Genomic DNA, 230364 nt, shown 5'->3' on the forward strand with positions numbered 1-230364 from the left:
ATCTCGACACGAGTCAAAGCTCCCCAATTATAAGGCCACATTGTCTGGGGCAGAAATGTGCATAAGAGAGGGATGGCGGTGTGGAACCCTGAGTTCATGATAACTCCTTACAGGGGCATTGTGGACACTCATATATTTAATTTTTCTCCTGCTCCCCTCCCATTTTTTGCAGGGGGCAGTGGAGCCTTTCCACCCTGGGACCTCCACAGTAACATTGCAAGTGTGAGAGATCCGCCTTTCATCTGTGGAGTGGGAGAAAGACAAACATGAAAGGGAGGTGGGAATGCAGAGCCTGCCCACCTCTGTCAGTAGGAGAGTCTCAGATCTCAGACTGGTTTTAGGAAGGGCAGTATTTGGGTTTCCTTAAATCCATCACGCTGGGAAACTCTTGCCCTCATAAGCCCTGATCTGAAGGTCCCTGACACAGAGGGACGACCCTAGACTTTTGAATTCTAGACCCACCACCAGATGTGTGATATGTCGGTTGGGAGTAGTGACACCACCTTACAGGACTCTGTGAAAAGTAAATTGATAATATAACGGGACCTTGAACAAAGTCTGGCAATACAAATACAATGCTCTTGGAAAGAGTCCTGTGTGTGTGTGTGTGTGTGTGTGTGTGAATTCAGTAAGAGAAAGAGAGAAAGAAAGAAAGGGGGAGAGAAGACATTACCCAGGACCTACTTCCTCCAAATGGAAGGCTGGAGCCCTGCAGTCACACAGCCTGGGCTCAAACCCCGCCCCACTTCTCACCAGCTATTTGACCTTGGGCAATTTGTTCTTCTAATGCAAAATGGAGCTAATAATAGAACCTACTCTGGATTTGCTGTGAGGGCTGAAGCACCAAAAGTGCTTAGAACAGTGTCAAGCACATAGCAGGCACCCCAAATTATTACTGCTGTTACTGAGCTGAGTATGGGGAGTGAAGGGTTGCTTCTGCAATCCGAGGCACTGGTACATCAAAGTAAATATGGAAAATGTCCTGAGCTTCACAAAGATTGCTTCATCGACAAAATTCCAAAATATGACCTAGCTTCCTTTGGGGAAACAAATGGTACCAGTCCAGTAAATTATGCGTGAAACAGCTCTTGCAAGACTCCACTGGTGAAAAACTAAAGTCTCCCATTTAGGGCCTTCCCACCTCCATTTATCCACTGGAGAATTCCCCTCCTCCCCTCCATCCCTTCCTACACTGCCTCCTTTCTGCCTCTTACTTGCTGGAATCCAGAATTGAACAGAATCTTAAAAGAGTATCAGGTCCAGTATTTTAATGAAAGAAAGGACTAAAGGGTGGACTCAGGGTCCATCCGAGACACGGGAGTGTGGTTTATGAGAAGTGAAGAAAAGAACAGGAAAGGGAAGGAGAGGCAAGTGCGACTTACCCTCCTGTCACCCCTCCGTGTCACTTTCCCAGCTCAGAAGAATCCCTGGAACTCATTTGCTGTTGGACCCCAATTCGGATTGAAACACATTAAGAAATAAACCTTTGGTCTCTGCCCCCACTCTCTGGCACACAGCTCAAAAAAGCCCTTAAAATCTCTGAAGTGCCAGGTCTTTTGTATGCTAATGAGCGACTGGTGGCTGGGGGGCTCCTGGATAGCCTCTAGATGGGGGTTGGGGTTGCCAGGGCAACCAACCAAGTGATTAGAGGGTCAGAACTTCAGCCCCTCCCCCCAACTTCTTGGGAGGAACTGGAGGTTGAGCTAATCACTAATGGCTAATGATTTACTTTTTTAAAAGAGACTCTTTTTAAGTATATTTATTTATTTTAGAGAGAGAGAGAGAGAGAGAGAGAGAGAGCAGGCGCTCGCGAGTGGGGGAGGGGCAGAAAGAGGGAGAGAGAGAATCCCAAGCAGGCTCTGCACCATCAGCATAGAGCCTGATTCAGGGCTCAAACTCACAAATTGTGAGAACCGTGAGCACTCTGAGATCATGACCTGAGCTGAAATCAAGAGTCAGGCACTTAATGGACTGAGCCACCCACAGGCGCCCCAACTAATGGCTAATGACTTAATCAATCAGCTGAGCTCCCAGGTTGATGATCAGGTGGGGGTGCTGGGAGGTGGTGCCATGCCTGGAGAGGGCATGGAAGCTCCTCGTCCCTTCTTCCCCCACACCCTGCCCTATTCATCTCTTCATCTGACTGTTCCTGAGTTGTATCCTGTTGTAGTAAATTGGTAATCTCATCCTTTTCCTGAGTTCTGTGAGTCCTTCTAGCAAATTATCAAACCTGAGGACAGGGTCATGGGAACCCCTGATTTATAGCATTTTATTGGTCAGAAGCACAGGTGACAATTTGACTTGCATTTCATGTCTGAAGTGGGGGGTAGGGGAGCAGTCCCTGAGACTGAGCCCTTAACCTGTGGGGTCTACCCTAACTCCAGGCGGTTAGTGTCACAATTCAATTAAACTGTTGGTGTCTGATGCAAATTGGAGAATCGCTTGGTGTGAAAAAACCTACACATTAGGTGGCAGAAGTGAGCATGGAGAAGTAACACTTTTTTCCATTTAGGCTAGATAAATAATTAAGTTAATATCAGGACATTTGTCAGGAGCTAAAAGTTTTCATACCTGAACCAAGTAATTCTCCTTCTAGGTATCTTTTCTAAGAAAAGAATCAGAAACTAGGTCGAGGATAAATATACGACATCTATTCCCCAGAATAAATCTTCCCCAGAAACAGCCTTAATATCCAACAATAAAATTAGGTACTTTAAATTATAAAAGTTTCCATGGTCATGGAGAAATGTTCATGATATAATTAATTCATAATATAATTAATATTAAGGATAGAAAATAAAAGTACAGTTATGATCTGTTGTATATTAAAATCATTTACAGTAAGTGATGAGGGAGCATAAGGCAAGCTGATATGATACCCTGCAACTGCCACAACCCTCCCCAGCACCTCGCCCCCCCTTAATCCCACCTCTCTCACGTCCCAGGTGGGGTATGTGTGACATTCCCCAGACACTCCTGGCTGCCCAAGAGCAAAAAAAAGGAAAAAAACCAATGGTTAACCCATAGAGGTCACAGTCATGAAGGACATGAGTCTCCATCAGTTTACAAATATCTTAGTAAATTATAAGAAAAAGGCAATCTTATCAATAGACTAATCTCCAGAAACCTATAGATTCAGTTTTCTGGAGCCCTAACATCTCTCCCCTCCATAGTGAGGTGAACAAAGGCAAAAAGGAAATGGTAGGTACAATTAAATTTCTTTATAGCTTGCAGCCCGTTGACAAATACTTGAGGCAAATACATAGTGTAATATTTCTCCAGGAACTCCCTACTATCTTGATGTTAATGCCTTACTAGAGGAAAAAACTACCTTAGCTTGACAATCAATAGCAAGGCCTCTGGCATCTTATGAGTCTCCTCTTCAGCCTACGAAAGTTCTTTTGGAGACCTCCCCTTTGCCTGTACCTCCCCCAACTCCAAGGTATATAATCAGTCACTCTTCAACAACCCCAGGGCAGTTCTTTCCGCCCCTGGGTCCTGTCCCTGTGCTTTAAAAAAAATCACCTTCTTTGCACCAAAGACATGTCAAGGCTCAAGAATTCTTTCTTGGCTGGCAGCTCTGGGCCTCCCCCCCCCACCCCCACTCCAAAACTGCATCAGTGAGAAGTAAAGAAAGCATTGTGCTTTTTAAAATGAAGACTTTGGAACCTTTGAGAGGATAACAGCACTGTTTGGAAACTAATCCAGAAAGAAACACTTCTCTCTTAAAGGACATTTATGATTCTGAATTTTTCCAAGACTGGGCTCTCCTCCCCTTAACCGTGGATGTGCTTGCCTTGAAACTAAACAAGGAGATGCTTCATGCACGCATGCACGAGTGAGGAAGGGGCAGAGGGAGAGGGAGAGAGAATCTTAAGCAGGCTCCTTGCTCAGTGTGAGCCAGAAGCATGATGCTGAGATCCTCACCCGAGCTGAAATCAAGAATCTGAGGCTTAACCAACTGAGCCACCCGGACGCCCAGCTGCTTGTTCTTTTGTTTCAAATTCCACAGAGGCAAATCCTTTTGGAGCGGACTTATATGAACAATATTGTCACACTTCCCAAATACTATTTCGATGCAGCTGTGATAAACCTTCTTGGGAATGAACGATGATAAATTAAAGGCAGTATTAAATATGTAAGGATTTAATAACTATTGCCTTACTCAGAGGGTCAATAAATTTTAACTTGAATATTCTAAAAAATTAAATTAAAATGAAGACTCTGGGAGCACTACAAGAGGGAAGAAAGGAAGATGGCAAATAACACTTATCAGGCAACCAAGACGTGCCAGGTGCTTTATGTTGATTGTTCTATTCCATCATCACAAAATCCATGGGAGGTAAGTATAATTATCCCCCTCCATTTAAATTATACTTTTTCAATGGATGAGAGAGCAGGATCACTAAATGAGATGAAAAGATTCCCAAGTCTCAGAGCCTGGTGGTGGAGCAGCAGGATTCAGCCCAGTCTGTCCTGATCCCGAGCTCCTGTTTTCCCACCATATCTTGCTGCCCAAGTGCTCAGGGAGCTTTGGCTCCACTTCTACTGCCATTTGGAGTTTGATTAAAAACAAAATGCGGACCACTTTATCACAAGTGCTTTCAATACACATTTATTGCAAAACCACAGCACAGTAACTATAACGTCAACATAACCATATTTCCTAACTGAACAGGAGATCGCCATTCTAATGCGTATTCTCCAAAGAAGCGGAGGCTTATTATATGGAAGCTCCCGCACTGTGAGTAATGACTAGAACACCCAATTCTCAACTAGGAGTTCTAAACCATTAAACATTTAATTACCACTTTGGCAAAGCAATGCACATTACCATTTCCACAATGTAACAGCACAGAGATTTTAAATGCATCTTTATTTTTCAGAATCTTCAGTATTCACAATGTGTAAAATGAAGTAGAGTTTTAAATAAAATGCTTTGCCAAAACATAGTTTCTTAAAAAGACCCGATGAAAAGGAGGGAAAATTGCATATGAATACAATTTGTCAGTGTTTACAGTTGACATTAACTATAGTTTTAAAAGAATAAAAATACTCAAGACTTCAACATTTGCTTACAAAAGTATACTTGGCCATAAAATAAAAGTCTATAAAACCCCAAATATTAAAAAAGTAAAATGCAAAAAAATTTTTTTATTAAAATGTAATACAATCTTTACATGGTAAGAATTGTTTAAAAACGCACTGAACACTTCCTAAATTGTGACGAGCGTCAGAGGGGAATTTATCACACGCACTCATGTTTTGACAGTTGCACGGACCCACAGTGTCACAGAGCCGGGCCAGTAGATATGCACACAACATCCCCAGCATCGAGTCTCAGGGTGGGCAGATTTTAAGCTCCCCCTGCCCCCCTGCACCTGTTCCTATTTATACCATGTCTTGTGCTGGGAAAAGACAGTTTGCCTGGACACATGGGGTATCACGGGAGGCGGGGCACCTGCTGTCAAAGAGTCTGTATCTTCTTGTTGCCTAGATCTTAGTGTTGTCATGCTAAGAATCAGGTCTTGGAGCTGGGAGGAACCTCAAGAGATCATCTGGTCCATCCTCAGTCCTCTGGCACAGCCCTGTCCCATCCTCTTAGAGCCCCAGAAGCAGAGAGTCTGCTGCAGCCTGCTGGACACTATTTCACTCTGGCAACCAGAACTTCTTGTGTTTAACTGCAGCAGTGTCAGCCAAAAACCATCCCGGAAGGAAAGTACTTTGTTTCTCCATAGACTGAATGAAAGGAATCAGGGGCTTCACTGCAGCCTGGGACGAACAGGAGAGGGCCGGAGGCATGAACAGGAATGAGACTGGAGGCCCAGAGGCAGGCTCAAGGCTGACGGCAGGGTCACCTACAGGAAGTCCGGGGAATGGGAGTGGAGGAGCCTGACTGGCATGCTAGGCCCCCGGTGTGGATGGTGGTGGCCATGGGACTGTTGCAGCCTCTTATGTGAGGCCCTGCCTCTGTTCTGCTTCTGCAGTCATCCTACCTACCACCTGCGGCCTCTGCTGGCCTTCCTGCCCTGTCTGGCAGTGCAGAACCATGTACGCCACAGAACTATGAACAGTATAAAATTAGACCAGATACCTGGTGGCTTAAGAACAGAACAACAAAGTGCTTGGGCTTTGGGATAGTGATTCTGGTTGGACAGGCTTTCTCACTTGCTTCCAGGAGTGTGACTGAGAGGGCGGGGGTGGATGGAAAAGTCTGAATGGAGTAAGAGATGGGAACTTGACTTGGATCTGAGTTCACTTGGACTACTCAAGATTTCTGTGCATCTAAGAATTGGCATGAGAAGTAACTACTCTGGCAGAGCGCATGAAACACAATGGGGTATTGAAAGCATGCCTTCAATTACAGAACATTCCTTGGAGTTTGGAAGGGAGGGGAGACTGTTAAAGTTACAGACTTTGGAGTAAAACACAGTTCCTCTTGGGAGGCAGTGCATGTCTACATTCCCACTGCTTTCTCAGAGCAGAACAGGAAACCCCTCTATGCCAGACAGGGCATCTGTGAGGGCGGGGCTCCCAGATGGCTGGTTCCACCTTCTAGCGCTCCCCCAGGCTTGCGTGCGTGAAGTGGGAAATGTGGGGGCTCTTGGCCCACTGCTGCAATTCCTCCTCACTTGGGGTCCTCTGCCTTGATGTGTTCTGTCTCCCCTCTGCCACTCTATTTCTTGACCACCCCTCTCTGGCCTCCATCCTTTGAAAGCAAGAACTTCTCAGTGCAAATGGGGAGTGGCTCCGGAACAGATGACAGGGAGGTTGTAGGATCCCCAATCCCTCTTGAGCTGAGAAAGCAGTTGGCCAGACATGCCGCAGGCAGGATGTACTTGGAGGCGGGAGGCTGGGCCAGATGACTCAGTGAGAAGCAGCCAGATTCAGGACTATTTTCCAGAATCTACTTCTACTACAGCTCTGCCTCTAAACCTCCTTCTCCACTTTTGCTCAGCAGATATGTTAACAAATTCCTATAAGCCTGGCTTATGTCTCACTAACTCTTCCACAGAGGTCTCCTGGGCCTCCTTACATGGCCTTGTCTCCTCCTTGCTAGAGGCTCATCCCTTTGCCCAATCCCATGTCTGAATGAGCACTAACAGATCGGAAATCTTTGGAAGCGTTCCCTAAAACCTTTCCCCCCTTTTCAAGTCATCAAAACAGATTTCTCTGCCTTTCCCTTCAAAAGCTGTCCCAGAGTATTTTATACTAAGAAGGTTACATAGCCATACATTGATTATGGATACGCCTGGATTTTTAATGGCCCAAGAAAACAGGATTTAGAACATGTTCTTCCAAATAGAAAGATCCCACAGATAATTGTAGAAATAAGCCACAGGGGGCGCCTGTGTGGCTCAGTCTTGTGTTCGGCTCAGGTTATGATCTCACTGATCATGAGTTCAAGCCCTGCATCGGGCTCTGCACTCTACATGGAGCCTGCTTGGGATTCTTTCTCTCTCCCTCTCTCTCTGTCCTTCCTCTGCTCGTGCTCTCACAGCCTCAAAATAAATAAAGTAAAAAAAAAAAAAAAAAAAAAGCTACAAACCTTCCAGCAGCCTTTTGCCGGGGGGGGGGGGGGGGGGGGGGGCTTGCTAGCTTTGAATTACACAGTTTTTATGAATGGACTCATCAGAAAATGAATGTGAGGCCCAGCATAATATCTTGTTTCTGCATCCTCAGTGCCTAGCCCAGGGCTCAGCATGCAGCAGGAGCCCAAAATATACCGGTTGAATGATGAGACCCAGCCTCCTCCATCCTAGATCTTTTTTCTTTTTTCTCTTTTAATATGACCTGCCTCTCCTGGCATTTAATATTGGCTATGATGAAATCCCTGCCTATTTTAGAATGTTCCATTATGTTCAAATTGTATTATAAAGTACGCAGAAGAGAAAGATCATAGTCGGCTCTAAGATAAAAGAAGCAATTTTGTAGGAAAAAAAATTAAAGTTAAAAAAAAAACATGAAATAAATTCTAGGACCTAGCTAACAAAGAATTTACTGGTAGAGCAATATTGATAAAAGACCAAATAGGAAAAGACTCAGCAGCTGGTTCATTAGAATAACCTTTCCCCCAGTTCGGGGGAAGGACAATTACAGGCGACAGAAGGTAGCATGGAGTTGTCCTGCCTGGGGGTCTATACTAAGCTTCGGTGAAAAAGACAACAAATATGGAAAGGCTTCTCTATTCTTAGATAAAAGAGGGTGAGGTGGCAGGGCTAAGACATCAATCGATGTTTTTTCCCTGAAAAGAAAAAGGGTAATGCATTTCCTTGGGACATGGAGCAAGGATTCTAGGGCATGAGCTGAAAGGGCAGGAGGATTATGGAGGAGAGGGACCACCCCATCGGAGACATCTACGTCACTTACTAAAACGATTTCTCAGTAATAACTTACTGGGAAGAGCAATACAATGTGAATGAGTGAGTTCAGGAAAGAACTAAGAAGAAAGAGACCACCCCAACACACCCCTTCGATCTTAGCTGAATTCCACTGGGCTGACCCTGTCCTGCCTATGGCAGGTGAAATGGGAGCCATCACCTCTCATGACTTCTTCCGGTCACCTTCTCTGAGTCACAGACCTAAATAGAAATAGGTAGCTGTGTGTGTAGGTCAAGAAAGCAATTTTGTTTGGGACACGTGGATGCAGTTTAGTGGGAGGGAAGCAGAATTTTCCTGAAGTTTAATTTTCACAAGCCTCCAAAATGATATATTCCTGGTGGAGAAAGAGATACATTTGACACTGGGGACATTTGCAATAAATAAAATCATCTACAGAACTAAACCCTGACCTTTTTAGCATCTTTGGATTTCTGCGAAGTCTTTCGGGACCAGGATTTTGCTAGCGATGCATCAAGTGTGCTTGGGTTCACTCGCAGGTGGAGAGACCTGAAGGGCTCCCACAAAGTCTCTAGTCCCCAGAATAGCCCTTTATCTAGCTGACAGGTGGAAATACCAAGCTCTCTCATTACAAATCCTTCTTTGGTGTTTAGTCTTTGTTGTTAAAATTCAAAGGAGACTCGCAAGGCCTTGTGAACAGGTGTATCTTAGTGTGCACGCAGTTGTTCGATTTGTCTTCGGAGGAAGGTGCAGGTGCCAACAACCTTCCCAACTTCCTGAAGGACTAGTAACCCCCCAGCCCTGTAATGATGCTAAGGTTTGGGAGTCCTCATGCCAGAATTGACTCTATGCTCCCACACAGATATAGGCTCTGTCTACGATGAAAATTTCAATAGAACAAAATATCTTTTCCTTGAAATCAGTTGTGGTTAACGATGATATGAGAAAGATATTTAGGTTCCTGCTGGACATAATTCAGGATTTGGGAAACTGTCATTATTTCTTTTAATTGTTAGCTCAGAAGAGCATTTGTTTTTGTTTTTAAAAACATATCTAAAAGGTCCTGAGGGATAGAAATATCTTTTGTTTTTTCGGATTCTCTTTCACAGGCACACATTTCACACATGCAATTACTCTGTACACAGAATGAATAAAAGGATGAATGAAGGAATACACGGGTATGTTGACAGCCCGAGAGCTTCTCTCATTTCCTGACACCTATAACACATCACTGCCTTATAATAGTTCCTCATTTATTTGAAACGATAATGTATAATTGGAAGTACTGATGGATAGGTATTGCACTCATGTTGTTTTCTACTTTCTGTGGTGTGTGACCAATAGGTATATAAAACTTTTCGGCCAAAAGAAACATCTACTCTGACTCTCTTAATGTAGAGGTGTGGAAGCTGAAGTTCACAGAGAACAGGTGATTTGCCCAAGGCCCCAAGGGTGCCCAGCAGCTGCCCTGGAGACAGAGGCTAAGACCCAGGCCTCCAGACTCCCAGCCTCATCTCTTTTTTTGGTTCATTTCTCTCTCTGACAGCTGTGCTCACATTAGAATCTCAGTGAAGCCTTATTTACTAACACCTGCACACAGGTCAGACGTTGGCATGCTACGCCTCTGCTCTCATTCAGTAAAATATCCGCACAGCGCTCTACTGACAGAATGTGGCCAGGTAGAGATGACATGGAAAGCAACTTGCAATTCTTTTGGGGCCATGACTCTCAAAATACAAGTTTGAGGATGGGCTTTCGCATCTGATCTGACAGTTTGATTTCTACAGGTGTAAACCCATTACTGACTCACGATGAATCACAGCAAGCCAAGGGATGGGTTTCCTGGTTTGGCCTGACTCCAGGGAACAAATGCAGTACTCTGACCTGGCTCCCAGAATGCTATCTCAACATCAAATGGCAGATTTTCTCTTATTGGGTTTGATAAATTTAATACACCCTGCATTTCATATACGAAGTCCTTTGGGGAAATAAACAGTACCTGTAGCTTGTCTCCTACCACAGACAATGAAAAAGCCATATCTTCTTGTCAAATGTGCAGTGGAATCATCCATGTGTTCACAGTAGGAGGGCCACTGCACACAGGGAAACATGAAGGTGCTGGAAAGCTCTGCAGTTTTAGAGACTGCATGTGCTTAATCATTTCCTACTACTTAAGTAAGAATGGACCTGAGTTTTTTGAACTGGAAGAGACCTTAGGGAACACCCTTGTTCACTCCTTCACTTCAGAGATGTGGTAAATAAGAAATGAAGTGACTTGCTCCAGGTCAAATAGCTGAAGACGCCAGGCCTGGGATACGGGGGCTCCTGGGTCTCTCCAGTCTAGTACATGAAGAAACTGGCCAGCTCTCCTCTCTAAAGCTGGCAACTCAGAATATCTGGGTTTCACACAGCTTGCTTTCAAGCAGAGTCAGGAATACGTAAGAAGATACAACCAGAAAGGGGAAAGCTGGATGGGAAGACGGGCAGGAAAAGAAGAGGAGGTGACCAAGCCAACCTATGCTCTTGTCTTACTACAATTAATCAGTTTTATGGGTAGCTAGCTTGAAAGATAGGATAGCTAAGGAAGGTGGCCAGGAAAATAGTAAGGATTAACAGAATCTTCACTAGCCATTGTTTAAAAAAATGGAATCACATAGTTTATTCTCTTGACTCCACCTTCTACAGTATTTGTGCCTCTGCTGAGACGAGGAAGCCCTGTCAAGAAAATCTATTTGGGTTTTGGTGTGGGTCATTCACTCTCTTCTCTCACAGTACATGGGCCTTAGTTGGTGACATAAAAACAGAAACTCTATTTCCAATAAGAAAAAACAGAATATTGCATGTTGGAATTCATCTTTACGCTTCAGGATGTGATAGAGCTTGATGGGACACAAACAGGTCTGTGAAATGTCTCTACTAACCACTCCTACATTTGATAGAGACTCATCTGGGAGAGAAATAAGGATCTCAGAAACTCCTGCTTCTGCCCAAGAAAGTTAAAGCCAACATGGTCTAAGAAACAGTTCCCTAAACGACTTGATTTTAAGTTCCCTCTAAGTATCTATACATATGTATGCAAATGCATAGAAAAATTTCTGAAAGGATTCATAAGGAATACTTTGGAAAAGGGGAATGGAGTCAGCACGTTTGTACGGAGGTAGACTTCGCTCTGTATTTCTGTACTGGGTATTTTATAATGGATAAGCATTCATGCACTTCGTGTTTAATTTTCAAAAAATTAAAAGAAATGGAAGAAATTTTACTTAAAAAATTTGTTTCTGGTTACCACATTGATCACTTATGGAAAGAATGCTGGTCTAGGACTCAGTTTACCTGCTAAAACTTGCCTGTGGCATTGAACCTGAAAGGTTCTCTGTTAATCTGTACAATGAGGTAGTTGGATTAGATCATCTCCTTGATTCCATGATTCATCTTGGGTTAATGAGAAGAAAATCAATCTGAATTAGAAAAAGTCTAAATTAAGTTGTACTAAGCAGACATTTCACTTTTTACCATTTAGGTAAATTAAAAGTGTCTCCAAGTCATTCTTGACATTCTGGTCATGACTGTAGAAACCTCCCTTGCAGACTAGAAGAGCCAGGAGGGAACCCTGAGAGCACTGTGATGTGGGGTTAGAGCTAAAATGGTTTGTTGTGTTTCTCTCATTTTATCAAGCTAAAATGAATTCCACGCTTTCCTTTTGTATTTGCTTTTTTTGTTTGTTTAGTTTTAGTTTAGTTTTTTTTTTTTTTAAGGTAATTCTCCCTTGTTGAATGAAAGAACAGCTAGGGTGGGGTAGCCTTTTGCTCTCACTTTCTGAGTGTGGGTTGAGATGGAAAGCTATTATAATAGAGGTCTTCCAGGTTCCAAAGCACAACAGAAAGACTACAGAAGGCAGTTTAATCAGCCCATATTCTAAAATGCAGCAAATAATGACTAGAAAAGCTTGTTAGAGACCTTTGTCATTCCCATTTCAGGGAATATTCTAACTTAGCAGACTTGCTGTGGGAGAACTGTTAAATCTTTCTGGATTTAGTCATGCTAGCGTCCTGCTCAGGAAAGGGAAGCCCAGCTGCGTGGCCTTAGAAGTATTCAAGAATGAGACCACGCTTTTGCCTCAGAGCTTAGGGTGGAGTTCAGGGGGAAGCCTGTGCCAGGAAGTCAGTTTGAGGAAGCAGACACCTAGGAGAGTCTCAGACACCTGAAAGGACATGCCTGCTTAGGGTAGCGAAGGTGTCTGCTTACTGAGCACACAACTACCTCCATTGAGCACAAAGTACCCAATGGATGCTGTTAAAAGAACACCCCAAAATCTCCCGGTCAGCTTTTGTTCTTCTAGGGTGGTCCAACACCACCTGCCTCTGAAGCATTGCTTATATTTTCCTAACAGACTGACGAACTGTTTGATAGTATGGAAATAAACTTTAATTTGTCCCTTTCTGTATAATTCCAAATTAAAGTGGATTTCTATTGTTCCGCTAACTACAAAACACGCCTAGTCAAATACCCTCATAGTTTTTTGTATGTTTCTTTTTTAATATGGCACTTTCTTCTTATCACAGCTTTTGCACTTATTACATAAGATGGTATAATCATAGTAATTCCTGTACTTATTATCTCAGGCACAAGTGTGGAATTAATGTGATTTTTAACATTAATTTAAAGTAAATTTACTGTGCATTTGTATTTGATCTTGAGTTTGAAATGAGCTTCTACTTATGCAAGCAGCAAGACGAATGCCTAGATTTTAGTAAAAATAATAGTAAAAAAACCTAATTTAAAGTAGATGGGAATTTAATCTCTTCGATTTAAAATCTCTTAGCTTGAATCCCTCATTAGAAGGGCTTCATAAAAACAAGCTGTAAACATTCTCAATAATTAAGCATAAATATATGATCTATGATAAGGCTTGGCCCTTAAGCCATATATGCTTAAATATACAAAATTATACTTGTACTCGATTCCCTCTTGCTATTTTATTAGCTCCATCCTCCAGTGAAATGCATTTGTGTGTGTAATTATCTTGCTCCTATGCCTCCACCATGGACCATATTAAAAAATGTTTCTTCCCATAAACTGTGAAGTATTCATTGATAAGCCACAGGGAACTTACACTATAACATGTCCTTACCAATTAATGCTGTTGACTTGGTTTATGAGGATTGAATTATTCATCAGAATCTTTTTATATTATGTTCCTGCAAGCTAAGACTTAGAGCACCAACAGGGTGAAGAAAACAGAATGATCTTACTTAAAAAACAGTCACCTCAATTGGACCCCTGTACTTTCCACACTCCATAATGATGATTTGCTCTTAAGTCCCACTGTGTATGAACATGGAGGGGTGCTCATGAACACCACCAAAAAGTCCAAATTAAGCTGATGTTTTGTGAGGTAGGGAAAAACATTGCTTTGGGAGTCAGACAGTGTGGGTTTTAGTTGATTCTACTTTTGTCACTATCTAGAATTGTGACCTTCGGCAAGACCCTTGACCTTTCTGGGATGGTTTCTATAAATTCTAAAATGAGGGCTTGGCTTAGTGGAGTGTTAAGACTTCTTTCATTATAAAATATCATTACAAATCTGCAGTATTTGTTTAGAAAGTACAGAGACAACAGCTGGTCTATTTTTATGCATGCTAGAAATAATCACACAAAGTGAAAAAAAAATATGACTTGAAACATTCAGGAAATACTGTGTAATCTTCTTCCCCCACCCTCCAAAGTCCTTTGGTTATATCAGGTTTGGTATATGAAATTTTGATCACTTAAAACATGGCAGTTTGTGATCAGAACAAGCATCTGCCAGATATGAATGAGCTGGAAGGACCATCTCACCTCACGTATGCTAAGACAATGGCTGGTGTCTGGTACAACGTAGGAATTTTTGATCACTACTCACTTGGGATGTCTTTCAACTAAATAGTCATTTAGGTAATATTTTTAATATTTTTCTTTACTTTTTATTAGAAGTAGAGTTAGCTATAATTAAAATATTTTGTATCACGTCTTAATTATAGCAAAATTTCATAGAGCAGTCCTCAAACAGCGGTTGTAGTTAGTGGTTCTGACTACAACCAAATACTTCATAGTTCTTCCCTCTCCTTTCTGTCTTCTGTCTATACAGGAAGGGGTGGTGGTTCTTTTAGCACTGGCTCATGGACTACTCCTATCTCTAGTGGCTGGCTTTCAATCATCTTCAAGAAATCTGCTTTCTTTTTATTTAAGAATGACAGGGTTAATTGGAAGTAAGCCCAGCCTTCACAGGTTTTCTTCTCTTTAGCAAGTTCCTTAGTTCCTTCCATTCTCGCCGCTAAGTTAGCAGGATGGTTATAAAGGGGTTGATTTAAAGGTGACTGAAGACAGATGCTGAAGGGGAGGGTTTTCTTACTTTTCAAGGAGCACAATTTAGGATCTTAGAAGAAAGCTTAGGTCCTCCTCTGAGATTGAGGTGAGTTAACACACAGCCTTCAAATTACCAAGAGGGGAGAGGAGGGGCATTTGGGACTGTGTGTGACGGTGTGTGTACATGTGTAGAGAGGAGTAGAACTGAGGGCTGACTAGCTCTCTCTAACTGCATTTTGTCCCCATGGCTAATGGAAGGAGCTGGCTTGTGCTCTGTCCAGAAAAAGACAAATAAAATACAAATTTGGCTGACAAGGAAGATGTAAATTTCAACTGAAGAGAAAAAGAGGGGGTGGAAGGAAGCTGAGAATAATGAAGGCAAAGAAAGTACTGTTTTTGTCTTTTTGAGAAAACGTTTGGTTTCCTTGGGTAAGGGGAATTATATAAATGTGAACAGTGGTAACAGCATAATCCCACCGGAGCATATTTTATATCACAGTGAAATATATGTCTGAGAGCTGTCCAATGAGTAACTGTCATTTTTTAAAAGCTATCCTCCATACAAAGAAAACAGGTACTGGCAAAATATCGTCCTCTCAAATGTACTGACTCCATATAGAACTGAATTGAAACAACCTGAATTGAAACACAAGAATGTAATATATAACATATAATATATTACAAGAATGTAATATAATGTAAGATATAACTCAACAGATTTGAAGATTTCAAGGTTATAAATTGTTATTTTCAAACAAGGACCATTTAGTAAAATGCAACCCTAGGAAATAATAGCTGGTGCTGGACTTTACATCCCACGCCACCATGTACATATGCATATATATAGGCTGAAGACACAGAATGTTCTATGTGATTTGTCATTTCACTTTTAACAAAGTGCTAAATCAGAACGGAATTACATTTTTCATACAATACTTAATGCGACTATATTAAACATTTAGTCACCTTTAATATAATTATTTAAGAGCCTAGTAGATGAAACTGTATTTCACAGAAACAAGGATAAGTTGAGATCGAGACACAAATATGTGCTCTGAAGTCACTGGGAAGCACTTGCTCACCATAATAAAGATGGCCAAAGGTTTCCGACCTAATTAAAAATAAGGAGTCATATAAGAAATGGCTTTATTAGAAAAAACGTAGTGTACATGTGGCTAAATTTTATCATTGATATACCTGTTGGCTATTTTATAATTAAAATCTGATTTAGGGTTTAAACTTCTTTAGAAGTTAGTGGCATTTCTTCCTATTCTGATATGTGACTTCGGTAAGGTATGTGATAGATACCCTTTATTTCTTCCCATAATTACAATTAATCAATCAGTAGTTTAGCACTGGCACAGAACATAGAGGGCATTATTTAGGTAGTGCTTTATGTGTAAGATATCCACACTTCCAACCCCAGAACCAGGCACGGGTATGCCATTTAGAGTCTTTAAGCCCCCTATTATCACTCAAGTCCCACATTATTGTTACCTAGTAGTCATGAAATGAATATGATCATCTGTAACCTGACAAAACCTCTGAGTAAAGCTTCTCTCTTCTCCTTTTTTTTTCCTGTTAGGTGTGCAACTCCAAGCAAATGTGCAGTATGCCGTATGATTTGCAGTCCCTTTTCAAACTCCTTCAAGTCTGTGCTATTAAACTGAGACAACCACATCAAGATAGAGTCTGTCATAGGATTCCCTGAAGCACAGAATGAGGAGGAGACTGAGCAAACACGACCCGGGAAGGCACCAGTTGAACCAAGACAACTCTGTAAGACAAAAACACACAGTTGTAAGCATTCACACGTCACCAGCAGAACAGCACCTGTATGCCGGGAGCAATCGCTGTGCATTATTCCAAAGCAGTTACACTAAATGCATCATGGAAGGCCTGGAAACCGGTGTTCAATAAACGGCGATCTGGAGTCTGGGTGATACATATGATGTATTATACCGCTTTCATGTGGAACATTTTAAATCAATATTATTAATAACTTTTCATCAGTTTAACTCACCTTGACCTTGGTGGCAAAAAAAAAAAAAATCCATTTCTTCAAAGAAAAAATAATCAATCACCTTTAAATGTTCGTTTGCTATTTTTTAATGCTATCACTATCACTCTCATCTCTGTTTAGAAATATCTGATGGGTTAAAGATAAGAAAATGACCTGAATTTTGAGATAACTTTTTTAGATTTCCTTGGACAGAAAAATCTAGTTCTTAGAAAGTAGTAATGATTGTAAAACAGGTTAGAAAATGTATGAAAAAAATAAAGTGAAATCTAACAAATTAATCCTAATTCTACCCTCAGAAAAACTACTGTGAATATTTTGGTTTGTTTCTTTCTGTTCTTTTCTCCCCCCTACCAGCATAAATGATGTCCATTATCTGAAAACCTACAGGAATCCTCTAAACAGGTGATTCTGCCATTACTTGCTTTAATGGTATCAAGAACATCCTTCTTCAAAAATGCTCGCTCGTGAATTCAGGGCTTGCCTACAGGCCAGTCCCAGTCTTGTGCTAACAAGACACACCCACTCGCTGTGGCTGCCCGTGGCTGCCTCCTCCAGCTCCCGTGGCCCTTGAGCTGTGCATCCATTTGGCTTCCTTCTACCCAACTCTCCTTGGCAGGCAATCCTGAGGCTCTGGGAGCACAAGTGAGCGGCTCCCTGGCATGAAGAGGTTGGGTTGGTGGTGGTGGGGATAACTTCCCTAGTTTAATATCTATTTAGCAATTTCAATGAAAACAACAACAACAACAACAACAACAACAACAACAATAACAACAAATGAAGGGAAAAAGCTCCCTGGTACATTTTTTTCCTTTGGGCACTGCTATAGGTTTATATTTTCCTTTTGTACTTCTACAGAATACTAATACTGCCTTAATCTTCAAAAATCATCCTAAAGATTTCTACACTGCTGCTTTCAATCAATCCATAAGTCATATGGCTAAAAGAGCAATTTATGCTCAGGAATGGAAATCAGAAAACCAAGTGGTAAGAAAAGGTGCTGAAATACTTTTTTTTCTGTAATATGCTTACAAAAGCAGGCTCCCCACCTCTCAATTTTTACATTTAAAAAGTCAGACATGCTATTCTATAGCATACAACAAAGACATATATTTCAATGGTATTTCTATGCAAAGCTGTTTCTGTGCTTTACTTGGATTGAGTATAATCTAAACACACAGGAAGGCTGTGACCCCTGGAATCTTGTCTTTATTCCAATATCCCCTGAAATGACACACCAGCATTTTCAGCTTTTATATTAACCATGTAGCTTCTGGATTTCTGATGATAATTTTAACAGGCAAAAAGAAGCAGTTAAAAAAAAATAAGAGAAAAAGCAGTAAAATAGAACAGCATACTGTTTATATTAAAAGTGAACATTCTGGGGACGCCTGGGTGGCTCAGTCGGTTCCGACTTCTGCTCAGGTCATGACCTTATGGCTTGTGAGTTTGAGCTCAGAGCCTGGAGCCTGCTTCATATTCTGGGTCTCCCTCTCTCTCTTTGCCCCTCTCCCGCTCATGCTGTCTGTCTCTGTCTCTCAAAAATAAACATTAAAAAAAAAAATTTTTAAAGTGAACATTCTGACTTTTAAGCAACAGCTAAAAAAAAGTATGGTACTTGACAAAGTAGTCTACAACAATGACATTTTCTAAATCTTAAGAGACTGTATTTTATGGGGAGCTAGAGTAACACACATATAGCAACAACCAACTTGTCCTTGCTTTCCTCAAACCTAGAAATTTATCGAATATTGCGAAAGCAGACCTTTTATTTCATCAGAGTTGTAAATTATTCCTTCTCCCTGGGTTCAGATGAAATCTATAAAAATGCCTCATAACTGCTGTTTAGTGTTATGGTTTACAGTTGGTTTTTACCACTGTGCCTTCCTCTGAAAAGTTAAGTCCACCTTTTAGTTAAGTTCACTTGGATCAACCAACTACAAGTGTTCTTTGAAATTAGTTGCCATTTCAGAAAGCAAAAAGGTATGCATCTATATATTTTCCCACTGAAAATCGTTCACATGAACCACAGCTTAGGTGCTCTAATAAGCAGGAAATGGCTTGCTTAAAAGTTTAACATGACCTTCCAGTAGCAAAGTCACCTGCTGTCCTTTCTGAGCCTGGTGTCATATGACATAATTGAACCAAGAGAATCCTGATTCATTGAAACGTTCTTAAACTTGACACCTTTTTAAAAGGAACACAGCTTTCTAATATTCCTTCTTTCGGTCTTTCACTAGAGAAAGTACGAATCCATTCTACACAGTTTGCCTCTCTCTCTATTTTTGCTGGTTGTCTATCATTTATTATATATACTGCATCCTGAGTACTGTCTGCCAGTTTTACAGTTTAGACAGGTGCTATGCTATGTTTTACTCAGTGAAGTGGGCTCTGCACCAAATGGTGATGTTCTTCTGGGATTATCTAATTAGGATTTCGCTCATCCTCTTCCTTTTTTTCTTCTAGAAGCACTCTTATACTCTTCATCTCATCTTTCCCTTTAATGATGTTATGCTTTTGTTTTCTATCACCTTTGAGTACTTGTCTGTTCCCAGATACCACCCTCCGGAACCAACCTTCTACTTTCTTTGGGGATTTAACCAGAATTATGATGATTTGACAAAATTGCCTCTATTCACCCTCAAGAAGAGCCAGCTGACATCATGATCTCATGGTATAATGCCCTTCTGTCTTCACTCCACACTAAGTATCCAATAGGATCTAACCATAATGTTGTATAATTACTCCCTACATATAAAATTACTCCTGACTAGTCCATACCTGGTGAACCTATTCTGGTAACTACCAGTCAATGCCTCCCCCTTAGCCAGGCTCCTGAATCTTTTGAGCCACAATGCAGCCTCAGATTCATGTGGTCAGCTACTTCAAAAATGAAAGGCCAGAGGTAAAAACGTTTAGTTCATTTAGCCAAAACCTGCTGCAAAGCTTCTAGAACAACAGCAACAAAAAATAGCAAACAATACAAACTTCAGAACAAGCTACAAACTATCAAGTAGAACATGAGAATATATTTCAAAGCATATAAAGAACCTAAGAGCACCCTCAGACTGATTTTGTCAAATTGAAGTTATTAGAATAAAGCTTCATTGCACTGTCTGAAATAACTCACTGAGATTCTCAAGGCAAACATTATACGAAGCAACTCAGTTTTATAAATATGCTTATATTAGGGAGCAAGTAACAGTTTTTGGCTTCTTTTTTTTTCTTTTTTTTTGAAAGTGACCTTGAAAACCCCAAGACAGAAAAACTCTAAAAAACTTCTGACACTGTTCCAGGTACCCCCAAATAGAATAAAAACAGGACATGGGAGACCCTGTGGCCCAGGGCTCCAAAGAAGCCAGTGCCACTGGCATAGAAACTGGTATGACATCCATCGTCAATGATGGCAATGGCCATGATCTGCAAACAAATCACCAGTGGAGGCTTTCTTGTTTGGCAAGCCATTCTAATGTGGTCATTTTGGGGCTAGTCTGTATAGCCCTGGAAAATTATATCTGACACAGTCACCCACTAAGTAGCACGTTGTGGGGAAATAAAATGCTAGTCAGAAAGTTTAGTACTTCTTCAAGGAGTGACCTACGAAACCAGAGATCTTCATGATGATTAAAATACAGGCCTTCCAATCACATAACTGATGGAATTGAGTCCTGACATGTAACTAACTTCTGGGTGAGTTTTTCAAGTTTTAACGTGACTGAATTATGGCATTTGAATGCTGGCTGTAATGGAAGGGACTTCCATTCATCCTATGAAGTGTTTGGGGTACTGGCTGGGGAACTGAACGTTATTTTTAGGAGATAACTTTGCAGAATCTTCAGACTTGTAATGTATGTATCCTCAAACCTCAGTTGTGAGGCATGTGAACTCCCGCTACAGGACTTTTGGGGCGAGATCAACTAGTCATACATGAAAGAGCCTCAACAAGGTCTTCATGGTTCTAGTAACCTTAGCCTTAGAGAGATGTGGGCATATTTGTATGCGTTTATTACACACACTAACAAATAAACATGTAAAAGGCATTTTTTTTAATGTTTATTTTTGAGAGAGGGAGAGAGAGTGAGCAGGGAGGGGCAGAGAGAGAGAGGGAAACAGAATCCCAAGCAGTGCGCTATTAGCGCAGAGCCCAACGCGGGACTGAAACTCACGGACCATGAGATCGTGACCTGAGCCAAAACCAAGTCAGACGCTTAACCGACTGCGCCATCCAGGCACCCCTAGAAAACAGAAGCCTAGGGGCGCCTGAATGGCTCAGTCTCTCTCTCTCTCTTTCTCGCCCCCAACCTGCTCACTCTGTCTCTCTCTCTCAAAATAAATAAACTTAAAAAAAAAAAAAAGAAGCCTAGATATTTAAATTATTACCAGCAAACAGCAAATTATCTAGAAGGAAACAAAACAAACATTTGGTGAGTGCCAGTAATGGCCTCTTTCACACATACCTTCTCATTAACTCTCTAAAATATCAAAATGAACTGAGATTTTCTTTTTTCCTGAAAATCATCTTGCCGGATTAAAATTAATAATTAAAGTTTCATTTTTCATAATAATCATGGAGATTAGGCAGAAACCTTTAACACCCACACAAGAGATGTATACAAAACATGTGACCAGAAACCAAGCAAAAAGAGGGAAGTTTTTTTCCCCAGCTAGATAAATCCTTGATCACATCAATGAGACAGGAATTAGCAGAAACGTTGCTAAGTGTTTCTTCTGCCACCTATGCCAAAGAAACAAAAACATCTGCTTGTACCTGGTCACTAGGAATCTGCAAAATGGGGGGTGAATGCCAACTGATGTCAGTTCTAGTACCCTTGCGTCAGACTCCAGTCTCTGTTGAACAAGTTGAAAGCTGCAGCTGGACCAGCAGAGTGACACAGACTCTCTACTGGCCAAGCAAGATGGTCAGGGGTACACTGGGCTCTTCCATAGTCAGTGTAAGGGTAGTTAGTCTCTGCCTTAAACTGATGAATAAACGTGTGTTATGTTTTAGAGACCACATGCAAGAGGTTTCTTGGAGGATAACATTATCGGGCTTCTACTGTTATCGTTTTTATATACTGGGAGGGCAAAACTTATTCCCATCAGACAGAAAAAAACACGCTCTACCAGGCTGCAGGGACCACTTAGCAGAGCTGTGTCCATGGGCTGGAAAATTGTTTCTATCACCTGAAGGGGCAACATAGCCATCTCTCATACTTTACCATGCAAAAAGAGAGGCATTAAGCCTCTTAATTTCAACTGTGACAAACTGAAGTGGATTAAAGCTGATGTGTAATAATTGTTTATTCTATTTGGAATTGTTTGTTCTGTTTAGAAAACACATTGGAGGGAAAGACCTTATTCTAACACCTCCTGATGGCATTTTCCGTAATGGAAACACATGTTTTCAAGAGGACTGTCAACAGGAGTCTGGCTTCATCAATCTCTCTCTCCTTCATAAGAGAAACTGACCTCACATCAAGTTTAGGAAAGTTAAAACCTACTTCGCCTGCATTACTGATTGGTGGAAATGATCTAGTTTGTTGTTAATCATATATATTAAGAAATTAACATATCATTTGGATGCGTTTTGCTGTTAGGTGAAAATGCTATGTTAAAAGTTGTCTAAAACCCAGGCCAGATTCTGTTTCATCAGCTTTTTAAGTTTCAAAAATGTATTTTCCAGTCAAGGTGGTTATTGTGGCTATTATTTCAATTATAAGACTGTCAGGAAGTTTCCTATAAAATATTAGGCCTCTTGGATTGTTATACTTTAGAGCATGTGTTACATTTGAATCTTAAAATTAGATTCTTCCATGTAAAAATTATCCAAATTTACTGGTATTTGATGAGCAGTTAAGAGAAAAGCAATGAGGAAAAAAAGGTAGTAATAACAGATCGCTTATGATGAGGAAATAAAATAGGATACAAGCCTAGTAGAAATTAATAAAAATTTACATTCAAGAATCACAAGTATAAATCCTTAACATGCAAGAAAAAAATACTAGATAATTATGCTCAAATGTTTCAAAACAGCAAGACAGATTTTGGACAGAGAAGAATGAGTATCAGAGAAAACCAAATAGCTGTGCAAAATGGAGTCACTACAAACCCATGGATCCCAACCTCAGGTGGTCTGCCTTCAGTGTGCCCAGCAACTTTCCAGCTGTCCCTGCGGTGTCTCTTCCCATCCCTCCAAGGTTATTTTAATGTTCCATTCTCTCCTTAAGCCCTGTCTCCACTATCTTCCCACCAGCTCTTGACAGACAACTGGCTTCTAAGCAGAAGCTGGTGCCATCAAGAAGGAGCTCCTTCAACAATCGCCCTGGGAAGCGTGTCTGCCTCTGTGGCTGCCCGCACTGCTTCCTCTCCTAACTCCTTTTGTCCAAGTCTAACTCCTCCACTTGAGTTCAGGACCCCATCCCTTCCTCTCTTGTAAGGGCCTCCCTTTTCTTCAAAGGCGTACCCCCTGGGTTCTCACTTCAACCTTCTTTTCACTCTATACCTGTGCTGACCAATTCACTAGCCACTAGCTATGTGTAGCTATTTAAATTTCAACTTACATTAATTAAAATAAAATGGTAAAAAGTCCAATCCCTTACTTGCACTAGCTGAGTGTGGCTAGTGGTACTGTACTGGACAGTAAAGAACACTGCCAGCCTCCTAAAAAGTTTCACTGGAGAGTGCTGTTCCTTATATTCTACCCACTCCTTGGGTGACCTCTCATTCATCTCTAAGGATTGACACTACAAATCTACCTCTGACTTTAACTTGTACCTTATGTTAAGACAGTAGATTCTAAGTATCTTTTAAAAAGCAATATACCAGTGGTTCTCAACAAGAACCAGTATATTAGAATCACTTGGTGGGTTTTTAAAAATATAAATACAGGGCCCCAGTCCAGGTTAATTAAACCAGAAACTCTAGGGAGTGAGGGTGCATTACATTAGTCTAGGATGCATTTCAAGAAAAACAAAATGGAGGATCTTTTTTTTAGGCACCTGAGAGCTTTGTCAAAGTAATTTGCTTTGGTGAGAATTCTCCATATAAATTCCCTATACACCAGTGCCACAAACCTCTCTCGTAACACATTTAGATAGTAAATAAAAAGTCAAATTTCTTACCTGTGTGATAAAATGTGAGAAAAAATAAAAGTACTCCCATGAACATATTACTTAAAAAAGTGACAACTCCACAAGTAATTCCTTCTGGAACTGGGTAGACAGTCTCCACAAAAAGCTCAAAAAATATAGGTATACTGCTATTCAAGAACACTCCCAGGAGAATGCAGGAGGCATATAATGTCACTAAAATGAAAACACAAACATTTTAGTTTCATGGTAGCAACAGTGAGTCATATCAGATAGATCTTCTGGGTATTCTCTTTCAGAAGTATCAACTCTGGAATTTCATATCTTTTCAATGGTAGTTGATAAAGTTTGACAAAGCATCACATATCTGTCAGCTCTTTGCTCAGGTTTTGTGGAGTAGATAGGAGAAGGTTTTGTTGCCAGATGACCATCAGGATTTGCTTTATCATTTTGGTTTGGATTACTTCAAAGCACAGAAGTGATTTCACCACTATAATCATTTCACCACTATAATATATAATTAAAAGGGTTCTTCTCCCTCAGTCACACTCCTGGCAGACAGAGGTTTAGATAAAATACAGCAACTTAATTTGAAATCTAAACTCATTCTATAATTTTAAAGAAAACTTAAAATCTAAGAATAAATGTAAGAAACATTAAGTGTTCCTAAAAATTACATATTTAAAAGGACTGGTTAGTAATCATCTTCAAATACAAAATAAAAATATTCAGTATGTAACTCCTGGAGAAATGCTAAAAATATAACTAGTCTTCAGTTTTGGAATTCAGTTTTGGAATTATGTGTTTTTAAAAAATACATAACTTTCTATATGTTAACCAGAATTTAAATAAAAATTTAGAGAAAAAATTAAAAATATGTAACTTTTTAGGAAGATAGAAAAAAAACTTCACCCAGAAATGTATAATAAATAGTGGTTAGGATCCCAGGTTAGCAATAAAAAGCCCATTAACCCTATTCTGTAGTGAAATCTTTGATCTTTGAATAAGGGCATTATTCTTATTCTTAGAAAAATGTCTAGGGAAATGCACCCCACTCCAAGGAATTTTTTCATAGTTACAAATGCTCATTATTTTAAATTTGAAGGTGAAAAAAGAACCAATGGGGTAAAAATGATATCCTATAGAACACATCCCTTTTGGACTAGTAAATATATCATACCCACAGATAATAATGAGTAGAATTCATTCTAAGCCTAAGGTTAGCAGGAAAATACATTTTATTTTAAGAATTCTGAAGATCTAATTGGCTTTATTAAATGATTCATAACTGGGCAGCATCCCATCCAGCAAGTAGAGGGGAACTTTGGGGAAAATATTTTATTTTTTCTGGGAAAATATTTTGAATATTTGTTAAGGAAAAATTCTTTTTTGAAAATATTTATTTATTTTGAAAGAAGGAGTGTGCCAGCAGGGGAGGGGCAGAGAGAGGGGGAGAGAACCCAAGCAGGCTCCACGATGTTGGCACAGAGCCCAATGTGGGGCTTGATCCTACAGCCTGCAAGACTGTGACCTGAGCTGAGATTAAGAGTCAGACATCTAACCAACTGAGCCACCCAGATGCCCTGGAAAAAAAATTTCTGTATAGGAACCTCAACTTCCATTTCCTTCTCTAATTACACTAGCCTTTCAGGATTATAAAATATTTAGTCATTCTTTTTTTTTTTTTAATTTTTTTTTCAACGTTTATTTATTTTTTTTGGGACAGAGAGAGACAGAGCATGAACGGGGGAGGGGCAGAGAGAGAGGGAGACACAGAATCGGAAACAGGCTCCAGGCTCTGAGCCATCAGCCCAGAGCCTGACGCAGGGCTCGAACTCACGGACCGTGAGATCGTGACCTGGCTGAAGTCGGACGCTTAACCGACTGCGCCACCCAGGCGCCCCAATATTCAGTCATTCTAATAACACAAATAGCTGGTGATTATACTGATTTTCTTTGACTAGGAGACACATATGAAAAGAGAGAACAAAAGGATGACTGTGAATAAAGAACATACTACTGGCTAAAGCAGTGACCAAATTTTCACAGAATTAAACAGGAAGCATCTGATAGTTAAATACCACTTAAAATATGAAGTAACTTTCAAGATTCTTTTTTTTTTAATGTTTATTTATTTTTGAGACAGAGAGAGACAGAGCATGAACAAGGGAGGGTCAGAGAGAGAGGGAGACACAGAATCTAAAGCAGGCTCCGGTCTCTGAGCTGTCAGCACAGAGCCCGACACGGGGCTCGAACTCACGGACTGTGAGATCATGACCTGAGCCGAAGTCCGCCGCCTAACCAACTGAGCCACCCAGGCGCCCCTCAAGATTCTTAAAAACAAAACCCCTCATGCTCACTATATATTTGCTAGACACATATCACATAAACAAATCAACACATTCCTCTTTTCATGTGACTCATTAGTGGGACATTTGGAAATGTAGGGATGGAATGTCATCGATAGCTTTTATAGCATATTCTATCTACAAAACACTCTATAATAATTTATCAGCCAGTCAGTGGTAATCAGAGCAGAGATGGCTATCGACCCAAACACAGATGAGTCTAAGAGTTCAAAATAAGAGAATATTGAAATAAATGCCAGGAAGAATCAATCTCTTAAGAACCAGGAAGTGCTACTTCTAAAGATTCACAAACTACTAATAGAATCAGCTGTTTCTAGGAAACACGTTTGGAAATAATCCTTTTGACATTTTTATGTCTGAAATATACCCTTACATGTAGTTTGTAATCAGGCAAGTGAAAATGAAAAATTACCACAATATGTATATAATAGAACAATTGCATGCTGTAAAAGAAAGAAAGAATGATAATGTAATGATAAGGATATATAAAAAGAGGACTATCAGTATGAAGTCTTGAAAAGAGAGGTTTGGTTTTATCGATTTTTATCAAGCATGGTACAAAAAAAAAAAGAGACACACACACACACAGAATTTCTCAGAGAAGCAGAGCTTGGTGAAGCAGGGGGCCCCATCTGAAAACTCAAGATCATCCAACTCCCTTGGTTTCATTTCATGTTCATTAAGAATCTTATGATTTTGGTTTCCTAGGTATCTGAATTCTGGAAAGGGAAGAGGAAATCTTTATCACTGGAAATATTAGACTTCTATTATAATTAAACATTGTTGATAGAACTGTAAATAGTTCATCTTCTGATGGTAATTTGAAAATGCTTTTCAAAATAAATAATGCACTTACTCTTTGACCCAACAATTCCACTTCTAGGTATTTATTCTATAGCTATGCAGGTACAAGATTATGGAGAACACTCATTGCAATATTGTTTGTAGTACAAAAAGATTATTAAATAAGCTAAGTGTCCACCGATAGGGGGTTGGTTGTTTAAAAATGTATCAAACATCAAAGGTGTATTATGCAACTATTAAAAATGGAAGTAACTCTGTCTATACTGATATTAATGATATCTAAGGTACGTAAGTGAAAAAGGTGAAGAGTGTTATCTTTTTAAAAAGAACACGCGCACTGCTGTTTGTAAATTTATAGAATTCTCTGGGCAAATACCTAAGAAACTGACATACAGGGTTGCCTCTAAAGAGAAAAACTGGAGGCCACAGGAGGGTAGACATGTTTCATTTTATATCTTTTTCCTATTATTTGAATTTGAATTATTTACTTTGTGCGTATCTTAGCTATTTAAAAACAAAAGAACTGGGGGCGCCTGGGTGGCTCAGTCGGTTGAGCGTCCGACTTCAGCTCAGGTCACGATCTCACGGTTTGTGAGTTCCAGCCCCGCGTGGGACTCTGGGCTGATGGCTCAGAGCCTGGAGCCTGCTTCCGATTCTGTGTCTCCCTCTCTCTCTGCCCCTCCCCCATTCATGCTCTGTCTCTGTCTCAAAAATAAACAAACATTAAAAAAAAATTAAAAAAAAAAAAAGAACTGTAAACTAACGAAATAGCAGCTGATCCAACCTGCCCCCCCCATGTAAGTTTCTTAGCTCACTGATTCAGAAATGGCTATCACTGAGTGGCAAGACCCCTAGACCTAATGTCTACACTAGGGAGCCACGTAACTCAGCCCTTGTGCAGGATCCTTGACACAAATACTCTCACTTCATTTTATAAGAATTCCTATTACATGTAGGATAGACGAGCTGAGATGTATAATATAACTTCAGAGGCCAGTAGTCAAAAAGCCAAGTATTTTCAGGGCGCCTGGTGGCTCAGTCGGCTAAGCATCCAACTTCAGCTCAGGTCATGATCTCACGGTTCCTAAGTTTGAGCCCTGTGTCAGTCTCTGTGCTGACAGCTCAGAGCCTGGAGCCTGCTTCCGATTCTGTGTCTCCCTCTCTCTCTGCCCCTCCCCCGCTCACGCTCTGTCTCTCTCCCTCTCAAAAATAAAATAAACATTAAAAAATTAAAGAAAAAGCAAGTATTTTCATTTAATTCTCTCACTCTTGGGGTTTGCTTCTTCTATTATATAAAAATGATGACCAAGAGGTTGTTTTACACTGGATGGATGTGCTGAAATCATTTGTTATTGCATAAAGGATCAAAATAGTTTACATAGGAAAGGGTTAAATTAAGATCATTCATAATCAAAGTGGGGAAAAGTAGCTGTGTCAGGACTGAATTCATATACTCCCCAGTGCTCTGGGACATGCACAAAGTAGAAGCCAATTTGAATTTGACTTTCATTTGAGTTTTTAGTTTACAGTCTGATACAGTATCTTTATACACTGGTTTGTCTGATCCAGTGGGTGAATGTCATCTACGAAAAGTCAGGCAGACAAGATAATTTCCTGCTTGTCAGAGAGGGCTCAAACTACATAATTGTTAAGTATTTCTATGACTTTTTATGATACTAAAATTATAATAAATTGCCTTTCAATTAAAAAGTCAAGGTAATTTGGCAGAACAAATACAATGCTGATGCAGAGTTTTTTCAAAGAAGTTAATAAAATTTCACAGGCCCACAATTCAAACTGCAAAAAACAAAGTCCTGTGCAACACAAAATACAGTTACAATGGATGTATTTCAAGAACACAAATTGGATCATAACCCTGAAACTACTACCTCCCCCACTCCTGCTCCCAATGGCAAACCAAGTCAGTTAACCTTAGGGACAAGGTTAACCTTGTCAGTTAACCTTAGGGACATAAAACTACGTATAAATACATTTTTAGTAACCCAAACACTCAAACCTTAGGTGTCATAAAATAAATCACAAAATTTCAGGTAAGAACTATTCCCATTCAACATTTAATGAGATTCTTTTTTTCATTATTATTATGTTTATTTATTTTTGAGAGAGAGAGATAGAGTACGAGCAGGGGAGGGGCAGAGAGAGAGAGGAAGACACAGAATCCGAAGTAAGCTTCAGGCTCTGAGCTGTCAGCACAGAGCCTGACGTGGGGTTTGAACTCACAAACAGTAAGATTATGACCTGAGCCAAAGTCGGACGCTTAACTGACTAAGACACCCAGGTGCCCCAACCATTTAATGAGATTCTTAAGATATCATTAATAACAAAACAATTTTCAATCTTGGGTTTACATAATTTTTAAGGCATTTTTAAAGCTGTTTTCAAATATATTATATTTGATCACCTTATCGACCCTTTGAAGCAGGTAAAGCATTTTACAGATGACGTGACGAAAGTTCTAGAAGTCAAAATGACTTATTTGGAAACAATGTAAATTAGCTTTGCTAAAAATAATATAATTAAGGTGTACAGAATCTAGCATGAAGCCACTGTGTCAGACTGAAAAACAAACAAAACAAAACAAAACAAAACAAAACAAAAACCCCCAAAACCCCAAACAAGACTTGGTATTTCTTTTATTCAATCGTATTCACACAAAAAGCATGCTTCCCCAGTCTGTGTTCAGCACTAAAAAGCTGAACACAGCTCGAAGTGACTGAACATAAATAAGCTAGATGACAAAATAAAAAACCCAAAAAGTTACAAAGAAGATGAACCTTAATCATGATACATGTAAAATGGGTTCAAAAATTATTGTTTAGGTATTTAATAGGGAAAACATAAGCCTTTTTTCAAAACCATTTAACAGGCACCTATTTTTTGTAAGCCACTATGTTGCAACAATAAATAGGACACACTGTATCCTCAAATGACTCCTAACCTAAAGGAATATGATCGACAGCTATTGGCTTAGTAGCCATTTATATGCACAGTGTGAAGAAAATAATTATACTTCATTCTTTTTTCTTAAAAAAAAAAAAAAAAAAGCTATGTCTAACCATGAGAAGCAATAGCTCCCACTATCAGGTGCTGAGTACAGCAGGAAAAGTGGGCTGAAATCTATTAGCAATAGGTTTTAAGGAAAACCCTGACAAAGTATGGTAGGTTTAGAAGAGACTGATTGTGGTGGTCAGTGCTGGGAATCCATGTTTGATGAGGGCAGCTTGTGAGAACTGGTGGATGCTTAGATTAAGGCTAAAGCCAGACAAGACAGGTACAATGTTTTGAGGGTGTCAGTGGAAGAGGGAGGGAGCTGACCTGCCCTGTGGGCTGTGTTGCTCCAAATCAGCTCTCTCCATAGGAGGAAGAATTTCCCAGGACCCAGAGCTGATAAACAATGGGACAGGGAATGGCTTCCTCATCCAGGCGGGATTCCAGTTGCAGTGAGATGGGCATATCTCTGGATTGTAAGCGAAGAGACTCACTTATTGAATGATAAGTTATACCAGATGATAACTGAGGTTCATTTAAGCAGATCAATAACAAATAAATTTAGGTAGAGAGCCTAACTAAAACTAAAACTTTCATAGGTGCTTCTCAGTAGATATGAATAATACAGAATTTCTTTCCAGTTTTATTAGGAAGTATTATAAATAAGAAATAAGATTATGAAATAAGTACAATAAATTTTTATCATGAAAATTTTTAAAGATTAGAATCAAGAAATTTCCCTAAAGAGTTGGCTTATTAATGTACTTTATTGGATAAATTTTATGATTAAGCATATTGACTAAATTTTATTTTATGATAAAGTTAGGAAAGCTACCTGGGAATTATTAGATTAAACCTTTATTAAAAATATTTCTACAATCTAAATTAACCTTGATACTGCATTTGAAAATACTCCTTCAGGAAATAAAGACACATGTGTAAAGAGAAACAGTAAACATTCACAATATGTTTGTTCATGGGTTTTAGGTGTGTTGAATATACGGGATACACACATACATATGTACACACACACTGATATAACATTTCTATATTGTTGAGCTGTGCCTCTCTTCTCAGCCTCAGATTTTCTTCCTAAAAATGATTGTTGTGGCCTTCATGATCTGCCACTGATTAAAACATGCAGTCCATGAAACCGTGGTTTCAAAAAAGTATAGGGCATATTTTGCTGCAATATTCATTAATAGCAATGATTTTATTTATGTTATTATTTTATTTGTGTCCCTTGTTTAGCCTCTTTGTTGGCATAGGTTAGTCCTATAAAGGCTGACAGTTATGTTTAGAGTCTCTTACGGTGGAAGGCAAAGTAGTTATCTTGCAGAAATGAAGCACAACTAATAACCCTTTGAAATAGTGGGCCCAGGGTAGAGATTGGTTGTACTATATCAGGTAGTACAGGTATAGGTTTATCAGTAACTTTTAAGTTCCCAAAGAACTACTTACGGTTCTATAGAAGGCAATGCACAGTTGCATCACAGAACACTGATCACCTGGTCAAGCCCTCTATCTTTCAGAAACAGAGTCTGTTTACAGACTCATTTCTCTTCTTGAGAATCTCCATGGATAAACATTATATTATCTTGCTCAATAGGTCTATCAGCATATCATGGCTCTTACATTTAAGATTTTTCACAAATCCATTTTCTTCCTTTAATCCACCTTCTGTTTTTTCCTTCTTGATCACAGAGTCATGAACATGAGTAACAGTCACTTCTAGTTCATAAAGTTGGAAAGAATAATTAAGTCACTTACCTACCTTTCCTTAAAATCCCTAATTTCCTTAAAAGTGTGCATATTATAATCATGCTCATCATCCCTTTCTGAATTTTCTCATTTCCCCTCCATTTTGGGGTAAATGTATGTTTTTATTTCTTTGCATGCTGTTAAAGTGGGACATAATTATCTTAATAAAAGCAAGATACATGAAAATATATTAAGAGGATCACTCTCTAGCCTATACATGTCACATGCCTTTCAATACAACCGAGTATATTTTCTTTCTTCAAATACCACTCGAAGTCAGCTTGTAGTCACCTATCATCGTCAAGGGGCTCGTGTCAAGCTTATCTTTCCCCCTTACTCCCCACTCACTATCTATGTCTGACTTCGCCACTGAAGCTTTCCAGTAACTTGAATTAGATAAAGAACCTCCCAAGGCCACTTCTGCTAAAACTCAAATTATATTGTTTCAGTAAACTCAACACCAAAGTGCTAACATTTTTCAAAATGCCGTTTTCAAAGCATTTATCTGTTCAGTGAAAAATGACTGTGTGAGTTGTGGCAAACGGGGCTAGATGTCTACTTTTCAGATAAGGTGAAATGCATTTTCATAACTTTGTATATAGAATAAGCTTCAAGATTTTGAAACTCACATTATCTAGTCATGAATTTATTTATTTGCCCTGTTGAAGATACTTCAATTAATAAACATATAACACAATTATAAATACTGAGTCTCCTTAAGGAAATAAAAGCATACTGCTGATAGCTTCCAAGGGGATGTATATATGCAAGTACACGTATCAAAATGGTGCACTTTTATGGGGCACCTCGGTGGCTCAGTCAGTTAAGCCACCAACTCTTGATTTTGGCTCAGGTCGTGATCCCAGGGTTTTGAGATTGAGCCCCACATCAAGCTCTGCGCTGACAGTGTGGAGCCTGCTTGGGATTGTCTTTCTCCTTTTCTCTCTGCCTCTTCCCCACCTTTCGATTGCTCTCTCTCTCACAACATAAATAAATAAACATTAAAAAAAAAGTGCACCTTTAGATAGAATGGAATGATTCAGTTTTTCTTCTATAGAGATGGCAACAATAGTATCAAGATCAGTGGACCACAAAATATTGCAACAGAAGGTTTTAGCAGTAACAGCACTTTTAAACATGGCTTAAACAAAACTAACTAGCTTTTAATTTATTAAGTCAGTAATTACAATCATGCATATATTTTCACACTTTTCATGTAGAGTCCTCTGTTATTTAAAAGTAACAAAAGGAATACTAAATTTACTGGAAATGGTAAAAAGACTAGATATTTTCCACATTAAAAATAGAATAATGACTCTGGTAAAAAAGAAATACGAATTTGCCATTACTGGCTTTAAATATCAGTCTAAAGGTCTAGATGTGTCTATAATTAGATTTTGTAGTAAGTTCCCTTTCATGAAACCTCTTTTACTTAGAAGGAATTAGGTCAGATTTTTACAAAGGCAGTAAGAGTATCTGTGACAGATTTATTCAAATTCTCCATTGTTCCACTAAAATGTGCCCTTCTGCCTTTCTGCAGCTAGTGCTGAATAACAAAGAGTGGCCAGAGTTGCTATTATTTGCAATAAGTCATATCTACTGAGATTCAAAATGCAGGTGGGGTGCCTGGTTGGCTCAGTAGGTTAAGTGTCCAACTCTTGATTCTGGCTCAGGTCATGATAAGTGTGATATCGAGCCCCACATGGGGCTCCACAGTGACAGTATGGAGCCTACTTGGGATTCTCTATCTCTGCCCCTCCCCCACTCTCTCAAAATAAATAAATAAACTTAAAAAAAATGGAGGTAATGTACACTTCATTCATTCACTCACTCATTCACTCATTAGTCAGGATCTAGTGCTAGGTAGTGGGTTGGGAGTTGGGTGTCAGAATTTATAAGGCACGAGTCTATGCTCCAGATTTTGATTGGTAGGGGAGATAAGACACACATTCAAGTAACTATTAAATGGTATCAGAAAGAAAAAAAATCCCACTATGATCATTCAGAGAAGGACTGAAAGGTCTAGGTTTCAACAGTGTGCTTTTAATTTAAAAACGCATCTTTCAGGAGTTTCTTTCTTTCAGGAGTTTCTAAGTGACATTCAAAAACTCACTTGCAATTGAAAACAACAGTAGAATTTATAAATTCAGTTGTTAAGATGGCCACACAAACTCAACCTTTCAATTCTGGCTTTGATTTAATTTAGAATTCTGCTTTCCTTTCTGTCCAACATAATTGTTTTCAAGGACAGATGGGAAAACCATAGTCCTGACCAAGGTCAATAATGTCAATTTTCCCTTAAGATTTAAAAAGATGTATAGTTTTCAAATATATACTTTCTTTTTTCTGATTATAAAAGTAAAAAAATGCTCATTATTACAAATCTAGACAAAAAAGAAGGCAATAAAAGAAACATTCTTACTGCCACCACCCAGAGATAAAACTGTTAATTCATCATGTTAAATAGAAAACACATAAAATTTAATGAATGCAATATCTTATAATGAATATTCTACACTTAATTCAAGGGAAAAACGTGTTCATTATGTACTCACAACTTTGTTCTTATAAAATCTAACAGATACATACAAAAATCTGAGTGTAATGTTATATGAGGAGTTGTAAACTAAAACTATTCTACAGGAATGTTGTGCAATTGCTAAATTATGAAATTATACCAGAATAAAATAAAACAAAAAATTCTGGCCCAAAATACTTGCCAAAATTGCTCAAAAACCTAATGTAGGTATGTTAGTATAAAAAAAGTGCACGGTATCCAAAACTTATTACTCTGGACAACTGGGCTTTATAGGCAAAGCAATAAAAATTAAAGTTAAGGATACCTGGCAGGATGGTACAAAACAGAGATTTCCAAACCTTCCTTTGCAGCACCCTTAGTGCCTTAGTAATTTTTTCATGGTGCCCCAAGGCCAAAAGAAATAGCTAACAATTCTGTTAATTACACAGTTAGGTCCAAACAATTTAACATATATTATATATATGCTAATATATAATTTAACTAATCAGTTGACCTTAAATATATATATATATCTCAAATAACCACAATTGCTTACTAATATATATATTATAATATATATAATATTATATAAATATGAGATATATATTATATATATTATATATATAATATATATATTTGAGATATATATATATATCTCAAATAACCACAATTGCTTACTAATGAGATGTGTGCATCTGATGGGCAATGCATGCCTTCTCAAATCTTGGGATCAACTCTTACAATCAGATCGACACCCTCATTTCCTGGTCCTGATTTTTGTGCAGCACTTGCTTTTTATCACAGCAGCTGCAGAAAACCTAACTTCGCAGAGATGTGATGTCATCGAAAAGAATGTAGTAGGATCTAATGACGAAACTGGGAACTCTCTTGAACTAGAGGTTCACAAAGTGTCTGACAGATGTGGAATATCTCTGTGTTTCCTTCAGAAATTTAGGGGGTATAGCTCAGGGGTAGAGCATTTGACTGCAGAAATTTAAAATAACCCACGTTGCCTTTTGAGTTTGCTGTGGAACTCCAGGGAAGCTGGCCTGGTGTAGTTTGGTAGTCATGGATATAGGGCAACCTATAAAAGTGTCACTGTAGAAGTGGTAGGAACTCCAACATAAAGGCTGTCTTTGGAGTGCCAGGGTGGCTCAGTCCATTAAGCAAGCATCTGACTCTCTATCTCAGCACAGGTCTTGATTGCAGGGTTGTGAGTTCAAAGGCTGTCTTTGAAGAATTTGATACCTTTGATATATAAATTGCTGGTCCTTTTATAACAGAGCACTGAAATCCAAATTGGGATACTATGACATATTATTTTATAGACCACGAGGGCTCTGTTATTGTTTTTTCCTTTTTAAAATTTTTTTGAAGTTTATTTTAAGAGACAGAGAGAGTTGAATGGGGGAAGGGCAGAGAGAGAGGGAGAGACAGAATCCCAAGCAGGCTCTGTGCTAGTGCACAGAGTCCAATATGGGGCCCGAACTCATGAACAGTGAGATCATAACTTGAGAGGAAACCAGGAGTCAGACACTTAACCGACTGAACCACGAAGGCACCCCCACTTTTTTTTTTTTTTTTTAATAAAAGATTGCTCAAGATGAAGATTTTTCATTCCATTTGTAAGTAATAGCCACCTACTGGGTTATGTGTTTATTATGGGATTATTTGTTATAAAGGTAGAATATAGGATTCTTTGTTACAAAGTAGGCTATAAAATTGTAGGATTTTTGCTGTAATAAGCACTTGTATGGGTAAGAGTTAACAAGAGTCTGAAGTGGCTCTATTGGGGCCTGTTGACCAATGGCATGCGTATTTCATGGGGACTCCATTAGAGAAAGGTTCCTTTTGTCCGTATACAATTAAGGCTGCAGATGGAATTAAGGTTACTAATCAGTTGACCTTAAAATTGAGAGCTTATCCTGAATTATCTGGGTGGGTTTAGTATAATCACAGGGATCCTTAAAAGTAGAGAAAAGAGCAGAGAATTAGACCTCAGAGGAAGATGTGACTTGGAAGAAAGGTGCAGGTAGTGCTGTGTGAGAAGGACTTGACCCATGGCAGGCTTTAAAGATGGAGGAAGGGAATCCAGGAATCTGGGTGGCCTCTGGAAGTCAGAAAAGGCAAGATAGTGTATTCTTCCCTTGTCTAGAGTTTGCCCACACTTTGACTTTAGCCTAGTGAGACCCACATTGGACTTCTAACTTACAGAAATGTAAGACTATAAACTGGTGTTGTTTTAAGCCACTGTATTTGTGATAACTTGTTATAGTGGCCATGGTAAACTAATATAGACCCCCAAATGACAGTATTGATAACAACACAATAGCGGGGCACCTGGGTGGCTCAGTTGGTTGAGTATTTGACTCTCAGTTTCAGCTCAGGTCATAATCCCAGGGTCATGGGATCAAGCCCCAAGTCGGGTTCTGCACTGAGCATGGAGCCTAAGATTCATTCCTCCCTCTCTCTCTCTCTCTCTCTCTCCTAACCATCCCCGCCCCCCCCAACCCCTCTCTCCTGATCATGCTCTCTCTAAAATAAAACAAAAAAAAAAGCAATAGCAACTATAAATATTTCAGGTCAGGGGCACCTGGGTGGCTCAGTCAGTTAAGCATCCAACTTCGGCTCAGGTCATGATCTCAGGGTCCATAAGTTCGAGCCCCTCATTGGGCTCTGTGCTGACAGCTCAGAGCCTGGAGCCTGCTTTGGATTCTGTGTCTCCCTCTCTCTCTGACCCTCCTTCCCCATTCATGCTCTGCCTCTCTCTGTCTCAAAAATAAATAAACATTAAAAAAAAATTAAATACCTCAGGTCAATTAGATGAGCTGAATAAGCTGTCTGTAATATACTTCCTAAAGGTATTTTCTAGTAAGTTTTGTTTTGTATTGATAGTGTAAGAAGACTGAATAACCTATAGGTGTAGAAAGAATTTTACTGGTATATACTTCAAACATCATAGCTTTTTGCCTCTGTTCATTTTCCTTACTGCTTAATGATGTAATGGCTATAAAGAAGATAAAAATTTCTGTATTATGCTCTGATATGAATTTTAAAAGAATATAGGCTTTTCCATGCTATATGAGTTTAGGCTAAGGATTACATTTCTTTTCCATGTTAAAATACCAATGAAAGTATTTTTAGTTATTCTTGGACTCTTTTTAGATGGGAAGATAGTCTGATGTCTGGACGTGGGAGACCTTTTTGTATATTTATTAGTTTTAGAATTTTTATAGTTTTATAGTAATTATTATTATATTTCCGTTATATCTCTAACAAGGAAAATTCCTACTGTCTGGGTTTATATATTTTTGTGATCTGAAAATATCTATTCAAAGTTCAAAATAGTCTGTGTTCACCTGTGGTTAAAGGCAGGTGTGTGATGCTGTTCAAACAGGTCAGGGTGAACCACGTGGATGACAGTGTAGCCCCAGAAAACAGGAGGAGAAGAATTAGTTTCAGCATACCCCTGATAAAATCTGCAAACCTGAAAAGAAACAATGTTCTATTATAATTCTACTTGGATTTTTAAAATACTGTTTAAATCAATGACACACTTTCATTAAGCAATAATTTCTTGAAAAAATTTCTAGGAGTTCTTTTTAAAGCAAGTAAAAAAAACCCTTTTTTAACTAGCACATTTTGCATATATCGTGGCAAATATTTTTTTCTCTTACAAAACATACAAAATGTGATCTCTGTTCAAGGTCTGTAACTTACAGGATGGATTCTGTGTTTTTTAAATGCTACTTTTACTTTCTTTATATATTTCTATAATTTCCAAACATCCTATAATGAGCATTATATTATTCTAGTTTTAGAAAACAAGCTAACTTGCTGACATCAACTTGCAAACATGGCTCTCCCAAAATTCAAACTCAGAGAATCCAAATGCTTACCCACAGAGCCACCGGGGTCCTATATGATCTGGTCTGTGCCTCCACTCTCCCTCTGCCTTACTATTCTCCAGTTGGACAGCCGTGTTTTTGTTTCTCATACAAGCTAGGGTTGTTTCCCATAGCAATATGTACCTTTGGTATTTGTCCTGTTTGCCAGGAATGCTGGGACCCTCATTCTTCATGTGACTTTCTCTAGCTTACTCCGGTCATTCAGGTCTCAGTTCAATAAAGCTCTCCCTGCTCATGAAAGAAGCCCTCACCATCCCATCTCCACACTCTATTTTCTTCACAGCATTGATCTCTATTGGCATTTCTTTTGTTTTTGCATTTACTTTTTGTCTTCCCTATTAGTAAGCTCCAGGAGAGCAAGAATGTAGCTCTGGAGTAATGACTACTGTCCTACAAAGGTTGTGGCTAATGTTTCAGGGCATTTTAAGTTCTCAAAATTTCTGCTTTTTTATGAATTAACATGAAATTAAAAGGCAAATGGTAGAGATGCTTATTGTTTAGTTATGACCCACAACTTTTCCATTTGCCAATTAGCTTTTCCTCATCTGCTAATTTGTACAGGCACAATCCTCTGGCTGTGCCTACATGCAACGTACTCAGGCCTTCAGAATTGTTCCTGCTGCAGAAAAACTGATCTCATCCCAAATATAACATTTACTGTGTTTTTTCTACTTTGAAGTTTTAAAATTGATTTTAATTTTTATTGTAATTATATTACTGTCCTTCTTAATATTTTCAATACTATCTTTTGTGCTTATTTGACATGATAAGGTTAATCATGTTTGTAAGCATTGCCTGGACTAAAATAGCTTTCTGTGACAGCTGATGCCATCTTTTGGTGGAAAACATGGATGCATCTTTGCCCAGTGACTTATGTTTGTTCTCAACTATTAAAGTTTACCAGCAGAAAATTCTTTTGTACTCTGAAAACGTTCCACAGCTTCATAGAAATTTCCCTCAAGAAACTCCAAAAATAGTTTTCATGCCCACCAAACACTTTTTGATTTATGTTTTGGTATGCTGCAAGAACATACTTGTCTGATAGGCAGACGGCAAAGTATGAGAGAATAAAATAGTTTTATGGTATAATCAGAACTGAATAAAGTTGAACAGTGAGAGAGCTGACAGGGCCAGGTCACATAAGAATAAACTGACCACTGTGATTTGCTATTTATGTAGACCTAGTCCTTTCAAATGAGCTAATACCATCAAAATCATTACACCTGGTAGTGGCCTTGAGCAACATAATTACAAAAAAAATCACCCAAACACTAATGTGTATAAGGAGATTCTGTTCTAGGGATCCCCAAAATGGTGTTATGAACATAATTTTAAAATTGATTCTAGGCCTAGGAGATAGCTATAATTGACTTCAATCCAGAGTAAGGGTCGTATTTTTTAGATCTTGCATTTCAATGAATTAAAAACAGAAATATCCTCAGTCTCATTTTTCCCTCTAGCTCTATTTCTATATAGATAAAATTAAGGGTTTACAGAAAGAAAATAAAGCAAAAGGTACATGTGAGATGTCATTTCTGATATACAATAGTTCCTCTTTGACCTATCTAGTGCTCAGAATAGGATTTGGGAAATGATGATTCACTATAATTGGCTTGGATATTTAATTAGAAAAATTAGATATGATTCTGTCAAATGTGACAAGTCAATATATTTCAGTATTTGTGTAGTGGTTTCCTACAAATGCTATCTTCCTATTCCTCTTCTTTAGCTTTTAGATTTTATTCTTTTATTTCCCTAACTTATAAAAACCTCAGGGCGATTTAGAAATCAGTGTCAGTTTATTCTTTCATTATCCCAGGAACACTATGCAAACTGTAAGGTCTAGATATATTATCCTGTGCCAATTATGTTTAAGTATTTAGAAATTGAGGTGATTTACATATCTTATTTGATCTCCCCAAATATGTAATTAGATTCTTCTCTTTCTGGTAAAGTTGATTGCCTAATTTTGTTTTTGATTAAACAGGGTAAACAATTTGGGAAGTGAATAACTCATCTCTTTGGAAACACCAAGAATAGTTTTATAGGCAGTCACCTGGATGAGTGACATTTCTGTTCTTTCTTTCTTTCTTTTTTTTTTTTTTTAAGAAAAAATAAGACATTTTCCTTCCTCTGATTCCTTCTAAAAATGTGTTGTCATAATGGGTTAGGATCAAAGGGAGTTTGATGACTGGAAGTCTTTATGGACACTTTTCATCAAAATGGGATAAATATAGGGATGTACCTGCCAAAAAAGACCAAAAATAAATATCTGCTAATCAGATACTCCCTTTTCATGTAAAGTTCTAAAGATGTTCTTACAAATGATTCTTTTCAATTCTTTTCTATTCTCGATAAATAATCAATTTTCCTTTATTACTGTATTACCTTTCTTTGGGCTCCATTTGTAGCTTCTGTTCTCCAATAATATGGAGACAGGCAGCTTAATTACACTGGAAACACATTTCTATCCTCTGGAAACAGTTGAAGACAGACTACTCCTGAGAATGTTTCTTGCAGCAGCAAATTCTTACTGCATGTGAATTTTCTTGTAGCCTGAACAAGTGCCCTTTTCTGACTTTTGCCTGTTTTATTTTCCCTTGAATTTTAACACTTATCAAAAGGAGCCATTTTTTTGTTTTTGGTTTGGCCCACCCACATGTTTAACGTAAAATATTCTTACCTTGCCATTGCTATTCCAACAACACAGCCTCCAACTATGGACCAAAATCCAATCCAGCCAGCATCTACCTGCGGAGAAAGTGGCAGACACATTTAATATAAGACTATCATGTTGCAATCTAGAAGGCAAGAAATAAAGATCCTCTGTCATCAATATGTAAATATATTTATATATTATATATACACATATAATTCAAATATAATCAACAGCTAAATGGCAACAAATGTAGAAAATGAATAAAACGAAAGGATTCACGTGTGACTAATTAATACAACTTATCTAAGTAAATATATCCTTATTTAAGTTTTTATTGGAACATTTAAATCCAAAAAATAATCAGCATCACAAACAGGAAAAGGACAGAAGATGGTCAGTGACTTCAAGAAGCTTAAATATAGGCAATATACAGGTCACTACTAGGAAATAATTAAGTGCTAAAACATCTGGCAACAATTAAAGATGCATCAAGAGGTCACAGAAGACAGAGAGAGTGAGAGCAAGAGCAATGTGGAATGGAGCACGTAGGGAGACCACTGAAGGAGAACTGGAGCTGGGTTTCAAATACAGAGCTCACTCCACTCTTGGGAAAACATTTCCAACCCTGCCATTTACTAGCTTTGTGACCCTGGATGGATTATGTCTTCTTATCTATAAAATGAACTAAAAGAGATAATCTGTGCATAGACTTAGATCAGTGGTCAGCAAACAGGAAGTACTACCTATGTGTTATTACTATCTGTTATTACTACCTGATGATGCTTCTCCATCTAGCTAATGTCTTAACTCTTTCCTCACCTCATGGCCAAACTTTCTCAGAGAAATCTACAAATGCTGCCTAGATTTACCCATCATTCATGTATCTTTAACTGCTGCTATTACTTGGCTTCTATCCAAATTCATACCGTAGGTCTCCGTTTCCTCATTATTAAAATAAGGATAACGAGATTTTTATTTTTTTGAGACTTAAATAACCTAATATGTGTAAAATGTTCAATACATGTTAGAGGTTACCACTGGAATTCCATTTGTCCCTAACAATATCAGTGCATTTTGCCTCCTTGTTCCCTCTCCACGGTCACCATGCTTGCTTATTACCTTAGTTCTTACTTCTGGACTGCTATAATAGCTTCTTAAATGGTCTCCACAACCTGTTCTGCCCACTATTGCCAGAATAATTATCCTAACTATCCCACTTTCCTGCTCAGAAATAGTTACAAGCTTTCACTGTGGCTACAGGGTCAAGTCCAAGCTTGACCTGGCACTGAGAGATGCCTAACTAACTTCTACCTTTTATTATTTTCCCAGTTGTATTTTTCATTATACCTGTTTACCAAAATATGTGGTCTTCTACCTGGACACTTAGCTGGATTATATGTCCCAGCTCCCATTCAATTACATATGACTAGGTGACTAAGTTCCTAATGAAGTGGGCAGAATTAAGGTGTGCCACCTGTAGGGTAGAATCTGGAGGACAGCTGTATACCTCCTCCATGCTTTCTTTCCCTTTTTGACAGCTGGATTCTGAATGTAGTCACCCGCCTAACTGATGCATACAACAACAAGGTCTTAGAAGATAAGACTGTCGGGGGCACCTGGGTGGCTCAGTCGGTTAAGCGGCTGACTTCAGCTCGGGTCATGATCTCGTGGTCCGTGAGTTCGAGCCCCGCGTCGGGCTCTGTGCTGACAGCTCAGAGCCTGGAGCCTGTTTCAGATTCTGTGTCTCCCTCTCTGACCCTCCCCTATTCATGCTCTGTCTCTCCCTGTCTCAAAAATAAATAAAACGTTAAAAAAAAAATTAAAAAAAAAAAGAAGATAAGACTGTTGCAAAGTGGAAAGAAGCAACCTAGGTCTCTAAATCAGTGTGAGGAAGTTATCCAAACTGTGCACAATTGTCCTAGGTTATTATGCAAACTGTCCTAGATTGCTATGTAAATGAGAAATAAATTTCTTAAGCCTCAGGATTCTGGGATTCTACTTCTCATAGCAGCTTAGCCTACTCTAAGTAATACAATTACTTAACAGTGTTTGGTGCCAGAGCAAAGATAAGTACTCTCTGGAGAAAGAGAACAGCCTGAAGCTGAATTTATCTCTACATTTTTTTTTTTTTTTCATATCATTGGCATTTGGGGCAAGAGAATTCTCTGTTCTGCAGAACTGCCCCTCTCATTGCAGAGCTTTTAACATCCATTGTCTAAGGCCCACTTAATGCCATTGGGCCTCCCAAACATTTCCATCTATCCCCTTGCTGAGTGGGGCTCTGTGTTAGGCTAAGAACCACTGTGCATCTGACTGTACTAATCCCGGTCCTTTTAGGTAAGGCTTTTTGCTTTACTGCTTCCTTTGTTCATGACATTTGCTTTAGTTAATAACATTCTACCCACTAATTAATTAAAATTTTTTTCTTTTTTTTTTTTTGCTTTCATTTAATTTTAAATTTCATTTCATTTAATACCTGGTGTAATTCTTGGTCTCTCTACCTCTCAGAGTTTATACAGACAGAGATACTTGAAAGGGCTTCTCAGGATTTATAATGTGAAGCGTAAGATCTGCAAAATCAGAATCATTCAAATGGGTGCTACACTTTTCTTTCTTTGGAATTGAGCATGCCTGGAACACCTGACATCCAGAAAAATAAGTTAGAAAACTAAAGGAAGACTTTCTTCTTCTGGTGAAGGTACACTAGGTAATCTGGATTGATATTCTGGTTGAAAACTAGAAAATCCAGGGGAAAATCTATCTGATGGCCTCAGAGGGCCCAGAAGGTAATCCAGAATTATGGAACCATGATGTAAAATGGGAAGGAAACCCAGAAAGATAAGCCTGGTTTCCTTTGGGGTACCTGATTTCAGAAAAGGTAGCTAAGGGGCTGACAGTTATCAATAGCCTGCTGACTTAGGAAAGAAAAAACTGTGAGTGTGGGGCCTGTTGTGGTGTGGGTGGCCTTATAAAAACCCGAGCCTTTAGATGGTAACTTTGAAAGGCTGTATCTAAGAGTACTGTGCACTGGAAATAGAACAGTATTCTGTGGGACAGAAGCCCAGCTTTAAATTATCTCAATTCTTGAAGCTGGATTAAATGATCCTTACACTCCTGTAGAGAAAACATGAGTTGTTTCTGAGGTTAAATAACATCATCTTGAAGCTTAAATGATCTCTATAACTTTTCATATACTATGTCTGGCACTCTGTCAAAAATAAAGGAACACATAAGGAGATAAAAAAAACATAAATGAATACCACAAATAAAAAAAGACCCACAGGGGATCCAGATCAAGGAATGATGAGATTTTAAGCAACTATTTTTAATAATTTGAAAAAGTAAAAGATCAAGCACTTTACAGACACTTGGAAACCACACAAAAAAAATCAAATAAAAACTTTGTAACTTAAAAATATAATAACTGAAATTAACAACTCATAGATGTGTTTAACAGAATATTAGAGCTGAAAACTGAAATAGTGAGTTGAAGAAAGGCTAGATAAAACATCCAGCCTGAAGGAGAGAAAGGCAGAAGCATAGACAATTCAGAAAAGAGAGTAAGAGACATAGGAAATAGAGTGTGAAGGTTTAACATAAGGAAATTAGAGAAAATAAAGCTTAAGGGATACTGGCTAAGAATTTTCAGACACTGGGGTGCCTGGGTGGCTCAGTTGGTTAGGTGTCTGACTCTTGATTTTGGCTCAGGTCATGATCTCATGGTTCATGAGTTTGAGTCCCGCATTGGGCTCTGTGCTGACAGCATGGAGCCTGCCTGGGATTCTCCCACTCCCTCTCTATCTCTCCCCTGCTTGCTCGCTCTCTCTCTCTCTCTCTCTCTCTCTCTCTCTCAAAAAATAAACTAAAAAAATAAAGAAAGAATTTTCCAACACTGATGGCAGACATCAAGTTATAGGTTCAAGAAGTCCTACAAACCTCAAGAAGAATAAATTTCAAAGTCACCACCTAGTTATACCATAGTAAAACTGCTGAAACCAAAGACAAAGAAAAAACCTTAAATGCAACAAACTTTTAAACTTAAAAGCTGACTTCTTGGAAGCCAGAAGAAAATGGGATTATTTTCAAAGAACCAAAAGATAATAAAATGCCAATCAAGAATTCTATCTCCATGAAAATAATCCTCAAAAATGAAGGTGAAATGAAGACATTTTCAGGCAAAAATAAAGAAAAAACCCGCAACAAGAGAATTTGTCACAAGCAGACCTGCACAAAAACCAAACCACATGCTCACTAAACGGTGCTTTTTAGACAGAAGAAAAGTGATCACAGGTGGAAAACTGTAGATAAAGAGATGAAGAGCAACAAAATGGGCAAATATGAAGGTGAATCTAATTAAATACTGACTATATAAGCAATAATAATAATGTTTTGTGCAGTGTAAAACATGATGATAATAGCACAAAAGATTGTAGAGGGTTAAATAATGTTGAAAGGTTCTATGGATCTTGGGCTGTCTTGGAAGAGGTGAAAGTTGTAATTTATAATAGGTGTTGATAAATCACAAGAGCATTCTGTACTTTCTAGGGTAACCACTAAATAATAAAAGAGATTATAACTATCAAGCTTATAAAAGAGGAAGGCAGAATAGTGAAAATTACTTAACCCAGAAGAAAGTAAGAAAGTAGAAAAAAGGATAGACTGAAAAAAATGAAACCAATAAGATGATAGATCCCGACCCAAATTTATCAATAATTATATTAAGTGTAAATGGACTAAATACTCTAAAACACAAGGATTATCAGACTGGCTTAAAGAAAAAAAAGGACATGCTGCTTATAAGAGGTATACGTAAAGAAATCTGAAAGTAAAGAAATGTAAAAAGATACACCATGCGAACACTAGTCAAGAGAAAGCTGGTATAATGTATAAGTTTTAAGGCAAAAGCATCACTAGAAATAAATAATACTTCATATGGATGGAAGGTTCAATTCACTGGTCAGATATTATAATTCTAGATTTATGTGCACCTAATTACATCGTCTTACAATATAACACCATACCCAAGAATTATAGAATACAGTTGACCAAATACTGGGTGAACAAATTTGAAACTACTGAAAATACAGATCACATTTATGCAATTTAGTTAGGAATTAAAAAAAGAACGAGAGAATCTTCAAGAGTTTATACATTAAGAAAATGTTCTAAGTAACCCATGGTTCAAAGAAGAAATCACTATGGAAACTAGAAAACATTTGAAATTGAAAAATAATGAAAACCCTACTTAGCAAAACTTATGGAATGACGATAAAGCTATATTTAAAAGGAAATACATAGCTTTAAAATGCACACATTAAAAAGAAAAGCTGAAAACCAAAGATCTAAGCATTTATATCAAAAAATTAGAGGGGCGCCTGGGTGGCTCAGTCAGTTAAGTGTCCGACTTCAGCTCAGGTGATGATCCCACGGTTTGTGGGTTTGAGCCCCATGTTGGGCTCTGTGCTGACAGCCTAGAGCCTGCAGCCTGCTTCAGATTCTGTGTCTCCCTCTCTCTCTGCCCTTCCCCTGCTTACTCTCTCTTTGTCTCTCTCTAAAATAAATAAAAACATTTTTAAAAATTTAAAGAGAAAGTTAGAATAAGGAGAGCAAAGTACCTTCCCTCAAAAAAAAAAAAAAAACAACAAAAACAAACAGAATAGAAAAATATAAAGATATAAAATCAGAAGCTGATAACATAGAAAAGGATTCATTAAAGAGACACTGGTGAAGGGGCGCCTGGGTGGCGCAGTCGGTTGGGCGTCCGACTTCAGCCAGGTCACGATCTCGCGGTCCGTGGGTTCGAGCCCCGCGTCGGGCTCTGGGCTGATGGCTCGGAGCCTGGAGCCTGTTTCCGATTCTGTGTCTCCCTCTCTCTCTACCCCTCCCCCCGTTCATGCTCTGTCTCTCTCTGTCCCAAAAATAAACAAACATTGAAAAAAAAAATTAAAAAAAAAAAAAAGAGACACTGGTGAAATTACTAAAGGGAAAAATGAGAGAGAAGATACATAATCAATATCTAGAATGACACATTGACTTATCTTGGAGACCTAATGAAATCATAAGATGATACTATGAAGAACTTCTTGCCAATAAATTTGAAAAATGAGATGACATGAACAAATTCTAAAAAAGTACAATTTATTAAAATTGATGTAAGAATACATGGGAAATCTGAGTAATGTTATAACTACTGAATAAACTGAACCCATATTAAAAACCCTTTTACAAGAAGGCTAGCTGGTTTCATCAGTGAATTCTACCAAATATTTAGAGAAAAACAAAAGCCCCAAACCACCAAGATTACACAAACTCCCCACTAAGAGAGGGGAAAAAAATGCCTCCTTATTTGTTTTTGAGACTGGTAAAAACCTTGATACCAAAACTTAAAGGACAGAAAAAGAAAAGAAAATTATAGTCCAATCTCATTCATGAGCATAAATGTAAACAGTCTTAAGTAAAACATGAACATATGAGTCCAGTGATATATAAAAAATGTAACAAGTCACTGACAATAGGATTTGGTACAGGAATGCAAGGTGGGTTAACATTTAATAATCAGTAAATGTAATTTGCCACATTAGAAATTTAAAAGAGAAAAATCATATGATTATCTCAAGTGTTAAATTTTTTTAAATGTACTTTTCTCCATCTACTTGTCATTAGTCACAACTGATATGTAAATAGGCCAATGTATCTGTTGGTGAATTACTAAAACAAGTAAGTGAGTTTAACAAGGCTGCTGGATACAAGATCAGGTATATTTCAATTCCTTGCAAAAGTCAACTATACTTCTATACGCCAGCCAACAGAAAATAAAATTTTAAGTAAGCCCACCGTGGGGCTTACACTCACAACCCCAAGACCAAGAGTCACATGCTTTACTGACTGAGTCAGCCAGGTGCCCCAGAAAAGAAAGAATTTTAAAGATACCAATTACAATAGCCTCAGAAAATATCGTATACCTGGGACTGAATCTAACAAATACATAGAAGAGGTCTTTGCAGAAAATTATAAAGCATCATTCAGAGACATTAGGACTTTAGTAAATGTACAGAAATACAATGAACATGGTTCAGAGGGCTCAGTATTACAAAGACCTTAATTTTCAAAGTGATCTAGATTCAAAAAATTCTAGTCAAAATCCCAATAAAGGGGCATATTTATTCTATGAAATACCAAAACTTATTATAACACTAAAACACTTGAGACACTTTGGTATTGGCACAAAGACAGGCAAAATAGACTACAAGGGAAAAAACAGTTTAGAAACACATCTGTGCACATAAGGGCACTTCATTAAGACAAAGTTGACACTAGAGTACAATAAGAAAAGCATAATCTTTTCAAAAACCGATACCAGGTTAATGCATACCTATATGGGGAAAAAAAAAAAGAAACTTAACACCTACCTTATAATGAGCACACAATTCAATTCTAGGTTTAAATGTGACAGGACTAATGATAAAACTTCTAGAACAGCATGGACAGTGTTTTCTATGATGACAGATATGTTCTGTATCTGCACTGTCCAAAATATGGCAGCCACAAGTCACAAGTGGCTACTGAGCACCTGAAAGGTAGCCAGAAGGTGGCCATTGAGGAAGTGAATTTTTATCTTTATTTCATCCCAACTAATTTAAATTCCAAATTAAATAGCTATGATTGGCTAGTGGCTACTGCACCAGACAACACAGTGCCACAGGTTAACATAGGGGAATATGTTCATCAACTTTGAGCAAGCAAAGATTTCTTTCTTTCTCACTCTTTTGCATTATGGTCTCTGTTATGTCCAACATGTAGGCTATCTTTGAGTTGGTTTCTATTCAATACTTCCTTTGGGCCACATTTTCCTAATTTTTTTTTTATTTAAAAAAATTTTTTTAATGTTTATTTTTGAGAGAGAGAGAGAGAGAGAAAGAGAGAGGGAGAGAGAGAGAGCGCCAGAGCATGAGCAGGGGAGGGGCAGAAAGAGATGGAGACACAGAATCTGAAGCAGGCTCCAGGCTCTGAGCTGTCAGCACAGAGCCCGACATGGGGCTTGAACCCACAAACCGTGAGATCATGACTTGAGCCAAAGCTTAACCGACCGAGCCACCCAGGCGCCCCGTCTAATTTTTTTTTAACAGTGTGGTACATGCTGTGGATGACACAATATAAAGGTTCTGGATCCTTTTATCTTTCTCTAAAATGGTTGATTTTTGTGTTAGTAGGCAGTTCAATTAATAACTGATCACCTTGAACTTCTGTTGGCTTGATTTTGTGTTTTATTAAGGAAGATAAGTAGAAACCTAAATGTTTCTCAAGACCCCCTCACTTGGTCGGATTCAGTCTCCAAATTGTCTCCTCTGCAGATTTTTGTCAGGGCTTGTTTTTAGGCCTTGGGTATTGTGGGTCTAAGTAGAATAGGCCTTATCTTACCTAGAACATGGTTCTTGATTTTAAATTTTGGTCTAGATTCTGTGTCTTAGCAGAAGCCCAAGGTATTAAAAAGGTGTTAATGAGTTATTACCATTCTGGTTGAGCTAGAACTCTAAGAGCCCAGCACTGCTTACCCTCTACTGTATTCGTTCTGCTTTCAACCTCATAGAAATCTTTCTGTTAAGCCTCTAATAGTTTTGCCGTTTACATGTGCAGTTCATTTCTCAGTCTAAGACGTGCTGAGGACCCCATACGGTGCTCTGGGGAGCCTCCTTCTGCACAGCTCTTTTTTAAAAATATATTTTAGTACTTTTTTTTTTTCACAAAAAGTTTATTTATTTTGAGAAAGAGGGAGAGAGTGTGTGCATGGGAGGGGCAGAGAGAGAGGGAGACAGAAGTTTGCAAGCAGGCTCCGCACCATGAGCACATAGACTGATGTGCACATAGCTTGATCCCATGACCATGAGATCATGACCTGAGCTGAAATCAAGAGTGGGATGCTTAATAGACTGAGCCGCCCAGGTGCCCTGCATAGCTCTCTTCTTTCCAATCAGTAAGAAAAAGGCAGCCCAATGGTGGGCAAGAGACTTGACCAGGTGTGTCACAAAAAAGGATATTCAAATATCAAACAAAAAGATATCATTATAGTGGCATTTATTTTTTTTTAAACGTTCATTTATTTTTGAGACAGAGAGAGACAGAGCATGAATCGGGGAGGGCCAGAGAGAGAGGGAGACACAGAATCTGAAACAGGCTCCAGGCTCTGAGCTGTCAGCACAGAGCCCGATGCTGGGCTCGAACTCACGGACCGTGAGATCATGACCTGAGTTGAAGTCAGATGCTTAACCAACTGAGCCACCCAGGCGCCCCATTATAGTGGCATTTAACTGCATATCCATTAGCATTTCTAACTTAAAAAAATTTTTTTTAGGGGCGCCTGGGTGGCTCAGTCAGTTAAGTGACCGACTTCAGCTCAGGTCATGATCTTGCAGTTCGTGGGTTCGAGCTCTGTGTCGGGCTCTGTGCTGATGGCTCAGAGCCTGAAGCCTGCTTCATATTCTGTGTCTCCCTCTCTCTTTGCCCCTCCCCTGCTTGCACTCTGTCTCTCTCTCCCTCAAATATAAACAAACATTTAAAAAATTAAAAAAGAAATTTTTTTTTTTTTAACGTTTATTTATTTTTGAGACAGAGAGAGACAGAGCATGAACTAGGGAGGAGCAGAGAGAGAGTGAGACACAGAATCGGAAGCAGGCTCCAGGCTCTGAGCTGTCAGCACTGAGCCCGACGCGGGGCTTGAACTCACGGACCGTGAGATCATGACCTGAGCTGAAGTCGGACGCCCAACCGACCAAGCCACCCAGGCGCCCCTAAAAAAAATTTTTAATGTTTATTTATATTTGAGGAAGAGAGAGACACAGAGCACAAGTGTGGGGGAGGGGGTGGTACAAGAATCTGAAACAGACTCCAGGCTCCGAGCTGTCAGCACAGAGCCCAATGTGGGGCTTGAACCCACAAACTGTGAGATCACAACCTGAGGCGAAGTCAGACGCTCAAGTGACTGAGCCACCCAGGCGCCCAGCATTTCTAACTTTAGAGACTCAGGCACCTGGGTGGCTTATTTGGTTAAATGTCAGACTTTGGGTCAGGTCATGATCTCACATGAGCTTGAGCCCCGCATTGGGTTCTCTGCTGTCAGCACAGAGGCCGCTTAGGATTCTCTGTCCCTCTCTCTCTCTGCCCTTCCCCCACTTATGTTATCTCTCAAAAATGAACAAACATTAAAAAAAAAAAAAAAAAAAGACTAACATTGTCAAGTGTTGGTAAAGATGTGGAGCAATGAGAAATTTCATATCCTGCTGGTAAAACTATAAACTCATACAACCACTTTGGGGAAGTTTGGCATCATCTATCAAACCAGGAATATACTATAACCAACAATTCTATTGCTAGCTACATATCCAACAGAAATGTGTATAGAGGTGCATCAAGAAACATGTATGATAACATTCATACAGCATTGTTTGTTATTGTGACAGTTAAAAACTGTAAACAATCCAAATGTTCATCAAAAGCAGAATGAAAATTGTTGTTCATGCATACAATAGAAAGTCACACCAGCGTGCTGGATTGCTTCCATTTGCCCCTCCAAATCTCTCTACCCCTTACTACCATGCTGTCTGGAAGTAAGGAGAAGGAATACATGGCCTGAATCATATAGGTCAAAAATATAGGTCAAAAATAACCATAGGTACATGGTTATTTTTAAAGAAATGAGGTACCCTTATTCTGAGACTAGGGAGAAAGTGAGAAATTAGATATCGACATTAGCCATATATTTGATGATGGGGTCTTAATCTTCTTTATAAAGTATGGAGCAAGATTAGGATGGAGTCAACAAAGGAAGATTTTCCTTCTTTATTTTTCTGTTTATTAGCATCATTAATAATAGCCAAATAAATGTAAAATTCATGGCTGTTAACAAAACCCAGGAAGAAAATCAATATTATTTTTAACTATTTCAAAGGATTTTTTTTTAAAGTTTATTTATTTTTGAAAAAGAGAGAGAGAATGAACACGAGCCAGGGAGGGACAGAGAAGGAGAGAGAGAATTCCAAGCAGGCTCCATGCTGTCAGTGCAGAGCCCAATATGGGGCTCGATCTCATGAATTGAGAGATCATGACCTGAGCCAAGATCAAGAGTCAGACGCTTAACTCACTAGATACCCAGGCTCCCTAGGATCTTGCTTTTGCAACAATGGTATTGGATAATAGTTACCCAGGCCTTGAAGTTTAAACCAAGAACACGCAGACAATATTTACAATTTAAATGTACTAAAAACTATCTCCAACATATAAAGAAATGAAATACTTACTTGACTGACATGCACTGGTGTTAAAATTAAGTCCAGAACTCCAGACCAGCCAGCAAATACACCAAGTGGTATGGCATATGCTAAAGCAATCATCAAAAATCTCATATTGCTGTAAATGAGAAAAGAAAATATCATTACAGATTCAAAATTGTGAATTAAAAAAATTTTTTTTCAACGTTTATTTATTTTTGGGACAGAGAGAGACAGAGCATGAACGGGGGAGGGGCAGAGAGAGAGGGAGACACAGAATCAGAAGCAGGCTCCAGGCTCTGAGCCATCAGCCCAGAGCCTGACACGGGGCTCGAACCCACAACTGTGAGATCATGACCTGAGCTGAAGTCGGTCACTTAACTGACTGCGCCACCCAGGCGCCCCTAAACATTTTTTAAAGCAAGTAGAATCACTTTCTTCATGCCTTTATTTATTTATTTATTTATTTATTTATTTATTTATTTATGAGACAGAGAAAGAGAGAGAGAGGGCGAGCCAGCACAAGGTAGGGAGAGGGGCAGATGGAAAAAGAGAGAGAATCCTAAACAGGCTCCATGCTCAGCATGGAGCCCAACATGGGGCTTGATCCTATAACCCTGGGATCATGACCTGAGCCAAAATCAAGAGTTAGACACTCAACCAACAGAGCCACCCAGCTGCCCCTGAATTTAAATTCTTACTCATGAAAAATGTAAGTCATTTGGAAATTGGAACACCAGAATCAGAAATAGGAAATATTCAGTTTGTTAATAAATAGTTTGTTAATAAATTCAACGGTCTTTAAATTTTTTGTTTACATAAAAATAATCTTTTTTGTGGGGCACCTGGGTGGCACAATTGGTTAGGCGTCTGACTTCGGCTCAGGTCATGGTCTCCTGGTTTGTGAGTTCCAGCCCCGCATCAGGCTATGTGCTGACAGCTCAGCCTGGAGCCTGCTTCAGATTCTGTGTCTCCCTCTTTCTCCACCCCTCTGCTGCTCATGCTCTGTCTCTGTCTCTCAGTAATAAATAAACGTTAAAAAAATTAAAAAAAAAACAACCTTTTTTGTTCATATTAAAATTGTCAAAGTTTATTATACAGATGAGTTATCAACATTATTTCATACAATGAGTAGGTATAGGTTAAATTACTATTTCTCTATATAAACAGAGTGGAGGGAAGAAAAACCAAAGATTAAAAATACATAACTTGCTAGTTTTATTATTTTCAGAGAGCAGTTTTCACTTTTGCTTTATTGATATTAAAGTTTGTTGGGGCGTCTGGGTGGTTTAGTCAGTTAAGTGTCTGACTTTGGCTCAGGTCATGATCTCGGGCTCTGTGCTGACAGCTCAGAGCCTGGAGCCTGCTTCGGATTCTATGTCTCCCTCTCTCTCTGCCCCTCCCAAGCTCATACTCTGTCTCTTTCTCTCAAAAATAAATAAACATTAAAAAAAATTTTTTTAAGTTTGTATTAATCAAAGATTTTAATAAGCAATACAATGCAAATGGCTCAAAGCCAGAAAGGTATAAAAATATGGGGAAAACATGTCCTTCTTACCCCATTCCCCTCTTCCCAGAATTACCAATGTTCTTGCTTTCTTGGGCAATTTCTCAGAAACATCTCAAAATATATAAGACTATGTATATACATATGTGTGTATATACATTAGTATATAAATATATAGTATTACATATGTTATTTTATATATGTACATATTAACATATATTCACAATTATATATATATTCTTTCCCCAATCTTTTTACATAAATGATAGTATGTTACAACCATTTGCTGAATTTTACTTTATTTTTTATTTTTTAACGTCTATTTATTATTGAGAGATGTATTATTGAGAGCCCAACGGACTGAGCTGTCCAGGTGCCCCTGAATTTTACTTTTTTAACTTAATAAGTCTTAGAACTCTTCCACAGTCAATACAGACAGAGCTTCCTTACTCTTTCTTAGAGCTGGGTAGTACTCCATTATGTTGGTATATAATTTATTTCACCAGCTCCCACTGAGAGAGATATATATTTTTATTATATATATATATTTTTTTATTATATATATATATATAAATTTGCTCTTTGCTCTTACAGTCGTTTCACGTCTGCACTAGTACAGTTGGAGAATTGACTTCTAGAAGTGCAACTACCATGTCAAAAGAGTATGTGTATTTGTAACTTTAATCGATAATGCCAAGTGCCCTCTGCAGAGACTGTACTTCTACATTCCTATCAAAATGGTTAAAACAAAAACATAGTGATAACACCAAAGTCTGGTGAAGATGCCCAAAAACTAGATGACTTGTATACTGCTTGTGGTAAAGAAAAATGGCACAACTACTCTGGAAAATAGACTGGCAGGGCTTTAAAAAAACTAAATATGCAACTACCATACAATCCAGCAATTACACTCCTAGGCATTTACCCCAGAGAAATGAAAACCTATGTTCACAGCAAAAACCTATATGCAAATGTTTATGTATCATATCCAAAAACACCAACCAAACAAAAACACTAAAATCAACCCAGATGTCCTTTGACAGGTCAACAGTTACACAAACTGTGTACATCAACACCATGGAATACTACTCAGTAATAAAGAGGAGTAACTACTCATACACAAAACACCCTGGATAACTCTCTAGAGAATTATGTTTTTTTTTTTTTAATTCTAGTTAGTTAACATACAATGTTAGTTTCAGGTGTAGGATTTAGTGATTCATCACTTACATACAATACCCAGTGCTCATCACAAGTATCCTCCTTAATGCCCATCACCCATTTAACCCATCCCCCCCCACCCCCCTCTAGTAACCCTCAATTTGTTCCCTACAGTTAAGAGTCTGTTTCCTGGTTTGCATCTCTTTCTATTTTTTAAACCAATTGCAAAATTTATGTACTATATTATTCCATTTACATAACATTCTTGAATTGACATTATAGTAATGGAGAAGAGATCAGTGTTTGCCAGGGGTTAAGAAGTAGATATGGCTACTAAAGGACAAAAAAAAGGAATCCTTGTGGTGATGGAAATGTTCTGTACCTTGACTATCAACAGTTTTGTAAGATATTATCATTGGGGGAAACTAGGTAAAGAGCCCACATTATCTTTCTGTATTATTTCTTACAACTGCATGTGAATCTGTAAGTATCTCAAAAATAAAAAGCTTAATTTAAAAAATGTAATAAAAATTACATACTATTAACAATAGCTAGGAAAGTCCAAAATCTCTGGGGGGGGAGGGGAAGGGGAGGAGGAAGCAACCTTTAAGGGCATAGAAAATGATCTAAATAGATGGAGAGATCATCCATACTGTCAGCTGATCCCAAATTAATCTATAAATTTAATGTAATCATTATTAAAGTTCCAGTTGAATTTTTTTAGAAACTTAAGAAACATGCTCTAAAGTTTATATGGAAGAAAAAAAGTTCTTGGAAAGCTAACTTATCTTCTAAAAAATATGAAAAAGGAAGCCCTTATCCTACCAAGATAAACTAGGGTGCCTGGGTGGCTCAGTTGGTTAAGCATCGGACTTCGGCACAGGTCATGATCTCGTGGTTCATGGGTTTGAGCCCCGCATCAGGCTCTGTGAGCCTGCTTCAGATTCTGTGCCTCCCTCTCTCTCTGCCCCTCCCCCACTCGCACTCAGTCTCTCTCTCAAAAATAAATAAACATTAAAAAAAAAAAAAAAAAGACAAGCTGCAGGGCCATAATAAAAGTAGTATGGGAACAGCTCAAGAACTAGCACAATGGAGGAGAATAGAGGGCTAACAAACTGCTAACAATTGTTCAGTAAGTAGTGCTAGTTTCTTCTATGGGAAAAAAACCCCAAAACTCCTGCATCATTAGATAACATCACTTACTAAGGTAGATTCTAGGTGGGTTGAATACCTAAATGTAAAAGATAAAACCAGAAAGTTGATAATTAAGGAGTCCATCAATAAAATTTGTAGGCAGATGAAAGAATGGGAATAGATACTTGGAATTTTTTAATATACAAGGAGCTTATACCTAGAATATGTAAATCGTTAAGAAAAAGATAGGAAAACAATTACCATTAGGAAATGGAGAGAAGCTATGAAGAGGAACTTATAGTAGATGAAACCCATAAGGCAAGCTATCACATCATGAGAGTCTCTAACTTATTAATGCAAATTAAACAAAAGATATATTAGTTCATATCTATTAGACTGGCAAAAATTAGGAAGATGAATCATATCAAGTTTGGTAGGCATGCAGGGAAATGGGCACTGCTGATCGAGGTATGGATAAGGGGAGGCATTTTTTAGGAAAATCTGGCAATACTTGGCAAATCAAGCTTAAAATATCTTACGACCCCACCATCCTCCCATGGAATCTATTTCCCAAGGAAATTCTCAGGTCCATGGTGACTCATATTAGAATGTCATTGCAGTATTTGTGGTGACAATGAATTGGAGGCAATCTGGACACATAGCCAGAGGGGGTACATAAAATGTGAAGGTTTCATACTACAGAGTACAAAAAAAAAACAACAAACCACAAAAAACACAGCAATAGGGATGCATCTTGAAAATGGAGTCCTGGGGCACCTGGGTGGCTCAGTTGGTTAAGCGTCTGACTTTGGCTCAGGTCATGATCACACGGGTCATGAGTTCAAGCCCTTCATCGGGCTCTGTGCTGACAGCTCAGAGCCTGGAGCCTGCTTCAGATTCTGTGTCTTCCTCTCTCTCTGCCCCTCCTCTGCTTATGCTGTCTCTCTCTCTCTTGAAAATAAACATTAAAAAAAATTAAAAAAAAAAAGAAAAAGAAAAGAAAATGGAGTGCTAATATCACAAAATGAGAGCTATCCAGACATCATGTGCCTCCTGATGGAAAAAAGTAGCATCACCTGTGAAGTAGTCTTGTAAAACCAAATAAAACTCCAAATCATAACATAGCTCTAACAATTTATAGAAAATACAAAGGACAGAGGAACATGGCAAACTCTATCACAAGGAGGCAATCAACAAAATCCAGACCTTGGGGACAAAAGAGCTGGCTCTTCTATAAATGAATTACAAGGAAAAAAGGGAGATAGAAAGGAAACCTATAGGTTATAAGGCATTTGAACCAAGTGCAATGCATGAACCAAATTTGGATTCTGACTCAAATTGTTAAAAAAACACTTATGAGACAGTTGGAAATTTAAGCATTGATCTGAAATTAGCAAACTAGTGTTAAAAGAGTCCCCACCTTTCTAACATATATTACACATATTGAAATGTTTATGGCTGATTGGTCATCTTGGATTTGCTTCATAATACAAGAAGTGGAGGAGTGGGTGGATTACAGATGAAACAATATTGGGTATAAATCAGTGACTGTTCCCATTGGGTTATGGGATTATACTATTGGGGGTTATATGGGGGTTATATGGGGGTTATATGGGGTTATATGGGGGTTATACTATTCTACCTTTGTATATTACTATAACTTCCAAAAATGAAAAGTTATTTAAAAAAACCATATATCATTTAGTGAAAAAAACTCAGACTGAGTACATGATATGCCATCATTTGGATAAATTAAACACAGATGCTACAAAACATGTATTACAAAATAAAATTAATTAATTAAATAAACGAAAAGTAAAGATTAAATGCATTTGAGAGTAGCCTGGGTAGGGGGAGGGGAATGGGAGTGGGAAATATAAATAAATGAACAAATGAATAAATGAATGAATAAATGCGTTCCTGTGCCCTGAAGAAACACGTCAACTCGGCTCTCCACTCTTGAAGTCTAAAAGGCAAAGACAACAACCACTATCATCAAACATTAAAGTAATGTATAAAGGGAGAGGAAGGCTCACTCAGGTTACACAGGTTAAACACATAGTAAGACGTGGGAATCATGTGGATAATAAATAAATAACAGCGGTGAAAACTTTGGAGCATAACCAGTGATTTTGTTGTTTCCCCAGACAAGGGAATTAGAATCTAGTTAGTTATTCTGATTAATCCAGAAAGTAATGACTTCAAGTGTCCTTTGAAAGGCCAGAGAAAATTACATTGATAGGCTAGGGGAATGGGGCATGGCAGGTCCAAAGAAGTACCCTAGAGAGCCTAAAGGGAGAAGCAGGCAATCCTGCAGAATAAACAGACACATAATGGAAGAAACAAAGGAATGTTAGGTATTGGTGAAAAGGGTTTTTTATAGAGAGGAAAGATCTTATCCTTTATAGTTCAAACAGAGAATAAAGATCTCAATGGTAGAGTAATTAGAAGCAAATCCAGGGTATATACTTTGGTCAGAGTGATAATTTTAGGTTGTTTTTCCTTGTCAGAATAATTTTTTACCTAACTCCTTAGCTTAAAATCCTTCAGTGACCCCTCATTTTCTATAGACTAATCCAAATTATTAGTATGGCATAATATAGCCTAAGCTACCTCTCCAGCCTTATTAATTGCTATCTAATCTCTGGTGTTGTATAGAGAAAAACTTAAATAGCATTTAAAAACCCCATCATTTTAGGAGTGCCTGGGTGGCTCAGTCGGTTGGGCATCTGGCTCTTGGTTTCTGCTCAGGTCATGGTCTTGCAGTTTGCGGGTTCGAGCCCCATATCAGGCTCTGCACGGACATTGCAGAGCTTGCTTGGGATTCTCACTCTCACTCTCTCTCTGCCCTGCCCTGCTCACGCTCTTTCTCAAAACAAATAAACTTAAAATAACCATCATTTTAAACTGTTATTTTACAAATATGTGCCACTGATCACCATTCAATTTCACTAATATTTAATTTGCCTCTTACATGTAAGGCAATATACTAAGTGCTGTAGACATGTGTTTTGTTGTTGTTGTTGTTGTTGTTGTTGTTAAAGTAGGCTCCACGCCCAGTGTGGGGCTTGAACTCACAACCCTGAGATCGAGTTAGATGCTCTACTGACTGAGCCAACCAGGCCCCCCTGTAGAGATATGGCTTCTTCTTTTTTTAAGTTTATTTATTTATCTTGAGAGAGAGAGAAGAGAGAGAGAGAGAACACATGAGTGGGGGACGGGGAGGGAGAGAGAGAATCCCAAGCAGGCTCTGCACTGTCAGCACAGGGCATGACATGGGGCTCGACCCCACAAATGAGGATATGATGACTTGAGCCAAAATCAAGAGTCGGGTGCCTAACTAACTGAGCCACTTTGGTGCCAGGAGTTGCGGTTTTTAAAAGCTTTTTTCTGTACTCCAAAGCAAGAAATATATTATTTTGTGATCTACCCACATATACACAGACATAGATTCTGAAACAAAAGTCTCACAAAAAATATGTATTCTTACTACAGGTGATACAATAATATTTCCATTCTAATTTCATTCTACTTTTTCTTTTTTTTTTTTTTTTTTAAGGCGGTCAACCTACTAAATTAGTTGGCTGTGAACCAAAGTTTGAAAAACAATGTTGCATGGCTATGTTGTCTAACTTGGTACCCACTAGCCACATGTGGCTATTGAACACATGAAATGTGGCTAGTGCACCTGAGGAACTGAATTTTTCATTTTATTTCATTGTAATTAACCTAAACCAAACTTAAAAAACAGGAGCAGTGAAAAGTACTTTCCCACTAATTACAACTTTATTTTTGTTTTGGTAGGACTACATTTCACTTTAACTGCACCGGGTAAGATTTTATTGTAATGTGTGGGTGTAGCATGTGTTGTTTCTAGTATTACAACCTACCACTGATCTTGGTGTCGGTGAACTGACTCAGTTCTGAGTATTTTTGTTCCACATAGAGGTAACATTGTACTTTATTTGAATATCTTATGAAAAAAAATAAGAAAGTAGAAGAAAGTATGTTGTAAATTTCACAATGAATGGGAACTGCAATCTGTTGCAGCAGAGCAAAATGAATGCTGTGTAAAAAAATTTAAAGACCATTAAGTGGATAATAATAAGGGACGTGTTCAACAGATACAGAGTAAATTTTATAGGAAGCTCCTTTTCATCAGTCAAAAAGGAATAAAAAAAATTAGTTGTCCAAAACCGGAATTAAATGTCCAACAAACATTAAAAAACAGTTTTTTAAAACAGATCGGACTTATAACTTTGGCCAGTTATAAAACGGTTTGGGTTCCTGCACAAAAAGAAAACCATTTTTAGTGTTGATCTGGCTGTCTTTCATGGACACGAGACGCTAAAAAAACTTCCATGCTGTTCCGCCATCTTGGCTCCTCCAAAAAGAAAATCATTTTTAGATGGAGAGATGGTAAAAGAAATTGTTATGTTAGCTATAATTTTGTTAAAAATGATAAAGAAAAAAAAATTTATATCTATTTTATGGAAGTAAAAGATCTTCCATTAAAGCCCCAACAATTGCTTGTAGAATATAAGATTTTTCAAATATCAACGATGTGTTGATTCAAAATTTGAAATATTGCAAAGTTACTTTGAACTTGAGATAAGTAGTGCAACATGCGAGACTGCTCGATGAAAACTTTTTCAAGTAAAAAATTTAATGAAATTAAATTTAATGAAATTTCAATGCAGACTATTTCTAATGAAAATCTAGCATCTGAATTGTGATATGCTTTAAGTGTAAAAGTATACAACTAGATTTCAAAACTTTGGTTCGAATAAAAGAACATAAAAAAAATCTCAATAATTTTGAATATTTATTACATATTAAAATAATACTTCTGATATACTGGGTTAAATAAAATATGCTATTAAAATTAATTTTACTGGTTTCTTTTACTTTTTTTAATGAGGCTATTAGAAAATTTAGGGGCGCCTGGGTGGCGCAGTCGGTTAAGCGTCCAACTTCAGCCAGGTCACGATCTCGCGGTCCATGAGTTCGAGCCCCGCGTCGGGCTCTGGGCTGATGGCTCAGAGCCTGGAGCCTGTTTCCGATTCTGTGTCTCCCTCTCTCTCTGCCCCTCCCCCGTTCATGCTCTGTCTCTCTCTGTCCCAAAAATAAATAAACGTTAAAAAAAAAAAAAAAAAAAAGAAAATTTAAAATTACATATGTGGCTCACATTACATTCCTACTGGACAATATTACTAAAGTGGCTATAAAGACATAGTTCTTGGCCACAAGGAACTTACCACTGATAGGAGGCAGAAAAAAAAGAAGAGAAAGAACCAACCAGAGAGTTGCTGATGAATCAATAAAAATTCATCACAACAAACTGAGAAAAAAATTCAAAAGATAAGTTCTAGCAGCCCAGCTGCAAATCATAATCACCAGTGATAGTCTATATATTCAAAGAATTAAATTTAGTACTGGGCAATTGAACATTCCAGGGTAGAGTATAATAAAATTACAGTTAAGTTATATCAATAAAATAAAATAGTGAGTTTTAAAAGTATGATCCCGGCATGAGATGATTAATTTTAGGGGAGCTGTAAATAAACCTTATATATTTTATTCACTTTGTACTGACTAGTACTTGTTTATTTTAATGTGAACTAAGAAATACATAATGAACAAAAAACTTAAATATTATGAAAAATATAATAAACACATAAAATCCATGATTCCACAGATACTATTATGTGATATTTCCTTATAAAAGAAAATTATTTCAATAAAAGTTTGATTTTTTAAAAGATTAAGTTAATAATAGCATTGGTGGCATGTAGAAAAGGCAAAACTTATAGAGGTTTTAATCAGTATTTTATCAATTATTTGCAATCAATTTGCAAAATGACCTTAACTAAATGTGAAATTATCTTGAAGGTACTGATCAAAACCACTCAGTGACTTAAAGTATATTTACCTTAATAATCTACAAAAGCTCCGCCGATAACTCAGTCGCTGGCTAGCTGCAGCAACACTGGGAGGAAGTGGAGGCCGGGGTGGGAAATAAGCTAGTGTTGCAGAAAATAGTAAGCAGACAACTCCAAATTCTGGGGGTAGGGAAGAAAAAAAAGAATAAAATGTTAACCAGATAACATAAAAAGTTCAATGTTTCAAGTATTTACTTATCTAACAAATCATCAACTAAGCTCTATGCATAAAAAGATAAGCAAAATACAGTATCTAGCCAAGATAGTTCAGTCTTGTGGAAAAAAAATAGATATGTAAAGATATAAATTTTAGCCCGTGGAAAGTCAGGTAAGAAGTCATACAATGGTATACCACATAGATAAAAAGATTGAGACAGTAAACAAATATTATTCTATGGAGAAAACATGAAAAATCAACAGTACTGTACTATAAGCCTTTGAAACAGATCTAAGTTGATTAATAAGTACTGTAATCAGAAAGAAAGTATATGATACAGAAATTGTAGGAACAGGCTAGGAGAAGGGTTTTGTTTTTTGTTTTTTTTAAGGTTCTTTATTTTTTTTTATTTTTATTTTTTTATAATTTTTTTTTCAACATTTATTTATTTTTGGGACAGAGAGAGACAGAGCATGAATGGGGGAGGGGCAGAGAGAGAGGGAGACACAGAATCGGAAACAGGCTCCAGGCTCTGAGCCATCAGCCCAGAGCCTGACGCGGGGCTCGAACTCACGGGCCGCGAGATTGTGACCTGGCTGAAGTCGGACACTTAACCGACTGCGCCACCCAGGCGCCCCTGGGTTCTTTATTTTTGAGAGAGAGAGAGAGAGAGAGAGAGAGAGAGAGAGAACAAGTGGGGGTGGGACAGAGAGAGAAAATCCCAGGCAGGCTCCACACTGTCACTGTAGAGCCTGATGCAGGGCTAGAACTCACTAACTGTGAGGTCATGACCTGAGCCAAAGTCAGATGCCTAACTGATGGGCCATCCAATCAGTTTAATTGGTTTATTTGATCAATGACTGGATATTCTGAAGCACAGTTGAGGAAAGACTGAATTTATAGGCTGTATGGGGAATTTGAACAAAACAGGAAAGCATCCAAAAATAAGAGAGCAAAACTTAACGAATAAAAAGACTCGCTAATATAGAATATTAAGCGATTAGAAGTAAAACGAACATCCAAACAATGTTAGTTTGGCACTATTAACAAGGAAAAGTTCCTTGGAGTCCTGATCATTCCCTCCAGAGTTTTGGCACATGTAAATCCCAACTTCTGTTATGTCCAATTTAGTAGAAAAGCAAGACTCAAATAGAAAAGTTAAGAAACTTGGAATAGAGACCTGCCTGTACCATTAATTAACGTAATTTGGATGAATTCTTTATTCTTTGTGGTCAATAAAGGGACTGGACTAAGTGATTTCTAGAGTCTTTTCAGTTGGATACTTATGAGTCTAGGGCTATTATATTCTGAGCAAAAGGTACAATATTCCTATAAGGCATTTAACCATAGAAGATGTCTTTGTTCTCTGTTAGACTGAGGAGCAATAAGAAGATAATGAATTGTTTTAATTTGCAGATCTTTTAATTAACAACAATGAATGAGCATCTTCTACACACTTATTGACCATTAGTATTTCTTCTTCTGGGATTGCCTTGTTCACATTCTATTGACATTTTTGACCCATCTTTCTGTTGGCATTTTTGCAAAGAGCTTCAGAGATACACTTTTTAACGTTTATTTATTTTTGAGACAGAGAGAGACAGAGCATGAACGGGGGAGGGTCAGAGAGAGGGAGACACAGAATCTGAAGCAGGCTCCAGGCTCTGAGCTGTCAGCACAGAGCCCGATGCAGGGCTCGAACTCATGGACCGCGAGATCATGACCTGAGCTGAAGTCAGCCGCTCAACCGACTAAGCCACCCAGGCGCCCCCAGAGATACATTTTTTAGTATATTCACAGAATTGTGTAACCATCACCACAATCAATTTTAGAACCTTTTCATCATCCCCCAAAGAAACTCTGTATCCATTCCCCATTCCCAAATCTCCCAGCCCTAGGCAATCACTCGTTTACCTTCCAGTTTCTATGGATTTGAGTATAATGGACATCTCATATAAATGAAATCATACCACATGTGTGGTCTTTGTAACCAGCGTTTTTTACTTAGCATAATGTTTTCAAGGTTCAAGTATGTTGGAGCATGTATCAGTACTTTTATTCTTGTTCATTGCCAAATAATATTCCATTGGGCAGATGAAGTACATTTTTTATTCAGTTAGTTAATAGACATTTGGATTGTTTCCACTTTTTGGCTATTATGAATGATGCTGCTACAAACATTTGTGTATAAATTTTTGCATGGATATATTTTTACTTCACTTGGGTATATACCTAGAGATGCAATTGTTAGATCATATGATAATATATATTTAACACTTCAAAGAACTGCCCAAACTGTTTCCAATGTGATTGTACCATTTTATTCTGCTACTAGCAATATATGAAGATTCCAATTTTTCTACTTTTTAACCAACATTTATTTCCCACTTTTTAAAATAGATTTTAAGTAAACCTCCCCACGCAGTGTGGGGCTTGAACTCACAACCTCGAGATCAAGAGTCAGATGCTCTACCACCTGAGCCAGCCAGTGCCCCATCCTATTTCATTGATTATAGCATCCTGCTGGATGTGAAGTGTATCTCATTATGGTTTTGATTTGTATTTCCCTAATGACTAATGACAAGCATCTTTTATGGGCTTGTTGGCCATATATATTTTTTCTATGGAGAAGTTTTGAGTCCTTTGCCCATTTTCTAATTGGGTTGTCTTTTTATTGTTGAGTTTTTAGAGTTCTCTATATATTCTGGATATAAGTCCTTTATCAAATATATGATTTGCTACTATTTTCTCCCATTCCCAAAGCAAGCTGTCTTTTCACTTTGTTGATGGATATCCTTTCAAACACAAAAGTTTTTAGGGCTCCTGACTGGTTAAGTTGGTTAAGCGTCTGACTCTTAATTTCGGTTCAGGTCATGATCTCACGGTTCACGAGTTCGAGCCCCGCATCAGGCTCTGTGCTGACAGCTCAGAGCCTGAAGCCTGCTTTGGATTGTTTCCCTCTCTCTCTCTGACCTTCACCTGCTCATGCTCTCTCTCTTTCTCTCTCTCTCAGAAATAAACATTAAAAATTTTTTTTTAATTTCAATTTTTTTTTCTTTAAAAGGAGTTGTTTAAGGCGGGGGGGCGGGGATTAAATACTTTATGTATACCGCAACCTCTGCTTTTGTTTTATTCCCTCTAAAACATATTTTGAAATGTAAATATCACTGCATAACTCTCTAATGTAAAATTCTTCAGAGTGTGGTGTTTGCCTACAATATAGTGAATTTCAAACCCTTTAGCCCTGCTTAGAAGGCTTGTATGGCCTGGCTTACCTCTCTAGCTTTATCTGTCACTACTCTCACTGAGTCTAAGCCACTCTGGGCTTTGAGTTGCTTGAATATAGCAGGCTCTCACCCCTTACTGGGCTTCTCCCCCATGGCTCTCTCTCTCTCTCTCTCTCTCTTTCTAGTATATTGTTCCTCCTGTCCACTGTATTTGGCTAACTCCCTATCATCCTTCAGGCTCCAACTTAGATGCTGCATCATCAGGAAGCTCTACTTGACCTTTAAAATCTAGGTTAGGTCCTCCTCCTCTGAGGTCTCAGAACAATTGTCAGCCTTCATTTATAGCACTTACTACCCTATTTTATAGCTGTTTACCTGTCTGTTCCTTTGGGACACTGTAAGTTCTGTGAGAGCAGGAATCATGTCTACCTCAGTGCCTAGCACAGGGACAGATATATAGGAGGTCAAAATATATCTGTTCACTTAATAAGTGAATAAATTAATAAAAAGTTCATCATAATATAGTTCCTTATCCTTCTAGCCTCATTTTCTGCCACTTGTTACCTATATGCAAAGACACATATTTATACTACTTCAGCCATATTAAATTATGTGCAGTTCTCTGGACATATTGAGTTCTCTCATACCATATCTGCCTTTGCAGTGGTTATTCCTTCTATATGGAATACCCTACCTCCCTGGAACACTTGCTGAACTCCTATGAAATTCTGAACTTTGTTTAATTATCACAGTCTTGGTGAAGCCTTCCCTGACTCCTTAAGTTCCCTCCAATCTCAGGTAGGTTAGGCTTCTCAGGCTCTGTATGTCTATTTGTACTGCAACTGTCTTATCAGTGACCTTACCAATTCTCAGTGCTTAGCACAGTGCTGAGTATATAGTAAAACTTATAAAAAGTTTTCTGAATGCAGAAGAAAATAACAAATAGGCATACAGCGAGGGAGATGTATTTAAGGAGATCTGTTAAGAGACTGTAATAGAAGAGTGGACTAGAACTTGACTCTAGAAATAAAAAGAAAGAACCAAGAAAATGTTTTGGAAAGGTCAATACCCCTTATTAATAGACCAACATACAGAGAATAGGAAGTGGAGAAGAGAATAAACTGTGGGTGACCTATGTATACCAGGTCAGAGAAGAGCAGGGAAATGGCAAGGGAGAAAATGGGCTTGCCAGCTACCAATAATTTTATATTCTGATAAGATATCTAGAAAAGACACTAGACAACGTGTTATACAGTGCTTAATTGTAAACGGATGGGAAGAGAAAAATTAAGGAATAAACTTCCATGTAGCAATAATACATTTTAAACTTAATAACTTCTTAGAAAGGGTAAGTTTTAAATAGGCATCTCCATATTATATGACAAGAAAAACACGTGTGTCTATGTATATTTTGGAACTCCTAAGTATTTCGTAAGAAGTGATCTGGTGTACAGAGTGGAGTGAAGATTACTGGGATAAAAGACAAAGTAGAGCGGGAAGAAAATAAACTCTAAAATACCTGCATATAATACAGTCTCTATGAGATCTTTAATGTGGGTCCTGCTAGTCTCTGAAGCAAGAAGAGGTGATGTTCCATTGGGGGCTGGAACAACAAGTGGCCCAACTAAAAATGCACATGCTCCACCAAGATAACTGAGCATTGATGCAATGGCTGTGGCAGTGGCCCGTTCATCTGCAGAAAACCACGTCGTAGAGAGAAATGGAGCTGCATTCATTACCGTTGGACCTGCCAATCCATTTAACAACTGTCCTCCATGGATTAATCTGGAATTAAAAAAAATTAAAAGGTTGTGAGGTAGCTGAAGTGGACATTTCTACACAAAAAGAAGTTAGCTAAACTGCAGTTTAACTATGGCAATAAGGATACATGTCTGTAAAGAACAGGACACATCTGAAAGGTAAAGTATGTTGACTCCCCAGGAGTGAGATCAATACAGTAATACTTACCCCTTACTCATTTTACAAATATTTACTGAAGCCTTTGATTTATGCCACATACCAAACTAAATACTCCAAATAACCGTATTTCATTTATTATAACAACACCATGTGGTAGCTATTATTATCTCTATTTGTTGAGATGTTAAAGCCTCTGTTTAGAAAGATTAAGACACTTGCCCAAGTGCTAACAGGCAAAGCAGAGATTTGGACCTAGTTTGACTCCAAAATCCTTATTCTTTCTACTAGACTGCCATTCATAAACAGACCTAGTAAGTGCCACCAGCCATTCAAAAAAATTATACAGGTGTATTCAACATTTCTTAAACTAAAATGATATTAAAAAAGTACAATGGGGGCGCCTGGGTGGCTCAGTCGGTTAAGCGTCCAACTTTGGCTTAGGTCATGATCTCACGGTCCGTGAGTTCGAGCCCCACGCCAGGCTCTGTGCTGATAGTTCAGAGCCTGGAGCCTGCTTCAGATTCTGTGTCTCCCTCTCTATCTGACCCTCCCCCATTCATGCTCTCTCTCTGTCTCAAAAATAAATAAACATTAAAAAAAAAATTTTTTTTTTTAAAGTACAATGGAGGGGCACCTGGGTGGCTCAGTCTGTTAAGCATCTGTCTTTGGCTCAGGTCATGATCTCACGGCTTGTGAGTTCAAGCCCCACAGAGCCCTGTGCTGACAGCTCAGAGCCTGGAGTCTGCTTTGGATTCTGTGTCTCCTTCTCTCTCTGCCCCTCCCTGGTTTGTGCTCTGTATCTCTCTGTGTCTCAAAAATAAATGAACATTAAAAAAAAAAAAAAAAGTACAATGGAATATTACTCAGCCATAAAAAAGAACGAAATCTTGCCATTTGCAATGACATGGATAGAGCTAGAAAGTATAATGTTAAATGAAATAAGTTAGAGAAAGACAAATACCATATGATCTCACTCATATGTGGAATTTAAGAAACAAAACAAACAAGCAAAGGAAAAAAAAAAAGAGAGAGAGAGAGACAAACCAAGAAAAAGACTTTTAACCACAGAGAATAAATTGATGGTTACCAGAGGGGAAGGAAGGGGGGGGCGGGGTGATGAAAAAAAATAATAAAATGCTATAAAACATTTCATGCCTACCCTGTGTCAGGTGATAGGAGTAAAAACAAAAACAAAAAACAAAAATAAACAAAAACAGTCATTATAGTAGCTTCTAATAGAAAAGGAACTGGTTGAGAAACTGGAGGACTTAGGTTCTGGCCCAGCTCTGCAACTAACTAGTTGAATGGTTCTGGGCAATACATCTTTGCGCAATTCCATTTCTTCTCGCATAAAATGAGATCAGTCTAAATTCAATATCCATTTATTGAGCATCTGTTAAGGTTAAGCTACTGTAATCACAGGAGTACGACATCCCCCCCCAGTTCTAATACTCTGTGGCTTTAACTGTAAGGGTTAGTAAAAAAGTAGTTTCTTGTTTCTATTCCATTCGTTCTCTTACTCATCTTTTCTCAATATTCTATTTAGTGCTCTATCCTATTCCTTGTCAAAGCCTCTACTCCCATTGCTCCTCCAATTCCCAATATACACATTCACATTCAAGAGTAGCCTTGAAGGAGAAGAGAAGCCAGAAGTCCAAAAAGCATATGCAAGAAAGGGAGGCAAGTCAACCTCTTCTGCCTTGGAGGTAGAGGAAGGGGAAGGAACAGTATATGTGATACACATGTGACACTTTTTCCCCCTGTTTTGCTATTCAATCACCAAGAGGACACCAAATCCTTTTTTTAAAAATAACTGCCACCTTAAGAGACTTAGAAACTAAGTTTTTTGAATATAGAAGGAAATAATAAACAGGCATATGGGAGAGAGGTAGGACCCTAATGTAGAGGCATAAGTGAGTGGGAAGTGAAATACGTGAATTAGGTCTGCTCAAATTTTTGAAAATGTTGGAAAAATTATTTGAAGACAAAAATAGCCCTAGGCATCATTACTACTACTAAATTAAGAAGACCGAAGACATTTTAAAATCTTCTTGTGAAAGGGGAACTATTTTCTAGATGACAAAAACAATTTACACTGTTTATGAAACTGAATACCTACTCCAAACACCAGTGGGTCCCAAGCTATAACAGAGCAATTTCATCTAGAAATACTTTGAAACAATTATCACTGAGTGGTTTTATTCGTGATTCGTGGTGGCACAACAGACAGTGCATGATGACTCATAGAGTAACCGCTTTGATATTTAATACCTAAAGACATGTTCCTGAAAGGCTCATCTCATCTAGAAGGAGAAGGGCTGGAATAAGTAAATTTTATTGTGCCTAAAAATGTTAAGAGTAGAATGCGAACATGGAAAAAACAATCTGTTAACAAAACAAAAAACAAAACATGATAAAACACTATGAATCCTGAGAGAATTAAGGCATAAAACTCAGCTTATTGCCATGGTTTAACTATGTGTTACCTCTCATTGGAATCACAAATAGACTATTTTTTAAGCAGCAAACATAAGTCATACAAGGTGCAAGTTTGTGATAAAAATAGTATCCAAAAACAGGTATATCAGCACTAGGGACATTTCAGATGGGTTCTAAGTCTACAAGGTCACTGAACTTGGGGGGCCAACCTAAAACATGAATTGCCAGAGTGAAAAAATCACCTTGGGAATCAAAACATGCTAACTTGGTGTTTAAAATTTATTCTAGGGGCACCTGAGTGGCTCAGTCGGTTGAACATCTGACTCTTGATTTTGGCTCATATCATGATTTCATGGTTCATGGATTTGAGCCACACGCTGGGCTCTGTGCTTGGGATTCTCTCTCTCTCTCTCTCTCTGCTCCTTCTCTGCACACATTCTCTCTCTCAAAATAAACTTAAAAAAATTACTGTAGTAGTTATGTGCATTTTGCATTAAAAGTCATAATGCACAAACACATTCCTTACAAATGAACTCAATAAGGAGAATTGGACCCACAGGATTTTGGGTTAACTCCTGAATTCATGGGAAACTTGACAGGGAAATCTAGACCCTGCTCTTGCCAAATTCTTTGTGTTTTCCAGAGCACAGTCTTATTCTTTTTCACATTTGTATTCTAGAGTCCCCCAGGGCATGGCAGTTACTAAAATAACTGTTGTCCTGCAATATTAAGATTTTCATATTTGCCTGACACTGTTTTCTGTACCTATCATTAACTTACCCTATTTTATGAAATTAGTCCATAAAATATATATCTCTCTGTCTCTAAAATAAAAAAATAAAAAATAAAATAATAAAATAATAAAATAAAAAAATATTACATATACATATATATATGTAATATTTTTTTATTTTAGAGACAGAGAGAGAACACATATGCAAGTAGGGGACAGGGGAAGAGGGAGAGAGAATCTTAAGCAGGCTCCATGCTGAGCATGGACACGGGGCTCAGTCTCACGACCCTGGCACCCCTAAAAATATATTTAAAAATAAAATTCCCTGTATATCTAAAATCTAGTTTTCCCATTTTAATGGTAATGCAAAATTAGAGGTATGTTTTTTCTGAAAACAGGTGGCCATAAGACTAAAATCATACAAATATTACAATAAACTCTATTCAATGACAATAAAGAAGATGAAATAATTTATAAACGGTTCAACACAAGCTATGTTATTTGATTTGTTCAACAAACATGTACTGAGTGTATGTACTGGGTAGGCATTGTGATGGGAATATGAAATTACAAAGCTAAAGCCCTTGCCCTTCAAATCCTTAGGAGTAGTTTAAGTGTCACCTATCAGCACTGTACCAGGAATATAAAGAAAAAGAAGGCAATAATTAGTCCCGCCTTTAATGCTGTGGGGCCTGTGAGAAGAGTACTAGTGGAGGTCCCTCAATATCTTCCTTCTCTTCTGACCTCTGGCTCTGGTCTGACAATATCATCGCATGTATGCACGTGGACCTGAAAGTCAGACTCCAAGCTTTGTCTTCCAAACAGCTGCTCCTTGGCAACCCCTTGAGCCTGGGGAGTACATACCAAGTATGGGGTCCACTCTTGGAAGAACAGACCTGAGAAAAAGGCCTGTTGCTGGCACATCTGGGGTCTTGTGTAGCTAGACTGTGATGAGAAGGGTGGGCACATCCCCCTGGCCCTACAGACTCCTTAGCACATAGGGAATAGTAAAGCTGAAGGAAAGCCAGAGTGGTAACTTTCAGGCAAGGAGCCCAGGGCAAGGACCCTTTGGCAGTACTGGCCACCCCAGAAAACAGTGTCAGGCAAATATGAAAATCTTAATATTGCAGGACAAGAGTTATTTTAGTAAGTGCCATGCCCTGAGGGACTCTAGAATACAAGTCCCCAACAACAGTGGGGATATAGAACAGGGGATGGTTTGGGGGACTGTTCTTAGCCATATAATAGATGTGGCTATAGGGAGATGACTGCATATTGGGAAGGCATATTTAAGTCCATAAAAATATACAATAAGTGATTCAATATACATCAGAAGCTAAAAAAAGAGATCTGAGCTAAGAGCTATATATTGGGGTTGGGGAACAAACACTGGTGAATAGCAACATATATATATTTTTTATGTTTTGGGGGGGAGAAAGCACAAGCGGGGGAGGAGGGAAGACAGAGAGGGAGACACAGAAGCCGAAGCAGGCTCCAGTCTCCAAGCTGTCAGCACAGAGCCCAATACAGGGCTCAAACCCACCAACCGTGAGATCATGACCTGAGCCAAAGTCGGACACTTAACCAACTGGGCCACCTGGGCACCCCACCAATATATTTTTTTTTTTAATTTTTTTTTTCAACGTTTATTTATTTTTGGGACAGAGAGAGACAGAGCATGAACGGGGGAGGGTCAGAGAGAGAGGGAGACACAGAATCGGAAACAGGCTCCAGGCTCTGAGCCATCAGCCCAGAGCCTGACGCGGGGCTCGAACTCCCGGACCGCGAGATCGTGACCTGGCTGAAGTCGGATGCTTAACCGACTGCGCCACCCAGGCACCCCCCCACCAATATTTTTTAAATACAGGAAAAAGAGTCTAGAAAGACAACTAAGAAGGAGCAATTGCAGAGGTAGAAAAAAAAGGCGAAAGAACGGTACAGCAGCAACTAAGGAGAGGAGGGTTTGAGATGAGGATGAGTGGTTGACTCATCAAGTTCAACAGATCAGGTTAAACAGATCAGGTCAAGTTAAACAGAAAGATCATTTGGTATCTGAAATGTAACCATTAGATTCGGCAACATGGAGGTCATTCATGATCTGAGTAGAGCTGTTTCAGCAGAATGTTGAGGATGAAGTTAACACTTGTGAGGAAATGGAAATTTGGATTTAGATGGTGCTAGTAGTTAGATGCCAGAACAAAAATTAGGTATATGCTTGGCAAAGTGACAAGAAAAAAACACCCAAGCCTAAACGAATTGTCTGGACCAAAAAGTCTCTGTTGCCTTCACATACTGAAAGGAAAATGCAACTCACTGTGATTGTCCTAATGCTTTTTAGCACTCATGAAAGCAGCTGCCTTTCAGAAATTAATACCTATTGATCTGGGCTGACTGTCAAGAGGAGTGATTCACAATCTTCAGTAAAAGGAAGCAGATCCCATAATTTAATGTCAATTTTTCTGTGTCATCATTATATGCTTCAGTTTTGTTTTACAAGTTAAAGTTCCTTGCAGATAAGGACCATGGCTTCTAAATTTGCCACATGTTCTCAAGAAGTGTGGATGCTCTCTAGTAGAACACAGACTGACTCAGGTACAGGGAAGTGGCGTTGCTGAAATACACTACTTGCGTTGCAAAACTCTCAGTTACCTAGACACATACATCAGATCCATTTTAAAAAGTTTAAATCCAGTGATACAAAAACCAAGATGATTAACAAATATTCTGGCAATAAAACTTAAAAAAACAAAACAAACAAACAAACAAAACCAATACTACACTGAGGGTGGTAAACGCATGGTCAGTGCAAGTGAGGTAGACCCGGGAAGGGTGGAGAGAAGTTAGGATGGAGGCAGCTCCTGGGCAACAAGCTGTGCAGCAGAAAGGAAGCTCTCCAGACAGTTGACTCAGTAACTCACGGGCTTTCACTCTTGCCTCCTCACCTGAAACTTCACACCTGATAGTGGCCAGTCACATTCACTGTTAGGGGAATGCAAGTCTCGAACTCTGCAGGCCAAGATGTGATAGATCTGCCAAAGGCAGGTGTGCTGCCCTCTTTCTTCATCCCAGTCTCCTCTGATTCCTTGATTTATTCCCTCTCACCTTTCCCCAATGCTCTTTTTCCCCCTTTTTCACCTTTTTTCCTCCTACCTAGCTTCTGCCTACTTCTGAGGCCAAGTTTGTCTCATCCTCACAAGTCAGGTGGCAAAATGGGTGAGAGAGTGATTTCCCTAACAGGCTGAGAGGATAATTAAAGACCTGGAGTTTTCTCCAGCAGCAGCAGAACTAGATGGTAGAGAGTAGGAAAACCAGGTGCTGCCCACTAGTGTCAGAACTCCTGAGGGTTGCTAGCCTTTGGTAGGCCTGGGGGGTGGGGGACAGGAGGGAAGGGGTATGGGGAAGGGAACTACAGACAGCCTCACAAAATCCTGCTCTTGCCCTGTGCACCTTCACCTTCAGCCCTCAAAGAGCAAACCCCATCTCCCCCAAACCCCCCCACCCCCTGCCGCACAGGCCTCAGTGGCACGTGGGATGGCATTTGCGCACAGCCACATTCCATTTCATATCATTCACTATACTACAGCTTTTCAAACAAATGCCAAGAGCTAAAGTTCAAACTGAAGATCCACAGCTCATGGTTTTCTAATGTACTTGACATTTTAGTTTGTATTTAATGATATTCTGGTATCCTAACCTTTTGCTTTCTGACATCCTGGAACAAATACTTGGGATTCCTCAACTATTTTCTATTTAGAATATGTTTTAGAATTCGAATTTTTATAGCTGGAAGAGACTTCAAACCTCATCTAGATAACCCACCTCTGCATTTTACAGATATAAAAATTGAGTTCCAGAGAGGCTAATACATTTAAAATCATACTTATAATTTTATAACTTTCTTTTCTCCAAAAAGTATTGGGGGAAGCTCCAAAGTCATATAACTAGCTAATGGCTAAGCCAGGACTGGAAAATAATATAAAATCTGACTTAATCAGTCTACAAATCTCTCTACTCTTCCAACATGGTCTCATTCTCAAAGTTCTCTTAACATTATTAATAAAAATCATTGATTGTTAAGATAACTCAAGGTTCTCAGATCCAAAGGCATGCAAGTAGCTAGCATATTTTTTTTTCTGTGCATATATCTACTTTAGAAATCCATTACAACTAGCAGTAGTGATAATTGGTTTAGAAGATAGAAAATAGAAAATTGGTTTAGAAACACAGTAGATACTTCCTCAGTGTAAGTCCAGCATTCTTAACTTTAACTCTACGTATTTTTAATACAAAATAATTTAGAATTGACAACAATATTTACTTCTAAGACTCAATATGCCAATGTTTCAAAAATTTTCTCCCAATTCCTAATCATCCTGCATCAGAGTAAACTGGTGTGTTATAGAATTTCATGGATTTTGAAAATGGCAGAGTGCTAGAAATAGTTTTCCTTTATTTAGTCCAAGAAAATATAGGGCAAAAAAAGGGTCAGAGATGTCATGAATTAATTACTGAAAAAAGGAAGAAAGGAAGAAAGAGTTGATGGTGGAAAGGAATAAGCCTTCTAAAGACTACTGTTGCAGTCTTCAGTTTTAAGAAAATCTATTTCAGGGGCCCCTAGGTGGTTCAGTTGGTTAAGCACTCGGCTTTGGCTCAGGCCATGATCTAGCAGTTTGTGAGTTTGAGCCCCACATCGGGTTCTGTGCTGACAGCTTGGAGCCTGGAGTCTGCTTCGGATCCTGTGTCCCCCTCTCTCTCTCTGCTCCTCCCCTGCTCACACTCTCTCTTTCTCTCTCTCTCTTAAAAATAAAATAAAAAACACCCCCCCAAAAAAAAAAAGAAAAAAGAAAAAAATTAAGTTCACTGACTCAATTACATAGCCCAGACAACCATACTAATGTATTTAAAACAAATTTTATGTTAATGTTTATTTATTTTTGAGAGAAAGAGAGTGCAAGTGGGGGAGGGGCAGAGAGAGAGGGAGACACAGAATCCAAAGCAGGCTCTAGGCTCTGAGCTGTCAGGATGGAGACCAATGCAGGGCTTGAATCCACAAACTGTGAGATCATGACCGGAGTCAAAGATGGACACTTAACCGACTAAGCCACCCAGGAGCTTCTTTTTTTCTTTCAGTTCTCCCCCCCACCCCCCACTCTGCCCCAATGCATCTCTCAATACTTAAGCATAGGTAACCACAAAAACCATACTGACTTTACAGTTTTATCCACTAAGTCATTTTAACTTCATAGTCTGTCATAAGCATCTTGTCATTAAAGATTCTTGGTAATCATAACAGCATGACAGTTTACTATGCAGATATACAAAACTTATTTAACCATTTTCCTAATGTTTGCTACTTACTTGCTAATATTAATAATGCTGTTGTGACAATCTTTGTATGTAAATATTTGCTACTTCCCAAATTACTTCTTTAGGGTCAATAAGTCAAAGGATATGAACATTTTAGGTTTTATGAAACATACTCCCAAATTGTTTTCAGAAGGATATGTAGTAATTTATATCCCCATTAGTTGTGATTGATGTTTGTCTCACCAGCATTAAGTTTCATCAGCACTGAGTGTCACTGTTAAGAACACACACACACACACACATACACACAAATAACTTGGTTTAGTTTTCTAATGCTCTTATAACAAATTACCATAAAACTTGTGGCTTTAAAACAACACAAATTTACTATCTTACAGCTCTGTAAATCAGAATCCAACATGGGTCTCACTGGGCCAAAATCAAGGTGTCAGCATGGCTATGTTCCTTTATAGAGGCTCTAGAGAATAATCAGTTTCCTTGCCTTTTCTGGTTTCTAGAGGCCCCCTTCCTGTTTTCAAAGCTAGCAACAGAGATTTGAGTCCTCTCAGGCTGCATATCTCTGACTTCCTCTTCAGTCTCTTTTAAGGACTTTTGTGATTACACTGAGCCCACATGAATAACTCAGGATAAGCTCCTTATTTTAAGGTTAGCTGATTAGCAAACTTAATTCCATCTGCAACCAAAGCATTCCCTCACCATGTAACATAACATATCCATAGGTTTCAGAGATGAGAGCATGGATATCCTTTGGGGCTGGGGGCATTATTCTGCCTACCACACTTGGTAAGGCCAAAAGGCATCTTCTCATTTTAACCTGCATTTCTTTTTTGATTACTCGTCTTTTTTCCCTACTGGTGTATTGCAATCTTTCTCATTTTAAGTGAATGCTTTATATATTTATCTACATTATTTACCTGCATTTTAACTGGGTACATGGCTGCTGAGCTGTATTTCTAGACTCTCTTACAGAAGGGCTTTAATCTGTTTTAAGACAGGGGTGGCCATGTGACTAAGTCTACAATGGGACGTGAATACAAATGACATATACAACCTCTTCGTCATCACCTAAAGATGTAGTCATTGCCCTGGATGTCCTACTTCCCCTTCCTGTGGGCTAGAATGAGAGTATGACTATGAGCCGGCTTCAACCACTTGGACGAGGACATCCCTCTAGGGGATGTTACAGCAACAACAGAAAAGAAACTTGGGTCCTTGGAGGGCCTTGTGGAACAGAGCTGCCTACCTGCTTTGAGCAAATCTCAAGCAATCCACTATCTTTTAGACTGCTTTTTTTTTTTCCAGAGAAAAATAAACTTCTATCTCATTGAGTCTGTGTATTTTTGGTATCTTTATTATATAGCTTAGCTTTTTATACCTTACTAATGCATAGGCTGTCAATAAATGCTGACTGTTGAATTATGAATTTAAAGGATGAAATCTGGAAACCAACATTTGTTATTTATGTCTACTGTATCTGTTTTTCCATTCACCCTCCTAAATTGCTTATATGTTTTTATATTATTCTATCGGTTATCTATCATACTTGCAACACATATTTTTCCCAGTTTGCGTTTTAACTTTGATTTGTTTTGAAGCATAAAGGTTCAAATGTTTATGTAGTCAAACCTATAAATCTTTCCCTTTGTGATCTTTTTCATGGTTTTTATGCTTGGAAAAAAGAAATCTCTTTAGAGATAAGATTAATTTTCCCTGATACTGTCTCCCTGTTAAATACGCAGCTCATCACTCCATCTGGAATGTATTTTGATGTATGTAAGGTAACCAAATAAGTAACTGATTTTCCCAAACACATATTAGATAAACCTACTTAATAAAATATGATTTGTTTAATAACCTACTGACTTATAGGTTTTTAATTATGTTAAATTATTACCAACATCTACTACTGGCCTATTTTGTTCCTGTAATGATTTTGTTGCAGATAATATTTTAATTGTTTGTTCCTTTTGACATTAAGAGAAAAAAAATCTAGGGCAAATCTTTATTCAAAAGAAAAAAATTGGGATTTACAACAGACTCTGAATATATTCCTCATAACTTTCAACTCAGCCTACTCTGGAAATCCTATCAACATGTGTGATTATGATTATGTAAAGTAGGGAAGGAGAGGGGTATGATGAGGGAGGGGCCCATGTGGAATTCTAGAATTCTAACTTAGGTAATGGGTACATGGCTGCCTGTTTTATGATTATTTCCCTAAAGTGTACATATATGTTTATGTACTTTTCTATACATATATTATGTTTAACCTAAACAAAGTAAATAAAAATATTCATATAAGATACTGAATGGGCCCTTGGAAGAAATGTCTCAAAAATCACCATATCCTAAAGATAACCAAAAGAGGAAAAAGTATTATCCAGAGCTTCCTATTTTTTTATCCTGTTAACTGCTAATGAAGATGAGTTATCTTTGCCTACCAATCTCCCTCATCCAGAGCCCATATTACCAACCATGCAGAAACAGTAGTGAAACTTGACCCCTGGAGGCTTAAGAGTCAAACCGGGGCAAATAAAATTATTGAATAAAGGCTAAATCTTAATCTGCTTCAAGACATTAAATATATTATGTGACTATACTGCAGGATGGGCAAGCACAATGCAATGTGCTTAATCATTTAAAGTGAGGATGCTAGAACTTAGGGACTAGTTCTGAAACTTAAATGAACATAAAATTAACTAAAGGAGCATGTTCAAACTGTTGATTCTGGAGATTCATTCCAGAGACCACATCAGTGGAACTACAGTGGGGCACAGGGATCTGCATTTTTAATAAGTAGGTAGTCTGTAAACCATACTTTTAAAAAACACTGACCTAGGGAAACCTGAATCTTAATGTATTTTACAGAAAAGAGTCTTAATCCTGAAATCTATCAACTGTTCATTTTTACACAGAAAGGTTTCTATTTCTATACTGGGGAAATCTGCATATAACCCTTCTTTGCCTTTCCTTCTCTTATTCTTGTTACTAAAACTCTAACATGGTCATTTTAGTTTCACTTAACTAGTGTCTTCAGTCAAAAAGGTAATATATGCACATGGTAAAAATATTTCCAAGAATAGGAAAGAGTACCAAAAAAAAAAAAAAAAAAAGTAAATCTCCCCTCAACCCCAGACTTCTAGTTCCTCAGACATCTTTCTCAGAAACAATATAATGGTTTCTTTCAAAAACAGTTCCTTGCCAAACACTGGCACATACATCCCTCCCACTTTTTTCTAAGTAGGAACATTTTAAACATAACATATTACATAATATGTAAACTTTGCATTTAAAAAAAAACTTGACACTATATCTTGGAAACATTTCTGTTCAGCACTTAACAGAACTTTCACTTCCTTTTCACAGCTGCATACTATTCCATCATACACTTCACCATAACCAATCCTCTTTTGAAGACACTGCCCTTCTGACCAGTCATCTACTATTACAAGCCAAGCTGCATAAACATGCTTATTCTTGCAAACTGGTAGAGCTTTATATGTGGGCTAATTTTTTAGAAGTGTAAATATTGGGTTAAAGGACAATTGCATTTTGAATCTACTAAATACTGTCAAAATACCCTCCAAATAGGAATGCCCCAAACTACTCGCACATCAGTGGTGCCCGTTTTTTCCTACCCTGAGCAACATACCATGTCATCACACTTTTTCATCTTTGCCAATAAAAAGACATCTACTTGCTGTTTTAATTTTCATTTCTTTAATTATGACAGAGAGCTTAACATCTTTCCCTAAGTTTACGTCATCTGTATTTCAATTATCTGTAATTGCTTACTCATTCATACCTGTCACTCATTTTCCTACTAAGTTATTTTATTTGAAGGAATTCTTTTCAACTAAAATTCAACAACTTTATTGTTGCAAATATTCCCCAGTTTTTAACTTGTGACTTTGTTTTGTAGTATATTTAATCATGAAGATAATATAAATTTTTATGTGGTCAGATGTATGAAGCCTTTTTTTTTTCTCACATCGGAATCTTTTTTTAACTTGTTTTATTTTTTTAAATTTACATCCAAATTAGTTAGCATATAGTGAAACAATGATTTCAGGAGTAGATTCCTTAGTGCCCCTTACCCATTTAGCCCATCTCCCCTCCCACTACCCCTCCAGTAACCCTCAGTTTATTCTCCATATTTAAGAGTCTCTTATGTTTTGTCCCCCTCCTTGTTTTTATATTATTTTTTGTTTCCCTTCCCTTATGTTCATCTGTTTTGTCTCTTCAAGTCCTCATATGAGTGAAGTCACATGATTTTTGTCTTTCTCTAATTTCACTTAGCATAATACCCTCTGGTTCCATCCACACAGTTGCAAATGGCAAGATTTCATTCTTTTTGATTGCCAAGTAATACTACATTGTATATATATACACCACATCTTCTTTATCCATTCATCCATCGATGGACATTTGGGCTCTTTCCATACTGTGGCTATTGTTAATAGTGCTGCTGTAAACATGGGGGTGCATGTGTCCTTTTGAAACAGCACACCTGTATCCCATGGGTAAATGCCTAGTAGTGCAATTGCTGGGTTGTAGAGTAGTTCTATTTTTAGTTTTTTGAGGAACCTCCATACTGTTTTCCAGAGTGGCTGCACCAGCTTGCATTCCCAGCAACAATGCAAAAGAGATCCTCTTTCTCTGCATCTGTTGTTCCCTGAGTTGTTAATGTTAGCCATTCTGATAGGTGTAAGGTAGTATCTCATTGTGGTTTTGATTTTTATTTCCCTGATGATGAGCGATGTTGAGCATTTTTTCATGTGTCGGTTGGCCATCTGGATGTCTTCTTTGGAGAAATATCTATTCATGTCTTTTGCCCATTTCTTCATTGGATTATTTGTTTTTTGGATGTTGAGTTTGACAAGTTCTTCATAGATTTTGGATACTAATCCTTTACCTGATATGTCATTTGCAAATATCTTCTCCCATTCCGTCGGTTGCCTTTTAGTTTTGCTGATTGTTTCCTTCGCTGTGCAGAAGCTTTTTATTTTGATGAGGTCCCAGATGAAGCCTTTCTTCTATGGCTTCTGGGACTTGTGTAGGAAGGCCTTCCCCATGCAAAAAGTATTGAAAAATAGTCTCATGTTCTAACACTTTTATGGTTCATTTTTTTTTTTACATTTAAATTTTTGATCCAATTTGAATTTACTTAAGTGGTAAGACAGAGATTTAAGGTTTTTCTTCATTTTTTTTGGTCCCCAGATAGCTAAGTAATTATCACAAAACCATTTAATAAACAATATTTGATATGGTTATTTCTTTTCTTTCTATTCTATTCTATTCTATTCTATTCTTAAGTAATCTCTACACTCAATGTGGGGCTTGATCCCACAACCCTCAGGTTAAGAGTCGCATACTCCACCAACTGAGCCAGCCATTTTGGTCATTTTAAATGTAATTTTGCCAGCCACAAGCATTTTACAATAGAATATATTTCTTTAAAAAAAATCTATGTTTACTAGAACCATACTATTTAACTTTCTAACACACATTAGTAAATGTTATCTATTATTTATATTAATGAAAACTATACTGAACTAAAAGATAACATGGCATGTGTTAGGAAATTGCTGGATAAACACATATGATTAACAGCAGATATAACTTACTTTAAGTTCACCTTCCAGAAATCTTTATTTACTGGGCATGCAATATCATATAGTGCTATAGAACAATGTCATCTATAATTTTTTTGTATGATCTGCTTCCCAATCATAGAAGACATGCTTTATAGTTGATTATTCTAAGTTCCTTATTTATCCATGACGTTAATAGAAGTGGCAAAATAATTTCCTTGAATTTTTATTGGTACTATGCAGATAAAAGAAATATTGATACCATGCAGAGGTACAGCACCAATACGAAGGTGGTAAGAAAAATCCTGATTGAGAAAAGAGCTTGTCAGAAGCTGCTATTTTCATGTCTTGAGACTTACAGAAGCTAAGATATAGGAAGCCAAGGGTGGAGGGTCACTATTCCTGAAGACTGGGTCTGAGACTCAAAAAGCTCCAAGTAAAACAGGGGCACAAAATATAGATGGCCAAATACTCTTTTCAGTGCTAGTCAAATCCATGTTAAAGGTCTTTACCCCTTCCCGCTGTGTATCAGGATGGAGACTGAAGCTTAAAAGTGGTGATCTATTGAACCTACTAGTCAAAAACACATATTCTAATTGTAGCATTTTCATTTTAACAGCTGCATATGCATTGTTAATACTACTGCTTAAAAGAAATACTGTATGGACATAAAACGAAGTGTCATTTTATGGAGATAATATTCCTACATTCTTTATAGATGAACATATAAGGACTGAAAATTAAATTTATACCCTCTTTTTATGAAAGATTCAATCTCTCTGAACTCTTTATTTTAGCAGTTCTCTTTCATCTCTCTTTGTTTACATTTCTTTATGAGCTCTATTTCTTTTTCATATCATCTTCTTCACCAAGATGGAGAGTCAACTCTTCATTATTCCTAGAATTTTACAACTGGAAAGGATATAAAGGGAAATAAGACTACAGAGAATAATATGGATCGCCCATGACAGAAGAAAAGCTAACAAAAATATTAATGGTCTTTTTGAAAGAATGCATCATTAAAGTTAAGTTTACTGAAGTTTGTACTTAAAAACTGTGGGTGCTTAAAAAAAAACCCGTATGTTTGAAAAATTATGAACATCTCAAACACAATAATGAAACTCATCTGTTAAAACCTCACTCAAAAGGATAGGAAATGAAGACTAGCTTTCCACAGAAACCCATCATCTCTCACCTGGTTTATTGCACCAGTTCCCCAACTGGTTTTCTTATTCCTGCCCTTGACCTTCAGCATCAGTCTATTCTCAACAGAGCAGCTTATGACCAAGGTTCTCAACTCAAAACCACCAATGGTTTTCTAGCTCAGAAAAAGCTAAGGTCTTAAAGGACCCTGTCTCATGCTCCCACCACTCCATAACCAGGCTGGTCTCATCATTTCCTGTCACTCTTCCCATGAAATCTCTCATATCTCACATGGCTCCAGCCACACCAGTCTCCCTGCCAGGCAGGCACATTCTTCCCTTCCCACCCTTTACACTTGCTGTTCTTCCTGGAATGCTTGGCCCCCAGATAATGTATGGTCCATTCTTTGGGTTTTTACCCCATAAAGTTATCTTCCTAGTAAGCGGTTTTTTTTTTTTTTTTTTGGTTTTGTTTTTTTTGGCCATTCTTTCTGAGATTTCACCATCCTTCCCATTTCAAATCTTTCCTTCCTACTTTATTTTTTCTCCATAACACATACTATATATTTTATTTACTTATCTTACCGCCTCTTTCCCCAACCAGAATGTAAACTCCAAGAGACAAGCATTTGTCTATAGCGTTCTCTGTTGTATTCCCCATGTCCAGAAAAGAGCTTGGCACACAGTGAATTCTGTCGAGTAACTAAACTGATAAATGAATAAACAAATAAAAGAATGACTCCAATTTGGGCTCTCATGTCTTCTTTCCTGGTCTCCTACCAACTATCTCTCCCTTCTGTAATCAATCCTACATACCTCAAATCAGGAGTTTACCCAATACAGGTCAGGTCCTATTGTTGTTCTGAGCCACTTAAGAACTAAGTGGCTTCCAACTGCCCAGTGAGGAAAACACAATTCTACAGGACGGCATCTAAGATCCCTCATATTCTGGATAACCTTTTCTAAACTCATCTCTTTATATCCCATTCTTATACCTTATCCCGTAGACCAGTGTTTCCCAAACTTGAATAATCTATGAATCCTTTTTTAAAAAATTTTGTTTAATTTTTATTTATTTTTGAGAAAGAGAAAAAGACAGAGTGTGAACTGGGGAGGGGCAGAGAGAGAGGGAGACACAGAATCTGAAGCAGCTCCAGGCTCTGAGCTATCAGCACAGAGCCTGACGCAGGGCCTGAACCCACAAACCATGAGCTCATGACCTGAGCCGAAGTCAAGTGTTTAACGGGTTGAGCCACCCAGATGCTCCAATGGGTCCTCTTTAAAGGGGAAAAATTTCTCAATGAGTTTCAAGATCACATCCTATGGCCCCAGTTTAAGAAACACTAATTTAAGAAATTGATGTTCTGATTAGTAAAAATGTCTTTTAGTTACAGATTATTACTGGTAAAATAATTTTTAATATTCTAACCAACAGGAAAATAAAGCTTTAAAATTTTCTTGTACCTTGTGCCCTCTGAGAATACATCCAGAGACCCCAGTTGCAGAAATGATGCTGTACACAAACGAAGCTACCTATCCATCCCAGAAGAGGCCTATGCTTACCTACTCTATGCCTTCATTCCTGCTATTCTTCTACTCTGTAATATTCTTTCCCCAAACTACAGTTATCAAATTCTACTCACCTTCCAATGCCTTGTTTAATTATCACCCCCTTCATGAACTTTTTTTTTTATTGTTTATTCATTTATTTTGAAAGAGAGAGGGGCGCCTGGGTGGCGCAGTCGGTTGAGCGTCCGACTTCAGCCAGGTCACGATCTCGCGGTCTGTGAGTTCGAGCCCCGCATCAGGCTCTGGGCTGATGGCTCGGAGCCTGGAGCCTGTTTCCGATTCTGTGTCTCCCTCTCTCTCTGCCCCTCCCCCGTTCATGCTCTGCCTCTCTCTGTCCCAAAAATAAATAAACTTTAAAAAAAAAAAAAAAAAAAAAAAAAGAAAGAGAGAGAGAAAAAACACCAGTTGGGGAGGGGCAGTGAAGGGAGAGAGAATCCCAAGCAGGCTCCATGCTTAGTGCAGAGCCCAATGTGGGGTTCAATCTCATGACTGTTGAGATCAGGACCTGAGCCAAAATCAAAAGTCAGCCACTTGGACACCTGGGTGGCTCAATCAGTTAAGCATCTGACTTTGGCTCAGGTCACGATCTCACAGTTCACAAATTTAAGCCCCACGTTGGGCTCTGTGCTGACAGCTCAGAGCCTCGAGCCTGCTTCAGATTCTGTGTCCCCCTCTCTCTCTTGAGCTCTGTCTCTCTCTCTCTCTCAAAATAAATACACATTGAAAAAAATTTTTTTTTAAAAAGAGATGCTTAACAGACTGAACCACCCAGGTGCCGCGTGAACTCTTTTTGACACCCTCAGCCAAAACTTCTCTCAGTCTCTCAGGACAGTTTTATACGTCTTCTACTGCATTAACTACTTTATTCTTCCTTATGTTATACTATTATTTTCCTGTGGTCACTATAGCTCCTAGATAGCATGAAGATTAATTGTTCTTTTTATTTACAGAAAAACTAGTAGAGTCCTCTTCCATATGACAACTAATAAATGTTTATTGAATTAATCATCATGTAGGGGGGAAAATAAATGCTAATATAAATATGACCTTCTACTGAGACTCTTAAAACTGGAACTATTTACTAAATGCTTATAACCAAACATATATAATATACTCATAAAAAAGAGAAAAATGTGGGATAAATTTTAAGTTATTTATGATTTACCTTCTTTTAAGCATTAAGTCTGATACAGGTATGCATCTTAGACCAGTTCCCAAAACCATAAGGAAGGATGTCAGAAGCACAGTTACCCGAAGACCTAAGAGGAAACAAAAACATCTGGGTTATTTTTTAAATCCTTTTCACATATGTCCGATGTCAAAAGCAAAGATTTTTTTACTCAATCATAATGATGTTATATTCTAATATGATAGCTTTTTGCTAAAACTACAAATGGGGGAAAAATTCTACGTGCTGAAAATGAAAGGATTCTAACTTTAATAGAAAACTTGAATGATCACACCAAGGAAGAAGTTCCAATAGCTCTAGTTTTTCAAAATGAATGGCTACAATGTTTTGTTCACATAGAACACTAAAAATATAGAACATAATTTTAAAGGAGTAGATATTTTAGCTTTATACGTCCAATATGAAATTTCCAATTTTCTTTTTTTTTTAATTTTTTTTTTCAATGTTTATTTATTTTTGGAACAGAGAGAGACAGAGAATGAACGGGGGAGGGGCAGAGAGAGAGGGAGACACAGAATCGGAAACAGGCTCCAGGCTCTGAGCCATCAGCCCAGAGCCCGACGCGGGGCTTGAACTCACGGACCGCGAGATTGTGACCTGGCTGAAGTCGGACGCTTAACCAACTGCGCCACGCAGGCGCCCCGAAATTTCCAATTTTCAAATGCAAGTTGCAAAAATTCTAACCTACACCTATAAAGATTTTTAAGGTGATAGGCCACTGCTTTAAATTTTCTTGAAAAATGACAACTAGCTAATTATGTATTTGATCTTATAATCAGGACAAGCTAATGCTTGTTATATGAGGTGGTTCTTTTAGAACACTTTGATAATACAATAATGGTCTTTTTATTTTTCTTGACTTATCAGATGGCTTTCAATTCATAGAATGATACAGTTTTAAAAAAGTTTAGAACTTTATAATATTGATCAGATACCTTTTCCCTTTCTACCTCAAATAAAATAAATTATTTTTAAAATGTGTGCCAATGGTCAGTCACATGGATAACAAGGTAAAAGAGAATATAAAAACATTAAAATAAGATAACCAAAAACACACACAATATTCTAGCTATGGCAGAATAATATAATGGGACTATAAATTCCTACTGTTCAAATGCTGCATTTTTTTTTTTAACATTTATTCATTTTTTGAGAGACAGAGAGAGAGCACAAGCAGGGGAGGGGCAGACACAGAATCCGAAGCAGGCTCCAGGCACTGAGCTGTCAGCACAGAGCCCGATGCGGGGCTTGAACTAATGAAATGCGAGATCATGACCTGAGCTGAAGTCAGACGCTTAACAGACTGAGCCACCCAAGGGGCCCCTTGAATGCTGTATTTCTGTTACAACTAAGCTAATACCACCTTGCTGTTTGTGGCAACCACATCACACAGGGGGCTCTTACCAAGCATGTGGGAAAAGGGACGACATTTCTTCCAATTTCTCCTAAACTCAACACTTCCTTGAAGCCATTTCATAGTGAATAGACTTAATGCAAAATTTTTAGTGCAAATGTTTCTTTTTTCCAGATCTTTTTTTTTTTAAATATGGAAGATGGTTAAGTATTTTGATTTTCAAAGGGCTTTTCTGCTTTAAGGTGTTAAAAACAAGACAACAGGCCAAAAATAGAGTTGCTCATGAAAGCCTCATGTCACCAAACTAAATGGACTTCATTATTTTTGGTTCTCCCAGAAATGGATCCCTACTCTAGTCCAGTGCTAGTGAGTTAACCTGCCTGACAGAGAGACCTCTTCTGTCCCCTTAAGGAAGACGACCTTGCCACAACCAATCCAACTTCCTTTGCTCCATTCTGTGTATAAAAGTCTTTCATTTTGTACAGCTCCTTGGAACTCCTTTCTATATGAGCATATATGCTCATATGCTATATGAGATCCTGTCTGATTCATGAATCATTGAATAAAGCCAATAAGTATCTTTAAATTTACTCAGTTGAATTTTGTTTCTTAACCAAGGAAATTGAAAGTCAACAAAACTATAATTATGCAGATTAAACATAGCAAGGAAAATAAACGAGATCTGCATCAGGCACACACATGCCACATTGAGGATAATGTGTGATATGAACTGAGTTAGCTTTATGATATTCTTATATGATTTGAATATGATTAATACAACTTGGCAGAAGGAATACCATAGAAAATTGTGTTTCCCAGTAAGAAGTAATATATACATACTGTTCATTTACTGTTTCTATTAAGAGAATGCAGATTTTAAACACACATTATAGCCACAGGAAATAGAGTGTAATTAATAATAAGTACATTCATGGTCATAAACATGCTAAACTTGCAAAATGTTGCTCTTATAAGGTTATATGGGGTGTCCTATGAGATACTGAAGAAAATTTTATAGATTTTGGACTAGAAGGCTTACCTGCTAAATGATATTTTTTTTTCTAAGTATTTGGTTTGTAATTAAGGTAAGCAGCCACCAAGTAAGCAGTGAGGCATTGTTTATGGCCATATAGTCCAAATAACCAGGCTTCCTATTATTACTGCTGAAGGTCAGCACACTTTTCTACTCAATTATAGTTTTTATCAAATAAATGACAATATAACAGTTAAATATATACATTTTAGAACAAACAAGTTGTGAAAAGCTGATTATTAAAGCAATCTCACAGGTACCACTTGTGGCTTTCTTGCTTACCTTTTTTTAAATTAATTTTTGTTTTAGTGTTTATTTATTTTTGAGAGAGACAGAGACAGAAAGAGAGGAATGCAAGCTGGAGAGGGGCAGAAAGAGAGGGAGACAGAGAGTCCAAAGCAGGCTCCAGACTCTGAGCTGTCAGCACAGAGTCCGACGCGGGGCTCAAACTCACAAACTGAGAGATCATGACCTGAGCCAATGTTGGACGCTTAACTGACTGAACCACCCAGGGTACCCCTTTTCTTGCTTATTTTTAATTGTTGCCAAGTATTACTTAATCCACCCCAGATGATGCTCAATTCCAAACAGAATGCTTTCTTTATCGCATTTGAATCTTGACAAGGCGGAACTCTATAATTTCATGTAATCAAAAAAGACATCAACTGATTTTAGGAAGGAGAGGTATGAGGACCCTAGGAAAATAGCTTATGAGACATCTAGTACTTTTACATAAATAAGTAGATACCAAGTGATTATAGTAGTGGGATATGAATGCCAAAAACCATCTGATGAAATGTTTTAGAACAATTTCAGAAAACCAAACATGATTGAAAATAAAAACAAATTCTATCCAAATATGGCACACAGACACTGCAGGAAGCCTCCTTCCCATAGATGAAATAACTCCTTTCACTGGGATCATATTTGGTATAGGAATGGCATCTCTACAAGTGCCTAAAAAATCAGGATGCAAAGTTGATTGGAAAACAGACACAAACACATATCCATGGTGGGTGCATGGGAAATTAATTATAGGCATAAAGTTCGTCTGGCAAGTCTGTTCTTCCCAGGCTCCACACTTTCAACAGCTGGAGTGAAGACCGGCTCTACTTGTTCTTGGTAAGACCCCCCGGGCTCCCTATCCCCAACAACCACAGCCTTGCCACCCCAATCTGCTTTGGAGACCATCAGGAATAATCACATTGTGCCTGTTATTTTCTGCTTACATCAGTCATGAGAAATCTAAGATTCACAGGTCATTGCTATACAAATATGGCTTCATATATCCCCTAATCTGGCCTCATCTCTGTAGTGTCCCCAACTCCTGAAACCTTTCCACTGTGCCTTCTGGAGCACTCTGAATCCACGAATCGATGGGATCCCTACATTCTCAAGCCCTTCTCCAAATGTTCTCTTCACCTTCTTACTCCCACCAAAACCCCTCTCCTGATGACACTGCTTCTCTAGCACTTCCAGATCACTATTACTCTCTCCTCCCTAAAGCTCTGCAGTCTCTTTCCTTGATGTTTTTAAGATTTTCTCTGGTTTTAAGCAACATGATTGTGATGTGCCTCAGTGTAGTTTTCTTCATGTTTCTTCTGCTAGGATTCTTGTATTTCTTAGAGTTGTGGGTTTATAGACAGGGAATTTTTCTGCCATTATTTCCTCAATTATTTTGGCCCTCCCTCATCTCACTCTATGCCCTCTCCCCTTACTCTTCTCCTTCTGGAACCCTAATTACACACATATTAGGTCACTTAAAACTGTTTTTACAGCTTACTGATGCTGGTGGGGTTCTTTTCATTTCTTTTTAGTCTTTTTTTGCCCCCCTCTTTTCCATTTTGGATAGTATCTATTGCTGTCAAGTTCACTAATCTTTTCTTTTGCAACGTCTAATCTGTTATTCAATCTTATCCAGTACATCTTTTTTTTTTTGTCTCAGACACAGATTGCATTTTCACCATAGAAATTTAATGTTGGTCTTTTTGTTTCCTGTGTCTCTCCTTAACATGTTCATGCTTTCTTCTGTCTTCTTGAACATCTATAGATTATTTAAAGTAGCTGATTTGATGTTCCTACCAGTTCTGTCATCTGTACCATTTTGGGATCTGTTTCTATTCATTGTTTTTTCTCCTCTTTATGGGTGATATTTTCCTGCTTCTTTGCATGCTTGGTAAATTTTTATTTTGATGTCAGGAATTCTAAATTTTACCTTGTTGGATGACGGGTTTTCTTTTGCACTCCTTTAAATATTGTGAACAATGGTGAGATATAGCCAAGTTACTTTTGACCTTTCCAAGGAATACTTTTTTTGGTAAAGTTTATTTATTTTGAGAGAGACAGAGTACGAGCCGGGGAGGGGCAGAGAGAGGGAAAGAGAGAGAATTCCAAGCAGGCTCTGTGCTGCCAGCTGTGGAGCCCGATGAGGGTCTCAAACTCACTAACTAGGAGATCATGACATGAACCGAAACCAAGAGTCAGTCGCTTAACCAATTGAGCCACCCAGGTGCCCCTCCGAGACATACTTTCAAGCTTTATTAGGTGAAACAAAAGCATTCTTTACCTTAGAGTTCTTTTGTCTTTACTACTGAAACAATGCCTCTCTGAGTATTCAACCCAACCTCCTATGTATTTTAAGGTTTTTACTTTCTGGCTATTGGGAACGTGAGCTATTCCCAGCCTTCGGGGAATTGTTCTTCCTGTTCTTTTTCCTAGTCCTTTTTCCAGTGTTTGGTAGTTTCCTCACATTTATCTGCAGATCAGTTATCAGCTGCAGACTCAAGAGGAACTCCTTGTAGATCTAGAACTTTCCATTAAGCTTCTTCCTTTCTGGTACTCTCACCCTAAAATTTCTAGCTAAGTTGGCCTCTTGCAATTCTAAATGGTCTCAACTTAGAAAAACGGCAGGAATGTCTGGACTCCCCATCTCTGCACTGCAACCTGGAAATGCTCTCCAGGCAATAAGCTGAAGCATTCATGGCGATCGCTGTCCTGCCCTGCCTTTTGTCCAATGTCTGAGAACTCTGTTTCAGACACATTTTTTGTTTTTAGTTGTTTAAAATAGAAGGATAAGTCCCATTCCTATTACTCTATCATGGCCAGAATAGTCTTTGCTTTAATAATATTTTTTTATTAACTTAAAAAAATTTTTTAATATTTATTTATTTTTGAGAGAGCGAGCAAGCAAGGGACAGACAGACAGGGAGACAGAGGATCTGAAGCAGGCTCTGCACTGTGAACACAGAGCCCGATGCGGGGCTTGAACTCACAAACTGCAAGATCATGACCTGAGTTGAAGTAGGATGCTTAACTAACTGAGCCACCCAGGAGCCCCTGCTCTAATTACATTTTATTCTAATACTCAAAACTCCTTGCTGCAGTCCTCTATAGACCACCACACACCTGTCTCCAAGGCATTCACCCTCACCATTTGCAAATGTCTCGGCTCACTCTTATTCCTTGTGACACTACTTTTTCATAAATCTGGTGATTTTGATATCCACTAGATGATCATTTCAATATGCTGGCCTCTCAGTCCCCTGACTTCATATTCCATGATGGTGTCTTCTACCCTACACCTCAGCAGTCTGTTTTCTTGCTTATACTCTGACCTTTACTATGATTGCATCCATGACATCATCTCAATTTCAAGCATTCCATTCTTCAACCATGACCTCCTCTCTTTCTCTTTTGCCCTGCTTTATATTTCTCCATAGCAATTATCTGGATAGCAATGCCATCTGGCATACTAAATATTTAATTTTATTGTTTGTTTGTTACCTAGACCTCCTCATTAGAATGTAGGCTCTGTGAAGGCTGTCTCCCAACACACATTTGGGTACTATCTCATTCTTAAAAATTTCTTCACTTGGCTTCTAGGGCACACTTGCTCTTGGTTCTCCTATTATCTTACTAGCTGTCCTTTTTTGTCTCTTCTCTGAATGATGAAAAGTGGTGAGAGGGTATAAAACCCATCTTAGGAAGATAACCAGTCTTCTCTACTAAGCTGACTGGGACCCACAGTAGCAGGAAGGCCAGACAACTATCTACCCTCTATGGAGCAACGTATTTTAGTACCCAAGGATGGCAGGAACTTACTTTCTATGTACGTAGATAGGACATCTGCGGCAGGACAGCCAACATATGAAAGTATAGCAGCTTTCTCTTACTGAAAAGGAAAACCACTTCCTAAAAGAGAATTTTTAAATTTATGTTTTATAGCTTCAAGCAACGGCAAATACACATCTGAATTCCCCATGTGGTTACAGGAACTACTGAAAGAAATCCTAAAGTAACTTATTTTATAAGGTGAACAGGTAGTCCCTAATTTATCCAGCCACAGCTAGTTCATAAAATTATAATAAAAAAAGTAAAAATTAACATTCTTCTACCATAAAAACAAAGTTGGTTTAATTTAGAATATTGGAAAATGCTCCCGATATAAAGATAAATAAAAAGAAACAACAAAACAACATTTTCCCCTAAATTTAGCCAACCTAGTAAGGAATGACAGAGGAATTGTCACAGATTGGAGGAGATCAGTGAGAAATCATAACTAAATGTAATTTGGAACACTAGATTGAATCCTGGAACAGGAAGAAAAAAAAAAGACATTGGTGGAAAAAGTGGTGAAATCCAAATACGATCAGTTTAAAAGCAAACAAATAAATCCAAACAAAGAAAACCTCCATTCATTACAAGAAACCTTTCCTGGATATCTAGCACACTCATCCTCTGCAAAAGTACCAAATCTGGAAGTTTTAGGCCAGTCAAGAAACACCTTCCAGGGATGGACACCTTTTGTTCTTAGAAGGTTCTTCCTTTACTGCTTTGAGTTACATCCTTTTGTAACTTCACTCGGTTTCATTCTTCCTTCTAGAACTACACAGAGTAAGTCTAATTCCTCTTTTACTGGATCTTCACGTATTTTATATTCTGCCTCAAGTTTCTTTCTGAAACATGACACACCCAGTTCCCTCAATCTTACATATTATGATATTTACATCCTTTATGATTCTTGTCATGCAACTTTTAAAGTGCCCCAGTTTGTCGATGGTCTTCTTAAAATTAATGCTCAAACTAAACACAGAGCGTACATACCAAGCTATTTCTCTTGCTTTGGCAACTATACTTATATGCCTAAAACTGTTCTCCTTTTCCATCAGTTACATCACATTGATCAAGAATCAGTTATCCACACCTGTGTAGTATATAATTCAGTCCTATGACCTCTTTTTTCTCCTCACAGAATCACGTGGCAAGTGGTAAAGTGAGATGTCTGTTCGGAGTATTCCTCAGAGAGTCTTCCTTCACCTGCCACGCTTTATCTGAGAGTCATAAATCTCAACTGAAACAACAACCTAGTCACAAACACGCACTTTATAAATGCCTTTCACCATTTTAGAGAAATCAAAGCATCGGACAGGAGTTTTCCAACAGCCTTGGGCGGGTGTCATTTAGTATGCAAAGCCAACTCAATACTTCCTTATATCTGGGCATCATCGGTCTATTTTCTGACCTATCACCCACAACACCTCCCAATCCCTTTGAAGTCGAAGCATCAGTCATTTTTGTTAGGTGTAAAAAACATACAAAGCACGTGCACGAGGATGCTCTGACGTCCACACTGTGCAAAAGCCTGAACATTTAGAGATCTCTTAGTCTCTGCTGTTGCATAATGGGCCTTCATGTAAACATAAATACAGAAGGCAAAGGAGCCTTGCCACATTTGTCGCTTTGGGGACGGAGGGTTCCTAGACGGGAATGGGATACCAGCAACACTCGGTCACCTCACATAACCCCTAAGACGATGCCGAGGGCGGCGGCTGGCGGGCTCCGGCTCCCCCAGAAGCGACAACACCGGTCTGACGCAGCCCGGACCCCCTCACCTCTCTTGTCCAGGAGCCACATGAACGCGAAGCAGGGCAGGAAGCCAATGGGCCCCCACAGCACGAGCAGCGCGATGTCCCAGCTGGAGAAGCCGTAGGCCTGGCGCGCCGAGTTCTGGATGGGGCCCCAGGTGTTCCAGACCAGGCCCTGCGCGAACCCCAGCAGCGAGAAGAGCAGCAGCACCAGCCAGCGGCGCCCGTAGACCCGTCCGGGACCCGGGACCGCCGCGGGTATCCCGGACGCCGCCGCCGCCGCCGCCTCCCGGCTTCTCCAGACAGTCCCCGGCGCAGGCCCGAGTCCGGGCCCTAGCAGTGGCTGCCGCTCCTCCTCGGTGCTCCAGCCCGTGCCCATGACAACACGCGGCCCGCGGAGCCCCTGCCCAGCGCGGCCCCGGTGGCTGCCGACCAGCCCGGCGCGGATGCGGCAGGAGGAGGTGGAGGCCGAAGCTGCTGTGGTAGCCCTCGGCCTCCGGTCCACGCCTGGTGCGCCTGCGCCGCGCCAGCCGGCCTGGGGCTGGAAGGCGGGGCAGGTGCGGCGGGCTAAGAGGAGGCTGGGGTACCGGACTGGGGCAGCCCCCCGCCCCCACTGGGTGCGGGAGAGGCGGGAGAGAGAGTGGAGACTGCTTCCCCGAGGGAGGACAAGCAGAACTGAAAAGGCGGGAGGGGCGTGGCTGAGCCCGGGAAAGAGGAAACTCCCGGAGAAGCTTAAGAGGAGGTTGGGCAAGGAACCTGGGATTGCTGGAGGAAGTGCCGAAGTTTACATCACGTGCTCAATAAACAACTCTGAGACTTCTGATCACTTACGCTAATGCTTGCTTCTATATTGGGTTTATTGTTATTTTTGTTGGATTTCTAACTTCAGAAATGAAAGGGGATATAGGCTAAGATTTAACGCATGAACCTAACTTTTCGTTTATTTTTTTACATAAAGTACTGCCTAGTTTTATCAGCTTTTTGTTTTACTCATTGAGATTATAAATTAGGGAGTTCCATTCATATGTATAAAAAAAGACACATATCGTTCAACCCTCTGCTTGTCAATAACAGGCTAGCAATAAAGATAGGTTGATTAAGACTAGGTTTCTGCTCCTAATCACTTAGATCCATCTCCAGTTATTACAATTTTGACCAGTGGAAAAGTGAGAAGGGTGGGGATTGTTGATGTCTTGATCAAGCAGCAGATTGTTTATTTCATTATACAAATCCAGAAGCCTGACAGCTGTCGGTTAGTAGCCTTGAAACCCTAGGTCAAGCGATTTGTCTTGTGTGGGTCGGGAATGAGTCACGGAGAACACAATTAAAGGATGTTTGCCCGAGGTTCGTATTCCCCAGCAGCCACAAAAACCAGATAGAGTCAAGTTGCTGCCACAAGGGCAAGAGAGGTGGAAGAGAAGCGTGACCTCTCCTGGTGCCCAAAGCTAGTGAGCGCGGCTACAGAGTATGCGGAGGCAGAGCCACATTCCACCTCCCGGAGCCCCACAAAACTGCAAACCATACCCCAAAACTCCAATACTTTGGGTGGAGGAAAGCGCCAAGGCAGATAAGAAGGACCAGACTAAAAACAGAGGAGCAGAAACTAAGCCAGAAAAGACTACAATGAAAGAAGGCTAAGATCTGGGTAAGGTAAAAAGCGCTACAGACAGACCACGTGCTGACATTTCAACAACAAGGGAATCAAAACAAACCTGCGTGGCCCCGCCCAGCGCATATCACGTGACTGCCGCGTGAGGGGTGCTTCCGGGAAGAGTCCTGCAGCTGCTACGGCGACTCCTTCCCGTCGTGCGACCCCAGAACCTGGGTCTTGGCCCTCATTAGAACCCACTCCACTCCGCTCCGGTTTGGGGTTGGGGCGAAGCTAGCCATGGCAGCAGGCCCGCGGGCGACCGCTGACACGGCCCCTGCAGCTGGAGCTGGAGAGGTGGAAGGTAGGCGCCACGCTGAAGTCAGACCAAGAGTACAACCCCTTGCCAGCTGACTCTTGCTGCCTCTCATGTGGCCGTTTGATTTAGCTCTTATTTCAGGTCTCTCTGGCCCTGCATTAAACTGTGAGGAAAACTATTATCTTTAGCGAACGTGGCTTTTCTCAAGTTGGGACATGCAGACTTCCAGTCATCTTACAGGTCCTGAATCCCCACATCCTGCCAGTGCTGATTTACCCACAAGGGTGGTTTGAATGGATTAAAATTAAATTTGTATAAATTTATATGAAATTTAATTTGTATAAAAATTTACTCTTGAGGTAAATGGAAGTATCTGGGACTTTTATGAACAGAGATTATGAGCTTTTGCTCAACTTCAGTGGAATCCTGCCTTAGATAACCAGTGAAGGTGGGTGGCCCATGTGCCTGAAGTCTGTGTTAGCTGTACTGAGTGATTTCCTCTGTGCCTGGTGCTCACTGGCTCTAGAGACTTTTGACTGTTTATAATAATGCCTTTTTTCCAATTGAGTAAAGGGGCTTAGGAAGGAAAAGATTGACTAATATCTGGTAACACGCATACTACCAGCAGTACACATTGGGTGAGAGCTGTTCCCCGGGAGGAGAGGTTTCAGTGTGGAAATGCTTCAAGGAAGGAGTAGTTGCAGGTGGGCCTTTAAGATTGGATGAGATCATGACAAACTCAGGTGGTAGTGCTGGGGAATTGTGGGAAGACAGGGAGCCGGAAAACACAGGATGGGTGTGGTTGGAGATTAAATAGTCATGTTTTGCCTAGGGAGGAAAATGACTAATTTTGCAGAAGAAACAATTATAACTTCCTCCTAGTGTGAGCAGTCTCTTATCTTTATAAACTCCCTTATGTATCCCAAAGATACAATTCTTGAACTTCATCTATACCTCCCCATCCATTGATCCTTCCATTTTCTGTCCATCTGTACCCCCTTCTCCAGTTTAGAATGCATGTTCTATTTTATCATGATCTCTTCCTTGAAGATGTACTGTTCTGTTGTCCCTCCCTGACTTTTATTCCTCTGGTAAAACCCATACTCCGGATGAACCCAACCTTTTGTTTTCTTTGTACCTGCACTTATGTGGCTCAATTTTGCTGGAAAAAGTGCTGGGCAAATTGATGACACTATAAAATGAAAATGATCAACTTCTTGAATATTCAGTCAGCATGGGCCTGAGATCCTCTGATTCTGTTTCTGTGGTAAGCTTACTTCCTCTAGTGACAATTCCCCAATATCCTTTCTTCATAACTTTCAGTGGATGACTTTGCGAGTCAGGTCAGTTCTGTGTCTATTTTGTCTACTTTTTTCCTCCTTTACTCTCAGACCCTTGTCCAAATCATCCACATTTCTCACCTACACCCCTCCTATATCTTCAGGCCATGTGACCCTGTTTTTTATCTTCTGCCCTTCCAATCCCTTCTCCACTCAGCAAAAAAAAAAAAAAAAAGTGATACTCCCTTACATAAAATTCTTAAATGAATTCCAGTGCACTTACAATAAAATCCAAACTCTTAACCATGGCCTACAAAAGTCCTTGGTCTGGGCTCTGCTGATGTCTGCAGGAGTATCTGTTGGCACTCACTGCCCCCTCCTGTTGTCTACTTTTCACATAATTGGCTTCTTAATCTTCAGGTTTCAGAGTGTGTCACCACCTGAGTTCTTACCAGACCAACCTATCTAAAACAATCATTGTAGTTTTCCCCTGATTTCTAACCCTAGATGTTCTGTGATACAGCATCCTGCTTCCATCATTCACTTATAATTCACCTGTAATTACTTACATCATTCACCTGTAATTACTTGTTTAGTATTGTTTCCTCCACTTGACCTTAAGTACCTTGAAGGCAGGACCTACATCTGTTTTATTCATCACATATGCCCAAGCAGCAAGTACAATGCCAGACACATAGTGGGCCATTCATACATGTTTGTTGTGTGAATGAGTAAGGGAACCCTGCCAAGTCCAGAGGCAGGAGGAGAAAGAGCATGGCATGGTCCAGGAACTGAAAGAAGCTGGTATTAGAAGTGGTGAGAGAAGAGGGATTGTGGAGGGCACCTCGTACCAAGTTAAGGAGTCTGGACTTTATGACAGTAGGAGGCTTTTTTTTTTTAATTTTTTTTAATTTTTTTAAACGTTTATTTATTTTTGAGACAGAGCATGAACAGGGGAGGGGCAGAGAGAGAGGAAGACACAGAATCTTAAACAGGCTCCAGGCTCTGAGCTGTCAGCACAGAGCCCGACGCGGGGCTTGAACTCACGGACCGCGAGATCATGACCCGAGCCAAAGTCGTATGCTTAACCGACCAAGCCACCCAGGCGCCCCAAGTAGGAGGCTTTTAAAGAGCTTTAGTTAAGGGAGTAACTTGATCAGATTTGGTTTTAGGAGGATCACTCTGCCTGAAGGGTAGAGGACAGATGGGAGGGAGAGAGACTAAAGGACAGGTACTTACTTTTAAGCCTCAGTTTTGTCCTCTGTAAAATGCATGATTATTGTAAAAATTAAAGATAATTGTGGATCATCTAGCATAGTGTCTGGCAGGAATTACATGTTCAAGAGTGGTATGTTTTATTATTAATAAAAAGGCCTGGCATTGGTGACTGATGGGTGTTGAAACCAAGAGACAAGAAATTAGATCTCTGGAATTTTTCAGCCTGAGAAACTATGCAGATTAGGAACCTAAAGAAAAGGAGGTGATTGGGAGCAATGTGTACATGCATAGAGTTTAGGTAAGGAGAGATGATGCAAAAGATATCACGCATGCAGCTAGGTAAGAGGAGGCTTTTTTAGATATAGTATTCACTTACCATAAATTCACCCTTTTAAAGTATACAATTCAGTGATTTTTAGTATGTTCACAAAGTTGTGCAGCCATTACTACCATAATTCCAGAGCATTTTCATCACACCAAGAACCCTGGTATCCATCAGTAGTCACCCTCAGTCAGACCCTCTCCCCAGCCCCTGGCAGTCATTAGTCTACTCTCTGTCTCTGTGTATATGTGCCTACTCTGGATGTTCCGTGTAAATGGAATCATGCAGTGTGGGGCTTTTAGTGTCTGGGTTCTTTCATATTGCATAATATTTTCAAGCTTCATCTGTACTGTAGCACAGATCAATACTTCATTTTTTTATGGCTGAGTGCTATTCCATGGTATGGTAATACCACATTTTGTTTATCCATTTATCAGTTGATGGCATTTGGGTTGTTTGCCCTTTTTGGCTACTATGAATAATGCTGCTATGAACATTAATATACATGTTTTTGTATTAACATCTCTTCAGTTTTCTTGGGTGTATATCTAAAATCAGAATTGCTAGGTCCTAAGATAACTCCATATTTACTGTTGTTTTTTTTTTTAACGTTTATTTATTTTTGAGAGAGAGAGAGAGACAGTGTGAGCAGGGAAGAGGCAGAAAGAGAGACACATGGAATCCGAAGCAGGCTCCAGGCTCTGAGCTGTCAGCACAGAGTCTGACTCGGGGCTTGAACTCACAAACTGCAAGATCATGACCTGAGCCAAAGTCAGACGCTTAACTGACTGAGCCACCCAGGCACCCCTTCGTATTTAATGCTTTAAGGAAGCTTGTGATTTTTTTTTTTGTTTGTTTATCAACATTGATTTTATTTTATTTTATTTTATCCTATTGTTTTCTTACTTTTTAGTTTTAATTACAGTATAGTTTTTTTTTTCTTTTAATTGAATTCAAGTTAGTTAACATACAGTGTAGTATTGGTTTCAGGAGTAAAATTTAGTGATTCATCACTTACATGTAACACCCAGTGCTCATCCCAACAAGTGCCCTCCTTAATGCCCATCCCCCATTTAGCCCATCCCCCTACCACACACCTCCCCTCCATCAGCCCTCAGTTTGTTCTCTGTATTTAAGAGTCTCTTATGGTTTGCCTCCCTCTCTGTTTTTATCTTATTTTTCCTTCCCTTCCTCTATGTTCACCTGTCTTGTTTCTTAAATTCCACATATGGATGAAATCATAGATTTATCTTCTCTGATTTCCTTATTTCACTTAGCATGGCATAATACACTCTAGTTCCATCCACATTGTTGCAAATGGCAAAATTTCATTCATTTTGATCACTAAGTACTATTCCATTATATATACCATATCTTCTTTATCTGATTGTCAATTGATGGACATTTGGGCTCTTCCCATAACGTGGCTATTGTTGATAGCACTGCTATAAACATCAGGGTGCATGTTCCCCTTCGAATCAGCATTTTTGTATCCTTTGGATAAATAACTAACAGTGCCGTATTAATCAAAGCTCTGATAATGAACCTCATGAGTAATCTAATCTAGGTAGATTTAACAGTTTGTTGCTGATAATTAAATAATGCCATGAATGATAATCAGTAATAATGTTTTGTTGATAACAGAGGCAATCAAATAAAGAGATGCAGAAGTGAGCTACTCACTGAAATAGAGCTTCTTTAGAATAATTTCCAACAATGGTATAAAACTGTGCTGACTAAAGCAGTAGCAACTAATTAACATGTGGCTCCTGAACACTTGAAGTGTGGCTAGTCTCAGTTAAGATGTCTTGTGTCAAATACACGTATTTGAAGACTTAGTTTAAAAATGGGTTATAAACTGTTAATAATATTAAAATATTGATAGTGTTTTAATATTGATTACATGTTGAAATGTTAATAATTTGGATATATTGGGATGAACAAAAAGTATTAAATTTAGTTTCACCTGTTTCTTATTTTTTAATGTAGTTATTAAAAATTTTAAATTACCAAAAAAATAATAATAACTAGTTATTGCTGGGTCTTAGAGCATTGTATTAACTTTTTGAGGAACCTCCATACTGTTTTCCAGAGTAGCTACACCAGTTTGCATTCTCACCATCAGTGCAAAAATGTTCCCCTTTCTCCACATCCTCATCAATATCTGTTGTTTTGTGAGTTGTTGATTTTAGGTATTCTGACAGGTGTGAGCTGATATCTCATTGTGGTAAGGAAACTTGTGATTTTTAATCTTGAAGTCCTAAGGAAGTAAAAAAAAAATCTAATGAAAATATGGATCTGCTCCCTTGAGAAAAGCAGCATGCACACTCATTTTGCAGGTGACTTCATATTTTTGTATTAGATTCTCGGAATCCTATCTGTGGAACTTCCAACCCCATTTTAAACTGTCATCCTCCCTAGAAACTCCACTTTGGGGTGACTGTTTATTGCCATGACAAAGTTAGTTAAATAAGGGTGCCTGGATGGCTCAGTCAGTTAATCATCAGACTCTTGATTTTGGCTCTGGTCATGATCTCATGATTGGTGAGATTTCATGGTTGGTGACAGTGCAGAGCCTGCTTGGGATTCCCTTGCCATCTCTCTCTGTTCTCTCCCACTCGCGCCCACTCATGTGCCTGCAGGCACTCTCTCTCTCTCTCTCTCTCTCTCTCTCTCTCTCTCTCTCTCTCCCTCCCTCCCTCTCTCTCTCTCTCTGTCTCAAAATAAATAAACATTTAAAAAACCCAAAGGGGGCGCCTGGGTGGCGCAGTTGGTTAAGCGTCCGACTTCAGCCAGGTCACGATCTCGCGGTCCGTGAGTTCGAGCCCCGCGTCGGGCTCTGGGCTGATGGCTCAGAGCCTGGAGCCTGTTTCCGATTCTGTGTTTCCCTCTCTCTCTGCCCCTCCCCCGTTCATGCTCTGTCTCTCTCTGTCCCAAAAATAAATAAACGTTGAAAAAAAAAAAAACAAAAAAACCCCCAAAAAACCCAAAGTAAGTTAAATAGGCAAAGTCCTACTGGGAGAGAAGGCTTTGCTTTAAATTTCATAAGGGTTATGTGAACAAAGGGTAAAAAAAAATACATACATTAAATACATGCACGTGAAAGGGTCATTGTGTTCTATATAATGATGAATATTGTGGGAGTCATAGGAAAGTTAATTTTTGGTGGAGTCTGTCAGGTTTTCCATGTAGAGTATCATGTCTGCGAAAAGTGAAAGTTTGACTTCATCTTTGCCAATTTTGATGCTTTTATTTCATTTTGTTGTCTGATTGCTGATGCTAGGACTTCCAACACTATGTTAAACAACAGTGGTCTGCTAGAACTGATACATGAATTCAGCAAAGTCGCAGGGTACGAAATCAATGTACAGAAATCGGCTGCATTTTTATACACCAATAATGAAGCAACAGAAAGAGAAATAAACTGATCCCATTCACAATTGCACCAAGAACCATAAAATACCTAGGGTAAATCTAACCAAAGATGTAAAAGATCTGTATGCTGAAAACTGTAGAATGTTTCTGAAGGAAATTGAAGAAGACACAAAGAAATGGAAAAACATTCCCTGCTCATGGATTGGAAGAATAAATATTGTTAAAATGTCAATACTACCCAAAGCAATCTACACATTCAATGTGATCCCAATCAAAATTGCACCAGCATTCTTCTCAAAGCTAGAACAAACAATCTTGAAATCTGTATGGAACTACAAAACACCCCAAATAGCCAAAGTAATACTGGAGAAGAAAATCAAAGCGGGAGGCATCACAATCCCAGACTTTAGCCTCTGCTACAAAGCTGTAATCATCAAGACAGCATGGTATTGGCACAAAAACAGACACATAGACCAATGGAATGGAATAGAGAACCCAGAATTGGACCCGTAAATGCATGGCCAACTAATCTTTGGCAAAGTAGGAAAGAGTATCCAATGGAAAAAAGTCTCTTTAACAAATGGTGCTGGGAGAACTGGACAGCAACATGCAGAAGAATGAAACTAGACCACTTTTTACACCATACACAAAAATAAACTCAAAATGAATGAAGGACCTGAATGTGAGACAGGAAACCATCAAAACCCTGGAGGAGAAAGCAGGAAAAAACTTCTTTGACCTCAGCCACAGCAGTTTCTTACTTGATACATCTCCAAAGGCAAGGGAATTAAAAGCAAAAATGAACTATTGGGACCTCATCAAGATAAAACTTCTGCACTGCAAAGGAAACAATCAACAAAACTAAAAGGCAACCAACGGAATGGGAAAAGATACTTGCAAATGACATATCAGACAAAGGGTTAGTATCCAAAATCTATAAAGAAGTCACCAAACTCCATACCCTAAAAACAAATAATCCAGTGAAGAAATGGGCAGAAGACATGAATAGATACTTTCTAAAGAAGACATCCAGATGGCCAACAGGCACATGAAAAGATGCTCATCATCACTCCTCATCAGGAAAATACAAATCAAAACCACACTGAGATACCACCTCATGCCAGTCAGAGTGGCTAAAGTGAACAAATCCGGAGACTGTAGGTGCTGGCAAGGATGTGGAGGAACGGGAACCTTCTTGCACTGTTGGTGGGAATGCAAACTGGTGCAGCCGCTCTGGAAAACAGTGTGAAGTTTCCTCAAAAAATTAAAAATAGACCTACCTTATGACCCAGCAATAGCACTGCTAGGAATTTACCGAAGGGATACAGGAGTGCTGATGCATAGGGGCACTTGTACCCTAATGTTTAAAGCAGCACTTTCAACAATAGCCAAATTATGGAAAGAGCCTAAATGTCCATCAACTGATGAATGGATGAAGAAGATGTAGTTTATATATACAATGGAATACTACTTGGCAGTGAGAAAGAATGAAATCTGGCCATTTGCAACAACATAGATGGAACTGGAGGGTATTATGCTAAGTAAACTAAGACAGAGAAAGACAGATACCATATGTTTGCACTTAACTGTGGATCTTGAGAAACTGAACAGAAGACCATTGGGGGAGGGGAAGGAGAAAAAAAAAGTTACAGAGAGGGAAGGAAGCAAACAATAAGAGACTCTTAAATACTGAGAACAAACTAAGGGTTGATGGGGTGGAGGAGAGGGGAAAGTGGGTGATGGGCATTAAGGAGGGCACTTGTTGGGATGAGCACTGGCTGTTGTGTGGAAACCAATTTGACAATAAATTATATTTAAAATTTTTTAATTAAGTGTATGAAAAAAAGGAAAGTTAATTTTTGAGCAAACTTATTACTACCCCCTTATCAGAAAACATTTGTCTGTATACGATAAACAGAAGACTGTTTAATACAGTAGGGTAGAAGACAGTCCTTGCCTTAAAATGACTTGTAAATATAGTTTGGGGGAGGGGGAAGATGCAGATAGAATTGAAGTATAAGAATATCCATAAGGCAGGAAGCAATTAGTTGGGAAGTAAGTATTACACATCTTAAGTGCTTTGGGGCTGAGAGAAGAAAGAAATGCAAATTGGATTGGTCTGTCCTTCCTAGACTAATATGAAAGTTTGGTATAGTTTGAATATAGAAATGAATGGAAGAGGCCATGTCTGGCAGGTGAGGCTGGTATTGGAAGTGAGTGGAGAAAGGCCTGAGGCATGTAGGGGCAGAGGGCGGGGAGGAAGGTGAGGAGACAGACTGGTTCTACTAGAGTAGAATGGTAGCAGAGAATGCAGTTTGTGTCCTTTGAAACCAAACAAGAGCAGGGTGAGCCAGAAATGTTGAAGTGAAGAAGAGGGTTTTCTAAGAATAATAGAGCAAAGCACCACAAAGAGTGAGGAAGTGGAGAAAGGTACTGGGGATTTGAAAGCGAAGAAGCTTTAGAATGGTTGCTGTAGGGATAAGGGTGATTAGGAATCAACTAGGGATAACTAATGTGTTGGGAGCAGAAAAGGAACCCAGTGGAGGTGAGCATGAACTTGTAGAACTGATCATTTGTTTTGAGACTGTTTCTGATTATGTTCAGTAGCTCATTATGCAGGAGAAAACAAGTGGTTAGTTTTAATATTTTATATAGATTACTAAAAATGAGATGTGAATTCAGAAGACATTATTTAGCATCAGTTTATGCCAAACATTGTGCTAAGCTCTAGGGATATAAAAGTAACTGTCTTGCCTACAAGGATGTGATATATATATTTTTTTCAACGTTTTTTTTTTGATATATATATTTTTTAAGTAACAGCTTGAAAATTACTAAAGGCAAAACATGATCACATTGATAATCAAATATGTTGGAATCCTATTTGAAAATAAAGGGGACCTTAAAATGCAAAATGAAGAACTATGTTACTGCTATTATAGCTTAAAATTAATAATATTTTATTATTTAATAAAGATTATTTGTTTCCTCTTAAAAAAGGAAAAAAAACAAACATTAAATGAATATGCAGAACATGGGATTCTTAAGGCAATGAAAATACTTTGATATTATAATTATGGATATTATATTGATTATATTGATATTATAATGATGGTCATTATATTTTGGTCCAAACCTGTAGAATATACGACACTTAGACTGAACCCTAAGAGAAACTATGGACTTTGGGTGATTATGATGTGTCAATTTAGGTTTATCCTGGTAAAAAAGAGACAAAAAAACACGTGTACCATTCTGGCAAATGATGTTGATAATGAGGGAGCCTCTGCATATGTGACAGGAAGAGGATGTGTGGGAAATCTGTACCTTCTTCTCAATTTCATTGTAAACCTAAAACTACTCTAAAATAAATTCTTAAAACATAAACAAGAAACGACTTAATGTTAAGAATCAATTTAAATACTGAGTGTGAGATGTTACAGAATCATGCATTGTTTGAAGCTTTTACGTAAAATTAAAAATTGTCATTCTTTGAATCTGATTCTGCCTTTCAGACTGAGGTTATTTTGTTTCTTTCTCTTGGGCTCTTGTTTTAATTGTAGCCAGGTTTATGCCGTGATGAAAAGAAGAATGTACTCTTAGTAACTCTTCTTCCAGTCCTTCCTGAAATGAGTACAGAAAACATTTTAAATGGAGTTGGGAAGCCCTTAAGGGAGACCTCTCTTGCACATTTGCAGCTGTTATCACCAGCAGGAAGAAGGTAGATAAGAATTATCTTGATAAGGGAGGACACTTTTCACAGAGGAATTTATCTCCTGCTTTTAAAAGAAGGAAGATCTCTCCCAGTCCCAGCAACAGTGCACTAACCACCACTTGCAGCCAATGAGAAACCACCACAACCTCCAACTCTTACCCTTCTCCAGTGAACTTTTGTTCAAAATAACCCTTCCCAATTTCCTCCTAAAGTCAATTTGCTGGTCCTGAATTGTAATTCCTCCGCTATTCCCAAATAAGCTCATTTTGCTGGTAAAATAATGGGCAGTTTTAAGGTTGACATTCCCAAGGAAGTATCTTATTCCAGAGTTGCAGGGACTTGAGTTCTTATAGAACTGACACTTTTACATGACTGGATTTACTCTTCCTCAGTTGGAGATGCCATACTCTCTCTGTCATTTTTTTTTCTCATTTTTAAAAGAGAAAATGGGGAAAGGGGGCAGGGGAGCTTAAAGAAAAGCAGAAGCTTCTATAGTCTTAAAAAGTAAAAGAGTTTCCATGCTAGAGCATATATGTAATTCGTGTGTAGCTAAAATACTTTATATTCAATAAGGACAAACATCAGATAAACTATATTGTTGAATTTTTAAACTGTACTGTTGGTTAAAAACAACATGAAATTTATCATCTTAACAATTTTTAAGAAAGAGTACAACTCAGTAGAGTTAAGTATATTCACACTGTTGTGAAACCGATCTCTAGAACTTTCTTCATCTTGCAAATCTGAAACTCTGTACCCAGAGTTTCCTCTTTTCTCCCTCCCCTCAGTCCCTGGTAACTGCCATTCTACTTTGTACCTATGAATTTGACCATTTTAGGTACCTCATGTAGGTAGATAATGCAATAGATGTCTTTTTGTGACTGGCTTTTACTTAGTATTGTGTCTTCAGGCTTATGCATGTTGTAGCACGTGACAGGATTTCCTTCCTTTTTAAGGCTGAATGATATTCCACTGTGTGATGGATGTTTGGTTTGCTTCCACCTTTGGGCTGTTATGAATAGTGTTGCTATGAATATGGATGTGCAAATATCTTTTTAAGACTCTGCTGTTGAATATTTTTATGAATAGTTAGATAAATAGCCATTTTATTTGGAAATATGGAAAATTTACTTAGCAGAATCAGAAGAGCTAGATGGAAATATTTTGGTAGAAATTTTGAAGATAATTTTGGAGGATTTTAAAGAACTTTAGTCTTTGAGACGCTATTCTTTCTAGTATCAACTTCACTTAAAATATAGATTTGCTTTTCCTTTAAGTTTTGGACCAGTATAACTTTTGAACTTGTAAGTCTTATTTATGAGCCATTTTCTGGCCCTAAATGGATTTTCTGGCTTTGCTGGGCAAGAGTCACAAGTGGAAGAGGATGGGAAGAAAAGGATGGGAGGTATCCAGCATGTAACTGTCTCTTGTTCCCAGGCTGAAATCGCTTGGGTATTTGCTACTATACCAAACAGTGGTATTGGAAAGATTATGCCATAACAGTCTCAATACTTCTATTTATGGTTTCTTCAGTGGCACCACCTGCTAGACCTTGAAATTCAAACGGTTTATGACTAGTTGCCATTTTAATTAAGCATTTTATTAACTTGTAATAGAATTTTCTTCATTTGTATTGCCTTTTTTTTCCCCCTTAAGTAGGCTCCATGCCCAGCATGGAGACCAATATGGGGCTTGAATTTACAACCCTGAGATCAAGACCGGAGCTGCAATCAAGAGTCAGATGCTTAACTGACTGAGCCACCCAGGTTTCCTGTATTGACATTTTTTTTTTTAAGTTTATTTGAGAGAGTAAGAGGGCAAGCGTCCAAGTGGGGAGGAGCAGAGAGAGAGAGAGAGAGAGAGAGAGAGAGAGAGAGAGAGAGAATATCCTAAACAGGCTCCATGCTGCCAGCACAGAGCCCTACTTGGGGATTGAACCCATGAACTAAACTGAGATCATGACCTGAGCTGAAATCAAGAGTCGGATGGTTAACCAACTGAGCCACCCAGATGCCACCCCTGTGTTGACATTAAAAAAATTTTTTTTTTAATGCTTATTCATTTTTGAGAGAGAGAGAACGAGCAGGGGAGGGGCAGAGAGAGAGGGAGATGCAGAATCTGAAGCAGGCTCCAGGCTCTGAGCTCTCAGAGCCTGACTTGGAGCTCAACCTCACGAACCGTGAGATCATGACCTGAGCCAAAGTCGGACATTTAACCAACTGAGCCACCCAGGTGCCCTTGTATTGATGTTTTAAAATAGTGGCTATAAAATAAAAAATTACCTTTGTTGTAAGTTTTACCACTTGGTCTTTAGTACAAATATAGTAATTTTGTTAAGAGGTACTTGCATAATTCCGTGAATGTTTTCATGAATAACATTCATTATTTTTTACCCTAATATCTACCATTCAGAAGCTTTAAAATACCTTGTATGTATATACAGTAGTTGTCAGATTGAAGAAACTATCATGGGCTTACATGTATATGTTTAGAATAATTTAGCTCACCATGCCAGGACCCAGTTTCTGATTTACTCTTCTGTCAACTTCTGAAAGTTTTTAAAGATTTTAATAAAATGTAATAAAATTTAATTGAAAATTTATGGTTATTAACATTTCTATTAAAATTATACCTGACATGAGAGATGAGTTAATTTCAGTTTCAGGATCTGTGTCTTTGTTGCATTCTATCAGTAGTAGGAGCGAATTCCGGACACTTGGTAAATTTTCCTTATTCTCATCTTGAATTCTAAATCTCAGATATAAAGCCAAGCCATGTGTTAATCAACTGAAGGCAGATTGCTAACAAATTCAGAGAAATTATTTTGTAGTTTGCATTAATTAAAGAAAAATTGCTGAGAAAAAGGCAATTTGCTTTTTGATCATGTTTCACTATCTCCAAAGAGTCAGTTGAAACCAAAGCTGTAATCAATTGTCTGAACAACATACTATGTTTAGAAGGAGAAAAGACTCTTGTGCAACACCTAGTTTCTAAGTCATCTCATTAGAAATTGCTTCATGTTGCAAGTTTAGACCTAGATACATTTATCCTTTAAAGGCTGTCAAAGTTGCTTCAGAATTTTTATAGCTCTTTGCATATATTCCTGCCTTGGAGTAACTGATCGCATCCCTAGGCTATTTAATTAATACAATGTAGATTGCATTCTTCTTTAAAGGAAATTGTAACACTTAAATTTGTTAATTTAATGGCCCAGCTCATTGTTGATTAAACTATCAGAAGCCAAATTACTTTTATCTCACAAGCAGCTGATTGTTTTATTTCATTGGTAGGCTTGAGATTCTGTAAATATGCTAATTTCTTGTTAAAGTGAGCATCCTACTGCTCTGTTCTGCACACGCTTTATAGCACTTTTTATTCATTTAGCAAATGTTTGAGCATTTAATATATTTCAGCCACTGGGCTAGATGCTTTCTCAGCAAATTTTACTTTTTAGGGGTCTCCTATTAAATAACTTCTGGGATGTGTGGGATTTTTAGATCAGATCATTAAATATTTTTTATTTAATGAAAAAATATTTCTTTGAAACTGTTCTGTCAGAACACTACTCATGTGTTACTAATGACCATGTATTATTTGTGGAAGGGTGGCAAGATATATCTTACCCAAATAGGAGAACTCTTTTGGGAATGTTCAAAGCCAGATCCATTGGCTCTGATTAAAATAAGCAGAATAAATAAATCCCTACCCCAAAAGGTCTGGTGCTTCTCTTTTTCTCTGCCCTTTAAAGTTCTAAAAGCAAAGTGTTCAAAGCTAGAATATTTCACAACTGTAGAAATGAAATAATGCTATTATAGGGTCAGACCAGCCATGATTCATTCAGTGGAAGTCACAGAGTATTTTATAGAGAGAATAGGGTCGTCCTTGAAAACAATAGCCTCAGAAGGCAAGGTGTTAAACCAGTTATGAACTATTAGCAGTCTTGACTATAAGAGTTCATTTTTATATGTGAAAGGATTCAGGAGGTAGAATTTTGCTGCTATTAGTTCAGTGGCACAGAGATGGACATTTTTTGTATTCTTTCAGCTGAGGTTTGCAATTTAATGGGCCTTTAAAAATTTTTTTTAAATTAAAAAAAATGTCAAGTAATCTTTATGCCCAACATGGGGTTTGAACTCATGTGCCTGAGATCAGAAGTCACATGCTCTACCAACTGAGCCAGCCAGGCACTCCCTGGGCCTCTCTTTTATCTCTCAAAGGAGCTAAACATGTCTGTTTTTCAGGCAAAATATAGGAGAGAAGGCAAAGGACAAAAACACTGACTCAACAACGTCCAGATACATCTCTGGCCACTCCTGTCTGCAAAGGAGTCTAGGAATTGTAATTTTTCAGCCACACCCATTGCTCAAAGTTCTGTTAGTAAGGAAGAAGAGAGTGGGTATTGGATAAGGTAGGCAACTAGCAGTCTCTACTACAGCTATTACTCTACTACCCCCTGCCCACATGCGCACAAACCAAAACATTCCTCTCTCCCCAACAGCATGTATGGATTTATTATCCATTAATCGGCCTAAAGGTTTCCTTAACTTTTTTCTCTTTTCAGAATATATATACTCTCTCTCCTGAGTTTGTAGTGCCAGTGTGGGTCCCACGGTTTTAATTCTCTAGAAGCAGTCTTGTGCAGTGGAAAGAGCATGGGACTTGGGATCAAGCAATGTGACCGGTGGTTCCAGTTCATCACTGGTGTGCTGACCTTTGACATCTGAGCTTTCTAGTCTTCCTTTGGATAATGGACATAAAATGCCTTCTCTGCCAGTGTTTTATAGGCTTCTAAGAGGATCAGATGAGCAGTTTTAATGTATATAAAAGTACATGGCAAATAGTAAAGCATCGTATGAGTAAATATATGGTATTGTTATGATGATGATGATGTTCAAAACCAAACTCTTCACCTTCCCACTAGAACGAGCTGTTGCTCCTAACTTTTTTTTTATGTCAAGTCAGAATCTGGAAACCTTTGTCTCCCTTATAGCTGCATCTGCCTCCCATCCCACATTCTTTAGTTGTAATAGCCTTTGATATTATTCGGTTAGAATTTCTTCATCTCTACCATCTCTGCCTTCCTTACTGCCACCCTGTGTTGTTCAGAACCTTACTATACACGTCTTACTTGGCTAGTACATCAGCTCAGTCCAGTCCAGCCTTTACGTCTCCACACATTTCTACATAGCCCTTCCTTTTATTGTTTAATGGATATAATGTACCATGGGAGAAATTTACATAATATTTACTAATATTCAGTAAATATTTTTCTCCTTTTAGACATTCGGCTGTTTATATTTTCAGTTTTTATATTATGGTAATAGATATTTTATGTGTATGTGTGTACATATATAATATATATGAATATGCACATAGCTGATGATTATTTTGTTAAAAGCAAATTCCTATAACATGAGTTACTAGGTCAATGGGTGGTTATTTGAGACTTCTGCTTCATTTTTCCGGTTGTATGCCGAAGGATAGCACTAATTTATATGCCACAGACAATGGAGTATTATCATGAATGCATTGGAGCTTCTCATACTCTAGCAAAACTTAAAAAATGTACAATAAAAAATACAACCTGTCCATTTTCATGTACATGGAATCCAGGCACTCCCAAGTCCAGGAAGATTTGGTGTGTCATGATCTCGGTAACCTTGTACTGACATATTTATAGGCTAGTATGGGTCAAGACCACTACTGTGAATTTATCAAACATGTCAAAAGTGCAAAACAAGAATCTCAAGGAAATACAGAAAATTTTATTCCTGGTTACATTCTGTTTCCCTTATAGGCTCTTCAGCACTTAAAGATAAGCTTGAGCTTCATTACTTTGAGACCTAAGGATTCCCTGTCTCCTCCTCCCTCCATGCAGCCCCCACACAACCCCCAGCTCTTCTACCTGCCTTTCCCTCTGAGCATCCACACTCATCTCCTCACTCGGGAGCCCTCAGTGTGTAGACAGTGACAGACTGTCCTCAGATGTCTTGCTTACTTTCAAGTGTTTAGGGAAAGATTCTGAGTGTTTGTCCTTGTCTGAGAAGAGAGACCAAATTGACTTAAATTTCCATTTTCTTTAAAAACAAGCCTTACATTCAGACAAGTATGAATCAAGTTCCTTGATAGCTCCTTCCCCATCTCTCTTCCTTTTATGAGAAAGTTTAGAAGAAAGTTGGATGCTGTGAGAATTTGGATGATTTATGAGCTTTCCTTGATTTTTTGAATTAAGTATAAGTACAGAATAGGTAATGAATTACAGGGTTCAGCTGATTGTTCTAGAGAATCAAATATATGCTATGATTTTATATATATATATATATATATGTATATGAATAATCAGAGTATGAAGCACTTTTTAACTTTCCCATACAACTTTCATCTTAAGATGTCTTTAAGGAGAAACTTTCTTGTTCTTTTATTTAACAAATACTTATCATTACCATCCTCTCCAGGATTAATAGTCTATGATTCTGTGAAATTTATTGAAGTACTCAGTAAGTAACAGTATTCGTTTGTACATATCCCTTATACTGTTTATAGATGCAGTTGAAGTCAAGGACTAACACTGATACCCATCCCAGTACATCTTTTACGTTTAAAAAAAAAATGTTTAAGCTGATTTATTTATTTTGAGAGAGAGAACATAAGCAGGTGGGGGGCAGAGAGGAGAGACAGAATCCCAAGCAGGCTCCATGCCATCAGTGCAGAGCCTGAACTCATGAACCTTGAGATCATGACCTGAGCCGAGATCAAGAGTCAGATGCTTAACCGACTGAGCCACCCGGGTGCCCCTGTCTTTTTAAATCTTGAAATGAAAATAATCGCCCTCACCCCGTTGACTGATTCAGTAGTCTTTTTGGGTGAACACATGGTAAGGCAAGTAGAATTCTTGCTGGCTCCAGCACCCCTAGTTGATCCAGCATAGTTCCCATCAGTGTTTCACACCGTTTTCAAAAAATGATGGTTTTAAAGTTTAAATGTAATTGAAAAGCCTTTTTTAAAAACATTTTTGACATTGAAAATTGTACATATTTTCCAATGTTCAAAATTTAATATGAGAAAAATAATTTAAGAATTATGGTTTTTGAGGTCAAATATTTATGTAAATTGTAATAAATGAAGTGTAAAATGTATAATTACATAGAAAGATTTACCATAATAGAAATGATATTAGCTATTATTTCTTTGTATTATATGAAATAACTTTATAGTTATCTCCCTGTCGCTCTATTTATTTCTCTCCCTAGGTGAACATATCAAACCTTTTACACCAGAGAAAGCAAAAGAAATTATAATGTCTTTACAACAACCTGCAATCTTCTGTAACATGGCTGTTGATTGGCCAGCACAACACTGGACTGCTGAACACCTTTCTGAGGTCCTTCATGGCAAGCAGATACGATTCAGGATGGGAATGAAAAGAACAGATACAGGTAGGACTATGAGTAATCGTAATAATAATGCCTCTTCAATAACATTCCCATATTCTTAGCAGTGGTTTCCTTATCTCTAGAGAATCCTTTATTTCGAATCCTGTTTTTGACTATTGCAGATAGGAAGGTTTTAGATGGACAGTTTGTGTTAAGGTTTTTTTTAGACTAAACAACCTATAGTTGATAACCTTATATAAAATGTATTTGTTCATGTATCATGGCTCATTGAATGTGGTAGACGCTTAAGATTTCTTAATGTGCTATTCTTTATGTTCCCCTGTGACTGAAAAAGATTAATACTAATCTAATAGTCTCTTTTACTTTTGACTCACGTAGAATGTGCCCTTTCATTTGTGGCTTCAGGCTCTATATTTATAGTGCTTACTCTTGGTTGTAATTGTATCTCTCTGCTTTATCAGCTGTCTGACCTCTATGGCACTGCATAAATGTAAGAAGTATGTAAAGCTGGGGTTTTTTTCATCCTCTTAAACAGATTTTGCCAGCTCCTCCTTCTTCCCTCAAGACTTGTAACATTTCGATATTTTGCCTTATAGTCAGATAAAGCAGTTACTGTGAACTCTAAAAATTAATTTAAAGGAAAGAAACAGCGCTGTTTTTAATCTAAAGGAACCCATGACCATTGTCTGGCTTCAGAATGTGTTTAACTTCTATTTAAATATGGGCAAGTTTGCTAGTCTAGAATTTCACAGTGTTTGAAGCATTGCTGTGAAGTGGCTCTATGAATATCTACTAATAACTCAGAGGGAACTAGAAAATTACCCAATTTCCCTTCTAGCTTCTCCAAGCTTCCTTCTCTCATGCTGACCTTCTAGCATATCTCCCAAGAGCTATGTGGTTTTTGCTGTCTAGAACACTCTCATACTCATGGCAGGTAGAGCAGGCTTAATACCTCAAACTCTTTGGCATCTCATTCTAATCATAGATCAACATGTTTACTGTATTTTAAAATTAAATGCTAGACCAGCACAAGGCACATACAAAATCATCTTGTACTTTTTCTTTCTTGATTTTAGGCAAATAAATCTCTCCAGTGAAGTGTCTTTTAGACAATAATTAGGAGATAAATAAGAATTGTAATTTTTTCACACTGTGGTTAGGCTCTAACTATAATACTACCATTAATTGCTAACAGTTATTGAGAGCTATTGTGTCAGGCAGTGTTCTGAGTGCTTTATACATATTAATTCTCTTAACCTTCTTCAAACCCTCTTAGAATGGTACTATTATAAACCTATTTTATAGATGAGGCACAGTGATTTGACATTTTCAAGCTACACTTAAGCATAAAAGAAAAAGAAAGTAGAAAGTCTCTGCAGTTGTGAGCAACTGCTCTGAGTTTTTACTGATGATAATTTTTTAAAGTTTATATGCAATTCACATAATGTAAAATTTATCATTTAAAAATATACAATGCAGTGGTTTTAGCATATGCATCGTGTAGTACAACCATCACCACTGTCTAATTCCAGAACATTTCATCACCCCATGACCCCATAAGGAAGCCCAGTACCTGTTAAACAGTCACTCTCCACTCCCCATTTTACCCTCAGGTTTTGGCAACCACTAGTCTGCTTTCTGTTTGTTGTTGTTGTTTTAATTTTTTAATGTTTATTTTTGAGAGAGAGAGAGACAGGCAGAGTGTGAGCGGGGTAGGGGCAGAGAGAGAGAGGGAGACACAGAATCCGAAGCAGGCTCCAGGCTCTGAGCTGTCAGCACAAAACCCCATGTGGTGCTCAGACTCGTGAGCCATGAGATCATGACCTGAGCCTTAACTTACTGAGCCACCCAGGCACTCCTGCTTTCTGTTTTTATAGATTTGCTTATTTGGGACATTTCATATAAATGGACTCATTCAGTATGTGGCCTTTTGTGTCTGGCTTCTTTCACGTAGCATGTTTTCCAGATTCATCCATGTCGTAGCATATATCTGTACTTCATTTATTTTTATTGCTGAAATTTATTTATCCTGATCATATGTATATACCACATTATGTTTATCCACTCATCAGTTAATGGACATTTGTGTTGTTTCCACTTTTTGACTATTATGGATAATGCTACTTTGAACATTTACGTACACATTTTTATGTGGGTATGTGTTTTCATTTCTCTTGGGATTATACCTAGACGTAGAATTGCTGAGTCATGTGGTAATCTGTGTTTAACCTTTTGAGGAATTGAACCATATCTTGAGCAGTTTCTCTTGATGTTAAATATGACTTTTAAGTTTTATTTATTTATTTTGAGAGAGAGAGAGAGAGAGCACGTGAGTGAACAGTGGGGAGCAGAGAGAGAGAGAGAGAGAGAGAGAGGGAGAGAGAGAGAGAGGGAGAGGGGGAGAGAGAGAGAGAGAGAGAGAGAGAGAGAGAGAGAGAGAGAGAATCCCAAGCAGACTCTGAGCCCGACTTGGGGCTCAAACCCACAAACCGTGAGATCATGACCTGAGTCGAAACCAAGAGTGGGATGCTTAACCAGCTGAGCTACCCAGGTACCCCTAAATGTGACTTTTAAATGGCTACCAAGGGGTACCTGGGTGGCTCAGCTGGTTAAGTGTCCAACTTCAGCTCAGGTAATGATGTTACAAGCATTGATAACTTTGTTTCCTTCCTATTGAATATGTATTTTTTTTCCCTTTTAGTTGCAGGTATGGCATTCATTTATGTATTTAGAGAACCATTTTTTTTTAATTTAAATTTTAGTTAACATACAGTGCAATATTGGTTTCAGGAATAGAATTCAGTGATTCATCACTTACATACAACACCCAGTGCTCATCACAAGTGCCCTCCTTGGTACCCATCACTCATCTAGCTCCTCTCCCACCCACCTCCCTCCATCAACCCATAGTTTGATCTGTGTTGTTAAGAGTCTTTTGTGGCTTGTTGAATATATTTCGTATTTTTGTTTTAGGTCTTGGTTTGAGTTTTTCTAGAATGCTTGAGGTAATAGTAATTATACTTTGAATTATATGTATATCTTTGTTCATTTTAGGAAACAGACAATGATATCTCATAGGTCTTTGAAAACATTCTGGATCAAACTCATTTGCCAACATACATGCTCAGTGGCAATACTATACCTCAACTGGCAGTAATTTGGCAAAACATCTGTAGAAAGAACCCTAAACAGGTGGGGGTGCAATGATGATCAAAAGTCCTTCCCAGTACCTGTATTCCATGCAGTGTTTGTTGCTTATAAAACGATGAAGTCTAACAAAATGGAGACATACTTGTTCCTCTGCTCTGCAAAAAATATTTTAGGACTCCCTTTTATGAGAGTTAAAAGCAAACTCAACTTACACACTACTTCCAAATCCTGAGCTCAGTCAAGCTGCGTCTTACCTAACGCTTTGACAGTTAAGTGGGATGAAAATTGCAGCTGCCTAGGCTACTTCAACATGAAATGAAAGAACAATAATAATAAAGTTGGAAAGGAATAATTGCATTGCAAAAAAATAAACTAAGAAAAACAGCTGTGCTACCCAGAAAGAAATTGTCATAACAGAATGAAAACAGTACCTTTGGTGCTGCTACTTCCTGGAAGGAAAATATCAAAAGAATTCTATTTTGAAATCACTATGTAAGTGAAAAAGTCTGTCATTTCCATTCATCCCATTCATAGTAATTTTCTCCTGACAGTAACAGTTCTCACATGTAATTTTTTCACTTTTGGATTTTTATTTTTTAAAGTACAGTTTGCTGTGACAGAACAAAGTCCCCTGATAAGGCTGCAACACAGACATGGCTGTGAAAACTGGCCTTAACTCTGAAGTGCTGCTCTGTACCCCCAGGGGCAGATGTCTCAAGTAATGGTTTTAGTATTCAGTTCGATCGGTTGGATTAGTTTTATGAAGTGAAAATTCATAAGACAGTGCAATGTCTTTAGGCTTCCATTGGAGCTTACTGAAATGATTATAAAATTACTCCTGTTTCCAAGCACCATGCAGCTTTCTTGCCACATGGGTTTTTGTTTGTTAAGAAACTCTGTGTGTTCCTATGTTGTTGGGGTAAATTCTTTTTAAGTTGGACAATTTTTTAAATATTTATTTATTTTAAATTTTTTAATTTTTTAATTTACATCCAAGTTAGTTAGCATATAGTGCAACAATGATTTCAGGAGTAGAATCCAGCGATTCATCACCTGCATATAACACCCAGTGCTCATCCCAACAAGTGTCCTCCTTAATGCCCTTGTCCATTTAGCACACCCCCGCAACCCAAAACCCCTCCAACAACCCTCAGTTTGTTCTCTGTATTTAAGAGTCTCTTATGTTTTGTCCCCCTCCCTGTTTTTATATTATTTTTGCTTCCCTTCTCTTATGTTCATCTGTTTTATATCTTAAATTCCACATGAGTGAAGTCCTATGATATTTGTCCTTTTCTGACTAATTTTGCTTAGCATAATACCCTCTAGTTCATCCACATAGTTGCAAATGGCAAGATTTCATTCTTTTTGATTGCCAAGTAATACTCTATTGTGTATATATACCACATCTTCTTTATCCATTCATCTGTCAATGGGTATTTGGGCTCTTTGCATACTTTGGCTATTGTCAATAGTGCTGTTATAAACCTTGGGGGTGCATGTGCCCCTTTGAAATAGCACACCTGTATCCCTTGGATAAATACCTAGTAGTGCACTTGCTGGGTCATAGAGCGGTTGTATTTTTAACTTTCTGAGGAACCTCCAGACTGTTTTCCAGAGTTGCACCAGTTTGTATTCCCACCAGCAGTGCGAAAGAAATCCTCTTTCTCCGCATCCTCGCCAACATCTGTTGTTGCCTGAGTTGTTAATGTTAGCCATTCTGACAGGTGTAAGGTGGTATCTCATTGTGGTTTTGATTTGTATTTCTCTGATGATGGGTGATGTTGAGCATTTTTTTATGTGTCTGTTAGCCATCTGGATGTCTTCTTTGGAAAAGTGTCTATTCATGTCTTTTGCCCATTCACTGGATTTTTTGTGTTTTGTGTGTTGAGTTTGAAAAGTTTTTTATAGATTTTTGGATACTAACCCTTTACCTGGTATGTCATTTGCAAATATCTTCTCCAATTTTTTTTTTTTTTTTTTTTTTTTTACTGTTTATTTTTTGAGAGAGTGAGAGAACTGGGGAGGGGCAGAGAGAGAGAGGGAGACAGAGGATTCGAAGCAGGCTCTGTGCTGTTAGTGCAAAGCCTGATGTGGAGATTGAACCCACGAACTGTGAGATCATGACCTGAGCCAAAGTCAGACGCTTAACCGACTGAGCCACCCAGGTGCTCCTGGGGTAAATTCGTAATGATGATGTTCATAATATTGTGGAGATACATATATATATATATATATATATATATATATATATATATATATATACACACACACACACACACACACACACAAACATATATATACACACTTACACATATATACATACACACACACACACACACACACACACCCATATACACACACACATACACTGATGGGTTACTGTTCTAAGTCCTTCTTAAAACTTGTCAAATTTTAAAAGTTCTTAAATATGCAGATTTTAATCTTTTAGATAAATGTACTTTTGTAAAGTTTTCCTACTTCTCAAAGTCAGGTGACAAGTTGATGAAGTAGACCTAGGATGCCTCCTTGACACCCCCTCCCCTCTATTCTTTGCCATTCTAAGGTTATAGGAAAAAGAGAGGTGGAGGAGAGAAAGATGGTCAAGATAATCCTAAGTAGTTCAGGGAGAAATGGAGGGAAAAGTTAAAGGTGTTGAAAGAAGAGTTTGAATGCCCTTCTCCTCTTACTACTAATTTGACTAACTTTTGAAGGGCCCCAAGTAAATATAAGAATCAGAATTCGTGCCTGTTACTGAAAATCTACTTTGTTTCAGACATTGTGCTAACTGATTTACACATAGTAGATCTATATCTCTTGAAAGGATTTCATGCTGATCATAATCAGGTTTCTTGATTATTAACTTCCCAACATGCATTTGAAATATTCTGCTTGTTGGGGCACATGGGTGGCTCAGTCAGTTAAACATCCGACTCTTGATTTTGGCTAAGGTCATGATCTCACAGTTCGTGGGTTCAAGCCCCGTGTGGGGCTCTGTGCTGACGGCATGGAGCCTGCTTAAGATTCTGTCTCTCCCTCTCTCTGCCCCTCACCTGTTCATGGTCACTTGCGTGCTCACTCTCAAAATAAATAACAAATAACACTTTAAAAAAATATTCCGCTTGTTACAAAAAAAAATTCATTTTTCACTATTTAGAAGAATAGTTCTTGTATAAATGAGTCCAACATCCATAAATGGACAGACAATTGGCTTCTCTCTAAGGTTTCCTCACCAACACTCTTCTCTGGGTCTTTGCTTTTTCCTATGTGTCTATGACACAAAATTGGCATTTAATTATGTCATGCCCCAAATTTCCTATTATTCTGGTTAAAGCTTTATATTTGTCTGAATATATTATCAACTCAAGAGTATTACCTGTCTGTTTTATGCAAGCCTGAGCACAGTGCTAATTACAAATTAGGAACTTAATAAATGATTCTGAAATAAATGAGTTAATGAATAAATGAACAGACATTAAGTCTGCCATTGGCCACTTAATAATTCTGAGGAGCTATGTATAAAGTCAGAAAATTTTCAAAAGACTGTTTTTTGTTATTGCCTTTTTTCCTTTTTAATCTGAAGAATTAGTTCTCAAACTTTTTGGCTTCAGGACCCTTTGCCAACTCCCTTTGTTGAGTTCTCCAGTGCAGAGAAGATTGGCATGACTCCTGCACAAGGATGATGCAACTTCACAAAGCATTCCATATCTTTTGTAATATTTGGAAAAACAATAAATGCCATACCTTTAAAATAAATTATTGAGTTCCCCAATGAGCTTTTGCCAATGTGGATTATATCTAGTGATGCTTACCATATTGTAAATTAAAACTGAGACGTTTTAAAAATACAAAAACATAAACACGTATTCCACTAGCTATCTCTGTAGTGACATCGACTAAGCTTCTAGAAAACTCCACCATACACTCGTGAGAGAATGAGAATGAAAAATGTCAGAGTATTATTGTGAAAATAGTTTAGACCTCACAGACCCCTGAAAAGGTCTTGGAAAATTAATAATCTAAAGTATACCACTGGATTACTAAATCAGGCTATACTAAGTGTAGTCTTTAAAAATCTTAACGTTGAAATCTTGTTTTTCACCTTTATGTTAAACCATGATATTGTGAGTACTGTGAATGGTTCTAATTATATCACAAGCACAAAATTAATTTTTAATTGTTTCAAACCGTCTTCATTTTAAAAAAGCAACAATATTTGGAAACAGTGTTCAGTATACATTTAAGGTTGGGCTCTCTTACATTGCAGTTCCTCAGTTTGAAACTACATGTGGTTATGTAGAAGCTACACTTGAAGAGTTTCTGACCTGGAACTGTGACCAGTCTCCTCTTTCCGGACCTTTTAGAGATTATGATCATTCCAAATTCTGGGCTTATGCTGACTATAAATATTTTGTCAGCCTATTTGATGACAAGACAGATATTTTCGAGGTAAGTCAATACATTCCTTTCAATCATTGTAATAATTTACTCTTGTGAAAAGATCACAAATTAGAATCTCTCTGGTACTTTTTTCCTTCACTGTCTTTTTCTCTCAAAAGTAATCACTGTGAGTCTTAAGCATTTTATCCACTCAGGCTAAAAGATTTGCTCAGGAAAAGTATAATGTTTGGCTCCCACGGATGAGCAGCCTTGTCACTATTTTCCTACTCGCCGGACTTCTCACACACCCTCTCATTTGTCTTTAAACAGTGCCTGAGTTGGTTTGGAGTATATAGAAGCATAGATTGTGTATAGAACTTCATTTCCTCCTGACCTACATAGACGTTTTTATTCTGTTAGCGAGGCAGATGGAAGTACAGCACCGATTATTACATGAAGAAGCGTTGCTGAAATCCTGGAAGCATTCCAGGCTGCTGCTGCCACCATCCTGGCCTGCTGGGGGGGGGGGGGGCGGGGGGGGCCGGGGGGGCCGGGGGGCCCGGGGGGGGGGGGCGGGGGGGGGTTGGGCTTAGTCAGGTTTATGGCCTGAGGCAGAGTGCTCCTGCTATTTGAGTGCAGAAGTCCTGCAGAAGCATGGCAGTGCTTGCGGAAGTTAAGAATGTGGAAATTCTTTGTCAGGTGTTGACATAACTGACAGCAGAGTTTGCAGACTACCATATCCTCTTTTAAATGATTTCTACCTCCAACTGCTAGCTTATTTTGTGGGGTAATTTCGCAAATTCTCTGTTCTGGTTTCTGTGTTTTTCTTAGGCATGAGGCAGGATTGGGAGTAGTTCCAGGAAGCTGCTTGGATGACTCTGCCTTGCCCACAATCAGGTCAGGGCTCCAGAGTCCTTTATCCTGCCACTAGTCCTTTATCCAGAGAGGTATTTTGCCATCACTGCAGGCTGTCATAACCCCCCTCTGCCCCCACCCAACTCCCTGGATCACCATCAGGACTTGCCTCTCAAATAGGCTGATAGTCCTTAGACTCTTCTTCTTTTTTTTTTTTTCTTTTCTTTTTTTTTTAGTTTGTATTTAAATTCAAGTGTAGTTAATATACGGTGTAGGGGCGCCTGGGTGGCGCAGTCGGTTAAGCGTCCGACTTCAGCCAGGTCACGATCTCGCGGTCCGTGAGTTCGAGCCCCGCGTCGGGCTCTGGGCTGACTGCTCAGAGCCTGGAGCCTGTTTCCGATTCTGTGTCTCCCTCTCTCTCTGCCCCTCCCCCGTTCATGCTCTGTCTCTCTCTGTCCCAAAAATAAATAAACGTTGAAAAAAAAATTAAAAAAAAAATATATATATACGGTGTAATATTTGTTTCAGGTGTACAATATAGTGATTCAGCACTTCTATACATGATCCAGTGCTCATCATGACAAGTGCACTCCTTATCCCCATCATGTGTTAGTTTTCCATTCAGCTTATATGTTTCTTTTTCACTTTGAGTCAAGGTGTAGATGCTGGGGTTTACATAGTTAAAGCTAAAGTTTTTTTTAAAGTGCTTACTTAAATTTTGCTTTTTATAAAAAAAGGAAAACTATCACTTGTCTCATAATTGTTAGTTGAGGATATATTTTTATTCTCATTACTATGAAAGAAATGCATCAGCTTTGAAAATACTCAGTAGATACTTTCTGAATCCTAAGTCTATCCCAAATCTACTATTTATTCATTTTTAAATGATAATTTTGAGGTAATTTTTTTCCTTATGGAATTATCTGTGATCACTTTATGGATCTTTAACCCTGGAACATTTAGATATTGTAGTTAACTTTTAGCGTCTTTTATTATATTTCTTGTACTCTCACCCACCCTGTAGATTAGACTACTACTTTTTGCTCCATATTTCAGGTAAAACACTGTGTAATGGCAGTATTTATCAAGTACTTCTTGTACCTGGTGTTTTTCTAAGTGCTTTACATTTGTAACCATCATAGTAACCCTATGATATAATAATTATCCCTGTTTTAAGAAAAAAAGAGGCACAAAAATTCAACCTTTTCTGAAATTCTACAGCTAAAAAAAGAGTAACCCAAGCAGTTTGTCCTCCAAGCTTTAACTGTTGCAGTGTATGCATACACAGGGTCTGAATACATTTAGTTCTTAAGGACCCTGTAGACAGGGGTAAGGACTTCTGTTCTGCTGAGTCTGGGCTCACTCTGCCTTGCGTGAATCTCTCGTCTGACCCCATCAGTTGTTCTGCCTCAGCCCAGGCATGACAGCACTGGGCAGACATGTGTCTTGTCCATTAAGTGTGGATATAAAAGGCCTTTTGGTTGTGTGCTGGAATTCTAATTGAGCCCTTATAGTATAAAACCTGATGTTTTTAGTTCAGTGAGTTTTTGTCAGCTCCCATTATGGGGATTAATTCTCTGGATCAAAATAGGCAAATCTGCTATGAACAACCAAGTTCATAATGATTATATCATTTTTTATCTCAGAAATTTCTGAACACCAGGTCTTCTTACATCCCAGGTACCTAAGTTGTTTTCCTTTTACCACTCTAATTCATTCAGTCACCGAGTCTTACAACTTACTATTTCAAGTTTTCTTCCATCTGTCATAAAATGGTGGGTAGTTAAACATTAAAATGGGTAAATTTAGGGGTGCCTGGGTGGCTCAGTCGGTTAAGTGTCCGACTTTGGCTCAGGCCATGATCACACAGCTTGTGAGTTCAAGCCCCGTGTCGGGCTCTGTGCTGACAGCTCAGAGCCTGGAGCCTACTTCAGATTCTGTGTTTCCCTCTCTCTCTCTGCTGCAACCCCCCCCCCGCCCCCACTTGTGCTCTGTCTCTCTCTTTCTCTCCTGAAAAGAAATAAACATTAAAAAAATTTTTTTATGGGTAAATTTTTAAAATCTTTATTAATTCACTTAAAATAATTATATGAGAATATAATAACATTTTTATAAAAATAACTATATTCAAGAGACGCCTGGGTGGCTTAGTCAGTTAAGCGTCCAAACTCTTGATCTCTGCTCAGATCATGTCCTCATGGTTCATAGGATTGAGCCCTATGTTGGGCTCTGCACTGACAGCATGGAGCCTGCTTGGGATTCTCTCTCTCCCTCTCTTTCTGCCCCTTCCTTCTCCTGCTCTCTCTCTTTCTCTCTCTCAAAATAAACTTAAAAAAAAAAAGACAATAACTATATTCAGTAATTTTTTAAATGTTATAAGAAGAGTGGTATTGGGGCACCTGGGTAGTTTATAAAGTTGGTGGAGCGTCCAATTCTTGATTTTGGCTCAGGTAATCATCTCATGGTTCTTGGAATTGAGTACCCCTGTGCTGAGCTCGGTGCTGACAGTATGAAGCCTGCTTGGGATTCTCTTTCTCCATCTCTCTCTTTGCCAGTCCCCTGCATGTGTGCACACACACTCTCTCTCTCTCAAAATAAATAAACTTAAAAAAAAAAAAAAAAGCTCTCAAGCTCATTTGTTTCATGATAACAGTTTCTAAAAATGATTTTCATTCTGTTCAGATATTTTCTAATTTCCCTTTTGATGTATTGTTTGACTTATGGATTATTTAAAAGTGTAATGTTTAGTTTCCAAATATTTGAGGATTATCTTTCTGTTGTTGATTTCTAATTTAAATCCATTTTGGTCAGAGAACATATTTGGTGTGAGTTTAGTCCTTTGAAATTTACTTTTTACTGCCCATAATATAGTCATTCTTGACTAATGTTCCAGGTGCACTTGAAAATAATGTGTATTCTGCTATTGTGTTTTATAAGTATCAATTGTATCACATTGATTGTTTAAGTCTCCTGTGTGCTTACTGATTTTCTATACACTTACTCTGCCCATTATATGGAGAGAGGTATGGAAATTCTCAACTATGGTTGTGTATATGTTTTTCAGTTTAGGTTGGTCAGTTTTTGCATCATGTATTCTGAAACTGTTATTAGGTTCATATGCATTTAGAATTCCTATGTCCTCTTTAATGGATTGATCTTTTATTCTCATGAAATGATCCTCTTTCTCCTGGGTTTTTCCTTGATCCGAAGTCTACTTTGCTTGGTTTGCTTTTGGATAGTGTTAGCATGAAAAAGGAATACTTGTATGATTCCATTTTTATAAAATTGTAGAACTTGCAAATAAATTTATAGTGATCGAAAAAAATCAAGAACAAGGGAGTAGAGATAGATGGGTTACTAAAGGTCACAGGGAAACTTGTCAAAATATTTGTCATCTTGATTGTAGCAGTGGTTTCTCAATATGTACATATATCTAAAAACTCCTCAAATTGTACACTTGAAATATATGCTGTTTATTATGCAGCAATTATACCTCAATAAAATTGTCTTAAAAACAAAAGAATATAGTGCTGGTAGTACATTTTGGTTCCATTGTCTTGACACCAGCAGTTTTATTCACCATTTTTGTGTGTGTGTGCTGTTAATGCAAATGTCAACACAGTGAAATAAGCAAATAACATCTTAAAAGTATTATGAGCATAATTTCAACCTCACAAATCCTTTGAAATAGTCTCAGTGACTTCCAAGGAGTGTGTGGACCACCTTACGAACTTCTGATTTACAATATTACTTCTGGTATTACTCTTCATTCCTCCACTTCTGACTTCTCGTCTCATCGATTCTAAAGCAGTTTCTCCTGAAAATACATTCCAAGTCATGCTCCAGATTAAATATAGAAATATATTAATCATGTTCACAAACATTTTATGACTTAAAATTGTATAAGAATAGCATTTAAGACCCTCTAGTGTGACTGATATGACCTGTCTCCTATGCATATGTCCCTGTTGTCTCCTCATTGAGTGCTGGACCACTGTGTTCTGTGTCATTTTCTGACCTCTGCTTATTCTCTTCTCAGTTTCTGCCTATTAAACTTCTACTTTTTAGGGCCTGGCTCAGATTCAGTCTTGGCTATGAAGCCTCTCAACCACTGTACCTACCGCCATCCATCCCTTGCCTTCATTCCTATATATTTTATTGGGATTGTTATTTATATGACATAGAATGTTTGTGTCTTGTTCCTCTAACAATATCAGCTCTTTGGGAGCAGGGACTATGTATGTTCTATAACTTTTTATTCCCCCAAACTGGTAATATAGTGCTGCATATGTAATAGGTATTTGAATGATTACAGAAGACTATTTTTTTTTCCTACTCTAACCATTTCTTGTTTTGATTGTTCTTTGGTTTTAGCATCTTTCAGGGGATGTTTTAATTTATACCCCTAGTTTCCCCTTTGTCAAATTTTCTGTGGCTTCTAATCAATTGTAGCATTTGTCAATCTTGATGAGAAATTCTTAGCTCTCTTCAGCCTTCAGTTTTATAAGTTTTTACTCATAGATTCTGAAGTTTCCATCTATTAACCCTTTTTTTTCCCCACAAATTAAAATTATCCGCTGATAAATATATAATATATACACTGATAAATGCACTGGTAAATATACTGATATGATTGGAAAATATCCTATAGCTTTAAAGTGGCCAACAATTACGATTTTGACATTTAAGTGACTTTCATGTATGGCAAATGAAATTAGCCCCGCTATTTTTTAGTTATATATCATGTCATTAAGTAATCTAAGTAAAACTTTATTTGGAATATTTTTTTCTCTACTTCTTAAGAAAGATAGGGAATTTGTGGCATTACCGCATAAAATTTCTTTCTCTCTCACTTATTAGGTAAGAATGACAGGTGTTACCTTTTGTAATTATCAGTAAGTATCATCATAATTGAAGCTATTAAGAATCAACATATGGGGTGCCTGGGTGGCTCGGTTGAGTTGCCCACTCTTTTTTTTTTTCTTTAACATTTTATTTATTTTTGAGAGACAGAACGTGAGTGAGGGAGAGGCAGAGAGAGAGGGAGGCACAGAATCCGGAGCAAGCTCAAGGCTCTGAGCTGTCAGCACAGAGCCCGACATGGGGCTCAAACCCACAAACCGTGAGATTGTGGCCTGAACTGAAGTTGGATGCTTAACCAACTGAACCACCCAGCCACCCGAAGTGGCCCACTCTTGATTTCAGCTCAGGTTGAGATCCCAGGGTCATGGGATCAAGCCCTGAATCGGGCTCTGTGCTAAGTGTGGAGCCTACTTAAGATTCTCTCTCTCTCCCTCTGCCCTCTGCCCTGTTTGTGCTCTCTTTCTCTCTCTTTCTCTCACTCTCTCTTTCTCTAAAAAACAAACAAAAAACATATAGTGAAAGGATTTTGCCCCGAGAAGTTTTCCCAAATAGACTCCATTTTATGTTGTGTTTCAGATTGGCTGCTGCTGAGAGTCAGGAGCCATGTGAAGTCACCGGGACACAGAATCCCAAAGTGCAATACATGGAAAATTAGTTGCAACCTGTCTTGGACTTTGTAACATAGAGTAGGTTGAAATATAGCCAGGTGGTTTAGTAATGATTAAAGGGGTTTGATGCCCAGTGATGCTTTCTGATGAGGCAAATTGGAATGTAAGAATTGATCCAAGCCTATCTGTGAGTAGAGTTAACTATCTCTTTTCTGTTTATGTTACCTAAGGTAATTTTCCTAAGGAAAAAAGACCCTTAAGTGCTTGCTAATTTATAATGTCCTTTTAAGGGGCTGTTTAAATTTTAAATTGAAGTATTTATCCTTTGTTAAGTTTTATATAGTTTTAATATTTAGTATTGTTTTGGTTTTATTTTTGTTGTTTTGACCAATATTGGACTTCTTTCTTCTTCTCAGGCATAAAACTCTTGTGTAATCAGCTTTTCTATATTTTTGATCTAAGCACAGAGAATTAATAGAATGAGACAACTTTTTATGTCACAGATGGACTCAAGTCAACCATCGCCATGGTATAGGTATAAGAACAAATACTTGGAGGTGTTCTCAGAGCCTAGAACTTACACCAGCTAGTTGATACTGAATCTGGGCCCTGAGAACACCCCACTCAAAATATACCATCTTTTAGAACAAAACAACTTAGGAATGAATTATCTTTCAGTGATCAGTTTACATAGTAGACTAAAAAAAGCCACTATTCTATACTTTAAGCATCTAATTAGTGTTCTTCAGTCTTTGGTTAAAACTAAAATTATGGAAGATTTGGTTACTTGTAAAATGGTGTTTGACTCTGTAATAATTATATAACTTGTTAATTGAAACAGGTTTAGGAATTACTCAGGTTCATAAAAATAGATCTAGTTACTGGGGCGCCTGGGTGGCTCAGTTGGTTAAGCATCCAACTTCAGCTCAAGTCATGATATCTCAGTTTGTGGGTTCGAGCCCTGTATTGGATTTTCTGCTGTCAGCATGGAGCCTACTTTAGATCCTCTGTCTGCCTCTCTGTCTGCCCTGACTTGCACTCTCTCTCTCAAAAATAAACATTAAAAAAAATTAGATCTACTTACCTAGATCAGTAACTCCAGCAATTTTTGAGCATTTGTTGGACTCACTTATATTAGGCATTGGAGATGCCAACTTGAATAAAGTAAAGGACTTGGCTCCCTTGGCACTTAATTTTTTTTTTTTATCAAAGTGTGTTTATTTGAGAGGGGGAGAGAGAGAGAGAGAGAGAGAGAGAGAGCGAGCGCGCGCATGAGCATGAGCAGGGGAGGGGCAGAGAGACAGAATCCCAGCCAGGCTCTGTGCTGTCAGTGGAGAGCCCGATGTGGGGCTTGAACTCATCAACTGCGAGATCATGACCTGAGCCAAAATCAAGAGTCAGATGTTTAACCAACTGAAGCACTCAGGCCCCCAAATTTCAACTATCCTTGACCTCTTAATTGTACCATCGTGTGGTAGTGACAGAAACTGCCTGTGGCTTTTTTTTTTTTTTTTAATAATTTATTGATGTTGTTGTTTCAGGTTGGTGTCTCCAACTAGATTGTAAAGTTCTCAACACAATAACAGAGATGTTTATGTCTCACATTTTTTTTGAGTCTCCCTCCTTGATTAGCATGTCCCATGTTATCAGTCAGTGTTTGTTGATTCGAGTAGATGTGGTGTGGCCCTGATTTTCAACTCTCTCAGTATTTGCATTCCTTTTATGATCCTGAAATACAGTGTGTAGATGATACCATTAACTACACATGTAATTTAAAAAAAATTGTTAAAGTACCTAAATGCTCAGTGACTATGCTAAATGATATAATGAAGTAGTCAAATCAGGTATGTAATTAAGTAGACCATTTCTAAAACCAGTATGCCGGGGCGCCTGGGTGGCGCAGTCGGTTAAGCGTCCGACTTCAGCCAGGTCACGATCTCGCGGTCCGTGAGTTCGAGCCCCGCGTCGGGCTCTGTGCTGACTGCTCAGAGCCTGGAGCCTGTTTCCGATTCTGTGTCTCCCTCTCTCTCTGCCCCTCCCCCGTTCATGCTTTGTCTCTCTCTGTCCCAAAACTAAATAAACGTTGAAAAAAAAAAAAAAAAAAAACCAGTATGCCATCATTTTGAATGGATACCACATTCCATTTACTCCAGAAACCAAGGCCAACCCCAATGCACACTGTGATCCACGATGTCCCTTTTCTGACATTGCAGACCATGAGGGAGCTTGCTACGTTCTATGTGAGGCTGTCCCAAATGACTATAGTTAGTTGCTGTGTGTTAGAATTGCTTAGATTTGGGCATTGGCCTGGGATGATCAAGGAATACTAGGACCATACCCACCAGATCTATATTTGCCCAAGGAAAAAAATTCTAGAGCAAAACAGAATAGTAAGTGTTCAGCCAGTAAAACTCAAAAGTGCCAAAGCTGAGGATAGATAAATGCGGAAACTAGATATAAACTCTGCTATGTGCTGTGGACTCTTGTCAGTTGCTGGAGCTATTGAGGTAAATAAGTGGTAAAAAGATAGAAAATAACTGTAAAAAAGTGAGTGGTTATATATTCGTCCTACAGCCCTGGTCCCCTTTTTTCAGGGAGCTCATATTCTGGTGGAGGCGATAGACAAATCTAAGCAGTAATAGCCAGTTGTCCTAAGTGTTATGAAGTAAACAAAATGGGCCCAAATGGGAGAGGGACTTACTTTACATAGGGTAAGTTGGGAAGCTTTCTCCAAGGAGGTGATATGTAACGTGATTCCTAAAAGATGAGAAGCTATGGGGTGCCTGGGTGGCTCAGTCGGTTAAGCGTCCGACTTCAGCTCAGCTCATGATCTCATAGTTTGTGAGTTTAAGCCCCACTTCAAGCTCTATGCTGACAGCTCAGAGCCTGGAGCCTGCTTTGGACTCTGTCTCCCTCTCTCTCTGTCCCTCCACCGCTCATGCTCTGTCTCTCTCTGTCTCTCAAAAAATAAATAAACGTTAAAATAAATAAAAGATGAGAGGCTAGCCATGTGAAGGGAGGGTCAGGAGCTTTCTAAGCAGAGTGAATAGCATATGCAAAACCCTTGAAGAAGGGAAAAATTTACCTTTTTAGGAAAAAAGAAAGAAGGCGATTGTGACTAAAGCCTGGCCAACGAGATGCAGGGGTTTAGAAGGTGTAGGAGAGGTGAGAGGGGCCTGGTCATATAGGCCTACAAATGAGGGCATTTGGGGCTAATTCTAAGTGCAAAGCAAACGAGTGCCGGGGTCTTAACATTTTAAAAAGATAGCTCTTGCTGCAGTAAGGAGAATGGGTCAGAGGCAAAGAGTCAACATTCTTTGAGAGGGAGACCAAAAGAGAGAATGACTAAGTTGTATAAGGGTGGTAGAAGGGTTTAAAGAAGTGACATTTACATTGGGTCCTCCAAGAGAAGTGTGAATTGGGGCGTGGGAGAGCTGTGAGACCAGCTGGAGCAAAGGCAGGGAGATGTGTGGTGCATACTGGGAAAGCCGTAGAGATGGTGTAGCAGGGGTCTCATGCCAGATGTCGCATCCCCTCCACTGTTCTGAAATGCCATTTGCAGTGATTCTTTTAAATGATTAAAATGCCCCAGCTACTAAAATACAGGGGAATTTAGACAGAAACATGTGACTCAATATGTAATTATTCAAGCCTGACTAGACTAGAAGTCATAATGAATTAATCAGATGCTTGTACCCACCTACAAAGGAAAGGTTCGATTTTGAAGAATTAAGACAAAATTCCATAGAATATTTCCAAGATTTGATATTTAACATTTTGAAATGAAGCTAAATTTAAGTATATTTGTACATACACACATAGAGTCACCACGATGAGACAACACAAGCACAGACTGATATTGGCGTATATATTGCTGAGCCCAAAGCCATGAGTTTCAGTGCTATTGGTGGCTTAGTTTTTCAAAATGGTGAACAACTCCTAATAAAACTGCAGAAACACAAACTATAATTCTCCCTCGACTTATTTAGTAATTGTGTTTCTCTGGAAAACTCAGTGTATATTAAAACTGTGCCAAAGATCCTTTGGTGACATGTGAAATAGAGTTGGAGTCCTAGTCTCAGAAAACTAAAATCAGGTTTTTTAGCAGCATGAAAACTGTACAAGATACAGAACCTTTCCTTGTTGTGTTGAGCTGTATCCCTGACCTCTATCCACTGAATACCGGTAGCACCCCCTCCCACTTGTTTTGACAAGAATGTCTGTATGTTTTTTAATAATACTGTCAAAAGAGCAGTGATATTCCTTAGTTTCCACATACAAAAATGGGTATAACCAACTTCAGTCTCATAAGGATTAAATGAGATGATACACGCAAAATGTTAGTATTGGGGTCTGACCTGTAAGGATTTAATAACCAGGTAGTGATAACTTGTTAGCAAGTGAAAATATGAGTCTAGTCATAAATAGAAGAGAAATTAGGACTGGAGGTAAGATTTGGGAGTCATGCAGACAGGTTGCTTTAAACATTGTGAAATACCAGGCAGAAATTAAACAAGATTCAGTTTAAGAGGGATAAATGTAGGACCACGGCTTTTTCCTAAGATCTATTAATAAATCAAGGCTGAAGAGATATGGCTAGGCAACGGTTCAGAAGAAAAAGGCAGGCAAGCCCAAGATTAGCCATGATGTAATTCAGTTGCTTGAGCAAACAACAAAAAACCCCCAAAACAAACAAAGCACTGACACTACATGGATGGTGCAGTGTTCAGGATGGAATGCTGCAGTCCCATATGCAGGGTTTCATGTAGGCTGTGTCTAGGGTTAGAGAGTCAGGCTTCAAGAGCACTACTGACAAAGATAGTTGAGAGGATAGCAGCTGGAGGGAAAAGTTAATGCTCCTGAGTTTAGGTACAAGAAGAGAAGGCATGACAGTTTTTCAGATAACTTAAAGATAGCAATTTTTGGCAGAAAAGAAAATAAACCTGTCTGTGTAAAGCGAATCTACGACCTTCTGTAAGTACAAGAAAGCAGATATTTTGTGGTGAGCAGCTGTTAAAAAAATTCAACCCAGTAAATTTCAAGATCTGACTGGCTTTATTAAATAAATCAGGCAGCATCCCATCTAGCAAGTAGAGGAGAGCTACAAAATGGAAGGTTTTTATAGGAAGGAAGATGGAGCAAGAAGTTATTAGCAAAGGTAAAAGTATAGGTTCAGGTAAAATCACCTTCCCTTCTGGGAATGGCATGGGGTTTTATCACGCAGATTACCTCCACTTCCTTTTGTGTGGAGTGGTTGGAGATGTTCCACGTGACAGATTACCTCCCTGGTGCTGACCAGAAAATTCCTGACCGATTAGTTAAAACTGCATTCTGGGGGAGGTTGAAACTGCAACTAGGTTAAATAGTAAGCCCTGGTTTGGTGATACGGCCTGGAATAAGTGATTCCATCTCGGGCCGGTGGTTTTCTTTTTAACGGTCAATTAGATATTTGATTGCCCTTTTCAGGGATGGTGTAGAATAGAATTTTATGGATATAGATGATTTCTAAAGACTTTTTCAACTGTTGAAGTGGATGTGGGACTAGACTCCAAGGTGGATCACCCCACCAATCACCTTTACTAATTTCACTGGAATAGCAGCCTAACCAGGTCGCTTGTTTCTAGCAAGACTCAAGGTAGATTCCTCTTGGGCCCACTTTGATTTCAGACATTTGACTACCTATAAGTAACTGAACACAACTAGCAAGAAAACTCAACTCTCTAAGAACCTGTGGGGGAGCGAGGGGACACAAAATTCTGTCTATTTTGTGACAGATTTACCTTTTTTTCACCCTTTGGTTTTTCCACCCAATTTGTAGCTGAATTTTTGGTAGTTTAGGTCACCCTGATCTAATCATTCCAAAATAATTTTTCCTTTTTTTTTTTTTTTTGTCATTGCTGTCAGGGAACCCCCTTGCCAGTTTCTCATATAACCCCTATCCCCCAGAGGGAAATCTTCCTTCTGTGATTCTTTGTGAAGCAATACTCTAGAACAGAATTTCTCACATGGGATTGGTCCATTGTCTCCCTCAAAGTATATGTGAAATTGTGTGTAGTATGCATTTCTCTGAGGAGAAGCATGTTGACATTCATTATATATATATTATATAATTATATAGTATATAACATATATATATATAGGATTAAGAATCACTTGGGGCGCCTGGGTGGCTCAGTCATTTGGGTGTCCAACTTTGACTCATGTCATGATCTCATGGTTCCTGGGATCGAGCCTCGTGTCGGGCTCTGTGCTGACAGATTCTGTGTCTCCTTTTCTTTCTGCCCCTGCCCTGCTCATGTTCTGTCTCTCTCTGTCTCTCAAAGGTGAATAAGTGTTTAAAAAAATTTTTTTTTTTAATTTTTTTTTTCAACGTTTATTTATTTTTGGGACAGAGAGAGACAGAGCATGAACGGGGGAGGCGCAGAGAGAGAGGGAGACACAGAATCGGAAACAGGCTCCAGGCTCCGAGCCATCAGCCCAGAGCCTGACGCGGGGCTCGAACTCACGGACCGTGAGATCGTGACCTGGCTGAAGTCGGACGCTTAACCGACTGTGCCACCCAGGCGCCCCCAAAAAAATTTTTTTAAATTAAGAATCACTTAAGCCTCTTCTTAGGTAAGGCAAAGCTCTGTTTTTTGTTTCTATATTGCACGTCTTTCAGTTGCCTTTAGTTAAATTCCAAACTGAGTGTGGTGACTTGTTCAACAAGGACCAGGTTAATTGGAAACCTCTCCTAAGCTCCCTGCTTGGACCAAGAGCCTTCCTTTAGCGATTGTAGATCACCCTCTGCTCACTTCTGTCAGAGCACTTGCCTCATTATATTGAAAGAGTTCATTTATGAGACTGTTTCCTATTATTAGATTTGAAAGGTAGCCCTGTGTTGTGTTGGTTGTTGTATTCTGCATCATACCAGGGATGTGGTAGGTGTTTGAAAATGTTCTGGACTGGAAACATTTACCAATAATAAACCAACAGTTTCTTCTTTCCATCCCAAGCAACAAATGTTTTGAGCACTTACCCTGAGCCAAGTATTATTATGTTAGGCAACAGGAATTCAGAGGTAAGCTCCCTTCATGGAACTTATGGGTCATACGTAAAGGGACTTGATTTTTGTAACTGTCTGGAGCAGCTGCATGTGAGCCATGTGCATAGGCATTTACAGTAGCGCTTACCCTCCAAACCACGCCCCTTCTGTAACAGACATTAGTTATATGCACATAGTCCACTCTTTTCATTACTCAAAACAAAAATGAAAACACTTTTTTCTAGTCTTGCTCAAAACTACCATTAAATGTCTCTCCAAAATCCTCTTTCTCTTTGACTGCAGCTGTTAATGGTTTGCTTTGAAAAATTGAAAATGTAGATTGAAGATACTGATAAAAAGAAGAGTCAGCATTTAGGATCATGTTCTGCACACAGAAGTGTGTTTTGTTTTGTTTTGTTTTTTCCAAACCCAATAGGAAAGATTCACAATTTTAAAAAACAAATAAAGGGCGCCTGGGTGGTTTCATCAGTTGACCATCTGACTTCGGCTCAGGTCAAGATCTCACAGTTTGTGAATTTGAGGCCCACATCTGCACTGTCAGTGCAGAGCCTTCTTGGGATTCTCTCTCTCTCTTTCTCTCTCTCTCTCTCTGCCCTTCCGCCATCCTCTCTCAAATAAACTTAAAAAAAAGGGGAGAAACCTTTGTATCTGGTTCACTAGTATGTTCTTTCTCTTTTCTAGCTTATACATTCTATAATTTCATGGATTTGCATTTATGTCAAACTGCATTTGTAGTTTTCCAACTTTTATTTATTTTTTTGTTTTTTAAGTTTATTTATTTATTTTGAAAGAGACAGCATGAGTGGGGGGAGGGCATAGAGAGAGGTTGAGAGAGAATCCCAAGTTGGCTCTGTACTGCCAGCACAGAGACTGACACGGGGCTCGAACTCACAAAACCGTGAGCTCATGACCTGAGCCAAAACCAAGAGTTCTACATTTAACCGACAGGCACCCCCAACTTTCATTTAAAAGCAGGAACATCTCTTCTTCAACTTAAATAAGAGCCGAGCAGTTTGTTGAAAGCAAGAGGTTGGGGTGCCTGGGTGGCTCAGTCAGTTAAGCCTCCAACTCTTGGTTTTGGCTCAGATCATGATCTCATAGTTTGTGAGTTCGAGCCCCTCATCGGGCTCTGCACTGACAGCACAGAGCCTGCTTGGGATGTTTTCCTTTCTCTCTGCCCCTCCCTCACTCACTCTCTATCTCTCTCTCAAAAATAATATATAAATTTTCAATAATAAAAGGAAAGAAAGAGACTTTGCTGCTACCCTCTGGCCCCTTAAGGAGATGCCAGGGGAGCCTGGTTTGAGAACTGCTGGACTAGATAGTATTTATGGGTCAGTAGTTGACTAGGGCATGATTTGTCCACAAAACCAGGCATAAGAAAAGCCAAGTCCAGAGCACTGTGCTGTCTCTGTTTTAAAGTTTATTATACTTGAGTTCATGACTTTGGCGAGCATAGCAGAAGTCATGTATGGATATGTATTTCAAAAGATAGGCTGTCTCTACCTGGAGATTCCGATTTAGTAGGTGTGAAAATAAGTCTCCAGCACCTATAGTTTTAAATAACTCCATCAGAACATGTTGTCATTAGAGTGCAAAAGGTTAATGCACTAGTTATGCCCAGAAATATCTACACTGCTTACAGAGAATATGGCTTTCTGGCTACCTCAGTTGAGAGACTTTTTGAAATGCCTTTATTTCCATTGTACTATTGTTCCTGCTGCCCAAGTGAGACACTCTTCCCCTAGATATATGCATAATTATGTCTATTGTTTATTTTCTGTCTCCAGCCTCTAAAATGTAAGCTTCATTTGTGTGGGCATGTTTGTTTTATTCAGTGATTCAACACAAGCTTCTAGAACAGTCAGTAAATATTTGTTGAATAACTATTATTAGTGAGATAATTCATGTATGTTATTGGTTTAAAATATTTCTTGGACTGCTCTGGAAACCTAACTTCCATCTGTAGCATTTTCTGTAAAAGAGTGTTCCAAGTGCCAGAAAACAGATATGCAAGTGAAAATGTGTAACACTACCATATAGAAGATTTGGTTCTTGATGGACTGTAACTTTATTTTCAAAACAGGGCGTGATATGGTCTGACTTTGGGTTTCCTGGAAGAAATGGACGGGAAAGTACATTGTGGATTGGCTCTATGGGGGCCCATACTCCGTGTCATCTGGACTCCTATGGTTGCAATTTAGTATTCCAGGTACAAGGAAGGTAATGCACAGGTGCACATGGGGGAAGAGAGAGAGAGAGAGAGAGAGAGAGAGAGAGAGAGAGAGAGTGTGTGTGTGTGTGTGTGTGTGTGTGTGCGTGTCATACAGAAAGAAGAATGAGGATCAGGCAGGTGGCAGACCCCAAGGTTTAGCCCCATTTCCACCCTGTCAGCCTGCCTCATGACCAGGGCAGATCTCTTAATCTCTCGTCCAGTTTCCTCCTTTTTGAAGTAAGGGGAGCAGTTCAAATGATGGTTTCCATGTGTCTCTCAGCCATGATCAGGCTTACCTTCAGACACCTGATCCTAGAGCTCCAGGATCCCACTCCCCATTCAGCTAGACAACTGCCTAGTGTCTGCGTTTGTAGTTTTCAGACTTCTATTTAAAAGCAGGAAGACCCTTCCTTCAAACCTAAATAAATAAGAGCAGAGCTGTTTGGTGAAAGAAAGAGGCTTTGCTCCTACCCTAAGGCCTCTGAGGAGATGCCAGGGAGCCTGGTTTGGGAACTCTGCTGCATGAGATGGTATTTGTGGCCCCTTTGAAGTCTAAATTTTAGTCTGTGCCTACGTGTAGACAGTGCCATATCTTATTACTTTAGGTAAGTTCTTTTCCATGTGTCTGTAGACCTTGAGATATATAAGGGTAAGTCAGGCAATATTTTTAATAGTCCCTGGTTCCGGGAGTTCCCTGAGAGTTTACATGTTTCTGCCGTTGGAGGATTATTCAGAATGTTTTACGTACAGCCTTATTTTCCCCTAATTAGTGATGCTCCAGTCTCCTTTCCTGGCCTTTTGGAACATTTACAGGATGGTACAGAGGGAAAAACAGAAATGGATATTTCCAAGTTCTCAAACTCTTTAGACATGAAAAGGATTATAAGTGGTTCCAAAAGAAACAGTAAATAAGTGTGTGAATAGATTTCACATGCAAAGTATTTTGGAAACTTTTTGAGATTCTTAAAACATGGTATAAGATAGTCTACTTCTGGATTCATTAAGTCTTTCTAAAGGGCATAGAGTGTTTTGGATACATTATTAAGTATTCATTGTGGATGCCACAATGAATTGTGTGCATGGTCCTTGCCCTTATGGAGTTCATAGTCTGAGCCTTAAACTTGGTAAGAGAGGTATTGTTGTAAGTAGCTATTTTGCATGTGTTCTGAATTGGGAAAGAAATTCACTTAGGAAAACATTACAAAACAAAAAACAAAAAAACCCCTGTGTTCTTTCTGTGATATAGCAGGTACCATGTGTTACAGTAGGAATGGAGGTGAATGAGTAAGATCCCTCTCTGCCCTGAGTGAGTTTATAGGAGTACAGGCAAGCCCACAGGTAGCTGTGATAGAAGGCAGAATGAACATGCCCTTCAGGAAGGTTTCAAAAGAGCTGTGGTACTGAAAAGTAGGATAGCGTTCCTGCTGGAAAGTTGAAGATTTCAGAGAAGAGCGGCCATTTATTTATGTTAGGCTTTAAAGAAAGGGTGAATGTTCAAAAGACATGGGTGGGAGGAGCAGAGGGACCAGCATGAGCAGAGCCCTAGGAAAATATGGGGTGTATAGAGAACCCTGTGAGTCATCCTGTGTTGAATTGTGCATTGGAAGCAAAGGGATCATCAGGCAGGAAAGGGAAGTTGGAGCCTGAGGTTGACTTCCAAGCAAATACCTCTTACTCTCTTTCAGCATGAAGGACAATGAGAGGTTTTTTGATCAGGGAATGACATGGTGATTGACCCCTTTTTCTGACTGATAAGAGAAGGATGCATATGCAGTTGACTCTTGAACAATGCGGGGGTTAGGGGTGCCCACCCCCTGCGCAGTTGAAAATCCACATATAACTTTTGACTCCCTAAAAACTTAACCACTGTTGACTGGAAGCCTTACCAATAACATAAACAGTTGATTAATACATATTTTGTATGTCTGAGGTATATATACTTATTCTTACAAAAAAGTAAGGTAAAGAAAAGAAAATGTTATTAAGAAAATCATGAGGAAGAGAAGATATATTTACAGCACTGTACTGTATTTGTTGAAAAACCATCTGGGGGCACCTGTTTGGCTCAGTTGATAGAGCATGTGACTCTTACTCTCGAGGTTGTGAGTTCAGACCCCACATTGGGTACAGAGATTTCTTAAAAAGAAAAGAAAAAAAAGAAAAAGCATCTGCACATAAGTGGACCTGTGCAGTTCAAACCTATGTTGTTGAAGGGTTGACTGTATATTACATTTTAAGCCAAACAAAAGAAATTGTCGGGATAGAAGGAACATACTTAAAGATCATAAAAGCCATTTATGAAAAGCCCACAGCTAACATCATCCTCAACGGGGAAAAACTGAGAGCTTTTTCCCTGAGATCAGGAACACGACAAGGATGCCCACTCTCACCGCTGCTGTTTAACATAGTGCTGGAAGTTCTAGCATCAGCAATCAGACAACAAAAGGAAATCAAAGGCATCAAAATTGGCAAAGATGAAGTCAAGCTTTCGCTTTTTGCAGATGACATGATATTATACATGGAAAATCCGATAGACTCCACCAGAAGTCTGCTAGAACTGATATAGGAATTCAGCAAAGTTGCAGGATACAAAATCAATGTACAGAAATCAGTTGCATTCTTATACACTAACAATGAAGCAACAGAAAGACAAATAAAGAAACTGATCCCATTCACAATTGCACCAAGAAGCATAAAATACCTAGGAATAAATCTAACCAAAGATGTAAAGGATCTGTATGCTGAAAACTATAGAAAGCTTATGAAGGAAATTGAAGAAGATTTAAAGAAATGGAAAGACATTCCCTGCTCATGGATTGGAAAAATAAATATTGTCAAAATGTCAATACTACCCAAAGCTATCTACACATTCAATGCAATCCCAATCAAAATTGCACCAGCATTCATCTCGAAACTAGAACAAGTAATCCTAAAATTCATATGGAACCACAAAAGGCCCCGAATAGCCAAAGGAATTTTGAAGAAGAAGACCAAAGCAGGAGGCATCACAATCCCAGACTTTAGCCTCTACTACAAAGCTGTCATCATCAAGACAGCATGGTATTGGCACAAAAACAGACACATAGACCGATGGAATAGAATAGAAACCCCAGAACTAGACCCACAAACGTATGGCCAACTCATCTTTGACAAAGCAGGAAAGAACATCCAATGGAAAAAAGACAGCCTCTTTAACAAATGGTGCTGGGAGAACTGGACAGCAACATGCAGAAGGTTGAAACTAGACCACTTTCTCACACCATTCACAAAAATAAACTCAAAATGGATAAAGGACCTAAATGTGAGACAGGAAACCATCAAAACCTTAGAGGAGAAGGCAGGAAAAGACCTCTCTGACCTCAGCTGTAGCAATCTCTTACTCGACACATCCCCAAAGGCAAGGGAATTAAAAGCAAAAGTGAATTACTGGGACCTTATGAAGATAAAGAGCTTCTGCACAGCAAAGGAAACAACCAACAAAACTAAAAGGCAACCAACGGAATGGGAAAAGATATTCGCAAATGACATATCGGACAAAGGGCTAGTATCCAAAATCTATAAAGAGCTCACCAAACTCCACACCCGAAAAACAAATAACCCAGTGAAGAAATGGGCAGAAAACATGAATAGACACTTCTCTAAAGAAGACATCCAGATGGCCAACAAGCACATGAAAAGATGTTCAGCGTCGCTCCTTATCAGGGAAATACAAATCAAAACCACACTCAGGTATCACCTCACGCCAGTCAGAGTGGCCAAAATGAACAAATCAGGAGACTATAGATGCTGGAGAGGATGTGGAGAAACGGGAACCCTCTTGCACTGTTGGTGGGAATGCAAATTGGTGCAGCCGCTCTGGAAAGCAGTGTGGAGGTTCCTCAGAAAATTAAAAATAGACCTACCCTATGACCCAGCAATAGCACTGCTAGGAATTTATCCAAGGGATACAGGAGTACTGATGCATAGGGCCACTTGTACCCCAATGTTCATAGCAGCACTCTCAACAATAGCCAAATTATGGAAAGAGCCTAAATGTCCATCAACTGATGAATGGATAAAGAAATTGTGGTTTATATACACAATGGAATATTACGTGGCAATGAGAAAAAATGAAATATGGCCTTTTGTAGCAACGTGGATGGAACTGGAGAGTGTGATGCTAAGTGAAATAAGCCATACAGAGAAAGACAGATACCATATGGTTTCACTCTTATGTGGATCCTGAGAAACTGAACAGGAACCCATGGGGGAGGGGAAGGAAAAAAAAAAAAAAAAGAGGTTAGAATGGGAGAGAGCCAAAGCATAAGAGACTGTTAAAAACTGAGAACAAACTGAGGGTTGATGGGGGGTGGGAGGGAGGAGAGGGTGGGTGATGGGTATTGAGGAGGGCACCTTTTGGGATGAGCACTGGGTGTTGTATGGAAACCAATTTGTCAATAAATTTCATAAAAACAAACAAACAAACAAAAGAAATTGTATGGGACTGTTACCATTATGGGTATTCCTGTGGGAACACAGCCATGAGGCAGAGGTAGGAGCTGGGACCTGAAGAGGTCAGGAGATCTGTGACCTAGTTCTGGGTCCACCACTATCCACTGGTCTAGTGAATGATGCTGAGCAAGTACTGGGTTCCTCTTCCACTACTTTGAAAATGAAATTAGACTGATGATCTCTTAAGAGTTATTCCAGCTCTAATGTTCTAAACATAATAAATGCCGAGAATTCTCCCAAACTATAGTCATAGCTATAGTGAAATGGAGCAGCTTTATCATCTCTAAGGCAAAATAAGACTTTGGTGTCTACTTCTTAGTTTGAAAATAGTAGCCAACTGCTTCCTCGTCCTGAAAGGAATGCAATGGCCCTACTGTAACTGTAACCGTAACTCCAAGGGGGTCACTATAGAGCTTTAAGTCTTTTCTCAGAAGTAGTCTCTCTCTCTCTCTCTCTCTCTCTCTCTCTCTCTCTCTCTCTCTCTCCTTCCTTGTCTGTGTATCTTCTTATGTTATACTTCTCCCTTCTTTGCCTCAAATGTCCCCCCTTTATTGGCTGGAAGTGTGGGTGTGTCTAGTGTTTTGCGATTTAAAATTTATCACCTCCATTTTTCAAAAATATTGAAGTGACTGAAACATCTTACAGTTTTCTCTATTTGAAAATTCCTGTATTGTATCAGTCTTTAGCTGTGGGTCATCATTTGTGCATTTCTCTTCCTCATGGATTAACCTAACACAGGTTTCACTTAAGGAATTTACAATCCAAACTGGGAGAAGTCTAGAAACTATTTGGTGGATAATACTGTGGGTGGCTCCTGGAGAAGATGAGAATACAGATATTTGAAAGTGAGGGGTTATTCAGGGTAGCTCTGGAATCAAGGACAGAATCTGACTGATGAGGAGGCAGACTCTGATCTGAGATAAGAAAGAATGATCTTACAAACTAGATCCTGTCCCAGCAATAGGGCTGTCTCACGGCATCAGGAGATACCCACTAGTTGCTACCTTACCTGCACCCCTGTCTGCATAGGAGATTCCACCACTGAGAGATGGGCCCAGTGACCACTGAGATTGCTTTTGTATTCCTTTATGGACTGAATGAAAATGAACACTTAGCTACTGCCTTCTTAGGTGTTTTGTCTCAAGTTCAGAGTATTAACTTACATCTTTTTTTTTTTTTTAATTAGGAAAAGATGGCATCTCTTTCCACCTGAAGATACTCCTTTCCTTTATCCAACTAGAATCCCTTATGAAGAATCTAGTGTGTTCAGTAAAATCAATGTTGTCAATCCTGATTTAAAACGTTTTCCTCGGTTCTGCAAAGCTCGAAGACATATGGTTACCCTGAATCCAGGACAGGTAATGGGGGCTTTAAAACACTGATGACCTGTCAGCACACACCCCAGCTATAACTTCTCTCATGTCCTTATGCCACATGCCCCACCACCAGTACAAATGAGAATGATTTTCTTCCCTGCTGCTCTGCTATTAGAAGGTTTCGGACATATACTTCTTAGTTTCACAGGTCCTGGAACTATGGGAAAAGGGGATATAGCTCCTCCTACTAGTGAAGAGGAGAATGAACTTTGGAGGAAAACAAGAACTCCCTGTGTTTTGTTTTGGTTTTGTTTTTGTTTTAATTTTTTTTTTTAACGTTTATTTATTTTTGAGACAGAGAGAGACAGAGCATGAACAGGGGAGGGGCAGAGAGAGAGGGAGACACAGAATCAGAAGCAGGCTCCAGGCTCTGAGCCATCAGCCCAGAGCCCGACGCGGGGCTCAAACTCACGGACTGTGAGATCGTGACCTGAGCTAAAGTCGGACGCTTAACCGACTGAGCCACCCAGGCGCCCCTGTTTTTTTTTTTTTTTTTTTTTTAATTTGAGAGAGAACATGCATGAGCAGGGGAGGGAGGGAGGGAGGGGGAGAGAGAGAGAGAGAGAGAGAGAGAGAGAGAGAGAGAGAGAGAGAATGAATGAATGAATCCCAAGCAGCCTAAATGCCCAGCCTGGAGTCTGATGTAGGGCTTAATCTCATGAGCCGTGAGATCATGACCGGAACCGAAATCAAGAGTCAGACATTCAATTGAGCCACCCAGGTGGTCCTAACAGTCATTATTAATAATGTTAAGAGAAAGTGTCAAGGCATGGGTACTAGAGCAACTTTGGAGTATTTATTCACAATTAGTATCTTTCCAACTATACTAGAACATAAATGCAGGTTGGAATGCATCCAAGTGATGGGGTAACAAAAGCAGAATGAACAGAGAATGATTTGCAGTTAAGCAAGAATGGATGTTCCTTTTACAAAGGACTGTCTCTGAAATATTCCAAAGATTTTGTTCTTAGTGCTTCGGTCCAGTGGGGAAAATCACCTTTGCAACATTGGCATTTGCTGTCTGGTATTTTATTAACAATTTGAAAAGTTTTTTAGGTTCTTTAGGAGATTTTATTTCCTCAAGTGTTCCTCTCCCCTGCCTGTTTTCTTCCTTCACTCCCTTCTCACTAGCTCTTTTCCTGCTTCCTTCATTTATGAGTACAAATAATGTAACTTGACAAAGTTGCTTCAACCCGTTAGCTGTCACTCCCTAGACACCTATCCCCCAACCTCTGACAACCACTCATCTCTTTTATATCTCTATAGATTTACCTAATCTGGACATTTCACTTAAGGGCAGTCGTACAAGTGGCCTGTTGTGTCTGGCTTCTTTCACATAGCACCAGGCTGTAGAATGTTATCAGTACTTCATTCCTCTTTATGGCTAAATGTATTTCATTCTATGGATATACATTTTGCTTATCCATTGATCAGTTAATGGACATTTGGGTTGTTTCCACTTTTTGGCTATTATGAAGAATATGGACACTTGAATACAGTTTTTCAGTGAACATATGTTTTCAGTCCTCTTGGTTATATACCTAGGAGTGAAATTGCTGGCAGTGATATGGCAGCACTGTGTTTAACTTTTTGAGGAATTGCCAAACTTTTCCACAGCAGCTACACCATTTTACATTCCCATGAAGCAATGTGTGAAGGTTCTGATTTCTTCACATCCACACCAACACTTGTTATTTTCCATTATTACTATCATTATCACTATTTTATTATTCTAGCCATTCTCGTGGATGTGAAGTGGTTGGTAATTCATTTGTCTTCTGTTTTCATAGCCAGATTTGAATGTGTGGTTCTATTATATCAGTGTGTCTTATATTCTGCTCATTCTTTAATCTACCAATGACTGGTTCCCTCTCTTACCACTTTACTGAAAGTATAACCTGATGGGACATTTATGACCTCCTAATGACTAAGTACAGTAGCCCTTTTTAGGGCTCAGTTCTCCTAAAAGGTGCTTCTTCCCATATTGTAGCTCCACTTTGTTCATAGCAAACGCCACCAGTTTTCTTAATCTCTGAAGATCATCCTATCTGCTCTGCCCAACTTCCATGGGTGCTAATCTCATATTGCATCTGGACAAATGCAATCCTTCTTGAGTCTGTCTGTTGCTTTTGTTTACTAAATCTTCCATTTTAAATCTTAACATTTAATAATTAGACCATTATAAGAATCTCCTATCCTTCCTAGGCTCTCCCATAATGTCTCTATTCTGACTATCCCCCTACTAAAAACTTCTTAGCAACTCTTTAATGCTTACAGAGTAATATCCAGATTTTTTATTCTGAATTCAGGGCCCTCCACTGGCCCTACCCTAACTCTCCCACCTTATCTCCCATTACTCTGTCTGTAATAACAAGACTAGCCTACTTGCTGTACCTCAACAGCCCCACCTCCCTGTGCTACTTCTCCCTCCTGACATGTCCTCATTCTTTCCTCTGTCTACATTCTCTCCTAACCCTGGTTCAGACCGCACTTCCTCCATCTGGGCTGCCCCTGCCCTCCCTGGTTCCTGCCTGCATCTCCCACCTCTGACGTTCTCTAGCACCAACGTCCGATCCTCTAAGTTATCACTTATCCAGTGCTCCCTTTCCACCTATTGTTTCTTCATTGGCTTCATTTTTAGACCATGAGAAGACAAACTACTTCCTATATTTTTACCTATGCCTTCTTTCAGAATGCGTACAACTAGTTTGCATTGGAAAGGAGGAAAACTTAGAATCTCAGAGTCCTTTACTAATATTTAGATGCAGACAGAACAGGTTTAGGATTAAGGAGACTGGAAAGCTAGCAATATTCTTTGTAGAAGATATGAACTTGTCAATTAAAAAAAGGAATACAAAGATTGCGTGTTTGTTTTTGTTTCTTGTTTCCCTTTCCGACAGCAATGTTACTATAAATTTGTATGTATTCCTAGCAGTTTCAGCTAGGGTCTGATTCTGACATAAAAACAAAATGTGCTGTTCTTGTGCTAACTTACTTTTTGTTTGCTTTTCAGGTTCTGTTTGTTCCCAGACACTGGTGGCATTACGTAGAATCCATCGATCCCGTCACTGTCAGTATAAACTCATGGATTGAGCTGGTACTTTTTTTTTTTTTTTAAGTAAATGTAATCCCTGCTTTTAAGGTATATATAGTCTGTCTATAAAAAAAGTTCCAGTATTAACTTTGGTTTGATATGCTATCATTGATGTATTCTATGCTGTGTTAATGGGTGTTTAGGTTGGAATTAGGATTCTCGGTGATGCACCATTCTTTCTTTTCAGGGCACATGATGGGCCCCAGTGTTGGTGTGCAGGGTCTTCTCCTTTGACTAGTGTTATTAGGAGAACTGTGTTGGGCCTGTCTAGATCTGCCGTGTATGTTCCACATTAGCAGTCCTTTCTATACCATCTGGGCCAGAGATAACTGCTTCTTGGTTCAGGGTCCTTATTACTAATTGCACAATTCTTTGTCCTGGCTTATACATTTCCTTAAAGTAGAGTCTTTGAGTGCCAAGACTTTATCATTTCATTTCTGCCAGAGGACTTTTCCCTGAAATATGCCCTGCTTAATCCTGGTCACCTGCTCTACTTGACAATGAAAATGGCTGCCCAGTGTGGTTCAACCAAGGCCTTCATTGCACCTGTGCCTCTTTAACCAGAGGCTTTGATTGCAAAGGTTTTGAATGCACCTCTCGTTTCTCTTTGGCTACTGTATCCTCCCCTCGGGATTTCCTCATCCTTTGGTAATGGGGAGGGCTTTGTCATGGGTGGAGCATAATGAATACTAATCACAAGAAGCTGTACTATTGGGATTAGGTGAGAGGAACGGTGGGAGATTTGTAGACTCAGTTAGTTACTCAGTTCTGCTGGTAGCATGCTGAATTGTAGTTGGGGCAAATGTCAAAATACCATCCACTCCCAGTCCTGACAGTGCTTCACTCTCAAGGTAGCTCTTTTCATTGTTAAATAGTGGAGCTGTCACCCGCCTGCTTATCAATGTACCGATTATTTCTGAAACTATGCACATTTTTTTTTTAAGTAGGCTTCATGCCCACTGCAGAGCCCAGTGTGGGACTTGAACTCACGACCCTGAGATCAGGACCTGAGCTGAGATTAAGAGTCAGCCATTTAACTGGTTGAGCCACTCAGGCACCCTGAATTTTTTTCTTTTTTAAATATTTGAAGATACCTGCCATATGTCTCCTTAAATTTTTCTTTCCCAGGCTCAAAACCTCTGGTTTCTTTAATACTGTTTTTTATATGACTTTTATTTTTTTCCAGATTCTTCACCATTTTGGTCATAGACTTTGGAACTTGGTAGGTTTAAGTTTCAGGTCTGTACCTTTATTAGCTGGCTAACCTAGATAGTTAGCTAATCTCATTAAGCCTAAGTTTCCTCACTTGCAGAATGGAGATTATGATTGCACCCACCTCAGTAGGGTAGTTGTGAGTCTGAAGTTGGGGAAAACTAATCCGCTGCCTAACACATGGGAAGTGTTTAAAAACAGAAATTGCTATGAGGAGGAGGAAGGACTATTATGTCAAGAGTAGCCCTCCTAATGTACAAATACCAGGAGGCCTCAGCTCATGGAATATGATTTCTGTCTCACATGACTTAGATCCTGAATTTATTCAGTGCTGCTTATAATATTGCATTAGCCTTTAGGAATCTGATCTCACTTTGGGTTCATATTCAGCTTGAGAATATCCAGTGCTTTTGTTCACATGATCAGCTTCCATGTCTGGCTGCCCTCCCTTGTGAAGCTGTAAAGCTGGTTATTTAAACCTGCATCCAGGACTCCAGTCACCTCTCTCAGCTGTTGTCATGGTCATTTCGTTGAGCATTCCAGCTTGCCAAGATAGTTTTGAATTTGGTTCTCTTCTGTGTTGTTAGTGAACTCCCTCAAGCGGGCCTGTGCCCTTTTGGTATGTCCTCATTCATCCTAGAATGTATCCTTGCTTTCTAGTACAAGAAGATATCTCAGGATTGCCTTGTATTTTCCTTGCTTCACACTTGGAAATCAGTAATTTCTCCAAGTGGTCATGGTTCGTTTCAGTGAGGGATGGTACTTAGAAACTGAGATTGGGGCTCTAAGGCTGTCGTTCATTTTTACTGGTGTGTCACTGTTTCCAGACCTTTAAGTGATAAAGCTAGATTGTAAGATAGATAGGTAGGTAGGTAGATAGGTAGATATGGATATATTTATATTTCTAATTCAAGATTAATATTATAAATTTTTTCCCTATTTGTTTCTGTGTTTTTATCTCTTCTCTTACACTGAAAATCCAGATCCATCCTTACAGTAACATCTGCTTATTTCCTTTATTCACCTATATATGTTTAAGATGTTCACATTTGCAGTTTCAAAATTCCAATATCAATATTACTAACCACAAAACTTGCAAATAAAATTTAAGATTCTTTTTGATCCTTTTTATTGTTAGACCATATTCCAGTAAGGGGGTACAAAGTACTGTGTTTAGAAATTACTGTGAAGGGATTCTTTTCACTTGTGGTCATGTTACTAATTTTAGGTAGATTTGTTTGTTTCAGTTTGTTTTCAACATTAGGATTTACTTTTTTTCCCATTTTGACCTAATTTAATATTTTGAATATGTTAATCATTTAACTTGTTAAAATGGTATTAAAAAGTATATATAGAGAATTCTCCTTTTCCTCTCTGTCCCTCTCTGGATTCCATCTTTCTTCCCTTGGGCAGGGCTCTGTTTTTAATTATTTCTAGTTTATCATTCCAGTGTATCTTCTTTGTGAACATATATGGAAATAATTAAGTAAATGAACAAATATATTTGTGACTTTATATGTGAATAAGAATATAAACAAACCTTTATATATTTGATTTATATGCTTATCCATATATATTCCCTCTTAGTTCCTCTCCTTTCTTACACAGAAAGTAATAAGTTACAGTGTTCTGCACCCTGCTTTTTTCACACAACAATACTATTCTGAACTTGACTACATGATATTACAGAGATATCTTCACTTTTTTCCCCAACAGCTGTTCAGTACCCCATTATATGGCACAGAATCATTTATTCACTGGTTCCCATGTAGATGGATGTTTGGGTTGTTTCCAGCCTTTTGTAATTAGAAATAGTGCCAGTGAGTAACCTTGTGCACATGTTCTTTTATATTTGCCAGGAGAGTGTCTTTGGGTAGTCTTAAAAGTGGGTTAGCCAAATCACGAGGTAAATGGATCTTTAATTTTGTTAGGTTTTGCCAAATTCTACTTTACAGTGATTGTGCCATTTTGCATTTCCATCAGTAGTACATGATGTGTTTCTTTCCTCCACAGCCTCACCAACAGGATATATTGTTGAATGTTATTGCTTCTGATTTCTGAATCATAGTTAGAAAAACATTTCCTTTTTCAAGGTCATAAAGGAGTTTAGAACTTGGATTGTTTCATTTTTTTACATTTAGGTCTCTCATCCACTTAGTGGTTTTTACTAATGTATGATGTAAGGTTGCGATCTATTTTTTTTTAATTTTTTAATGTTTATTTATTTTTGAGAGAGAGAGAGAGCGCAGTGGAGGGGCAGAGAGAGAGAGCAGGAGAAACAGAATCCAAAGCAGGCTCCAGGCTCTGTGCTGTCAGCACAGAGTCCAAAGCAGGCTCAAACTCACTGACGGTGAGATCATGACCTGAGCTGAAGTTGGAAGCTTAACTGACTGCGCTACTCAGGCATTCTGAGATCTATTTTTATCTTTTACCAAATGATAATAGAATTGTCAGGGACATCATTTATTTTAAAGTCTGTCTTTTCTCTGGTGATTTGAAATGTTGCTTTAATCATATACTAGATATCTATGTGTATTTGGTTGGGTCTGTTTCTTCCATTGGCCTTTCTTCATGTTCTTTCAACACTTCACCCTGTTTTATCTAGAGAAGTCTTACAGTATGGTTTTAGTATCTGTAAGGCCAGAAACCTTTTTTTTTTTTTTTTTTTGCCGTGTTTCCCTGACTCTTCTTGAATTTGTTTTTTCATGTGATCTTTAGAGTCAGTTCATCTACCTTCAGGGAAAAAAATGATTGATATTTTTGTTCCATTTATATTAAATTTTATATGAGCTGTATGGTGTTGAAATGTCCTATCCAGGAATGAGATATCTTTCTTCTCGTCCAAGTCTAGTTGTCTTTGTTCCAGGATTGTTTTAAAGTTTTCCTCACATTGGATTTACACATTTCTTTTCAAGGTTTATTCCTGGGCATTTTATCTGTTTTTGTCTGCTATGGTAAGTGAGGTGGGTCTTCTCTTCCATTATATCATTTGAGTGGATGTTGTTGGTGTATATGAAGACTATTGATTTTTGTGTTAATTTGAATTATTTTCTTGTGTGTAGTGATTTTTTTATTGACTTTCTTGGGTTTTAAGGTATCTCTCAGATTATCTGAAAATTAAGATACTTTTACCTGTTCCTTTCCAATTGGTTTTCCTGTAGTTATTTTCCTTTGTCCAATCACATTGGCTAGTACTTCCAAATCAATAATACAAAATAATGGAGATAGGGGGCATCCTTGTCTTTGTCTGATTTTAGAGAGAATTCTCTAGTGATTTTTCTTGAAGTAAAATGCTGAATTTGTGGGTGAGTTGTATATATATATATATATATATATATATATATATATATATATATAATCAGGTTAAGTATCTGTCAATTCATTACTTATTTTGTTGGGGTTTTTTAATTCAGGAAAGGTGTTAAACTTTGTTGAATGCCTTTTAAGCGTCGATGGAAATGATCAAATAAGACTCCTCTTTAGTAAATATTTGGTATTTGAGTAAATTAAATCAATGGATTTTCTAGTATGGGCCATCAATTTCTGGAACAAATCATACTTGGTTGTGATGTATTCTTTCTTAACGTACTATATAGAATACCATTTGTTCCTGTTTTATTTAGATTTGAGTTCACCTGGCCCCAGGAGTTTTTTAGAAGCTTGTTATATACTGTCTGTTCAGCTGTCTCTCTTAGAATTTTTCAAAGGATTGGTGTCATTGAGTATATAAAGTTACGCTGACTTAAAGTAGATGATTTCTGTCCTTCACCAAGCCAGAAATGTAGTTCCTTCTATAACTTCTATATACTTCACAGTTCATTCATTCTTCCTTGAAAAACTGGAATGCAGATTAGGAGCTGAGTAATTATATCTTCCTCTGTCATGTGTTGCTTTTATCCTTATCTCTTCAAGCACTGAACCATAGTTTTTTCACGTTGCCAAATTTGACTCCAAAAACCCTTAGGTTTTAAAACGTAAAATATTCGGTAACTCAGGCAAACTCCTGACTCTGGTATTCTTGTCACAAGTCACATAGATTTGGGGAAAAAAGTAGAAATTTTAGTTCTGTTCAGGTGGTACAATATTCATCTGTTCTTTGTTTCTCTGTTAAAGTGGTGCAGATTCTATTTTAATATTTTCCAAAGGATAAAGTATATTCTCAATTCTTCTCAATTGTGCCTTTTTAAAATCTGTTTCTTTTAGTATTCCTCCTTATTCTTTTAGTATTGAAATATATTTACTTTATTAATATTTTCCCCCAAACTTTAAAGAATATTTTTGTTAATTATTTAACAACTTTCCTCTTGCTCTAATAATTTTTCCATTTTTGTGTCTTATTGTATTTATACATGTAAAATAATATATATGTAACATATTTGTAATGGTGTAATTTCACTCATCCCCCCCACTCCTCTCCTTTCTGGATGAAGGGTAGGGGGAGGTACAGCCTTCCAGTTATGGAATGAATGAGTCACGGGGATGAAAGGTACAGCATAGGGAATAGAGTCAGTGGAATTGTAGGAATGTTGTATGGTGACAGATGGTGACTACACTCGTGGTGAGCATAGCAGTGTATAAGTTGTTGAGTCACTATGTTGTACACCTGAAATGAATGTAACATTGTGTGTCAATTATACCTCAATTAAAAAAATTTCTTGGAGGTTTTTGAGAGCTTCGAGGAGTTTTACTTCTTTTACTAGTTTTGGTAGCTTTAAAAAAGTGCAGCTTTTTAAAAGCCCATTAAGAAGCAAATGGACTAGAATAGAACTATTTTAGGATCCCAAATAAGTGCATTTGAATACTCTGTGGAAAAACAATAAAGCGTGAAGTTCAGAAATTTTAAGTATATTCAGGAATTGTGCGATCAATTATGGAAAGAGCCTAAATGTCCATCAACTGATGAATGGATAAAGAAATTGTGGTTTATATACACAATGGAGTACTATGTGGCAATGAGAAAGAATGAAATATGGCCCTTTGTAGTAATGTGGACGGAACTGGAGAGTGTTATGCTAAGTGAAATAAGCCATACAGAGAAAGACAGATAACATATGTTTTCACTCTTATGTGGATCCTGAGAAACTTAACAGGAACCCATGGGGGAGGGGAAGGAAAAAAAAAAAAAGAGAGGTTAGAGTGGGAGAGAACCAAAGCATAAGAGACTCTTAAAAAATGAGAACAAACTGAGGGCTGATGGGGGGTGGGAGGGAGGGGAGGGTGGGTGATGGTTATTGAAGACGGCATCTTTTGGGATGAACACTGGGTGCTGTATGGAAACCAATTTGACAATAAATTTCATATACTTAAAAAAAAGTGAATTGGGGCGCCTGGGTGGCTCAGTCGTTTGGGCGTCCGACTTCAGCTCAGGTCACGATCTCGGGGTCCATGAGTTCGAACCCCGTGTCGGGCTCTGGGCTGATGGCTCAGAGCCTGGAGCCTGCTTCCGATTCTGTGTCTCCCTCTCTCTCTGCCCCTCCTCCGTTCGTGCTCTGTCTCTCTCTGTCCCAAAAATAAATAAACGTTAAAAAAAAATTTTTTTTTTAAAAAGTGAATTGATTTCATAAAAAAAAAAAAAAAAAGGAATTGTGCGATCATACTATAATCAATTTTAGAACATTTTCATCAACCTGAAAAGAAACCCCTTGCATGTTAGTAGTTGCTCCCCTCTAGCTGTAGGCAATCACCAACCTATTTTCCCCTCTAGCTTTAGGCAATCACCAACCTATTTTCTTTCTCTATAGATTTGCCAATTTGGGAATCATGTAGTATGTGGTCTTTTGTGGCCAGCATCTTTCACTCAGCATTATGTATTTTCAAGATTCATCTATGTTGTAGCATATATCATACTATCTTCCCTTTTTTAAAAGACATTTTAGGGGTGTCTGGGTGGCTCAGTCAGTTAAGCGTCCGACTTCGACTCAGGTCATGATCTCGCGGTCCGTGAGTTCGAGCCCTGCATCAGGCTCTGTGCTGACAGCTCAGAGCCTGGATCCTGCTTCAGATTCTGTGTCTCCCTCTCTCTCTCTGCCCCTCCCCTGCTCACGCTCTGTCTCTCTCTCAAAAAATAAATAAACATTAACAAAAATTAAAAAAAAAAAACATTTTAACGTTTTGGCTTTTTTTTTAAACGTTTATTTATTTATTTTTAGAGAGAGAGAGTGGGAGCAGGGGAGGGGCAGAGAGAGAGGGAGAGAGAGAATCCCAAGCAGACTCTGTGCTGTCAGTTCAGAGCCTGATGCCCAGCTCTATCTCACCGACAGTGAGATCATGACCTGTGCTGAAATCAAGATTTGGTCGCTTAACTGACTGAGCCATCTAGGTGCCCCGATAATTCATTCCCTTTTATGGCTGAATAATATTCCACTGAATGAATATACTACATTTTGTTTATCTACTCATCACCTGGTGGATATGTGGCTTGTGTCGACTTTTTGCTATTATGAATAATGCTACTGTTAACATTTGTGTACAATTTTTTATGTGAACATATGTTTTCATTTCTCCTGTGTGGCCATCTGGGAGTGGAATTTCTGGATCATATGGTATATTAATGGATCCTAAGGACAGGCCAGGAGGCTGGAAACTCAGACAAGAGTTGAAGTTTAAGTCTGGAGTCTGAAATCTGTAGGATGGCTGGCAGACCAGAAACCTACTCACTCAGGGTCTCAAGATTTCTATTACAATCATGAGGCAGAATCCCTTCTCCAGGAAACCTTAGTCTTTGCTTTTAAGGCCTTCACATGAGGTCCACCTACATTATTGAGGATAATCTCCTTAAAGTCAACTGATTGTAAAGGTTAATCACCTCTATAAAGTATTTTCACAGCAACATTTAGACTAGGTAGGGTTTGACAACTGGGTACCATAGCCTAACCAAGTTGACTAATAAAATTAACCATCACAGGGGCGCCTGGGTGGCTCAGTCAGTTAAACATCTGACTCTTGATTTTGGGTCAGGTCATAATCTCACAACTTGTGAGCTCAAGCCCTCACTGACAGCACAGAGCCTGGTTGCGATTCTCTCTCTCCCAATCTCTATACCCCTCCCCCACTTACAATCACTCTTTCTCTCAAAATAAATAAACTTTAAAATTAACCATCACATATAGCAACTCTGTGTTTAGCCTTTTGAGAAACTGCCAGGCTGTTTCCCAAGCAGTATTGTTTCACCAGCAATGTACAAAGATTCTGATTTCTCCACTTCCTCACCAACACTTGATATTATCTTTTTTATTATAGCCATTCTAGTGTGAAGTGGTGTCTTATCATGGGGATTTCATTCCTTTTCACAGTGGTATAATACTGTCTTATATTAATGTACCCAGTTTATTGGTTCTTTGTTCTGTTGCTGGATAATTGAGTGTCTCCTATTTTTTGTTTTTATAAATAGAATATTCTGTTACACATGTACAAGAGTTTCTCTAAAAACTATGTACTTCTCTAGGAGTAGAATTGCTGGTCTGTAGAGTATACAGCACTCAATTTTACAAGATAATGCCAACATGTTTTCCAAACTGCTGTCCCAGTTTGTACTCCCACCATCAGTGAGTCTGTCAATGCACATTTCTCCACCACTTGGAATTATGAGACTCTCTTTCACCAATTTCATCAGTTTCTCGATTTGTATCTCCTTATTATTAATAGCATATTTTCATGTTTATTAGTCATGTGATTGCTCTTTTTTGAAATGCTTGTCTTCATGTCTTTTGCCCATTTTTAAAAAATTTTTACTTATTTTGAGAGAGAGAGAGTGAGTGAGCTCAAGCATAAGCAGGGGAGGGGCAGAGATAAAGGGAGAGAGAGACTCCCAAGCAGACTCCATGCAGTCCGCGTGGAGCCTGGTGCAGGGCTTGAACCCATGAATCATGAACTCATGACCCGAGCCAAAATCAAGAGTTGGAGGCTTAACTGACTTAGCCACACAGGTACCCCCTTTTTCCCCATTTTAAAAGATTGGGTTGTTTGTCTTACTGATGTGTGCAGATTCTTTACATATTCTGGATATTAATCTCCTACCAGTTTTATGTGTTACAGACATCTGGTTTGTTTTTTCCCTTTTGGTGCCTTTTGATGAACAGAAGTTGATTTTAATGTAATTTGTCATTAATGCTATAGTCTTTGCTTATTGTATCTTTAAAAAAAACGTATTTGGACTTTTAGCCATTCCATTCTTATGGCCAAGAATGTTTATTACAACTTTTCTTCCATTCCTCAATTAGCTTATCAAATTCAGTGCTTTTTAAAAAAAAAAATGTTAAACATGTCAACAAATGGAAAAAATTGGAAAAAACATCACAAGATGGCTCATACTTAAGGCCTATGTCTTATAGACAGGATAATACTTCCGTTTGGTTGGTGAAATATTCTGCAGCTCTTCTAGATGGCAGGTGATAGTGAATACATAAAAGTTGTGGTTTTCCAACAGCATGTTCATTCCTTCTATAACAAAGCTTATATTAATAAGACAATAGGACACTCAATTAAACTCTGTTCTGTTTTAAGCCATGACACATACAGACAAATGAAAAAAAAAATGTGTTTTTTGATATTGACTCAGGAAGAGGACCACCAAGCCCGGGTAGAAGAAGCAATCACACGCATACTTGTGTGTGCCCTCAAAACTGCAGAGGACCCATACAATACCAGAGCTTGGTTAAACCCAACTGAGGTAGGCCGCTTCTGGATTTCATCATGGCAATTAATTTCCTGTAATAAATCGACCCTGGCTAGAACATTTGCTTTCTAATTCATGTAAATGCATATATCCATTCTAAAGAGTTTTTCTTTTTCCTTAGGTTGAGGAAACATCCCATGAAGTCAATTGTCGCTACTTAAATAGAGCTGTTTCCGCCCTTTTCGATTATTACAGAACATCTAAGGTAGTAGAAGTCCAAGCAATGAGAACAAACAGAGAGCACATGAAAAAGGAAGGATTAAATGTGCACAATCACATGGAGATGGAACAGACAGGCGGCCAGGACTTAAGCTTGGGAGTGGTAAAACAGGAGGCAGCAGGTCTCTTTGGCCCTGATCTGGTTCCTGTAATACTGACTTCTGAAGAACTACCCTCAAAGACAGGAAGTATATTTGAAGGTGATGGTAAAGACTTTGTTGGAGAAGATGGAGAACACTCTGGAAAATTGCATTGTACCAAGAGGCAACGAATGATGAGTAAAAGTGAGGATGCAATTGTGGAGCAAAATGCTTCAAATAGTAATATGGCTCCTTCTCAAACACTTATTTCTACAGATGACTTGCTAGACTGCTTGCTGAACCCACAAGTAACCAGGATAGTGGCACAGCTTCTGATACAAGGAAGAAGTTTGTGGTTCTAAGGAAAATGGCTTTAAAAATAATACTTTTAAAATATTTTTTTGAAACGGTGTGATTTTTAAATAAAAGATGGAAGAGCAAAAATTAATGGTACATGCTTATAAATGTACTTGTTCTTACCTAATTGTGTTTCAGTCTCTTGCCACCTTCATTCATGAACATTGCTCCTTGGACAAACTGGCTCTTTGTTATTTGTTGGGCCTTCTTTCTTCAGTGACTTTGCCTTTCCTGTCCCATCCTATCCTTTCAGCCTACCTCAAGTGTAAGTCCCAGGTGTTCTTAACAGAAAGTAATCTCTTCAGCAGCCTCAAGCAGAGGTCAGCCTGCTGCTTGTTTTGTAAATAAAGTTTTTTTGGAACACAGCCATGCCATTCATTTACATATTGTCTATGGCAGCTTTAGAGTTACAGTGTCAGAGTTGAGTAGTGACTAAGACAGTTGGCCCACAGAGCTGAAAATACTGTCTGTCCCCTTACAGAAAAAGTGTGACAAACCCTGGCCTAATGCATCCATTGGGTGGATTCTAGCCTTGATCTGAAGTGATCACACTTGTGACACCTGCAGAATTCTCACTGGTTAACCCCTGCCATCTAGAGCAGGAAAAAAAGTAGATGGGGGTCCAATATAAGTCCTCCGTATGGAAGGAACTGAGACATCTAGAAACACCAGTCTTGGGAATGAAAAGCACTGGAGGTTACTGACTCCTGAAACTAACTAAAAGTTTGATTTAGTGAAATTGATCCTACCTACTTTCATTACATTTGCAAGAAGATCTGGGGATAATTATTACTATTACAAAGTAAGAATTTAGAATTAGAAAAGTATGTTGATTTCTGAGTAACCATTTGTGAAACAAATATATAACAGAAAAGATAAGCAAAATAATATTTTTTTTGAGAGCGAGTGGGGGAGAGGGGCAGAAGGAGAGAGAGAGAGAGAGAGAGAGAATATCTCAAGCCGTCTCCATACTCTGCACAGAGCCCAAAGCAGAGCTTGATACTACAACCCTGGGATCATGACCTGAGGCAAAATCAAGAGTCAGTTGCTCAACTGACTGAGCCACCCAGGTACCCCAAGCAAAGTAATCTTTTAAGATGAATTGACAACTGTCTCCATCCTTCTCAGGCTTCAGACTCAGGGTATCAGTACATCAAAAAAAAAAAGTATATGCCCTCTAGAAGAGAGGAAGGTGTTATATGAACATGACTAGGAAAAGAAGGGTCTGGAAGAAACCTGTCTGTAGGACTTACTACCAATTGACCACTATATACCTATTTGTTTGAATTAGCTATTTATATAATTATTGTTTATTAACCAGAATGTTACTCCATGGGAGTATGGACCTGGTTTTGATTATTACTGTATTCATAGAGCCTTGATCAGAGTGTCCAGCATACTGTTGGGGGCTTGTTAAATATTGGGCTGAGTGGATTATAAAAAGAACTTTTTGGCAATACTCCATCAAATACATTGGAGTAAAGGATGTTGTGGCCAAGGGCAAGATGTCTGTTCCCCTTAGGAAGCGGATCCTTACTGCAGAAGTAGACATATTAATATAGTAAGTGAGACCAGCATTTTTAAAAAGTGGAACAGAATAGGTGATTTCAGTGAACTCTTTAGAAAATGTAAGTATTATTTCATACAATTTTCCGGGAGAAGTATTTTTCCAGGATAAGTGTATTTCATAAAACTTTTCAGTTATATTTGTGTGTGTACTAGGCCTGATATAAAGTATATTTCTTCATGTCCTCATGTAGGTTGGGGTCAGAGAAATTTGAAATATATTCTGAGATAACACATTTAATTCAGTTAGAGGTAACAGTCTTTGACACGCTGAGACCTGGGAAGAGAGTTAAGACATTGGTATGAATGGATTTCTAAGTGTAAGTGGGTGACGGGAGATATTTCCTGATTTTATCGAGATGGAGATCCTGGCTATGTGTGGAGTATGGCAGTGAGGAAAGATAGTAAAAGGGGAAGGCCATCAGCCACCAAAAGGAGCTGGATCGCATTTCATCCTGCATTTCTCAGATAAGCATGCCTGAGTGAGTGAAATTATTAGATAAATGCATTGACCCTGCAGAGGCCAGAGGCGTCAAAGAATACAGGTTTATTCTCCCCTGCTCCCAGGACCAGGCCACATCTGGGTAGGGCAGTGGGTTCCAGCTCTGCTCACAATGAGAATGGAAGAACTCCAAACAAATTTTTTAGTAAGAATACAGACTCAGCATCACACCCAAAGTACCCAGGCAGTAGCAGGACGAACCTGTCCAGTTGGCACAGTGACTAGAGCCCATGAGCTTTTAGAGTTCCCCAAAATGTTTTAGATTCTTTTGAAATTAAAAAAACAAACAAAAAACATGTAATCCAGCTTCAGTCGCATTCACAATTATATCATTTCAGTTGCAAAGTGTAATTGTTAATACTTTTTACTTTTTATGGAGTAAGGGGCCCATGAAGGCAAAAGTCCCTGGAGTTATGAAAGTCCTACATGGCTCTGAGTATCAGGATATCAGAATCATTTGAGATGCTTGCTGAAAATGCATATTTCTAGGCACCGCTCTAGAGCTACAGAACCTGACTCCTTTGGGATGGGCCAGAACTTGCTAGCTCAGCAAACACCTCAGGTGATTCAAATACCAAAAATATTTAAGAATCTCTGGCCCTAGGGGAAACCCCCAAGACCTCCCACAGTCTCAAAGTGGGCTTGGTTTAGCAGGGACTTCTTATTGGGGTCAATTTGCCCTTCAGATTTATTGAACTAACCCTGTACTGTGCCCTTACTGTAATTTTCAGCTGAATATTATTAACACTCTGAGGACCCCTTGATGCTCTCGTGTTTAGTTGTAGTCTTGTATCAGCAGTGGCCTGTGTTTATCATCAAGCTCTCCTGTATCTGCCCTTAAGGATAAAGAGGTTTACCACCAAATGTATTTTCCAAATATTTTATTCAAAAAGGAGGTAAATGACATATATTTGTTTAGATTGAGGATAACTATGACATTTACTGACTGGATCATTACACTTTGGTGCAATACACCCTGATACTCAGGTTTGCCCTGAGTTAACCAAACAAGTGGAAAACAAGAGCAAATCAGAGAGCAGGTCTCTCCTTTTTATTTCTTACATTCATTGTCAAGCCTGCGTTCAGACACCAGTGGCTGTGAAGCCACTCCTAAGCAATAAGGAGTCTTTGCCAATCCACTTAAAAAACAAATAGCAACAGCAAGAAAAATTTCAAGATGTCCATTAATGAAGCAGTACCTGTGGCCCCCTCAGCCTCCCAAACTTGGAGTGAGGTAGTTCGCAGCAGCCAAGGAAGAGTGCCTTCAACCTCCTAGTGACACCCCCTGGCATCAGTCTAGTCTCTTGGCCTACAGAGTTTCAAAGGAAGAGACTATAGTGGAAATCAAAGGCAGAAGGAAAAAGCCAAGGAAATATGAGGGTCATTCATAGATAACCTGAGCTGTTTCTGAAATGGTAACATTAATCAGAGGCCATATTCTGTAATGGGAAGAGCAAAGGGCTTGATGACACAAGGACCAAGATTGTGTTTCTGTCTCTGAGGACTACTACCTAGGTGACCTCAGGCAAGGAAGCTTCTTCACTCTGAGCATGTTTCCTCAACTTTAAAATGTGGATATGGGAGCGCCTGGGAGGCTCAGTCCATTAAGCATCCAGCTCTTGATTCTGGCTCAGGTCATGATCTCATGGTTTGTGAGGTTGAGCCCGCATGGGTCTCTGCACTGACAGCACACAGCCTGCTTGTGATTCTCTCTCTCCCTCCCTCTCTCTACCCACCCCTCAAACTCACACTCTGTCTCTAAAAATAAAAATAAACATTAAAAAAATAATAAAATGGGGATATATTCTTACCTCACAGAATTGTTTGAAGGAATAAAATAAATACTCTATGTGAAAGCACTTATTATATTACCTGGTACAATCTAGGTGCTCAATGAATAGTGTCTGAATCTAAAATTTACCTGGGGAAAATAAAAAAAAAAAAAAAAAAACACAACACAACACTTTACTATCTAATAGATACTGAGCTAGCAAATTAGCAATATGACTGCTTGATTCCTTTGGTTTATTTGTGCACAAGTCTTTAAAATCATCAAAATTGAGTGCATAAAGAAAATATGCTATTTAATAACATTAGAACTCACTTAATCTTAACATAGTAGAAGGGTTTCACGCTGACAGTGTGGCAGGCTTATCTCACTGTTGTCACTGGGCAGAACTAAGACCAACAGAAGTTAGATGAAGGCAGATTTGGGATCAACATACAAATGGACCAGTCTGAGCCAGGGTTGCTGTGCTGCACAAGTGGGTGGGACACAACCCCCTTGGGCCACAAACTAGACCACAGCCCCTGAACCATGTGGGGCACATCTGCACTGTGATTCCAGAAGCATGACTGGAGCTGTCCCACCTGTCATGGTTCTATTCCCTGTCATACAATCTTCAATTTAAGGCAAAGTCTAGGATGTTAAAGAGATGGCTCCTACTTTGGGTTGGAGTCTGACTATGCTTTGTCTTTCTTAGTTGGTTTATAAAACGTTTCTAGAGCTTCTGTTTACATCAGGCACAGACCTCAGCCCAGGGATTAAAAAAAAACAAAATGAGTTAGACACCATCCCTGTCTTCAGGGAAATCAGCAATCCTACAGTAATACTGTGCTCCTCAAGGAATATGGCATCCCAATGTGATACCAGCTGTCTCCTTCAGCAGCAGCTGAAATTGCATGGCTGTGCCCTCTGACTTTAAGATGAACATTATTCTGAGGTGCCTGGGTGGGTCAGTTGGTTGGGCGTCCGATTTCGGCTCAGGTCACGATCTCACAGTCTATGAGTTTGAGCCCCACGTCAGACTCTGTGCTGTCAGCTCAGAGCCTGCAGCCTGCTTCAGATTCTGTGTCTTCCTCTCTCTGTCCCTCCCCCACTTACACTCTGTCTCTCTCTCTCTCAGAAATAAACATTAAAAAAAAATCAGATTATAAGATGAACGTTATTCTCTCCTTCCTGAAAATACAAATATGTTCTTTCCTTCTACAGATTTGATGTCCACAGTTGTGGACAAACAGTTGTAACTAAGTTATCTGATTTAAATTCTCAAATTTATTGCTCTCAAGAGAGGTACATTCCAGTTATGAAGGAGAAGCTGAAGAAAGTCTGATTTCAGTGATAAGTATCCTTTGATCTTAGACAATGCTGTTAAGAGGGGGGAAAAGATCTAAACTTGTTTTACAACACAGTATGTATAGACGAGCAATGTCTTCTGGGAAGGATACCAAGATGTTAATATGTAAAAGTAATGAGGTACTCTGGGTAAGCCTGGTAGTCATAAAATACCACAAATAAACCTGGATTATGCACACAGTCTGTGACAGTGTCATACAGATCAGTAGGGTTGTTAGGGCTCTTTGGTGGAGGCACAATCAGTGACTGATTTCCACGTGTGTAGGTTCCAGTAAGTACTCGCACATAGTACATATGCTTTTTCCCATTTTTGTCTGGTCTGGAGTATGTATCGCTGGCAGAATAACGGGCATTGACGGCAAAATAGGTTCCCTTTCCATATGCCACAGCTGTGAAGATAAAGAAAGACATTTTTTAAAAGTTCAATTTAGTCTATAATCTGACATATTGACCCGGTACGTCAAATAATGTTATAATAACGTTCAGTTCTTCTCTCCAAAGCCTCTTAAGAATTTTTTTCATATGTTTTAATTTTTTTAATGTTTGTTTATTTCTGAGAGAGACAGAGACAGAGCACAAACTGAGGAGGGGCAGAAAGAGAGGGAGACACAGAATCTGAAGCAGGCTGCAGGCTCTGAGTTGTCAGCACAGAGCCCGACGTGGGGCTCAAACTCGTGAAATGCAAGATCATGACCAGAACTGAAGTTGGACGCCCAACCGACTGAACCACCCAGGTGCCCCTCATGTGTTTTTAATTTTTAAAAATCATTTCTCCACCCCCAAGGGCCAGTCAGTCCTTCTGGGAGGACACATAATGACTCTTAACCCTGAAACTCTGGCTGCATCACAGCCACCAACCCTGCAAACCACACTGTCCCTTGCCCAGGTTGGGTTCTCGCAGCTGACACCCCATTCATAGCAGGCAGATTGCTTGCTGCCTTACCGTTTTTCCCAGCGTAACTGCGGTTAAAACCATTTCGGTTGACATGTGGCACTGAGTCAACATCTGTCCCATGGAAGAGCTGCTTCTCATTGTTTTTATGTCCATACTTGGCATCCATGGCTTTTTTCTTTGTTTGGTAGCTATTCCAAAGATCTGGATTCTGGATCCTCTCAATCTACAAATCAATAAAGAAAAATATTCTGTCGGTGCCAAGAGCCTTTGGCAAGATACAGCAAATGAAACATGACCATTATTTTTCATAAATTAAAATTAAAATAAACAACAATTTCAATGCCAGATGGCACCTTTCTGCATTCAGAAATCTTTTTAGATCCAGTGTTTCACAAAAACAGACCTTGGGAAGAATATTAATTTCATTTTTTAACATCTTTTATGTACCACATGAGAGCAAACAGCGTTTAGGATCTTAAGTCCTCGTTGTGTGAAGTTGGCTGACCAAGCCTCCCCAACTCCTGCTTTTCACCTTCAGTTCAAGGGCAGTTCAGTTTCTGTCTATGTCACTTTGTCACTTTGCCTCTCTCCTCCTCAGTCCTTCTGGGACACTGGTTCACCTGGTTAGCCATGTTCTAATTGTGGGAGAAGTGCTAGAGGGTCTGGTCCAGAAGGAAATTAATTAATGAAAATCAATCTCTGGTCCAGTTGGAAGAGTGGGGCATAAATCCTGGTGGGATAGGATCTGCTTGCAGACCACAGTTATGCTTTGACCATCCATCCTCTTTGGGAAGTGGCCTCCAGGGCTGTGGGGGAAATTCCTTGAGTCCTGGATTGCAGGACCCAGGAGGAATCAGACAAATCTAGAATCTGTAAGCAAACTTGCTTGGGTTCTTAAAAAAAAAAGAAAAAGAAAGAAAGAAAGAAAGAAAGAAAGAAAGAAAGAAAGAAAGGAAGAAAGAAAAGAAAGAAGGAAAGGAAAAGAAGAAAGAAAGAAAGAAAGAAAGAAAGAAAGAAAGAAAGAAAGAAAGAAAGAAAAAAGAAAATCTAGGCAAGACAGAGCCAGAATGTGGGGCATTCTATAATACAACTGGCTTAAACTCTTTAAGAAATTCAGCATCATGAAAAATGATTTTTTAAAATGCAGGAGTATATTCTAGATCAGAAGAGACAAAGGAGACAAAATGACCAAATGCAGTGTGTGAACACATATTTGGAGATGGGGGAGTAATAAGAAAGCAATTGGGGAAATTTGAATATGGACTCTATTAGATATTAACTGTATTACTGTTAATTTTCTTATATGGGATAACGCTGTTGTTATTTAGGAGACGGCCTTTATTCATACGAGATATGTGCTAAAATATTTATGAGTGTCATGAAGTCTGCAACTTACTGTCAAATGCTTCAGCAAAACCTGAGAGAGTAAGAGAGAAAAAGCAAATGTGGCAAAATTACTGAATCTTTGTGTAAGTTTATGGATGTTAAAAGTCTTAGTCCCAGGTCCTAATAGTCATGGAGGATGACAGCCACCTATTTTTCCTGTTAGTGTTTTCATACTGTCAGGGATTTCCAAAGAGGTGTCTTAAGTATTACCTAGCTCTACTTTTATCTGTTTCACACACTGGACTTTCACTTTAAGATTTTATTTTAAAAAAGGGTCTACAAAAAAATAGTAAAATCATTTCTCTGGCCGTCCACTAACACATGGCAAACCTCCAGAGCCCACTGTAGACATGGCTGGTCCACCGGACAGTCCTGCTCAATCTGGACTTGGCATCTCCTCAAAATGTGCCAGTCAGCCACTACCAGATGACTGTACTTGATATTTGAGATGAAACATATTTGTTATTGCAGAACCAGACCATCAAAGTGCCGCACAACTGAATCACACTGTCTTGGTACCTCAGAATTGTTTTTGCTCAAATGGTTTACGTTGAGGATTAAAAAATGGAAGCTGTGGTACAAAGTTTGATATTGAATTTATTGTGAAGATGATTTTGAAAATATTCTCCAGGACTTGATTCACAGTATAAATATCTCAGTTAGCCAGTCTCAGTACCGTGAAAAGCTGTGAGTCTCCTGATTACATGATTTTCTTTCTGATTTATGAAAATTATGAATCTCAAGAATGCGTGTTTACTTCTTTGCCTTGTCTACCAGGAAGCTCAAGGAAACAAATCTGTGGTCCTTCTAATAACTACCTAGGAACTCCTGTTATATATTTTTGTAAATGATGATACCTCTGTATTATCTTATTTTTCCTACCCTCCTTTTCTTTTTTGTCCATTTTTCTTTATTTTATCTGAAGATATGATATATATCCTTTTTAAGACGCTTCAAATCGTTTTGAGTTATTATGTGCTTAACTACATAAATAAACAGAGTGGTGGCAGAAATAGAAAATTTGGTAAGAAAGAAAATGCAGGCCTTATTGGCAGACTTGTTTTGATGGATGAAGGGAAGGTACCCAAAGGTCTCTAACTTTACTCAGAAAGTGGTGGAACCAAGGACAGAAGTGGGGAAGGAAAGGGAAACAGTGAGATGATGAGTTAGATTTAGGGAAATTGATTTAGCAGACAGATATTAAAGCAGAGATATTTTTAGGCCATTGAGTATATGTTGTAGGGGCGCCTAGGTGGCTCAGTCAGTTAAGCATCCGACTTTGGCTCAGGCCATGATCTTGCCATTCTGAGTTTGAGCTCCACGTCAGGCTGTGTACTGACAGCTGAAAGCCTGGAGCCTGTTTCAGATTCTGTGTCTCCTTCTCTCTCTGCCCTTCCCCTGCTCATGCTCTGTCTCTGTCTCTCTCTCTCAAAAATAAATAAACATTAAAAAAATAATAAAAAGTAAAAATACATGTTGTAGAGTATGATCAAAGATCCAAGTTGGTGATGTTGATTTGGGAGCTGTCAACATTGAAATAGCAGCTGAAGCCAAGAAGGGTAAAAACATTTCTTGATGAAGTACAGAGACAGAAGAGCAATCTATAAATCCTATGGGCAAAGCTAGGATTAGCAGTTTGGAGAAGAAATAAATAACAGGGATAACGAAAGGAAAACTAGTTAAAGAAGAAAGCATTAATATAATATTGCCATAGAGGTCAAATGGGACCATAATTTCAAAGAGCAACACTGAAGCTTAAAAGTGGAAGATGCCAAAATGAGGGAGACAAACAAGGAAAGGACCATTGGAATTAATCGCAGAAGCGAGTGCTGCTGATCTGTGAATGGTGGAGCAGAAGCACAGAATCCTGATCTGAGGGCCTCTGTGTGTCTTTGTAGTGTTTTCTAGTTATTGAATCCAACCTTGCAGCTCTATCTTTGAATTTTTACTAGCTTGCTTCACAGATTCTTGTGAATTCGTTTCTGCTGGGATATCAGGGTGGGTGGGGGAATGTTGCTGTGGGTCCGTTTTCATTTTCTTGGGCTAGCTTTTGGAACTTTTTCTTTTTCTTGAAGCTGCTGCCCTTGCTGTCAGCAGCCTCTTCAGGTCCGCTGCTGAGTGGCTCCTCCTTTGGAGGAAGAGAGTTTCCTCTTTTTGGGGGGGATGTTCCTGTTTTCTTCCTCTACAGGGTCACTAACTGGTTCCTCTTTGGGAAAAGACTTCTTCCTTTGGGAAGGCTTCTACTGTCAGCTGTCTCTTCAAGATCACTACTAACCAGCTCCTCACTGAGTCAACATGTGTTTTTAGTATTCTAACATCATATCGCAATCTAATATTATATTGTAATAACTGACACGATCTCAATCTTAATGTGTCTGTAATTATAGTGATGGGAGTAGAATCTACAATCAAAAATCGGATTGCCATAAAATATTCTAATTCTGGGAAAACAATGTGGTTGCAAATGTATTTGTAGATTTATCCAGGACCATGATGCCACTCATCTCCACCATTCTTAAGAAACTCCATGTCAGCAGAAGGCTTACCTTCTCTATGTAGAAGTGTGAGCAGGTCTGATTAAACTTGCTTGCCACTGTGGCATATTCTGCATGACCAGGCTGTAGCTCAACCACACAGACATCCTGCTGTTTCATATCACTCCAGTGCTCGGGGATCCCAACTGCAAAGAGGACATTTGAGGACTCCCACACACCGGGGAAGGCCCATCCACACGCTCCTGGTATGCTCTGAAGAACTGAGTATCATCTGTGTTCTTACTTTATTATCTCCTAACTCAACGTGTTCAAGAAGTTCTTATCTTTCTCAGAAAATGTCTCTCAAAGCATGGCCCACAGACAACCTACATCAGAACCAATCGTAATGCTTGTTAAGAGAAAACCCCACAGGGGCGCCTGCATGGCTCAATCTTAGGTTAAGCATCTGACTTGGCTCAGGTCATGATCTCGTGGGTGTGGGTCCGAGCCCCACATCAGGCTCTGTGCTGACAGCTCGGAGCCTGGAGCCTTCTTCAGGTTCTGTGTCTCCTCTCTCTGCCCTCCCCTGCTCATACACTCTCTCTCTGTCTCTGTCTCAAAAATGAATAGATGTTAAAAAAAAAAAAGAAAAAGAAAAAACCCACAGATCTACTGAATCAAACTCTCCGAGGGGTGGAACCCATGTACCTGCATCTTAACAAGTTTTGATCATGCTCAGATTTAAGAAGTGCTGGTGTGGTGTAACTCAAGCTGCATATTCTGTTCAGTCTCTAATCTGTCATCATTTAATAATTTAACAATAAATGATTTCCCTACAATGGTCTTGTTAGAAAAGCGTGGAATTTTGCCGGAACGCCTCACTACCACAAGGCCCTCTGCATCTATTCATTATTTTTCTCCACATCCTTAAGAGCTGGGTGGCTGGCAGGTTTTGCTGTCTTCTCTTCTGCTAAACAGAACATCATACTTGATTTGTCATTCCCATAGGGTGGCTCAGAGTCTGAGGAATTCATTCACACGAATCTCATGAGAGATAAAGATAATGTACCAGAAGCCAATTTACTAGTTTTCGGTGCAGGACCTGTGCGGTTCAAAGACAGGAATGTCTATCTACACAACACAAACAGTCCCTTCTCAGGGAGTCGATCCAGTCAGAGAATTCCAAGGCTGCCTCCTGATGCATGCATTGAGGAAGACTTATGTTCAGGGCAGGAGAGGAAGTGAATTCTGGGAGAAGATCCTACAAGCTCCCAGTGCTCTCCAGGTTATCAGTCACAAGAGAGTGCCCACTCTGACCAGGCTGTCTTCTCCTTTTGTTCTAGAAAACCTTGAGCCACTTTTCTTTAAAGCCCACGGCTTTCCCTCTTCTGACTGAAGGAGCCATTATCTCTGCAGCAGAACTGGCCCTGGAAAGCTGATACACTGTAGAGATGGGAACAACTGCAAGGCTTGGGTACTGTCACCATTAAGATGGTCAGCCTCAGACTGTTGAGTGCACCCATGCTACGTTTCCCCAGCCATAATGTAAGCGCATTAAGCTCAGACACCAAGTTTTCTATTTTATCCCATAAGACTTGCCTGAATTTGATCTGCTTGAGTACAATTTCGATGTATGTACCAAATAGTGTTAAGCCCAAAGTAGGGGTAAAATAATGGATCACAAGCACACAGGTTTGACTCACCTTCAGATTTCATGAGGCGCCGAACAGGTAAACTGCGTCCTTCTGCATCTGTAGCACTGTACTTGCACAGGTCCACGGTGTAGGTCTGGTGATTAACTTTGACAACAGCTGTCCTTTTTTTTGCCTTCCTTGCATTCTCCAATTGCAGATTGATTATTTTCTTAAAACTATGAAAAGTGTCTTTGTCATAATATTGCCATTCTACAAATTCACTGATAAAATCTGCCTGGGATTTCTGTTCTTTGGCCAATCTAATTCTCTTGATCATTTCCTCAATTGCATTTCTAGCCTCTGTCAAATCTTTGCCAATCCCAAAAACTTCAATCAGAGGTCTTTTACTGTCCAAGCAAATGGCAATATTTAAGTTCTCCTGCAGCTCATTCAATTTCTGATATTCTTTTTCATTAAAATCTTTGATACACTCATCTTCATTGGTGTAAGGACACAGTTCCTTTGTAATCAGATCCTGTATCCAGGTGAGAGCGTTTTCCACACATTTTACATTTTCACCACACACCTGAAAACTTGCTGATTCTGTTTTCTTTTTCAAAACCAAAGGATTCTGCTTTTGGGGAGATTGACTCAGGGATCCCATAAATGCTAAAAAAAAGGAAAAGAAAAAGAAAAAGAAAAAAAGAAAAGCAAAGAAAGGAAGCTTAGCTATTTCTCTCTCTCTCTTTTTGGTTACTGTGCTGTACATTAATCTCCAGGACTTATTTATCTTATAACTGGAAGTTTGTACATTTTGTCCCTCTTCACCCATTTCATCCCTCCTCACCTCCCAATCCCACCCCCTGCTGCCTCTGGCAACCAACAATCTCTTCTCTGTATCTAACAGTTTGTATGTATTTTAATATTCCACATATTAAGTGAGATCATCTTATTTCATTTAGCATAATGCCCTCAAGGTCCATCCATGTTGTCACAAATGGCTGGATTTCCTCCTTTTTTATGGCTGAATAATATTCCATTGTCTGTGTGTGATATATATACATACATATATATATATATATATATATATATATATATATATATATATGTATATATATATACAAGCTCCCAGTGCCCATGTGATATATATGTATGTATATATATCACATTTTCTTTATCCATTCATTTGTTGGTGGACACTTAGGTTTTTCCATGTCTTGGTTTTGTAAATACTACTGCAATGAATATGGGGGTACAGATAATCTTTTTAAGATAGTTTTTTTATTATTACCTTAAGGTAAATACCCAGAAGTGGAATTGTTGCATCATATGGTAGTTCTATTTCTAATTTTTTGAGGAACCTCCATACTGTTTTCCACAATGGCTGGACAAGTTTGCATTCCCACCAACAGTGCATGAGGGTTTCTTTTCTCCATATCCTCCCCAACACTTGTTATTTCTTGTCTTTTTGATACTAGCCATTCTATCAGGTGAGGTGATTTCTCCTTAGGTTTTGATTTGCATTTCTCTGATGATTAGTGATGTTTATCACCTTTTTATGTGCCTGATGGCCATCTGTATGTCTTCCTTAGAAAAGTGTCTATTCAGATCCTCTGCCCATTTTTAAATCCAATTATTTGTCTTCTCCTATTAAGTTGCAACAGTTCTTTATATATTAACCCCTTTGTATATTAACCCCTATCAGATACGTTATTTACAAATATTTTCTCCCATCCCATAGGTTGTCTTTTCATTTTGTTGATGGTTCCCTTTGCCATGAAAAGCTTTTCAGTTTGAGGTAGTCCCACTTGTTTATTTTCTGCTTTTGCTATTTGTGCTTTGGTGTCAAATCCAAAGAAAATCACTGCCAAGACTGATATCTAGGAGCTTACTCCCTGTTTTCTTCTAGAAGTGTTATGGTTTCAGATCTTTAATGCATCTTGAGTGGATTTTTGTGTATGGTGTAAGACAGTAATCCTGTTTCATTCTTTTGCATGGGGCTGTCCAGTTTTCCTACCACCATTTATTTTAGCATATGTGCTGCTGAAGCAAGCACCCAAACACTATTTATTGAAGAGATATCCTTTCCCATTGGCTCCTTTGTTGTAAATTAATTGACCACACAGATGGTCCCCAACTTACAATGGTTCAACTTACCATTTGTCAACTTCATGATAGTATGCAAATCATATTCATTCAGTAGAAACTATACTTTGAACTTTGATCTTTACCTGAGCTAGTAATATGTGGTGGCATACTTTCTTGTGATGTGGGACACTGGCAGTGAGCCATAGCTTCCAGCCAGCCAGGCATTGTGAGGGTCAAAAACCACTACACTTACAACCATTCTGACCTGTAAAGTCATTCCGTTTTCACTTCCATTATAGTTCAATAAATTACACGAGATGTTCAACACTTTTCTATAAAATAGGCTTGTGTCAGATGAGTTTATCCAACTCTAGGCTAATGTGTTCTGAGCATGTTTAAGGTGGGATAGGCTAAACTATGATGTTCAGTTGGTTAGGTGTGTTAAATGCATTTATGACTTATGACATTGTCAATTTACAGTGGGTTTATCAGGATGTAACCCCACTGTAGGTCAAAGAAGATATGTATATGTGTGGATTTATTTTTGGGCTCTCTAATCTGTCCCATTAATCTGTCTGTTTTTATGCCAATGCCATACTGTTTTTATTACTATAGCTTCATAACATAGTTTGAAATCAGGAAGTGTGATGCCCCCAGCTTTGTTCTCCTTTCTTTTTCTTTCTTTCTTTCATGTGCATGAGCGAGTGCAAGCAGGGGAGGGGCAGAGAGAGAGGGAGAGAGAGAATCCCAAGAAGGCTCCAAGCTGCCAGCACAGAGCCCAGTGCAGGGGTTGAGCCCATGAACTGTGAGATCATGACCTGAGCCAGATCACGAGTCAGATGCTCAACTGACTGAGCCGCCCAGGCTCCTCTGTTCTTCTCTCTCAAGATTGCTCTGGTTATTAAGGGCCTTGTGCGTCTGTACAAATTTAAGATTGTTTGTTCTATTTCTGTGAAAAATGCCTTTGGAATTTTGATAGGGATTGCATGGAACCTGTGGATTGCTTTAGGTAGTATGGACATTTTAACAATACTAATTCTTCCAACCCATAAGCATGGTATATTTTTTCCATTTGTCATCTTCAATTTCTTTCAACAATGTCTCATAGTTTTCAGAGTATAGGTCTTTCACCTTCTTGGTTAAATTTATTCCTAGGTGTTTTGTTCTTTTTGATAAAATTGTAGATGAGATTATTTTCTTAATTTCTCTTTCTGATAGTTATATTTAAGATTAGCTATTTCTCATGTGACATCCACATTAGGAATATGCATTTCATAAAAAAGGTCAACTCACATGTTAATTTAGACGGCAGAGACTGTTGGGGAGAAGTCAGAGATGGTTCTCTTTTTTTCATGCTGGCCCAAAACACGTCCAGTAGGTGAGGCATAAAGATAACAACTTTAACTTTTTTCACAGACCGGACAAATCCTTTTTGGATAAAGTCTTCAATGGCATCAATGATGGCATCAGCAACCATACCTGGGTCTTGTTTGGCATTTCCTAGAAAAGCAAATAATAAAAACAGGGAGGGGGAAAGACCCAACTGGGAAGGCTGAGCAGTAAGTTGGGGATTCCAGTCCTCACAGAATGAATGCCCCCCCTGCCCAACTCTTTCATCATCTCAGGCTTTTCTAGCAATGCACGGCCAAACACTTTTGAGGTCCTAGATGCAACAGGGAGCTTCTATTCCAGGATGTCAGGAAGTCACTAGCCCAACAATGAACAAAGGACCGAGAAATATAACTTTTGGTTTCTGATGTTCATATCTACTCTGTTGAGCTGACCCTACCTCACTGTGTTCTTCTGTGTTACAAGGATAATTAACTATTCTCGGCTCATTAGTGTCCTCAAAAGGTCCATAAAAAGCAAAATATTCTAATATATGTGGAAATATCATACTCTTTTTTGCTCATAGTCACCTGACTATATGCATGTATCTTTATTCTTCCAGATGTCTTTGGGGACCTGATTTAAACTAAGCTAATTTTGTAAGATACCTGGAGCTGTAAACTATCTGTTATAATCTATAATTCTTTGCAACACAAGTTATCTATGAGCCTCTAGGAAATCTTTTCTAGAACACTCAGTGAGATTTTAGCTGACTTGCTAGGTTTGAGGTGCCACCTAAGCAAGTCTTTTTCTTTGTATAGCATGTTCCATATCTTGTTTCTCAGGCCTAATGCCCAGGTAAGATCATGAAAAGTCCCTTGAAAAGTCCCATGAAAAGCCATGGAAGCAGTCGCATACAAATAAATGGCAGCTGGAAAATCACAATGGGGAGCAGTGTAAAAATCCCATGACTAACCTGGTGTGGTAGACTAACAGCCCACTTGGATGTTCCCTGTTGACGGTGTCCACCTCTAATGCAGAAATGAGAGTAGACCACTCTGGCCTGGCTACATAGACACTTGTGGGAATGTAGACAAACCCTGTACAAAACTAAACAAATGGGTTTGTTCAGGCTTTTTTTTTTTTTTTATTAGATGCTCAGGAAAAGAGAGCAATTCTCCTTTGCAAAGCTATGGTTATCCCGTGATTTTTGGAAGATTTTATTTTTTTTTTTTTAATTTTTTTTTTCAACGTTTATTTATTTTTGGGACAGAGAGAGACAGAGCATGAACGGGGGAGGGGCAGAGAGAGAGGGAGACACAGAATTGGAAACAGGCTCCAGACTCTGAGCCATCAGCCCAGAGCCTGACGCGGGGCTCGAACTCACGGACCGCGAGATCGTGACCTGGCTGAAGTCGGACGCTTAACCGACTGCGCCACCCAGGCGCCCCTGGAAGATTTTAAACGGGAGTGTTCAGACACATTCATTCACTGTCAACAAACATTTACTATCTCCCATCATGGGCTAGCTCTCAGCTAGGCACTTAGAACACGGAGGAAGTGATATATGGGCATAAATAGGTATTCAACAGGTGAAGTAAGAGAAGCTGAGGGAAAGGCTATGCCTGATAGAACTGTAACAGGGGTTTGATATGCTTAGCCTGGTGTGTTCAGGGAAAAAGATCTGTTTTTGAGAAGGATAAATCTAGGGGTGGGTCTCCTCCACAGAAGCCCAGATCTAGATAGGAGGCTATAATAAAAGTTTAGGCAAAATACCAGAGCTGAACAAAAAGAAGAGGCCAGAATTAAGAGTCAGGTACAGGGACTGAGAAGATAGTTGGGAAGTGAAGTCAGCAGGACCTAGTGACCAGCTGGGTTTACCTTTGACCCTGTGTTCCTTCTTTTTTGCCTTCCACCCACCAGTATGTGTGCATCATGAGTCGTGCTGTATTGCAGTAGTTTGTTTACATGTCTGTCTCTCACAGTAGGCTAGGTGCTCCTTATGGACTAGACCCTTTTCTGAGACATCTTTCTGTCTCCAGTGCCTAAACACGGTGCCTGGCATATGGCAGGCACTTGGTAAATATTTAATCAAATTAGTTAATAAGCTAATGAACATAGGAGGATAAAGGACTCTACTCCCTGTAGAGTCAAGGATTACAGGTAGAAAGTGATGCTTTTAACATGATCAGGGATACAAGAGGAAGGGCAGGTTCAGGGCAGAAGATAACAGAAGAAAGTTCATAGTCTACATTGAACTTGAGGTGCTTGCGAGTATCGCTGGACACCCACCCCTTCCCCCAGGCAGGTGTCTGTAAGGAACCAGGGAGAGGGCTTCTTTTACTGCCAGAAGCTGTCTCAATCACAGTCCCAGTTCAACACATAAACACCACTAAAGGTCCTTAGTGCTTTAGTCTAAGGACCAAATCAGGTGGTGATAGAGACTGGTAAAGACGACAAGCAAGGAAAATCTGCTAACCTTGATTTATTTGTGCAGGTCAGCAATGCAACCAGGTCAGTGGAAGAGACAACAGGTTTTCAGTAACCCAGAAAAACTCAAACGTGTATATTTATATAAAATGAAAACTGCCTCATTTCCTTGTTTTTTCTTGGGAAGGTCTGTGCCACCCTTGAGTTGTCTGATTTCTTGGCCCAAATAAAGTTTATGTAGAAATACAGGACCAGAGCTCAGAAGAAAAACCAATGGAGACAGAGACTGGTGAGTCATTAATGCGTGTTCATAAAAGATAGATACACAGATACATAGATAGAGATAGAGAGAGAGACAGGCAGACAGACATGTTGGCTAATCTCCCAAGATTGGATAATACTACATGGGGAATGAAAACATAAAGGGACTATAAATTATACTTTCAGAAATAGGAAAGTAATAAAATAGATGTAGCATTCCATGTGGGAACATTAAGAGGAATGGTAGAGAATTACAGAAATCAAAATAACAGAGGATTAGAAGAAAGCTCAGAAAATGACAAGGGTGGTTAAGTGTACTGAGCTAAGCTTTTGGAGGGCTTAGAATGCCAGTGGGCAACACTCAATTGCTGCACAATGGAATCACCAATCCAGGGCTCTTTGGGACCAGTCAGCTACGTTCCACTTCAAGTCTGAGAATGTTTGCCTCCCGGACCAGCTCTCTCATGGAAAACTAAGCAGAAATTCCTAATCAATGCCCATGACTCAGATTCCTGGGAAAAGAGCTCAAAGAACATCACCTCACTAATGGTAAACCCAAAGCACCATCCTTCTATATGAAGACCCACACAACTATTAAATAATTTGAGGAAAACAAAAGAGGCAAGTAGGCTGAAAAGGGGAAATTTGGAGTTGAATTTATGACTCATAGAACCAAAACCCATTAAGCTCTGGTGACTGAGAGGCTTCTGTGTGGAGATGTCCTAAGGCCAACCCACACAGCCAACTGTCCAAGAGGTGTAAGAAGAAGGCAGGAATATTCATCTGAGAGTCAGCAACTGCAAGGTGCAAGCAGATGCTCTGATGTTCTCATGGAGAAGGGATGGAGCAAGAGGTTACAGACTAAATAATGTAGGGGACAGAAAAGAGAAAGAGACTGAGGAATCAGACGAAATGGGTGGTTTCTTTCTTTTCTCTCCCTTCCTGTCTCTTCCCTACCATAGTAGAGAGCAAATGTCACTCTAACTAATACTCAACACTGTCTTCAGTTTTGATGTTTTCCTCTTACTTAAACCACCCACAGTCTTTGCTTACTCCCTCAGGGGGCTGCGTTGGAGTGAAGACCCTTACTCAGTCTCATCATTAACTATATTAACAGCACCAGATCCAAGGAAAGGTGGACGCCTTGATAGCCAGAGGTTACAAACCTGTCCCAATGGCTGGGAGGCAAATGGACGAGTAATTCCGTTTTTCACACTCTTGCAAAACATAGGAGATTGATCTCTTGACATCGTTTCCACCAATAACGTGAACAATATTTTTGCACCTCAATAATCCACCTTCAGTAATTATATAATCACTGTTGCCCTTTTGAACTGGGAAGCATAAAACAGAGAGGTGCAAAATTAGATACTGAACCTACCTTTTTTGTCTCTTTTTTTCATTTCATTTCATTTTATTTTTTTAATTTACATCCAAGTTAGTTAGCATATAGTGCAACAATGATTTCAGGACTAGATTCCTTAATGCCCCTTACCCATTTAGCCCATCCCCCCTCCCACAACCTCTCCAGTAACCCTCTGTTTGTTCTCCATATTTAAGAGTCTCTTATGTTTTGTCCCCCTCCCTGTTTTTATATTGTTTTTGCTTCCTTTCCCTTGTGTTCATCTTTTCTATGTCTTAAAGTCCTTGTGTGAGTGAAGACGTATGATATTTGTCTTTCTCTGACTAATTTTGCTTAGCATAATACCCTCTGGTTCTATCCACGTAGTTGCAAATGGCAAGATTTCATTCTTTTTGATTGCCAAGTAATACTCCATTGTATATATATGTACCACATCTTCTTTATTGAACCTACTCTTTGATTGTTTAGGAAGCAAAATGTTTGGTTTGGCACATAAAGCATTCTATGTGAATAAGAGACTCCTAAAATATGGTCTTTGATGAATCTTTTTTCTCTTTTTAACTGTGAGATTGCTTTTCACTTCTAATTGTCTATGCTTAGAAGTCTTTGGTCAAATGTATGATTTTAAGATTAATACGTTTTCTCCCCAATCCCAAGACTTTCCCCAGCCTCTCCAAAGCCTTCCATATTCAGCCTCCCACTTACAATTTTGAAGCAAAAAATAGTATTGTGCCTTACCTTGGCGAGAACATTCCATTTCCACATTTTGTCCAGCACATTCTAAAATTGCTTTGGACACCCCTACAGGAGAAAAAGCAAAGTTACAAACATGAATTTTAAAAAATGAAAGTAATACATCTGAATCAGAATGATTGCCTCATTAACTAAAAGCTTTCCCGATCATCAAAGGAATCCTATCACCTGGTATTTCTGATAAGAAAGAAGAAAAATTTATAAACTGTTACCAATTAGTAGAAACCATGTCAAAATAATTTTAAAGTTATTAATTAACATTAATAAGCCAAAGTTGTAGAAGCCAGTTTGTAGCAATTGTAGAATAGTTGACTATTACCCTACTCAAAATCTGACAAGTCAAGTACCTGCTTTGAGATTAAATGTCTTTGATGTTGAATTTACGATCATATCTGCCTCTTCTTTGGTGATATCTCCAAAGGCCACTTGGAAGATGATGGGACCAATCATCATTTCATGCATTCCTACATCTGGGCTAAACCCAGTCCCATAGAAGACTGAGAAGAAAAATGGAGTCCATCACCAAGTTGGCAACAGCAAGAACAACTTATATCACACACTCCTCACACTTGCTCTTCTCATACTTCTTCCCCCGCTCTGTGACTTCCGGCCCTTAACCAGCCCTGACTCTAAGCCCCAGTGATGGTCCATTTCTGAAAAAGGATTATAACATATAATACATATTGGGGTGCCTGAGTGGTTCAGTCAGTTAAGCATCTGGCTCTTGATTTTGGCTCAGGTCATGATCTCATGGTTGGTGAGTTCAAGGCCCGCATCGCACTCTGCTCTGTGCACAGCCTGCTTGGGATTCTCTCTCTCTCCCTCACTCTCTGCCCCTCTTCTGCTCACACTGTCTCTGTCAAAACAAAGAAATAAACTTTAAATATATATACGTATAATAAATATATAAAATATATATTTATATATAAATATATATAAATAGTATATATTATATAAATATAATATATATAACATAATACGTATCAAACATGACTTCTGTTGCTGGCCAGGGTGAAATCAGGCCCCCTAGCATCTATTTCACTCATGATTTACAATTGAAAATGCAGGATAAATACAAAAAAGCCACTAACTGAGAACTGAAAAGTAAACAGTAGGCAGACTGGGGGAAGAAGTCAGTACTTGAAGAAGCCACCTGGAAGGGGAGGGGGAGTTTCTCATTTTATTTTGTTTTGAAATATTTCCTCTTTTCTCTCCCAGCACTGGCCCAAGGTGGCCCAGTTGCAGAACTACGCTATGAGAATTTCTGTCTTTGTGGCCAGAGGATTAGGAGAAAGGGTCCCTATGAGCTAAAGAGTATGAGAAGTAATCATCATGGTTGTCCATAATTTTTCTTTTTTAATTCAGGCCCTGACTCAAGGTGGGCCCAGTCACAGAACTCCACCGTGGTACCACAGGGAGCATTCTGTATTTCTGTCCAGAAGAATCCGGAGAAAGGGCCCTTATGGTCTGAAAAGTGTGTATGTATGGGCAATACCTGAGGCGCTCGCTCTCTCTCTCTCTTTCTCTCTCCTTCTTTCTCTCCCTCTCTCTCTCTCTCCACTTTGCCTACAAGGGAAATCTTACCATGAAAAATTATGAGGCAACCCAACAGGCAGCTTACACTCCCAGAGACGCTGTCTTTCTGGCCAGAGGATCTAGAAAATGGGCTCCCTTGAGCCAGAGAGTGCAGGAGTCCCAGACACGTGACAGGTGGAGAAGGAAGCCCCTATTTTGTGTGTGAAGTGTGATAAATCCTGAACTCACACAGAGCTGCAAGTGTGGGAGCAGACCCAAGCAGCATAACAAAGGCTTTGAGAACTAAATTAACATTGGAACTGCTACCCACACAGAAGATGAGACAGAACCTTAGAGTGAACTGAACGGACTGTCTGCTAGAACAGACAAAATGATCACCATTTTCCAGAGGATTTTTTTTGTTTTTGTTTTGTTTTGCTTTTTGGGAGACAGAGAGAGACAGAACATGAGCAGAGGAGGGGCAGAGAGAGAGACACGTAGAATCTGAAGCAGGCTACAGGCTCTGAGCTGTCAGCACAGAGCCTGATGCAGGGCTTGAACCCACAAGCTGTTGAGATCATGACCTGAGCCAAAGTAGGATGCTTAACCGACTGAGCTAACCAGGTGCCCCAGAGGATTTTAACAGGACCCAAGTTTCACAGCATAACACTTAAAATGCCCAGTCTACAATCCAAAATTGTTTGGCATCCAAAGAACCAAGCAAATGTGATGAGTTCTCAAGGATAAAGACAATCAATTTCAGATGCTAATCTCAAGATGATCCAGATGTTGGAATTATCAGACCAAGACTTTAAAGCATCTGCTATAACTATGCTCCCTGAGGTCAAAGTAAACATAGTTGAATGCATGGAAATGATTTGGCATGAATGGAAAAAATAGGGGCCCTGCAGAGAAATATAAACTATTTTTAAAAAGAACCAAATGGACATGTTAGAGCTTAAAAATACAGTATCTGAAGTAAAAAAATTCACTGGATGGCTAGTGGACAGAGCAAAGAGTCCATGAACTTGGAAGTGGATCAATAGAAATTATCCAATGTGAAGAACAGAGAGAGAAAAGAGATTTTAAAAAAAGAAAAAAAAAAAAAGAGATCCTGGGGCGCTGTGGAATGCTATCAAAACACTTCACATTCTTGTTATCGGGGCACTGGAGAGAGATCAGTGTGGTAAAATAATTGAAGAAGAGACTGAAAAATTCCCAAATTTGATGGGAAACATACACATTCAGAATCAAGAAGCCTCAGCAAACTCCAAACAGAATAAACTCGAATATAGCAACAGCAAATTTGACAGAGGAGAAGCATTTGGTTGGTACTGTCTCTTTAAATCTATCTGTTTGAGAAAACATGCCACATCATCCTTAGAAAATAGTAGCCTTATTACTACTTAAAAATTCATTGTACAGATTATATAATTTAGCCTACCTACTCTTTCACTTTAGGTCACATAAACACAGCCAGTGTGTTACATGCTCAGGTGTATGGGATATAATTTAATATCTTCTTTATCAGTAATTGATTCTTTCATAAAAAACATCACTACCATCTTTCATTGAATAGTTACTTAGCAACTAGAAATAATTTCTCATTTAAAAGCTTTACTGAACCTTGTTCATCTTCAGCCTTGGGAATTTTGTCACTGACGAAATTTCCATTAGTCCTTCTGGCGAATTCATCTGAAAATGCCTGGAAATACAAAGACAGTTTTGACCACTACAATCCTCAGTAGATGAATAAATGTGATTCATCAGGGCTTTTGATCTTGCATGCACACATACTCAGGAGAGAACAACTCTCAAAGTGTTATTTTCATAATAGATTTTTAAAACTATGAAAATAATACATATAACTCTGTTTCTACAAATGCATTCTAGGAAAACTATTAAATATGTAAACAAAGATATAAATATAAGCATATTCATTACATGCTATTTATAACAGAGAAAATATAAAACAGTTTACAATCCAACAGGGAAATGGTTAAATAAATTTTAGTATATCCATGTGTTGGAATATTTAGTAGCCATTTCAACGTTTATTTATTTTTGGGACAGAGAGAGACAGAGCATGAACGGGGGAGGGGCAGAGAGAGAGGGAGTCACAGAATCGGAAACAGGCTCCAGGCTCTGAGCCATCAACCCAGAGCCCGACGCGGGGCTCGAACTCACGGACCGCGAGATCGTGACCTGGCTGAAGTCGGACGCTTAACCGACTGCGCCACCCAGGCGCCCCTTAGTAGCCATTTCAAATCTCATTTTCAGGGGCGTCTAGGTGGCTCAGTCGGTTAAGCGTCCGACTATTGATTTCAGCTCAGGTCATGATCTCACAGTTCAGTTCATGAGTTTGAGCCCTACATTGGGCTCTGTGCTGACAGTACAGGGCCTGCTTGAGATTGTCTTTCTCCCTCTCTCCCTCTGCCCCTCCCCTACTTGCACTCACTCACTCTCTCTCTCTCTAATTAAAAAAAAAAGGGGGCGCCTGGGTGGCACAGTCGGTTAAGCGTCCGACTTCAGCCAGGTCACGATCTCGCGGTCTGTGAGTTCGAGCCCCGCGTCAGGCTCTGGGCTGATGGCTCGGAGCCTGGAGCCTGTTTCCGATTCTGTGTCTCCCTCTCTCTCTGCCCCTCCCCCGTTCATGCTCTCTCTCTCTATCCCAAAAATAAAAATAAACGTTGAAAAAAAAAATTAAAAAAAAAAAAAAGTACACATGTATAAAAGAAGGCCAGGATGGGGCGCCTGGGTGGCACAGTCGGTTAAGCGTCCGACTTCAGCCAGGTCACGATCTCGCGGTCTGTGAGTTCGAGCCCCGCGTCAGGCTCTGGGCTGATGGCTCGGAGCCTGGAGCCTGTTTCCGATTCTGTGTCTCCCTCTCTCTCTGCCCCTCCCCCATTCATGCTCTGTCTCTCTCTGTCCCAAAAATAAATAAATGTTGAAAAAAAAAAATTAAAAAAAAAAAAAAGAAGGCCAGGATGAAATTGAACTAAAAGAATGAATACATTTTGTATGGTTCAAATTTTCTACAATGAATATGTGTTGTTTTCATAATCAGTGAGAGCAGGTATCTTGCCAGTTGTTAAAAAAACCCGTAGTATTATGAGAAAGATAGTCACATGGACAGAAATACTTTATTTTTTAACTTCTTATTTGTACCAGGAGAGGAACCACTAGGGGAGTAGTCCTCTCTGGGATAAGAGGCTGGTGTATGTATTCTAGAGTTAGTGAGCCTGTGAATTCCGTTTCTTTTCCTGTTAGTGACACCATCAAATCATCACTTTATTTCTCCTTTTAAACAAGCAGGAGAGGGGCGCCTGGGTGGCGCAGTCGGTTGAGCGTCCGACTTCAGCCAGGTCGCGATCTCGCGGTCCGTGAGTTCGAGCCCCGCGTCGGGCTCTGGGCTGATGGCTCAGAGCCTGGAGCCTGTTTCCGATTCTGTGTCTCCCTCTCTCTCTGCCCCTCCCCCGTTCATGCTCTGTCTCTCTCTGTCCCAAAAATAAAATAAAAAAACGTTGAAAAAAAAAAAAAAAAAAAAAAAAAAAAAAAAAACAAGCAGGAGAGATTTTTTTTTTGGGAAAAAAAATGAGTAACTTTTTTGCTAAAAGACTGATACAGTAGCTGGAGGGGGCCAGGGAAGACTATAGAGCCAGGGTCTCAGGCTCATGGGCTTCTAGGGAAGCTCCATGTGTAAAGGTGAACAGCCAGTTGAAAGACTTTCTACAATCGAAGGGGGTTCTGGTATTTCTAGGTCCAAATCTTCTACTCACATGGGGGTGTGCTGAGTTCATTCTAACCCCACCTTTTAGTTGTATCTCATCCTGACATTCTCCTCATGTTATTTACAGGACTACAACTGTTTTTTCTCCTATTTAGAGGACTACAACTTTTATATTATGTATTAAGATTTCCATGTTTATATGGAAGGGAATCCTATAGATTAAAAGAGGATTAAGGGATGTCAGCTCCACTGCAATATATGGGCCTTATTTGGATTCTGATTAAAACAAACAAGCTATAAAAACAAAATAAGGCCTTTATGAGACAATTGGAAATCTGAACATCGATTTGGGAATTGCTAAAATAATGAAATGATTTTCAATTTATTTTATGTGTGAAATAGCACTGTGGCCATGTTACCTTTCAAAAAGAATCCTATTGTTTAAAATAAAATAAACACTGAATTGTTTATGGATAAAGTTATGTCTAGGATTTGCTCGAGAGACAAATACCATATGATTTCACTCATATGTGGAATTTAGGGGGAAAAAAGATGAACACATGGGAAGAGGGGGCGGGAAGAGAGGGAAACAAACCACAAGAGACTCTTAAGGATAGTCAACAAAAGGACGGTTGAGGGAGGGAGGTGATGGGGGGAAGGGCTAGATGGGTGATGGGTATACTAAGGAGGGCATTTGTTGTGATGAGCGCTGGGTGCTGTATGTAAGTGATGAACCCCTAAATTCAATTCCTGAAACCAATATTTCACTTTATGGTAACTAAAATTTAAATTAAAAAGATAAATAAATAAAAAGAAAAAAATAACATAGGAAGAGGGGAAATAAATAGAGATAGAAATGAAACATATTGGCCAGAGGTTGATAATTGTAATTGATGAGTGATGGGTACAGGGAATTCATTATACTATTTTGTCTACTTTCATTAATGCTTAAAAATTTCCTTAATAAGAAGTTAAATTTTTTTCCATATCCATAAATTTGCTTGAAATTTGCTGTGCTACAACTATTATATAAAGTATAGTGTGTCTACACTATTACTTTACCTTCCCATGTATGGGAAATACATGGAAAAAACAACCTAAAAGACCAAGAAGACATTTGAGAACATGAGGGCTCAGCTGTCAAAACAGCCAGAAGTTAGTGAGATTGTACCTGAATATTTCCATGATCACTCGGGTGCAGCAGAAAGTAAACCTCTTGTAAAGTTGTCAGTTGAGTCTTGCTACTAAATTTTAACACTTCTGAAATGATTAATTCAGCAAAAATGGTTTTAGGAAACCCCAAATTTCCTGTTCCTATGGCTGGAAATGCAATTGATTTCAAGGATAAGCTCTCAGTGATTTCCAAACATTTTCTGATTATGTCTCCCATGATCTGAAAGGCACAAAGCACAACTTTATGCATCTTTCCTAGAATTGGGAGTCAGAACAAAAAGGACAAAAATTTAGCAACTTTGACTGTGATCTCTGTCTACTGCTCCGCTTTCAACAGAGGTGAAGGGCAGTCAAAAAAAGGAAAGAAGAGTATAGGAGCTGATGAGGAAAAGAAAAAGAGAACGTCACAGGCCCTCCAAAAAGATCCAAACTTACTCAGCAATGAAGATAAGAAGCAGGGCAAAAACTGTTCTAATCCTTCATCCTCTTCCATTCTCCATGCCCTCGCCTTGCTATCCCCACTGAGGACGTGCCATTTTCCATACCTCTTAAATGAGCCCCAATAATGACTGGGCGCTATAAGCAATGTATATTATTAACCAGTCTTCAGAAGTCAGCTAGGGCTAAAACAAAACAAAACAAAACAAAACAAAACAAAACAAAACAAAACAAAACAAACAGCCCTAATGATAGAACCTGCTGAGAATGTGACAGAGAGGCAAGCTACATTACCCTAAGAGGAGGGTCCAGAGGGCTACCCAATTTCCTAGAGAACCTAACTCCTGGCCCACCTTGTATGAAGATGTGCTGTCATCTCTCCAGTTTGGAGCCACCACGTGAAGCACACGGCGGCAGTGCAGACTGTGTCCGCTGGTTTGGAGAACTGTGCCCATGCCAACAATTGCCATTTGTCCAACAATGTTCAATTCCTCCTGGAGCTTTGGCCCAGCTTTTGCCAGGAGGGCCTGAGAAAGGGGCCCTCTATTAAGCTCAAGATCCATGGGAATGGAGTTGACAAGAACATCAGCCTTAAAGAGAAAGCCAACAATTTGTCTCAGATGCTAACAAAAAGCATTCATCAAGGAGGACTACGTTTGAGCCACGTGCTTGGCACGATGAGGGGGAAACTAAGATGATTGATTTCAGAGGTTGAAATGCCATCCAAGGCAAAGGGTTACTAGAAGCTTATTTAATTAACACTCTAGGACAACAGAGAGCTGTCAAAAAGCAATATATAAATAGTATGGGGTCACTGAAGCAGCGCAGAGGAAGTGACTTCCGGGGTCTAGAAAATGGGAATCCCTGCAGCAGGCAGAGGAAGACAGGACAGTCATCTGGGAGGGGGCCAGCATGAACATAAGCCCGGTACGTTTGAGCTGTGAGCAGATTGGTTGGACCTGATAGAGACTTTCTAAATCAGGCTAGATTAAGGCACCAAGAGAAGACAGGAGAGGGAATGTGACCAAGCGATGTTCACAGCTGCCCCGCATGGGTCACTGAGGAGTAACGTGGCTCACCCTGGTTCAGCGCCATTGACAAGATTCCTGTCCTCTGCCTGCATCAAATATTCTAATTTTTCTGTATCTGCCCTCTGTAAATTTGACAGGAAATTAACCTTAGATTTGCCAAAATATGACAGGTATAAAGGCACTGAAAAAGTATAAATGTGTAAGTGGTGAGGATAAGTGTAAAGGTAAGATCTTCCTGTGGGTTTTCACATTTACCGGAGACCTAGCGATCTGAATACACTTGCAGTCCCCACGGTTAACTGGCCAATCGCTGTTAGTAAATGCCTCAATGAAGCAGCCCAGTTTTCTGAGGAAACCGGTTTTGAGGCCGGGAGGGCAGGCATGGGATTCTTTCCCTCCATCCTAATCTTCCTTTGGCAACAGGCTAACTGGAGTCACAGCACCTTGGTGGGTGTTCTGTAGGTAGGGACACTCACCGTAGCACTCTGCACATCCCCTTTCACCAGCAGGAGCCTCAGATTTCCCTGGGACAATGACATTTGTCCGTTTCCATGAACTGTTATCAAGCTGGGCTGGACTGCTGCGGGTAAACTGGGCAGCGAAGCGGCAACAGACAGGGAGTCTTCAAATACAGTTTTCACTGTCTCTGCAAAGGCCTCCACAGCCTTCTCTGCTGTATCCACAAGGTAAATCTCTTTCAAGGTATTTCCATCCTGGTTAAGCTGGAAGTTTTTCTTGATAGCCAAAACAATAGTCTTCACACACCGGGCTAAGGGAAAGCCAAAGACTCCAGAGCTGATAGCAGGGATGGCTATGGATCGGTACTTGTATTTTGCAGCCAAATGGAGACTTTCTTCTATAGCTTTCTTTAACTGGAGCACACACTTCAGGGCCTCATCTCCCTTCCACTTGGGCCCCACGGCATGAATCACATGCCGGTATGGGAGCTTTCCTGCTTTGGAGATGACGGCATGGCCAGGGGGGATCTTGCCCATCTTCTTCGCTATCTGGTCACAGTCTGCTTGGAGCTCAGGGCCAGCCGCTTTAGAAAGAGCAGCCGCTAGGCCGCCAGAGAGCTTCAGGTCCTCATTTGCAGTGCTCACCACCACTTCCACAGGAAACTGTGTCAAGTCGCCCCGTTGCACAATCAGAGAGACTCCAGGGGCCAGCTCTGCCCGAGAAGAGCACTTCTGTCCATCAGTGCCACCTCCCTCCTTCTTCCCTCCATTCTCCTGTAGTTCAATGAAACATCCAAATAACCGTTTGACTTCACTTTTATAATACTGTGCTTTCTCCTGGAAGAACTGGCTGACTCCTGGCTTATCAATATGGATGCTTTCAACACAGATGGATTCCCAGGCTTGCTTGATGATGTGCATGCCGTCCAGGACTTTAGCCTTTGGGCCAATTAGTAAAATGCCTTTTTTTTTATTCTCAGCATTGAAAATTACTTGAACATTTGTCTTCTTTATCTTTTGCCAGAATGGCTTTTTTTCTATCTTCAAATAATCAATGATTATGGAAGGCTCTATTTCAACCAATCTCTCTATTTTCGTGTGTTCTTCCACAAAGTCAAAAAGCAAGCTATGGGTTTCATTCACTTCTCTCACACAGCCTGCAATGATAACCTCAGCTTTGGTTCCTGAAGTTAACTCATCGATTATTACAGTCTTTGACGAGGAATTATGTTTCTTACGCAATCTGCGAGTGAGCCCTTTCCATTTCTTGCCATTAAGAATGTCCTTGTCCTCAATGTCTATGCGCTTAGAACTTAAGGCACTGACCATTTGCTTTTCAGCATCTAATAGGACTTCAGAGAAATAGCTGGTTAGAAGAACAGCTGTACCCTCTAGCTCATAAACAGCAAGAATTTTCTGTGCTATAAAAAGAGACTTAGAGAATTCTGCACAGTCTACTTTTTGCAAAAATTGGAAAATCTCAGGGGGAAGCTGGATGTTTTTTTGAGCCATGGTGTACATTTTTTTCTGTATTTCACACTTTGCTTTATACACATCTGTGCGGAGTCCTTTGAAGCTCATGTGTTGAGAAGCTTCATCATAAGACATCTCCATCTCTGGGCACTCAGTGTGGAGACGCTCCAGGATGCCACTGTGACACAAAAGAGAATACCTTCCTGGAGCAATGGCCACTTTTTCCTTTACACTTTGCTCTTCTTTTTTAATTTTTTGAGTTGTACTTTCTATTAATTCCTTGATTTGTGGCTCAATGTTCTGTACATCCTCTGATTTCCCCACTAAGGTTACAACCCCCATAAGTGTATCAAATTCAGTCAAAATCCTGTCGTCTTCTAAACTATTTTTTATGGTGTCCCACACTATGGGATCCACTTTCAATGGGGTGACTTTATATTTAGACCTGATGCTAGAGAATGCTGTGGAAACATCTTTCTGCCAAGTCCTGATCCTTAGTCTACCTAGACTGAATAATGTGGTTGCAGGTCTGATGGTAACTTCACCACTGAGTTCGGACCACATTAGTTCAGAGTGACAACGCCTCACTTCATCATTTATCTCATCCATCAGATGGTGCTTTTTCTTCAAGAATCTCCATAAGGGAAGATCTAACGATTCTCTGAATGGTGCTGGAAGCTTAATCAGAGGTTTCTCCTTTCCGTACAAGGCCGTGCCCAAAGAGGCATAGTACGGAAACACAGAGAGCGGCATGTTATGGAGGTCAAGTTTCTTGGTCGTGATGGTGTGTAACACTTAAAAGGAAAGAAACAAATAAAGTAATCCCAGAGTAATGTATTTCAAGTGAAAAAAAAAATCTTTTCTATTAGAGAAAAAAAAGCCTAGTGTTTGTAGAACTTTGATATTATAACATGCTATTAAAAAGCATGTTATTATCCTCAAATATAAATAGATTTGTATTAATACTGCATAGGTATCCCTTGTTTAATGGAATACTTTCCAACCAAGATCACCCTATGGTGAAATTCTGCTAAGCAAATTCTATCTTCTTTTTATTTTATTTTATTTTATTTTATTTTATTTTATTTTATTTTATTTTATTTTATTTTTAAGTAATCTCTACACCCGTCGTAGGTCTCAAACTTACAGCCCTGAGATCAAGAGTCACGTGCCCCACTGAGTGAGCCAGCCAGGCACCCCTCTATTTTCTGTTTTCTGGTAACACTGATATATCACCACCAGATTAACAAATAGATAAGAATTTGTTCACAAGTATGGGGGCAATGTTTGGTCCCAGTGTAAAGAATGTTATGGTGCTGAAAGCAAAACTCATGTAAGAATCATGCTATTTGCTGCTTCTTATACAGTCTCACAATTTTAGGCTTCATAGATGATTTAGATTCCGTTAAAACCTCTAAGGGGGGAGCATAATAATAATTACCATAGCTTACCATGTGTCAGACACCATTTTAAGTGCTTTACATATATGTATTTATTTAATCCTCACAATAACCCTTTGAGATAGAGACACTATTATTATCATCCCTATTTACAAATGATAAAACTGAGGCTAGGAAAGGTTAGAGAACTCAAATAGGGTCATCTAATATTAGTATTATCTGAGGTAAGATTTGAGCCAGTGTCTAACTCTCAAGCCAATGCTCCTGCTCCTTTACCAGGGGTTCCAAAGAGGATCACCTCCTAGTCATTAGAAAGCCCAACCCCAAGGATTCTGATTCAGTAGGTTCTGAACCTCCCCTTGTCCCTGCTATGACCCCCTCTCCTGCCACTTCTACTGGGACAGTTCCTAGGGTGGGATGTGTGTGTGTGTGTGTGTGTGTGTGTGTGTGTGTGTGTGTGTGTGTGTGTATGGGCGGGTACTCTTCTTCCCAAAGCCCCTCTTCATTTTGTGTTAGTTATTAGATGGGCACAAGAGGTCTAAAACGGAAGGGAATTAGAATGAACTCCAGTAACAAGTTGAATTAAAATAGCATCCTTGTAGAAAGGTGTTAAAAATAATTTCCCCTTGTGCATGATTGTCTCTTAGGCCTGGAGCCAGACATCATGAAAAGGATGTGGCCTTCAGAGGTCATTACACATAATATGAACTTCCCAACATGGCTTTGTGCAGGATCCAAGCCTGGGCAGGATCACTAACGTGATCAAAAAGACAAGAAATAACAAGCATTGGCAAGGATGTGGAGAAAAAGGAACCTTCATGTACTGTTGGTAGGAATGTAAATTGGTGAAGCCAATGTGGAAAACAGTATTGAGATTCCTCAAAACATAAAACATAGAAAGACCAGACAGTCCAGTAATTCTACTACTGGGTATTTACTGAAACCAAACAAACAAACAAAAAAAACCCCTACTAATTAAAAAGATACATGTACCACTATGTTTATGGCAGCATTATTTACAATAGCCAAGATATGGAAACAACCTAAGTTGACTGACAGATGAATGGATTAAGAAGATGTGATTATACACACACACACACACACACACACACACACACACACACGATGGAATATTAATTAGCCGTAAAAAACAATGAGCTCTTGCCATTTGTGACAACACGGACGGACCTAGAGGGTATTGTGCTAAGTGAAATAAGTCAGAGAAAGACAAATACCATATGATTTCACTTTTATGTAGAATCTAAAAAACAAAACAAATGGGAGCACCTAGGTGGCTCATGTCATGATCTCATGGTTTGTGAATTGGAGCCCCACATCAGGCTCTCTTCTGTCCCCCTCTCTCTGCCCCTCCCTTGCTTGTACTCTCCCAAAAATAAATAAATACTTGAAAAACAAAACAAATGAACAAACAAGCAGACCCATAAATACAGAGAACAAAAAACTGATGATTGCCAAGGGGAAGTGGGTTGGAGGATGGGCAAAATGGATAAAGGGGAGTGGGAGATACATTCCAGCTATGGAATCAGTAAGTCACAGGGATGAAAGGTATAGCATAGGGAATGCAGTCAGTGATATTGTGATAGCCCTGTATGGTGACAGTAGCTACACCATACAGTGAGCAGAGGGTAAGGTATAGAGTTGTTGAATCCCTATGTTGAACATCTAAACCTAATGTAACATAGTGTGTCAACTATATTTCAATAAAAAATATATTTAAAATAATAAAGTAATTTTCCCAAGATCACAAAGCTAATAAGCATCAAAGCCAGGATCTGTCTGACCCAAAAATCATCACAGATGACTCCTTATTGTGGCTTAAATTCTCCACCCTGTTTCCTTCTCTGTACAAGAAAAAGTAACTATATGTAAGTTATTACTAGGATTCAGTGAAATACTGTGATAGAAAATACAGCAAAAGATCTCACCTATAACAGGTATTCAATAAGAGTTCCTTCTCTTAAGGGGCGCCTGGATGGCTTGGTTAGGCATCCAACTCTTGGTTTTGACTCAGGCCATGATCTCATGGTTCATGAGTTGGACTTTGTGCTGGCAATGCAGAGCCTGCTTGGAATTCTTGGTCTCTGCCCCTCCCTGCTCACTCTCTCTCTCAAAACAAATAAATAAACATTTTTTTAAGTCTGGAACAGTTCCCCTCTCCTTAAAAAAAAAAAAAGAGTTCCTTTCCTTAAGATTTTGTGAATCAGGCTTTGTAAAATTGAACAAAATAATTTTAGAGTAAGTGCCTTACTTATTCCTCTTAAATAATCTGCATAAAATGTAGACTGCTAAATAAATTATCCTTTTAATCCAGCTTTAGCTACAGTTTGCTTCGTTACTAATAACCTGTTGTAAGTGGTGAGATGGCCCATAAGAAAAATTAATGGTATAGGTGAGCGGGAGATTAGGAAAGAGTGGAGAATTTAAGAGCATAGATTAGGGTCCAGTCTAGCCATGTTCAAACCCTGGCTCTATCACGTACTAGCTGTGTAACCTTGGTCAAGTTATTTGACGTTTCTCTGCTGCAGTTTCTCATTTGTAAAATAGGAATCACAGTAATAGCAATGCCCATAAAGCAGTGCCTGTGAATGTATTTTGTAGCACCTTGCAGAGTAATGCAAATGTAAGTCATCATCATGAGAAGGAGCAGCCAGAGAAAGAAAGGGAAGATCAGTATATCTCAGACCACAGAGAACACAGAGTTTGTGGGTTCAGAGGAAAAGGCATGGTCAACACAGTCAGACAGCATCAAGAGGTCAGGGTGAAGGGGAACCTCTGAGAGTACCCTGCTGTTCACAGATGCAGCTCTGCATAAAGTAACCCAGGTTAAGCAGTTCCTGTTATTAGCCATACAGAATGTAATGTAGACATTCTGAGGACACAGTCAACTGCCCAAGCCTTCAAGAGGTTGGAAGCCCCACCATAAACTGGGAAGTTAACTTCTAGAGTAGACAGCTGTTAATCTCAAGCCCAGGCTCAGGGAGATTTAAAGAAATTGTGACAGAAGCTCCTCTTTTGTCCCCTTGTCCAAGGAATACGAGGACTTTCATTCCATTTTAATCTAAACCATACCTTCACCCGTTTCCCTAACTCATCAAAGCCCAAGGGAGCTTCCTTCCCCTATGCTCATGAAGCAGTTTATCTTCAGTGAGTGGAATACCACGTGATCCTGTCTCATGCTCCCCCTGGTAATCCCAAACTCACTGTTCCTTCTTTCCCTAAAATGTCTGACCCCCTAATTCCTACTCCTCAGCCTTCACCTCTGAACATCAAGTGGAATCTCTGCGCTGACTTTGCACATGCCTCGGAAAACTGGCAATCTAATATCCACAAAACCCTCAGAAGTGTTTCCCTGAGATTCAGCTGGACATGGTTTTCACAGGGTTGCTGCAAAGAACTATCCAGCAGGCATCCAATGGATGCCACTAACCACCCCTATTAATTTCTGAATGATGATACTGACAGGTGAAAGGGAAGTAGTGATACTTTATAGGAACTGTATGTGTTTCTGAGCATTTCTTTACCTAATCTTGTGGAAATTAACTTGAAAATTTCTACCAAGTATACAGCTAAAACACAGATCACCTCTTCTTTAATACAGTATTTCAAAGATTCTAAGAATTATGTATTTTCCATTATAGGTAGAGACTCATGAGAGAATCTCCTTATGTCTTCAGCATTGCTTCTCTAATGTTTAAATCACTGGGCCCATTAACTGTGATATCCCAGATGAATGGGATTACTAATTGGATTTCCAATGAAATTTATGAATAAAAAATAACATGCATCAGAACTCAACTGATAACTATTAAGATCCGCTAAAATGGTTTAGATTATGTCAGGTAGGTTTATAATGTCAAGCTCATAGACATTACCTTTTTTGTCAAAAAACTCAATCAGAGCTGAACTCTCTTCAGGCAAACATTGAATCCTGGCAATTCTTCCTCCTCCATTTAGAGGATTTTCAAATAAACATTTCAAATTATAGTCATCAGCCCCAGGTGGCAGGTTTTCAACCCTGATTGTTTTTGTCACTTCCAGAAGTCGTGGAGAAAGTTGAAGTTGTTTCACTGAATGGTGCCTGGCACAATCATCAACAAATTTCACAGCATCTACAAATCAAAATTAATCGATCAATCAGAAAATTATGATTATATCTTTATATTATACGGAAGAAACTGTCTGAATATTAGTTGAGATAAAGGAGATAGCTAAACACTCAATTTTTAGATGCAATATTTTATTTTTATATGAGGATTTACATACTTAAAACTCCTGGTCTCTGAACAGCGATACACATATGAATGTTTTACCTGGATTACTGCCACTGAGCTGTGTCCCTGCTTCCAGTTACAGCCCTCCCCCACCCCACTTGACATCCTACCCCTACAATACAAATCTGTCTACAATACAAATCATCTCATTTCACTTCTTTCTCAAGTCCTACAATGGCTCCCCATTACCTGTAGGCAGCAAGCGTCAGTTCACACTCCTCAGCTAGGCTAAAAATGCCCTTGTTTGGCTATTTGAGTCTAAACTAATTTCCAAACATCACCTCTGGTTATTCTCTGCCATTCATTTTATTTTCCATACTGCCAAAAAACCTAGTCATTATTTTGAAAACCCCATTCCCTTTTGCCTCCATATATACAATTTCCTATGCCTGAAATGCCCTTCTCTGATTTAAAAAAAATATCCGGGGCGCCTGGGTGGCGCAGTCGGTTAAGCGTCCGACTTCAGCCAGGTCACAATCTCGAGGTCCGTGAGTTCGAGCCCCGCGTCAGGCTCTGGGCTGATGGCTCGGAGCCTGGAGCCTATTTCTGATTCTGTGTCTCCCTCTCTCTCTGCCCCTCCCCCGTTCATGCTCTGTCTCTCTCTGTCCCAAAAATAAATAAACGTTGAAAAAAAAAATATCCTTGTCCTATTCCTCCTTCAGGACTCAGCCTGATTATCTCTTTGAAATTCATAGATATTGACGGTGGACCCACAATGTGACAGGTACTCTGCTAGGATCTGGGGATAAAGAAATGAGTGTAACAAGTCCTTGAAAGTTCACCACCTAGGAGGGAAGGAATCTTGAAACCAAACAAAGGACCTATTGTAGGATCAGATGAGGCAGGAAGACAAATACAGGGAATCCCGCAAGGATCCCCAGAGAAAGTGGATGCTGATCTGAATTCTGAAAGATAAAGAAGAGATTAGCAGACAGATAAGGGGAGGAAACATTTCAGGCAGAGAGAAGAGCAGTGGCAGGAAACAACAGTGTACCAGGGACCCGGCAGACTGGGATCACTGGAGTATAAACTTCATAGGCAAGCAAGGCAAAACCAAGCCACCTTGTTTGGGTTCCCCTTCCTCCCATTCCCCACAGCCTGCTGCTCATGGCTTCACCTCTTGCATCTGCCATTTTTCATTTACATATGGGTCTCCAACTCCATATGAGGTCCTCAAAGAGCAGGAACCAAGAATTATTCATCTCTGTACCCATAGCACCTAGCCTGGCACATAGTAGATATTTAAGAGTTTTGATTAATGAACAAAAGCAGGGCCATTTAGTTTTACCTTTATAAGAAATAATTATAAATTTGATATAAGAATAGTTCTTTCTTGAATCCTTATCATGTCTTAGATACTATATTAAGAGCTTTGCAAACATTATCTCATTTAATCCTCTTAGAAATCATATCAGGTAGCTACTACTTTCTCCATTTTACAGATAAGAAAAGTAAAGCACAGAGGGTAGTAACTCAGACAACCTCAGATAAGTGGTCAAATGTTGGAACTAGAGTTCTGACTTCGTGACCTGTGCTCTTATTTAACCATTCTACTACCATGGCCACGGAATAGCGAAGGCTTGGAATTGGGAAATTTTCTTGTCCTTCTGAAGATGCCTCCTCCCACAGACCTTGAAAAGCATTCATTTCCTGCATCCCATCCACTTACCCTCCCACCTACGTGATGACCATGAAAGTACTAAGGAAATATATTGTAAAGGAGATAAGTGAACAGGGCTGCCTGGGTTCAAATCCAAGAATTTATTAGCGTCCCGGCACCTCTGTCTCCTCAACTGTAAAATGAGGAATAATAATAATGATGATTATTATTATTAGGTAATAATATTTACCTATTATTACCTAATAATAATAATTATTACCTAATAATAATCATCATCATTATTATTATTATTACCAAAAGGTTGTTGAGGAGCTCAGTTGGTTAAGCATCCGATTCTTGATTTTGGCTCAGGTCATGACCTCCTGGTTTGTGAGCTCGAGCCCCACATCGGGCTCCACACTGACAGTGTGAAGCCTGCCTGAGATTCTCTCTCTCTTCCTTTCTCTGCCCCTAGACCCCTCTCTCAAAGTAAATAAACAAAAAAAAAAGGTTGTTGAAAAGAAGAAATAAATACATGTACTGAGCTTACCATAGTACCTGACTTACAGTATCACTATATGACTGGCTGCTATTATTATTACCTTCCAATAAGTCCAGTTTGGTAACACATATCAATATTTACTTCTCCCAATAAGATAACACATGTGAAAATGCTGACTCCTCTGACTGGAATCACTTTAATTTTTTTCTTTTAATGTTTATTTATTTCAAGAGAGAGAGCATGAGTGGGGGAAGGGCAGAGGGAGAGGGAGAAGAAGAGAGAGAATCCCAAGCAAGCTCTGTGCTGTCAGCCCGATGTGGGGCTGGATCTCACAAACCAGGAGATCATGACCTGAGCTGAAATCAAGAGTCGGACATTTAACTGACTGAGCCACCCAGGTGGAATCACTTTAATAACCTTAGACTTTAGATTTCTATTTGGGTGTGTTGTCTCTGTCTCTGTCCCTCTCTCTCTCTCTTTCACACACACACACCACTCATACACTAAAGTCTGATTTACTGTATATATCAGAATTTAGTTTTAAAACAAAGTTACTTCTCTTTCAAAATAAAAAAGCATCGATATTAACTTGGAGTCCTCTCCTACTAGCTACTGGAAAGAGTCCAACTTTCAAAGACATTAGCTGGATGTCTCAAATCCCAAAGTGTGGTGCAAAGAAAGATTGGTAAATACAGCATCACTTGATCTTACCTATACATTTTTGAAAGGTAACTACAGCAACATCAAAATCTCGTATTACTTCCACTTGAAAATCATCATTGGACAGGCCACTTATGTTCTCCACTAGCAAGGTTAACATTATACCAGTTACATTTGCCTTGAGATTTTCAAATGCAACCAAAGAGGAAATATTTTCACATTCTTCTGAGGTATCTTCCACTTTTTCTGATCTTCTGTTGAGAGAAAGTTTTGTATCCAATTCTTCGGACACATCTGATTTTAGAACGACAAAAAGATACAAGATGTTATATTAATCTACCATGATCTTAGCAAAGTAAATTATCTTAAGACACTGTCCTCTTTCCTTCTCATTCTCTTGGCTAACTCAAACAGATTTTAGAAAGCTTTTTGCTTAATGTAATTAAAAGTAAAATGGAGCGGGGCACCTGGGTGGCTCAGTTGGTTGAGTGTGCAACTTCGGCTCAGGTCATGATCTCACAGTTCATGAGTTTGAGCCCCGCATCTGGCTCTGCCCTGACAGCTCGGAGCCTGGGGCCTGCTTCAGATTTGGTGTCTCCCTCTCTGCCCCTCCCCCACTCGCGCTCGCTCTCTCTTTCTCTCTCTCTCTCTCTCTCAAAAATAAGTAAACATTAAAAATTTTTTAAATAAATAAAATGGAGCACTTAACAGTCTATTGCTATTATTAAGTTTGATTTTATTACATCCTTTCCTGCCTTGTCTCTCTGAGGAACCTGCCTTTTGTAGTATTTGACACATGCTTCTATCAAGCACCTTATTATAGTTATTGAAGTCAGCTTCTCAAAAGCAAGGGATATATTTATTCATCCTGTATTGCTGGCACATAGTACATTCTTGAGGTTCAATAGCATTTGCTGAATTGGAGATTTACTGCTCGGGCCACTGGAGGAAAGCGAGAATATCTTACGATGCCCATGTAACACGTTATGCTCTGAAAAGTATTAAGTTTTCATCACCGAAGAGAAAAAAAGGATACTTGCTGAGTGACCAAGGAAGACACATAGAAAGTAAAATTGCCTGGAGAGCTGTATGTATATGTCAAGCTCACTGAACAGCAATCACCCCAGCCAGCTTGTTCCTCTCCGCTGTTGGCCCTAAGTGAGTTCCATCTCTGCATCAGGTCAGTCTCACTCAGACCTCACTCACTCACTGCAGCATGATGTGTATAAGATCTTTAGACGTTCTGTGAGTGACTATTCAGTTGGGGCCCTTATTACATTCAAGGCACTAGAGGTGTACAGAGGGATGCATACACAAAACATGAGATAAGGAACTTACAGATTTTTCTCATGGAGGCATACAAGAAAAATGACAAAAGGAACCGACATTTGTAAAGGTTTATTATGACAGAGTAAAATGCTCTGTGCTCACCAAATCCATTTTGTTTTCTCTCTAAGCAACATTTCCCAGACTTCCCACAGTCAAGCTCATGTGGCTAATGGGATACGTGTGGAAGTGTAAACTGTACTTCCAAGCCCGGCCAGTACAAATCTCCTTTATGTGACTCTCCATTCTCCCTTGCAGTGACTTTGGAGGCCACATATCAATAGTAATATTGTCAAAAGATGGAAGGAATCTGGGATTCCTGAATGACTGTGAAGCAGTCTAGACTCCCCCACTCCCCAGCTGCCAACTATATCGAGCTATGATTTAGGAGGTTGTTTGTTACCCCAGTCGGATCACCCTCACACATACTCCTGTTACATGCTAGATGTAACACCACACACACATATACACATTCATGCCAAGTAAAAATTGGCTTGAGGATTCAATAATAACCTAAATTATCTTTCAATGAGACAGATGTCATGAAGCAGGAGGACTGCTGAGCTGGGGATGAGGTTGCCTGAGTTCAAGCCCTGACTCAGCCACTCTTTAGCCATGTGACCTCAGGCATGTCTCTTTACAAAATGAAGAGTATTGGATTAACCGAATGGGTAGAGCCTTTCCAGAGACATAAGCTTCCACGACTATTAGAAGCTCCATCACAAGAGAGGCTTGAGGCTTGGTTAACTGCCAAATAAAGAGCATCAACAATCCATCCAGGAGTCCGAGAGAGAAAGAATGGGACTGGGCTGCCTTGGAAAGCCTTCAGAGAAAAGGGGAGGCTGAGTGGATCTTGAAAGCTCTCTCGAGTGTAGGTAGAGAGAAGTGGGATGGAAGGGGTCGTGAGCAATAGAAGTACAGGCAGGGTGCTGTGACTGCCCCAAACTACTTAGGAAAAGGTGATCTGACTGATGAAGCTCAAGGAGCACTTGTGTGCAGACAAAAGTGAGGCCAAAAAAAATCGTCTTTGTCCAGAATGTGGTGTGGACTTTATCTTGGCAGTTGGTAGTAAGAGTGAGTTGTGGAAGGTTTCTGTGATAAGGGTGACAGGATATTCAGCAATAGTACAAAGGGCTGGTCAGATTTCAGGGGAAGGACATCAGAGAGACCCCAGATACAGGGCACTCCTGCCATGCTGGATTTGTGAGGTAATAATGGGAGTCTGGCATAAGGGAGGGACAGATCAGGAAAACTTACATTGATCATCTCTGTGACCGATGTCTGTGAAGGCTTAAAGAGGAGAGATGACTGAAGTTTCTAGTAGGTGACGGGCAGACTGGTTGTGTGCTTCAAGAGAAATAAGGTAGCCGGAAAGGGTAGGAGGAGGAAGATGACACAGGTAGCTTCAGACATGGTGGCTCTCACATATTTTCCAACAGGAAGATCAGACACAAGGTCTGGAATTTAGAAGAGTCCAGGCTGGAAATATAGATTTGAAAAAGCCAGAGTTTGCTGACCACAAGGGCCAGTGTTTCTCTGCTCTTGCGTGTCTCTCTTCTACAGGTTCTTCCAACTGCTGGTTTCCACCTTTCAGACCCAGCCCAACTCTGCTTCGCCGGGAATCGAAATTAGCTCAGGGCTCACATCCCCTGGTGTTGGTGTGTGGCTTGATTGACCTATCCTTACTCTGCCAACTGCTTGTCCATCTCCAACTTCAGGATTTCGTGCATGCCCCATGCACTCTCAGGGCAGCATTCTCCGTTCTTATCGTTCCTGAAATATGGGACCTATTAGGGAACCACCCTCCACCCTGATTTTGCTCGTTCTGAAAACTATACCATCCCAATTAATTTCAAGAGTCCTAGCCTTAGGCTCACTGTTAGGATTCAGTGTGGAGTAACCATTCAACAAAGGACCTCCTCTTATGTCTCTTAAAGGGGACCATTAAGTATTTTGTCAAAGACTGCCCAACTTCCTGGCTGGTGACTATCATTAGAGTCTGGGTCATGGAAAAACAGGCTAGCCAATGAGTCTAAAATCTCCACTATGATGAAAATTCCACTGGTGGGTGGGGCTGGATGGCTCTTCCTTATACTTACTCACTTATAGTTGGGGTTATACATGAATCTGAAATAGTGCTGACAAATCAGTTAAGACACAGTGAGGGTAAAATCTATGAAACCGTAAGAAACATAGACTCGATTAATTCTAGACCCAGGAAGTGGTACAGATATAAATGTACCAGTATAAAACCACTTCCTGGTCTAAAACTGAGTCTGAGGGTACAACACATAAGGCATTTTCCAAGAATAGATAAGGATTTAGGGGGTCACAATGAACACCAGGAGTTGTGTAAGCCAGTTCCATATCTGAAGAATAGAAAGCAGGAATTACTCCAAACAGACAAAAAAAATTCCTATCTTATAAGAATCATGAGCTTCTAAGAAAACCATGCATCCTAGATTCTATAGTTTAATAGCATGTTAGATGAAAACAATCTATACATCCCTATCCAGTCGGTTTGCCAAGTAAAGGCAGCCCTCAGCTTAGTGCTATTTTCAAAAGAGAAGGTTGCAAACCTCTAAACATGTTCTCAAGACAATTTCAATTTTAGAGGACAATAATTTATACATTTTTTGGAATTCCTTTTGCCTAAGATTTGGGTATATACATCATTTTATCTCTCTTACTCAGTCATTCAGCATAGGTCCTCACCCCTCCCCTTTATAACAGCATGCTTAGCCAGGAAAACTAATTGCTTCTTTAGTAACTGGCAGGTGGTCCTACAGGCCAACATCCGGACACAGGTGAAGCAGCAGGATCCACAACAGCTGCTAGGTTGCAGGCCGTTTCCTACAGCAGATGAAAAGAGCTGCTGCTGGCCAGGGGGGTGCTGCCCTCACATCCTGCACCCAGCACTTAGAAGCCTTTGTCCACCCTCCTGTTGTGGCTCCAGAGGACAGCACCCTCCACGCTCAGTGCTCAGAAACGGATTTAGCCACATACGGCACCCACTGACACATCATGTCTTTGCTTCTTGATGGGCTCTAAAGGCTGGCTTATCACTATCTCCCAGGCACCTCTTTGCTTCCCTTCAATTGCAAGGTGTCTCCCAGTCCCCACAGAGAGAGCTGTTTCCATGCTTCTACCTGAGCCCTAAGATCTCAGGGGGTTTCCCCGATGCTCACCCTGAGAACAACTGGCCGAGAGTATGTAGATAAGGCAGCCTGAGGCATCTCTAAGCTGAGCACACCCCGCTTTGTGAAGTCAAGAAGAGAAGGATGACCCCTGCAGGTGCCATCTGTAATGAAACCAAAATTGCTGGCGAAGGCCACCTGTCTCAGTTCTTTGACCTTACCTGGTTCTTTGACATGTTCTTTGCCTTCCGGTTCCTGAAATCCAATAGACAATAGAGTAGCATCAATAAATTACTAATAATTTCTTTACATTGAGAAACTGTCCCTGGGGACTGGCCCGGAGGCATAGGGTCAATAGAAACAATAATAAAAAGCTCTAGCAATTATGCTGTTGAATGCACCTCGTGTGTAGTGTTGTATCTACTTAGCTCCAAAATCATTGGTCAAATGAGTCACAAATAACAGAAATTCCAATTAACACCAAGCGTTTGGGGTATGGAGTAAGCCCTAAATCTTTTCCCCCATTTAACATGTACTGAGTGTTTGCTATTAACCAGCACCGGGCCAGATGCTCTACAGAGGTTGTCTCTTTAATCCTCACAACAATCCAACAAGGTAGATACTATGACTATCCCATTTGACAGTCAAGGAAATAGTACATGCAGTATGGATCACTGTCCCCTCAAAGTGATGTAAAGATAAAGCAAACAGAGCAAGTTCCAGGTTAAAAGCACCCAGGACAAACAAACCCAAAAATTTATACCTTCAAACCACCCTTATTACAATCTGAAAATTCTGACTTTTCCGAAAGTGCCTAAAATCAAACAAAAAGTTCCCCCTCCTTCATTATTCCATAACTACCTCATGACCACTCTCACTCCCTCCACATCTGTAAGGTGCTTTCTACTCCAATTTGATTTATACTTCTCATCCCACCGTATTCCCCATGTTGTGATTCCCTTCCCACACACCTCGGCAGAACATCCTACTTCCCTTTTACTCATGTTTTGACTTACCTTTGTTGGAATTTCCCCCTCAAAGGCATCCTGGACCTTGTCTGGGGCTGTGGGCAACTGGACAGTTAACTTGAATGTTCCTTTTCCTGGCCATATTAACTCATGGTTCTTTTTCTCCAGAACTTTTTGCCGAACTGAAGTTAAAAAAAAAAACTGTCAAGAAATTTTTATTCACAAAATTACTCCATGATTTCCAGAGGGTTTCATCATCATCATTCAATGGCTTGGTCATTTTCCCAAGTGAGTCCTTGTGTGGTGAAAAGAGGAAAAGTTTAGCAAGTAGACATGGATTTCAATTCCATCTTTATACCTACTTTTTTTTTTAAGCCTTGGGCATGTTCTTTAATAAGTCTTACTTACACAGCCTCAGTCTCTTGTCTATAATAAGTTATTAATGAAGACTGTCTTGTACAAGTGTTGTGTGTTAAAAAACATTATAAAGAACTTAGTTCAGTACCTGATGTTCAGTAGGCACTCAGAAAGGTAGCAATATTTATTCCACAAGTGAAGGAAAGTAATCAAAGCATGCCTCATGGTGAGCCAGTGAAGATTGGGTGCTGGGACATGGCATGATGACAGCTGTGTTTTAGGAAGGCGACTTGAGTGACCATGAGCAGAATGGCCAAGTGCCTAGTGCAAAAGATGTTTCACTCAGTTCTTTAACCTGTGATAAGAGCCTCACATCCAGTAATAAAAGGAGTAGAAAAGAAGGGAGGGGAGAGATTAAAAAAAAAATAGAATTAGCATTCCAGGCAGCTGGGCTGTAGTGAAAAAACTGACCAATGAACATAGGAGTCCAAAGACTTGGATTCAAATTCCAACTCTGCCAAAAACTAGATGAGTGACATTGAGAAAATATCTTAACTTCTTGAGTCTGTTTCCTCCCTTAAAGCAGTGCCTGTGAATGAATTTTGTAACACCCACAAGAGTTATGCAAATGTAGGTTATAATTATGAGGAACGGCCAGAGAGAGAAAAGGAAAATCTGTACCTAAGGCCACAGAATATAGGGAATGAGTGACTTTAGAGGAGAGGAGATGTGGTCAAAATAGTTAGATGGCGCAAAGAGGTCAGGGTGAAGGGGAACCTTTGAAAGTGGCCTATTACTCACAGATGTAGCTCTGACATGAATGTTGGGCTACCATGTTGTATTCTGATGTGGATGGTCTGAGAGGCCAAGGATATAGGGAGTCAGTAAGAGGAGCTTGAATAACTTTCCCACCTCACGTATCCATGAAGGGGTAGGAGAAGTGAGGCCTTAACTGGATACTAACTTGGAAAACAAGCCCCGGGGCGCCTGGGTGGCTCAGTCGGTTAAGCGGTCGACTTCGGCTCAGGTCATGATCTCGCGGTCCGTGAGTTCGAGCCCCGCGTTGGGCTCTGTGCTGACAGCTCAGAGCCTGGAGCCTGTTTCAGATTCTGTGTCTCCCTCTCTCTGACCCTCCCCCGTTCATGCTGTGTCTCTCTCTGTCTCAAAAATAAATAAACGTTAAAAAAAAAATTAAAAAAAAAAAAAAAGAAAGAAAACAAGCCCCATTAACAACATGAGAAGGAATGCCAGACTCTAATTTCGCTCTTAATCAGGCAGAAGAGATTTTCACACGGACTCTTAAGGGGCTGTCCTAAGCTAGAGTGAGGACTGAGGACTGGATAAGACCCCTGAAGCCTTAGAACAAGCCAAGTTTTATAAGCCAAGTTGTCTAGAGTCGTGGGCTTCTGTGATGCATTCCTTTTATTATTCCTTAGACTTTGGTAGAGTCCTATCTAGGCATCTAAATGCCAAAGCCTGTTCTCAGATTGTGCACAATATGTACGGCACCATTATTTCAAGAGAGCAGGCAGGAGCAATATCAGTAAGTGATTTGCAACAAGGAGAGGTGAATCTGGGAGGAAAAAGAGCTAAAACTCTGATGTCCAGCCACCCTTACCCCCTGTGGACAACCTCCCTTCTGCACTAACTTCAGACCACCTACATTTAATTTACTTAAGGAGACGGGTTTCCTTACCCCAAAGAGACTGAAAATAATCAGGAGCCAAATTATGACCAGAAAGAATGATAAATGCACACATCTGAAACACGGATTAAAATCATATTAGTCAATTTATACTTGATGTTTCAGAAATTGAGTGAACTATTTACAAGTAAGATACAGCAGGGTGCCTGGGTGGCTCAGTTAGATAAGCATCCAGCTCTGATTTCGGCTCAAGTCATGGTCTTGCAGTTTGTGGGTTCGAGCCTCACATCAGGGTCAGCTCCTTGTTGTCAGCTTGGGATTCTCATTCTCTCCTCTCTCTCCCTCTCTCTCTGTCCTTCCCCTGCTCATGTGAGCGTGCGCACGCACGCACACACACACACACACACACTCTCTCTCTCTCTCTCTCAAAATAAATAAACTTAAAATAAATAAATAAATAAAAGTAAGATATAGCTTCCGAATACTTCTGTTTGCTATGCATTAATTTCTATAGAGAAGTGCTGTTGGGTTCATTCTTATTATGTGAATTATATGGATAAAGTTGTGCTACACTGTGGGCCTACACCTGTTGAAGCCAGTTCCTAGAGTGGAGGGTGGAGGGAATTCCTGCAAAAGAAAGAACACCCGGAGGACCCACTAGGGTGGGTCAACCATTGTTGGCAAATTTCTGATAACCTGTTACAGAGGCAATGGTTCCTCTGGTAGGAAACTGAAACTGAATAGGAACCCTCCCCCTCCCCCCAACCACCCAGGGTCTTTGTCCATAAAAGGTTTTGAGTTGTACTAAGTCTGAGTTGTCTGTTTGAGAGGGGCCACTACTGTAGCCTGGGGATGGAGGTAGGGATAGTTGGGCTGGGCAATGTGAGGAAAGAAGCCTGGCCGGGACACTGAAACCATTTCTGTTTTCAGGGCTGGAAGAGAATGGTTATCGACACAAAACCGTATTTTGCACTGTTGATATTTTTATGCCATTTGTACTTTCTTTTTTATGCCATTTGTACTTTCTGTAATCACATTCATTCAGGGTTGTCAACAAACAACAGGGTTTCTCAAACTTTAGCACACCAGGGGCACCTGGGGTGCTGTTTAAATGTGCAGATTCCCGCTGACCCAAACCCAGGTTTCCTAAATCTCTAAGAGAGAGCTGGGACTGTGTCTGTTTAGCCTGCTGTGAGTCAGATGCAGAGGTCTGTGGCCCCAATTTGAACTACTCACGAGGATAACGGGATTCTAAAGGAGAAGGAAGAAGGGTCCCTAAGGGCCAGGCTCATATGGTGTGGACAGTTGTAATCAAAGTGGTAAAACTCCTTGAGGAAAATGAAACCCAGGGGACACGGCTTACATTGCACAGTTGCCCTCTCAGCATTCTTTGGTGAAATTAATCCTTGGAAAACTTGGTACTTTGTTTTCATAAGGGCTGTGAGCCTAACAGATCTCCTGTCCCCTACCTGCCTCGCCTTTTATACACTTAGTTGTGGACCCCTCTTCTCTCTGGGTTTCATTCTTTCCTTTTTGGATCTCTGCCTAGAGCATTCCAATTTCTCACATGTAAGCCTCATTGCCTCTCCTCTGGATCAAATACTTGTCCAAATCCAGCGACAGGAAGCTGGAAGCAGGGGTTGTCCACATTATTTCCTATGAGAGTCCAAAGGAAAAAGCAAATGCTCTGGGAACAACAGGTCACAAGCCTCTCAGTACAGACCCGGTAGTGTTTTGAACAAGCAGATTGGTGGGTGCTTATCTGCACCCTTTCCTAAGGGTGACAACAAACCGGAGGAGGACGAACTCAGCCACTCAGCTGCCTGTAGAGAGGAAGCTTCTCACCCACAAAGCTCAAAACTCCCAACCCAGATCAACTCAGAATGTCACCCCTACCCCCAGGCCAAGGACCACCATGAAACCAAGGGAAGAGGTACCAACGCACCCTCAACAAAGATTCTGCATGCTGATCAGCAGCACACGGCCTTCTCCCTCCAATAACTTTCTATATTTACACCCAATGTGATTTTAGGCAGCACTTTTGCCCCCAAGTGACCCCAGAAACACTGGGAGAAAATCCCTATGACTCCTCACCTAAAAAAATAACTGAAGAAAAGAGACTGTCTCTCTCTCTCCCTCTCTCTCAGAGCATTGACCTCAGTTACCAAATCCAGAATACCACACAAATACATATCTTCCATCCCCAGGCTGATTTTCATTGTTCAAGGACTCGCTTGTCCTCACCTAGAATATTGCATGACTCTCCTAAAAGTTCAGATTTCCAAGCTCTCTCCCAAAAGAAGTCAAAGTACTTATTTTCAACCAAATTTATCTCCTGAAAGTATATTTGGACATGCCTCTCCCCTGCCAAGGGGGTGGAGGGCGTTCCTACTCTTTATGGTATCCTACAAGGCCCCCTACCATCTCACCTTTCTCTTAGCCTGAATTTCCTGCCCACCGTTTCGTAAGAAGGAGGTTTAATAACAGAAGGCCTAAGATTTTTAAAATACAGGTGTCTCCTTCATGACCTTATGAAATTTCCCAGACCCCACGTGTTATTTTAGGACCCAGTCTGCAGACCTTGCTTGTACACAGGGATTAGTAGACTCGCTGGCTACTCAAGCCAAACCTCCCAGAGAGCGCCATGCATGTTGCCTGAAGATGCCTTGTGCTTTCCTGCCCCTGCACTGCAGCCCACGTGCTCCCATCTGAAGAGCCTTCCCCAATATTCTTCCTATCAGGAATTGAACTGGCTCTCAGGAATCAGTTTACATGTGATTCTCCCCGGAAGCTTTCTCTTCCCTTAAAATTGTGCTCCCATTAACCTCTGGAGTTCTAGAACAGCTGCTTTAATAGGAAGGGGAAAACTGCAATGGACTTGCAACTCTGCCACCAACACACTATGTAGCCTTGTAAAGTGAGGTGAATAAAGCAGCCTGTCAACTCCTTTCTGTTTCTCCGAGCTACATGTTGAACTCACTTGCGCGGTTCTGCCGCCACCTTCAGGCAACACCGGGAGCGCCTAGAAGCACAGCGCCCCTCGCGCGCTCTTCGTCGGTCCGGCAGCCCCTCGCCCTCCCTCCTGGCTGCTGCTGGAGCCGGGAGGATTCTCCCGCTGCAGGCCCCAAGCCCAAGTTTACCCTGGGGGAAGACCCTGGTTGTCCCATCTCACACCCATCCCTCGCGCCCCTCACCGTCCTCTCGATGGAAGAACACTAGGAAGAGCCCCGGCCTGCCCGGTTCCTGGCGGACCTCACACTCCCCGCCTCCCGATCTCTTCGGGCTCTGGAAGTACATCTGCAACTTGGTGCTCAGGTTCTTCGGGGGGTCGGGGCCCCAGGACCCTTCGACCAACAGCGGGACGGAGCCTGACACAGCCATGGTCAGCTCCGCTAGGCTGCCTCTGCCGCCCGACCCACCCCAGCAGAGGGCGGCTGGTTTTGCCCCTTTCGGTTTCGTTTCCCAGAAGACTCCTCCCTGTCTTTAGTTTTTGGCCTTTGGCTCTGAACAGCTGTCCCAGGATTGAACTACTTACCGCCGCCCACCCAGTTCTTCACCTTCAGCTCTGACCCACAGCAAGTGCTGGGCATCGCCACTCCAGGCATCTGGTCTTCCTCCATTTGTGCACCTGCGTCCCAAAGCTCGGGCACTGTGTGCCACTCACCCAAGTCACAGCCGAAACCAGCATCTTTGAGTCACGCACAATACCTTTTGCAAACAGAAAGCTTCACTTTTTCTGGAGGCCAGCATTTTACGGGAAAATAGAATGTATTGGCAAACTGTGACTCTTTAAAATGTGTAATGAAGTCCCCAAATAGGCCCCAAACAAATCCTAAGAATTTTACCTTGCTTTTCTTTTGCATTTTGTTCGCTGATCTGTTAATATTATATGTCTAGAAATTCACAAAGGGAGGGCCATACATTCACAGTTCTTTGTGGAATATTTAGTAGGTGGCATGCCCTTGGGATGGTCTCAACGAACATGGTTCCTGCCCTCATTGAGTTCACACAGCTGTGGGGACATAGGAATGATGACTGTGCAGTAGGTGCTTCAGGAGGAAATAATACAGGTGTTCCTGGAACAAATTAGGAGGGCTTCTAGCCCGGTGTAAGAGCTCAGGGAGAATTTATGAGGAGGTGACATGTGACCCGAGGCCAAAGGATGATGGGGGTATCGATGCTAAAAGTAAAAGTCAGTTATTTTAACCAGCAAAAATGGGTTTATTTGGTAATAGCAGAGAACTGCAATTCAGGGCAAGCAAACTACTGCAAAAACCATCTGCTTGTCCAACAAACAAAACTGAGGACAAGAAGGAGGAAGTTGGGAGGGGTTGTTTTGCACACAAGGCTACTGGAGAAAGCAAGAGTTCAGGGTGATGACAGTTTCTCATTGGCTGAGTGGCTGGGGTAGTCAGTTTCCTGCTGGGGCTCCTCACTGATAACTCTCTCCTGTTGAGTATTCTTCTGTTGGGGTCTGTAATTGACAATTCTGCCTGTGACTGACATGGAGTGATATGCCGAGACAGCTCTTCCTTCTGGCCTCCCAGCTCCATTTCAGTGAGGTTTCCCTTTATTAATTTTCACAGGGGGATAACCTTGGAGGGCTGAGAAGGGAGGGGTTCCCATAATGTAATTTACTTGTATAGGATCACTCTGGCTGCTGTGTAGTCGCTGGAGTAGAGGCAGGGAGGTCAGCCAAGTAGCTACTGTAGTTTCCCAAGTGAGGGATAAGGGTGGCTGAGAGCAGGATGCTGGCAGAGACCTTCTGAGAAAGGGTGACATTCCAGTTTGACATTGAAGGCACAGCTGCAGGACTTGCTGAAATATGTGCACAGTGGAGAAGATGCTCAGGTATGACTCCATGGTCGTCCATGGACAGCCTAAGCAACTGGCTAGACATAAGGGCATCAACCAGATGGGAGCATCACCTGTGGCCAGGAATGTGAGAGGGAGGCTAGCAATGTATGTACCTTTGACCCGTAATAAAATAGGGTGTCGGAGCACCTGGGTGGCTCAGACACTTAAGCATCTGACTCTTGGTTTAGGCTCAGGTCATGATCTCACAGTTTTTGGGTCCAACCCCTGCCTTGGGCTCTGTGCTGACAGTGCAGAACCTGTTTGGGATTCTCTCTCTCTGTCTCTCTCTCTGCCCCTCCCCTACTCTCTCTCCCTCTCTCAAAATAAGTAAACAAACCTTAAAGATAAAATAAAAATAAATAAAAGAGGGTGTCAAGTGAGAAGAAGCAATTATCATTCAAAAACCACCATATAAGGAAGTATCTCGTGGACTGCGGGGACCACATGCACTATCTCCTGGTGAGGAGGGAGGAGAGGGACATGGCAGTGGACAAAGGACTGAAAGGAAGGGAAGGAAGTGGAAGCAGCATGCATAGTCAGCTCTTTCCAGAAGTGTGACTGTGAAGGAGTTAGCAGTGTATGGGGTTACAGGATCAGGGAGCTGTTGTTTTTGTTTTCTAGCTTTAAAAATATTTTAAGATGGCAGAGTCTTAAGCATGTTTAATACTGGTGGAACGAAGGAAGGGATGGTTGAAAATACAGGTTGTGGGAGAAGGTGGGAGGGGGTTCTGGAGGCATTAGCCTCAGGCAGGTAACACTTTTCTCACTGCACCAGGACAGGAAGAGGTGGAGAACAGAGGTAGGTGACTATGGGGGTGCCTGGGTGGCTCAGTACATTGAGCATCTCACTCTTGATTTTGGCACAGGTCATGATCCCAGGGTGGTGGGATAGAGCCCTGTTAAAATTCTCTCTCCCTCTCTCTCTCTCTGCCCCTCTCCCCACTCGCACTCTCTCTCTCCCTAAAATAAAAAAATAAAAAATAAATTTTTTTAAGTTAAAAAAAAAAAAAAAAGAAGTCGGTGATTCTGACTAACTGTTGGTGGGAAGCTATGGGGATTCTCCCTGGGGGATCTGTTTGCTTCTTGAAGGAGGTGGTGAGGTCTCAGGCACAGCCAAAATTAGAGCGGCTTCCCCTGCAGGATTGGACCTCACATGTTGTATTTTAATCACAATGAAACTAAATTTCAGGGTGAAGAGAATCAAGGATGGGCCAAAAGAAATTACTGACTGGGCTTTTATTCCTGCTCAGTAAGTAACAATGCTGAACTGTAGGCGGGCGTTTTCTCCTGCCTCCAGCTTTCTACCTGCAGGTGGCGCACATCATCCAGTCCACCGCACCCTGGACCCCAGCAGGGGAGGTGGGGAGGACACAGAAGGGCCAGGGATAGCTCTCACCACACTGTGGTGACTGCTTGCCCCAGGATGCCTCACCCCAAACAACAACTAAAATCAGCACCCTTCTTTCCCCAGAGTTTGGGATTCCAGAACTGGGCAGTTTATCTTTTTTTCCTTACATTATCATTATACAAGAAATAGAGTGAAACTGAAATCATTAATTTATAGTGGAATTTTTATTTGGCTATCTCTGGATTTTTTTTCAAGAATTTGGGCACCTGGGTGGCTCAGCCAGTTAAGCATCCGACTCTTGATTTAAGCTCAGGTCATGATCTCACAGTCGTGAGATTGGGGTGCCATGCTGAGCGTGAAGCCTGCTTGAGATTCTCTCTTTCCCTCTGCCCCTCTCCCCACTGCTCGCTCGCTCTCTCTCGCTCTCTCTCTCTCTCTCTTTCTCTTTCTCTCAAAAAAAAAAGAATCTCCTTAATTATCAGCCATGTCTTAGGGCTGCTCAGACTCAAAGCCTGTTCATCATCCCTGGATGGAATGGGAAGGAGTTATCAGAGGATCAGGATGGCAGGTCTTGAAAACCAAGGAAAGAAAGTTCTAGGAAAAGCAAATTGCTCATCATCAGCCCCTGAAGTATTTGTCTTTTATCCTAAATGGTTTTGTCCCTATTCACTTGTTGAGTCTGTACCCTACCCCCTCCCACTGTGTGCTTATCCTCTCTCAATTCTCTATCTCCTGAAACTCATTTCCTTCCAAGGAAGCAAGTCCTCTCAGGGCCTGGGAGGGAAGTGGGAGTGGCCAACATAGAAGAGGCTATGTCCACCTATGAAAGGTGAAACAAAATGGAATCATTTATGTCGAGTTTTAAATTGGAGCTGGAGGCCACTAAGGAGGTAGGCCTTATGCCCTTCCTCACTGGGTGGAACTTCTGAACTAAGCCAAACCACAAATACTCCACGGACTCTGCATAAACACCTACAACTTCCTACATAGCTGACTTTTGCTCAGACATAGCCTGAGCAACAAATTAGGTTTAACCAAGGCTGGTTTTCTGCCACCAACACCAATCAAAATTCTTTGTAAACAACATAACAACCTTCCATGCTTTGTCTTTAAAAACCCCAGAGTTTTGCTCCCTAGGGAAACAATATTTGGGTTGCTGCCTAAATCTGTGTTGCCAGAATTGCAATTTTAAGACCCCAAATAAATGCTTTTGTTATAATTTTGTTCTGCCTCTTTTCCTGGTCAACACCCCTCATAGCTTCAGCTGATCTTGCTATAAAACCCACATCTGCATTTTGGGGCTAACTTCCCTTTCTTTACTTCATCTAAATTTCTCCTTTCAGCTTCTCTGCAGACTTCTATAACTTAGCATCAGGCTCCTTTCAACTTCTCTACAAACAAGCATCAGGCCCCCATGTCTCCCACTGAAGTGTATTTTGGGGAAAGGGTGGCTTTCCATCTCTTGAATCAGTGAGTTGTGAGTGCCTCATGCTCATCTCTCCACCTCCCTTTGGTCCTGAGGCTCCTGGCCCAGTTCTCTACAATAGAATGTGACATCAGAAACAAGGCAAGCCACCCTCTGTTGCCACTCCAAATTCAGTCCTCAGGGGGAGTCACCAAAGGGTCACACCCAGTTTCTGGCCTCACTCCCTGTATTCAGGTCCCCTTCAGAAGCTTTGTGTTCTTCGAACTTCCACAGGGTAAGTCCCTAATACCCGTCACCCTGCCAGCATAGTAACAACCCCTAATGGTACTTTTTCCCAAATAGGAGTCATATAGGTTCACTAATATTATCATTGGGTGGGGAGTAGAGGGCGGATTCTGCAGAAGAGTTCAGAGTAGTCTAGATCTAACAAGTCTGTGCAAGGTGAACAGTAAAGCAAAGCAACAATCCTTCCTGGCCACTGAATCAGACACACATGCATGTCTCAAGACAGGCATTAACTCTCAGAGATAATACACTCTAGATCATATTTTAAAAGAAAAACCTAAAATATTTTACTCCCATATCATACAATGCATGACCTTCCCCAGTGATGTGCTGTTAAATATTGAACAACCAGCTCTCTGGAGAAAAACAGTTTGCACATACGTTTTGGTTTATTATACATTTTGTGGATATAAAGATTGCATAGCACATACTTTGCAAATAATAATTAAATATATAATCCTCTTTATTGTAAATTTCAAATAACCAGTTGATCCTCACAGAATGTTTCAAAGATTTCTGCCCAACTCTTATCTTTGTAGCCAGCCTATGGTTGCAATTATGAGTGAGTATAATTCTTACATAAATGTTGGTTGATGCTTCTGTTTACATTAAGTGAGATGAAAATGAAACAAGGAAGACATGTGTCAGAACTCTTATCTGTCACTGACATGAGTTTCTTCTTTGCTGGATTGGACAATAGTTTTCAAATGCTGGAAGAATATTTCTTCATTTGTGCTCTTTAAAATGTAATGGATGCAGGGGTGCCTGGGTGGCTCAGTCAGTTAAGCGGTTAAACGTCTGCCTTTGGCTCGGGTCAGGACCTCACAGTTCGTGGGTTCAAGCCCCACATTGGGCTCTCTGCTGTGTACACAGAGCCCACTTCTGTCCCCCTTTCTCTGCCCCTCCCCCGTTTGCGCGTGCTTGCTCTCTCTCTCTCAAAAATAAAAATAAATGTAATGGATGCAGACATGAGAAATGTTTCAATTTAATCTGCCTTATTAACATCTTCTCCATCGTTTTCTTAAGTCTAGACAATTAACAGAACAATAAATCAAGCCCTGATTTGTGGTGTTTGCCAATTCTATGGTGTAAATATTCCCACTATGGCTGACCTGAGTTCCCAACATGATGTCACTGAATGCAGAGTTGAGAAGGGATAAACAGTAACACACCATTATATAATACTTTACCATACAGATACAGTAGACAGAAATAACTCAAATATAGACAATAATAAAATGTAGTAAAATAATTAGGAAATGATGAATTTTCAGTATTTATTATTTTTAAAAAATATAATCTATTTTTATTTTATTTTACTTCTCATTTAGGGAAGAATTGTTTTTACTAAGGAAATACTGAAAATGGTTGCATAAAATCAAATGGTTCCAAAAGTCTTGCAGTAAAAGCAGCAGTCTCCCCAACCTCAATTGTCCTTTTCATTGGCAAGCATTTCTATTCTCTTAGATTTTCCTTCTGGTAGTTATCATCTTCATGTTTCTCCCCACCCCACCCCCATTAATTACTTTGGTAGGTTTTCTTTCTTTTTTTTAAATTTTTTTTAACATTTATTTATTTTTGAGACAGAGAGAGAGAGAGCATGAACAGGGGAGGGTCAGAGAAAGAGGGAAACACAGAATCTGAAACAGGCTCCAGGCTTTGAGCTGTCAGCACAGAGCCCGACATGGGGCTCGAACCCACAGATGGCGAGATCATGACCTGAGCTGAAGTCAGACGCTTAACCGACTGAACCACCCAGGCGCCCCACTTTGGTAGTTTTTCAAATGAATGCATGTCTTAAGAAGTGTAAATATTTTTAGACTCTTAAAGTTTATTAAAAAAACCTGAGCAGTCTCTTGCCCCACATCCTCCCTAGTTCTCCAGATATATGGCTTTTAACTTTTAGCAGTTTCTTCTGCTGTTTTTTCGCAAATAATTATTTGGTCACATCTTAATTTGTTACTTTACACATTAGTGATTTCCTGATATGACAGATGAAGATTTAGCTCTTACACCACTATGCCCACTTTCCCTCCCATATTGTCCCCAAATAGTTATCAATAGTTATTTAAGTGCATTACAGACCACTTAGATTGCTGCTACATTCTTGTATAAATCTCTAGATAGATATGTAGAAGGTATTCTCTTGGTATTTATCCATGAGTGAAACTGCTAGGTTGAAAAGTATGTGTGTCTTCATCCTTAGTAAATATTGCCAACATTGTAAAAGGCTGACAATGTTAAGTATTGGTGAGAATGCCACGTGTGATGCATACGGGTTGGTACCTTACGACAGATTTAATTTGTATTTCGCCAGTTACTTGCGGGAATGTATATGTTTGCATGTATTTCTTGGTCGTTTGAGTTTCCTCTTCTCTAAATGGCTTGCTTCTTTCTCTTATCAATATCTAAGTTCTAAAAATTCTGGCTGCTAATAGTTTGCTGACGATGATCCTTGCAGAGAGCTCCATTGTGTTCTTAGGGTATGTGAGTCTGTGAGTCTTATGCACTATTGATTCCTATTCTTCTCTGTGATCTGTTTTCCCCCCTCTATGGAAGATTTTAGTAAATTCCTTTTTAAAAAATTTTTTTTTCAACGTTTTTATTTTATTTTTGGGACAGAGAGAGACAGAGCATGAACGGGCGAGGGGCAGAGAGAGAATGCAGAGACACAGAATCAGAAACAGGCTCCAGGCTCTGAGCCATCAGCCCAGAGCCCGACGCGGGGCTTGAACTCACGGACCACGAGATCGTGACCTGGCTGAAGTCGGACGCTTAACCGACTGCGCCACCCAGGCGCCCCTTTAGTAAATTCCTTTTTACTTTTGATGTTCTCTATCCTAATTTTACTGCTGAATGTAAAGGGCTCAGTTATTATCTTAAGTAATTGTTCATGAAAACAAACACATGATGCTTCAAAGAATCTAATCACAACAGGCATACCTAATGCATGAAATAACACACCAAACTCTGATGTTGTCAATGGTTTACAGCATACGTTTTTCTACACATACTACATACATTTATTGAAAATTTTAGGTACTATACACAATTTGCTTCTTTTACTTAGCAGTCCTTGGCATTTTTCTGTCAATATAATTATTAATACAACAATCTCTAAGAAAATTAATATCAACTCCATCTTACTATGAGGAAACTGAGGCACAGGAAGATTAAATACTTGCCCAGGTTCACATAGCTAGTAAATGGTCAAGCTAGGGGGGAGCCTGGGTGGCTCAGTAGGTCAAGTGACCAACTCTTGATTTCAGCTCAGGTCATGATCTCACGGTTCGTGAAATGGAGCCCTGCCTTGGGCTCTGTGCTGACAGTATGGAGCTGGCTTGGGATTCTCTCTCTCCCTTCTTTCTGCCCCTCCCCCATGCTCACTCGCTCATGCTCTCTCTCTCTCTCTCTCTCTCTCTCTCTCTCTTTCAAAAATAGATAAATAAACATTTTTAAAAAATGGTCAAGCTAGAATACAAACCCAAGCTAACATGATGCTGTACCCGTGTAGTGACGTTCTACTAAGATCCCTTCTTCAGGGTAATAAACCAGTTCTCTAGCTGTTGGCAATATTCGCTGTCCACAGCTCACAGCAGTATCTCACAGCAGTATCCTTCACTGGCCTTGCCTTTCCTCATCGCAGAGAATATTTCTGTCTCCTACATTTGAGTCCATCTCTACCCCCAGGCCAAGTTAATCATATTGTATTTATGTGGCCTCAATAACAAAGCTGGGGTAGTGAGCTTGTGAGGAAATGGGGTCTCTCCTGTGTGATGGGTGATTTGTTCATTTCTCCTTGTAATTTTGCCACCTTATGAGCTTATCTTCTTTTGCTCAAACCTGTTTAGGTTTCAGATTTTTATACACAAGTGAATTGTTCCTTTTCATCATTAATGTGTGCCTGTCTTTCTCCTTTATTGATTCTCATTGCCTTAAAAATCCATTGTCGTATATTAATATTGCTCTGACCACTTTAATTTGGTTGGTCCTTGCTGAGTGTGACAGACTCTTCGAGTAGGTTGGTTGGTTAGACACAAGGGCAGTCTCTCCTTCCTTGTCAGGAGAACTTCAATTTTGTTTCGATACTCAGCGGCGAAGTGCTTAGGTAAAGTAGATACCCTTTCAGACCCACACTCAACTTATGATTTGGCTAAGCCAGTTTTAGTCATCTAATTACATTCTGGTGGGATTGGTTTAAACATAGTCATGTGACCCAATTTGGCAAAAAGATCTAAGGGGAAGTATGCTGTCTGTCCTAGAAAATATTTTCTTACTCCATAAAGAGACACTTAGGAGAAATCCTTTTTCCCTATTTTTTAAAAATGTTGTCAAGTGGATGTAATCATGGGAGATGCTGCAGCCATTTTGTAACCGTGAAGCCCGATACCTCAGAAACACTGAGAATGGCAAATTGGAGAGATAGAGCCTAAGTCCTTGATGGCATCATTAAAGAACCAGCCCTAGTACTACCTATCTCCATATTTCTTATTACATGAGTCAGTAAACATTCTTGTAGTTTAAGCCTATTTTAGTTAGGTATTCAGTTGCCTACAGCTGAAAGCATTCTGATATACCTGAATAACTTTTTAATTCCTTTTTGTCAAATGTTCTGTGTCCTTAGTTTGCTTGTATCTCTCATTAGCAGAATGTGGCCGCATTATTTTTAATCCCATTTCTTCTAATTAGTAAATATAAGTGTATAGACATTATATATGACTAATATAGTAGGTCTTATTCCTACCATTTTGTTTCATGACTTTTTTAATTACCTATGATTTTTCCTTGTTTATTTTTCTTCCTTTCTTGTTTTGTATTAGATTGATAGTTTTTCTTTATTCTGTCTTTCACTCTCTATTTGGTTTGAATTAACAAATTCTATACCTATTCTTTTGCAGATCTTAGACTTAATAGTCTAAAATTAATCAATACATCTTCTCAAACCTGAGAAAAATATATCCCTATCTTGCTATCCTTTTGTTGTTAACTGTTTTTTAAAAGCTTAATCTTTTTAAAAATAATCAATATGTATTTAGATTTAACAACATGTTTGGCAATTTCTTTGTTTTTGAAGCCCTCTCCTTTCTTTTTCACTCAATTTTCTTCTTTCTAATGTAGACAATTACCCTTTACAGTTCTCTTTTCGAGAGCTTATGGATGGTGAACTTTCTCATTCTGTTTGTCTGAAAATGTCTTTAATCTTAAAGATTTTTTTTATTTTGAAATTACGTTTACTTTACAGAAAAGAGAGAGAGGAGAGAGAGAGAGTGAGAGCAAGAGGAGTACAAAGAACTTTTTTTTTTCTGAACAATTTGAAAGTAAGTAGTTGATGTGATTATTTTCCATAATGTATAATGGTATTAATGTATCACAATTTTTTGATACTTAATTTTATTGAGAAAAGCAAACCACAATATGAGTCCCCTAGAAGCAAATTGGGTCCCCTAGAAGCAAATTCTGAGACAGAGAGGTGAGTGCAGAGGTTTAGTAAGGAGCCCTCTAGGGCGACAGATCTGTAAAGAATTGGATAACACAGATCTGGGCATGGGGAGAAAGTGACTTGCGATATAGTTGCAGCTGAAGCCTCAGCCCAACCTATGAGGAACTGTGGAACTAAAACAGGTTTTTTAATTGTCCCAAGCTGAGGAAAGAGATCTTTTCATTTGGATCTCTGCATCAGCTAGTTATGGGAGGGGCAGTTGTCTGCAGGCTCAGATCAGTTTACAGTGAGGGATGCAGCTGTGACCTGTCAGCAGCAGATAGTCCTAGCAGCGGGGAGAAAAGATAGTCATTCCTAAAATGGGGATCTAGATGGACACCCCTTTATGTAATATGGTGGTGAAGGCCTAAGTCAGATAAACTTGGGTTCAAAAATAATTCTGGATTTTACCAGCTAGGTGACCTTGGGCAAATTAACCAAAATCTATAAATCTTAGTTTTCTCATCTTTAAAAATAGATATAATGTTACTTTCTAGAATATGGTGTTTTCAGAATTATATAAGATAAAAAGATAAGTATATTAACAGCACTATGTAGTACCTGACTCATAAGTTTAAATGATGCTGTTATATTTAATTAGTCTGCTAGAGGTCTGTTAGAGGTCTATCAATTTATTACTATTTTTAAAAAACTAACTTTTAGATGTATTGATTTTTTTCTTTCTTTTCCTAATTTTGATTGCATTGATTTCTGCTTTTCTTTTATTTCCTTTCTTTGACTTGTTTTGGGTTGAATTTGCTCCTCTTTTTCTAGTTTGGTAAGACAGAAGTTTATACCATTGTCTTGAGATCTTTCTCTTTCTTAAAAAATATAAGCATCAGGGTGCCTGGGTGGCTCAGTCAGTTAAGTGTCTGATTCAGCCTCTGTGCTGACGGCTCAGAGCCTGGAGCCTGCTTTGGATTCTATGTCTTCTCTCTCTGCCCCTCCCCCACCCACACTCGCTCGCTCTCTCTCTCTCAAAAACAAATAAACATTAAAAATAAATAAATAAAAATATAAGCATCTATCTCACCGTTTGTTTGAGGTGGAGGGCAGGAAAGGGTGATGAGGAGCGATGAAGTGAAGGCTTCTTTCCGGGGCTCCTTAGAAAACATACCAGAGAGGGAACTGGGTAGCTCAGTCGGTTAAGTGTCCAACTTCAGTTCGGGTCATGATCTCATGGTTCATGAGTTTGAGCCCCACATCACGCTCTGTGCTGACAACTCAGACCCTGGAGTCTGCTTTCGATTCTGTGTCTCCCTCTGTCTCTGCCCCTCTCCCGCTTGTGCTCTCTCTGGCTCTCAAAAATAAAATAAACATAAAACAAAATTTTTTTTTAAAGAAAACATACTAGAATTCTTGGTTAGAGATTCTTGGTCCCAGTCTGCATCAGTTCTCTGGAAATGGCTAATAGTGGATATAGCTATTTCCATAGTTAGCCCTTGTCTTCCATATTAACCACAAAACTTTCATTCACTTAATTTTATGAGTAAATGTGTATATTTCTGGCTTCGTTAAGGAAAAAGCATAATTGAGAACTTACGATTTACACGTGTAGACTGTCAAATGGAAAAAATGATTTAATTACATCTACAATAACATTGTGTTCAGCGTCCCCAAGACCACCCACTGGTTTAGTAATTCTCTAGGTGGACTCACCAGATTCAGCATATGTAGTCATACTCACAGCTGTGGTTTTTTAAAAATTTTTTTAACATTTACTTATTTTTGAGAGACAGAGAGAGACAAAGCATGAGCAGGGGTGGGGCAGAGAGGGAGGGAGACACAGAATCTGAAGCAGGTCCAGGCTCTGAGCTGTCAGCACAGAGCCCGATGTGGGGCTCAACCCATGAACCATGAGATCATGACCTGAGCTAAGGTCGGACGCTTAACTGATTGAGCCACCCAGGCGCCCCACAGCTGTGATTTATTACAGAGAAAGACTACTAAGCAAAATCGGCAGAGGGGAAAGGTGTATGGGAAGAGGGTTAAGGAAACCAGACTTGAGATTCTCAGGGTCTTCTACCAGACAGGTCACACAGGATATGCTTAATTCCTCAAGCATCCTATTGTGAAAATGCATATGAAAGGTTATCTACCAGGGAAGCTCTTTGGAGACTCATTGCCCAAGGTTTTTTGGGATGCTGGTCATCATGTAGGCAGTTTTTGTCAAGCCTGCACCAAGATTCCAGATACCCTGAAGGAAAGCAGATGTTCAGCACAAACCATGGTGTTTGTACAAACAGTTTAGGCACTCTGCGAGCCAATTCTCTTATCAGTTAGGGAATTGGGGGAACCCTCCCTAAGTTCAGATGCCAGCCAGGGGCCACTCTTGCAAGCAGGCCTTTCTAAAGATAGCAGGCTTGCTGTGTTAATTCTTTTCTACACAAGCATGTTCCTATCAAATCAATTGGATTAAGCCATATTCTTCAAAGTAGTAACTCGAAATACAAGGTGATCACTTGGGATTACAAGCTTTCTATAATTAAATTATAGGGTACAGGAAAAGTGGCTTTTGACAATATAAAATCCAAAATTTTTTTTTTCAATTAAATCCTGCATCCTTAGTAATTTTACTCAAAAACTTTTTTCAAGTCCAGTGAGCAGTGAGAGATGTGGTCAAGTCCAAACTCAGCCAAATAAAGTTGTAGAAATGTAGTTCATAGCCAGAACCCAAAATATACCCATAACCTTGAGTTGGCACAAATTTTGACTAGAATTTGGCCACATAGCCAGAAACTTTAGAATAATTCAGAGGGTCATAAAATCCTCCCTAAACCTCTGGGGAGACTTTGTCATCTTCTTGAGTCTCCTGAAAGCTCAGTCAATTCCACTGAACTGATTGCCCTGGTTTGAACCCTGCCATTTGCATTCCAAAGACATTTTAGAAACAAAATGGATGATCCACACTAAGCCAAAGCTTTCACCTCTTTTGAAGTATTTAGCAACTTGTGGTGGTCACAGTGATGAACCACAAAGAGTGCCCTAGAAGGAGGGACTTGTAGACTCAGCTACTGGGAGTGCTCAGTCAACAGCCTTTAGCTCTTAGCCCATTAGGGATTGCATCAGCTGCACAGCTACCTTGCCCAAGGTCATGCCCTTCCTGGGGCAGTCCCCACTCCAATGACTGATTCTGGTAGGAGTACATAGATTCAGCCCTTCCAGCCCAATGTGGAAAAACTCGGATGTGCCCTTTTAGTGCTCAAGCAACCCTTAGAGCCGACTGAGGCCGTTGTCAAGCCCCCACGGCAACTCGACCTCTTTTCCCATTCTTGCTTACTCTGTTTCCCTTCCAAAGGTGCTGATCGGAAGGGCACTCCCTAATAAACATCCTGCACATTACATTTCATGTCAGAGTCTGATCCCTAGAGAAGCCAGCCTATAACATAATAGGGTATGACATTTCAAAGCATCTTTTCACTCTCTTGAATGAAGGCAGATCAGCAACTGGGAACAAGTGTCATCTGCTCAATCCGTGTGTCTTTCACAGCCCAACCAGAGCACCTTCTGAAGAAATCCCAGTGTCCTTCTGCCTTGTAGCTCAGATTCAAGGTATTTGGATGTTATATCTATCATCAGTCTGAAAGTACAGTCTTGTGGGTTTTTCTACGTACAATAAGGTGGATATCTCAAGGCCCTTCCATTCTAGAAGTCATTGCTCTGTGAAAGGTTTGGTAAATTCTGTTTCCATAAATTAGTCATATGCCTGAATTAAAATAAATAAAACCTTCATTTTACATATCAACTTCTTCCCTAAATTCCATAATCTGCCAGTGAAATAAAGACTTAAACATAGAGAAATCTCAATATAAATTACTCTCCTTTTGTATCAGGCAGCCAACCTCACTTTTAAAAATTCTTGGCACAGCAGGAGATGAGTAAATTATTCGTTGTCTTTTGCTACTGAACAATACTCCCCCGAATTTAGTGGTATAAAATAACAACAAACACTTATTATTATTATCTCTCGGCATTCTGGCTCATGCTGGCAGTCTCCCACAAAGTCTCTCGAGGTTTGTAATCGGACTATGACTGAGGCTGAAGTCATCTCAAAGGCCATTTTACTCACAGCGGTCTGATTGCTAGACCGGGACAACCTGAAACAACTGGGGGCTCCTCTGGCATCTCTCCCAGTGTGGGCTTACCACATGGTCCCTCCAACATGGCAGCGGCTCCAGGGAAGCTCAGTAACTAAGGCATATCAAGAGTGGGTGGGGACAGGCAGAGAGAGAGAAACCCAAGCGGTATCCTTTTTTATGACTTAGCCCTCAGAACTGTCACTTCTCCAGCATTCTATTGCCTAGCAGCAAGTCACTAAGCCTAGCCTATATTCAAGGAGAGGAGAATTGGACCTCCACCTCTTATTGGGAGGAGTGTTTCAGAACTTGCAGATGTGTTTGAAACCATCACATTGCCCTAAATTTTTCTTTTGAGCTGAAAAGCAGTTGAGTTTCCTTTGTTTCTTTCTTGGTAGGTATTTCATCCTGGCCAAGTGATATATGTTTTCATATATATTCCAGAAAACAACAGGTAGTTACAAGAGCGACTTTACTGAGGGCTTGCTGTGTGGTCATTACTCAGTTCCCAAGTTCTCTATCCTGTTTGGATTATTCTTCACTTACTATCCAGATGAAATGTCCCAAGTTCCCCTCCAGTGCACTGCAGGAAGGTCAAGAACCCTCTCCAAAATACCGCTTTTCAAAGGACTACATTTTCCTAGAGAAAGTCCACATTGAAATCTGCTTCTTGGCTGCTATTTCCACACTGTTAGAACCATTCTTAGCTTGTAGGCAGTGGGCTGGGTCTGGTTTGCAGGACAGTTTACCAACTCCCATGACAGGGCTGGGGACTCCATATAAGGTGCTTCCCTAAAAATAATGAAATATGGATTTTGCTACTGCCTTGGAAGCCAGGAGTCAGCTGCAGTTAGTTTTTTGTTTTAGATAGTATTTCTACCATACATATTTAGTCCCTGTCTTAATTTCCTGGGGCTGCTGTAACAAAGCACCACAAACTAAGTAGCTTAAAATGACAGAAATTTATTCTCTTGCCGTCTAAAAGCCAGAGGTCTGAAATCAAGGTTCTTTGCAAGGTTGGTTCCTACTGGTGGCTCTGGGGGAGAACGTTCCAGTGCCTGTCTCCTAGCTCTGGTGTTTGCCCCTCAATCCTTAGCTTGCAGCCACATCATTCCTTTCTCTGTTTCCATTTTTCTATTGTTTTCCCAGTGTCTGCCTGTGTCCACATTCCCATCTTCGATTTAGGACAGTGGTCATCAGGTCAGGGCTTACTCTAATCCAGTATGAATTCATTTTAGCTTGATTACATCTGCAACAACCCTGTGTCCAAATCTCACATTCACAGATATGGGGGTTGGGACTTCAACGTATCTTTTTGGGGGAGGGACACAATTCTACCCACTGCAGTTTCACTTCTCAAATCACATTCCGGAAGTGGCCAGGACCTAATAGTTCTTTTGTTTTCACTAACTAGAAAACATTCTTTTTTGCTAACACTCTCAGTTGCAGTATGCCCCCTCAAAATATGACTGTAGAAATTCAGGACATGCCACTCCCAAAACATGCTGCTTTGGTATATTGATTATTTTGAGCATTTATAGAACAACAAATGCAGGGAGAGGCTTTCTCTGAACTCCCCTTATCTACCTAAAGACAGATCCTCCAAAAAGGACTTGGTTGTCATAAATCCTCTCCCAAGGAATTTCATTAACTGGGGAGGACTGACTTCACAGGATGAAAGACTAGAAGTCAACACCACACCAAGACAAACTTTGTCACAAACTATCATACCTCCCATCTATTCTTCTAAGGGCCTATTCATCTGTCCTAAAGAAGGACAGATTTACTCTCCTCTAAGAGACCTATGTCCCCCAACCCCTTTCCCTATTAATGGTGTTTAAGTCTGAATTCTGAGCCACCTCGGGTAGTTATCCATTCTCCCTGGGTATCTCCCACGTATACGTGAAGTATACATAATAATAAAGTTCTGTTTGCTTTTCTCTTGCTAATCTGTCTTATATTACAGGGATCTCAGCCAAGAATTCAGAAGGGTAGAGGAAAAATTAATTTTCCTCCACTACAGAACATTGCCCTGGAGGAGCAGACCTACCCTAGCCATCATTTACCTCTGACCTTTTTTCTATGAAAACATTAGTTTCAGTAAGGTTCCCATGACTGGCTGGAAACACCATCATCTTTCCATCTTGTCTAGTTAAGCAGGCAGCAAATAACTGTATTTCTATAAGCCAGTGAAATGTCCTTTAAAGAAAAATCTTTCCCTCTTATAACAATATTCAATTCTTTAAAAATCTAGTTTTGGGGCGCCTGGGTGGCGCAGTCGGTTGAGCCTCCGACTTCAGCCAGGTCACGATCTCGCGGTCCGTGAGTTCGAGCCTCGCGTTGGGCTCTGGGCTGATGGCTCAGAGCCTGGAGCCTGTTTCCGATTCTGTGTCTCCCTCTCTCTGACCCTCCCCCGTTCATGCTCTGTCTCTCTCTGTCTCAAAAATAAATAAACGTTAAAAAAAAAAAAATTAAGAAAAAAAATCTAGTTTTAACAACCTTACGGGATAATTCACTATAAGCCCGTTGATCTTAACCCAACTTGAAACATTCCCTACTCTGTCCTTTTGCCTCCTTGGCCTATACATATTCATGGTTATATGATAGTTATAATGGATATGTATACACAATTTGGTATTCATCCCTTTATGTAACATGATTTCACCAAATATTCTCTATTTCCTGTATCATCTTCATATTTATCATTTTTAGTGTGTCACTAGAGTATATCATTTTGATACAGCACAATTAATCTCTATATTTCTGTATTGTTGGGCTCTTTGCTTTCTTCCAGTGTTTTATAATCATAAAATAAACATTGTATATGTATACTTTTGGTTTTTATTAAACATTATTTCCTCAGGATACATTCTATTCCTTGGTCAGGGGTTAGACATATTTAAGATTCTTTCAATAAGGTAGCATTTTGCCCTTCAGAAAAACTGGATCCATTTACCTTGCTATCATTAATGCATGAGCATATCTGCTTTCCTGAAGCCTTGCAGGCTTTGGGGTCTGTCACTTCTCAGAAGTTTTTCTAATTCTTTTTCAAGTACAAAATGAAACTTCACAGAAGGTTTAATTTGCAGTTATTTCGCCAACAAGGTTGACTGGATATTTCAAAAATCATGATTTAAAATCACGTTTCTTCTTGTTGTAAACTGTCTTTTAATCATTTGTATAATGGATGGTTGGTATTTTTACCCATTTATATGAGCTCTTCATACTTTTTAGTCGTTAGACTTCTGTGTTTATGGGCAAGAATTCTCTCCATTCTTCTGAATTTTTAACTCTCAGCTTTATTGGTATTCCTGCCATCAGAGCTAAAACTATCTAAGTAATGAACCTGTCCATCTCTTTTTCATTTCTATTCCATCAATAGTCAAAAAGTGACCCCCACTAATGCTAGTCTGTCCACATATGTGGGAGTGTATTTATTTTGATTTTAAAGTATTTAACTTTCAATCCACTTGGAATTTTTTTGGAGAGTATGGCAGAAAGTGTGGGTCTTTTGAATATTCTCATTATTGATAGTCTTGTGCACCAAGGGTCTCAAATTGGTTACCAGTACATTTTAATGTCTGCTAGCACAAATTCTCCTCATAATCCCTTTTGAATTTGGCATACTGTTTGACATTCTGGCCTATTTATTTTCCTATGTAAATAAAAATTATGTTAATTTTATGAAGCATCTTATTTCTAAATAGTGGCTGGTCACCTGAATCCAATAATGTGTCATGCTGAGTTGAGGCTGAGTTGCAGCCCTGGTTAGGCCTCAGTTTACCTTGATTTTACTCCTGTCTCTTCAGGATATTCAGGAGAAATCCCCTGGCTAACCCCGAATTCTAATCTTTGTCTCACAAGATTTTTGAAAGCTCTCTTCTGCTTCTGGAGGATTCTGCTTTTGTTTAAAAAAAAAAAAAATGTTTGGGATGTCTGTGTGGCTCAGTCGGTTAAGCGTCCAACTTCAGCTCAGATCATGATCTCACGGCTCGTGGGTTCGGGCCCTGCATCGGGCTCTGTGCTGACAGCTCAGAGCCTGGAGCCTGCTTCAGTTCTGTGTCTCCCTCTCTCTCTCCCCCTTTCCCACTCACGCTCTGTCTCTTTCTCTCAAAAGTAAATAAAAGGTTAAAAAAAATTTTTTTAATGTTTATTTTGAGAGAGAGAGCCAAGTAGGGATGGGCAGAGAGAGGGACACAGAGGATCCAAAGCAGACTCTGTGCTGACAGCAGAGAGCCCAGTGCGGGGCTCGAACTCACGAACCATGAGATCATGACCTCAGCCACAGTGGGTCGCTCAACTGACTGAGCCACCCAGGCGCCCCTGCTTTTATTTTTAAACCCCAGCCTCATGCATCCCCAGATTTTAACAGACATTCTGAAGGGAACTTTCAAATCTCCTCCAGTAGCTCTGCTGGTCTCTCTCTGGTAGTGGTGTTCTGTGGGCATGAGGCCCTGGATGGCCAGCCTCTGGCTCAGCCCAGGAGACAGCAACGACCCCTGGGTAAAGTGGTTGTGGGAGGAAGCTTCTCCCTCACCAAGTTTCTTCTTCTCTGAACTCTGAGCTTTTCCCCTTTTCAGTGACTCAGCAGCTCTCCTCTGCCTTAAAATAGATGATCTCTCTTTTGTTTGGACTTTTGGTTATTCGTGGTTTGAGCATTGGTCTGTCACTAGTTCATCCATCCTACTTGGAAAAAGAGGTTCATTTCACCTGAAACACTTTCATTTTACCTTCATATATATATAATTTTTTTTTAATTTTTAAAAGGTTTTATTTTTAAGTAATCTCTACACCCAATATGGGGCTCGAATTTATAATCCCTGAGATCATGATCTGATCCCCCCACCCCCCCTTCCTTCTTCTATTTTTTTTTAAGCTTATTTATTTATTTTGAGAGAGAGAGAGAGAGAGAGAACATGGGGGAGAGGCAGAGAGAGAGGGAGAGAAAGAATCCCAAGCAGGCTCCACACTGCCAGTGCAGAGCCAGATGCAGGGCTTGATCTCACAAACCTTGGGATCATGATCTGAGCCTAAATCAAGAGTTGGACACTCAATCAACTGAGCCATATAGGCGCCCCACTTAAAATCAAATCCTCTTTTTTTTTTCATTATTGAGATATAGTTGACATATAACATTGTGTACATTTAAGGTATATAAGGGGTTGATTTGATACATTTATATATTGCAATGCGATTACTACAGTAACATTAGTAACACCTTAAAGTCTTACTTCTGTTTGATATATCCCTGTAAGGGGGAAAAAGTCTCTTCCTCTTACTTAGGTTTTCCACCCATGGCCCTGTTTATTGGACTGACAAAAGACAGATTAAAAAGAGAAAAACAAGTTTATTAACCCGTGCATCATGGGTTACCCATGTGTCACACGGGTGTATGTACCCAGAGATGAGTAACTCAAAGATTTGGTTAGCACTTGAGTTTATATAGCATCCTAGCAAAGGAACAATAAATTTTTAGAGAAGTAACAGGACAAAGGAAAAGACCCTGAGTCTCTATGGGTGGAAAATCGTGGGAAGGCAAATATATGGGAAACTACTGGTAACTAAAGACTAGGCAGTAAAATTTGTTTCATGGATTCCCCTGCTGCCATCTCCAGGCTGAGAAGGGTCTAATGTTTCCAGCGATTGAGTTTTGTTCTTTCTAGTAAAGAGGGGAGGGACGCCTTTGTTAATTTATATACCCTGTTTTTAGGCAAATAGGGAAAAAGTGGAGACCTTTTCTTATTACTTGCACTTGCTGCTTCTTAATTGTCTTCAGCTCAAGATAATTCTTACGTCAAAAGGCTATTTTGGGGTCACCTTCTGGTTTCCTTCATTCCTTAGGAAAGCCTCCCCTGACTTCTAAGACTCGGTTAAATCTTCAGTTAAGTACATCTTACAGCACTCTCTATTTTCCCTTTAATACTTATTGCAATTTTGACGAATTAATTATGTGATTATTCCTTTAATGTCTCTCTCTCCCCTGCTAAATTTTGTGCTCCTTGGAGGCAAGAACTTTATCTATCTTGTTTATTGTTAGATATCCAGTACCTAATACAATGTCAGACATAGAGTCAATAATTATTGAATGAATCAATGAATATCATTTGTTGAATTAATGAATGATATTCAGACCAGTTTCTTTCAATTTCTTCATGCATTTTCAGATTGTTTTTTCTATTTTAATGCCTCATATTTTTTGTCTGTTTTTTTTTATAAATTTAAACTTATTTACTTAGCCTTATGCTTAGTAATCATCAAAGATCTAGTTTACTGCTTTTTGACTTGAAAAATATATTTGCATTTGATTGCTATACTTTGATCAACTTTTAAATTTTGGCGTCTCTTCCTCCCCGGCTTCTTTATTTATGTAAACCCTAAGCAGCAAATAAATTGGTTTTGTGTGACACGGCAGTGCTTCCCCCAACCATTATAGTTAGAGGTGGCAAACTCAGGGACTGGAATGAGTGATTTTATTGTGATGATTAATTTTATGTGTCAACTTGGCTGGGCCATGGCACCCAGGTATTTGGTAAAACATTTTCTTTTCTTTTTTAATTTTTTTTAATGTTTATTTATTTTTGAGACAGAGAGAGACAGAGCATGAACGGGGGAGGGTCAGAGAGAGGGAGACACAGAATCTGAAACAGGCTCCGGGCTCTGAGCTGTCAGCACAGAGCCAGACGCGGGGCTCGAACTCACGGACCGTGAGATCATGACCTGAGCCGAAGTCGGCCGCTTAACAGACTGAGCCACCCAGGCGCCCCGGTAAAACATTTTCCAGATTCTTCTGTGAGGATGTTTTTTGGATGAGATTAACATTTAAATCCATGGATTAAAGCGGATTGCTCTCCACCATGTGGGGCCGGGGGCTCACTCAATCAGTTGAAGCCCTTAATAAAATAAAGCCTGACCTACCCAAAGCAAGAAGTCTGCCAGCAGACTGATTTTGGACTCAAACTGCAATTTATTCCTGAGTATCCAGTCTGCCAGCAGATTTTGGACTCAACCAACCTTACACAAGTGTGTGAGTCAATTCTTTAAAATAAATCTCTCTATATTTGTATACACATCTTGTTGGTTCCTTTTCTCTAGAGAACCCTGACTAATACAGTTGTGTGCCTCCCAAGCTTTTTAATAGTAAATTTAATAGTAAAGGGCTTTTCTAACTTTTATAATTGGAAGGTAGAAATGACCTGGAAGCTCTTTTAGCAAAATATGGTCTAAAAGTTATGACAGATATGACACTTGTATATACTGAAAAATTAATCATGCCTGCATTTAATATTTTCTTTTTCTTTTCTTTTTAAAAAATACTTTAGGGTGATAGATAAGTGGGAAAGAAGGAAGGAAGAAGGGAAAGACAAGGAAGGAAGGAAGGAAGGAAGGAAGGAAGGAAGGAAGGAAGGAAGGAAGAAGGAAGGAATGAGGGGAGGAAGGAAGGATAAAAATCACCTCCCTCAGGGGCACCTGGGTAGTTCAGTCAGTTAAGCGTCTGACTTGGCTCAGGTCATGATCTCATGGTTTGTGAGTTCAAGCCCTGCATCGGGCTCTGTGCTGACAGCTCAGAGCTTGGAGCCTGCTTCAGATTCTGTCTCCATCTCTCTCTGCCCCTTGTGCTGTGTCTCTCTTTCTCTCAAAAATAAATAAACACAAAAAAACATTAAAGAATCACCTCCCTCAGGGCAAAAAATACTTTCACATCGTCTTCCTTCCCTCCACCTTCAGGCACTCAGTTTCCAGCTCCTCCTCCTATGCAGCAGCCTAACAGGGCTGGAGAAGGAATGGCTATGACTTCCAACCAGTGTCATAGGTTGTGAAGATTTTGCAGACACTAAAGGAAGCATGGGCCTTGCTAATTGCTGGGGAAAGGGCCATAGGCTGGGAAAGGAGGGAAGGCTCAAAGTTGGGAGAAGTAGAAGAGGGAAGAGGGGAGAATGAGGCAACGTAAGGAGGAGAGGAGGATTCCTTATTTTACATGCTTCACCTATGAAGTTCTGGATGAGGACACTGCATGTATGGTCCCTAGGGATGAGTTATATCAGATGTATGTGATCTCCTTGTTCCCCTACAGTGAGGCTTCTTCCCCTAGGGAACCAGGAGTAACGAGCATTTGGAGCATTCTTCACTGGGTGGCCTACATGTGTTCACCCCACAAAGAGAGGGGAATAAAGTAACTCTCTCACTCCCACCTCCCCAGTTAGTGACAAACCTGAGCACCTCAATGCGAACAGAGCCCACTCTGGGGGATGACTGTGCCAGTGTTTGGATAGGGTCAAATTACCTCAACAGCCTCTACCCTCTGTGGAAGGGAAATGGAAATTCTCCTAAAGGCAAAGAATTGTTGAATCCGAGTTGAGACTTTGTCTTCTTTAATTTGGGAATTCGTTTACTTACGGTTTCTAAATGTACAGTCTCTTCTATCTTTCCTCTTTCTATTTGGTATGTTTTTAATTAGGCCTTATCTATGGTACACCTGCACACCCTGACTTGCTTTTCATAGTGGCTGTTATAATTTATTCTTCTACATCCCCAATACTCGATACTCTTAGACATTATTAAATTTTCCCAAGCTGATATATGTGAAATAATATGTCATTACTGTTTTAATGATGTTGAGCATTTAAACAATCTATTTATTGATTATTCTAGTTTCCCTCTTCTGTGAACTGCCTTTTCAGTGGTCTTGTTCATATTTTTGTAGAGATTCTTGCTTTTTCTGTTGATGCATAGTTCTTGATATTGTCATGGATATGAGTCCTTTACTGGTTGTCTGCATTACAAATCTTCCAGTGGTTTTTTTTTACCTTATTTATTGCTTTTTAAAATTATCGTACAGAAGTTTTTAAGGTTTAAGGGATAGTATTTGTTTTTTTAAATAGGTAATACATTTGTGAGATTCAAAATTCAAAAAGTATGGAGGTATGCAGTGAAAACTCTCCTCCTATCCCATCTAGCCATCTAGTTTCCTTCCTTGCAGAGAAGACAATGCAAAAATGCTATGATTCTACATTAAGTAACCTTGTACATATATCAATCATCCTTCACTTTTAAAGAAAAAAAAACATTAATGTTTATTTATTTATTTTGAAGGAGACAGAGCACGAACAGGGGAGGGGCAGAGTGAAAGGGAGAGAGAGAATCCCAAACAGGCTCTGTGCTGCCAGCATGGAGTGCAATGCAGAGCTCGACACAGGACTTGACATGGGGCTCGATCTCATGAACTGTGAGATCATGACCTGAGCTGAGACTTAACCGACTGAGCCACCCAGGCGCCCTATCACTCCTCATTTTTATCTGTATGACAAATTCCTAGCAGTCGGATCACTGGGTCAAGGATAATGCACTTGTGATTTTGACAGTTATTGCTTCTTGTGTATCCTCCCAGAGATATTCTATGCATATCCAAACATGTGTGAAAATTTGGAAGAATTTCTCTTATTTGCGCAGACTTGTATTTTCTCCTGCATTGTAGACTACGATGACCAGAAGGCTCTTTTGCCAATACTGACTGTTAGAAATCTCTTTCTACTGGAATTTTGAAATCATTCACTTCACTGTCTTTAAGCTTCCAGTGTTGGTGTTGAGAAATCTGAAACCATTCTGATTCTTGATCCTTTGTATGTTTTATTTTCTTCCCTCTGGCAGTTTGTCCTTAGTGTTCCTGAAAATTTCCCATGGTATTCCTTGGGATTAGTCTATTTTTTTTTTTGCTGTTGTACTAAGCACTAACTACAGGCTTTCAATCTGGAAACTCATGTGCCTTAGTTTGGGGATTTTTGGAATAATTTCTTTCATTGATGATTTCTTCTGTGCTTTCTGATCTCTGGTTCTGGAATTACTATTAATCCAATGTTGGGTCCTTTGGAGCTGTCTCCTAATTGTATCCTTGTTTCCTTTTTTCCATCTTTGTGTGCTTTTACTTTCTGAAATTTCCTCAACTCTATCTCCCATATTTTTCACATGTTATTACACTTTTTAATTTCAAGACCTCTTGTTTCTTTTTTTTTTTTTTAAGTTTATTTTTGAGAGGGAGAGAGCCCGCTCAAGCAAGCAAGTGGGGGAGGGGCAAAGAGAGAAGGGAGAGAGGATCTGAACTCACAAACTGTGAGATCATGACCTGAGCCAAAGCTGGACACTTAACTGATTGAGCCACTCGGGTTCCCCCTCTTGTTTCTTTCTTTCTTTCTTTTAAATTTTTTTTAATGTTTATTTTTGAAGGAGAGAGAAACAGCATGAGCAGGGGAGGGGTAGAGAGACAGAGGGAGACACAGAATCTGAAGCAGGCTCCAGGGTCTGAGCCATCAGCACAGCGCCTGATGCGGGGTTCAAACTCACAAACCACAAGATCATGACCAGACCCGAAGTTGGATGCTCAACCAACTAAGCTACCCAGGAGCCCCTGCTGTCAGTATCTTTAGGGTAAAATTTCCTCTTGACATGGACAGGTGCAAAGTAAAAATGTCCAATGTCTTGCCTGAAAAGTAAAAGTCTTGCTTCTGCTATTTTGGGAGTCAAACAGGGAAGGGAGCTTTGGGAGAGTTGTCCTCTCAGGATTTAGTATTTGGTATGCATTTGGCCACAGACTCCTCTGTTTTTGCTATAGTACCTAAGACCTCATCTTCTCTTCTAAAATTTAGTCTTTGACCCTATTTCTTGACACAGAGTTGCTAAATACCTTGGAATTTCTTGGGTGTGGCAGTAACTTTTGTTCTAATGAAGTGACTTTTGCTGGTTTCCTGGATTTGGAATCAGTCAACTAAAAAGGTCAAGCCATGATTAGGAGGTTGGAGCTTTCAGAGCGCCTGGGTTATCGAACTCAAGGAGGGGGATGTGGGGACACTGAGTATAAATCAGTAGAAGCACAATCAGTCAGAAGTACAGGGAACAACCTGGGCTTTGAGATTGGCATCTGAAGTGATGGGGAGGTGAGATAGTCTCATGGGGCTGAGCCCTTGTGGGATCTGATGCTATTTCCATGTAGGTAGTGTCAGAATTGAGTTAAATTGTGGGACCCCCATATAATGTTGTAGAGAATTATTTACATTGGGAAAGACCCCACACATCTGTTGTCGAAGTGTTCTGAGTGTGGAAGTGTAAGTGAAGGAGAAATAGAGAGCAACAGTTTTTCCTACACAGCTTGTAAATGTGATAATTTAGGGGCGCCTGGGTGGCGCAGTCGGTTAAGCGTCCGACTTCAGCCAGGTCACGATCTCGCGGTCCGTGAGTTCGAGCCCCGCGTCAGGCTCTGGGCTGATGGCTCGGAGCCTGGAGCCTGTTTCCGATTCTGTGTCTCCCTCTCTCTCTGCCCCTCCCCCATTCATGCTCTGTCTCTCTCTGTCCCAAAAATAAATAAACGTTGAAAAAAAAAAATGTGATAATTTAATCAGTTAAGCTCATAAAGCATGTTCACTATAAGAAACAGTATTTGTTCTAATAAACAGTTTAGCAGAAACTGAATTGGTTCATATTAGCTGTAAATAATCTTACCAGCATTGTGATAATTAGCCTACCAGCTGAAAATGAATTCACAAATCCTGGGTTCAACTAACCTGTCAGCATATATACTACATGGAATCTGTTTCTCTACTCTAGATGAAGAAAAAAATAAATAAAATGTTTCCTCTGATTCATTCAAGCAGAATGTGTGTCCTCATCCTCCCACAAGTAAGGGGAAGGATTAGAGGGAAAAGAAAGGAATGAGAAGGAGAAAGATGCTAAAAGAAGTAAACAGAGAAAAGGAGAGAAGATATATGGGAGAGTAAAGCCATCTGACTACCAGTCACAATTGTAGTTTAGGTTTTCTGGTCTCAGATCAATCAGGTACCATCAGCCTGAACTCTGGCAATCCATAGAAAAGAAACCTAGTTCATCAGTAGTTAGCAAAGTTAAAGCCTTCCAATTTTGGTTAACTGGAAACAGTGCGTTATTAAGAGAGAAGTAGAGACTATTCTAGTCATATGTTTAGAGAATGTTAAGCCAACTGGGAAGGAGAGAGACATAAAAGGTTGAAAAACATGATTTGGCTTCAGACTGGTGGAAGGTAGAGTTTATAATACCTATATAATTATTGGGGTGTCTGAGCCTGGGTGGCTCAGTTGGTTAAGCGTCTGACTTTGGCTCAGGTTATGATCTCGCAGTTCATGAGTTCGAGCCCCACTGCGGGTTCTGT

The 230364-nt window shown here is 39.5% G+C and overlaps 3 protein-coding genes and 1 non-coding gene across 9 annotated transcripts; 1 reads left to right on the plus strand and 3 right to left on the minus strand.

The window, feature by feature from the left end:
* Positions 1-15638: 15638 nt before the first annotated feature.
* On the minus strand, positions 15639-94045 carry SLC49A4 (solute carrier family 49 member 4). Its single transcript, XM_047876160.1, has 9 exons — positions 93403-94045; positions 85101-85194; positions 66730-66995; positions 61817-61946; positions 52113-52221; positions 40846-40913; positions 37614-37741; positions 23827-24009; positions 15639-16462 (listed from the first exon to the last, which is right to left on the minus strand). Exons 1-9 carry the CDS (start codon positions 93752-93754, stop codon positions 16347-16349), a joined length of 1446 nt encoding a protein of 481 aa, XP_047732116.1. The 5' UTR covers positions 93755-94045; the 3' UTR covers positions 15639-16346.
* A 1092-nt stretch (positions 94046-95137) lies between these two features.
* HSPBAP1 (HSPB1 associated protein 1) lies at positions 95138-155293 on the plus strand. 3 transcript variants are annotated; one of them, XM_047875994.1, is made up of 9 exons: positions 95138-95327; positions 112443-112628; positions 120001-120182; positions 135571-135707; positions 141377-141548; positions 144580-144663; positions 148788-148826; positions 154430-154540; positions 154668-155293. In XM_047875994.1, exons 1-9 carry the CDS (start codon positions 95264-95266, stop codon positions 155205-155207), a joined length of 1515 nt encoding a protein of 504 aa, XP_047731950.1. In that variant the 5' UTR covers positions 95138-95263; the 3' UTR covers positions 155208-155293. The 3 variants fall into 3 exon arrangements, with proteins under 3 accessions (XP_047731950.1, XP_047731951.1, XP_047731952.1); XM_047875995.1 differs by lacking the exon at positions 148788-148826 and having other exon boundaries at positions 154424-154540; XM_047875996.1 differs by lacking the exon at positions 148788-148826.
* On the minus strand, positions 109306-109378 carry TRNAR-UCU (transfer RNA arginine (anticodon UCU)). The gene has a single exon. It is a non-coding gene; the product is annotated as a tRNA-Arg (tRNA).
* Positions 155294-158136: 2843 nt separating the features above from the next.
* PARP14 (poly(ADP-ribose) polymerase family member 14) lies at positions 158137-204166 on the minus strand. Of its 4 annotated transcripts, XM_047874809.1 has the most exons (17): positions 203919-204164; positions 198771-198904; positions 197976-198009; positions 193343-193585; positions 190131-190367; positions 183383-185631; positions 182229-182465; positions 181436-181657; positions 178161-178239; positions 175367-175516; positions 175005-175067; positions 174070-174237; positions 170177-170383; positions 166865-167464; positions 165234-165367; positions 161350-161524; positions 158137-160795 (listed from the first exon to the last, which is right to left on the minus strand). In XM_047874809.1, the coding sequence occupies exons 1-17, from the start codon at positions 204103-204105 to the stop codon at positions 160506-160508; spliced, it is 5409 nt and encodes a 1802-aa protein (XP_047730765.1). In that variant the 5' UTR covers positions 204106-204164; the 3' UTR covers positions 158137-160505. The 4 variants fall into 4 exon arrangements, with proteins under 4 accessions (XP_047730765.1, XP_047730766.1, XP_047730767.1 ...); XM_047874810.1 differs by lacking the exons at positions 181436-181657; positions 182229-182465; XM_047874811.1 differs by lacking the exons at positions 197976-198009; positions 198771-198904; positions 203919-204164 and adding an exon at positions 195875-197967.
* Between the last annotated feature and the right edge of the window lie 26198 nt (positions 204167-230364).

This window comes from Prionailurus viverrinus, chromosome C2, assembly GCF_022837055.1.
Source record: "Prionailurus viverrinus isolate Anna chromosome C2, UM_Priviv_1.0, whole genome shotgun sequence".
Classification (NCBI taxonomy): Eukaryota; Metazoa; Chordata; class Mammalia; order Carnivora; family Felidae; genus Prionailurus; species Prionailurus viverrinus.

Excerpts from the sequence above, each read along its gene's own strand:
- SLC49A4 (XM_047876160.1), bottom strand. The coding sequence starts at position 93,754 with ATGGGCACGGGCTGGAGCACCGAGGAGGAGCGGCAGCCACTGCTAGGG. Across the intron at positions 66,996-85,100 it reads GACTTAATGCTTAAAAGAAG|ATTAATCCATGGAGGACAGT; the intron begins GTAAATCATAAA and ends TTTTAATTCCAG. Across the intron at positions 40,914-52,112 it reads CACCAGTGCATGTCAGTCAA|GTAGATGCTGGCTGGATTGG; the intron begins GTAAGTATTTCA and ends CTTTCTCCGCAG.
- HSPBAP1 (XM_047875994.1), top strand. The coding sequence starts at position 95,264 with ATGGCAGCAGGCCCGCGGGCGACCGCTGACACGGCCCCTGCAGCTGGA. Across the intron at positions 141,549-144,579 it reads TTACCCTGAATCCAGGACAG|GTTCTGTTTGTTCCCAGACA; the intron begins GTAATGGGGGCT and ends TTTGCTTTTCAG. Across the intron at positions 154,541-154,667 it reads CTTGGTTAAACCCAACTGAG|GTTGAGGAAACATCCCATGA; the intron begins GTAGGCCGCTTC and ends CTTTTTCCTTAG.
- PARP14 (XM_047874809.1), bottom strand. The coding sequence starts at position 204,105 with ATGGCTGTGTCAGGCTCCGTCCCGCTGTTGGTCGAAGGGTCCTGGGGC. Across the intron at positions 193,586-197,975 it reads AGAACATGTCAAAGAACCAG|ATGTGTCCGAAGAATTGGAT; the intron begins GTAAGGTCAAAG and ends TTCTAAAATCAG. Across the intron at positions 161,525-165,233 it reads CACACTTCTACATAGAGAAG|ATTGAGAGGATCCAGAATCC; the intron begins GTAAGCCTTCTG and ends ATTGATTTGTAG.